Genomic DNA, 288,358 nt, shown 5'->3' on the forward strand with positions numbered 1-288,358 from the left:
AACAAACAAAAATGTAAATAACATAATTTTAAAAAGGTATAAGAACCACAAAAAATAATAATAGGACAGAAAAATAGAAGGGTGGAAGGCTATTTTAGTGGAGGTGCTATGGTCAAATGATTGAGACAGAATTTTTTTCATGAACATGATATACAGATTTACTTAATGTTACATAACAACTCTCAGTGTAGATTTATAAGTCAATTGAATAAAATTTAGACATAATTTAAAAAATATAGCTGTTACATTCAGTGTGTTTATATATTTATATGATATTCTAATATACCCTTATATATAGTTGGTACAGATATTTAATAGTAATTTCAAAAGGAATTAAAATATTGAAGAGTTTTAAATGAACGTGTTAGCTATCCATAAAAGTGTGAAAAGAGAATTATTTCAATTTTATTAGAGTATTGATGAAAATGGAACAATGAAGTTAGCCAAGCTATATAGAATTAAAGTGTTTAGTGTGCTAGTCATAAACCCATGTAAGGAGCTCACCTTTTTATCATATTAGTAGGTACAAGTGAACAGATTTTTACTTTCTCATTCTAACATGTTCCAGATAGACTCAAACTCAATTTGTGTTTATGCAGTGCACAGTTCAGTTGAATTCCTCATATTCAGTTATTTTGTGGCCAGATACACAACAATAACAATTCCTGCTTTTTAACAATCTTGAGGTTTGAATTCACTGGTTTTTCTTTTCTATGTTCATCTAGCTGATTATTTTTTTTAATGGCTGTAACTAACTTAGATTCATCCTGAATAGTCAGCAAATAATTTGTAAACCACAGCACTTCATTTTTAATATTTAAGAAATATAAGCATGATAATAGTGGACATAGTCATCTGTAGGATAGTCCAAGAAATCCATCCAAGAAGGAACAGGCTCATAATACTTAGAAATACAAATGTTAAATTAGAATGAAAGTGTCTCAGCAGTTTAATTTGGAAATGTGTATGTGTAGGTTATTTCTTCTTTTTATAAATAACTGACAGTTTTGATGGTTTTAAGACACAGTTGTGTAATAATTGCATGTCTATCATGATTGAAAACATGAGTAAAACAAAATCTATGCAGGTAGGGGCACTCCCCCAACCTCAGAGTAAATTGCACATTCTGTCATATCTGATTGCTTAAAAGTACAAAAGGCAAAAACAAAAATAGACTCTACAAATCACTCATACTTAGAGAAATTTGAAATTAAGTCATAGTAAGTAAATATTATTAGAATAGTCTCACAGTTTTCATAAAATAGAATAAATAATACATGTATGCTTGCTTTATTTATTAGCTCTTATTGATTGACAACTTATCAAAATCAAAAAGAGTTATCAGCCAATAAAATTTAACACTGTACTGTAAGTTTGTGCTACAAAGAGTTTTAAGAAATAATATGTGACTTCAAGGATTTTATAGTTAATTTAAAATATAATTTTAGTACTCAGTATTACATGAAGGCAATTTACATAATCAGTGCAATTCCTACTAAAATTCCAATGGCATTTTCCACAAAAATAGAACCAACAATCCTAACATGTGTATAGGACCAGAAAAGATTTTGCATAGCCGAGGCAGTCTGGAAAAGGAACAAAGCTGAAAGCATCATGGTCCTTGGTTTCAAATTAAATTATAAACGTACAGCAATTAAAACAGTGTGGTATTTGTATAAAAACAGGCGAATAGCTCAGTGGGACAGACTAGAGAATCCAGATATAAATCCATGTATACATGGTTAATTAATTGATGACAAATGGCCAAGAACATAAATGGGGAAAGGATAATCCCTTCAGTAAATGGTGGTAGGAAAACTTGACAGCCACATGCGAAAGAATGAAACTCAACCACCATCTTGAACCATGCGCAAAAATTAACTCAAAATGGGTTAAAGATTGAACATAAGACTTGAAACCATAAGACTCCTAGAAGAAAATGTAGGTGGTAAGCTTTTTTGGCATAGGCATTAGTGATGATTTTTTGAATCTGACACCAAAAGTGAAAGCAATAGAAAACAAAAGTAAACAGGTAGCCTACATCAAACTAAAAAGTTTCTTCACAGCAAAGAAAACCATCAACCAAAATGGCAACCTACCGAATGGTAGAAAATATTTGCAGATAATAGAACTAATAAGAAGCTAGTATCCAAAATATATAAAGAACTCAAACAACTAAATAGCAAAAACCCCAAACATTCTGCAGTCAAATCCTCTACCCCTGAGCTATACCCCCACCCCCAAAATTCTGATTTAAAAACAAACTGAGGGTTGCTGGAGTGGAGGAGTGTGGGAAAGATGCGGGGGCAGGGTGAGGGACTATGGGGAGGGTATGTGCTATGATGAGTACTGTGAATTGTGTAAGACTGATGAATCACAGGCCTGTATCCCTGAAACAAATAATACATTATATGTTAAAAAAAATAAGCAGAACATATGAGTAGACATTTTTCCAAAGAAAACATAAATGTCCAGGACACATGAAAAGATGCCCAACATCACTACTCATCAGAAAAGTGCAAATCAAAATCACAATGAGATAGTATCTCACACATGTTAGAATGTCTGTTTTCAGAAAGGCAAGAAATACAAATATTGGCAAGGACATGGAGAAGAGGGAATCTTAATATACTGTTCATGGGAATATAAATTGGTGCAGCCACTATGTCTCTCAAAAATTAAAAATAGTGCTACCATATGATCCAGCAGTTTTACTTTTAGGTATTTATCTGAAGAAAATGAAAACACTAACTTAAAAAGATTTATGCACTGTTATGTTCATTGCAGGATTATTTACAATAGCCTAGATATGGAAACAGCCTCATTGTCCACCAATAGATGAACACATAAAGAAATTGTGTGCTTGCACATGTGCACATGCATGCGCGCAACGCGCGCACACACACACACACACACACAGAGGAATATTATTCAGGTTATAAAGTGAATGAAATCTTGCTGCTTGCAACAACATTGTTGCCATTTACAACAACATGGATGGACTTTCAGGGTATTATGCTAATTGGAATGAGTCAGACAAAGAAAGATAACCATATGATTTCTCTTATATGCAGAATTTTAAAAAAAAGTTCATATACAGGAAACAGACTAGTTGCTGCTAGAGACAGGGAGAATAGTGTTGGGTGTGGGAAAAATAGGTGAAGGGGGTTGAAAGGTTGAAAAGAATTCAAACAAATAAATATTATGTCTTGATTACCTAACATAAAGGAAGTATGATCTTAATGTTTAATATTACATGAATGCTTCTTAAGTGAACAGAATATGACATTGGGCTAATTAAAAAATGACTGAATGCATTAGAACTATAGCAACACTCTTCTAGAAGTGGAAGAGAAAATGTCCATACACATATGTACATGGACATAAGTTTATGTTCTCAGAACATAATACTAATATTTAGAGTTGAAGTATAAATGCATGGAATTATGGTATTTTGGACTCTGATAAAAACATCTCCCATATCCTATGATGATTAAAGAAATTCAAGCATAAAGCATAATCTTGTTTAGTTTTACAAAATGAAGAAAACACCTCTAATATCACCCAAATAGGTTCAGTTTTATGAAACAACATTAATGCTTTCCAATAAGAAAAATGCCACCCATTGTGTTTTCAGAAGCAGAAAAAAAATATTTCTCTGAATTTCTTTTCTTATATAAACTTGATATGTGTGAACATATTCTAGCAGTATATCACAGTAGTGGAACCTGCACGACAGCATATTATGAAAAGAGTTATGCAATATTAAGTGAATGAGAGCATACTGAAAATTTTTGCCTACACTTGCCTTGATCCTTTGCTAAGATGGAGTCTATCATCTATCAGTGGATTCCTCTTGTCAATTTTATATTTGTATGGAGCTAATTCTTAGTGTATAACCTAACAAGATAAAGTAATGGGTCTAAAACCTAATAGAAAACCCAATTTATGATCTAAAATAATCTATAAAATATAACTAGGAAGAAAGAACATTGATTTACAATGGAAACATTCAAATATGGAGTCAATAAGAAGTGTAGAATTTTTCAAAAAAAGAGTTTCTGGAAATCACTGGATTCTAGCTGACTTTTAATATAGGAACCACCTGAATTCACATGGGGTTGAGGTTCACACAATCCTAGGCTGAGGAAACAATGTATTTAAAAGTACGGATGTAGCATTGAGGCTAGCTTTTTGCATCAACAATAGCATACTTATAAGAGTCGGGGAGGAGCATTGAAGAGAAGTAAAATATAAATCAATTCAGAGAACTCAAAGAATGCAAATAATCGTAACGATAACAAGACTTTAATTCTTGGATATATGGAGCACGTTCACATGCATTGTCTGATTTGATGTACACAAAATGTTTTGAAACAGAATTGTGACTATCATTTCATCTTATTGATAAAAGCACTAATGCTCTTTCCTCTTCTGTAAAGTGGAAATAAGAGTACCAATCTGCCTGTGCTGCTGTAAAAATTAAATGAGATTATGTATATAAACAGCTTATCAGTGTGCTTGGTATCTTTAGGTTTTCATTGGATAATTCTGTTCTTAAGAAGAAAAAGGTAGAATGAGTTTAGATTTGCTGCCCCAGGGGTGCACACTTAAAAATCCTGAGACTTTTTAAAGCCTTCTGACTACATATTAACTTTTGTTAATATATATTTATTGTAATGATATTTTTACATGAAAGATGTCAAGCTTACAAAATAAGCTTTAATTATACTTAATGTGTATTTCTCATCTTGCAAATTTTATTTAAAAAAAAACATACTTTTTAATTTTTTAAATCTTAATTTCTGTTGAAAGATCCAAAATAATCCAAAGGAGAGTAGTATCATATTTGTGAACTCAGGATATATCCAGTCAATTCAGTCTTCTCAGCAAAGACATAAGCCCACTCTCCATTTCAGCTGGTTGAGTCTCAGATATCGAAGGCATACCTACAGCCAGGGCAACTGTGGGAAGGTGGTATGTGGTATTTGGTGGTCATTATCTGTCCATGCTGTTTTCTCTGAATTCTCTATATCCTCATCTACTGAGCAGTCCCTAGAAGTAATTTCCAGTTAGTGATCATGATGCCTCTCTAGGGCCATGGGTTTTATCAGCTGCTGCCAAACATCTTTCAGAGGAGCATGGAAACATGTGAATGCTCTGGCACACCCTGCCGATGGCACAGGAACACTCAACTATCTCATTCTTCAGTGCATCCATGGCACTACTGCCACATCCCTCTGTCTGTTTGCCACTGTAAATCTTTCTGCTATTTATTTAACTGCAGAGCAAAACACAATTTCTCTCTGTTCTCATGTCCCTAAAACTGCCTGTGGTTTCTGCTTTTTCTCCTGTCATACTGGCGAGGACAAGTAAGGGTGCAAGGTCCTTTCTAGAGAAACACAGTGCTTTCTCTCATATTTCTGCAGTGACGGAGAACACAATGTCCAGAAACAAACCTGTAATAAAGTGATCAATTGTTTTTTGACAAAAATACCACAACAATTTAGTGAAGAAAAAGGCTACCCTTTAAAGAAATCATTCTGAAACTATATACATATATGAAACATAAATAACTTCAACCCCCATTTCACTCTATAAGCAAAAATTAATTTGAGATGTATTAAAAGCCTAAACATAAAAGAAAATATTTGAGACTATGGTCTTAAGACTGTGGGACCGGCATAGATTTCTTAGACTGGACACAAAAAGTGCTAACCATTTAAAAAATGCATAAAATTAAGTTTTCTTTGTCAAAATGAAAATAACTTGCTAATAAAAAGAGTAAGACAATGAAAGGGAAGCTATATACTTCTAAAAAACATTGGCTATATTTGCATCTAATGAAAGATTGTATTCTGAATATAAAATGAAGTTCATAACTGAATAATAAAGGGCAACCCAATAAAACTGGACAAAAAGTTTGAGGAGACATAAGAAAAAATGCACATATGACAAGATTTTCAACAGCCTTACTCATTAGTGAAATACAAACTGAAATCACAATGAGACACTGCTACATATACAACAGAAAGAATTAAAAAAAAGACTGGTAATGCCAAATATTTCTATTGATGTGGAGCAACTGGAATCTCATACAATATCAATGTGTGTGTAACAGAGCAAAAACCACTTTGGAAAACTACAGATCTCTTATGCAATTAAACGTATACCTCTTCTATAATAGGAGTAGTGATTTCTACTCCTAGGAATTTACCCAAGATTAATGAAAATAAATATCTACAAAAATTATCAGACAGTTCAAGGCAGGTTTATTCCTAATAATAAAAACACTGTAACATAACAAATGTCCATAAGCAGGAGAATGGATAAGAAAAAGGTGATGTATTCATACAGTGGAATAGGACTTGATGACTAAGTACTGATACACATGACAACATGAATGGATACTGAATGGAAGAACTTTGATTCTCAGTAGAATGATTCCATTACATGACATTCAGGACTGGAAAAACTAATCTCTATATTGGTGGTAATTAGAATAGTATTTTTTCTGAGTATGACAAGCATTAATTGTAAAAAGCACAAAGTTACCAGGGTGATGAGAATGTTCTCTCTATTGGGTGTAGTCCAAGGATGTATATACTTGTGAAACGATTCAAACTTGTCAAAACAATTCAAACTCTGCACTTAATATTTGTGTAACTTGTTATATATGAATTATATCTCAGAAATGATATGTAATTTAATTTCTTGAATTAAAAATGCCTTGAACAAATTTGTGAGTCTGAGTAGTCATAAAGTAGATGACTTTAGAATAAACCTTGGTGATATTCAGTGACTTATTTAGCTATCAGACTTTCAGTTGAGGGACACCTAGGTGGTTCCATTGGTTAAACGTCTGCTTCAGCTTAGGTCATGATCTCAGGGTCCTGGGATAGTCCCACATTCAACTCCTTGCTCAGTAGGGAGCCTGGTTCTCCATCTGCCTACCACTGCCCCCTGCTTATGCTTACTCTCTCTCTCTCCATCAAATAAATAAGTAAAAATCTTAAAAAAAAAAAAAAAAAAAAAACTTTTTAGTTGAAAACTTGTTATGGTCTTTTCTTGACATTTATGCCCTAAAATTGTTTTATGGGTTTTGTTGTTGTTATTGTTTGATTTATGGTTTTTAAAGGATAGTCCATGTTAAAGGAGAATTAGACTTTTTCTGTATAGCAGAAGGGGCAGAAATAGAGTTGCTGGTTGGAAGTGATACAATAGTTGGAGAAAAGCACATATATTAATTTAAACAATTGTATTCAAAACTAAACCTAGAGGACTTACTTGGTTTCCAGAACCCCCTTTTTCTGGAGGGTTCTATCAATAGCTTCACATTTTTCAGACATGCTCTCTAGAAGGTTCTCATATTGCACAATACATATAAATGAATCAAGGAACACCCAGAAATATATAATGCTTAGGTTTGAAAAGCCATTTGGATGAAAGCAAAGAGACTTTATTTTTTCTTTCCATACCATTGGGTGATAAGCTGTGGAATAGTGCTCAATAACACTGAAATCACCATGATATTGAGATAGAATATGATTTCCGTTTATTAATTAACAGTGGAATTGGTTCAGGTTCTTTTAGTTGCAACAACTTAAATAGCATTTAAAATGAAACAAGGAGACTCATTCATTTTATATTGTTCTTTCAGCTTGGCTTCCTCATTTTTTCATTATGAAAAACTTTAAATATAAAATGTTTTAAAACTAGAACAATAACCCCTGTATATTCATTATTCAGATTCAGAATTACCAAGGTTTTTGTCACATTAGCTTTATGTATATCTTTCCTCACTTTTAATAAATCATTTTAACATGAATTCCAAATATTATGATTTTGAAGCCTTATGTATTTTGGTTATATATTTTTAAAAATAATAGTTTCTTATAAAATGCATTGTTCCAATGGCATTAGATTATCTATCAGTTAATATTTCATACATTCCGGAATTCTGCTTTTATCTCTTTGCTTCCTTGTAGTGTTATTTACTGTGTTCCTTTCCCCTCATATTTTTTGTTAATGGTTGTTATCTCTAGAAAGCTGGTTGGTTTAGGTTTTAGTAAGAATACTTCATTCAGTGTGGTTCTGGGTGTAGTTTAGCTTTTTGAAAGCAATCCTGTTGCTCTCATCTCTAGGTTTGAGGCACAGCAGTTCAGGGCATCCCCAAATTGCCGACAACCATTTTACTTTCTTACAACCCTGAGAGTGTCCTATTTGAAATCACAAGCAAACAAAGCAAATTTGCAGTGGACAGTTTGCCTTTGATCTTTTCTTCCTTCTTTTCTGTGACCATCAGTCATCCAGTGCTTTTTCAGAGTTTTCTTCTAGGACTTACATCTTCTCTTCTGAAAGGTTTGGAAAATTGTCTTTCTCCATGCCCAAATAACAGATGCCTTAGAGTATATGTATTACAGGAAGCCATCTAGAAGGGAATATAATTCAAAATGACTACTACCACCACCTGTCAAAACAAACAACACCTATTTATCTGCTTTATCTACATTTGCTAGTATCCAGAAAAAGTGTGGCAGAGTCCTTTATGTGCATTGACATGTCCTCTGTTGCAGATAAAAGTCATGGGAGATTGATCTGAGTGTTTTAATAGCTGAGTTGCTGTTAGTATATAGATACTAACTTTTCTCAGTAGTTTGCAATGAGGATGATTATGGTTACCCATCAATTTTCATGGAAGAGGATTCTCCTAACTCTACCTTTTGGAGACAATCTTATTTTTCTAACTGTGTTAGGTTACGAGATAATTATTCTTGCCTTTGTTGTAGATTACATTACAATAATATTGTTATTGCCTGACAAAGAAAAGCACAATGTATGTTCTTTTTTCCCTTAATCTTAGGATTCTCCCTACATGGTGTTCATCGTAGCTTACTTCTTCATATCTGTTTTTCAGAGAAACCAAGAAACAAACATATTAGCTTCAACTTACTGATTTAGGAAATTATTTTAGACCATTATCTCCAGTAGATAAATATTACCAATTTTCCTGAATTGTTCTCAACTATCCATCTTGATTCCGAAATTATTGATTTGAATACCATTCTAAACTCTATATTTAATAAAAGATTTCATCTTTATCATCTTCCTGGGAATATCATTTTTTTCCTGTTAATCTCTGTGTATTAGCCTGATTATAGATGTTGCCCAAGGAATTTTGAGAAAAGAGGTAACACCTTGTGTTAGTTTGCTTGGGCTGCCATAAAAAAATACTACAGACTGGGAGGCTTAAACAACAGAAACTTAGTTTCTCACAATTTTGGAGGCTGGAATCCAAGATTAAGGTGTTGGCATCTTTGGTTTCTTCTGTGGTCTCTTTCCTTGGCTTGCAGATGACCACCTTCTTGATGTGCCCTCACATGGCCTTTCCAGTGTGCACACCCATTCATGATATTTTTTCCTCTTCCTTTAAAGACACTGGGATTGGATTAAAGTCAATATTGCAGTAAAGCCCTACTCATATGATTTCATTTAATAAGTATCTCCTTAAAGGCTCTAAATCCAAATGAAGTCACATTGAAATTTAAGACTTCAAGGATGCCCCAGCTTTGTTTTCTTTTGCAACATTTCCTTGGTGATTCAGAGTCTTTTCTGGTTCCATACAAATTTTGGGATAATTTGTTCCAGCATTTTGTAAAATGCTGTTGGTATTTGGACTGGGATGGCATTGAAAGTATAGATTGCTCTGGGCAGCAAAGTCATTTTAACAATTTTTATTCTTCCGATTCATGAGCATGGAATGTGTTTTCCATCTTTTTGTGTCTTCTTCAATTTTTTTTCATGAGTGTTTTGTAGTTCCTAGAGTATAGATCCTTTACCTCTTTGGTTAGGTTTATTCCAAGGTATCTTATGGTTTTTGGTGCTATTGTAAATGGAATCAATTCTCTGATTTCTCTTTCTACAGTTTCACTGGTAGTGTATAAGAAAGCAACTGATTTCTGTGCATTGATTTTGTATTACTGAATTGCTGTAAGAATTCTGGTAATTTGGGGGTTGAGACTTTTGAGTTTTCCACATAGAGTATCATGTCATCTGTGAAGAGAGAGAGATTGACTTCTTCTTTGCCAATTTGAATACCTTTTATTTTAATTTATTTATTTTTTGTTGTTGTTGTCTGATTGCTATTGCTGGGACTTCTAGTACTGTGTTGAACAACAGTGATGAGAGTGGGCATCTTTGTTGTGTTTGTGATCTCAATGGGAAGACTCTCAGATTTCCCCCATTGAGAATGATATTTGCTGTGGGTTTTTCATAGATGGATTTTATGAAGTTGAGGAATGTTTCCTCTATCCCTATACTCTGAAGAGTTTTAATCAGGAAATGATGCTGTATTTTGTCAAATGCTTTTTCTGCATCAATTGAGAGGACCATGTGGTTCTTGCTCTTCCCTTATTTATGTGTTCTATCCCGTTGATTGATTTGCGAATGTTGAACTACCCTTGCATCCCAGGGATAAATCCCACCTGGTTGTGATGGATAATCCTTTTAATATACTGTTGGATCCTATTAACTAGAATCTCGTTGAGAATTTTGGCATCTGTATTCATCAGGGATACTGGTCTGAAATTCTCCTTTTTGGTAAGGTCTTTGCATGGTCTTGGGATCAAGGTAATGCTAGCCTCATAGAAAATTTGGAAGTTTTCCTTCTGTTTCTATTTTTTGAAACAGCTTCAGGAAAATAGGCATTCTTTTTTCTTTGAATATTTGGTAGAATTCCCCGGGGAATCCATCAAGCCCTGGACTCATTTTTTTGGGAGGTTTTTGATCACTACTTCAATCTCATTACTAGTTACTGGTTGATTCATGTTGTCAATTTCTTCCTGTTTCAGTCTTGGAAGTTTATAGATTTCCAGGAATGCAATCATTTTTTCTAGGTTGCTTAGCTTATTGGCATATAGCTGTTGATAATAATTTCCGGTGATTTTTTCTATTTCCTTGGTGTTAGTCATGATCTCCCCCCTTTCATTCATAATTTTATTAATTTAGGTCCTTTCTCTTTTCTTTTGGATAAGTCTGGCCAGTGGTTTATCAATCTTATATTCTGTCAAAGAACCAGATTCTAGTTTCATTAATGTGTTCCACTATATTTCTGGTTTCTAACTCATTGATCTCTGTTCTAATATTAATTATTTCCCTTCTGTATTACAAAGCTGTGATTCCCCAAGACAACATGGTACTGGCACAGAAACAGACACATAGAGCAATGGAACAGAGTAGAGAGCCCAGATAGGGACTCTCAACTCTATGGTCAACTATTCTTCAACAAAACAGGAAAAAATATCCAATGAAAGAAAGTCTTGTCAATAAGTGGTGCTGGGAAAATTGGACAGCTGTATACAGAAGAATTAAACTGGACCATTTTCTTACACCATACACAAAGATAGATGAAAGACCTCAGCGTGAGATAGGAATCCATCAAAATCCTAGAGGAGAACATAGGCAGTAATCTCTTCAACATTGGCCACAGCATCTTCTTTAAAACACAACTCCAAAGGCAAGGGAAACAAAAGCAAAAATGAACTTTTGGGACTTCATCAAGATTAAAAGCTTCTGCACAGCAGAGGAAACAGTCAACAAAACAAAGAGGCAATCCACAGAATAGGAGAAGATATTTGCAAATGCCACTAGAGACAAAGGGTTGATATCCAAGATCTATAAAGAACTTCTCAAACTCAACACCCAAAAAACAGATAATCAAGTCAAAAAATGGGCAGAAGTCATGAGCAGACACTTCTCCAGAGAAGACATACAAATGGCTAACAGACACATGAAAGAGTGTTCATCATCATTAGCCATCAAGGAAATTCAAATCAAAACCACATTGAGATACCACCTTATACCAGTTAGAATGGTAAAAATCGACATGGGGAGAAACAACAAATGGTGAAGTTTCAGAGGAAGGGGAACCCTCTTAACGCTGTTGGTGGGAATGCAAATTGGTGCAGCCACTTTGGAAAACAGTGTGGAGGTTCCTCAAAAAATTAAAAATAGAGCTACCCTATGACCCAGCAATTGCACTACTGGGTATTTACCCCAAAGATACAGATTTAGTGAAAGAAGGCCATATGCAGCCCAATGTTCATAACAGCAATGTCCTCAATAGCCAAACTATGGAAAGAGCCAAGATGCCCTTCAATAGATGAATGGATAAAGAAGATGTGGTCCGTATACACAATGGAATATTACTCAGCCATTAGAAAGGATGAATACCCAGCTTTTGCACCAACATGGATGAGACTAGAGGAGTTTATGCTAAGTTAAATAAGTCAAACAGAGAAAGTCAATTATCATACAGCTTCACTTATTTGTGGAACATAAGGAATAACATTTGTGGAACATAAGGAGGACTTTAGGAGAAGGGAAAAATGAAGGAGGAGAAATTGGAGTGGGAGATGAACCATGAGAGACTATGGACTTCTGGAAACAAACTGAGCTTCTTAGAAGGGAGGGGGGCGGGGGATGGGTGAGTCTAGTGACAGGTATTAAGGAGGGCATGTATTGCGTGGAGCACTGAGTGTTATATGCAAACAATGAGTCATGGAACACTACATCAAAAACGAATGATGTACTGTATGGTGACTAGCATAAAACAATTTAAAAAATTAAAAATTAAATAAATAAAAAATAAAATGTAAAAAAAAGACTTCAACATGTGAATTTGGAAGAACACAATTTAGTTTGTAACCTTCCTTAAGAGTATTTTTTTTTTTCTGGTCTATAAATGTTTGTATAAAATTAACCATCTCAACCATGCTGTATTAGCTTCACATTTTGAGTATGCATGCCAAGGTCTGAAGGCATATTTATTATCAGTCTTGAATCACAGTCTGCTTAATTGTTTACAACTGAATCATATTTACATTTGTGTGTGTGTGTGTGTGTGCATGTGCACTTTCATTTTAGTTATTTCTGGTTTTGATGAGCCAATAAAATAAACCCCTCCATACTACTACTTTGACCTCCTTATAAAGAATGAGCAAAACAGGTATTTGGATCTGACTTTATGTCTGAAAATCCACTCTTTTATTTTTTTAGTTTTTAAAATGGCACCACTCCTCTGAAAGTAGCACATTTTTAGCCGCTTGCCTCTGTTTATAAATTTTTTAAATACTCTCCTTAATGCATATATGATGAGTTAGAGAAAGTGATTAGTAGTTTATATTGTTCATTGAAATACAGTGAAAAATGAGGCTCAAGTAATAAGCAAGAAATTAACTCAGAGACTGGTAATGAAATAAAACAGGATTGTGACTTGAATATAAAAATCTGAATAAAAATGTATGAATTGATGATTAAATTTTACTAAAGTTATGTCCATTCCATATAAAAGTAATATTCTTAATTGAAAAAGTAGTCTAGAAGTCTCTTTTAAAGTAAAAGTTTTGGAGAATCGTTTTTATGTTATGAAACAGGCTATGTATAATATGCATTTTTCACTGCTAGCTATGTAAAAATCACTGTGGGTTGTTTAGGGTCAAAACTGTATGTTTTGAGAAAATGTTTATTCTTACAGAAGACTTGCTAAACAAAGCTCACATTCATAAATTCTGATGATTGTTCCAAGTTTACAACTTAGGACAAACTAAGTCCCAAACTGTCTCCTGTCTACCATGGGTTGACAGCTAGCAACCATTTAGAGTAATGAAATTAGACACTACTCAGGATAAATGGATGTCTTTGGTTTGCCTGATAAGCTGGGACTGTATGATTGAGTGTGAAACTTTATGTGCCAGACAGAGGGGATTGTCACCTTGATTTTTTTCTTCCTTTTCTGAAGTCTGTCCTAAACCAGTTCAACTGTTAAATTTCAATTAAACTAAATTTGGCAAAAAAACAAAAACAAAAACAAAAACAAAAAAACGAGAACAAAAAACAAAAACAATACACACACACACACACACACACACACACTCAAAAGATTGGAAATGTAAGTATATTTCTTTCATCTAGCCTGAACGGTTGGCAAAACAAACTGGCTTTTCCATACTTGGCATTTATTAATAATATTTTGAATACCATTGCGCTTTTTAAGCTGAGTGTGGTGGAATTCTCTTGTGGGATTATTAAATGAGTCGATTTGCATTCTAATGAGAACAAATGTTTGGGATTGCATTGTTAAAATGCTAAAACGGTGTGTGTATAATTATTTTGCAGCTTAGATTCGCAGAACTCATTTCCCCAAACTCCTTTTTTTAAATAACTAAAGAGTCAGAGCCTACTGACGGCTGGAGGGGAGGTGATTAGGGTAATTTAAACTGTTCACAAATGACTTTGCTACGGAATGAAAGCATTTCTTTGGCTTTGCCGGGGCTCCTTTCATTATCTTTAAGCGGCCGCAGTGTTGAGTCCCATAAGTCTCACCAAGCTCTCTTTCCTTGTACAGTTTCTCATTTGTATTGATTAATCATTTTGTAATTCCATTCTAGGTTGACTTGCTCATCTTTAAGGCATTTGCTGCTTTTTCTTCGCTTGTCTATCCTGTAACGGTTATGTTGTCTGTTCTAATACCTTAGCTTTATCACTGCAAGTCAAGCTTTAAAACATTAATCCCTTCATGCTTTAATTTCATATTCTATTACCAGAATGAATGCAAATACTGTTTCCTTTTTCTCCTTTTTAATCATCTTTACTACAGCTTTTGCATATGGGGCAATAGTAAAGTAAGCTTTTATTATTTAGAGTGTATCTCTCTCTCTCTCTCTCTCTCTCTCTTTTTTTTTTTTTTTGTTTTTCAACTCCTTTTCTTTTATTAGTTTTAAATTCTGTTGACAAAATACAAAATTTTACTGAAAATATTTGTGGCCTCAAAGCTTATTAATTGTTGCCTATTTTAATAAAATATGCATATTATAATTTAACAGTCTTAAGCTACTAAGGGTAACAGTTGAAATATTTTATCATGAGATTTTCAAGTATTTTGATTACTAGCCTTGACCTGAGGAGTTGATTCTGATGACAACGTTTTAGAAAGATGATTGTATTTCTTGCATCATACAGCTTCAAGTTGGAAAAGAAACTAGTGGGGATATAGTTCACCCTACTCTTTTTGTGGTTAGATAATGAGGATGAAAAAAAAAAATAAGTGGTTTACCTGCAGACATAAATAAAATTTCATGCATGTTTAAAAAAAGTATATAGCAGAGTTCTGTTTGTAAGTTTATATTGTAATGACCAATGCTTTATTAGGTTAAATGACACTTTATTCTATTGCATAAATATATATTTAAATATATGCATACATAATACAAATATAGTTATGCTGAAAATATTGACAAGATATTACTTTGAAAAACACTAAAGTGTGAAAATCATTCAGTGAAACATTATTTTATGACAGTTACTAATTAATACAATGTAAACAGGTGACTTTAGTTAAAATAAATTTTAAAATTTGATAATATTCAAATATAAAGAAAATGCCAATTAATTAATATGCTGGTGGCTAGTCCCTGCTTGAGACATTAATTAAAAGCTCAGGATAATTGATGTCAAGACATTTTATAATCTAAAAATTGGTACTTTTGTTCAAAGTCAATGTTTGATGATGTTAATTCAAAAACTTAAAAATTTATAGAATAAGCATATTTTAAAATAGTACAGTTGCAAAAATGGGGAAATTTGAATAACACTAATTTTACCATTGCTAAAGGTTTACACTGAGAGATCAGTCAGGGCTCACTTGTTTGCAGCACATAGTCAGAAACATGACACAGACCAATTTAAACAGAACAGTGAAGGTTTTGTAGCCCAGATACATGAGAAAATCAAAGATGGGACAAGCTTCAGCTTATTGGTTTATATAGGTTATATAAATAAACTATAAATAAATATTATATAACTTATATTGATTTGATCTAGGTTACTGATTTCAGCCTAAGACAGCCTGCTTGGATCATGTGTTTTTTTCTAAAGAAAATCATAGTTTTTGGGAATGATGGGGAATGGATGCTAGCAGAAAACCCAAAAATATCTACTATCTAGAATTGTAGGCAAAAGTTTCTAGATTATAATATACTCCAAATTATCATGCTGAACATAGCTGTAAAAACAGTGGACTCTACTTTGTCATTTCTCTGTTTCTTTCAGTCTCTCACTATTTATTCCCATGTACTTTTATCTTGGGAATCACAGGATATGTGAAAGAAAGGGGACCTGAAAATATGAGTTGAAGCAAATGCAATTATTCCATATTCATTTCATTTTCAGACTTAAGATACATGGTAGGTATATGCATCACAAACAAACCTCTTTCCTGTATACAGAAAAATTACAAACTTTGTTCTTTACAACTTTGAATCCTTTAATCTTTCTGTGGATGAATAGCTCCCTCCACCTGCCCCCCAAAGCCTTAGTCTGTCATGACCTTTCATACCTGTTTTGTCTTTAGAAACAGCTTTGTAAATGTCACAAGCTTAGGATTCTTTTCAGGGGCTTTGGGTTTCAGCTCTATAACCACTGAGTAATCAAATTCAGGTTGGTTGTCGTTCATGATATTTATTGACTGCTAGTTTGGCTTAAGGACCCTAATGCCATGGGTTGAAGTGCCATATTGTCCTATTATCAAAGAAAAGTCAAAGGCTGTGGGTCTTGTTAGTTTCTTTTGTTGCTGTTGTTTTCTATATATATTTTATACATTTCCTAAATTACCTACAATCTTAATAGTTTTAGCTTTATGATTTTTCTTCTTTTTATATGCAAGAAAACCAAAAGAAACATATGCTTTGACCAATTTGCACCAGGATAATAGCATCCAAAGACTGAACTAAAGAATGATGGCCAAAACTAGGTCTTCAAATGAAATTGGTGAGGGAAAAGGCATTTATATAGGGATAGGGAAAGCTCTTAACTTACAGAGATCATGAGTAAAGACAAAACTGAAAATATGCTATTATGAATGATGTTGATATTTCAGAATTGCTTAGAAAAATTATCATTCTTCTAAGCATTAACCTAATTTTGGAAATACAATAAATTAAGATCAAATCCTTAAAAGTAGTGATTAATCCAGATAATTGTATGAAACATACTAAAAGCTTTATGGTGAGAAATTTTACTCAAGAGCCAGTGCCTGTTCATATCTGGCAAAAATCATGATTAGACTGGAGCAAACACTATTGGAGTTGATTAACCATACAATCACCCATTGTATGATTGCAATGAAATGTGTTGCCCTGAACCTCTTTTGTTGGTGCTTTCTAATTGAGCAGGTGTGCTATTCAAAGGATGTTTGTTAAGGGTTATTTCATAGTGTGTGTGTGTGTGTGTGTGTGTGTGTGTATTTGAATCCGTATTTCAGGTTTGCCAAATGGCTCTTGATATTTTTGTGTTTAAATATAAGCATAAATTCCTTGGAAAACATTTAACCCTTGTGGTATTTAAATGAAACATTATGTTTCTGTTACTTTTACACCTAAAAAAATAGAAAAGCTTCTTTGTTTTAAAAGCATTCATATCTTCATTTTTCCTTGGCTTTTGGGATTTTAAAAAATTGTAATTTTGCCAAAGCAGTGCTAATGAATTTACCAAAATATATAAGTGAGTTCATAACTCTGATGATTTGATTTGCAATGGGTATGTTTCTTGGCAAAGCTTATTCTCTGGTTGTAATAAATCCAATTACTCAAAAGTACATTTATTATGCTTTTCTCTTTTTAAAAAATTTCTCTTTGCTTCTTTCTATCCAGGATTAAAATGCTTGGTAATACTATAAATGTATTTAGCTAGCTTTAAGAATTGCCTACTAGTCTGTAAGACATGGAAAAATAAAGCTTCAGTGTAGACAAGCAAATTAATATACTTAGGAAAAATTAATCCCAAGTGGTTTTATAAGTTACTGGACTCAAAACTATAAATTATGAGCTATGAGGGGATTTTAAAAGCTATTGTGAACCATTGGCACAATTTTTTACTTTAGTCAAAGGCCAAAAATTAGGCAGCTTATCAAAAGCAAAACAAATAATATAACCACATATTCTTTGTATTTTTTTGGTGCTTTACAACGTAGAAAATGCTTTGACATACATTTATATAATATGCTCACAAAATCATCTTGTGCCAGGAAATTTATGAATGCTTGTCTTCATTTTACAGATTAAGAATCACAGTTATAATGAGATTAAGTTATTACCTGAACCTACACAGACTGCCACTGGTAGATCTGATACTTGGACACATGTATATCGATGTTGTTTCTGTTATACTGAAATGCTTCCCATATCATTACAGATCAGATAAGTCTCAGTAGATCTAAAAAAAAGAATACGGTGAAAAGATCAGGGAATTAACAAAGGGTATAGTTAAAGTCTAACGTGATGTCTTGAGTTTTAACTAGTAAACACTGAATTAGGTGCATGGTATAAAGAAAGAAACTAATAAGTAAATAAGGACATCAGCTTATCTTTAGATAACTGTATGTAATGAAGAGAATGCAGATGAAAAAGAAAATGTTTTGTAATGATGAAAATGGAAATGAACCCCACATCATTGATATCATGGCAGCTGACTTAATATCTACACTAAATAAATGAGCTTGAAAATATAAATCTAAAGGAATTGATAGTGAAATAGAGAAAAATCAGACTCATATCTATTACTGTAATATGAGGAGAAAGTGGCTAGTGTTATGAGGGCTTAATAGAGAAAGAAATAATTTTCATGGGAAGATATGCTGCATAAAGAAGATAGCATTTAAATGATTTTAAGGAAGAGTTTGGCTGTAAGTATATATACATTTTTTGAAGAGTGTTTTCTTTGTATGATTAACAAAGTTAACATAGAAGAGAAAGCTTAATAGGAATTAATAATTTAAGTTGATTAGAGTGAAGAGATTTTAAATTAATGTCCCATAGGAAAAAATAAACTTGGGACTTATCTTAGATGGCCTACAATAGTCAGGTAATGAATTTCAATGAGGGAGATAGGATCCTTTAGTGGTAATGTTAAAATAATAAAAAATAATAGTGGTTTATTTACATGGCTGTAAAAATAAGTCAACAATATGAATTTGTTCTGTGACTGCTGTATTAATTCAAAGGAAGTTACAGTAATAAAAAATAATGACAAAACAATTTAATCTGCTAATGTCCACCTGTTTTTAGGTAATTCCAAAAGAATTACATTTAGAATGCAGCATTTGCTAGTAGTTTCTCAGATTTCTTTTTCTTAATTGCTCTAATCCATGCAGAATCATTCCTTCACTCCTGGACTCAGCTAAGATACTGTATCACAAAGACTGAGGTCTGACTTCTTGTGTAGCCTCTGGGGAAAGAGATGAAACAATCTAGAAATGGAAAAGCTATTGAGAAACAGAAAACCAAATGTATCCATGCAATGACATTTTTCTTCTATTTTGCCTCTGTGTATAGTATCCAGGTGTGGTTCTCTCTACAGTGAAACTTCCACTGAATTCCCACATTAACAGCAAATATATTTGGTATGTGACCTTTTGTATCCTTTTGCAGCTCACTGGGAAGCAGTAGACGTCACAGTATCATGCTTGATACTTCTCCTTGACTCACCCTCATCACTCAGGGCTTACATTTTTAAAATTATTATCAGCATTTTAATTTTTGCATCAGCATGTTAATCATCAACTTTTCCTTCTTCCTCCTCCTCTTCCTCCTCCTCCTCCTCCTCCTCTTCTTCTTCTTCTTCTGCTTCTGCTTCTTCTCCTCCTTCTCCTTCTTCTTCTTTTCCTTCTTCTTCCTCTTTTTCCTCTTCTTCTCCTAAGATAAGGCTAAGGAAGACAAGGATACTGACAAACATGATTAAGTCAAAAGGAGAGCAGCAACACTCACTAATATTTTTTAAGTGCTTTCTATGTTCCAGAATTTGTTTTTAGTATAGTTATCTTTGGTAATATTTACAGCAACTCCATTATTTCTATGAGAATATATGGGGCTCAGGAATGGTAAATATATTACTCTAAGTTAAATAGATATTAAGGGAGAAAACAAGACTTGGAGAGTTTGGATAAATTCCTCTGGGTCGTAGAGATGACAGAAGAAATAAAGGCTCAGAGAGATGAAATAACCAGTTTGGTCCAATCCCAAGTTGATGGGGGCAGAAAAAAGTTTCACAGTCTGACATGACTAACTCTGTGAACTAAGATCTAAGATTTGTCTCACTACCTCTTCCTGGAGAAAAGATGAAGTCTCCAAAAAAAAAAAAAAAAAAAGACTAAAATGATTAAGATGTCTACAAAGAAGAAAGATAACTTCAGGGACAAAGGAGCTTTAAAATATGTGAAGTATTTTCCTATGAAAAAGACATTTCAGACTTAGTCTATATAACTCCAATAGCAGAAGAATAAAATAGCAAAAGCACCCATTTTTTCTCATTATGAGAAAGGACCTTTCTGAAAATTGGAACTACTTAAAAATGCCAAAGGTTTGTGATTTTTTTTCTCCATCATTGATAAAGGAGTCAGAGTGATAAAATTAGGTCTGAAAGTTTTTAGAAAGACCATGTCATGGAAAAAATCACTGGAGTAAAATATCTTTACAGTAGTCCTTTCTAATGCAGAGATTGAATGATTTTGTGATTTTTGAGTTTGACTAATATTTGAATGCACAAAAATTTTAAAAGCAAGACATTAAAAATTGTTACTATGAATAGATACTATGACCATTTGCTCCCAAATTTTGGCTAGGCAAAGATTTCCTTTTAATCATGCAAATGAATACTGGAAAATAGGCATCTCATTTACAGTGTCGTGAGTTTCTAACCTTAAACTAATATAGTGTCCACATCATTTTATTACTATTTTGGAAAGCATTAATTCTTCATTTTATAAAAATAATTGTATAAATGTCAAGGTAAGGTTTCCATGCTTGATAAAGAATGTGTTGTGTCAACTTTAGCCCAATAATTACCCTCTGTTACCAAGAGTATTATATATAAAACTTCAACAGCAAGGGGAACATATATCAGCTTTGAGTAGGTGGTAAAAATTCCCAGGGAACAAATGTAGAGATCTAGGTTTGTTTGAGATCTAGGTTATATTAAAGGGATCTTATGTAGAGATGTAGAGATCTAGGTTATATTAAAATAGCTCATTATTTAAAATATGATATTCAAAGCTGTATTTTCAATCAGATTTTATTATAAAACTTAATTCATAATAAAAAGTTTAAAATTATCATTAATATTAACAATTTTTATGTACCCCAAGTAAATTAAGGGCTGTTTCATGATAATTTTATTTGTCACATAAAACATGAAAAAACATGAAGCTTTATGAAAGTGGGCTGTTTTCAGAGAGGCAGAGTCTTTATAAAAAAATGTCTCAAGAAGGTTATCTGTAGGAGAAAAGGAGTCTGAACTGGAAAGAGCTTCTTATTACAAAAACAGAAATTGATTTTTTTTGAACAATTTTTTAACCTTTGACGGAAAAAAAAAGCACATTTATATATCTTGTGGATTTCCCTAACCATGTTAGGATATCTTAGAAAGCATGGCCTTATAAACTTACGCAGTAGAATGTCTTACACATTGCCCATTGCATATAATTTTAAACATTCAATTTAATCATCTTTCTTTGATATTTTTGGAGAAGCAGTAAAAACAAGCATAACCTCATAGAAAAAGCTGCAGATATCTCTGCTTTTTAATCTAAATGTCTCATGTATGTAATGAGAGGATCACAGTCTGTCCCTTACAAGGGTATTACTTGTTTATACTAGGAGAAACTTCTAAAGTTTTCTTTCAATCCTTCCCCTCCAGATATTTATTATTAAATAATATTTGCTCAAAGTAGGATTTTTTTTCCCTCAACTCTTCACTTTCAGTTGACAGTGCATAATAGTCAACCACTTTCACCTCCATTCTCATGGATGTGATGACCGAAGTGAGGGGAACAGAATCCTGTCTCAGGGCTTTCCCCTTGAGTTCCTCAAAGTATGTTATGATAGGAGCTGTTTTATTATCTACCCATCTTGCCAACATAATTCCAGCTGGTGGGTCTTATTTTGTAATGTGGCAGACTCCATGTGCAAGCCAAGTTATGATTGTGAGTTATTGTAAGAAGTTTCTGAATAGTTTATACTCTTTTGGAGATCTTTATGTTCAGAGATGGTATCCCCATGAAATACAATAGAGACAGCCATAGGCTGATGAAATAGTTATCTACATTGAGTCATCTGGTTTTACAATCAAATTTTATAAAATATACACACCTTCAAGTAACAAATGTTTCCATTATTTATCAGCTCTATATTCAGCAGGATGTGGGTCATAGAGAAATTTTTCATCCTGACTTTATGTCTAGAAATTAATAAGTAAGACATGACCTTTCTCACAATGGTATTGTTGTCTATTTGAAATAGATTTTAAGACCGAGAAACGGTATTCCTATTTGGTGTGTGTGCATGTGTGTGTATTAGAGTTTCAGTGCAGTCAGATGTTGTAGTTTCATTTCTTGAGTGTGCACCAAGGATTAGAAAAATAATTTCTCTGACTTCCTTTATTATTTGTATTATAATTATGAACTTATGCTCCTATTTTTGTTGTTAGACTCTTTTGTATATGGAGAAGATGAAGAGTATCATTTATTTCATTGTGGCCTGATGTCACAGTTCATGATCCTTCAAAAACTAAGCAAATGCACCTAAATTTCCAACATTCTGTTTTATGTGAAAAGGATGGTAGCAAAGCAAATCCACCAAAATAATGTCCTTATTTCCTTTTATTTAGACTAATTGCTAACACATTTATTGAGACATTATTTTGGAGGATTGGATTCATTATCATGAAATTATTAGCCACCCATGAGAAGTTATAGATCATGTTAGAATTCACTAATATTCTCACTCACCATTAGCCAATCAGGCTAGAAGAAAATTACCATAACAGTGTTAGTATTGTTGATGCAAATCGTAGTGCCTATATTTGCCCCCAAGTCATATGTACGTCTTTTACATATATTTCCCGCCAGAATTCTGTGGATTTAAAAAGAATGAAGAAAAATCATATATGTCATTAAGCTACATTTGTCTTTGTTTAGCTCTAATACTATGATCCAGGAATCTTGAAATATTCTTTTCTACATATCCGTAGCATATTTCCTAAAAATTTCTCACTACCCTTAAGAGAGCAAAGTATTTCTTCCTCATCTATTGCGAGATTCTGGGAGTCAGACTTAAGAATGCCTCATTTCACATGGCTTGATGCCCCTGCTCACATTAATAACTCACCAAGGCCTCAAGATTTTGTTTCAGTCTGATTAGGCTGTAATCTACCACATGAGTACATAAAACAGTGTTATAATGGTATACATTTAAATAAAGCACCAAACCATTAAGAATAAAGAACTAGTTAAGTAAAACATTGGGGGAAAATATTCTTCCCCTGCTCTGTCAATGGCAGTTTGATTTAGACATCTTCCTCATTACTAAACCACCTAAAAACAATAGGTTATAATGAGGTTAAGTTGGCAGCTTCACATTGCAACATAGCTTGGAGGTGTGTGTTCTTCTGGTAAAGGAGTGTATTATTATAAAAAAAAAAATTTAACTGTATCAAGTTAAAATCTCAGTGACAAACTAGTGCTAACTAGCACATGTCTGCATGTCACCATAGGTGGCTGTGCCTGACATTTTCTAAAGGACAGCCTATAGTTAAATAGTATTGAAAGGCACCACAGGCATTATAGCAAATGTATAGGGGACAATGTACAACAATGGGGCATAATCAAGCTATTTGAGCTAATGGCTGATGCTGTGTTCAGTGTATTATACTTGTGCCATTCACATCACTATGGCTAAGGTTGTGTCAGTGTTTTCATAATAGAGCTACTATTTTAGAGGTTTATAACCTGGCAATAAAAATTGGCTTCCAGCAAAAATTTGACATACAGGACAAGACCTCAGCAAGAAAGTGATTTTTGAGAAGTCATATTTTGTTGGAGGGAGAAGATATGGAATAATTTTGTTGTTTCAGATGCCCATTTGAGTTTCTGAAACTCAGAATACAGCTCGGATTTAGAAAATGGCATTTGTCACTTATTAAACTACATGGAGGAATCAAATTGGTCAAACAATATGTATGGTCTTAGTTTGGAACATTTTTATCTTTCAATATGTTCTTTCTAGACTTTTTAGTGGGAGTATGTGGTATGTGTGATGATTCACAGTCCTTTATTTTGATATATAGAAAGGCGTGGTTGCATGAAGATCAAGGAGTTAAAAGGTATTTTCAGAAGATAAGATATTATGATATGTTGCTTATTTTTTTTTAAACTAAACTCCTTAATAACACCTAATTCATTAATCCTTTTATTAAATGTCAGAGATTTATTACATCTAAACATTGGAAGGAATCCAGCTTCCACACAGAGCTGGAAGATGTATTACTGTTATCATTACTATCATCATCAGCTATTCATTGCATCTTCAATCTGTAACCAGTAGTGTACTGGAGACTGGATGCACAAACCTGACATCCAGTATTTGACCTCATGGATCTTTGATTCATATGTTATCATAGAAATATATATGTATATACAAAGAAGAAATAAGGTAAAACAGAACAAAATTTATACATGTATATACTGCTGTACACTAAAACTTAATGATAGTTTTCAGACATTTTGAAAGCTTTGTTTTAAATGTTTATAGTAGGTATGGGGGTCATTGGGTTATATGAATTGAGTTATAGAACAAGAGAAGAGAAAGCTATTGAGAGATTTGAGAAAAGGGGATAATGTCAAAAGGGTAGAGGGGAGGACATTAGTAGAACAGCTATAAAGATATAAACGGTGGTTGTGATGTTGGTGTTATTAATAACTATTAATAATAAACAGTATTAACTTTATTAGGTATTTTTAACTCATGATCACTCTGTGTTAGACTTTGAGCTGCTTTACAAGGCTGACAGTACAGCTATTAATAAATAATTGCAGTTTTCTCACAAACATTGCCATTGCATATTTCTCCTTAGACAATGTCTGTCAAGCTTCAGAGTGTAGAACAACAATAGTTACATGAAGTTAAACTTGGATACCCATGCAGTTGAAGTAATGCATTTTCCAAAGGGAATGAAGGAACTGAAGGCACCTTTGGAAAGCCAGACTCCCTGACTTTTTACTTGGCCTAATAGAAGTTGTCTGAGAGGCCTCATAAAACATATTCTCTGTCGTATGATATGGTGGCATTATCACGACTTTGGCTCAACTGGTTTAAATAATGTACATTTACTATTCCAGCTTATGTTAATATGAAATGGAAAAAAAAACTAAAAATCTCTTAAAGGCAGGATTGAAGAATTGAGATAGAACTGAAAATAAATTAATTTGACCCCCTTTCATATTTATCCAGAGTTGTAACAAAGACTTGACTAGATTAGAAAAGCCCATTTGTAAATTATTTTCATGAAGGAGACAGAATCATCTCTGAGGTTATAGATTTTTTTTCTCTTCATTAATGAGAGCCATATCTTACCTTACTTTAAACTTTTCCACTTGTGTAAGTCTTTCAGTGTGACTCTTTGTTTAACACTGAATCTCATATCAGAGACTTGACAAGTTGAGAGGTGAGTTATCTAGAGCAAAAAAATTAAGCTTGTCAGAAGCAGTCCTCCCACATAGAATTAAGATAAGATCTCAAGTTTTTAAGTTTTCAAGATAATAGTTATAAGGAGATATTTTTATCCCTACCACAAACACTGAGTAGATGGTGGAAAAAACAGTTTTTCTCTCCTATGTTTGAGAGTCACTGTTTTTACAGAGATTCTGATGTTTTTGTTGTTGTTAAATTTTACTTAAAGAGAGATACATACTTTAGGGATTCACATTTATTAGAAAGTAGGAGGCTATGGGGAACATATTTTTTTCTTTTTTAACCATCATTTAGTAGTTCCTGGAAAGTGAATATATGTATTATAACAAGGATTGAAAGGAGAATGGAAGATTTATTTAAAATGGATTGCATTGTACACAGAAATGTGCAGTTCAAAAGGTAAAAAAAAGCAATAAAAGGTAATCTCCAAGTTCCAGAAATGCGAAGGAAACTCAAACCCATAGTAGTGAGCTAGAGCTAAGGCTGAAAAGACTCAGAATCAGGAATTGATTTAGAAGTTGTGTTCTCAACACCCACACAAAAACCTGAACAGGGAAAATAGACAGTGTGCATAGCAGAAAATGGGAACTAGGCTCCCTACATAATGGCTGACACATAAGGAGTAGTCCTTTCTGTAAAACAAGAACTAAAAATAAAATTAAAGCACTAACCATGGGACTAGGCACAAAAGCCAGTCATCTGTCATGGGTTTTGGGTAGTACTAAAGTGACCTGTGTGACTGACACAAACTTGTCAGCATGAACATTGCAAATAACAACTGCTTATTAGGTTGTAAGATATTTTGTGTCCCAGCAATGGCAAATATGAAACCACTGCAATAAAAGAGCTTCTATTATCCATGGCAGAGAAGGAAAAATGGTAGATAGAGTACACAGAAACCCAGTAACCATATTGTAGATTAAAAAATATTTGGAAGATTCTCAGGTGAGCAATTAGTTTATATCACATGTCTTTAATTTCCCCTCCCAGAATCCAGTTACAAAGATCAAGAGTATAAATAGGGAAAAGTCCATCATCAATTCTAGATATGAGGAAAAGCTACCATGTGTGTGCTGGAGAGTTTGTTGAATAACTATGATAGGGAAAAAACAGCATAGGATTAAATTAAATACTCATTTTTTTAAAAAGTAACAAACTATCAAATATCACTCAAAAAGACATAGATGACCAGAATAGTTCTGTAACCAAAACATATTGATTTTTTAGTTAAAAACCTCAAGCCTGTATATACACAACAAACACAGAAACAAAAAAATAGAAAAGGAATTGACAGCCCTAGGTGGATTCACTGGTGAATTTTCCCAAACATTTAAAGAAGCAATGATTACACTCTATCCAAACTCTTAAAATATTAAAAAATAAGGTTCACTCCTCAAATTATTCTATGAGGCCTCAATTACCCTGACACCAGACTCAGACTAGACTGTTATAGGAAAACTACAGACAAGTGTCCCTATAAGTATAGAAGCAAAAATCTGAACAAAATTTTACAAAATAAATTCTAACAAAAAATGCAAAGGATAATTCATCATGGCCAAGTCAAATGTAGCAAAGGAATGCAAGGTTGGTTTAACATTAGAAAAATCAATCAGTGTAATTCTGACTAGAAATGAAAAAAAAAATCTATTTATTCATCTGAATGTCTAAAGAAAAAGCTTTTGAAAAAAAAAACATTTATTTGTGATTTTTAGAAAATTGGTAAAAATGTTCAGCAAATAAGAAAGAGAAGGGAAATTGTTTAACCCAAAAAGTGGCATCTAGGAAAAATCTACAGCTCAAACCATATGTAATTGTGGAAATCTGTTTCTTCCTCTACAATCAGTAGTAAGGCAGAGATGCCTGTTCTTATCACTTTTATTCAACTTTACTCCCTACATTCTATCCAGTGAAATGAAGTAGAAAGGACCAATAAAGATAATAAGGCAATAGAGATCCATAAAAAAAAAGCACATAGATTAGGGAGAATAAACTTTTATTGAAGTTGAGTCAATCCTATAGAATGTAACAACAAAAACCTGCCATCACTATTGAATCATAGAATACAAGTATACAAAATCAATTGAATTTTTACATACTTGACACAAATAATTGAAAATTTAAATTTACAATAGCACTTGAAATAGAATTTAATATATGGAGTATTTATGGATGATATGAAAGAGATCTGCAAAACCTGTACTTTGAAATTATAAAACCAGCGAAGAAGTTAAAGAAAAGCTTAATAAAAAGACATATTACTCCCCCATCAAAAGGAATTAAATCTTGCCTTTTGCCAAAAAAAAAAAAAAAATAAAATAAAATAAAATAAGATTCGTTTGCAGTGACATGGATGGAACTAGAGGGCATTATGCTTAGAGAAAAAAGTCAGAGAAAGACAAATACCATATGATTTCACTCATGTATGGAATTTAAGAAATGAAACAGATGAACATAAGGGAAGGGAAGAAAAAATAAAATAAGATGAAAACAGGGAGGCAAGCCATAAGAGATTCTTAAGTATAGGAAGCAAACTGAGGGTTGCTGGAGGGACAGTGGGTGGGGGAATGGGGTAATTGGATGATGGGCATTAAGGAGAGAACTTGAAGTAATGAGCACTGAGTATTGTATGCAACTGATGAATCACTAAATTCTACCTCTGAAACTAATATACAGTATATGTTGATTAAACTGAAAAAAAAAAAGAGATATGCATCATAATCATGGATTTGATTACTAAAATCTCAATCCACTTTATATTCATTAAGTTTACTCCTGATAAAAAGCCCAAAAGTGTTTTTTTTTTCTTTTGCATAAATTGACAAGCTGATTTTAAATTTTTTTCTGGAAATACAAAGGATTTTCCCGGAACTTTGAAAAAGAAAAAAATAGTGGAGGACTCAACTTCATTTTAAATCTTATTATATACCTACAGTAATCAAGATAGTGTGCTTTTGACATAAAGACAAGCAAATAGATGTTTTGAACAGAATAGATTCATAAACATATGGCCAATTGAATTTCAACAGAAATGACAAAGTATTTGAATAATTAAAAGTAAAAGAAATGACATTTTCAACAAATCATGCTGAAATAATTCAATAGTTATATGCAGAAACAAAAACAAAAATAAATAAAAACTTCAACCCTGAGGCATCTGGGTGGCTCAGTTAATACAGATACAAACAAAATAAAAAATATAAAGGTCCTATGTAAGAGAAGTAATTTAAATAATCAGGAAAATTATAAACTCTGAGATAGGAATTTTATATATATATATTACAAATTTTTGATAATATAAAGTGTTTATGTTTTAACTTTAAGATAAAACACAATACTACCAATAGACTAATGGACAAAATAAATTACAAATGGCTTATGAACTAATGAAGATGAGTTCAATCTCTTTTTGCCAATAATTCACCTCTAGGTGTTCATTCTTTAAGAATAGTCATGCATGTGCCTTCATGTAGATGAAGTCACCATAGCATAAGCGTAAAAAGCAAGATACAAATTAAATGTCTACTCTTAGAAGATTGATTAAATTCTGGAGCATCCATACAATGTAGTACAATAATGTCATTGCAAATATCTAAAGAGATACGAAGATGATGGTAACATATGTATCCTCATGTTGTAAGGAAATATAACTTTAAGTACACATAGAGGCTAGAAACTTATAAAAAATGTATTAATGGTAGTTTTTTCTGACACTGTAATTTTCACTTTCTTTTGCTCTCCTGTATCTTCTATACACTTCCACAATGACCTTGAGTCACTTTCTTAGTAATAAGTGAAAGAAAAGTGAATATGGGGAGTAGGAACAAAAGAAGGTTAGAGGTTAGCAAGTGCCAGGTAATGATTTTTTTTTTTAATTTTATAAGTGGTAGAGAACAATTGAAAGGACCAAAGAAGAGAAGTTTTTCTCATGATTCATTGTTGAACTCTGTAAGTGACCTTATATGCCACATATTATAACTCTTTAGGATAACAATGAGATCTTTAGGCATTGGAACTTTTATAGTCATCTTTCTACCCACAGAAACTATACATAGTCAATGACCAATATATACAGCAATTTTAATATAAAAAATCACAATAAATATGAGGAAAATGACCATATATCTGCATTTTACAAGTCCTGCCAAGCCCAATACTGGAAACAATGTTGAAATTGACTTACCAGAGGGTAAACTTGAAAAGATATTATGAAAATAATGAGGCTAATAATTTCTGATTATATTATATTGGAATGGTAATAATAAACTTTCTAATTAGCTAGGGCATTTTACTTATATTGGCAATTCAAACTGGATATATGATCATAAAGCATGTGGCAAGAGACATGTGTAATACTGGGGTTAACAGGGTGGAAAATTCAATGAGAAAATAAAATAAAACAAAAATACATGAAACCAAACTAAAAAAGGTACAACAGATGACATCTAAGAAAAATATGAAATTTTTCATGACAATGAAAGAAAATCCTTGGGATGAATGAAGAGGATATGAAGAGTAGAGTTATATACAATACACTGGAAAAGACTGACTTGAGTAGAGAATAGAATTTCCCAATGAGTATTTTTTCCCCATGAAGTCAAATATATAATCATTGACTTCCAATTAAATATAGAGTATTCTTGTGATTTATCTCACCAAATCATGTGCATTAGGTTTAAAATGCACAACTCAGCAATTATGCAAAATCTTTCTCAGCATCCCTGGGTAATCAGGTGACTAAAATTAAATTTAATGGAAGATAGTAAGCAGCTTAGCATATTCACCATTAATCTAATAAGTGTCTTAAAAGGAGCAGAAAGTACTTAATCTGCAAAATTTCTTATTTTATTATAGACAAAAAAGTGACAAATACACATGGTTATCTTAAAATATAATAATTTTTAATTATTTACCCATAATGTACAAATAATATAAATATATATGCAAACGTAATCTTACTCTGTCAGTTCTACTCAAAATATTTAAATTAGAAATAAGTACCCGGATTGCTAAGATATCGTATAGAATTTCATATCAATAGATAGTATTCTCTACTCTTTTATAAGACCTGGTGTGTTCTTTAATTCAACAAACATTTACTACATACTGATGGCATATTCAGCATTTTATTAATGCTATGGAAAATGAAAATGGCAGAAAATACAAGACTTGTTTTTTTATTGTCTGTGAAACATCTTGCTCTTTTTATTTTTATTTGTTTTTTTTATTAACATATGTATTTTTTGCTTCAGGGGTACAGGTTTGTGAATCATCAGTCTTACACAATTCACAGCATGCACCATAGCACATACCCTCCCCAATGTCCATCACCCAGCCACCCCATCCCTCCCACCCCTCTCCCCTCCAGCAACTCTCAGTTTGTTTCCTGAGATTAAGAGTCCCTTAGGGTTTGTCTTGCTCCCCAGTCCCATCTTGTTTCATTTTTCACTCCCTTCCCCGCCCCATCCCATCCTGCCCTGCCTCTGAAATTCCTTATATCAGAGAAATCATATGATAATTGCCTTTCTCTGACTGACTTATTTCATTTAGCATAATACCCTCTAGTTTCATCCACGTCATTGCAAATGGCAAGATTTCATTTTTTGATGGCTGCATGGTATTCCATTGTTTTAAATCAGGTTTCTGAGAAGCAAAGCCTAAAAGTGACTGGCAGAGGGAGTGCCCCTTAGGGAAGTCCTCTAGAAGTAGGGGAGTGATACCAAATGTGGCAGGAAAGAGGAATTGAGCAAGGATGTGGTCTCAGGCAAAGTGCGGCCTTGGTCTGATCCACAGATGAGAGCCTGCACCATGACCAGCGCTGTAGAGTTGTTCCATCATGGAAGCAAAAGGGCTTGCTCTTTCTTCCCCATGTCTGTCAGTCATCAGCTATGAGGGGGCTTGAGAGGTGAGAAGCGTACAGATAGCATCTAACCTAGGGATATTCTCCAGAGGAGGGGCAGCTGTGAACCACAAGCAGCTAGGAGAGTATGCAGCCCGCTCAAGGGAATAGACACAGTATCTACTAAAGCCTTTTTCTTTTCTCTTTCTTTCACTTGTCTATTTCCTCCTTGTTTCCTATTTTTCCAACAATCCCGACACATACTTTTTTTTTTTTTTTAAATCATGTCATCATTTCCATGTTTGTCACCCATGTGTTAATACTGCTTAGTGAGTTCCACTGGTACCACAGGCCTCTTCACTCAATTGGTGGCGCTTACTGTCATGAGATTGCTGATTGGAATCAGTGCAAATCAGTCTAGTTGACTTTCTAATCCAAAGCCTTGAATGACCTCTCAAATCCTTCAGCATAGCCAATAAAACTCTAAAGATCTAGGTCCCTAATATTTTTCTGGTACTCTTTCCTGTCACCAATACCCCCAATACACCTGTTCAACTTCAATTACATTAGCCTCTTTGTTCAAACATGCTCAGCATGCTTAAGGTCATTGCAATGGCTGGTTACTCTACCTAGAATATTCTCCTTGTCCAATAAGTTTACTCACTGTCTTTAGGTCTCTGATCAACTATCATTTTGTCATTTGGGTTTTTGTGATTATGTAATTCAAAATAGCTCCCCATTTAAATAGGTTTATCACCATCTGGAGTATTATATATTTTTGATTGATAGGGTAGGTGGCTGTCTATTCAATCTAGAATGTAAGCATACCTGTAAAAGCAAGGCTATTACTTGTATTGTTCACTGCTGGTTCCCCTACATGTAGAACAATCTAAAGGCCATAATAAGTACTCAATGAATAATTAATAAAGAAATAGATGCTGAAGTTGCAAAACAGAGAAAATAGAGAAATCATCAGAGAAAGCTATTGCTGAAATAACTTTTGTGCTTAGACTTTACAGGTAAGGAAAAGATTTACAGGTAGGAAAGTAGACAAGAATTTTTCAGTCAGAAAAGTGGTCTGGTGCCCCTAAAACAGAAAATACAAATGCATCTGCAATACTTTGCCCATGCTCTCTACTTTAGGATGTCCATCAAATAATCAGAGCAGTTTTCCCTATGGGGATACCTCTTAGATCTATCTTCTATTTCTTTTTTTTTTCTTTTTTCCTTTATTAACATATAATATATCATTTGCCCCAGGAATACAGGTCTGTGAATCCTCAAGCTTACACACTTCACAGCACTCACCATACTCTCCCCAGTGTCCATAACCCAACCACCCTCTCCATACTCCTCCCCACCAACAACCCTCAGTTTGTTTTGTGAGATTAAGAGTCTCTTATGGTTTGTTTCCCTCCTGATCCCATCTTGTTGTCACCTTAAAAATACTCTTTCTGGATTTATTCCTGTCTTCATGGCTATGGTACTAGAATTATCAGATATACTTCCTTATCCCTCACTTTCTTATCTCATCAGTTAATTTTATTGATTCTTTTCTTATAAAATCCTTTATTCTCCCCAAACCCACTGCCACAGTCGTATCCTAATCTGTCATACTGTTTGCCTGTTTACTGGTTTCTCTGACTCTAGACTCTCTCTGTTTAATTCATTGTGCCCAATAGGGCAACATGAACAACAATACTGCTCAATAAACTCTTGGCATATCTAAATGTGTACTTCCAAATTCAAAGCCTGATAGGCAAAACCAATTTCCAACTTTGTTCTATTTCTTCTATGAAATCTCAATTTTTCTCACATTTGTTTTCACTTAAACTTATCTACTGTTGTACTTTTACCACTGTTTCCCATCATCCTAAAATGCTATTCTATCCCTATAGTAAGTTTAACCAATGCTTTGAAACCTGGCTCAGATCTTCCTGATACATATACATAAATTGCCCTGAACAATCCATTGATAGGTGTCTTCTAAATTCTTTGAATGCCTCAAGTTCCAGTCTTTATTATTCACTTCGAAAGTAATCATTTATTTCCATGAAATATATGTCCCTTCATTTTGTATTGAAATGTCATTTGAATGCATTATTTTCTTTACCATTTTTATTTATCTTTATTTATTTTTTTTTCTTCTCTCCAAGAAGATTTTAAGTTGTGTTTGGGGCAGAGATAATATCATGGCTCAGGAACGTGTTGCCTAGTTTCCCCTGCCCCAAGAACTCTTGTACAGTATCTTCAAATTGACCTCACTAAATAGGTTCTAAAACCCACAGCAACTCTAGGACCACTCATAAGGTAGAACTGTAGTAAATATTTATATTTACTTTTACTATTTATTTATATTTATATTTACTATATAAACTTTATTTCTGACTTAAAGTTTACTTACTACTTAGACATGCAGATTTTCCACTTAGCCTGTAAGATTCACTCAGGAACAAAAATCATGTCTTTCACAATTTGGTTAACATTTCCAGCCTTTATTTCTATTTCCTTTTTTGTTTGGTCTCAGCACCATGAGGTTCCTTCCACTATAGCTATGATTTTATATATAAGTGAAGATTTTGATTTGGAGGAATTAAGAAGATAGGCTTCAGAGTCAGATTTGGAATCACACTTAACATTGTCCCTTTATTGTCTCTATTACCCAGAACAGCTACATTGTGCTCATTTCAGTTCCTAAAAATAACTTCATCTGTGGATGAAACTAAAACATCATGTTGTTGTTATTCTATAGACTCACTATAGTAAAGTAGATAGATCCATTGGCATATTTTTCTTTTGTTTAAATTTAAAGGATATGTGTAACCATACACAAACTGAGAAGGAAAGGGATAGAGAGGCTGTTGCAGATTGGGATAGCTACCTTAATTCTTCAGGGAAAATATTCTCACCTTTGTTTTACATAATTTTATTCTGATTAGTTTTCATTGCTCTTCTCTTGTCGAATACTTAAACTGATAGCGATGTGTGGTCATTTTTTGTTTTTAATTTTTGTTTTGTTTTGTTTTGTTGCCATTGGAGAGCTCTGGATGATGCCTGGTTTCATTAAAAAATTCTCTTACAAAAATAGCATCAAAATAGATATTTATATTTAATGTTAGAAGAACCAAATCTGGAATATTATTACTCACCTGGCAGTTATCTTGCAATTAAACCTTTATTCTCCTAGAATGTGCCAACATAGATAGTGTTATTGCATTTTATTTTATGTCATATGATCTCTTTATCTTTTGAAAAATAAGCTGACAAATTCTGTTATCCTAGGTAATACTCATTTCTTCTGAGCATGAGCAGCTCTAAAAATATTTAATAGTGCAGCTAATATTACTAACTGAAAAAGGAATACTTCTTTCAGCAAATTGGGTTGAAAGAGTTTTACTTTTGTCAGTTGGAATACTGCTGCCTTCTACTAACAAAAACCCTGACTCAAAATGACGAATAATAAGGAAAATGTATTATTGATGTAATAGGAAGTCTTGATTCATGATGGCTGTCTGGGTTGGCTGATTTATTGGCACAGCAATGTGATCAACTATACCACTTCTTTTTATTTCTGGTCTCTGCCATCATAAACATTTGTTTCATTCAAGATGGATGCAACATTTTCTGCTTCAAATCCAGAAAGAATAACAAGAGGAAGCAAAGACATCATCTCTTTCTTCATCCTCTCCTAAGAAACAAAATTTCCACAAGCCAGTGAACAAACTTTTTCCTCTCCCAGTGTCTCATTGATGAAATTTTGGCACCATAACCATTCCTAGTATAATCAGGCTCATTCTTTGGGCTACTACAGGTCAAATTCCCAGGGCTGACCTCACAGCAATGCAGTCTTTATAGGACCTCTGGCTTAGTTTAATATGCCGCTAATACCATTTTGAAATTCTTAATAATTTTTAACAAGGAATGTGCATTTTCATTTTGCATTGAACATTATGGTATTGTGCAGCTGAGTGTACATATTTCTCTGAGGTGATTAGCTGTATGGGACATGCGTGGATGCCTATATAGGACTTGTAAGTCTCTAAGGAAGGAAGATGAACGCTGAGTAGACAACCAGCAGATTCCACTTTATTTATTATTTGATTTTAGAATGACTTTGACTCTATTCTAAATCACCAAGAACAACAACAGTTAGTGAAATGACCAGTTTCTTTCATACTAAGGAATTTATTCCTCAGGTTAAAAAGCTGCTGAGTAAAAATTAGAAGTTGGTGGTACAACAGAGGTTTGAAGGCAATTAGTGAGTTAAGGCATTCCTTCCTACATTATTGCTCTTGATAGCACCTAAAAATCATACATTTACCCTACCAAAGTGATTCTCTTTAATTGATACCTCTTTCCCCAAGCTGACAGGTTACCCACGTGTACAGACACACACACACACACACACATGCTCACACACTAAAATTTTTCAATGTTTCTCATTGCTACGAAAGAAAACAGAAAATCCTTTACCCATATTACAAGGTCCAGCATGATTTTGCCATTCTTCTCTCCTGTATTGTGTAGCACTTTTTGCTACTTTAGTCTCTGAGCTCTGGTCACCTGGTTGTTTCAATTTCTTTAGAACTCCGTGTTGTCTGCAACTTAGGAACTTTTGTCATTGCTATTTTGTCTGCCTCCTTTTCCTTCCCTTCTCTTTATCATAATAAACTTTTACTCATAATACACTTTTACCTTCCCTGCTCCTTATTCTAGACCCTTTTATTTTATTATCAGAACCTATAAAATTATATTGTTTCTTTTTATAGTGTATCTCAGGTTGTATGTATATTTTGTCAGTGTTAACAATGAGTAGATTAAACACCAAAAGAGCTTAAGCCTAAGAGATCAAGGATGGCAATCAAAAATTAGCTTTACAAAGCTTTTTCAAAATTTGGCTCAAATCCACTAGAACCACTAATGGGTAATACGTGAAGATGGAATTTGAGTCACGTCCATAACCAGAGATTTTGTTGCGTAGAGGGTGTGACTTAGATTAACCAAGCTTCATAATTGCATTTAATTGGTGTGCCTGTTTTTTTTTCACTGAAACACAACTTTTGAGTCACTTATTTTGTGATATGGGCCTAACTAATCACCTATTTAATTTAAGTAACAAAAATGTCAGAGTATAATGATTCAGTGACATATCAATGTATGTTCTTTTGGTCAACTAATTTCTAATGTACCTTGAGGATTCTTTTGAACTGTGCACTTTAACCTTTCTATTGCATTGAGTGCTTTCCAGTCATTTTGCTATCTTTTGAAGCTTCTTACATTGCTTATGGAACTCAAGCATTGAAGTACTTATGAACCTGATGAGCTTTAGTTGCTTTCTAATGAAGGCTGGGGACAGATTTTTATTTCTCTCTTGGCTCGTTGTCCTCCATTAAAGACATTAGACACAACTTTGAGTTTATGTCTTCATTAGGTCTCTTTTCAAGTGTTGACAATATGGTTGGTGATCTGTTTGCTAAGTACAGGTCTGGAGTTAAAATGGAATTTTCATTTTAAAAATGAAGTGTGTGTAAGTGTGCTTTTTGTGTCTGTAAATCTGTGTCTATCCATATACACATTCATACATACACATTGTAGCTACATTGTATCTTAATTTTTTAAGATTTTATTTATTTATTTGACAGACAGAGATCATAAGTAGGCAGAGAGGCAGGCAGAGAGAAAGCAGGAAGTAGGCTCCCTGCTGAGCAGAGAGCCCAATGCGGGCTTGATCCCAGGACTCTGAGATCATGACCTGAGCTGAAGGCAGAGGCTTAACCCACTGAGCCACCCAAGCACCCCACATTGTATTTTAGAACTCAAAAATTATACTGAACTCATTAATTTGTTCACTAGAAACTTATCTTCTATGATTGCAGATTCTCATCTAAACCTTAGAATAGCAAACCAAACAGAAAGATAACACTGTCATGTAACTTACATTCAATGATGGAGAAAGATAATGACTAATTAGTTAATTAATTAATTACCATAATGTAACCATAAAGACAATATTTTGGGCGTTTGTGTTAGTTATGCTGGAGAATTGAGGAGGAGGACTTGCTGTTTTATATAAGGAGTCAGGAAAGAGATAGCAGAACATATGATATTTGAGCTATGACCAAAATGATTAAAAGGAATGAATAATTTGAAGATTTCAAAAAAAATTAGCTGAAAGTAAACTTAGTTCAGCCATGAGATTGAAACTAAGAACACCTTTATGTATCTAGAAACTTTTTGTTGGGACATATTTTCTAAGTCTGAAAAGCTTTGGTGTTGCACTATATTTATTTTCTGATTTTGATTGCATGATAGGGCAATACCTGGCTTTTGCTCAAAAAAGTCAGATTGTCATTCTTCCCCACTGAATATCCTGGTTGCCTCTGATTGACTATGTCATCTTGTACAAATTACTCATCTTCTTGGATGCTGTTATTCAAAAAGTTACTTAAAAGTTTAAAACAAAACAAAGAACATTAATGCCTGTCCTATTACCTTGTCAGAGGGTAAGCTTGTAAGAGAAACTATACTTAAGAAGATTTGGGAACAGGATATATAACTCAGTACTGGGAAAGCTTGGGCAAATCACTTAGGATTTCTGAGTCTCAGTTCTTGATCTGTAAATTATGGAATAAGTTCCACATCAGAAGTCTTATGAGAATTAGAGGTGATTATTTTGGAAAGCAATTTATCACATAGTAAGCACTCTCAATAAATCTTAGGTATTATTACTTTCATTTTAATCAGAAAAGGTAGTGACCATGAAGGTTTTCTTAACTGAAAAAAAACGATAAACTGTGGACATAATTATGTGTTTGGTAATTGGTCATACAATAAATGATTAGGTAGTAGCTTTAAGCATTTTGTTGAATAATTATCTTATATTTTTTCATAATTTGTGACATATTTAGAGTAGAGAATTGGGCTCTTTTAGGCTTATTATAGTCTACCATCTTTCATACCTGTTTTTTGGTATTGTCTTTCCAGAAATATTCTTTTCACTTGGGGTACTAGACATATAATAAATCAGCATATTTATTATCTCCAGAGATGTAAGTATTTCCTGTCCTTTTATGGAGAAATGAATATTTTCATCTGACACTCCAGACTTAAAGAGACAAAGAAGTATTTCCTTCCTTATGTACTAGGTACAAGGTGAATGAAGATAAATGGAGACATTTTTAGATACTCAGAGGAATAAGTACAGTCAGAATAAAAGGGTCACTTCCATTTTTAAGCTTAAGAAAGCTAGCGAGGCCACAATGAATAATTATATATTAAATGAAATGTGCAGTTATTAATGGTACTGTCTCACTTCTAGCAATTTAATTGTCTACAGAAGACTATCCAAAGATACTACATTATATTCTCTAGTTTGTTACTCCTTTGCCTACTGAAGCTTTTATAATGATTTACATTAGTAATAGGCTTTCTCCAGTTCACTTAATTTAATCATTCTCAATTTATTCTTCCTTTGATGGAAGGTAACTCAGAGTGTAGAGTTCCCCCAAATCAGAGCCTTCACCTCTATAGTCACACAGGTACATGATTATTATATACTTCTCTGCTGTACAGTTTCTCCAGAAGTTCTATCTATAAGGCAAGAACCATAGATTATAGTGCTACTTTAAAGGCAGGAAAATGATCTTGTTTTGTAACATTAAAAAAAGAAATGACAGAGCAATAATAATAGCTAACAATTCTCAGACACTCAGTATATGCCACACACCATGCTAATCACTTGGTGGATTTCCTCATCTAATCCTCATTTCCAAACTCTGGGGAAGGACTGAATATGATCCTTACACTAAATGGGCAAACTGAGGCCCTACAAGTAACATAAATTGCTATGGCCACATAGTCAGGATGTTTTGGCATGCTCATTTAAATTCAGACACCTAGTCTGACCTTAGAAGTTGTGCTTTAAACCACCATTGATTGATCAGTATAAGTCATATTATGTTATTCTCCCATGTACGACTTTCCAGAAGTTTCCATTCAGACTTCGGCACTTTTTGGCCTCAGTCCTAAAAACCTTTTTCCAGGTATTTATATATTTTACTCCCTCATTTCATTCAGTTCTCTGCTGAAATAGTAACCTCTTAAAAAAGATTTTCCTGACCATGTGATCCAGAATAACAGTCCCTGCCACTCTACCCCTTAGTCTTCCTCTCCTTTTTTCTTTTCTTCTTTTCTTTTCTTTTTTTCTTCTCTTCTCTTCTCTTTTCTTTCTTTGTCTTTTAAGATTCATTTGTTTATTTAAGAGAGAGAGAGAAATTGAGCTCAGGAGCAGGGGAGGGGAGGTAGAAGGAGGATATTCAACAGACTCCCCACTGAGTGCAGAGACTGACAGAGGTTGTGCGGGGTGGATGTTGATCTCAGGACTCTAAGATCATGGCCTGAGCTGAAATCAAGGACACAACTGAAATCAAGACCACAAGGACTGGGCCACCCAGGCACCCCCTTTTTTTTCTTCATAGGTCTTATGGTTACTTAACAATATATATTATCTATTTGTTTAGTTAGCATTCCCTCTACTGTACCATTAGGACCTTGAAGAAAAGTTTTTGTGTGCTTAAAACACTTTATAAACTCAATAAATATTTGTTGAATGGAGAAATGTATGAACAAATATTAAATAATAAATAAATGAGTGACAACATTAAGCATAATGACTGGTACAAAGAAAGCATTTAAGAAAGGTTGATTCAGGGGCGCCTGGGTGGCTCAGTGGGTTAAGCCTCTGCCTTTGGCTCAGGTCATGATCCCAGGGTCCTGGGATCGAGCCCCACATCGGGCTCTCTGCTCGGCAGGAAGCCTGCTTCCCCCTCTCTCTGCCTCTCTGCCTACTTGTGATCTCTCTCTCTCTGTTGGATAGATAAATAAAATCTTTAAAAAAAAAAAGGTTGATTCACTTATTTTATAATTTAAAAAACAGTAATAATTATTGTTATCAAAGTGATAAATAACATATATTAGTGGGTAAAGAATAAAACATTATTTTCATATCTCCTGAAGGAACTTAAAAAGTTGAGATAGCCAATAATAGAGATTTTTGTTAAAGAAGACAAACACCTCATTATTTCCCTAGGAAAGGAGAAATATTCTAAGTTGAATCTATTCTTTTTTAAATAGTCCGTGATTAACAGTCACTTCCAAACTCACACTGTAGACTCTAGGCACAGACAAAAACTTAACATATATATTACAATAACATTCTTCCTGTGAGTGGAATTTTAAAACTTTAAATATTTCAGCCCTAGTTAAAGATATGTTCTGTAATTTATTTTGAAACATGTATACATCCAAGTCATGCAGTTAGATGAAATCAATGATATAAGCTATTTTTTAAAAGATTTTATTTATTTATTTAACAGACAGAGATCACAAGTAGGCAGAGAGGCAGGCAGAAAGAGGAGGAAGCAGGCTCCATGCTGAGCAGAGAGCCCGATATGAGGCTCAATCCCAGGACCCTGGGATCATGACCTGAGCTGAAAGCAGAGGCTTTAACGCACTGAGCCACCCAGGCGCCCCAATAAGCTATGTTTTATTTTGAAGTATGTATATATCTCAGTCATATGATTAGATAAGATAGAATAATATAAACTAGAAGACAGAATGATTTATATGTATTTTTGTTGTGTTTTCCTCAACAGAGAGTATAATTATTCTTAGCATTCCTATATTTTTGAAGTATATTAGTTGTTATAATAAACACAGGGAAGGTGACTCACTTAGTGAATTACTAAAAGTGACATTCAATGCAGCAGTTTATGTCAACCACACTGATTTTACTCCATACATTACTTTTTAAAGATCTTTTGCTAACCACAATGCAGGTTGGTTGCCCACCACTATTTTTAGTAGCTGTGCTAAAGCAAAATATAGGTATTAAGTTATCACCATTCACTGAAGAGCCTATATAATACTAGTAAATTTCCTGAATCACAGAAATATGTTCTATTTCCTCAATTCAGAAATACAGATGCATTATCTAGAGAAAGATGACTAGACTGTCTCTGACAACACTCCACATTGTGAGGAAAAATTATATAATTAACTTCTAGACTCTAGGAAATTCAGTGATAAACAATGCCAACAAAATAATTTTCCTCGTATGGTAAATTTGTAGTATATGAAATGGATGTTCCTGTCTGGTTGATACACCTACTTCTTTTATGGGATCAGAAGAAGTCTCCAGTTGCCAGATTTCTGCTCTATTATCCTTGATTTCCATAACTATTATTTCTAGAGATGGATTTTGAGGGTCATTTCCTGTAGGTTTTAATATATACATTTTTAAAATCCAAAACTAAGAGTTCTTTTTCTTACCTCTTTGATGGTAATAGCTAAGGGATATGAAACTTGTTAGCTAATGAAAGGTAAATCTCTGTCCATATGAACAGTTTAGAGTGTTACAGTGGTTAAAATGTTAGAGAATTAAGCCAGCATGCTCAGAAAATGATTAACTGAAGCAGTCCAGAAGCATAGAGGTTCTGTGTCCAGTTAAACTTGAAATCCAGATGTACCTCTGCCCTAGTAATGGTTTGATTATACGAGATAGTACTTTTTTATTTATTTATTTTTAATTTATATTTATCTGTTTATTTTAATACTTTTAAAACCAGTATTCCCATCTTGCCTAGTGTGAGTTATGTTTCTATCACTTAAAAACAAATAAGTTGTAACTAATATCATTGAATCTACTGTATACCTACTCACATCCAAGTGTACAATTAACAGTTATGAGCATTATCAAGAAAGGAATTGGAAATGAAAAAAGAAGAACACATTTTTTTAAAACACAGAAATCCTGTGTAGTTTTGGTCAGTAATATAATGGAAGTTGAAACTGCTGCCAAAATAAGTGGCAGAAAAAAAAAATGAAGAAACTAGTATATAAAAACTAAAGGAAAAGTGTAAAACCTTTCAGGTAAGAAAATAGATTGAGATGGAGAACGACATTTTTAAATTTTTAAAGGAGAGTGTAGATTTCAACTGAGACACTCAATGCATGGATGGTAAAAATTAAACACACAGAAGATAATTTAGAACTGAATTCATTGTGCATTATAACAAGCTGAGTATAGTGGATAAGGTATGTTGTCAAAAAAATATGTGTGCTTGGCTATTTAAGATATGTGACAGAGGAGGGCGCGTGTGTGGCTCAGTTGGTTAAGTCTCTGCCTTCAGCTCAGGTCATGATCTCAGGGTCCGGGGATCGAGCCCCACATCAGGCTCTCTACTCAGCAGGCAGACTGAGCCACCAGGCACCCCTATCAAAACATTCAATACAGCTTATCCTGTATTATGTTTACTTGAATGTGTACTATCATCTGCAGTAAATATCGAAGCCTTGAAAAGCAGTGATGAGGTTGCAGTTTTATTTACGATTCCTAGATAGTTTTGCACAAAGAAGAATACAGCATATATGTATATATACACCTTGTAGTATATTATCTTCAGTATTTAAAAATATAAAACTAGATATCATGTAAAAGCTCAGCAGTGTAGACACATTAAACACTGTATATGTATATATATAAAATATATTAGATATAGACATAGATATATCTAATATATAATATTTATAATGTATTAATATATTAACATAATTATTCTAATTAGATATATTAGAATAATAGATGTAGTAGATAAATATGTGTGGGAGCATTCAGCTTTGGGCAGTGAGCTAAGTATTGCACCAAAATTAGTAACTCTGTTGGAAGGATCAAAACTTGTGTCACAAGTAATATAATTTTTAGATTATACCCATTCTTAAGGCAGAGAATCAAACATTTCTTTTTCTTTAGCTCAGAACTTAAATTCTGTGTGTATCTGTGCTGCTGACCAGGATCTCTGAGAAATACAAGGTTTGAAAATGTCAAACATTCATAGAGTTTGCATAAATTACACTCTAGGTTGTTTTTTTTTTTTTTCTTTTTTGTTCCCAAATGGTTTATCAAGCTTGGGAGAAAATATTATACATAATTGCTACACCTTAGATTGCAATATACTATAGCAAACTAATCATAGATATTTATAGCCTGCATAAACTCTGTTTGCCCATCCATGGCAAGCATTTAATAAAGCTAGTTCATCTGGAAAGGAAGTTAAATTAAATAATCCAAAATGAATGTGATGCATATTCACAAAAATGTGGTATTTGGATTGAGCTAACAAAAAGGAAGTCAGGCCCCAGCAAAGACAGACAAACTAGAATCCAGTCTTTCTCTATATATGATATATAAGGCTTTCACTCTGTCCATTCTTTTATGACCATGGTTTTAGACATTGTACCTTGACCCATTTTATTAAATCCTCTAAAATGACATACATCTCTATTATATACTGCATGGATTCAATAAAAAATTATCTTCCAGCTGCTATATAGAAATTTAAAAGCTATATAAGAATATTCAAATGAAATTTTCAAGGTAGGTTTTACTTTCTTAACATGAGAAGAAAATTAATTTAAGTGTAAATGTGCATTAAAGCTAAGGGAAGGATGGTGAGATAAATTCTGATATTGTCATTTTTAGGATACTATTAAATTTCCAAAGACTTGAGGAGTAATCACACTGTAGTAATTGTCTATGAAAAAAGAAAAGACCAGGACATTTAATTGAGGATCATTTTCCTCTACCGTGCAAACTAAAGAAAAACTTAACGGCAGCAAAGTTATTCTGGTTCATGAACAGGCTATCAGGCTATGGTATAGGTCTACAGACTTTTATCTACAATTCTAAAATCCAAGTATTCCTAAATTAAAAAAAAAAAAATCTTGGTGAATCATTTGGTGTCAAAATGTCTCGACTGTACCTGAAAGAAAGTGATACAAAGACTTTTTAAAAAAATTTTCTATGAATAGTCATACATTTTGCCACCATATTAATGTAGTGTTATATTGTATAGGATGCTATCTTTTTAAAATAAAAAACAATTGAATTCTGAAACACATCTAGCGTCAAGGATTCCAGATAAGGGATTTTAGATGTGATAAAATTTTCCTTCTCAAACCTGCAACATTATCTCTCTCCTCACTCGACACCACAAATGGCAACTCAAATTTCTATTTGCATTTGACAATTAGAGAATATTTTTGTTTAGAGACAGGGTTTTGAGAAGGGAAGTAGAGATATTGAGAATATATTTTTACTTCTTTCCCTAACCTTGTTATATGAGATTTGAACTTGTATATTGAGAAGGGTATGAGTCAGAGGTTGAAAAAGATATTTTTTTTCTGAATTATTGAGAATTTAGGCCAAAGCATATTTCCCTGTAAGAAAGTATGGTATAGATCTGAGGAAGAGTCAAGTATTCTTCTCATTTTCCCATTCTAGCTGGCACTGTGAAAGCTGCTGTGCTGGAAACATAAGGAAACAAGATTCTTTTTTTTTTTTTTTTTAAGGTTGTATTTATTTATTTGACAGAGATCACAAGTAGGCAGAGAGGCAGGCAGAGAGAGAGGAAGCAGGCTCCCTGCTGAGCAGAGAACCTGATGCGGGGCTCCATCCCAGGATCCTGGGATCATGACCTGAGCTGAAGGCAGACGTTTTAACCCACTGAGCCACCCAGGCGCCGCAGGAAACAAGATTCTTGATATAGCCCCTAGTGTTTACTTCATAAGACCCATGAGCAATGGCAACTGTTGATTTGAAAGTGATTTGCCTTCAAATGATTTGGAAGCCATTGAAAGCCAATAAATGAATTCTAGAGCCAGCAAAGAATATTCTAGACATAACTTGGTGACTGTAAGTAACTATGACACTTATTTATGAGTCACCTGGATGCATGTCTTTGGGGAATCCAAGTAATAAGTGAGGGACACTTTTAGGGAGCTAAGTTCTTGAAAATGTATGAAACTCAGTACTATTCTAGTAGGGATATAAATGTTAAAGTGAAAAAGATAAGGCCAGCTGGCTTTTTGGTTTGGTAGGTTGGGTTTTGTTTGTTTATATTTACCATTAATAAGAAAATACTAAGACTACAATATGGGCGACACTAAGGGCCACTGCTTTTCAAATTACCACAGAACTTTCATAATCCTTGTTAGTATATTCTCTATATTTTTTAGTTAAATTTTCCAAACTTCAAAATTAATTATTTGATTATAAAAGTTTGTGTCTTTGCCTCTAAAAACATCACTGTGCTTGCTTCCAAGTCCATTGGATAAACTCAGGAGTGTCTTCTTAACTTGCCTAATATGTTTACTTTCATTCCCATTGCTATATTTCAGACATTTTTTTTACCCTACACCTAATCAATCTATGGAGATAACCTCATAAATGATATATTTGCTTCTACTCTTTGATCCCTCCAATTTCTTTCTCTGATGTCTAAGTTTTGTCATTAAATCCAAAGTTTAATTAGCTAACTCCATTTCTCAAACTCTCTCTCTCTTCTTTTAAATTATTTTTATTAACATAAAATGTATTATTTGCCCCAGGTCTCTGAATCATCAGGCTTACACATTTCTCATCACTCACCAAAGCACATACCCTCCCCAAGGTCGATAACCCCACCACCCTATTCCTACCCCCCCCAACCCCCAGCAACCCTCAGTTTGTTTTGTGAGATTAAGAGTCTCTTATGGGTTGTCTCCCTCCTGTTCCCATCTTGTTTCATTTTTTCATTCCCTACCCCCCACAACCCCCTGCCTTGCCTCTCAAATTCTTCATAGCAAGGATATCCTATGATAATTGTCTTTCTCTGATTGACTAATTTTGTTCAGCATAATACCCTCTAGTTCCATCCATGTCACTGCAAATGGCAAGATTTCATTTGTTTTGATGGCTGCATAGTATTCCATTGTATATATATACTACTACTTCTTTATCCATTCATCTCTTGATGGACATCTAAGTTCTTTCCATAGTTTGGCTATTGTGGACATTGTTGCTATAAACATTCGGGTGCACGTGCCCTTTGGATCACTAAAATTTGTATCTTTAGGGTAAATACCCCATAGTGTGACGCTTTCTCCACATCCTTGCCAGCATCTGTTGTTTCCTGACTTGTTAATTTTAGCCATTCTGACTGGTGTGAGTTGGTATCTTACTGTGGTTTTGATTTGTATTTCCCTGATGCCGAGTGATGTGGAGCACTTTTTCATGTGTCTGTTGGCCATTTGGATGTCCTCTTTGCAGAAATGTCTGTTCATGTCCTCTGTCCATTTCTTGATTGGATTATTTGTTCTTTGGGTGTCGAGTTTGTTAAGTTCTTTATAGATTTTGGATACTAGCCTTTTATCTGACATGTCATTTGCAAATATCTTCTCCCATTCTGTCAGTTGTCTTTGGTTTTGTTGACTGTTTCCTTTGCTGTGCCAAAGCTTTTGATCTTGATGAAATCCCATTAGTTCATTTTTGCCCTCACTTCCCTTGCCTTTGGTGATGTTTCTAGGAAGAAGTTGCTGTGGCTGAGGTCGAAGAGGTTGCTGCCTGTGTTCTCCTCAAGGATATTGATGGAATCCTGTCTCACACTGAGGTCTCTCATCCATTTTGAGTCTATTTTTGTGTGTGGTATAAGGAAATGGTCCAGTTTGGTTCTTCTGCATGTGGTTGTCCAATTTTCCCAACACCATTTGTTGAAGAGACTTTTTTTTTTCTATTGGTCATTTTTTCCTGCTTAGTTGAAGATTAGTTGACCATAGAGTTGAGGGTCCATTTCTGGGCTCTCTATTCTGTTCCACTGATGTATGTGTCTGTTTTTGTGCCACTACCTTACTGTCTTGATGATGACATCTTTGTAACAGAGCTTGAACCGGAATTGTGATGCCACCAACGTTGGTTTTCTTTTTCAACATTCTTCTGGCTATTTGGGGTCGTTTCTGGTTCCATGGGAATTTTAGGATTATTTGTTCCATTTCTTTGAAAAAAAGTGATGGTATTTTGATAGGGATTGCATTAAATGTGTAGATTGCTTTAGGTAGCATAGACATTTTCACAATATTTCTTCTTCCAATCCATTGGCATGGAATGTTTTTCCATTTCTTTGTGTCTTCTTCAATTTCTTTCATGAGCACTTTATAGTTTTCTGAGTATAGATTCTTTGCCTCTTTGGTTAGGTATATTCCTAGGTGTCTTATACTTTTGGGTGCAGTTGTAAATGGGATCACTCCTTAATTTCTCTTTCTTCTGTCTTGCTGTTGGTGTGCAGAAATGCAACTGTCTTCTGTGCATTGAATTTATATCTGACACTTTAATGAATTCATGTATGAGTTTTAGCAGTTTTGGAGTACAGTTTTTTGGGTTTTCCACATAAAGTATCATATCATCCTCAAAGAGTGAGAGTTTGAGTATTTCTTTGCTGATTCAGATGTCTTTTATTCTTTTTGTTGTCTGCTTGCCGAGGCTAGGACTTCTAGTACTGCGTTGAATAGCAGTGGTGCTAGTGGACATCCCTAAGGTTCCTGACCTTAGGGGAAGGCTTTCAGTTTTTCCCCATTGAGAATGATACTGGCTGTGGGTATTTCATAGATGGCTTTGATGTTGTTGAGGTATGTACCATGAAAGCCTACACTGTGAAGAGTTTCATCAAGAAAGGATGCTGTACTTTTTTTTAAGCATCTATTTGAGAGTATCATATGGTTCTTCTTTCTTTCATCAATGTATTGTATCACATTGATTGATTTCTGGATGTTGAGCCAACCTATAGCCCAGAAATAAATCCCACTTGGTCATGGTGAATAATTCTTTTAATGTACTGTTGGATCCTGTTGGCTAGTATTTTGGTGAGAATTTTTGTATCCGAGTTCATCAAGGGTATTGGTCTGTATTACTCCTTTTTTTATGGAGTCTTTGTCTGGTTTTGGGATTAAAGTAATGCTGGCTTCATAAAATGAGTTTGGAAGTTTTCCTTCCAATTCTATTTTTGGAACATTTTCAGGAGAATAGGCATTAATTTTTCTTAAAATGTTTGGTAGAATTCCCCTGGGAAGCTGTCTGTCCCTGAGCTCTTGTTTGTTGGGAGATTTTTGATGACTGCTTCAATCTCCTTACTGGTTATGGGTCTGCTCAGGTTTTCTATTTCTTCCTGGTTCAGTTTTGGTAGTTTATATGTCTCTAGGAATGCATCCATTTCTTCCAGATTGTCAAATTTGCTGGCATATAGTTGCTCATTATAGGCTCTTAAAATTATTTGTATTTCTTTGGTGTTGGTTGTGATCTCTCCTCTTTCATTCATGAATTTATTTATTTGGGTCCTTTCTCTTTTCTTTTTGAAAAGTCTGGCCAGGGGGTTATCAATCTTCTTAATTCTTTCAAAGAACCAGCTCCTAGTTTTATTGATTTGTTCTATGTTCTTTTGGTTTCTATTTCATTGACTTCTGCTCTGATCTTTATGATTTCTCTTCTCGTTCTGGGTGTAGGCTTTTTTTTTTTTTTTAATTATATAATTTTATTTTTTATAAACATATATATATATATATATATTTTCCCCCAGGGGTACAGGTCTGTGAATCTCCACGTTTACAAACTTCACAGCACTCACCATAGCACATACCCTACCCAATGTCCATAACCCCCCCCAACCCCCCTCTGCCCAGCAACCCTCAGTTTGTTTTGTGAGATTAAGAGTCACTTATGGTTTGTCTCCCTCCCAATCCCAACTTGTTTCATTTACTCTTCTCCTACCACATTAACCCCCCATGTTGCATCTCCTCTCCCTCATATCAGGGAGATCATATGATAGTTGTCTTTCTCCGATTGACTTATTTCGCTATAGGCTTTTTTTTTTGCTGTTCTCTCCAGCTCCTTTAGGTGTAGGGTTAGGTTGTGTACTTGAGACCCTTCTTGATTCCTGAATAAGGTTTGTATTGCTATTTATTTTCCTCCTAGGACCACCTTGCTCTCTCCCATAGATTTTGAACAGTTGTGTTTTCATTTTCATTTGTTTCCATGAATTTTTTCAGTTCTTCTTTACTTTCCTGGCTGACTCATTCATTCTTTAGTAGGATGCTGTTTACCCTCCATGTATTTGCGTTCTTTCTAGCTTTCCTCTTGTGATTGAGTTCTAGCTTCAGAGCATTGTGGTCTGAAAATATGCAGGGAATGATCCCAATCTTTTGGTACCGATTTAGACCTGATTTGTGACCCAGGATGTGATCTATTCTATTGAATGTTCAATTTGCACTAGAGAAGAATGTATATTCTGTTGTTTTGGCATGGAATGTTCTGAATATATTTGTGATGTCCATCTGGTTCAGCGTGTTCTTTAAGGCCTTTATTTCCTTATTAATCTTTTGCTTAGATCATCTGTCCATTTCAGTGAGGGGGATGTTAAAGTCCCTTACTATTAGTGTATTACTGTCAATGTGTTTCTTTGATTTTGTTATTTGTTGGTTTATATAATTGGCTGTTCCCATGTTAGGGGCATAGATATTTAAAATTATTAGATCCTCTTGTTGGACAGAACCTTTAAGGATGATATAGTCTACTTCCACATCTTTTATTATAGTCTTTTGCTTAAAATCTAATTTATCTGATATAAGTATTGCCACCCCAGCTTTCTTTGGATGTCTATTAGCATGATAAATTGTTTTCCACCCCCTCACTTTAAATAAGAAGGTGTCTTTGGGTCTAAAATGAGTTTCTTTTAGATAGCATATTGATTTATTTTTAATCCATTCTGATACCCTGTGTCTTTTGATTGGGATGCTTAGCCCATTTCCATTCAGGGTAACTATTGAAAGATATAAATTTAGTGCCATTGTATTGCCTATAAGGTGACTGTTAGTGTTATTGTCTCTGTTCCTTTTTGGTCTACTACTTTTAGTCTCTCTCTTTGCTTAGAGGACTCCTTTCAATATTTCCTGTAGGGTTGTTTTGGTGTTTGCAAATTCTTTTAGTTTTTGTTTGTTCTGGAAGCTTTTTTATCTCTGCTTCTATTTTTAATGATGGCCTAGCTGCATATAGTATTCTTGGCTGCATATTTTTCTCATTTAGTGCTCTGAATATATCATGCCAGTCCTTTCTGGCCTGCCAGATCTCTGTGGATAAGTATGCTGTCAATCTAATATTTCTACCATTGTATGTCACAGACCTCTTGTCCTGAGCTGCTTTCAGGATTTTCTCTTTATTACCAAGACTTATAAGTTTTACAATTAGATGATGGGGTATGGACCTATTTTTATTGATTTCGAGGGGGATTCTCTGTGCCTCCTGGATTTTGATGCTTGTTCCCTTTGCCATATTAGGGAAATTCTGTATTATAATTTGCTTCAATATACCTTTTTTTCCCTCTCTCTCTTTCTTTTTCTTCTGGGATCCCAATTAGTCTAATATTGTTTCATCTTATGGTGTTTCATCACTTATCTATTGAGTTTTTTCCCCCCCATGGCCCAGTAGTTGTTTATCTCTTTTGCTCACCTCTTTATTCTCTATAATTTGGTCTTCTATATCACTAATTCTCTCTTCTGCATCATTTTATCCTAGCATTAAGAGTCTCCATTTTTATTGTACCTCATCAATAGCTTTTTTTTTTTTTTTTCATTTCAACTTGGTTATATTTTAGTTCTTTTATTTCTCTAGAAAGGAATTTCATTTTCCCCAGAATGGGATTCTCTAATATCTTCCATGTCTTTTTCAAGCCCAGCTAACACCTTGATAATCATCATTCTGAACTCTAGTTCTGACTTATTATCAATTTCCATATCAATTAGGTCCTTATCCATCAGTACAGCCTCTTGTTCTTTTTGTTGTTGTTGTGAGTTTTTCCACCTTGTCATTTTATCCAGATAAGAATATATGAATGAGAGCATAAAATACTAAGAGGTTGGCAAAGACCTCCAAAAAATATATGCTAACAAAATCAGAAAAGACTTGAAAGCAGGGGGAGGAGAAAAGGGGTAAAAAAATATATATATATACATATGTACATATATATATATGTATATATGTATATACATATATATATATATATATATAGAGAGAGAGAGAGAGAGAGAGACTGGTGAATAGAACAGAGCCACCCACTTGATTTTGGTGGCTCTTAGAAGCAACTACCTCCTAAATTTTTAAAGAAATTTTGGTAATCTGGTCTCTTAGAAGAAACTACCTCCCAAAATTTTAAAGAAGAAAAACTTTATACACACACACATATATATATGTATATATATACACATATATATGTATATGTAGACACAATGAAGTGATGGAATATGACTTTAAAGATGAAAATTTAAAAATGATTCTAAGAAAGGAATTGATAAGATAAGTTGGTTAGAAAATGAAAAGAAAAGAAAAAGAGGAAAGAATGTCATCAGGCTGGAGATAGATTTAGGGTGTATTCTGATCTATTAGAAGTAATTATATCCCCAAATTTTAAAGTATAGAAACCTATATGTATACAAAAAATAAGGTTAAATCCAATGAAGGGATAAAATATGACTATAACAATGAAAATTTAAAAAGTTTTTTTTAAAAAGGTACTTTAAGATAAAAATAATTCAAAAACGTTAAAAGAAGAAAGAGGAAAAGTTAAAAAAATAGAATAAGAAAAAGATAAAATTAAAAAAATTAACTTTGCAAATCTAAAGGATCATAAGAAAAAAAACCATGAATTCTGTGTTTTGCTTTCCCCTAGCTCTGGAGTTCTGCAGTTCTCATTGATTGGAGATACTGGTTTTGGGTGGATGTTCTTGCTGATCTTCTGGGGGAGGGTCCTCTTGCAGTGATTCTCAGATGTCTTTGCCTGAGGCAGAATTGCACGCCCTTTCCACTGACCAAGCTAAGCAATCTGCTCGGGTTTGGTCTTAGTAGCTTTTGTTCCCTGAATGCTTTCTGTAGAGCTTTGGAGGAGGAGAATGAAGATCGTGGCCCCCAATCTCTGGCTTGGAGGAGCAGAGAGCTCAGGACCCCACTCCTCAGTGCTCCCTCAGAGAAAAGCAGTCAATCCCTCTTGTCTCCCCGGTCTCTGCCTGTACTCCATACTCCCCTTGACCAAGTTTTTCTATCTCTGGCACACAGCCCCATCTGGAGTCTCCAAACCCAGCAGATTCTTGCCACATGCTCCTGGGCTGCTCCTCCAGGAGGAGAAAGCAGGGGGTCTCTTCAGATCTGCCACTTGCAGGGTCCCTGCTCGAAGAGCAGTGGCCAACTATGCCTTGGAGCATGGTTTGAGGTAACCCCTAGCTGAGAGAACCCATCCTTGTCTCAATCTCCATATCTGGCTTCCCTGCTCCAATACCTGGCTGCTCTGACACACTCAGACACCCCCGGTCTTTCTGTGACCCTGCAGGTCCAGAGACTACACTGTCTCCATGAGGGCTCTGCCCCCGCTTAGCCTCTGGAGCAATGTCCCTCAGTGGAGCAGACTTCTAAAGTTCTGTTTTTCTGCTCCACTGCTCCACTGCTTGCCAGACCTGGCCCTCCCCCTGAGGTTTATCTTCTTATCACTTCAGATTCACTTTTCTGCACTTCATACCTTCCTGAAAGTGGCCAATTTTCTGTTCCTTGATTTGCTTCTCTTCTTCTCTTCTATCTTCTGTTGAGTTTGTAGGTGTTCAGAATGGTTTGATAACTATATAGCTGAACTCCTGAAACCTAATGATATTTCAGTTTCCTACTCCTCCTCCATCTTGCTTCCCCTCCTCTCAAACTCTCTTAATGGTTCTCATTATAAGATGAAATATTCCAGATTCTCATCCTAGGCAATATGGTCCTTCATAATTGGAATCCAGTATATATTCCCAACTTTATTCTTAATCTGACCTTTCAACCTATCATCCTTTCATTCTGTGATCTGTTTAGGTATAAACAGATCACTCACAAATCAACAACAAGTTCAGACCTTAGTATGGTACTAACCAGTTTTGTGTATTTATTTTCTCTTTTAAAGGTGTGCCAAAATCAAAGAAAACCATCTAAACAGAGACTTCTTTAAACAAAAAGTCCTTTGTACTCCTAAGCAATAGGGAAATCATTGTGTAGGTCTACTATAGACATCAGTAGAGATGGGTCTCAGTTTGCCTATTAGTCAAAACTTGTTCCGCCATTTTTTTTGCCAATTGCTGAATAAGCTTTGATGTGTTTGGTATCTGACTATTGGAATGATGCAAAAAAATGGGCATTCAGAGCCTAGGGTCTGATGGTGAGATGATATATGAGTGTGACTCTGGTGACTATAAAACTTACTTTTTGGTCAAATTTGTAATTTCTGCAGAACTGGAAGAGCATTAGTTACAGTGATTCTTGACCACTTATAAATTGTGAAGTTTAAACAAGTGAATCAATTGTCTCTTCAATTGTTAGCAAGTAAGGAGAGGGTGGAAGAATCATTTATTAAATGGACTTCACATAACAGTGAAAGTCTGGAATTGAATGTTCTCTTGAAAATATCTCTTGTTGACAGATGAGGACATTGGAAGCATGGGTTTAGGGGGTATTAAAAATGTTTTTGTGTTTCTTTGTTTTTGTTGTTGTTTTTTGAGGATAAATATATCCCAGATGTTGCTTCTAGAAGACATATCTACCACTATGTCTTTGATTTGGAATTCAAAGCCATTTCCTAGATACAAAGACAGTATGTCCATGCCACTGAAGACATTTAGAGGCACTAGAATGGCAGATACCAAACTTTTCTGTTTGTGGTGTGTATGTGTGTGTGTGTGTGTGTGTGCACGCAGGATTTCGGTGTATTATGTTTTTGAAATACATTCCATGAATAATTTTCAACAATCTTTCCCCACTTACCAGATGTGTGTTATGTCTGCAAATCACACTGTGTTCTGTGGCCTATCTCCACCAGTCATATGATGCCTTCCCTATTTCCTTGGTATCTGTACATAGCTCATTATGATGTGTGATTGGTAGTGAGTGGGCTCCTTTTATTTGTCTCCCAGTTTGCTTTCTAGTTGATAAAGATGATAGACTTTCTGGTCTGAAGTGAACATTGTAATATGTATATCTGTTTTTGATCTTAAAAAAATATTGCAAAGTTTGTATATATGATCCTGTCAACTTTTACATATAGAGCATGATGCACTGATAACTATGTAGTAGTGAAAATAAAGTATGGACTACATGAAAACTTAGGTCTCTCCTCTTTGGAAAGTCAAGAAAAGTTGTGTCCATTAGCTCTTTGGGATGAACATCTAGAATAAGATGCTTTTGCCTAATATAGTACAGAGCAGTGTATTTTTACTATCAAAATGTATAGAAGTATATGTATTAATGATCAGATAAATTTATTGAGCTGCAGGCTGTACATTGATAGTTTTAAAACTAGGGCTTTATTTTTTAATAGAATATACTCTCATAATGAGTGAAGGCAAAGAGTAAAGAAAATATAAAACACATGGAAACTCCATGCTTGACAATGTGCTTATTACATAACAATTATATCCACTTGTTCTGTCAGTTCCTTTATAAGGTAGAGGCAAGAGAAACTTTGAGAGAGCATTTGAAGAGTAAAATGAACATGGAGCAGAACAGTCTAAGTGGAAAGACTGGACTTCTTTATACCTATCTCCTATCCAGTATAGAATTGAAGTTAGTGTTGTATTGCTCTTCTTCCAAGCCCCAGAAGCCTTTGAGAGTTGGGTTTTACTTGGTGTGACTTGTCAGAGCTCCTTGTGGCCAGTGAATTCTCCAGGGGGACTTACTGATACTTGTTAAAATTAATCAATCAGAACATGGGCTCTTCATTAAAGGAAACTGTGAGTAGAGAGTCTGAAGTCCACAATTCTATAAGTCAAGGCTTAGAAACAAAATATTCTTACCTGTATTTCTCCACAGGAAGCTTTGGAAAGCAAAGTTACCATGTATTACTTTTCATAGTTGAAAAGAAGAGTTTACTGGTTTAGAATCCCAACAAGCCATATTTCCTTCATGTAAGGGTTATGAAGAACAACTATAAAATTGCATGACTCCAAGTGGGAATAGGTCTTTTTTTGTGAAAAGGGCAAATACTCCTTTAACAAATACTTCCATTGGCAAATTGTTAATGGGGCTATCATGAAGGGCTTATGTGATGATCCAGGAGATAATTGAGAAATTTGGGATGCTTGTTCTTCTCTACCAAATCTGGCTTATGTTATTTCTGAGCCAAGCTGTTGACCTTTTCTTACTTCGTTTGTTAAGCTGTGGCACCAAAAGGATTATGTATCCAAACAATTTTAGAGAAGCTTTTCACCATGAGAAAAGTAGGGGACTTAAACTTATTGAATACTGCTGCATTTAACCTATTTAATTGGAACACGTTAATTAGATCTAATTGCAAAGTTGTTTTAATTGGAAAATCAAGCATTGCACTGATATTGGTGTGCATGATTAAACAAAGTAACGGAGGTCACCAGTAGATTGTGTAAGATTCATGCCTGTGATTGATTAAGTATGAAAGTTAATCAATTTAATTTATGTGATTGATGTTAATTCTTTCCCTTTGAAATTGCTTGTTCGTATCTTATTTTATCAAGATACCGTGTCTGGAATGTCAACTAAACTATAGTAGCTCTTCAATTTGTTTATTTTGGTATAATGATGTGTTTATTTCTGATCTAAGTAATTTTAGCGTGGTTTTTGTGTCACTAATTAAGATTTTCAAGTTACTGGAAATAAAATTAGATTTTCTATTAAGAAAATTTAATTTTCCTGGGGAAATAATTCAAGCAACATGGGAAACTTAACCTATTAGTTCCATTAGTGGAGTTGATAATTTATTGCCTTAAAACATATGCCATGCAGCTCAGGAACAAAGGTGTCCCTTTGTTTAATCATCTCAATGTCAATGTGCTTTATGCTTCCTGATCACAATGATGATAATTGTAAAAATAATGAGAAGATGAAGAACATTTAAATAGTACTTATTATGTACTACTTATTATATGATACTTATTATGTGCCAGGCATTGTTTTAATTTAATTAAATATAATCCATTCAATAACTTATATTATGTAAATACATTTGCTTCTGTGAATTTTCTTTTATCAAAGTCACAGTGGTAATATCTTCTTATGTATTGGTTGCTGTTTTTTGCACAGTGACAAACATATGTAGTTAAGTCATAACAAGATAAAATTATTTGCCTAGCTTATATATTTAGTAGATACTTGATCATTTTCATATTTAACATTGTAAAAGTTGAGTCTATTCATATGTTTGGATCTGTACCTTGTATCAATCAGGGTTCTCCAGAAAAACAGAATCAATAAGCAATGTTTATATCTTTATCTTATTTATGTCTACCTATCTACATAAATACCTAGCTATAGAGAGAATTCCTGTAAGGATTTCTTTTAAGGACTTGGCTTCTGTGATTTGGAATGGGGAATGGTTTGGAAGTCTGAAATTGTTTGGCAGGCTGACAGGCTAGACACTCAGGCAGGAGGTGATGCTGTAGCTCTGAGACTGGTATCTGTGGAGAGGGCTACCAGCCTGGAAACTGACACAGGAATTGATATTGCAATCTTGGAGAATTTCTTCTTTTTCAGAAAACCTTGTATTTTTCTTAAGGCCCTCAACTGATTGAATGACATCCACCCACAATACCGAGGATAAACTCTTTTGCTTAGAGTTAATCGATTGTAGCTATTGACCACATCTATACAATGCCTTTACACAAAGACCTAGATAAGTGTTTAAGTAACTAGGTATCATACACTAGCTGTGTTGATATATAAAATTCACCATCACATAACTTAAATTTATATTAATGTTTTATAAAAGTTAGCAGGAGTCATGGGAATGAATATATATCTAACTATAGTGAAACATCAATATAGTATTATTCTGGAGTTAGATAATAGTATTGATAACTTAGTAATAGTTTGCAGTGTTAAAGTTGTGACTGACTTTTTTGAAGTCTTTTCTTCCTTTCCTTTCAATTTTCCAGACTCCCTTGTAGCCTGGGGGCCATGAAACTCAGTTTTTATGCAAAAGACATACCTATAGGTCTCTTGAGGAAGGGAAGTTGTTTGAGGAAACTTAATTTTTTTCTAAATAAAACATAAAATAAAAATAAAAAACAAATACTGGTGCACAGGTTTTCTTCTTCTTCTTACCCAAGCTATAGAAATGAAGCCTAGGAAAGTGGCAATCACTGGCAACCATAAGGAAAAAAGCCAACATGCTAAAGATGGCAAAGCTGTGAAATAGGAAGAACAGGTTTCCCGGAGGATAGTACTGAGTTGTTACTCTTTGCTACTACTCCCTGACACTGGTCTTTCTTATAGGAAAAACAATACACCTCTGTTTTAAAGCTACTACAATATGTGGTTCCTTGAGTTTATTTGCTTGTTTGCTTTTGTTTTTGTTCGTATCAGGACACAGTGTTCACTAAGGTTGTTTTTTGTTTGTTTGTTTTGTTGTGTGGTTGTTTTTTACTATGTTTATTAGTAAATGGAGAATCTGTTTATATTTATTGGATATGCAAAGCAAATTGTGATACAGAATTACATCATCGTCTTTCACAATTAATGCCATTTTATCAGGAGAAATAATTCTAAAATAATATTAAAGCATTCCAAACTTTCCAAAACAAAATCAAGGGCTCTTCCAAGAATATGCACTATTGACTAGGAGGGACTATGAAATCATCTACATACTGTTTTTTTCTGAGCTATATTACTCTCCTTATTTATTAGTAGCTGATATTATTTAAAGTTAATTTCTAATGTAAAGTATAATAGGTACATGTATATAGATTTTTGGAGGGGGACACTCAATCTAAGAAGGGGAAAAAAAAGAGATTCAAAGGTAAGAGTAAGAGTACGATACTTGAAAATTAATGCTACACTTTTTTTTTTCAACTGCTTATGAGTTAGCTCCTCTCCTCCCCAGGGATGAAAGGGAATGATGGTAGTATCAAAAACATAATCTTACCTTTTCTTTGTTCTCATATGATGTTTATTGTCTGGTACAGATTCATAAAGAAATGTATACTGGGTCACTGAATGAGTGAAAAACAAACTAGTTAAATATCAGTGTACCAGAGATATTCGTGTCAGAAGTGCTTATAGAAGAACAAACAAAAAATAACAAGAATTTAGTCTAAAAAGGAAATTTCAAGAAGATGTACATGAATTCTATGAAATTTTGAAGTGTATAAACAAAGAGAATGCCATTTTATGTAATAAAATCAAGACTATAAGAGTAAGGATCATTTCTATCAATTTTAAGTTAAAAATGTATATGGGGTTATCTCTTGTGGTTTTAAAATTTTAAGATATACACACACATAGGGATGTTTATGTGTGTGTATATATTATATACATGGTGTAAAATAAGAAATAAAGAAGTTTTTATTTCAACAGTTTTCAAAATCTTGAAGCATAAATACAGACAGATCTTGGCATTTCCATGTGTTTATTTTTCATGTGTTTTCAATAATTTCTTTAATTGTTCAGAAGACCATAACCTCAGTGTCAGGCACTTGACACCTAAACAGCCAACAGTGTGTGTAATGGAGAAGTTGCTTACAAATATAAGATAAATTTGTTGATTTTACATAAGATTCCTTTTTTTTTTTAGTTCTCTTGAATGATAGGGAAAATGAGGAAATACTGAAATTGTCTTCTAAAATGCCATTGATAGGCTGGAGCTGACAGATGGGTATCCGATCAGATCAAGCATTCAATTAGAATTCACTCCAGGTCCTACCATTCCCTGTTTTCTCCCAACAAAGAGATATTTACTCAGTTATCATTAATCAAGGAGCGTGAATAGAGAAATACAAAAATGTATCTTTATTATTACTACTATCTAAAAGGAAAAGAAAAAATGCAGACCAAAGGGGCTTTCATGGTACCAAAAAATGCAATAAAGCATATTCCACTAAGGGAATAAAGAATATTATAACATGTTCAATAGCAAATTGACAGTATAATCTAGAATTATATAGGTCAGTATGGTAGTCACTAGATATATGCAGCTACTGAGCTCTTCAAATGTGGCTAATCCAAATCAAATATAAGGTGTAAATTGAAAGATATACTGAGTTTTGAAGACCTATTGAAAAATAATTTAATAACTTTTTAATTATATGTTTAAATGAAATTTTTTTTTACCATGAGTTGTATAAATCACATTGAAATTAATTGCTACCAGTTTTAAAACTGTAGAAGCTATGTAAATGTTTGTTCCCCAAGCCCACATTATTAGTACTAGTACTAGTACTAGTACTATGAGTACTAGTAAATTAACATCTTATTTACATGTCTTTTATTTATTTTTCTTGCCTAATTAATCTCATTAGAACCTCTAGTTCAGGTTGAATGTGTTATAGAAGTGATGAAGTAGATATCCTTACCTTATTCCTGATCTTATTGGAAAAAAAAAAAAATCTGTCTTTGAGAACTAACTATGATGTCAGGTGTAGGTTTTTGGTAGATGACCTTTATCAGATTGAGAAAGTTCCTTTGTATTCCTAGTTTGCTGAGAATTTTTACCAGGAATAGACAGTGGATTTTCACAAAGGCTTTTTTTTTTTTTTTTTAAATGAGCACTCATATTTTTTTAATTGGTTTTTAATATGGTGAATTATATTTTGCATGTTAAACCAGCCTTGCAATCCTGGGATAAATCCCATTTAGTCATAATGTATTCCTATTTATATATTGCTAGTATATATATTCCTGTTTATATATTCCTATATATATATTACTAAAATTATGTTTAAATTCCTGCATCTATGTTTAAGAGGAATATTTAGTTTGCAGTTTACTTTTCTTGTGTAGTGTTTATCAGGTTTTGTATCAAGGTAACTCTAGCTTTATAGAATGAGTTCAAAAATATTCCCTTTCCCACTATATTCCAGAAGAGTTTATATGGAAATCCCCTACTACCTCTGCAAAAAACCCTTAACTGTTTCATGGAAATCACCTGTGAAGACACTGGGACATAGTTATCTTTGTGGAAAGTTAATTAAGTACAATTTGAATTTGTTTAACAGATGTACAGATTATTGTATTTCTTCTTTAGTGAACCTTGGTAGTTTGTATTTTTCAAGGACTTTTTCCTTTACATCTGAGCATGGATTTTATTGGCAAAAAGGTTTTCATAATATTTCTTGTTTTTAATTTCTGTAAAATTTCTATAGTAATGCCACTTCTCTCATTCTTGATATTGATAATTTGTGTCATCTTTTTCCCTCACTGGTTTTGGAAAAGGGTGGCCAATTGCATTAATCTCAAATAATCTGCTATGGATTTCTTTGTTTTTTAAATATAAATATTCTGTGTTTTGTATAATAATCCCCACTTTGCCTTATCTCTTATTTCTCAGTTGGGTTTCATTTCATTTTATTTTTCTGGTTTCTTTTTTTAAAAGATTATATTTACCTATTTATTGAGAGGGTGAGAAAGAGAAAGAGAGAGAGAAGTTATGTGAGTGGGGGTAGGGTCAGAGGAAGAAGGGAGAGAGACTCTCAAGCAGACTGCTCTGAGTGCAGAGCCCAACAAGGGGCTCCATCTCACAACCCTGAGATCATGACCTGAGCCAAAATTGAGAGTTGGACACTTAACTAACTGAGCCACCAAGATGCCCCTTATTTTCCTAGTTTCTTCCATTGGATGCTAAAGTCATTAATTTGACACTTTCTTCTTTTCTAACATAGGTATTTAGTTCTGTAAACTTTCCCTTAAGTATTGCTTTGTCAACATCTACCATATTTAGTAAGTTATATTTTCATTTCCATTCAGCACAAAATACTATTTTTTCTTTGAAATTATTTTTTGACTCTTGGGTTATTCAAATATATGTTGTCTAGTTTCCATATTCAAGGAGTTTTTTTTTTTTCCCCAGAGATTTTTCAGTGTTTAATTTCTTTCTTTTTTTTTTTTTAAATCATGAAAAAACTGTATTTAGATTTAGCCAGCTGGACTCAGTTTAGATGATCCCAATTTTGTTGGCAACATCCAAAGCATCATAGTCCGGGGCCAGCCGAACATATGCCTTCTCTCCATCAGGCCTGATTAAGGTGTTGACCTTGGCTACATCAATGTCAGAGAGCTTCTTCACAGCCTGTTTGATCTGGTGCTTGTTGGCCTTGACATCCACAATGAACACAAGTGTGTTGTTGTCTTCTATTTTCTTCATGGCTGACTCAGTAGTCAGGGGGAACTTGATGATGGCATAGTGATCAAGCTTGTTTCTCCTGGGGGTGCTCTTTCAAGGGTATTTGGGCTGCCTTCGGAGACGCAGAGTCTTGGGTCGTCGGAACATAGGTGATGTGTGGACCTTCTTTTTTTTTGTGACTGTGGACGCCTTTCAGCACCGCTTTCTTGGCCTTCAAAGCCTTTGCTTTGGCTTCGGCTTTGGGAGGGGAAGGGGCTTCCTTCTTAGCTTTCAGCGCCATCTTCGTAGAAGGGATTCAGTGTTTGATTTCTAATTTAATGCCATTGTGGTTATAGAACAAACTTTGTATGCCTTAAGGCTTTTTCAGTTTAGTGAGACCTGTCTTTTAAACTTAATGAGACATAATAGGACCCAAATATGAATATCTTGGTAAATGATGTGTGTACTTCTAAAGCATGGATATTCTGTTGTTTTTGGATAGAACATTTTATAATGACAATTATAAAGAGTGGCTGATTGGTTGTTTAAATTTTTTGTAACTACTGATTTTGCTATCTACGTATTGTTTTAGCTATTGAGGTAGAATATTGAAATCTTTCATTCTTTTTTTAAGATTTTATTTGTGTATTTGAGAGAAAGAGCAGGGAGGAGGAGCATAGGTAGAGTTAGAGGGACAAGCAGACACCCGGCTGAGCAGGCAGCCCAACTTGGGGGTTAATCACAGGACCCTGAGATCATGACCTGAACCAAAGTCAGACACTTAATCAGCTAAGCACACCTGAAATCTTTCATTCTCCCTAGAAATTCATCCTTGAAGTTTTTATCAATTTCTGTTCTGTTTATTTTGAAGCTTTGTTATTGGTGCCATCACCCTAAGGATTTTTATATTCTGATCAATCAATCACTTTATCATTTTTAGAAAGAAGTTCTTTAAACCCTTGGTATTATTACTTGATCTAAAATTGTCTATCTGATACTGCTTTAGCAACTCTAGCTTCTTTTGGATTATTTTTAGTAAGGCATATCATTTTCTATTTTTTCCTATGTACCTATTAGTGATTTTATATTCAAAGTGGGTTACTTGTAGGTAGCACCTGGGTAGATTTTGATTTTTTATCCAATTTGATAATCTTTGCATTTTAATTGGGAGCATTTTAGACTCTTTATTTTAATGTAATTATCTCAATAATTTTTATGGTTCTATTCCCTGCCCACCCCCCTTTTTTAGTTACTTCACTATCACTCTTTTGTTATTTTAGTGCAGTAAGTGTTTCTTAAACATAGGGAAAATTCAAGAGTACCTTGCTTTTAGCAATTTGATTCAAAATTTTACTGAAGTTCCCTAGCCAGAGAGTAATGCATGAAATGAATAAATTGTGAGATTATTAATGAAGAAAGAAAACTGGAATTATCTTCAGATACTTGCTTACTTAGAATATTCAAAAGAATCAATAGATAAATTATTTAATTGAGGTTGGTAGATTTAACACCATTATTAAGGGACTGGTTTTACTCACTAACAATCAGTTCTTGGAAAATCATTCTTTTCCATTGCGTATTTATGTTGAGCATTTAACCATTTGTGGAGGGACATCTAAAATTGATGGTTGGTTGTTTCTGATAGGTTTCTCTACCTTGTTCAGTTATGGCTTTGTCTATGAAGTTTATGTTTCCTAAATTGCATGACTATGATAACTAACTCTTGAATTCACTTGGTTTGGTAAACACCTTAAGGCAAAATATCTTGCTTACTTTCTAGGTTCCTGTCTTCACTGAGTCACTTATATTTTTGCCAATGACTCTTGTCATTCAGGAGAACTTATCCAGTAATTTTAGTTGTTTTTAATGAGACAGATTGTCAATTTCCCATTGGACATATTGCCAAAAAAGGTTAACCTATACAATTTTCACAGCTTTATAATTCACAATGTGTAATTCTTACAATGATATAATGTGGATGATAAGAAAAGTTTCAGGAGTTCCATCTCAAGTATTAAAATTAAAATAAGTAAGACAAACAATTTACTGTCTGTCTCATAGTTTCTATAGGACAGAAGATAAATTAAAACGTTTTTGTATCTCTTTATCTAGTGCTCTTAAGAGTATTTAAATGTGATGCCCTGAATTAAACACAAAAGTTATCTGAGTATACAATACAATAAGGTTAATCTTTACTATATTTCTGTGTATTTATATATATTTAACTTAAGGTTTCTTTAGATATTTTTCATTAGGTTCATTTTAACCTAATTATGCAACAAAAATCTCTTGAGTACCTATCATGGGTTTGTCCCAATAAGTAGACAAATTATTAAAACACAGACTTTTACTCTATAGATTATGACTCTCAGGTTGTAAATGATGAAAAATTACCTCACTCTGACTTAAAGATACTTAATTGATTTACACAGCTGAAAAGTGAAAAAAATCAAAATTATTTCAGACAGGCTTTGAATCAGTATCTCAATAAATTAAGCTGAGATCTGACTTCTTTCTGTTTTGGCTATAGTTGTGTTGGCTTCTCCACCATCCTCCCTATACTGTTCAATAGACCCTGCTTGTGTAGGCTTTTCCTCCTGTGGTAGAGTCTAGGTTTTATATTTTCATTTTACATCTTTCATTAAATAAAAATGAGTTTTTCCTGATATGAAAAAGTTTAAAAGAGGAAGTAAAAAGTTTTCCCTCAGAGAAAAGCTCAACAAATATTTGCTCAAATCATATCACGTCACATCACATGAGCGTATTTAGGATATTAGTTTATTTCAGTACCTAGTTACTTCTGAGAGAGAAGGGGTTTTATCAAGATAATCCTGAGACTAGTAAGAATAAGAAAGGTAGGACTCTTGGGTGGCTCAGTTGGTTAAGTCCAATTCTTGATTTTGGTTCAGGTCATGATCTCAATGTTGTGGGATCGAGCCTTGCCTAGGGCTCTGTGCTGAGCATGGAGCCTGCTTAGGACTCTCTCTCTTCCTTTCCTTTACTCTACCCTGTCCCCCACATACTCTCTCTCTCTCTTTCTCAAAAAAAAAAAAAAAAAAGAAAAGAAAAGAAAAAAAGAATAAGGATGATCTATTTACAATGATGTGGATAGAGCTAGAGTATCATGCTAGACAAAATAAGTCAGTAAGAGAAAGACAAATACTACATGATTTCACTCATATGTGGGATTTAAGAAACAAAAGAAACAATTATAGGAGAAGAAAAGAGGCAAAACAAGAAAAAGACTCTTAATCATAGAGAACAAACTGATGGTTACCAGAGGAGAGGGGGGTAGGGAATGGATTAATTAGGTAATGGGGATTAAGGAATGTACCTATGATAAGAACCAGCTGTTGTATGGAAATGTTGAATCACTATATTATACATCTGAAACTAATACTGCACTATATGTGAACTAACTGGAATTTAAATTTTAAAAAGAAAAAAAAAAAGAATAAGAACGTGACTGAAGGCTGACTATGGGAGTAAGGGTGGAGAGGATAGTTACTTTTGCATTCCATGCCATCCTTTAGACATTTTTTGAATTGGGAACATTAAATCATCACTAAAAATTGTTGAGTCACTGAGTGTAGTCAAGAAAAATTGTCAAATCTTAAACGGCAGACTATATTAGACTAGACTTTTCTTTATTATGATGTTTGACTCTGCTTTTTAAACACAGCCATATGATTTAGATATATTCCTATAAATTTTATCCTACTGGTTTTTCACTGCCATTCCTGCTTGTTGAGTCTTTTCAGAATCTTGATTCTGTCAACTGTCATATTAACTTACCCTTCTAGACTGAGGTCACCTGGAAATTTGATAAGCAAATCTCCTTTATCTCTACCACATATAAAAAATGTTTCATAGGACAAGGCCAAATATACTGGTTGAGGTTTTTCGCTTTTTTTTTTTTTTTTTTTTTTTATAATTCATGGGCAAAAACTTGAATAAGTCATGACTAGTACATGATAAAACTGGGTAAAAATATTCAGTTTTTCTACTAGTATCCATGTCAGCCTGAATTAGTAATGCTACTACTAAGCATTCACAATCACATACAATTATAGTCAGGGTTGGGTAAGGATAAGAAAGAAAGGTCAGGTTTATCTGTTGTACAGAGTTCATGGTTTAAAAAAAGAGACAGAATAATGATTTCACATTTTGATGCATCTATTTCAACTATGTCAAAACAGACAAAAGAGTTCTATGTTAGAATTCTATGTTAGAATGTCTACATATGTGGTATGCATCTGTAGGAGTGCTGACAATGATTCCATCTTTGGCCCTTCATCTTGTTCATGCTTGCTCAATGACTTTTCTTGGGGCTATGGGTCTCAGGCCTCTTAGAGATTAACATACATATCTTAGAAATGCCTGTTGAGCCTGGGATGGGTGGAGGCTTGTTTTGGCCTCCCAGGGGACTGTTAGAGATACAGGAACCCCAAAATCTAACTAACTAAAGGTTAGCTATCAATTAAGTGCATGCAAGACTTTTGAGGTGCATGTGAACACTTTGATCTTACTAGGATGCCCTACTTTGTGTCAGTTTTCTTTATAAAACCTGTGGACTAAAGTCTGGATTTGGTGGAGAATAATTTATAGCTGCTGTGAATCATCCTCTGTCCGATTCCCCCCATCAGTAAGTTACCCTGAATAAAGCTCCGTTTAAACTGTATGCAGTGACATCCTTCATTTTCTGGTATCAAAGTGCCTTCTCAGTTTGAGGGATATTTTCTGTCTCTCCCCCACCTTCTAACAGCATCAGTTGGTTCTTGTTCTATAAAATTACCTACAGCCATTTATTGGTAATCCACTCTACCCTCCCAATTGGTCTGGTGCTTTGATAGTGTAGTTTCCAAGTTCCGATTCACACATTTGATCTTTTATGTGACTTTTTCTCACCCGCCAATTGTCATTTCTGCCTGCTTAATCTGTCAGTATGCTTTGTGAACCCATGTTCGATGGGATGTACTGGTGAATCATGTAGTTTATTTATATTAATGATGCATTTCTCTAGGTAAAGGAAAGCTAATAACTCAGGAAAAATGCAAGTAGAAGAACTGGGACAGCAAACCTGTGACTAAAGGGGAATTTTAAGGGGAATTCTTTTTCTTTCTACCCAAAGCCATGGTCAATGCAGGAAATTTACCTTAGTGCCTCTTTTGGCTAACACTGTTTTATTGTTTTCACTGTTATTTTCGCTTTGTTTGTCTTGTTGAAGGCCACACTATATCTCCACCTATTCCAAGGTCCCTGTCCTTGAATGACTATTAAAATTTAACCCCCCAGATTAGATATTGTGAACTCTCTTAGGATAGCTGTAGAAATAGCTCTCTGCTTTTCAGCTATCTTCATTTTGTCCTCTTTCATTGAAAACTCCCAGTTCCTTTCCTCATTCTTTTTTCTTTACTATCTTTAATAATCTTGTTGAGACCCTTCTAATATTAATGAACTTAGACTTAAGTAACTGCTCCAAAGTCTACGTTGACTACAGTAAGGATATGTATTTTTTCTGAATTATTATTATTATTACTATACACTTATCTAAGTGTTCATATGTATTATCTCAATTCCATCATTCTGTTCAACTCAACACGAGATATTCTTCTTTTCAAAAGTCACTTAAAATTCATCTTTGTAGTTATTTTATTTTGGGTAGTACAGTCCAGTATTAATACATTAAAAAATAATCTGTGTTGGCCCACTTTGAATTCTATCATTATATTAAATCATCATATAATATTAATGTCTAATATAATATAATATTTATGTCTAAGATAATACACTTGTATATATATTAGGAGATTTTAGGATACAATTCTTTATGTTTAGTATTCCCTCCTTAGATATATGAATCTCTAATACAATATTATAAAGTTTACTTATAATTTTTACTGTTGCAGATTATTAATTTAAATACATTTGATTATGATTTTTTTCCAGACTGTATGATGTACGTACAGTATGTACAGCCACATTCTTTTACAAATGTTTATATACTTTATTACATCAGGAATTAAGAGATAAAAGACAAAGTAGTAGAAATTAAGTTTATAATTCCTGATTAAAAAATAGTTTTTAGTCTGTGAATTTCTATTCTCTCTTGTTATAAGCTATAGATCTTTTCTGATTATATGTATAACTTAGAGATCATGACAGAGGGAGAGAGAAATGTGAGCATGCCACCCTACATTCATCAAAATGGAAGTCTCTTATGAAAAGTACACTTTTGATGATTTGGCAATAGATTTAGAGCTCAAAAAAGAATAAACCAGATAATTCTCTCTTAGAATAGGAAGGCACATTTTGGCCAGCATTTGAACCATATCAACTTAACTCCTTTGCACAATAATCTTTTCACAACTCAACTTGACCTTGAATGTGATTACTTTTTTAGCTGTAAGTGCTGTTCTTAAATATATGATGCCTACTTTGTTGTCAGATGGGTAGCAGATCAGAGATGTACAAAATTAGAATGAGATGTGTATATCCAGGTGCACAGAGTTTGTGAAGGCCAGATCCAATCCTGTTGTGATGAAGCGTTAACTTGAAAGGATTGTTAGCCATAAAAAAGTCCCCCACCACGTACTCAGCTACACCTAAATTCAGCTAGTTAATGTGGGCTCCATTTCTTTGCTTGAGGTGAAATTCATGTGAACTGTAAATGCTTGATCAGGAATATTTGTCTGGCTTTGCCTGGCCAGAGAGATGCAGGGAGAGTAAAGCCCTAGGCCAATAGCATCCTGCTGACCAATTGTTGCTAGTCTGCAGCTCAGAAATGAGGAAAGTAACAGGGCATCATTAGAGTACATGGAAAATTTAGGTTTTTGGACATTCTGTTTCCAATCTCCAAATAGTGTTAATTAGTTTTCATTCATTTCCTGCCCCAAACAAATAAACAAAACAAGAAACCCACAAAAAACAAAAATAAATAACAACAACAACAACCTTCCATCCTGGAGATAAAGATCTCCTTTCTGTTTTAAATTTAGAAAGGAGTACTATTAAATCCCAGGAAATGCTAAAATTGATCTGCTTCTTTGCAGTACAAGGATATGAAGCATCAGGAAGTTTTTAGGGAAAAAATGTTGCAACTGGAACTGTAGGAGAATAATTAAGGATAGACTTGAGAGAGAGCTACAGACCTAAGTCCAGATAAGTGGGACTAGCAGAAGATGGATGTGGTAGTTACGCAAAGACAGAACCAACCAGTGAAAGCGGACATGACAATTTTGAATGACTTTAAAATTAGAGAAGTGAAAAATTTTCCTAAAAATCCTATACCAAGATAGCACCTAACACAAATACTGATGCTTTTTTATACCTTTTCTATAAAATGGGAAATAAGCACAAAGGAGTACAGATTACACAAAAGACAAGTATGGATCAGAGCAAAACGAATATGACAATGGCATATGAGGATGGGTAGTTTAGAATGCTTCATTCCTTCAACAAGTGTTTACTGAGCCACTTTTGCTTTTGTTGTTCCAGACACCATGCAAAGACCTGGAGATACTACAGTATATAAAACCACAGATAATCTCTGAAATCTTCCCTTGAGTAAAAAAGAATGGCATACACAAATATAAAATTATAGCTATGTTACTGTTGTTAAGGGGAGTAAGGTGATAAGAGAATGTGATAGGGAAGGCATACTGATATACAGCTGATGCCTCCTTGAGAAAGTGAGTTTTGAGCTGAGACAGGAGGAGAATGTAGGAATTTGTTAAGTGGAGAAGGGCTGTTTTGGGCAGAGTTCAGAGTTCTGGGAGGCGTTCTGGGCAGAGAACACTGCATGCCAGAGTCTCTGGCTAGAAGGAGAATATTAGTTGTGAAAGATTTAAAATATGAAGTTAAAGAATGAAAATGATCACACAAAGAGATGCAGACCCCGAATCTGATTATTCAGGGTCTTGTAAGCCACATAAAGTAATTTTGCCTGTTATCTCAAGAGAACTGGAAGCCAAACTTCAGTGTGAAGAATTGGACTTGCTATCATTAAGAACAGATGTAGGCTGACTGGGAAGGAGTCTAATTTTAGGAATGGAGAGGAATGATGATGATAGATTGGTTTAGAGTGCAATTGGAGAGGATTAAGGGAATGGGGAAATGTGAGATATATTTGAGATAAAAATTCCATATGCAGATAGATGCAACAGCAAGCGGGTAACATAGCTAACCCCTGCCACTCCCTCTCAAACAGCAACGTTTGTCAGAGCTTGTTCATGGTGCTAGGGCCAGTATATCTTCAAACTAAATGTCACTCTCTGGTGCAGGTTCGGAATATTTAAATGGTTGTTACTGTGATAAGAATAAATCTTAGAGAGGGAGAAAAACCATAAGAGACTCTTAACTCTAGGAAACAAGCTGAGGGTTGTTGGAGGGGAGGGGATGGGGTAACTAAGTGATGGACATTAAGGAGGGCATGTGATACGATGAGCTGGGTGTTATAAGCAATGGATGAATAATTGAACTCTATCTCTGAAACTAACTATACACTATATATTAATTAATTGAATTTAAATGTAATTTATAAAAAAGAATAAATCTTAGTATAGAAAGTGCAGGGGCCAGGTAATTGAGAATACTTCGATAAGGAGAAAAGTGTATAAGTGTGGGGTGGGGAGCAGAGGAAGAGCAAAAGATTTAGAAAAAATTAAGTTGCTTATTTCCTTAATATTTTTTTCCTGAAATGCATATAAGCAGTATCCCCTGTTTGAGCTCTGTGTGATTATTTTTACAGAGATGGAGAATGGAGGTAAAAGATACAGAAAACTGACACATCCTGAAATCCTGCTATTCATTTTGTTTGCTCTTTTAGAGGCTTATTTGAATTGTAGACTCTCAGGCCTAAATTCAGTCCTACCTTATCAGAATCTAACAGATCTCCAGGTGGTTTGGATCCACACTCAAGTTTGAGAATCACTATATGAAAAAATATCTAGTAACCATCCCAGAGATGGGATGGAGCATTGCACTACTGCACATTATTTGACAAATTGTAGTCCCTTTGTTGCTCAGCCTCTTTTAACATACACATTCACACAACATGACCTGAAGTTTATTTTCAAGTGTCATATGTGTGCTCAGATACCACATTAGTCATACATCTGTCTAATGCTATTCATAATTAAAAGAAAAGCACACAAACTTTTGAAAATGACGATGGATGAAAGTAAAATCAGTTGCAATGACAAATGAAGAAGAAAAATCAGTCATAGATCACATTTATTAAAAAGAAATTTCCACCTGAAAATTTGAGAAAGAATGTAGTACTAACCACAAACTTAACTCAAAAGATCAAAAGCCTTCCTTAAAGTTGTCTGTCTGTGGAGGTTCTTACAATTTCCCCCCTTCTTACTAAAAAACAAATCGCCTACCATTCCATTTACCTACTGCTATGTAACAAACCAATCCATAATTTAGCAACTTAAAACAACAAGTGATCACTGTATCTCATGGTTCTGTAAATTGACTGGGTTCACCTGAGTGGTTCTGGGTTGGAGTATTTTCAGTCAAATGGAATCAGAGGTTGGGGACATTTCAAGGCTTGACTGGGCCTTTTACCTAAGGTTATTCATCATGTGATGGTCAGCCGAGGCTGGCTGTCCTCTGGTGGCTCAGTTGGTGTGCTGATTTGAATGGCTCCCCACGGTCTCTCCTTGTCCTTGCCTTTCCAATTCAGGAAGAGAAGGAGAGAAGAGAAGACAGGAGAGACATGGAGATGGAATGAGAGAGAGAGAGATTTCTGAAAATCATTAGACAAACTTAGGCAGAATTTTCACAGGTAGAATGGAATATATAATCACTACAAATTAGATGCTGTTTTCACCCCTCCCTAAATATAGATTTCATTTGCATCATCATCTCCTCTGCTAAAGGTCATTTTTAAAATGTGATTTTTTAAATGTCAGCTAACAAGGAAGTTTGACTACTCAATCTCTCCTGTTATTCTGATTCTACAAGTCTATTATTAAGAACATTTTAGTAGTTGATTGCTGATATTCCTAATTAAGCACTGGTTTGTGTAAATTGATTTAAGGTGACATAATTTTTAAAAATCATATGGTACAGAATCTGCTGGATAGTTTGGTTGCATATCCCCTTTTTGACCAAAATGCATTAAGTGGATTTGCACAAGGAAATATAATTGTAATGTAATTATTGAAAATCCCACTGAGCCACAGATTACATGTGCTTAAAGACCATTGCTCAGGAGTTTGATAGAAGAAAAATCTGTGTTGGATGGAAATATGGGCAAAAACCTTAGACAAACTAGAAAACCTGTAAAGTCCTTCTAACTTGATGATCTTATAATTCTAGTGTCCGTCTACATTTAACTTAGGCAAATCATAGTGGGCTCTCTCCTTGACTCAGGCCTCTTAGATGCTTTCTAAAAGAGACTCCGTTAATTGCTGCTGTCTTTGTCACAATCAAATTATCTATCCTGTGAAAAACCTGACTCTCTAATTAATGTTGTAGCATATGTACATTAACCTGTCTGCTCCTCTTGTTCTCTAATAAGACAAAACTTACTTCAAGATCTTTCTTAAGGAATAATAAACTGACTGACTCAGCATGACACCATTACCTAATTAATAAAATGGTGACAATTTTGAAATCCCTATGCTCTGATTTTTCTTTAAAGAACACTGTTTTGCAGATTTGCAAAGGGACACAAGAAAGGATATGAATTTAGCAGTTAGCAACCTTTGACTAAACAAACAAGGGATTAGATGGAATCAATACTGCTGAAAGAATTTCTTCTAAACAGTCCAGGAAATCTGAAAATGCAAGAAAATAAATCTGTATCAGAGAAAATGGTCTGTTTATACTGACATCTAGTGGTATTCATTTTAATGTTTGCCTATGCCTAAATGAATTCCATAGGAAGATTGCAAATATTGAAAATTTATTATTCTATTTAAAAAAATCAATACAAACATATAACTGATACAACATATAATTTGACTAACAAGAATTAATATTTCACAAAACTACATGAATTGGTATCATCCTGTGATTGGAAGACCTATATTGGAAAGTGGTAATGGTGAATGAACTATGATGGACATGATGACCACAGGACACGGAATAATGTCTCCCTCATATACAAATATATTCATTTCTTTATGTTAAGCCATGTGGCCATGGATTTTATGTATAGATGTAAATATATTTATATATAGATCTATTTTATATGTAGATATTTTATATATCTATATATGTATCTTTATTTCAGATAAATGAAACCAACTAATAAGATGTTTATATATATGATGTATATTTATAGTTCATTATAGTTTATATATTACATATATTTATAGTTTATATATCTATACATATCTATATCTCTCTATAAAATCCATCTCTATATATACAGATAGGTAGATACATAAAGATATATCTATAAATATATCTTTGTTTCAGATAAACACAACCAACTAATCAGGGCATAAATACCTTTGTGAAAAATGAATAAATTGTGGCAGATTTATCTTAAACTAAGCTAATTAAAAGGACTACATTCCCCAAAGGTTATAATGCAGAATATTCTCAGCTTCTGTTTTCTGATAGTTTACACCGAAAGAGTTTGACTAACTCTGTTATAAATGTGTATGTGTATGTAAGGTAGGGGGGTGGTGATGCAGAAGTACATATAACGTATTTGTAAGTCTGTTCTGACATTTAGGGTAGACCTTTTGTTCAGAATATATTTTTTTAAGGTAGAAATTAAGAGAAGAATAAAATTTTGAAATAAACTACAGTACTTCTAAATAGCAAGCAACAATTTATACGAGTTACAGGCTTGTTAAAATCCAGGGGCTTATGAAATTGCTAAGTAATATTCCCTCTAGCTGCTTCAGAAGAGAAGAAATTTTGACAAGCAACACTTTTTCAGAGGAAGATTTTAAGTTGCACCAAGTTCTGACACTTGGCCTTCTGAGAAAGCCTACAGAGAATTCCATCCTCTGGATTACCCTTATTGTATCTTCTAGATCATTGTAGAGAAGATCTTATCCATTATGGATAGATGCCTTCACTCAACAATTCATTCAACTAACATTTACAGCCATCCATCCACCGACCGCTATGAATGAGTCCGAACCAGTATAAGCTCTTAACCTTGAGAATCCCCATGTCTTTGCTCATTTACCAAACAGAAGTCTTACCTGAGTGTCCCACAATTTCTTTGTCCAGCACTGCTCCATGGACTGTCTTTCAGGCGTCATCATCAATATTCTGTGATATTAAATATAAAGTTTCAGACTATCCTTGAAATTTACGTCTGTCCACTTATACCCCCTATACTTCAAGGCTCATAGAAACTGCTTTGACCTTTGAGAATGCCTTTTTTTCTTTGCAAGATGAATCCCACACAGCCTGACACAGTAAGCATTACTTCAAAAGCTCTCCATTCTACTTTATTCTCCCATGTGATAGCCATTTTGCCTGCATGTGTCATGGGTGAATATTTTGAAAGATCCAGTGTGACAATAATATTTCCAAGTTCTGCTCTGAGCATGTTGGAAAACACCTTCTCCTTAGAATAAGTAATGACTTTAAATAACTTGACTTCTCTGGACAGTAAAATTTATCACTGAAGCATTAATTCCTTGTACAGTTGCATGATTTAAATACTACTCCTTGCCCACAGAAGGGAATTATGGTAAACAGATTCATAGAATTTCCAGTCTAAAAATTTGTCTGGGTGTTCTAGGGCATAGCCACAGGCAGATTTCAAAAGTCTTTTAAATACAGGAACTGAAAATGCTTCATACATGTACCTAAGGATAAGGAGTAAAAATTTACTTTTAACATTTATCCACAGGCTTGAATTTGACTGACTTACAAAATCTTCCTAAAGGAACAATATTAAGATTCAGTAAAAATATTTAGTGATCCAACATGTCAAACACTCAGTGTACATCTGCAACCATAAGAATAAGTGCAGTACCCTTCCATCACCTTTGGTTTTACTGTGCACTGAAAAATGTAGCCACTGCCTGGCAAAGTGTCATCTTTCTCAGTCTAAAACAAAAGATCAGTGAGATTTTATTTTGACAGTGGCCAGAGTCTCTGTAGTATTTGCAAAAGACATTTTGATGGTAGCATATAGTCAATAGTACTTATAGGTGTATACATGTACATATTGAAATTCATCAGTGATAATTCCAAGTAAGTAATGGGGTCTTTATCTTAACTGTCATGCCACCCGAATTGTCACCAGTGATCCTCTATTAATGAGTATAATAAATGTCATAAATGTATTTTATACCTTTACTCAGATAATCAGCCACATGTAACTCTCCTATTTCATTTACTATATATTATATAAAATATATTTATATTTCTATATTTCATATATATATATCATTATTTCTAAACCAACCAATCTGAAGATTGATGCTATAAATAGCTTTGTGAAAAAAAAATCATATCATACATATTTATTTTAAACTAAGATCACTAATGGAATATATATAGAGAGAGCGAGAGAGAGAGAGACAGAGTCAGATCCCAATCTCATTATTCTATTCTCTGATTTAATTATCTGGGGTGAAACTTAGGTAAATATATTTTAAAATACTGGTAGAAATTCTAATTGTATAGCTATATGGTTGAGTAATTCTGGTGCCTTATTTCTGTCCTGCCAGTAATACTCACTTTTCTTTTTTGGTGAAAGGGAGAGTAAGGATGGCTTATATAAGCCAATAATACAAAATTCAAAAGAAAGAAAACATATATAGTAAAAAATAAACTTTAACTCTAAAAAACCTAAAAACCTCTTTAACCCTAAATCCAAACCACTCAACTGTCTTCCCCAGAGGCACCTACTATTACTACCAACTTCTGTCTCCTTCAGAAATAATGTATTCACAAACAGATAAATGATTTTTCCTTCAAAAGCTTTTCTCTACTTCCCCTTACCATACAAAAGATAAGATACTATACAAACTCATATGAATATTGCTTTTTAAAATATTTAATAATACGTATAAACACCTCTCTATATCAGAACATGTATTTTTTTTCTTCTTGTTAACAATGATACAGTCTTCTATTCTGTGAATAAGGCGTCATCTATATAACTGACCCAATTCCAGTATCTCAGTCTGTGTATTTGCCCATTTAATACTGTATCAGATGTGTGAGAATAGCTGTAGAATAAACACTTGGAATGGATTTGCTAGATCAAGATATTGTGCATCTCTTATTTTGATAGGTAATACCGGATCACTCTCCCGCGAGATTTGACCACTTGACACTCTCACCAGCAATATGTAAGTGCTTTTTTTCTATCTTGCTTACAACATAACACATTAGCAACATTTACATAACTACCAGTCCGATAGTTGAAAAAAAATAATATTTCATTGTGGTGGTAAATGTCCATCTTCCCTCAGAGATGAGGTTGAGCATCTTTTCTATTTTTTTTTTTAAGATTTTATTTATTTATTTGACAGACAGAGATCACAGGTAGGCAGAGAGGCAGGCAGAGAGAGAGGAGGAAGCAGGCTTCCTGAGGAGCAGAGAGCCCGATGAAGGGCTCGATCCCAGGACACTGGGACCATGACCTGAGCCGAAGGCAGAGGCTTTAACCCACCGAGCCACCCAGGGCGCCCCGAGCATCTTTTCTAAGAACCATTTGTATTTTATTTTTTGTGTGCTATTTGTTCATATCCTTTATGCGTTTTTCTATTGGATTGTTAGTGTTTACCTATTGGTTTCAAGGTCCATTTTATATATTAGGAAAAACATTTTTTTATCTTGATTTTAATATGGTGGGTTTTTTTTAATCCCTATGTGGATTTTTAAAATTCTTCTATGAGTAAATTTCTTAATTTGGTTTTAATTAGTTAGGTTTTGAGACATAATAGAAAAGATCTCTGTACTTTGAAACTATTTAGGTATCATCAAAGCTTCTTGTTTTTATGTTTCACTTTTACATCATTACATTACAAATATTTTATCAATCCAATTAGTATTTGATTTCTATATCTCAATATTTATTCAGTCATTTATATACTACCTCCTCTATTAGATTTAAGTTGACATACATACATTAATGCAATATAATACATGAAATGAGGTTTAAATGAATAAAAACAGTGAAGAAAAAAATTGGTTTATATAAAGCAGAGATGTATGTGACTTTAGTATACAAATTATATGTAATGAAACTATTCCATTTTAAAATGGACAACAAATTTGTCCATAAGATGTATGAGAGTGTGAGATAGAAATATGGTATAATATAATCAGTTATTAAATTTATAGAATTATTAAAATTGATGTAATCTAACTGACATAACATATGCACACATGCACATATGCCTTTTTTATCAAGGATATCAGAATATTTCCTGACACTGAAGAAAAAAAAAAAGATTCCCTGAATTTTCAGGTAAAGCATATTAGGTAAGTGATAAGCAGCACTCTGGAAAACATCCTTAAACACTGAGTGGATTCCTTAATCTATTTATTTATTGTCTCTTAATAAGTCTGGCAGCATCAAACTAAACACAGTAGAGTAAACCAGTGCTACATACATCAATCCTGGATATGACACGATCAAGGCATAAGTTTGTTTGTTTTTTTGATGCCCTGTATCAAGGAAATTTTATTTTTTAAACCAGAGGAATGTTGAACATGTTATTCAGATATTCTCCAAAATGGTAGTTTTTTCAACTGAGCTTTAAAGAATACTTAGGAGACACAAATTTCAAAATTCACTTTTTGGAAGTATACTTTTTCTAACTTGCCAATTGCATAGTCATTAATGTTTATTCTTTGACAATCTATAAAGAGATGATTCCTTACCTACATTGTAAGATCCACAAAGGCAGAGATTGTATTTATGTTTATATTTATATTTATGTATTTATACTTAAATATCCGTAGTACATAACTTCAGAAAAGTGGTTGTTTGGTTCTCAATAAAATCTAATGGATTCATATGAAAATGGTTCTATTTCCATGATAGTTCCTATAGATAGGAAGGGATACCATTTTTTAAAAAACCAGTATCATAATTATCTTAACGTTATGCTGAAAAAAGAAAGATTGGTTTATTTTAGCTTGGTTTGCACAAGTGTGTTTTCTGATAAACAGACTAAGAATAAATAATAACTCTGTTATTATAGATAATAATTGACATCTAATTTCATTTGTATCACCTTAGTAGATTTTATCAGTTGAAGAAGCTTGTCTGTCTTGTTTAACCTGGTACTTCCAGCACTTAGAACTGTGCCTGGAATATTAACTATCAAATTAATAAGTGAATAAGGACTACTGTTTGTTTTTGACATTATGTAGTTTAATATACTAGGGCCACATGATTATACATCTTTAAAAAAGATGTGGGTATTAAGAAGGGCACTATTGCATGGAACACTGGGTGTGGTGCATAAACAATGAATCTTGGAATACTGAAACAATAAAATTAAATTAACTAAAAAAAAGAATGTAATATGTATGAATTTCTAGGATGAATAGCATTGTAGTAATAATGGTAGAGTTTTCTAGAAAGTGTAGAACACTGTTACCTTAAGTTACTTGCTAACTGTATTTTTATGAAATTGGTTAGTCTCACTGGTTCTTTGGTAAATAAAAGTAAAAAATGCTTGGTCCAGTTAATACTATATTTCGATGTGAGGAAAATTCTATTCCACTTAAATTTTTCATGTGGTCATGTCCTAATATCTTATTCTGGCAGAATTCAGAACACTTATTTGGCACTTTATTTACTTATTTATTTCATTAATTAATGCATTAATTCATTTGTTTTTATTTGAATATAATTGACACATGATGTATGTTAGTTTCAGGTGTACAATTTAGTGATTTGGCACATTTATACATTATGCTGTGTAGCTACCATCTGTCCTGTTACATCACTAGTAAAATATCATTGACTGTATTCCTTATGCTGTGATTTTTATATTTGTGACTTATTCATCGTGTAACTTGAAGCTTGCATTTTCCTCTTCCCTTCATCCATTTTTGCCCTCCTCTGACCTCCCTCCCCTATGGCAACCAACAGCTTGTTCTTTATAAAAGTTATGTACTACGGATATTTAGGTATAAATACATAAATATAAATATAAACATAAATACAATCTCTGCCTTTGAGGATCTTACGATGTAGGTAAGGAATCATCTCTTTATAGATTGTCAAAGAATAAACATTAATGACTATGCAATTGGCAAGTTAGAAAAAGTATACTTCCAAAAAGCCTGATTCTGCTTTTTGTTTATTTTTGCTTTTTAGATTACACGTGTGAGTGGAATCATGTGGTGTTTGTCTTCCTCGGTCTGACTTATATCACTTACCATAAAACTCTCCAGGTTTATCCTTGTTGTCTCAAAAGGCATATTCCTATCCTTTCTTATGGCTCTATAATAATCCATTGTGTGTGTATATGTATATATATACATATACACACATATACACACACTTCTCTTTTCCTTTTGTAAAAGACTTTATTCATTTATTTGAGAGAAAGAAACACAGAGAGCACCAGTGGTAGGAAGGGCAGAGGGAGAGGAATGAGCAGACTCCCTGCTGAGTGAGGAGCCTGATTCAAGGCTCAGTCCCAGGACCCTGAGATCATAACCTGAGACAAAGTCAGACCCTTAACCAACTGAGCCATCCAGGTGTTCTAAGTCCAGTTTCATTCTTTTGTGTGTGGCTATCCCATTTGCCCAGTACCATTTATTGATCACACTGTCTTTTCCCCTTTGTATATCCTTGCCTCCTTTGTCATAGATTAATTGACCATATAATTGTGGGTTTACTTCTGGGCTATCTATTCTGTCCTGTTTATCTGTGTTTACTTTTGTGCTAGTAACATACTGTTTTGATGACTATAGATTTATAGTATATCTTGAAATCTGGCATTGTGATACCTCCAGCTCTGTTCTCTCTCAGGATTGCTTTGGCTATTTGGGGTCTGCATTATTTTAGCTTTAATTGTTTATAAATGCATTTCCTAAAAAAATTTATTGCCTCTTCTCCCACATAAATTATGATAGTAATTATAATTACTATTTATAATTATATCATATTTTAAATTTTGTTTCATATTTCAATTTATTATACTTTCTGATATGTTTTCCTTTATTCTATTACCTGGATTTGTCATTTGTTGATTTAATAGGTATAAACACTGTGTCTGTTCTGATGGTTATCCTTTATATCAGTTTCCACTTGTGTTTTCTCTTGATTTCTTAGATGTATCAAATCTACAAAGTGTTTTTTCTTCAGTACTTTTCTTAAAAACATTTATTCCTTATTTTTTTTCCTGTATCCAGTGCTAATATTGAAAATTCTGATGCTTATAAGGTGGTCATATCTTTCCAAATCTTTCTTTAAGCAAGAATTTTTAGCATTATTATTTTGTCTTTGATGTTTTTCAATGTCATGAAAATGTATCTGCATATGGGTTTTGTATTCTCTCTTCTGATCAGTACTCTATCAGTGGTCTCTAATTTTTCTGTTATACTAATACTCAAGCTAATGCTTGAGCTACTGTAACAAAATACCACAGACTGGCTGATTTAAAGAACAGAAATTTATTTTTTATGGTTCTGGAAGCTATAAGTTCAAGCTAAAGGTCTGGTTGATCCAGTTTCCAGTGAGGGTTCTCTTCCAGGCCTGCAGTGGTTGCCTCTTGCTATGTCCTCACATGGTCTTCCTCAGTGGGTGATTTGATACCATGAGTAAAGAGATCTTTGAAATCATTTTGAGAATCACAGCTTTAACTATATCCTGCATCTCAGCCTCCTATCTTCCATCCCAACACATACATTGTCTTTTACAATGCATTTATTTCTACTTAAAGATATCCTATATTGATATTTATTCATTTTTATTTATTTTCATGTTGTTTTGGTTTTTAATTCATGTGATCTATGCTTTCCTCTTTTGTAGATTCCTTAGGGTACTCTTGGAATTTTATCTGTCTTTAGTATGCAATACAGGAGCCGGGAAAATCATAAAGTCACCACCACTTTAGCGGTACTTTGAATTCATATCTCATTTCCCTATCCATCTGCTGTTTTATTTATATATATATATATATATATATATATATACACACACACACACATACATACATATATATATACATACATACGTGTGTGTGTGTGTGTGTGTGTGTGTGTGTGTGTATCTTTTCAGTCCAAGACTTTTAGGTGCATTCAGTGAGAAAAGTTTCTGTACTCTGGAATCTCCCTGCCTTGGCTGTTTAAAAGACAGGATTTGAAAAGTTAGGCAAAGAAGAATGAGTGAAAAAATTGAAGGACAGGGTACAGTTGAAAATTACAGACTGGGCAGTATGATAAGTGGTAAGTAAAGTGCTTGGATTTTATTCTAATAAAAATTAGAAATCCCTGAAGGATTTAATCAGATCATAAATATAATGATTTACATTTCAAATAGATCACTCGAGCTGCTATATGGAAAATTAATTGTGAAAAGATATCTGTTGAGGGTTTAAATATGAGATGTTTCTTTTTTTTAAGATTTTATTTATTTATTTGACAGGCAGAGATCACAAGTAGGCAGAGAGGCAGGCGGGGGGGTGGTGGAAGCAGACTTCCCGCCAAGCAGAGAGCCCAATGTGGGGCTCGATCCCAGGACCCTGGGATCATGACCTGAGCTGAAGGCAGAGGCTTAACCCACTGAGCCACCCAGGTGCCCCTGAGATAAGTTTCTTAAAGAGAAAACACTTTAAAGGTAGGAGTAAAATAATATGCCAGTAGATAGAATCTAGGGAAAGAGGAAGCAAAGGGATAAAGATGATACTGCTATTTTTGGCCTAAATAATTAAGTACATAACAATAACTTTACTGAAATGGGAAAGATTGTGAAAAGGCAAGACTTAAAGTTAAATATGAGAAGATTATTTTTTTTTCCTTTTGGAAATACCACATTTTGCCTATCTGTTAAATATCTAAGTAGAGATGTCAACTGCACAGCTAGATACATTTTATTCCATTACCACAGTTCTTGCTAATGGTGAACTATTTTGGATACAGTTCCTAAAAAAGCTCAAGGGTATGCATGAAACATAATTATTTTTTTTTCACAAATACTCATTAATGTCCCAGTAATGCCATGTTTCCATGTGTAAGAATCACCCTTTATTTTTTAATAGCTTTTCAGAAACATATTTTATGGTTTGATTATAGGTCATGCCATAACAAGCCCAAAGTGCTTTAATTTCATTATATTTGTATCATATTACAAATGTAAACAAGTATTTGTTTCTTTGGTCTCTTTTATAATGAGTGTGCAATGTGATGCAGCATAGTTTCCAATAACTGAATTATTCAATTTCAAATAACATCTTGCAGGATCTTTATTTTTAGCTCATGATAGTCTTTTCTCAGTCCAAATCACTTTAATGTGTCTCTGACTATGTGTGATGGATATAAGATCCCTCATCCCTTCATTTAGTTCTCTGGTCTCTAATGATTGACTGTTACTCAGAGTCCCTACTTAATTAAAGATGTTCACTGCCTTCTGGAATTTTTTATCATCTGAAATTTAGAACTTGAAGATATCATAGGTTTCTACTTGCTAGAAAATCATGATGGTCTTTCAACAATTCATCCCATCAGAATTATTATCCTAAGTCAGGAAAGACACACACACACACACACACAGAGTTCATAAATACACACACTGTACACACATCCATGCACACATAGTAGGGAGCAATGTTGGAGTGATCTGTGTTTTCCACACTCCATCTGTATCTCTCAAGAGATGGAATATAGCAGGAGCCATGTTTCTCTAGAAAACAAGAGACAGAAGCGTAATGATATCTAATTAAAATGTTCACAGCATTTCCCGTGAGATATAAGCTACTGACATTTTCCAGACTGCAAGCCAAGAAATGCTAAGGATTATACAGATGTACTTTGCAGTCTACAATTACCATGCAATGAAAACAGAGTTTAGACACAGTTCAGGAAATATGGATTGGATAACCTTTCTTTAGAACTCAAAAATTAAAAGTTAGGTCCTATGAGAACTTAGAGTAAGTTGAGCAGCTCATTTCTTCTCAAAGTAAATCAAGAATCCATTTCTTCTGCTTCATGGGACATCATCCTCTAGAATGGTTTCTAACATCTGTATCTGAGTCTGCCAAAACAATAGTTGCTTTGCTGTATACCTTTTTCCTCCCAACTGCTTTCCTATCTACTTTAACATTCTACTCTTTCCTCTGATTATCACACTCTGGTTCTCCAACGTTATTATATTTCTTATATGTGAACAGTGTTACTAACGTCAGCTCCTCCAAACTGCTCTGTTTCTTAATTCCTTATAGTATTACTCATGGACACATTGAAAGGACAAATGTTTATTGAGCAACTGCCTTGTTCAAGATACCCTTTGAAGGAAGGAGACATATCCATAATTAGTGTAGACAGAACTCCTGTTCTCTTGAAGCTCACGTGTTAATGCAGGGAGAAGACAGAGAGTCAAGAAATAAGCAATATATATTATTTGCCATACTTATGAACACCAGGAAGAAAACAATGCAGACTAGGAGAGAGGAAAGTGATAATGGAGAGGATAACTTGGGGTTTTGCAATCAGTCCCTCAGAATGCATATCTTCTCTTCCTTCCTTCAAGGACTGGTATGCCCAAGAATTCATTTTTCTTCCTTTCACAGAGGCATTCATGATGCCACTAAATCCTCAGATTAGTTTCCACCGTTCATTTCTGTAAGTCTAAAATAACTATTTTAGGAGAATAATGGAAAGTGTACTTTGTCACCTGAAGCTTAATTTCCTGTTAGCAATAGAAATAGGTCTTTGCATTATTACATAGAACATCATCAGTTCCCCTTTTCTCACTCTCTTGCTTCAAGACCACGGACAGAGGTCCTTTTCTAATAAAAACATCTGTCTTTTTTTTTTTTCCCTGTGTATTATTTGTTAAAAATCCACAGAACCTTTGTGGTGAAAGTAAAAATTCCTATACATTGAGAGAGAACCTGTCTTAAACAAACTTATTTCTTTTACTGATCACTGTGTGTAAAAAGGTAATATTATACAAATATCATTCCCTTGAAGAAAAAAGGTAATATTATACAAATATCATTCCCTTGAAGGATTGCAGTGGGATGGGCTAGGAAGATTTCGTTATTTCACTAACATTAATTCAGATGGAATATCTTAAAGCTTTGGAACTAAGAAAAGCATTCCAAATTAAAATTTCTGCTAAACTAAATTTTTCCTAGAAGACCTGTAGAAACATTTAGAAGCTAAATGTGAGTTTGGGTAATGAATGAATATAGAAAGAATGAGTATAACAAACCATTATTAACTGTTAGTGAACCTATATTAATGGACCTCTATGCCCAAATCTATGTGCTAATGAAGACTCTTAAATGACTATCAGTTTTATAAGGAATATTTCCTGATACTGCTTAAACTGTTATATCCTCATTTCCTCTCCAAACAGATTCTTTGAGCATGGCTTCTGTTAGTTTGTTTCTACTTGCGGTCATTACCACTCTTCTAATGGGCAGTAAGCACTTTACTGCCCTTTTCATATGTCCATTGCACAGCAATACATATGCATAAAGGTGAAATATAATTGGGATCATCTTGACATCTCTGCCTTCAATAGATCTAAACAGAATGCTATATATAACATTGCTTCTTTTTTTAAAAAATTTTATTTATTCATTTGACACACACAGAGAGAGAGGGAGAGAGAGTGTGTGCAAGTACATGAGCAGGGGAGAGGCTTACAGAGGGAGAGGGAGAAGCAGGCTCCCGGCTGAACAGAGTGTGATGGGGGCTTGATCCCAGGACTCTAGGATCATGACCCCAGATGAAGGCAGATGCTTAACTGACTGAGCCACCCAGGTGCCCCTATAACATTGTTCTTTAAATATCAGTTCCAGGATGAATATTTGGAGCAGCCTTGCATGCATGCATGCATGCAAGTGGTATATATAAAGAAGGGAGAGTGGGGGCTGCGTCACAGTAGGCCTCTATACCCAAAAGAATAGATTAGCCAAATGGCAAAAAGAGTGATATATACAATCTGAATTCAAGGATACCAAAGGATACAATAAAGAAGTTTATAAGCATTTTCAGAGCAGTAGAATGCCATTAGTCTAATTTTTTTAAAGATTTAATTAATTTATTTGATATATATAGAGAGAGGTGGGGAGCACAAGTAGGCAAAGTGGCAGGCAGAGGGAAAGAAAGAAGGGTGAGCAGGGAGCCTTATGTGGGGCTCGATCCCAGGACCCTGGGAGCATGACCTGAGCTGAAGGCAGCTGCTTAACCGACTGAGCCACCCAGGTGCCCCGCCATTAGTCTAATTTTGTTTTTCTTTTTAAAATTAAAACATGTTCATTGATATAAAATAAAAATTATAGATAATTTATTAAAAATATTTAGCACTGTTGAAACCTTAGGGAATGTTCTTTCAAAAAATTTTTACAGAAATATGATGTTTTATATTTTCTTTGGTAATCACTTTTCTTTTTTCCTTTATACCAGGCACTGTGGTAGATTTAATAGTGAACATAGCAGATGTAGTTTTGCTCTCATAGTATATGATATAATGTATCTTTCCATGTTGATAAATATTCATTAACACATAAATGTCTAAATCTGTATTTCATACATTATTTAACCTTGCCCTATTGCCAGACATGTAGTTTGTTCTCTACCTTTTTCTATTAGTCCCAATAATTCTCCACCTGTGGAATCACTGAGACAAAATGTCCCTTTCTTAGTTCAATTTGACCTACCCTCTCTTGTAGTGTAGAGCTGGGTGTTTATTTGATTGGATTAAAATCATTCATACTAATGTAAGGAATACTTTCCAAGCATTCCAAAATAATTTAATCCGAAGTGTGTATTGGTTTTTGACACTGTCAAATTCAGCCAACATCACTTCTTTAAGATCAATTCAGTGAAAATCATCTTGCCAGGTATTGAATGTATGGAATGACTAACTTTAAACACAGTACTTTCTTGTTTCTGAACATTTCTTAAAAATGGACATGATTTTCCTTAAACATGGATTCTTCTCTCTACTTTTGAGGTTTTATGCTCTGCCTCTTCACCTTTCTCTGACCCTGATTCTTTCTTCCCATCCTTTTGCCCTTGCATTTTCACTCAAATCTCCTCCTGCTTCCACCTGTCGTTGTCCCTGCTCATGCCTCCAGCAATAAGCAGCTACAGCAAATTATCCTGAACTGGATTTAACGTATTTTTCTGACAGTTTTCTGAGAATTGGTCATTTCACAAACTGGCTTCAGGCATATTCCCTCTACCCACCTCCCTCACTGAACCATAGCTGGAAACATGGCTTTTATTTTGGGGATTTCAGGTAACAATACTTGCTTATTCAAGGTCAAAGCACCTTCCTTTGCCCAACCTAACAAGGATTTATGTACATGAATCAGAAAAGTAATTTTACAACATTCACCTTTCTTTCACACCAGACCAAGGAGTGTCCTGACAGTTTGAAGAAGGTGCATGATATATATAAATATTTCTAATTTTACGTTCATGAATAGAGAGGATTTCCTAAGTTTAATTTATAACTGACACCATTGCTGGCATTTTTTCTCCTATGTTATTTTTCAAAGAGATCGATTTTGCTTGTAAAGCATGGATGCCACAAGCTGACTCATCATTTCTAATTTTTCACAAAACCTTCATATGCTAAATTCAAGCGTAGATACTGGAAATAATCTTCAGAGAGTTTTCCCTCATCCTAATATACTTGACAGTCCAAGGTCATGGCTGGAGTTGAGATGGTTACAGAGCCATGCAGCTGGTTGGTGAGCCCCATGACTCTGCCGTGGTAAAAAGGAGTTCTTTGAAAGTGTGAAAAGCTGGAAATGAAATCTTAATTTCACAAAATAGAAGTATAAATCAGAATCTCTTCTTTTTTTTAAGGTTTTATATATTTACTTGAGAGAGAGAGAGAGAGAGATTTTATTTACTTGAGAGAGAGAGAGAGAGTATGGGAGTGGGAAGGAGGGGGAGAGAGAGAAGCAGGCTCCCTGTGGGCTCAATCCAAGAACTCTGGGATCATGACCTGAGCCAAAGGCAGTCACCCAGGCACCCCAAATCAGAATGTCTTCTCTGCATTGTAATGAATGGACATTGGTGATAAATTTTGTTCTTCCTGTATCATTTCACCCTTTTATCTATTCACTCTCTTGCACATGAAGCTACAGGCAACCCACAAGTGCAAATATTTACTATGTTTGAGAATAAGAGGAACAAAACAGTCCAAGAAAGTAAATACATTGCACACCATATAGAATTAAAGTAAACATTACATAAAGAGGACATAATTCATCCTTTGTTTTCCTACTTGATAATACAAATCATACAGCAAGCCATAACCTAAGATACAGTAGTTACCATGCATTTAGCATGATGGCTGAAACACATTTTCTCTGTAGGAAGTATTCCTATGATAATAGGGCAATATGAAAAATTGCCTGTAATAAAATATGAACACAAAAGATCACTTAGCACCTGTGATGCCCCAAATACGATATATCATAACAAATACACATTAATTTAAATGTATAATAAATACCATAAAATCTCATCAAGTAAATATCACTGTATAATTCCAGAGGGTTTTTTTTATGATAATTTCCTAAAATATTAAATAAACATTTAATAAGCTTAAAGTCTTTGCCCCACTTAGTGCTTCAGATTTTATTTTAAAGAAACCTTTACATTTTATAATGCCAACGTTCAAATAAGTACTAGCCTAGCCATTAAAACACGTTAATCAAATATTCTTTATAATGTTTGAACTCATCTAGGCTATGAAGATAATGTTAACCATTTTCTGAGTGTATGTGAAGTTGTGCCAAAAGAAGTTCACTAACCAAATGCTCAGATAAGGAACTATCTAGACACCTTTATTAATAACATGATTAGTATGGCAGACACAACCATTTGCCCATCCTGGATCTGTTTGTTCTTTCCACCATGCTTAGAATGTTGTTGTTGCTGTTGTTTATGGTGGATGAATGATAATGATTGATATTACTCAACTATCAGAATCCTTTCTTGCTCTGACATCCTGCCTTGTGACTAAAGGTGGTTTGAGACCCATTTGAAGTTAATGATTCTAAAGGTAGTTTAAAGGGGAAGTGGAATGGCTTTCCTAGTAAATCAGTACAGACAAACTTGCCCCTCCGTCTCATTGCCCACGTCTTGCTGTGAACATGATCATGGTATCTGGATTTGCAGGAGAGACAAATACAAGAAAAAATGCAAACATGCTGATTATGGTAGAGCAGAAAGATAAAAAAAAAAGTCCTTTCCTAAGCCACACTTAGCTTGGTTTACTTAAAAGAATAAAAGCTGTCTGGCTCAGGTCATTTTCTAATTCTTCTTCCCAATCTAATATTTGTATTTTAAGTCACACAAGAGACTTTGTTATCAAAACAAAAATTTTAGTGGATAACTCTACCATGATTCAGGCCCCCATAGCCAGATTTCAGGAATAACAATAAAACTTAATCTACTTCAAGATTGCATTAATGTTAGAGCTGTTCATTTAGTTTCTTTACTCTCCTTTTATTTCCTTATCTCAGGTTTTTTTTCTTGTTATTCCCTAGATAGAAGCTAAAAATACCAAAATTATGTGACTCAGTGACCTTAAAAATGTAAAATCAAGAATAAGAGGCATCCAGTCTTTAGAATATTTTAGGGATTCCAGCATGTCTCATGCAAGGGTTACAGAACTCTTGAATACTTTGTAGTTGTGATAAGGAGACTTTCACATCATATAGTATAATACCAGACAACAAATGCAAATAGTTCTTAAACTAATCAGAGATTACCCTGGAGTATCTGACCACTAATACTACTTTCATTGACCAGCTGACTTACTGGATTGAAGTACTTAGAGAATTCCAAGGTTATGAAATTGTACAGTTAAGATGATTTTGACTAGAGATACCAAAATACACAACAGGAAATAGCTAATGTAATGGGGTGTATCAAATTCACGTAATAAAACCAGAGCCTCCTGACTAAAGGTTTGTGTGGTGGTTTATTCAAAGCACCCAAGGTCATTCCACTTCTGCTACTCAGTGCATTGGTAGTGTCTTACTACAGAGTTATGAGACATCTGCCATATCCCACAAGACAATATGTATAGCAGGAATTATGAAAACAGGTAGGGAAAAGTGGATTTCTTCTCACATACTGGTCTCTTTCCTTAAGAGGAAAACTCATTTCCAGAAGCCTCTTAGCAGATTCTCCTTGTAAGTCATTGGGCAGAGCTGGATCGCAGGGCTTTTTTATGTCATTGGGTGGCAACCTAGAATGGGCTTACTTTATCTTGGCTGGGCTGGGGTAGACACCTAAACTCCTTGTAAATATAGTCATCAAAATGATATTCAAATAAAATTGAGGCTCAACTAGTGATGACTATCAAGTTCTCTAAGGTTTTTTTTTTTTTAGTTTTTTTTTTTTTTCTTGAAAAATTTGGAATAACTGGCTGTATTAGTTTCCTAAGGCTGACATAACAAGGTGCCGCAAACTGGTTGTTTAAAACAACAGAAATGTATTCTCTCACATATCTGGAGGTCAAATATCTCAAACCTGGGTGTTGGCATGTTCTCTCTGGAGGCTCTAGGGAAGAACCTGTTTTCTGCCCCTTTCTTAGTTTCTGGTGTTTCTAGGGGTACTTGTCTTAGAGATGCATCACTCAAGTCTTTGCCTCTGTCATCACAAGGCTGATTTCCTGCATCTCTGTGTCCCTTCTCTTCTTATAAGAACACCAGTTGTACTGGGTTACGGTCCAGAGCAACTACCTCACTTTAACTCAATTACATCTGGAAAGGTCCTATTTCCAGATAAGTTCACAGGTACTATGGATTAAGACTTCAGCATGTACTTTTAGAGGATATAGTTCAAGGACAGTACTGACATGGCTGAAAGAATGTTTGGGGTGTGTGGAGTTAGGGCAGTGACCCTTGGAAACACAAAAATGGAGCTACACTTGAGAATACCCATGGTAGAAACTAATACGCAGTATTTTCAGAGTATTGCCAGTCAAACAATCTGTTTAATTATTTTTAGTTTTTCTCTCTCTTTGTTTAAGATTCAGATTTCTTCGGGTGACAGTTAGATTGGCTATGTTTGAACAACAAGCCCATCCTCTGACAGAAAATAGAGGAGACTGATAAGAGTATTTTGATCTCCTACCAAGGCTTCATGTAATATCAAAGAGGTCGTTCCCTACAGGAAAAATAAGTATGTTTACCAGAAGAAAAACGTGATGGAAGTGAAAGTAAAACTATGCACTGCATGACTTAGTTAGTCTTGCCTTGTCTGCCCCAGGTTGGCAAGTGGCTCCACGAGTGTCACAATGGCAGTTGGAAATTAGGATAGTCTTGGTTCCTCTTGGACAGGCTGGTCACAAGTCTCTGTAGGAGACTTTTGGTCAGGGGAGATTGCTGTAGAAAATGGCATAGCATATGCATTAGACAATAAGAACTGAAGATAGATAAAAGCAAGCAGTCTGTTCATTTTGGCATGCCCCAGATAAATATTAGCTCTGAATATAGGTACAGATAAATAAAATATTGACTGCCATATTTATGAATATTTTAGAAACAGATTTTGTGTCATTCTTAGCACTGGGAGGGAGTTACAGAGCAAAGAATTTAAAGCAAAGTAAGAGAAAAGTAAGAACAATGTGAATTTCAGTTGTCACTAACTATATACATATAAGAAATTAATTTGACTCAGTGTATAGTTTGACATACTGGAATGAACCCAAAGTTTGGGGAGACAAAAACAAAACAAAACAAAACAAAACAAAAACAAAAACAAAAAGATAGAGATTAAAGAGAACCAAACTTCAGAGAGATCTGGATTGAAATCAGGATTCTGCTCCTTGTTGTATTTATGACACAGAGTATAAGTAAGGTATACAGTGATTGTTATATGAATGCATGCTTAGCAATAGGTATTTGTTAAATGGATGAATGAATGATGAGTCAGTAAATGTGAAGGTAGCTTATGATGAATTCGGTGTGTTTGTAAACAAAATAGTGGGAAGGGGAATACACACATGCAATGAAATTCCTTTTCAACTGTAATGTAAATGGCACTACACATAAAATAAGAAACAAGAACAATCCTTCACTGCCTCTGATGATCATCTATGTACTGTGCCCAATCTCATGCATTCATTGAGCACTTTGTCTTAGGTAAGACACTGTACATAGTATTAGGAAAATACACTGAAGTCCCAAAGTCTCTGCCTTTGAAAAAAAAATGTAAACTGTTTGGAATGAGGAAGGATGGCATATGCTTTTATCCAAGGTGGATAGAAATTAATCAATAGAGGTTTGAGTAACCCAGTGAGAGAAAACAGAAAGGATTGGTTTATTTTGACTGGTAAGACCAGGAAAATCTTCACCATTAAGATAAAATTTGAAATTGGGTGTTAAAACTGTTAGTAAGATCTAGTTGTGATATTTTTGTTTTCTGTGTGTGTGTGTGTGTGTGTGTGTGTGTTTTCCCTTGGTCAAAAAGAGATACTAGGAGAATAAAAATGTTATGTAATACCAGTCAAAAGGAACTGGAAGTCAAACACACTTTGGTCCTTACCTAAGTGATTTTTTTTTTCTTATGAAATAACATTTATCTCACAGTGACTCACACACTCCTCAAAGCTTACTGTTAAGATTATTTTCACTTTTTAAAGAGCTGCCACTTAATTACCCAGAAAGATATTATAAGGGATAAAAAAATGTAAGAGCTAAAGGTGTTACAAAGTATCATGTAAATAAACAGCTTCATTTCAAATGTTAGAGAGGAAAGCATAAATGTTGTTTGCAGTAGTTTGATAAATTAGCTTTACAAGGAGCAAACAGAGACAGTTTGGCTGCCACCATCCGGTGCATCAGATTCACTTGCACCTTTGCTCCATGTCCCCTTACTGAGCTCTGATCCTCTGTCTTACTTAGAGAAGGAGGAGCAATCTGTGTGTGTGCTAGGGGTGGGGGAGGTAGTCTATCTTTCTTAACCACTTATTTCCCTGAACTATTTATCAACACATATTCCAGTAAAGATGGTAAGGTAAAAACTGAAGGGTGAGGAGAAAATACAGCACTTTTAAAAAGCATAACTGAGTTTGTGTTGAAGGGTGCTTAAGCTGATATATGGCAGCGCTCTAAAAAATAAATAGATAAGTCACTTCAGAGCAAAACCCAAAGCTTTATACTTACCAATTCCCTTGTGTTTTGTTAGGAGTTCAGCTATATTTGAAGGCACTCCAGTATAAATTAGAATGGTCTCCAGATGTTTTGGCACTGTAAATGACCAGGCTAAAATTCACTTTTAATGAACTGTATTTTAATGTCAGTCTCTTCTGTCTTCTTAAATGACAAAGAACTCATCTGACTTTGTAATGAATGTTCAACTGTTCCATTACTGAGTCTGCCATTTATTGTGCCTCTGTATTTTCCTGTGAATTCATGGTGATTTTAGATGTGTCTAGTAGGAGAATAGTTAAGATTTAGGAAGAGAGTAAACCTAGAATCAGTGGGACATGGACTGTCTGGGTAGAATACCAAAATCTAGTTGTGACAGTTTCCTTACTGAAAACCACAGGTTTGGAGGCCAGAGAAAATGTAAATAAATACAAAGGATAGAGAGCAGAATAAATAACCTGAGATCACAAGCTCGGAATCCATGACTTTGAGTTAACTGTAATTCCTGTATCTCTTTTATGATACTTAGAACGAAAGGTTTAAGAAAAATTGTGGCCAAAGATTTCATAGAACTCAGCTTCAGGATTATTTGGATCAATGTATTTGGAATTGCTTTTCCTTTGTAAACTTACATACATATGATGTTTTCTCTGCTGTTCTACCCATAGAATTACAAAACTCTTGACATTATAACTAGATGGAGTAAAAGGTTATAAAACTTTCTATATAGATTTCTCCTTTCAAACATAATGGAACTACAGTGCTAAAACTTGGGAAAGTGGCAGGCAATTCATAAAGTTAGCCATCTTAGGTGCTTCAAAGAGCCTTCAGGAAGGAAGAAAGGTGTAGGTCTGGGGGAGGGAAGAAACATTAAAAAAAAATTATTAATGGAATGGATACATAAATAAAATCTATTGTTCTTTTTCTTCTAGGTAATAAAAAGTGACTTGTGATTTTAGAAAAAAATCAATGTGTAGAACTATATATTGATTTGCATAGAAATATACAAATTTATAAATAAACGAAATCATGTATAAAGTGGTATGACTCAGCAGTTTATCTATTATTTATGGATTCTAGGTCCTGTGCTGAATGTTATATGAATAATTTGTCAAACTAATTTGACAACTCCAATCACCGAATAAGTAGATTAAAATGATGATTTTATTGAATCCTATTGTTTTCCTATTCCACAATAGGAAAGGAAATATTTTAGATTAATAAATGTATGTTAGAATTTGGAGTAGGGGAAAAATATGCATGCCTTTATATAAAATAACTCTTTACTTATGATATGTCAAGCATTTAATGAACTTGATGTATTTCCTCATGAACATACTTTTCAACCTTGTTTCCTGAAGCTCACTGTTAAAGTAGATAAAGCTGCCATTCTGATTGTAGTCATAAACTACCCAAGAATATTATGTTGAAAGATGATACCTTTAAGGCATCTTTTATTTCTTTCATCAATTCTATTATCTAATTTGAATTTATGAATATCAGAAGAAGGTTTGAAAACAGATTATGGAAAACTTCAAATCAGTGGGCTCTTTGAAATGCTCTTGGTTTTACTGTATTGCTACTTCATTTGCTTCCTGTATTAGACCACTATTTTGTTAAATTTTGCATTTGAAATGTAATTGCCTATTCAGTAATTCCTAGCATTAGTCAGATTTCTTGGATTACATAAATATTGATTTACTTTTACTGTGACTGATAACAAGAATCACTATCACTGAAGCATTAAAAAAAAAACCTGTTGAGAAGACTATTCAAATACTTTTATTTGAGCAATTTCTGTTTATGATGTTTTAAATATGCCAACTTTATTACAAAAGACAAATTGAATTGCTTGAGTAAAATTTGGAAAAACTGTCTCTGATTTTTGGCTGTGAGTCCTAGAAGCACTATGAGAATGGTGGCCATCAGTATCACCAACAATGGAGTATCAGAGCTAGTTAGAATCTTATACTCATGATAATAGGGAGTACCTATTAAATTGAACAAAAACAAAGAAATAGGTAAATTATACTCTAAGTTAACATGTGGATTTAATTGCATATTCTAGTATATTCACTTTCTGTGTAAGGCTGTAAGATGCTAGGTCCATAACCATGAGGTTGAAGCAGGGTGTGACCAAATTTCTGGAGAATTCTCTATACCATAGGCCAATCATGTTTCTTTCACATCTGAGGCAATGCATGTGAACAGGTGAATTCTCTTCAGTCCATTTATTTTCTGGGTTTAAAATGAGGTTTCTCAGCTTTAGCACTACAGGCACGTTGGGCTTCATGATCCTTTGTGGGGCACTGGGGTGGGGTTGGGGGCCTTATGCATTATAAAATATTTTAGCAGAATCTCTGGCCTCTACCCACTAGATGTCAGTAGTGCCTCCCCAATTGTGGCAATCAAAAATATTTCCAGACGTTGCCAAATATCCTCTGGGGGTCAAAATTTCTCCAGTTGGTCACTACTGATGTCAACTATGGTATCTTCTTCCAAAAGGTAAGCATATCATTTTTAAAAATCAGTTTACCTATCCAAATAGCCCGTATCTGTACAACTGGGTTAACTTCTCCAAGCGGGCAGATAGATTTGTAGAAAAGAATAAAAAAGAAACTTAAGGAAAGTCTAGGTCAAACGCTGTTTTTTAACTCTGAGAATAGTGGAAGGTATGTCACATTTTGCATGACATCAGCCTGTATTATCACCTATTGTACTTTATTTGCACGAATTCAGCCAACAGATAAGGACTTTGTGAACTTGGTTCACTGAAGGGTCAGACTCTCATGCCTGTGAATTGTTCTTAAACACATTTTCTATTGCATTGGGCACGGATAAGCTTTTCTTTAATGTCAGGCATGCCTATCATCTTATTCATCCTCATTTTCTTCTAGAATATGTGTGGACAATGAAAAGCCAGTTCTGGCTTGTGGATTCAGTTCCTGGAATGCACCTTTCTTATACCAGATTTAATACCTCTTTCACAGAGTTTTTGTTGGGTTGTTTTTTTAAGGTTAAAGTGCATGTACATTGTTTTTATCAACTGATGACCAAAATGATCTTAAAACTAAATTTTGCGATAATGGTTGAAGCAGTGATTCCTGAATTGTGGTGCCGTGATCAGCAGTAGCATCCTCATCGGGGAACTTGCTTGAAATGCAGTTTGTCCAATGGTGCCCTATACTTTGTGAGTCAGAAATTCTGGGGATGCCTTAACAAGCCTTCCAGAGGATTCCAATGTACATTAAAGTTTGAGATCCATTGGTTTATAGGCTTCATTTTGGGGAAAGTTACAATTTATCCAACTGATATGTGAACACCAAATGCTCTGTAATATTTTTCCTTTAGCTGTCAGTGTGATAGCTGATTTTTACAAGGCAGAGAGCTTTAGGAAATTAACTAACGGCAAAACAAAATATGCATATTGATAGCATCTCCCAAGCTCATATTCACCCCACATTTTTATCTCGTTCTTTTCTTTCTCTGCCTGTGAGAGGCCATAAAGCCTTTTCCCTTAGCCCTATAAATTGGCAGTAATTGACAGCCTGACTGGGAGTTGGGCTATAATTCCAAGTTTGAAGGAGCCAGGGACATGAACTCTAGCTTCACCTCTTAAGATGGATGTGAGGTCAGGAGCAAGGAGCAGTGGGGTAAAGGGTTCCCTGGAAGCTTAGACTCAGGGCTATTGCCTGCAGCCTTTGCTTTCAGTACACTGAGTTCAGCGTGAGGGCTGCCAAATGAATATACCTCTCACAAGCATTACAGTCATTTTTCTTTTTAACCTACACCTGAATGACCCAGAAAGGGTTATACCCAATGACAAATTTATCCATACTGGCTGACAAACTCCAAGTGTTCCATCGCCCTACAGAAAACAGTGCAAGAAACTCTAAGCCAAGCTGGTGCTCCATTTGGCAAATGGCAAATAATATCATTCTGACAATTACAAGCTGTTTCATGCTACTGACATGTAAGCAGCTGTAACTGAATATACAAAACTTCTAATACTATCAGATCTCAATCTACACTTCATCCTGTCAACAAGTGCTTCTTGAACATTTATTTTGTCCAAGAATAAGGTATGTAACAATAAATTTTGTAGTCCTTGGCATCAAGATAGTCCTAGTCTCATCAAGAAAAATAATCAAAATTATAGTTTCAAAGAGCTAAACACTGTGACCAAGTAGTGTAGGAAAAAAAAAAAAAAGTATCTGGATTTAAAAAAGTTGTTTTTTTTTGTTTTTGTTTTTTTTTTTTTTTAGATTTTTTTGGTTTATTTATTTGACAGACAGAGATCACAAGTAAGCAGAGAGAGGCAGGCAGAGAGAGAAAGGGGGAAGCAGGCTACCTGCTAAGCAGAGAGTCCAATGTGGGGCTTGATCCCAGGACCCTGGGACCATGACCTGAGCCAAAAGCAGAGGCTTTAAACCACTGAGCCATCCAGGTGCCCCAAAAAGTATCTGGATTTTTAAAGACAATATATTTTATTCTCGTGACCTCTTGCTCGAGATTGTTTTTCTCAAGTCATGTGTATTTCCTAATTTTTAGCTCAGAGAATATGCTGAGAAAAATTTCTATGAACTTCATCTTAAGTCTAAATTTCCACTGATTCCTATATCTATTTTTCGTACCATGCCACCTGCCACTTCGGAAATACATGAACTTCTGAAATTGTAATCACAAAACATGGAAGTACTAAGAATCACCTAGAAGATCTTCTTTATTACAGGCATGTCCTCTCACCCTCATTGTAAGTAGTGGCAAACCAATTTCTCCTTGAGGTTCAGAATTAATAATTCCATAGTGCAGTAACTCTCTTCTTTGCCTGTTGATTTAGAGGTGTGAGGATCCCAAAGTGGCCAGTTGACAGACTCAACTTGCAGTTCAATGGAATCATTTTGTCTTCTGAGGTCATTCTGCAGATGAGCAACAAGTGTGAACTAAAAAATTGTTATTTCACTTCCTTTCTCTAAATTTCACAGAATTTCCTTGTGGTATACTCTTACCAGAAACATACAAGAAAGGGAATTTGGGAAAATGTAGGCAGGACTTGCTAAGTTGAACAATAAGTAGCCAAGCTACTTTAAAATTATAGTAACTTGTAGGTCTCTCAAGATTGAAATCACCATATATTTTTGTTTTAGAGAAGTTTATTTATGTGGAAACACTTTTCCTTTGAAACAAATACCTCTAGAAGGGCAGAACCTAAGATTATGTGAATGAAAGCAAAAATTTTGGTAGTGGAATACTAGGCATAATATTGAAAGGAGCCACTCTTATTTCTATCCCTTTACCCTTGGTTATCAAACAAAATCATATACCAGATGCTGATTTCATATGTATACTTTATCCTAGAGTACATTGCTCCAGCACTGTAAAATATCTCCACCTAATTGGTGCTGTAACTGAGATCCATAAGAGGCCATTCCATCATTCCATCAAGCTAACCACTTCAGCATGATGGAGAACATGATAAACCTGTAAATCTTAAGGCTGTGGTTGTATTGCTGAATTTTATTTGCTGTGAAATGAGTTTCCTGGTCAGAAGTGATGCTATGTGGAATACTCTGGATGATAAGCTATCTAGAAAATCTGTGGTAGTTTGGGAGATGTACTGCAAGCAGAGAGTCCACATTTATGTTCATGGTAATGTCTGTTTCAATAAGAACAAAATGCCCCAACAACTATGTTGGAAGAGTTCCAATAGAATCATCCTGGCAGCAGGTAGGTGACTGATCCTTCAAGAAATGGTGCCATAATGGGGGTACACTGTTGGCTTCTGCTATTGGCAAAAGGGGAATTTGGGAGTGGCTGTAGCAAGATTGACCTAGGTAAGTGGATATCCATGTAGCTGACCCTATAAATAACTTCTATCCTTATCAAAATGGTTACTTTGTTCATGAAGCCACTGCATAATGACAGGAATGGCTGGAAAGACAGTTAGGAATGGAAAATATAATAAAGTCAGAGAGATTAAGAACAGGCTGGAACCCCATGAGAACAGATAGAAACCTGTTACCTATTGTTACCTCTGAAATTTCTGCTATTGGTGCTCTACAAAAGCCGGTTTCTGGTGCTGTAGCTAAACACACACCTGGCCCAGAAGTCAGAGAAGCTGAGGGAAGATCCAAGGAAAGGTAGAATAGTTGCAGACCCAGCTAAAGAGTCACACCAGTGAGGTCAGTAGACAAATCTGTGACACTGTGTGTGAGCCACAAAACTGTTGCTGTTTCACTTCCTTCCTCAAAATCTCATAGAAGAATCTCCTTATTGCCAGAAACATACAAGAAAGGAATTTTGGAGAAACTAGTTCAGTTTAGCTAAGTTGAATGTGGCTGTCCATGTTTACATTGTAATAAGTTTTAGATTCCTACATGATTGAAATCACCATATATTTTAATTTGGAGAATTTTGTTTACTAAGACATAGCAGGAAGAGTTCACAATTGGGAATCTGGGGACTGGAACTTGCTGTCATAGTTTCATCATTACCTGGACATATGAACTTTGTTAGTCATTTGTTCTCACTTTGCCTTCATTTCTTCAACTATAAAATAAAAGGGATGTACTAGATTATCTTTTAGAGGTCTCATTGTGTGATGGGCAAAATAATTTTACTTTTAGGCTATTGATAATCAAGTCCTAGTTATGTCAACTGTGTGATTTTGCAAGATCTTGGGCTTTCTATAACTCAGTATCTTCATCTGCAGAGTTAATACCTTAATCAGGGATGCTGTGAGAATTGATTGTGTTAAAATATTTAAGGACTTGGAAATCATAAGGGGTGTGTAGTGAGCACACATTAAATAGTAGTAGTGATTTGCCTGTGAATTTCATGATTGTTTTTATTATAGAGTTTTAAAAACTATACTCATTGTTTCAGAATCTGTACTTTGGTTTAGGGAACTAAAAGGAAGTTGCTATAGATCTTTGTAAATTTGTTTCACCGTTTGTAAATCATTATTTTTCCTCTTTTTTAATACTGATCCTATTAATATGGATGCATTGGATATCCATAGAGGTGGACATTTATAGATATGTAAATAAAGCAATAATTTAGTAGCCTTAATGAGGGGTGAATACGATGGTATAGAGAGTTATTAATTTTATAAAAAATGCTGACAAAGGAGCTTTCCCCCTTTGATAAGAGTGCCCAAAGAAATATGTTTAACAGTTAAATAATGTTGACATATGTTTTCCAAATTTGGAGAACTACTATAAATGTAACTTTTTTAGAAACAAAGACTAATTCTAGTAGAATTCTTCTTTTCTTTTATTCTTTCACAAATATTCAAATTTATTTCAGTAATTCCAAACATCATATAAGATTGTGTTATGAAGCCCACTCATCCCATCCTTCCTAAATATCTATCTACTTCTCTCATTTTTGTGAGCTAAGTCAATTGATTCTCTGCTCTCACTCTCTGTTCTTATTTAGACTATATAAGGTCCATGTGACTGAAACAGAATCATTATAAACAAGTCATGACTTCTTCGATTATAGGAGATAGAAATTCAATTTAAAAATAAGGTTAACAAAACAAAAGAAGACAAGACAGAAGGAAAGAAGGGAGAAAGGAAAGGAAAGGAGGGGTGATTTATATTTCACATAAATAAGAAATAAAGTAGTATTAGACAACACACCAGCTCTCTATTTCTGTATCTCTACTCCCTTTTTCCCTGCCCCATCTCTGTATTGCTATCGTTCAGTTTTGATATATATTAGCAGGCTTTCCAAACCACTGAATTAGGGATAGTGGCTTCTAAAAGCTCCAAGAATTTGTCCTCAGGCCTGGTGATCCTAAGAAGAAGAGGATTATTCAATCTCCCTCAATGTCCATAAACTCTAATATGCCCATATGTATCAGTCTACTTGGCTGCCATAAAAGAATACAACAAACTAAGTGAATTAAACAAAAGAACTAATTTCACAGTTCTGGAGGCTTAAAGTCCAAAATCAAGTCATTAGCCTGGTTGGTTTGTGATGAGGCCTTTCTTCCAGGCTTATAAATAGCCACCTTCTTACAATGTGCTTGCATGGCCTTTGCCCTGTGTGTGAGCAGAGTGAGACAGAGCATCAGTGAGCTCTGGTGTCTCTTACCCTTCCTACAAGACGCCAGTTGTATTGCACGATGCGCCCCCCCCCCCGCCCCAGCCTCGACCTCATTTAACTTAATTATCCCCTTAAAAGCCCTATCTCCAAATACAGTCATATTAGAGGTTAAGTTTCAATAAATGAATTTTGGAGGGACACAATTCAGTTCATAACACCCTATATAAAGATATCACTGTGCCTAGGTTGATGGTAACCTATTAACCTAATTAGTAGTCACACAGCTAAAGGCAGTGGTTATTAGGAAAAAAATACAGGACAGTAAAAATGATAACAAATGGATATTCACATTAAGATAGTCTTGTTGGGGTGATTTCAACAAGATGGCGACATAGGTCATTCCTGACTTCAGTCTCCCTCACAAGAAAATCAGCTAGCAACTATCCATAGAGAAGACACCAATGTAAAATCCCAGGACCCAAAGTTGAGGCTGAACCACAGAGGTTGAGAAGAATCATGTTAGAAGGGTAGGAAGAGCAGCTACACTCTGACTGCGTTGGCCCTTATCCAGGCAAACACATCCTGTGGGCTATGATTTCTCCAGGGGGAATAAAAGAGCACAAGAAGGACATGCATCCCCTCTTGCAGGACATTCCTGGGAAGCCCATCTGTGGGTCATCTCACACAGGTCACTGGGTAATCTGCGAGATCTAACCACTGAGTTAGGATAAAGAGAAATGGAGGGTGAAGCTTACTGCAACCATCCCTCAGATGGTTGGTCTACCACATTCTTCCTTGCAGGGGTACCTGAGCAGAGATTCTAATCATGACTCTGCCCATCTGAAGAGCCAAATCAGTGGCCCCATCTAGCCAGGGAGCTTGGTGGGAAGTTCTGGGTCCCCAGCCAACAAGCTGATTTAGTCACGGAATCTATTCTACCTCCCTATTCAGGCAGGGAAGAAAATGTGTACAACGATCCACCTGCTGAGTATAGCCTCTGGTCCCAATTGATGAGAGAAGATAGGTAGCTACAAATCCATCCTATAGCTGAGCTTGGGCAAGAAGCCAAGTCAGCAGTGCTCCCCAGCTGTTGAGTACAGCCTCTGGACTCTTGCAACTAGAAAGCCTGAAAAGTGACCCCAAACAGCCTTGAACTTAACCTATGGTACTACCCAGGCCTGCCCCACTACAGAGCGCAATCTATAGCCTTGCCCAGCTGCTGAACACTACCTGCGGCCTCATCTAAGTGAGGGCCCCAGCTGGTGAACCTACCTGATATCAGAAGATAGTCTACAGCCCCACCCAACTAGGAAGTATGTCTTATTTACATACTTTTGCTTTGTGTGTTTTCTGTATCTGTGTTTACCTTAACAATAAAATAGTAAAATGATGGCTGAGTCACATCATGGTTGGTTTCTAATCTGAAGCCGCATGCCTTAATTCTCACTTTATGAACCAAAGCGAGCCAAATGGCCAAGACTGAGGTTCATATTGTAAGAACTACAATTATCTAACAGGAAAGGCAAAACATAAATGGGAATAAAAATCTACCTATCACAAATAGAATAATGTAATACTGACAAGAAGTGGCATTACCCAAACTATGAGGGTTATGACAGGATTGGTGAGAAGTAGCTGTCCCGTAGATATACTGAACAGGTGAGATTTAGGGCAGTGTGATTAATTCTGTGTGGGTGTTAGAGTGAAAGGAACAGTGAGGATTGTTATCTAGCATTCTGAATTGAAATACAAGGTCAGTAGTGATACTATTCAAAAATAGGGAACAAATGAATATGTAAAACAAGATGTGATGAAGTTTGAATAGGGAGTAAGATCACAAGCTTGGACAGATTTCACTTTGAGGCACAAGTGATATGTTCAAGAGAAATACCCTAGTAACGCAAAGGAACACAGGTCTAGAATTCAAGGGAGAGATCTCAGCCAGAAATAGATATTTGAGTCATCGGTATTTAGATCATTAGTGAAGTCATTCCCTGAAGAGTCTGTAGAGTGAGAAAGAAAGAGAATTAGATTTCTGAGGACTAGCAACACTGAAGGGCTAGGCTAAGAAATAAGAAATCAAAAAGAAGAAAAAGTTTTTTGAGTTGAAGGAAACAGAATGGTACATGATAAATCAGGAGTTACTGATTTTTTGTTTTTTGTTTTTTGCTTGCTTTATGTTGTTTTGTTTTGCCAGAGAAAGAATGAAATCCAGAAAAACAACATAGTCAAATATTCAGAAAATTCAATAAGATAAATACTGAGAAATATGTTTTGTATGGTTTGTTGTTGGTATGTCCATGTGTTTTGAAAGAGGAAGTAGGTAAAGGTCACTGATGTTGAGGAGGTGGTGAAATAAAAATTTGGGTATTGCTTGGGCCCTCCGCATGGACGTTGAAGTCACCCAGGATGTGGTAGAACATGAGGTAAAGTCTCTCAGCCAAGGCTTAGTGTATAGTTAGTGTATACACTAAGTGTATACACTGGGGGGGGGGTGGTAGGAGGTAGAAGAAAACTTACCTCTAGTTTCTTGGTTTCTTCCTACTTCTGTTACAGCTCTCCACTTAAGCACTACTTCTTTAGGGAACTCTTGCCTGAACCTCACAAACCTAAATTAGATGTCCCCTAATATTCCCCAGAGCACAATTTGGTTATCCCATCATATCTCTTACAAGTCTGCAATAAAATTGAACAGTTCTTTTTTTCTTTATGAGGCCATTAGCTCTGTCAGCTGATTTCAAGGTTATGCCTATTATTTCCTATCTGTTTAGCACTGTAATTGTCACATAAAGGCTCTTCAAAAATATTTGCTGTAGAATGAATGAATGAAAAGATAAACAAACAGGAGGAATAGGGGGAGGTTTCAAGAAAGCTGTGGAGTTTACCCAGGGCTACAAGATTACCAAGGGAAACAGATTACAATTACAATTTTTTAAAAGATTTTATTTATTTATTTGAGAGAGAGAGAGAGAGAGAGAAAGCATGAGCATGGGGAGGGACAGAGGGAGAAGCAGGCTCCCTGCTCAGACATGGGGCTCAATCCCAGGACCCTGGGATCATGACCTGAGCCAAAGGCAGACACTTAACTTGACTGAGTGGCCCAGATGCCCCCAGACTACAATTTCTGCTCCCCAGTAAAAAAATCCAACAGTACCAGGATTACTGCTGCTTCTGGAAATACTCTAGCTTAGAACTGTGAAGTTCGATTATTGATGTGCATAAAAAATTTAGTGCAACTTCAAGTCTACAAAAATTTTTTGATATCACTGGAAAATTCCTGATTACATATATTTTCAGGAAGTACAAAGTAACTAATTAACTTTTAATATTCAAAATTTATATGTAAAACAAGCTATCCTAAGTAAAACAGAGAAGAATATATGTCCTTAGTCATGATATTTGGCAGGCTAAGAAAGGGGTTGAATTAAAAAATGATGGAAGACAGTAGAAATGGGCAAATAATGGAGGAAAATAAAAACCAGGAAAGAAAGGATATTGTTTAGTTAGATGAAACTATGTATGATAGTATTAACTGGTGTTTTGGACTGTACTGTGCACTATATTCTATACTTTCAGTAAAAAAATATGGTTTATATCTTATGTAAACAAAGTATCCATTATTATGGATAAGGAAAATATTCAGAGAGTATGTGATTTCTTATATACTCTGGTGTGTAAAGGTTATTCAACTTGTGTATGAAGCTGGGATTCAAATACAGTAGACCTACCTTGGTTGTAAATACATGGGTATTATAGTGAGTTTTCAACACTAAGAATTTGAAATGAAGGGCACACTCTCTGGAGATTAAACTTTATGACGACAGAGTATATTTGTGTGTGTATGTATACATATACATGGAGGGGCCAGTCAGGGGATGAGGAGAGAGAGAGACACTCTAACCACAAAGATGGATTTTCAGATCAGCAAAAACCCCTCTAGATGTTATATGTTGATAGTTGGACTGAATAGATTTAGGGTTATATAAACCAAAAAGTTGCCAATGCCAAATTGGTAATATCATTTTAGAATTATGTCTGGATGAAATAAGTTATCACAAGCAATGGGATTATATTTTCAGCTGCTACTATTGCTACTATGGAATTTTTAATGGCCACATATACTTTGAGGATATAATCTTACTGTGTGGCAAAATTTAGCCCTCATATTTATGGAACAAATACATAAGATTTCTTTCTTTCTTCCATGCTGCATATGTTAAGTGGTAATATTTTGAGGCCAATGAATTATTTTTTGTTTCTTTAACAGCAGCCTTCAAGATAAAGATAAATTTTAAACTTAATTAGAATAAAGATGTGTTGTTTTAGCAGCTACTTGGGTAGTGAGTAGGGGAGATAATTTTAAATCAGTATAAAACTAAATATAAAACCAAAGAGAATCTTAATTTTATTATGTGATATGTTTAATTGTATCTTATTCTAACTTTACACTTTAAATAATATTTTCATTGTTTTAAGTGATAATTTCAAATACAAATTAAATTAGTATGTGGGAATACTGCTTAAAAGTTTTAGAGATTCATGGTGTCCCGGGGTCTATTACTGTGTGGAGACTTCCCCTTTGCTTCCCCTTTGATGTTTAAAGACAGGTGAGTTGACTCACTAACAGGATCACAGGTTCTGGTTTTCCATTGTGTTTGTGGAGGTCATGAGGTTACAGAATTCGATTTCCTTGATGTCAGTCTCAGTCAGTCAGTCCCCACATGGACTAACTCCTAGGTATGTTGTTCTAGACTTTTTTTTTTTCTTCTTTTCTTTTACTTTTTACTTTCCGGTAGGGAAGAAGATATGTGCTACTTAAGTTGGCTTAATGAATATTTAATGTTCTGGGAATTACATAGTAATATCTATAATGTTTATAGAAGAATAAAAGTAAATATTAAAACATTACAGCTTTTATTTTATAAACATCCTATGTCATATTAACTTTTTTTCAGGTTTGAATACCTATCTCTCCATAATTAATTACATTTAGTCATGAAAATACATTAATGATATCTGTTGACAAATTTACTCCTTAACTTTAACTGAACTTTGCCTACTGAATTAAAAATATTAATAATTATCTATTATATACCATATACTGTGGCTAAGTACAGTTTGGAACCCAAGATACATAAGCCAGGAACATAGGATCAACTAATTCCAACTTAAGAATCATGAAATTAATGAGAAAAAAGATCCCTTCTTAAAAGATTTGTGAATTTAAATAATAGGCATAAGCTTACAGCAGGAGACTCTACACAGAGATTAGAAAACAGAGTCTAATGTGTACAGCATAGACAATAGGCTGGGGGAAGGGGCGGGGACATAGTGGAGGACATAGAGGAAAGGGCCAAAGGCCGAGACTAAAATTGGACACAACTAAATAGCAGCTACTTGGCATTGATACATTCATGCAACAAAAATTTACAGAGTCTAAATGTATAAAGTATTGAGCTGCTTGCTTAAAAAAATGAATGCAGGGGCAAGTCACATGCATCTCTGGAGAATTATATTTAAAGCACCTTTAAAAAAATCTTTATTGAATATTGCCTTCTCCCAAGATACATATACACAATTTTTTTGATTTTTGATTTTTGATACTGATTTTGATATTAAGTTTTTAATCCTAAAACATATATGAATGTCATTTTTTACAAGGTATTGAGAGATACTGGATTTGTGGTTTTAGATATTGTTTTGGGAAAGTCCATTCTATACAATAAAAGTATATTTAATGTTTTGCTGACACAGTTAAGTAGTTACAGAGCCAGTGTCTCAAATCCTTATTCTTCATCTCTTCTTCCATCTCTGAGGTCAGCTCACTGATTGTGTGATTGAAATCAGAGAAACCTCAGGTAATGTATATTTGAAGACAGGTGTTTTACTTAACCCTGGATGATTCAATCTTATATGGCTTGGTTAGATGACAATCACTGAACCATGAAATTTCATGTATCTCTGTGGCTATTGTTTTATAAATAAAATCATTGAGGAGAGTTTCATTATAGTAAGAGCTACAATGTGAGAGGTATGAGAAAAATAAGTTGGTAGAGCATAGACAGGTAATTTTTACATATAAAAATGATCTACATGTATTCTAATTTTGTTGAAGTTTCTATTATCATGTTAATAACATTATTTGATTTCTTTTTTTTTTTTTTAAGATTTTATTTATCTATCTGACAGAGAGACAGAGATCACAAGGAGGCAGAGAGGCAGGCAGAGAGAGAGAGAGAGGGAGAAGCAGGCTCCCTGCTGAGCAGAGAGCCCAATGTGGGGCTTGATCCCAGGACCCTGAGATCATGACCTGAGCCGAAGGCAGAGGCTTAACCCACTGAGCCACCCAGGTGCCCCATTATTTGATTTCTTAAGTTAAAACTAGTCCTTTGTACCATATACATGAAATTTGAAGATGCATTTAATACTTATCTGATTAGTTTGTGGTGTCATGCCTCTAAAGAATAAGTCCACTGTTACTACAGGACATTTTATTTTGAAATATTTTGCTAACAGAAGTGAAGCAATAATAATTCAAAGTGTGCTGAGCATTGGGAAAGACTGAGGTGACATTCAAAATGAATGGACTCAAAAGGTAACTCAAGGTGCAAAACCAAATTTTATCTGTCTTGATGTGTAGGTTAAGGAATTAAATTAAATATTAATTTTGGAAAATGTGACCATGTTGTGTTAATGATAAATGAAAGAAGGAAAGGGAAGGGAAGGGAAAGGAAGGGAAAGAAAGAGAAAGGAAGAGAGACAGGGAAGGACAAGAAAGGAAGAAAGGAAGGACAGAAGGAAGGAAGGAAGGGAGGAAGGGAAGAAGGGAGGAAGGAAACAAAGAAAATAGCAAAAGCGCTGATTACTTAGGGGACATTAAGATGTGGACACCTTTACTTATTTTTACTCTAGAGTGTAAAATTGGAAGGAAAAAATAAGGGAAAATGTGTCAAATTTGATTGACACTATATACAGAAATAGCAGAATAATTTATAATGAGGCTGAGAATGTGGAACTAATGAAGTATTACGACAAGAAAGAAAAAGGAGGATTGGAATGGGAAACTGGAGGTGAAGGAGAGTAGTCAGTGAAAAGATCAGACAATTTTTCTAACCCTCCAGGAACTGAACACACAAAGGAGCCCAATTAGAAATAAACTTTCTAGAAGAAATATTTCATAGTAAATTGGGGATTAACAATATGCCTAAAGGGAATGAAATCAGAGCATTTGAGCCTCCTCGTTTCAGAACCACTGCTTTGTTTTTTTGTTTTTTACTTTTTTTTTAAGTATGATACAAATTTCTTGCTTTCACACACACACATACACACACCAAACACACACATGCACATACTTTAAATCATGCATAAAACAAATTAACAACTAACCAAACTTTCTGATTTCTGAGAGAATAATCATTGTCAATCGAATCATGGATACAAGGGGATCTAAACATATTGGTGCTGTTTCATCTTTTTTTGTTGATACTAGGTCACTATGCTGTATCTGTGGATATTCAAGAATTTCCTACAAACATTTCATCTGCTAATTTAAGCAGATAGAGGTTAACAGATATCTAACATATACAGAAACATGATGCTTAGCGTTAATTTGACAGAATATAGAAGAACAATTCAGGGTATTTCTTGGATGCTTAAATAAATTAATTGAAAAGAACAACAATAAAAAAAGAATATCATTTTAACAGAAAAATGAGCAATATTTAGTATCAAAATGCTTCTGCTCCAGGATCTTGTACGGTATCAATTCTGATTGCTGGTCAGTCACTAGGTAAACCTAGAGAGAAACAAAGAATACTATTAGTGTGCAGCAAATTCAAAATTTTGATTATTCTTGTGAAATAACAACTGACTCCATGAGTAACAACAGTGAGGTTTCTCATTTTCCACTTAAAGATATTCTTCTGTTTTCTTTACCACAATATACTGCTAAAGAGGAAATTTTTGAGGACCCCCTATGGAGTAAGTGGTTCTCCACAGTACTCATGGCATACAAAAAGTTTAGTCATTTTGTGGCTATTTCAGATTTTTTGGAGGTAACACTGGTATCTCACTTGAGGATCTCAACTTGTCTACACACCAAAGGGCAATCTGGACAGAATTTGGAGAAGTAGCTCTCATGTCTTAAAACCATTAGTTGGACAAATATATTCATTCACTCATTCTTTAAATATTTATTGAGAACCTGGTATGTGCCTGGGTACTTAGGGATAAAACCCTCAAACATAATACATTCTCCATCCTCAAAGAAATGACGGGCAAGCAAATGATTTCAATAAAATGTGATTAAAGCAAGATGAATGAAGCAGGAGAAAGAACTAGGCAGTTTGGAGGAAAAGGACGGAGTCAGAGGTAGACTTCCTTAAAAAGTAAGACACTTTTGAAATGAGTCTTAGAAAGCTAATAGAAAACCGAAAATAATTACTTGAAGGTGAATTTTTTGGGGAAAAATGGGGTAAGAAGTAGTATTTAAAAATGGAATTCTTGTTGGGGGTGGGGGAGAGGGATAGGGTGGCTGGGTTATGGACAGTGGGGCAGGTATGTGCTATGGTGAGTGCTGTGAAGTGTGTAAGCCTGATGATTCACAGACCTGTACCCCTGAAGCAAATACTTTATATGGGGGTTTTTTGATGTTTTTTTAAATTTTTTTATTTTTATTTTTATTTTTAAAATTTTTTTATAAACACATAATGTATTTTTATCCCCAAGGGTACAGGTCTGTGAATCGCCAGGTTTACAAATACATTATATGTTAATAAAAAATAATAAAATAGAAAGTATATAAAATAAAATAAAAATGGAATTATTGGAAGGAATGTCTTTCATCAAGTTTTTCACTAGCAAATTTATATTGAGCAACTATATTCTGTTTTGCTGAATCCTGGAGGAAACAGTGAACAGGCAAAAAAAAAAAAATGGTTTGATCTTGCATGGTGCTTTCCTTCTTGAGGGGGGACAGACATTAGCTAACATTGATAAAGTGCATACTCTGTTCCAGGTGCCATTCCCAGGCTTCATATAAAACCATTAATTTATTTTTTTCCATTTTTAAAATTTAAATTCAATTAATTAACATGTAATGTATTATTGGTTTCAGAGGTAGAGAGGTCAGTGATTCATCAGTCTTATATAATACCCAGTGCTCATTACATGCCATGCCATCCTTAATATCCATCACCCAGTTACCCTATCTCCCCACCTCCCTCCCCTCCAGCAACCCTCAGTTTGTTTCCTATGATTAAGAGTCTCTTACAGTTTGTCTTCCTCTCTGGTTTCATCTTGTTTTATATTTTCCTATTTTCCCCTATGATCTATCCTCTCTTCTGTTTCTTAAATTTCACATATCAGTGAGATCATATGATAATTGTCTTTCTCTGATTGACTTATTTTGCTTAACATAATATCCTCTAGTTCCATCCATGTCATTGCAAATGGCAAGATTTCATTTTTTGATGACTGAATAATATTCGAGGTATCTATTATCTATATATAGATATCTATCTCAACAGGTATATATATATATATGTGTGTGTATATATATATATATATATATATATATCACATCTTCTTTATCCATTCATCTGTTGATGGACATCTGGGCTCTTTCCATAGTTTTAGCTATTGTGGACATTGCTGTCATAAATATTGGAGTGCAGGTGCCCTTTCGATTACTACATTTGTATCTTTTGGGGTAAATACTCAGTAGTGCAATTGCTGGGTCATAGGGTAGCTCTATTTTCAACTTTTTGAAGAATATCCATACTGTTTTCCAGAGTGGCTGCACCAGCTTGCATTTTCACCAGCTGTGTAAGAAGATTCCTCTTTCTCTGCTTTCTTGCCAACATCTGGCACTTCCTGACTTGTTAATTTTAGCCATTCTGACTGGTGTGAAGTGATATCTCATTTTGGCTTTGATTTATATTTCCTTGATGCTGAGTGATGTTCAACGTTTTTTCATGTGTCTGTTGGCCATTTGTATGTCTTCTTTGAAGAAATGTCTGTTCGTGTCTTCTGCCACTTCTTGATTGCATTATTTGTTCTTTGAGTCTTGGGTTTGATAAGTTCTTTATAGATTTTGGATACTAACCCTTTATCTAACATGTTATTTGCAAATATTTTGCTCTGTTTTGTAAGTTGTCTTTTGGCTTTGTTGACTATTTCCCTTGCTGTGCCTTCTTGATGAAGTCCCAGTAATTCATTTTTGCTTTGCTTCCCTTGCCTTTGGAGATGTATCTAGCAAGAAGTTGCAGTGGCCAAGGTAACAGAGGTTTCTGCCTATGTTCTCCTCTAGAATTTTGATAGATTCCTATCTCATGTTTAGGTCTTTCATCCATTTTGAGTCTATTTTTGCATAGGGTGTAAGGAAATGGTACAGTTTCATTCTTCTATGTGTGGCTGTCCAATTTTCCTAACACCATTTGCTGAAGAGACTGCCTTTTTTTCCACAGAATATTCTTTCCTACTTTACTGAAGGTTAGTTAACCATGGAGTTGAGGGTCCACTTCTGAGTTCTCTATTTTGTTCCATTGATCTACTTGTCTGTTTTTGTGTCTTGATGATTACAGCTTTGTAATAGAACTTAAGTCTGGCATTGTGATGCCACAAGCTTTGCTTTTCTTTTTCAACATTCCTCTGGCTATCCATGGTCTTTTCTGGTTTCCATACAAATTTTAGGATTATTTGTTCCAGCTCTGTGAAAAAAGTTAATGTTATTTTGATTGGGATTGCACTGAACGTATAGATTGCTCTAGGTAGCATAGATGTTTTAACAGTATTTGTTCTTCCAATCCATGAGCATGGAAATTTTATTTTTTTAATTTTATTTTAATTTTTTTTAAATATTACTACAACCCACTGAGGAAGTTTTATTTTTATGAAGTAAACTAGTAAACTGGGGAAGAGTCATGTATGCCTAATAGCATGGTGGGCTGGGTCTCAAAGCTGGGCAGCCTAGATTTGGAGTTTATTCTTTCAAGTACTATAATAAATTGCCTATCAAAATAAGTAAATGAATATATAACATAACTTTAGGAAGTGGTAAATGATATGAGGAAAAATAAAACTATGTGAACCAGAAATGGTTGAGGGGGAAGATGCTATTTTAGATGGCAGAGAGCAGATATTGTCAGTACCCTGCAGGTAGCCCTCGGGTTTAACCACTTCAGTAAGTTCAGGCCAACCTCCACCTACTTGTAGCTGCATGTTTTTGTCTGTGGGCTTTCTCTGAAGCCAAAGGAAGAATGTTCTGGTTTGGAACATGACAGAACTGAAGTGGAAGGGAATTAATGCCTACTAGAATAGCTGTAAACAAAGGACTTTTAGAATGCACTCTACAACCATCCTCAGCTTTCTCAGCCTTCATGGAGGATAACTCCAAAGTGTGTTCTATACTGTTTTCTAGAATTTTCTGTGGGATTGTGATCCACTGGCCCACGGTGGTGGTTGGCTTAATTATATGTCCTTTATTGGCTCTGTTCTTTGTCTATATCGCTTCCTCACTTCTGTTCTAGTGTTTTATTTTACCTCCCAAATGAACTGTTGACTTGAATCCTTGCCTTAGGGCCTTCCTTTCAGATGACCTAAAGTAAGATAGATTGGCTGGTTAGGAAATGAGTCTCTGAGGGAAATTTGGGAGTAGCGCATTCTAGGTAGAGGAAAATGTACATGCCAAGGAACTGAGAAAGGCAATAGCAAAACCACTGTGCCTGGCTAGAGTGAAGGGAGGATAGGGAGTAAGTGAGAACTGACCTTAAGGTGCAGGAAAGGATCAGGTAGCCAAGATCTTTTTTGGGCTATGAAGAAATGTTTGAAAAGTTAAAAAAAAAAAAAAATAGCACCGTACTATATGAGGCCAGGGGAAAAAAACAAAACCAAACTGGTTAGAATATTAGCTTCAAAAGCAGATTTTAGAGAATATCTAATCTAACCCTTTCTCTTTATAAATGAGGGAAGTGAGGTCCAGTTCACCTTGATACAAACAGAAAAAGATAGGTCTTCTGTTCAAATATGAGTCCCAAATCTTTATTATTCTCAGTCTACATTTGAGAGCTATCTTCATCTCGGAAGCTTACCATGCAAGTAAGCATTGCAAACCAAAGTGAAATGAATAAAAGAGACATAAAAATATTAAGAGTAATGCATTAGAATGAACCAATGATACTCTTATTTTTTTTTTTTTTTTTTTTTTTTTTAACCACTGGTTCTTTAAGTTCAATGCTTCCGACTCCCAGCAAGTAAGGTAGCGCGGCTCTTTCTGCCCTCCCCAGTGAGGAGTGAATGGGCAGAGATTCAGGTGCTATCGAGCTATTGAATTCCATGTGGGCACACTTAAGGCAGGTTTGGAAGCCAGGCCAAATTTCAGATGGGCATCTGGGTACAGGAATTTCTGCGCTGTGGGCTTCCCATCACAAACCCTGTCATTAATGTGGATTCTAACACCTGCTAGTAAATGGGTACTTGATGTCACTAGGTAACTCAATCATCAGCTTAAAGCACTCTGTCCAAATAATAAGATTCATGGATTGAATCTTTGTGCTACTCTCTGTTCCTAGCAAACACATGGCGAATTTATTTGGTGTATTTGCTGTTTACTGCATGAGATGAGATGAGATGAATTCTAGTAATGCCAAAGGGAGGGATTGAATCGTTTATTAAGTATAGTCTTGGACAGGTGTCTCAAATGCCAATTCTAGGATTTAATCTAAACTAATCTTCAGAGAAGTTAGATTTAATGGAAATGAGAACCCAGAGGAATTCAGAGTGAAGGTAGCTGGATGTTTAAATCTCGAACATTGCTATTTATGGCAATCTTTTAAATAAACTCTCTTACTTGGCTATTATCCTTCTGTGTTCTGAGGTAGAAAGTGTTTGGAAACTGATTTATTGGTAGTCAGGATTTATACAAAACAAGTTATCTACTCTTTATCCCTAACCCTGAAATATAGTCAGTTATTTGCAAATGAAGCCCCACATTCATACTGGAGATCAGCCCACAGAGTTTTTGGCCTCTGCAGAGTTAGTACATATAGGATGGACTTGCAATCTACCATACTAAGCCATATTTTCTTATGACCAAATATGACACCAGAAGAAAGAGTTTGAAATTGATAAGGGAAAACTGTTTAAATGGCCACCACACATCATATCTAAATATTGACAAGTCCAAGAAAATGTTATCCATCACTGAACGCAATTTGTAAGATGTATTGACTTGGCAAGGCCAAATTTGAAAACTAAGTTGTAGTATTTCTCTCCTCTTTAAGACACTGTATGTTTTACCAAATAATAAAAATATTTCAATTGTGACTTAATATTTTCTGTATACATCTATGTGATATATATAGATAGATATATAGTCTTATATGCCTATATAGCTACATGCCTATATAGCTATAGCTAATTAAAAAAATTGATTACCAACAGCACAGAGCTAAATTAAAAATTGTACAGACAGATGCTGGAAATAGAGGAAGGATTTATGAATATTGTGTGAATGTATTAATCTAAGATAATTTTACCAGAGATGGTATTTGGGAATTCCTGCTGACAGCTATTATGACCCTGGAAATGTCTTGATAGCATATTTACTTTTTAATACTAAAGAGAAGAGGGCTGGCACAGAAGCAATGTCTCATGCTATAAACTCTGAAGACTACTTAAACTAATAATTGCCAAGTACAAATTTAAACGGAAGGAGTATAGCTGAAATAAATAAGGAAAACAGCTCAGATTAAGAAAGAGGTTGAGGTGAAACAACGTGAAATAAAACAGTCAGTGAAGTTACCAGATAAAGTTTCCTAGGCTCTGCAGAAGTTAGCAAGGAGTTTTCCTTTCTCTTCTTTCTCTCCTTTTTATTTTTTTTCTGTCTTGCCTTCCATCCCTCTCCCCTTCCTTCCCTCCTCCCTCCCTTCATTTCCTTTCTTTCCTTCTTTCAGATATATCATCCTAACATAATATTTTATCTTCTAGAACAGAGGTTAGTGAGCTTTTTTATAAGTAGCCATATAGTAAATATTTTCAGTTTTGTAAACCATACAATCTCCGTTGCAACGATTCAGCTCTGTCATTGTATTCTGAAAGCAGATAGACAATAGTGAATGAATAGGTATAGTTGTGTTCCGTGCAACTTTATAAAAAAACAGGCAGCAGGTAAGATTTCATCTGAGTACTGCAGTTTTTGCCAATCCTTGCTCTAGAAGGTGATCTTTTTTTTTTTTTTCTCTAAGATTTTTAAAAAGTAATTTCTATACTTAACATGGGACCCTGAGATGGCCTACTGACTAAGCCAGCCAGGTGCCCCTAGAAGGTGATCTTTTTTGACATTGGCCATAATACGACTCTGCTTCATGAAAAACAGAAGTATGAGTAATATTTGCTGGGGCGTTATTCCAAGAACGAACCTAATTATTTTGCTCAGTATGAGTCTTTAAATATGAGATAGAATTATTTATAAATATTTAGTATCTTCTAGCTAATGTTTTCAGTGTTTCACATATGAGATCTCATCTCCTGAGGAAAATACTCTAAATTTGTTGTAATCATCCTCATTTTAAAGAAATGTTTGACTTAAAGCCTTTGTCTTCTCTACGTATTTGTGCCTGGGTATGTGTATAAAATCTCTACACATTTTTGTGATTAAAAAAAAGAATTTACCTCAAAGACCTCATAACAATGAGAATGTACACAAGCATGCCATAAAATATATACTGTGAGAATTGCTACAACTTGATGTCAAACATTCTATTATATTTCACCTTAAGAAGGATTTATTAGTTTCTAAATCAGTTCCTCTTCCTTTAAAACATACCCAGAGTTTAAATAAGAAGATATTCAGTGCCACTGGTTCTCAGCTGAGGACAGTGTTGCTGCCCAGAGAATATTTTGAAAGGGGCCTTAGGGCAATAGCAGTGACAGCGAGGAGGTGATGACACTTGAGTGTGGTGGTTGAGGGTCATGGATGCTACAAATCTTGAAATAACAGTAACCAGTCCCATGGAATGAAGATTTGTCATACCCATAATGCCCAAAATTTCCTACTCCTGTACCCTTATCACACCCCCACACACACACACCAGACACACACACACATGCAGATGTTGGCTTGTGCCAGATCTTATTGATGACCTACCCAGCAGGCACTTCTTGCTTCTTCCTTACTAACATAATTTATCAACATAGCACTTAGATACCAGTGACCTCTGGGAATGCTGACTCCTCCCCAGCTGCAGAGGCTGAATCACATTTTTTAAAGCCATTTTTTGATCCAATCACAGTAATCCTCATCCCACTCAGCCAATGATTGGGTTTAGACCTGGGTATCTGACTCTGTCTTAGTCTGGTAGATGTAAGAGAAAACTTACTTAACAGCTCCTTAGAAAGATTTCCCTCTGTAATAAAAAGAAGAAAGCCGAGTAGGAAGATATCTCTTCTCGATTTGGACATTATCATATAAGAGTTTCATTCTTGGAATTGTTGCAGTTATTTCTCAACTATGAGAGAAAAGCCAAGAGAATATCAGAGAATATTGGTGCCTGACATTATTGAGGGCCTCAAGTAATTTGAGGACTGCCTATTTTAGGGATTCTGCTCTATGAGAGTAACTTGGCAATGTAGACTACTTTCAGTTACACTTTCTCTTAGTGTCATTCAAAAGCATCCAAATTGCTATATAGGTACTATAATTCCCTAGTTTCCCGTAATCAAAAAGGAATATATCAGGAGCAGATCCCAAGTACAGATTTGTCATGTTTGACAGAAGTTCTGAATAAGACTTAGGGGAATCTCTAATAATCCATGCCCAAGTTCAAGTTCAAAGCAGAATAGGTATGTATTACTCTGGCTTGTGGAAAATTATTTATTCTTATATTAAGGTGATCCAATAACTAAGAAAACATAAAGTACAGAGTACATTACTTGCTTTGGAAAATAAAGGTCTTATATTAGAAGACAGCTTTCTGACCTTTAGAAAACTGCATTCTTTCCAGGGCAAAAGTTAGTAAAAAGTTATTTCTGTAATTTTAATGAAAAGCAGCTCTGTAGGAGGATAGTATAAAACAATATTTTTTTCTTTCTAAAATATGTTTTAACTCTTTTTATACCAAAATAATTTAAATTACTGAAATATAATTTTTATAGCTAATAATAATCTGGAAATAAAATAAGTAATTGGAAGACTTATAATTTGAGGTGCATGGAACCATGTGAAGGCAGGCAGGTATAGAGTAGAGAAGGGGGATATCATCTCACAAAAGATATGGAAAAGAAAATTTGATTAGACTAGTAATCAATCTGGAGATTATCAGTACTTCATCTTTATTTCCTAACCAAGTTTGAAATGTATCTAAATGGGAATAATCTTCTTTTGTCTTTTTTGAATGTCAGTCCTTTCGATGGTAGATGGCATCCCATATTTTCTTAGTGCTATTAGAGCTTTTTTGGACATGTGGGTGTGGGAGAGACAATAAGCATTTGCAACAGAATCTTCATCTCAGTGACTTTTCCAGTGCCATCTGGATTCCTGCATATTGTCTACATGTCTATTCGGAAGAAGAATTAGATAAAAAATAGATAAAAGGATGTAAACACGCAAAGGAAAGGAAGCGCTCTCTTGTGTAACTCCCCCAGCCGAGCTGCTTCCTGATTAAAATACTAATATATGGCAACTGGCCTGTGAAGTCTATGCCGAGGCATGAGAGAGTTTGGCATGATCAAACGAATGTATCATTTCTGCCTCCTTCTGTCAGCGGTAACTGAGCAATCCAGCTTGGTGATTGGAAGAGAAAATTTTCTTTGTCCTGCACATGCTGTATTTATCCTTCACGAATATCCACAAAACTCAGCAGGGATTTGGCTGAAAAAGTAGAATCACTCCTTGCAGAAAAACTGGTAATAAATCTGGGAGGCTTTGTACAAGATCTGAAAGCTGCCTTCAGAATTTGCCGGAGGATGCATGTATAGCCAGGAGTAAAGAGATTATGTAAAACTACAGAGCCAAACTAGGGGAGCTTGGCCAGAAGAGGCCCAACCAGAATGCCCTCTGAATGTTCTCAAAGCAAGACAGACTTAGAGGTTCAGACTATGGTCTGAGTGTAGAAACCTTTCCTTCTACTACTAGTGAAATAGGAGGTTTGCATTTTCTGTTTTCCTTGAGATATGTGGAAATTTAAAGGAAATTTCTCTCTGTCTTGGACAGCATGCTTTAAAATTCAGTTTGATTTTGTACATTTACCTTAAATATTGCTCCATGATATTTTCATTGTCCTCCCAGTTATTTTTTTCCTCTCAATAATATGGAAAATAAACTTTAAAAATTGGTTCTGGAAATGAAATTTCAGTTTACTAAGAATACCTTCAGATGCATCACCTGGAATGCTTATTTAAAAATGTTGGAATCCGGCCAACCTTCTACCCCACCTTCCCTTGATCTGCAGAGAATTTGAATCCTGTGGTGGGGGGCCAGGAAATCTGCTCTTTTAATAAATTGTCAAGTGATTCTAATATACACTAATCTTGGACACCACTATTTTAGAAACTTAGTAGGGGGATAGGCTGAGAAAGAAACAAGGTAAGGACATGTGAAAATAAACCAGATGTTTTGTTTTTTAATCCATTGTTTTGGTATAGCTTAAATATCACTAAATACACACCATGTTTTCTTTAGGATGCCACTTTACTCATATATAGTATATATTTGTGAGGATTTTTCTTAAGAAACATCAGTTTTGTAAATAGGAATGAACAGTTTCTAAGTCTAATTTGGCTGAGTTTGGAAAACAGAACATGAAATCTCATAGGGAACATCTTTCTGTATAACCTTACAAAGACAATCATTGTTTTCTATTTACTTTCCTCTTTATGAAACACATCTTCTAATATTGCATTCTTGTAAAGCATAGATCAAAAAACTGAACCATGCCCTCAGGGAGAGAAGGAAGGTAGGCCAAGATGTTCTCAAATAAGATATATTAATATAATAATTATAAAGGTGCTTTGATGAGGAGAATACATCAGGGAGTATTTGGTTGGTAGACCTCAATAACTGTTACTATTTGATGGAATATTTACTAGTAACTATAATGTTTACTCTCAAGCACACATTTCTCTCCACAGGTTTTTCAAGAACTATATCAACTTCATCAAATTTTTTATCTCTTCTCAGGAAACACAAATTTTCTGCTGTAACACACACAGAAGTGAATGAATACAATGTTGTACAAGATTGAGTTTTTGGTGAATTAGGAAACACTTCCTGTACTTTAGTTTTAAGATAAAAAATGACTCCCAGATTCCCACTATGAATGTGGACCTAAGGCTACCAGAAATGAGGCTTCTGCTGAAATTCTAATATTAATTGACTGAAACAAGTAAGATTTTTCTTTTAGAGATTCTCAAGTGTAGCAGTGTTTCAGTTTGAAAATGATAGGGGATATATATTATTAGATTAATTAGACAATTAGCAAAATTCACAGCTGTACATTTGACAACATATTTAGTGTGTCTGTATTAATGAGGCAGACCATAAACTTCCTAAAAATGATATTTACAGGAACATATATTTATTTGGTATTTATTTTGAAAGCTGATTTATAAAAAGGCCTTATATTCTAAGAAACTAAGCTCTTGTAGATAATAATCAAGGTCCTATTTTTATAGTCTTGATTTTATATTTTTTATTCATAATCATATACAAAAATGTGTTGTATATTATACTTTCATATGCATATCTTGAGTTTATTTGTAAGATATTTTTACTAGTTTTCATAATTGGAACACTAATGACGTGGTAGTATTGTAGCCTTGTGTCTCCATCAGGCAAAATACATATCAAAAATCTTGTTACTCTCAAAAGGAGTTGTTATTTCTTTCTCTTTTTTTTCTTCTTTTTTTCTTTATTAAGGCATATGAGATTAGTTTCTATGAGGGTAGATATTATTTGCAGGCATTTAAATATTCTTTCAAATATCTTCCGAATAAGGAAGTGAATATTTTCTCCTGTTCTCAAAAAGTGCAGCTGTGAGTTTTTCTAATTGCTCAATTAATCTAATGATACACTTTCCCTATCATTATCAAACTAATATGTTTCAGCACCAGAGCTGTATTCTTTACTGGAGCTATCTTGTTTGTTTTTGATAATATTGACTTGCAAAATTATCTACATGTTTATTATAATTTAGTAATATAAGCTCCATATTTCCCGTTATGAATGGAAAAAAATCTTTCCCATAAGCTAATAAATTATCTCAACCATTCATACAAAGTATAAATATTTTTAATGTAAAATCAATTGCATCAGAAAATTGCTGTGTGTTGTTGTAGTTGATTTTCCATAGTTTTTTTTCTTTTTGTGAGATTTCAGAGGAAACTTAGTATATCAGTTTCCCTGTCAGATTCACAAAACTTCTCCAGAAATGAAATTTTTGGTAAATGTCTTTCAGTATTATTATATATTATTCCTATTTCAAAAGCTAGTTTTGGTAGAAGGATTGGTTCTTTGTTCTTGCTCATAGGCTGTTTGTCCATGTGATCATTACAGTCAGTGTTCTCTTCATGGACATCAGTTCTCATTGTAATCATCTTAATTAAGTTCCTACCACAGGTCAGGGACACAATTGAGCCTTTTGCATACATTGTCTCCTTGAATATTCCTGTTGACTCTTTAGGGTAAGCACTGTTGTTTCCCTCCTATGAGGGAGAAAACTAAGATGTAGGATAAAGAATTTGAAAGGACACAGAGTTGGTAAATAGTGGAACCAAAGTGCCAACTAACCTTGTTCCAGAACCAGTGTAGTTCATCTTTATGTTTTATTGCCAGGGTTCATATTGGATTTATTATCCACAATGTTGAAATTTTGACTGTTTCAACTTGCGCTCTAATATGAACCACAGTTCTTTCAATCCTAGGGAACTCCAAGCCTTATTAAAGTGCCATTTTGATCACCTTGTTGAGTTCCCTTTGAAATTTGTTCAGAGATGCTCTCTTGGTTCCCATCACATCGTTACAATTTGGTAAGTTTGATCTTTGTTCCAGTTCCAAATCGATCTGTGAGCAGTTCTTCTCCAAAGTTCCCATGTCCTTTTCTCTCTCCCCTGCTTCATAAAATAAAAAACCTTCTATATATCAGGCTTGACTTCTATAGTTAGGGGTTTGGATATAGAGAAAATAATGCTAAGACTTGCCATGCTATTTTAGTGGCACATTGATCAATATTAAATATCCAGAATAACTAATTTCTCCATTATTTAAAAAATAAAATTTTCAAGGAAAAAAATAAAACATTTAACCTTTCTTACTATAATTAGTAATTAACATGTTTTGAGTTATTGCTATTATTTTTGCTTTGATATAAGATTACAAATAATATTTATGGGATTAAAAGTTTGCTGAAAACTTTCTTTCTTTCTGCCATTTTACAATTTATCCATTGATGTACTTTTGTATTATTTCTAATTATTTCTATTTTTGTATTATTTCTATTGTATTATTTCTAATTATTTCTATTTTGATCTCTATAATATACCTAAGAGAGTAAATGATTTCTAAGATTGATTCATTAATTATATATATATATACATATTTTATTAATTATTATAAATATATGTATGCTTTGAAACAAAAAATCCCTATAACTTGAACACCTACTTGATGTCAGTGTTTGTGTAAAGTATCTGGAGAGCAAAATGAGTACGCAGTTGAAAAATATATCAGTTGTTCTAGAAATCATAATCAGACTGCAGTGAATTTTATGGTTGTTTTTAATGTTGTACTTGATAGGCATAATGTAATACGCCTTCAGTCTCTGATCTCAATTGTCAACAAAGTGATTATGTTCTATTATGGAATCATTGTTTGAAAAGAGAAATCAAAGCTAACTCAACCATGAAAAATTAAAAATAAATGCTTATGTATGACATATAGAGGCTTATAAAAGTATCTCACTCCTTCAGCTGTTTTCGATGACATGATAGTTAAAAGCCTATCAACCTGAACTTGAAGTTATGTCTTGACCACTGTCAATATTTTGAGGAGGATATTATTCACATGCCATTCAAGACCTAAACATGTTTTTATCATCACTGCCAACAAAGTCATAAATAACAAATGTCATGTGTCAAATTCTTGCTTTATATCAGAATAATACCAATAGACAAAGAGGAACCAAAATACAATCTATTTTAGTTGATTTAAGCATTTTAGACTTGGTCTAACTTAGTCAGTTGGATCTCTTAGAGAAGTAAAATTTTCCTTGTGTCTCAGATGCCCCAATTGAAAAATGAAGGCTTTTGGGCAAATGATATTTCAAGTTTCTCAAGCTTTAAAATCTTATAATTTCCTACCTGAAGCTTTAGCTGCTATGTTTGAAAACTACTGTAAAAGTGACCTTTGTCCTCCACTCCTCTCAACACAGGATTTTCCACTCCTCTCAACACAGATAGTAGACATGGCCCATATAAAGCTTTCTTTCTTTACATTGTATTTTGATGTAAGAAAAGTTGTCTCAGAAAAACACCTTCTCTGCATTGTGCATATTTGTTTTGTAGCTCATGCTCTTACTCTTATTCAGCAAAGTAAACAAACATTCCAGTGGGGTTAAGGATTAATGGCAAGGAATTGCATGACTGTACAGCATGTAACCTTGAGGGAAGAGATCAAGGGAAATGTCAGTCAAACACCTGCCCTTAGTGCAGTTGCTAATTAATTCGTGAACATTGACTCGGGTTGCAGATTTGCTAATGTACAAGGGAATCAAGTCCCATCCTATAAATACTGCCTTGGTTTAATGAGGCTTTAATAGGATTAAATGGTTTTAACTTTATGACTTCATGTTTTTGATTATGGTTGTGTAGTGCTTTTTGATATGGATAGATATGGATTTCACTGAGTTTGAACAGTAGACTCTACATGAAGGGTAAGGGGAATAAAAAGGAGAGAATATGTCATTAATTCAGTAACTTAATTTTCTAAAATATAAAATAATATTAAAGGTTAAATTGGTCTCAGGCTACCTAGAAGTAAACATGACACATTACTCAGAGTCTCCATCTAAAGTAATTACCATCTAGTTCAATAGACTGTTTTCTATTAATCTGAATCAGAACAATTTTGCCGTATCAAAGTGTCAGATGTATGTAGAGCTTGATTCTAAATCATTTTGAAAAATACATTTCATTGCCTTTCATATTTGAAGATGGTATACTGATGGTAACTATTGCTTTATTGTAGATCTTTTGGTACAAAATTAGAATACTGCTGTGGAATTTTTATTGGTCTCTACAGGTTTCTATTATTAAAATTTCACTTTGTCCTCTCAGAAAAACTGAAAAATGATTTTGTCATGCTGCCATTTCAGGTGTTGGAAACATTGTCATATATTCCAGTGTATATAACCAGTAAGGGTCAATGCTCAGCTCAGACTTTATTATTATTAACACCCCCATTGTCATCATCATCATCATCATTGATTTAATCAAAATTATTAGAAATCTAGTTGAAACATATTTACACACATATTTACTTTAATATAGGGTGGTTATATAAGAATAAGATATTTTTAAGTTACTACCTATGAGGGGCACCTGGGCAGCTTAGTTGGTTAAGTGGCTGCCTTCAGCTCAGGTCATGCTCCCAGGTCCCTGGCATGGAGCCCCACTTCCTCAGGCTTCCCTGCTCAGCTGAAAGTCTGCTTCTCTCTCTGCCCTTCCCCCCATTCATGTGCACTCTCATTCTCTCTCTCAAATAAATAAGTAAAATCTTTTTTTTTTAAAGTTAATATCTACTGGGACATGTGGTAATTGAGTAAATTAAGTCACTTCCTGTTTATAAAACAGTACCACTTCCTACTTATCCTAGGGTAAAGGCCATAATTCTTAATTATGACCTATGTTTTTGATCTAGCCCATCTTTCCAGACCACTCTGTACTACGCATTGTAGTTACTATAATATAGAAAATACATAAGATCTTTGTTTTTGAAGGTACAGTTTGTAGTATAATGGGGGAAAATAAAAACATAAACAAGGAAACTAAGGTAATTTCAAATAATTATGAATGTCATGAAGGAAATAACAACTGGTTAATAGAGAGTGACTAAGGCAGGTATGATCAGCTTAGATCTGGTAGCCAGAAAACCTTCTTCAAGTAGATACTATTTGAAATGGGAACTGATAACAAAAAGCAGCCAGCCTTACAAAATTCTGGGAGCAGAGTATCCCAGACAGGGAGAACAGCTAATGCATTTAAGTTCCACAGAATAAACAGGCTTGACAGTTCTAAAGGATTGATTGGAGCACAGTCACATAAGAGGAAAGAGGCATGTCATAAGACAATCTTGGGCACATCCCATCATAGATTGCTAAGATACTGATGGAATTGCCCCCATGCAATCCAGTTTCCTGCCCTGTTTTTAGTCCCTTAAGTGAATAATGTCCACTTTAGGCCTATAAGCATTATGCTTCTTTCTTTTCACTATGACTGTTATATACCCAGATTCTAGCAGAATGTCCAGTCCATAGTGAATACTTAATAACTATTTGTGAAGTCAAAGAAAAAACTATCATCTTCACGAATTTTTATCTGTATTGCTCGATGAGAAGAGCTATCATGCCTCCCAACTTCTTACTCCCTGAGAAAGATACTTTTAATTAGTTCCCAAATAACATGCCCAATCTCTTTTTATCTCTTGCCTCCTTTTCACGAAAGAGCTTGAAAAAGCAAGATGCTTACTTCACTAACCTTTCTGGTAGCTGAGTGTGGTCAGGAAAGCCAGTTCTGATCAATAAAACCAGAAGCCCATGAAAAGATATTTTCCTTCTCAGTAAAGGGGACATGTAGTCACCTGTGCTTCCTGTTTTGTGCATGCCTGTGAATATGTTATGCTTGAAGTTGGGGTAGCCATCTTGTTACCCTGAAAGAAAAACCTTGAAGAATTGCAGAGCTGTCAACTCAGCACCCTGATGTTGTGAAGCTACTGAACCAAACCATGATATTGCATACCCCCAGGCTTCTAGTTAAGTAAACAATAAATGTTTAAACCATTGATAATTGGGGTTTCTATAATGTAATGCCCAATCATTTTTCCCTGCTCATTGTTCTGTATGTATTTTTCCAGGGCATCTCTTATTCTCACAGAGTAGCTAGGTCTAATGTCAGACAGGAGCAATAAAAGAAATTCCTCTTATAAAAATTGTTGTTTGGGAGGCACCTGGCTAGCTCAGCCTGTTTAGCTTCTGACTCTTGATTTGAGCTCATGTCATGATCTCAGGGTTGTCAGATCCAGCATCAGATTGGGCTCCACACTCAGTGTGGAGTCTGCTTGAGATTCTCTCTCCCTTGCCCTCTGCCACTCCCCTTGCTTGTGCTTTCTCTCTAAAATAAATAAATAAAATTATTTAAAAAATTATTGTTATTTTGGTTAGTATGAAACTCCAAATATACTAATCACAAGCTTGTTACATAGTATCTTTCCTAATATTGGCTTTTAATGCTTTGAATTATATCTTTCTACCTGGTTTTCTTTCCCTGACTCTCTTTCTCCTTATAGCTTTTGTATGCCTAACAAAGAAGTATGACTTCTCTTGTGGACCTTTTCTTTCTGTGCATTTGATATATAATTAGGTTACTAATTTATTTTTACGTCCAGTGCAAATCTTTTAGATAAGGAAAGTTCTCTTTCTTGCTTGTTTTTCCCAAATAAAGAGAAAACATATGACATTTTTATACTTTTCTTGCTTATTTTTACAATTTATCATCTTTAAATGAATTTGACAATTTATATTTGAATATGTAGCTGTAATTCCTTAGGATGCCAGTGTAGTATGGATAAATAAAAATCTGAGTTCATGTTTCCTTTTTTTTTTTTTAAGATTTTATTTATTTGAGAGAGAGAGCACAAGCTGTGAGGGGGAGGGGCAGAGGAAGAAGAAGAAACAATCTCCTCACTGAGCAGGGAACCTGACATGGGCCTTGATCCCAGGACCCTGAGATCATGACCTGAACTAAAGGCAAACACTTAAGTTACTGAGCCATTCAGGAACCCCTGTTTAGAATATTTCTTAAAACTTTACAGTGCCTACCAGAATCACAGACTCTATGTTCTGCCTCAAACATAACTCACAGGATTGATATTTTTCCAGGTAAGGACTTAATTTTATAATACCTTCTCTTATCTTCCACAAACTTAAAGCCATATCCCAATGTCATCAATCCCAGGTTGTAGTAGTTATGCTTAATAATAATAGTGAGAGAATAACCTTTATGATGTTTGCCTTTTGGGTCATATCCTTCAAATTTTATTCTCTTGTAGGAGGTTGTTAGTTATTTCTGTAATTCTTTAATGAGTCACAGAATGTGTTCATGTGTGTTTGTTTACTTAAGGGTGTGCCACATTGTGGCACTTGCTCTTAATTGTTTACATGTTGCTTTCAGAAAAGCATGAGTTCCTTGAACGTAGCAGTCTCATTCCATTCTTCATAGTGTTTCCAGTCCCTAGAATACAGTCTGGTATTGAGCAGGGAAATAATAAATATTTGGTAGATTGTTGAATGACTGAAGGGATGGATGAATGAATGAAAGAAAGCGTTAGTATTACTTCCCACATATTATACATATAGTGACTTTATATTTCTGTGTAGCTAGGAGTTCATTTGTCAAGTTTGTGAAAATCCTATTATACTATGGCCTCTGGCATAGATTATGATACTTTTTAATGTGATTGAACAATTTTGTAACTCAGTTTCCACATAAATAATAACAAACATTCTTTAGTGTTAATATCAAAAATTGAATTAATGTGATAAAATATTTTTATGCAAACTGGAATATAATCAAGTAGCTCTAGCCTCCTGTGGCCACAGCTGCTACTGATGGATGTTAAATGAACTCCAGGGTTTTTTGTTTGTTTTTCTTTTTGTTTTGTTTTTTAGAAGAATTTGTATTGTACCAGATTTTCTTTGGCAAATTCATGGAATAAGGATTTTGAGTAAGCTTTAGGAATCATAATTACAATATAAGTTATTTATTTTTCCATCTATTTCTCCCTTCTCAGTTGTACTATTGAAAATAAATAGTATTATTCAAAATTAAAAACTAGAGAGATTGTCTCCTATCAAAGCACTTCATCCTAGGTGTTTAAAAAGAAAACCATGAGGAGAAGAGTTACCAGGACAGAGGCAGCAAATAGAAGTGATCAAGGGGAGCTCTGAAGAACTGTGTGGCTACCTATTCTGGGGCAATCCCCTCCCCTTCTTTTAAATTCAATGAAAGGGATACAGATCACAGCCTATCCTGTGGCCCTTTCTAAATACACATTATCATATAGATAGAGTAGCCCATGCTCATAGGGGAACATGAATTCACAAACCATAATAACCAGATACCTAAGAAACACAAAGGATGAAAATAAATGAAATGAAATAAATAAATATAAACAAATAAAGTGAACAGAATCAAAGGCATATTTACTGAAACAGATGACTAAGAATTTAGTGTAACACGATGAATATAAGGCTAGATAATAGCAATATGAAACAAGAACAATAAATCATAAAAGGAAGTGCTAGGAAATATGAAAAATGTAATAATTATAGTAAAGAACACATTCAATGAGCTGTATAGCTAGAACGATAAAGCTGAAAAATGAATTAGTATGTTGAAAGATCAGGCTGAAGAACTTTTCCAGAAGGCAACAGTTAAGGACAAAGAGCTTAGTTTTAAATCAGCAGAGATATTGTCTATATAAATAAGTTAAACTCCTCAATTGAAGCACATGGTCACTCAAAGTAGATGAAAATAACTATATAAAACAAGATCTAAAAACATTGTCTACAAAAACATTTAATACAAAAATACACAGAAAGGTAGAAAAGATACACTAGGTAAGTATATGCCCATGGAAAACACTAGGAACAAGGTAACATGACAAAATATGATTTAAAAAGTAACTAAAAGGTTCAAAGAAGGGTATGGTGTTCCAGTAAAAGACTAAAAGAATAAAATGCCATAATCTATATAAATTTGTATGCACCTAACAATATCACCTCAAAATATATAAAGCTTCAAATATCAGAAGAGAAGTACCAATAAATCTACTATTCTAGTTCAAGATTTTAGTACATTACTCACAGATAGTAATATATTAAGCAGACAAAAATAAATAGAAATATTGGAGACATGAAATATAACATTTAAATATTTATTTTATAGATATATATTTTACAAGAGTAGATAAACAGACACATTTTAAGGTTTGAATTATAATATGTGTATTTGTGCATGTGCATGTGTGTGTATATGAGAGAGAGCGAGTGAAATGGACAAGTAGACCGAAATCTATAACCAAAATTTAAAGAATGTCCTTTTGAACATTTAAAGTATGTTCTTTTTGAACATAGATGCAACATTTACAAAATAGGGCATGTATTTGGCCATAAAAATAGCATAAGAAACAGAAGTTATGTAATCCTAGAGGCACTGAGTCTCCATTATTCTAAGACTACATGGTATATTCTTTTTCACATAACAAAATTATCTTGATATGAAACAATATTGGGGGAATTAAATTGCCTGAAAAAAATAAAAGACAGCATAGTTATAGAAGAGAAAGCATTCACCATCCTAATGCCTTACACATAAACATATAGTTGCTTTCTATAATTCTTCAGTCTTGTGTGATAACCATATTTTATGGAATTTTTCTATAGATACGTTGCTTTAATAATAGTTACAATGTATGAAGCATTACTTATGTGGCATATAGAGTGTTAACAGTTACATTTTCAGTATCCTAATAAAAACTTCCTGAAATAGAAGTATCTAATTTAATTAATGAAGAAATAGGGGCATAAATACATTGACTTTTCAGCAACTGATCAGGACTAGAATGTGAACCAGGAAAGCTTGATTCCAGATGCTGAGACTTCCCCAGAGAACAGGAATATTGATTGAGAATAGGACTAGCTAGGTACAAGAAGCATTAAGTAAATGCATGTTGAATTGAATTAAATTCCCTTCACTGTAATGAAATTCTGACCACAAAAACACAGGTCAATTATCAATACCACTATGGGTACATAGTTGATATAAAATAATTTAAAATAGAGTAAAATAAATATCACCACCAGCCTGCATGGAACGGTGTGCAGAATCATTCTCTTAGCAATGAGCCACATTATCCTTGCAATGTACTGTTTCATGAGTGCATGTGGTAATTACAGCCATAAGATCTGACTAAATCAATTCCTTAATGTAGTAATGGCATTGCAAGAGTAGTAATGGTAACATTAATAACAATAACCATAATCCTATGAAAGTTTGGAAACATAAAGTCTCCTAGAGACTATGCAGTTATTTGCTAAATGCATTTTTTAAAAGGGAAATAATTTATTTTTATTGGCTTTGACCCAACAAAATATTAATATCTTTACATCATTTTTATCTTGCTAATAAAGGAGTTCAGAATTTTTAACATATTCTTGCTAGGCAGTGCTCCAAATCTTGCCCTCTAGTTGGTATTACAGTATCAGTAATTGGTGTCTCACGTTAACATTTATTTAAAGCTGCTGATTTAACATTTAAAAATCCTGGGGTTAATGGATCTGTATTCACAGATCCATTAACCTCAATAAAAACAAATGGAACCTCTTGTGAACTAAAATCAGTTCATATCATGGATATGCTTTCTCTAATACTCACAACATTTAGATGGTCCTGATAAAATGTCAGGTCATAAAAAGGTCTACTAACATAATAATATTCAAGGTGATTTTCAGTCTTTCCCATTGTTATTGTCCTATGCAAGAGAAGCATAGCTTCTCTATATGGTATAGTCCATACAAAAACGGTCTCCCACACATAAACTTGCTGCAGCTTGTGGATTCTTACAACACTCTAGAATTGCCTTCTCTAAAACTTCTGTGACTTACTAAAGCCCAAGATGCTACCTCACTACTAAGCATAGACCTCTAAATCTTAGGTACTTCGAAATCTGATCTAGATTCTCTTTTTTAAGAAAATGGACTAATCAGACAGAAACTTGTAGGATGTAGGCACTACTGCATTCTAAACAAATATGGAGAACTGGAGGAAAAGCACTAGAACAATTTTTACTACTTTTTAGCAATGTGAGTATGGGCAAGTCACTTACAAATTTTGGGCTCAAGTTGTTTTGTAATAATATTCAAGTGTAGTATAATAATATTCAAGTATAGTAATGTTTTTATGTATTTTTGGTTTTTAGTGTTTTGAGATTTAAAGGCAACTTTTTTCTCCTAAATTAATCATGTATGACATACATTCACACACTGTAGCTGTACAGTTCAAATGAAGACTTAGAACATTTATAACATCCTAAAAGTTCCCTAATATTTCTTCCTAGTGTGAATATACCATACTAGAAGGGAAACCATTTTTCTGACTTGAATGAAATCTTTTAGTAAACAATCCTTTGCATCTGGCTTCCTTCAGTCATTGCTGTGTCTGTGAGATTTATTTATGGTCCTGAGTGTAATGGCAGTTCATTCTTCTTTACTGTTGTTGTACAGTATTTTGTTATACAGACTTACCACAATTTATCTCTTCTACTATTTTGAAGATTTGGGCTATGTCCAGTTTGGGGCATTATGAAGGGTACCCTTTTTCAAATAAACCTTCCCATGATTGTGGTGGAATCCTTTGAAAGAGAAAACACAAAGCTCTACTAAATAATCATCATACCTTTAGAGGGTATTTTAGTTATCCATGGCTGCCTAATAATCAACTCAAAACATTCTAGTTTAAAACAATAAAATTTTTATTATTTATGACACCTTTCTGGGTCAGAACTTGGTCATGACTAGGACAGCAGGTTTTTGTTGTTGTTTGTTTGTTTGTTTGTTTGTGGCACAGGTTGTTGACTAATTCACCTGGTTTTAGCTTATAACTAACCTGGGCTGAAAGATCCAAAGAGGTTTCATATTTTTGTTTGACACCTCATTTCTAACCCAAGCTTTTTCTTTTTATTTTTTTTAAGGTTTTATTTCTTTATTTGTCAGAAAGAGAAAGTGAGAGAGCACAGAGAGCGCAGCAGGCAGAGGGAGAAGCAGCCTCCCTGCTGAGCAAGGAGCCAGATGTGGGACTTGATCCCAGAACTCTGGGATCATGTCCTGAGCAGAAGGCAGAAACTTAACTAACTGAGCCACCTGAGCATCCCCCCAAGTAGCTTTCTCAAATGGCTAGCTTGGAATTTCTCGTAGAATTGTGTACTCAGGGTTATTGCTTCTATGAAATAAGCATGGAAGCTGCTAGATCCCTTAAGGTCTAAGCTTGAAACTGCAAAAGGGTCCTTCCACTGCATTTTATTGGGTTATAAGACTAGTCTGTTTCAAAGGATGGAATATCCACCTTAAAAAAAAAAAAAAAGATTTATTTATTTATTTGAGAGACAGAGAGAACATGCGTGCAAGTACAGGGAAGGGCAGAGGCAGAGAATCTTTCAAGCAGACTCTATACTAAGGACAGAACCAGACATGGGCCTCAATCCCACAGCCCTGAGATCATGACCTGAGCTGAAACCAAGAGTCAGACACTTAACTGACTGAAAAACCCAGGTACCTTTAGTATCCTTTTGGTAGTCAGAATTGGGATCACACATACCATATGCTAAATTTTATATCCCTGATGTAAATTCACTCACATCGTTATCCTCATTTTGGATATGGGAAACTAAAATTCACAGGGAGAAGACACTTGCCCAGTGTCTCAACTTTTAAGTGAACAAAACCTGGATATAAACCTGATTGTCCTTGACTCTGGGCCCATGTTCCTCATTACTATCTTATTTTGCCTATGGAAAAACATTAATTCACATTTTGTATTTCTGGGATTTAAACAAACAAACAAACAAACAAACAACCCCAAAACTCTGAAGTTGCCTTACAGGCTGTATTACACATTTTTGAAACCATGGCATAATTAATATTTATGTTGCAGTCACCATACTCACTTTACATAGTGGGATCAAGAGTATTACACATTTTTGAAACCATGGCATAATTAATATTTATGTTGCAGTCACCATACTCACTTTACATAGTGGGATCAAGACATAGATACCCTATATCTATAGGCTGGGAAACAGTTATTAATTCATTTAGGCTGCTGAATAATAAATTTTGTTGTGGTACATTTGTTTAGATTGATACAAGGTTGTAGAAGGTCATCTTTATCCTAAATGAGAACATGTCACTTTTGTTTTTAAAACCATCTATAGGCTTATTTATAAATATTCCTAAGCTAATCATGGTGCAGAAATCTTATAGTACTCTTCAAAACATGCCAAGCTCATTTCTACTAACTGGAACTCTCTTTTCCCACACCCTCGCATCACTAACTGATCCCACCTTATAATATATGCCACAATGTCAGTTTCTCAGAGAAGACTTTCCTGACTGCTCCATTTTTAATAGAGTGCTTGTCAGGCTTTTTCCCCCCTGCCATATGTATATAATCTTGATTCCTTATTTGAAATTAGAGGTTTTGCTTGATATTTCTTGACTGTTTTCTTCACTATAGCATAAAGTTCATGATGGAAAATGATGGTTTTTTCCTACAATTGTATATCTAGCAATAGATCAATACCTAACACTCAGTAAGTTTTCATTAAATTGTAGCTGAGTACATGGATGGATAGCTTGTCATATCTTCTGAGTGAAACCCCACCATGTGACTGACTACTCAAACCCCTGCTTTTGTTGAGATAGGTACACCGCATTATACCCCCGTAATACTTTAAGTGTATCTTTATTACTGCCCTGGACTTATTGTGCCATCAGTGTTGCTTCACTCACTTGTCTCTTCGAAGATTGAGATCAGTGTTATTGTCTTTCTCCTGTGCTTATTCCTAGTATCTTACACATTACATGATGTATTATCGGTACTCAAGATATGTTAACTGAATGAACATAGAATAACCACTTCTTCCATTAAAAACATAGTTCTAGCATTTAGTTTAATCTACTGTTAACAAAATACAATAGTTTAACATCAAATTGGCATTTTAATTTAAAATATCTTATAATTACCTAGAAGATTGTATGTTGGGAAGATTGGCTGAAAATGACATTGTATCTTGAATCCATGTAATTTAGTGAGCAAGATATGTTACCCTAATTAAATTTCTAAAGAGTTTCTTCCATTTTAATGCCTAGTTTATAATTCAGAGAAAATATAGCCTTCAAATTGGAAAGTCATTTGCAAGGCACAATCACCATGTTGGAACTTAAAATAGTCTTCTGCTCAGCTAAAATTTCTTCGGTGACCTTAGAAGGTCAGCTCAACGTTTTCAGTTTAAATGGCCCAGTCTATAAAATGGAAATGATGTGTGTAATGGGTCAATGGCTGAATAATGGTTGTTTTTTAGAGTAAAATATCCTAAGTAGGATTATAGTATCTACACACCTAAGGGACTTTTTCTGTCATTTTCATTATGACTTTGCATGTGATATGTAGATAAAAGGAATCAGAGGTTCATAGCCCCCCTCCAGCCTCCAGGCAAAATAAATCAGCTTTCAAGAAAAAAGACACAAATATTTAAATGTTGAAATCTCTATCTACCTTTACTTTGACCCAATTTTGTCTCCTTCAATGCAAAGATGAGTATAAAGCCCCATTCTACCCCTTTAGCAGATTTTAGAGAGCTCTTCTTTGTGTTTATTTTTTTCTTTCTAGTTTTTCCCTTACAAAGGAATACACAAACCAATTTGCCAGTGTTAGAATCCTGTGAACTCAAATTTTCTGCCTCCCAGGAAATCTGACCAATTTATTAGTGTCTTTTCTATATTTCTATATTTCCTTTATTTATTTATTTATTTATTTATTTATTTATTTTAACCTGGAAAATAGGAATTTCATATGGATAAAAGAATTCCCAAGAATTCCTGAGAATTAGCAGAGAATTAATATACATCAACAAAAGAGATTTAAAAGATAAAATGAATTTAAAAATTTAATACTTAACACTAAATCATACTGTTAAAGATTTATGATGATATTTAGTGACTGAAATTGTATATGATAGTAAATTTCCAGAAAAGGCTTCCAGTACCATTAAGGCAGTTGCTCATGGTAAACACTAAATTGGTTTCCAGAAGCTTGAAATGTCTAATTATAATTAGGCTTTGAGACATGTTCCAGAAAATCAGATGAGCATCAGAAGCTCTTAAAAAGCTTTAATTACTGTGAAAATAGTTGAAGACTTTAAACATTGAAGTCTATTGTCTTATAAGTAGTATTAGTCTATTATCATAACATACACTTTGGTAAATAAGGCATAGCCAAGTTTAGAAAGTAGTGAAAAAATATTTAAAATATGTCTATTTAGCAAAATAGACATTGTCAGTTTTCTGGTGCTGTGAGTTTGTTTCAACTCTACTAAGCATCAACTAGATTGCATTCTCATGTTGGAGAGTAGAATGCATCACTGTGTGAATTGAAATGCATTACTCTGTGAATTGGAATGAATTAGGCACACTCTATTGCACTTCTCTCCTGTCATATTTCTGCTGTTCTAAAAATGATTTCTATAGGAGTTTACTATCAGATCCAGGACAACACTTTATAAACAAAATTTAATGGAAGCTTTCATCTGTTAAATTTCGTTACAACTCATATTAGCTCTTTTTTACACTATAAGCATGCTTACTCTGTAAGTTACAGTTGTATCATCCACAAGTGTCTATGCAATGCAATGGTTTAACCTGTTCATTCCTCAGGAAGGAAGGAAGAGAAAGTTTTCTACATTAAATACTTATCATTTTCAATTCTTTTATTTATTTGTTTAAAATATTTTATTTATTTATTTGACAGAGATCACAAGTAGGCAGAGAGGCAGGCAGAGAGAGAGGAGGAAGCAGGCTCCCTGCAGAGCAGAGAGCCCGATGTGGGGCTCAATCCCAGGACCCTGGGATCATGACCTGAGCCGAAGGCAGAGGCTTTAACCCGCTGAGCCACCCAGGTGCCCCTCATTTTCAATTCTTTTAAAATTAAATTCAAATCGAAGTATTTTTTCTTTATAAACATGATACTTAATTTTGAGGAAAAAGTTTAGTTTGATCAAGATAATAATAATCCCAAACCCACAAAGTCCAGTATTGAAGCTTTATATTTTTAATTGAAGTTTAAATAATTGGATTTGGAGAGTAAGGAATATTTGAAGGAGGTGATGGAAACACCTTTTTCTTATCTAATACATTTCCAAAGTTAGGTGTATATTCTTATATCAAAATGGCTTTTAGATTGGTGTATGCCCTTAATAATTCACCCTCAACTTTGACAAGTTGATATTGTTACCTCATATAGTATAAGCACTTAAAATTTTGTATGGGGAATGTATTGGAGAGTTCAGAGTATAAAAGTCATGGTTCTCTTTGTTTCAATTCTGTGAAAACTGAATTCACATGCAGAAATGACATGGGTTTCATTTCAATCCTTTACATTTTATGTGTCTACTTTTTCTTTAAATTTCATTATCTGAGAGAATGGCATGTTGTATGTGAATGTGTGTGTCTGTGAGTTTCTATGGGTATACATATACATTAAAGATAAAGGTGTTTAATTTGGCAGCCCATCCTAGCAACATTTCTAAAATTGGTTTGGTTTTCTTGGTGGTTCTATCCAGGACTCCATAGTGTTTTTATGCTCATGGATTTTTCATTTTGCTCAAATAAGTCATTGATCACCAAGTTCAACTCTTTCCCCAATTACTACTGCATGCTGGGTGTCACGTATTAGCAGGGGGAGGATTCTGTGCTGTTGCTTAAAATCATTGCTTGACAACAACTTACTTAACACATAATTCAATAAATATACAAAGTGCACAGGAAAATTGACAATATACTTGTTTGAAGATAGCAATAATGCAGCATTAATATGCATGTTTTTTTATTATATATAGTAATATTTGTTACATTGATATCTAACTAAGGATAAATAAATAGCACCATCAATCTTATTTAAAGATGAGGTTTCTACAGCTAGTTTGAATATTTTTGCCTTATATATGAAATCATATTAGCAATAGAGAGCCATCTATCTGTAGAACTGAGTGGATATAGCAATGTTTGTATTAATAAAGTACTCAGTAAGGCTGAATTAGGAAATATACTCTTTCTTATCTGGGCTCTCAATATATATGTATCTACTTTACTAACCAAATATTTGCCTATCTTCTATTTTGGTGTTAAGTTGCTGAAGTTCCAAATACACTAATTCAAGTTATATTTAAGGGACCATGTACTTATATATCCAGGGTTCTTTTACCATAATCTGAATCTTTCTATCATAAATATCCTTGAAATTAATAGGATCTGTCTTCTGATGAGTCTTGAAAATAGCTAGCCATGGTGAAAATAAGGAAATCATTTACCTCTACACATCCAACATTTCATTGCTTTATTACCTCAAAAGAATTCTGTAAATTTAAATTTTTAAATTTAAAATTAGACCCTCGTTCTCTTATTTTAAAAATTGAAATAATTGTTATCAGACAAATTTTTCATGAATACCAAGTAAGTTAATATAATAAAAAGTAAGCATCACAGTGTCAGGAAGACAGCAGTACTCATCAAATGTCTGTTCATCTTCTTTCATTCCTTCTTGTGCCATTCTTGGGATTCATCCATGTCATCCTACTCCCTGACTACTTAGGCTAGTGGTGGTTGTTCCTTTATGGATGGTGGTTTGGTCACAGTGATTATTGGAATGCAGGAATGTTGCTTGACCCTCTCTGCTACATTATTTCATTTGCTCTTTATGACTGTCCAATAAAAAAAGTCTTTAAGGTAAAAGAAAACCCTCTAATTTTCTAAGCAACTACTTTAATCTCACTGAATAGACTCTATGAGATTTTATGACGAGATCACAAATTCATTCTTGCTCTCCCCACTCTTACACTTTCGCTACTTATAGGATGTATTTTGATATATTTGATGTTCATTCATTTAACCTCAGTTACATATGATGTATGTACTCTTGTTTAACCTTACCATCCTCATGTGATACTTTTTTGTTAATCTATACAGAACCCCTTCTTTTTTTAAAAGATTTATTTATTTATCTGAGAAAGAGAGAGAGAGAGCACATGTGTGAGGGGAGGGGATGGGGAGAGGGAGAAAGAATCTCAAGCAGACTCTGCACTGAGGTAGGAGACCAACATAGGGCTCTCTATCATGACCCTGAGGTCATAACCTGAGCCAAAACCAAGAGTTGGGTGTTTAACCAGTTGCACCAGCCAGTCATCCCCCCACAGAGAACCCTTTAGATACTTTTCATAATGACTAATGAAATTGCATATAAATTCGTGTGTATGAACAGAATTATATTTTAAATCATGACAGAATGTTTCCTGTTTTATTTTTTTTTTAATGGATGCATGGATAAGCCACTATGGGAACAAGATGGGGAAAAAGTTGTCTATTTGGAGAAGCTGAAAAACCACAGAAGAGGCTTTGCTGCATCTTGACACATGAGTAATAGATTGAATAGAAAGATAAGAAGAAAATAATGCCCACCCCTAAAAAAAAATGTAAAATAAAAAGAAAGAACAGAGGCAAGAGTATAAAAGAATACCAAGTGCTTGGGGAAAGGTCTTAAATGTGTTATGGCTATCACAGCGAACTCTCTGGTGGTTATTTACTTCAGTATCAGTTTTAATAACTTCTGTATATTTGCAGGAGAGCAATTTGAAAATCACCAGGTCTTTAATATATCAAATGCATTAAAATCTTAATCTTAGATAAATAACTGTGAATACTTAGAACACAAATGACAATCCATTAAATTTCTTTTACTTGATTTACTATAATACAGCCTACTTACTGAGTTGAAGATTATATACAAATTACTACAATTATATCCAGACTTTCTTCAAGTAAGAAACTAAAGGGTATTGGCTGTTTATTTCTCACCATCAATATAAGTAGTGTGCTTATTTCAGATTATGCTATCATAATATGAAAGTAAAGGTTTATCTTACTCTGCCTTTTCAAAATATTTTTACAAATGCCAATGGCATAATAATAATAATATAATAATAATAAATTACAAGATGCCAATTTTACAATGTGTTGTTAAATGGGCATGGGCTTTATTGTAATGGGAATCTGATTCTCGCTTACTTAAAGTATAACAAGTAAAATGGAGCTTTCATGATCTAGAAGAGAAAGCATAGTTTAGATATCCAAAAAGAGAAGGTGCTCTCTTGTACTGTAGTAGAAAGAAAGGGAAGGTGGTGAAAAATTATGAATGCCTCAGTGAAACAGAGTCAATTTTATAATACTTTTTCAGAACCAAGGCTGCATGGATCTCTTCTATTCTCTCTCCTTCCCTCTCTCCCTCTCTTTCTCTTCTACTCTGTGTCTCTTTCTCTCACTTAGACACACACACACACACACACACACACACACACACATTATTTTAGGAAAAAGCAGTTACAATAACTTTTGTTGGGATTCCATATAGTGAGCAAGATCAGCTAATGTTTTATTAGAAAAGTATGATATTCCCAAAAGGAAAGGCATATTTAAAAGTGCTTACAAGGGATTAATGAAAGGGTCTTTCACTATATCAATTCCAATACAGTTCCAATGATAATATCTCAGTGGAGATTTTGTGGTGATTACTGGTCTGGGTATCTACTAAGGTAGAGTGTGCTTTCTACACAGGTGTGGAGTTAGAAAATAGTATCAGGTTCCCACTCCATGTGAGAGATTTCCAGCATATTAATCTAACACTCTAAAGGCAGTGAACATAAACAGTTATATCTTAATATGAATCTGAACTTAAGTAAGTGAATAGATAAATGAATGAATGAATGAATGAATAATTTAAATAAATTTAAATAAATTAATTAATTAAAAGAAAAACATTTTATTATTACCATAAATGAAAATACAAAATAGCAAATATACATGATATATACTTGAGATCAACGTATATATACAACTCTGTATCCTGCTTGTTTCACTAAATCAGACATTCTTTTGTGTAATCCTCAGGAATTTGAAATATATTATACTTATAATGGGATTTTGCAAGAGTTTCCCATGCAGCTGGTAGGCTCAATGAATCTTAGGTCCAACTTCATTCTTAGCAATAAGTAAGAAGACAAATCTCAGGTTCATGTTTGTGCATGTATGTATCAGGAAAACTACTCCGGTTGATATAGAATACTCATTTCCCATAAGCATAATATATCTGCTGCATTAGCTAGGGGCTTAAGAAGTCTACAGAACTGGTGCATTAGATACTAATGGTTGTAGGATTTTTCACTAGAGTAGTATGACCTCGGATTATTAAAAAATGGAGCCTGCCCCTAAAGTAAGGATTGGCAAGCTTCTGTGTAAAGGTATAGATAATAAATATTTTTGGATTTGTGGGCTAAAAAGACAAAATTGAGACTAGTATGTAGTATATCATAAATTAAGAAAATATGTAAATTTCTGTTTTGTTTTTTTTTATTGATGACATTCAAATAATAACTCAGTGTAAGTTTTCTACTAATAAGAATAACATTGAACTTCACTGTGGTTCACAATTAGTGTTACTTATCATCGTAGTAGAAATGTGGCCTCATTCTCCCGTAAAGCTTCTCTGAAATACAGTAATCTTCCCTTCTGGGAACTCAGCAAAATGTCTTCCGTGCCCTTTTTGGGTACTTCTGTACTACCCTCACTGTCTTGGAGAACTTTGCATGTGGAACCACGTTAAAGGACAGGCTCTGGGGTAAGACACACTGGGCTTGGATTCCAGGTGAACTACTTGTAGACTTAGATATCTTACTTATCCTATCTAGAACCCGCAGTTTTCCTATCTAGAAAGTAAGTAATACTACCTGTCGGAATTGGGTTAAGGTAAAATAAGTACATTCATGCGGAGATGTAGAACAGTGCCTGAAATTTTATAAAGTTTTGAATATGAAGGCTATAAATTTGATGTCTTTTCAACCATTTAAAAATTAAGCTGTTCTTAGCTTGTGAGCCATACTGAAAAAGCTGCAGACTATCATTTGCTAATCTCTGGCCAAAAGTAAGCACCGTGTGCTGGTTTACCCACAACTCTCACCTCATGAATGTATCCTTGTCTTCTTACCTGCTGGAAGTGCTGGTTGGTGCTAAACCTCTCTCTGGAAATCTGGAATTGTCCTCCTCTGAAGGAAGCTGTTTTACCAAGGTAACAACCCATCACCAAGGACAGCTGCATCCAATGGCTAATCAAGGTTATAAAGGTTCTGTTTTCACAGACAGGATAACTCTGAAAAACCATCCCAGCTCCTGAGCTTCTTGTGGGATCATCTGAGATCTGTATTGCAGCTCTAATGTGGTAAACCATTTCCTCTGCCCAGTTCTGTTTCCCCACTTTCCATAGGTTTTCTTGAGAGGACACCTCAGTTATCCTACCCCAAACCCTACTTTAGATCATTTGTATCCCCTACTCCCAGTATTGGCAGTTTTGCACTGCTGAGTTTATGCTCACATTACTCTTTACCAGTCACACATGATTTTTAGGAGCTTCATAAAGTGGTCCTTATAATGTATTTTGAGATGCAAAGTCGTACTGGAACACTGTATTATTTTCATATAATTTTCATGTTCTAATGTGATTCTGTGATTCTCCCAGAAATGAAGCTGAGTGAAATAAATGTGAAAATATCTAAGGATCCAATTTACGTATGTTCTGTATCACAGTATCTTCAAAATTATAACAAAAAATGCTTCCTCTTCATTGGGGTTGCTTTATTCTAAGACCCACCCACAACCACCCAATCTTGTATCCGATAGGATCTTGATTTCAGTCAGAGAAAAGGTTCAAATGAGGGGAAGATTTACAGTCTGGTTATATAAATAGAGATGTGAGCTACAAATTTGTACCTTCCTCAGTTTAATGCAATAGTACTGCTACTGATTTGATGAATAAAGTGGAGCACAGAGGGTATTGTGATAGACTGTAATTATAAAAAGATGCACACCAGTTAGGTTTATGACCTTATATGAAGGTAATGAAATTTTGACAGATAGCAGTACCTCCACACTGCCATGAGTCTCCTTAGCTAAAGAAAACATAAATAGGAAACCGTTTCTATGAAAATGTACTTTTTTTAGGGTTAAATGAGACTTTATCTTGCCACAAGATTGGGTAGCTTTAGAACAAATAAAAGGAAATATTACATGATGAAACTTTTTATTTCCAGGAATATACAGGCTGATACAATAACTGGATTTAAACAGGGCTAAAGTAATACATGATTAATGGATCTATATTAGTCCAAATACTAAGCTTGTCATTATCTTGGTATTCTGGTTTTTTTTTTTGTTTGTTTTTTTGTTTTGTTTTTGTTTTACTTCATGGAGTTAACTTCAGAGGAGTACCATTTCCTTCAGAGATGATGATTTAAAGAGTACTCCCTGAACCATTACTTGGTTATAATTTGGGTATTCATTCTTCTGCAAGGATGGAGATTAATTTTAGTTTCATATCACTAAGATGATCATTTCTTCCCATACAACATAACTGACAAAATTTCCACGATTTTCTTGGACAAACAATACTGAAGTTAACATCCAAATATAGAGCAAGACTTCAATTACTGTATCAGCTCCCTCAAGCTTGTTTAATATACCTGATCATACGTATTCAATAGTATTGGCATCACCTGGGAGCTCATTAGAAATGCATATTCTGAGGCCCTCCCCCACATTTACTGAATCATAACCTGTGGGGGTGGGGTCTAGTTGTCTGGTCTTAGCAAGTCCTTCAGGTAATTCTGATGCCCATCAAAATGAGAACCACTAATGAAAGGAAATGTACAATGAAATGAAATGAAAGGAAGGGAAACAAAATAACATAAAACTAAATTGCTATGACAGAAAGTATGTTGCTTAATTTTGGCTACAAGTGAATGATCATAGAACTTAAAAGTTGTGCACATTGGGAAGTTTTTCTTGTTTTTGTGTTTGGATTAGGCTCTATCATGAAGTTATTCTCTCAAAAAGATAGGCTTATATGAAAACTCTCCCCATGTTGGCAGCAAGAGGCATATTTGAGAAACAACATAGTGAGACAAACCACCCCTAAGAGAGAGTGAAAAAAAAAAAATGCAGCATCTGAATTGGAACAGAAGAAACACTTGGTTTCATGCAGTTTAGTTCCTGAGATTTTCAGAGCTTGAAGAGACTCAATAATTAAAGACTGAGCAATGAGTTTTTGAGGATAGAGTCACTGAAAAACAAAAACAAAACAACCAAAAACAAGTCCCCCTCCCTTGTAATTAATAATGAAGTTTCTAATTTAAAAATATAAATAAATTATCCCCTTTATAAATCTTGGACCATAAAGTGCCAAATTTTTGAGCAGCATCACATCAATATCTTTATTTAATACTTGCACTTTCAAACAGTGTGAAGGTGATACAAGTATAGCAAAACATATAATGTTGAGATTATATTCTTCTATTACCCATTTCTCTCTCTAGATGCTTCAGATCCTCAACTTTATTCCCACAAATTTTCCCTCAATTCTTAGCTCTCAGTTTTCTTCTTGTTCCTCCATTCTTTTTGTATATAGCTTGACTTTATCCCAATACAGTAATAAAGAATTCTTTCTCTTTAAGAGAGAAGAAGGGAAGTGTGGGCTAGCAATTGCAGTATTTTCTTTGGGAAGCCAGGATAAAAGGATAAGAAATTGAAATCATTTCCTTGTTAAATACTTCTATTCCCTTCCAGCTGAAACTGTCTGGTGTCGAGCTGATTGAAGAGGATGAGGGTACTAGGGGAATGAAAGAAGAGGTTCTAAATTCTTCTGCCCTACTGAGAATAGTTTCTTGACCCACATACAGCCAAAGATTTCACCAACTCTTAGTTAAATACCAACCACAGGTTCATTCTAGAACAAAACCATTGTTTTTATTTTGTTCTAAGTATAATTAAGTTGGGTAGCTGTTTAGTAAACACAATATTATTGTTACTCCACAATGTGACAGTCAGGCATTACCAACTAATAACTTCTGTGACATTTTGAATAGTTCTAATTTAAGTAACCTATTCTGACACTTAGTGATAGCTCTCTGTGCCTGGTAAACATGGACTAACAACTGAAGTAAATAACCCTGGGCCCAAAGTTGGAATTTAATGGTATCCTTATAAAATGATTCATTCAAACATGCCAGATTGTAAAAATGAAAAGTGAAAAATAAACCAGTTAACCATGATTTTTCTCAACATGGTATCCAATAATGTTGGATTTTTTTCTCACTGAATCAATACTTATTTTGAAAATTGGTAGCTGCACACTAAGTCTGAAAATATTCACAATTCTTTATTCAGGCAGGAAAAATTAGGACATTATGTTTAATGGATATTTGTGAGTGCTTGCTCTTTGCAGTGAAATTTTTTCATATAATTATCCTGTCATATTTTCTCAACATCTGTATAAACTAGTTTTTTAAAAAAGATTTATTTATTTATTTATTTGAGAGAGAGAGAGAGTGCATGTGAGTGAGGGAAAGGGCAGAGGGAGAGAATCTCAAGCAGACTGCCCACTGAGAGAGAAGCCCTGTGCGTAGGTGCTGGATCTCATGACCCATGAGATCATAACCTAAGCAGAAACCAAGAGCTGGACACCTAACTGACTAAGCCACCCAGGCACCCTTAAACTACTATTTGTGCTTTGTGTTTATTCATTCAGTAGGTATTGATTGAGTTTCACCTCTATCCCAGGCACTCATTTAGCTATGGGGAATATAAAATAAACCTAAACCCTTACCCTTATGGAACTTCCCTTTCAGTTGAAACTATGGCTCAGAGGAAGTAAATAATATGCCCATATTTACATACTCTGGAAGTGCTGTAAACAAATGTTTCAAGTCTGCATGACATAAAAACTTACCTTTTTAAGCATAATACAATATTCAGGAATCTGAGTTGGTGCATCTCTGATTTATTGTAACTTCCTGATCACAGGGCAGGTATTTTAGTTGCTAATCAAAATCAGAATTATGTGCCTATTTCTTTACTCTGCCACATAAAGTCATCTCTTTCGACTTGAGGGAAAATAAGTAGAATTGGGTGTAATATAGTAGTACTGAGAAACAGAAATGATATAATTTAAATACCAGTTCAGCAATATATGAGAAGTCAGTAGCTTTAAAGGCAATATGCTAGTGTTCCAAAGTTTAAAAAAAAAAGTAATATACTAAAAATATAATCAAATTGTATGCTTTATAGCAATATAATAAGATATTACTTCTTTGGAAAAATTTTAACATACTATAAATAGTTTATGGTATCTAGTTGTTTTCAGACATTCATGAATATATTAACATTCAGGAAAGGGCTTACGATACTACATAAAATGTATTTTTCCCTTCTTATGAGCCACCTATTATCTTAAATGTCCCTTAAGATGAAGAATTAGCTAACTATGATATTGTGCTTATTCTTATGTCTGATTCCAAAGCAAACATTACATATAACAAGCATTCTGGTGATAAATTCTTAGTTGAAACAGCATTCTTTTGGCATTATGCAAGTAGTTTATAATCTTCAATTCAATGAACATGCTGGGTTGCTCTATTTCATGTAAAGAGAATAATAGATTATAAGCTTAACTATTACCATTTCATATTTTATGGTCTCCCAGCATACTTGGAGGCTCGTTTTTCAGCATGACCTCCAGTGAGCACACATAAGTAAACAGAATCTTAAATTTCCTTAGAAAATAAGAGCAAAAATGTTTTGAATTAAATCTTGTTCAGCCAAAGTGGTTAGAGATGGAAATATGACAAAGTCTCAAATGAACATGAGGAAGCATCATGGCATTATTATTACACTAACCCCCTTTCCGTGAACTTACAGTGAATAAACTGTTTGAGCATGTTTTGTTGCTTACAGATGACAGTAAATCAGCATTGATCAGAGATTGGGAAAAAGAAAAAAAAATCACACTCACTCAAATTTAACTCAACTTACAGAAGGAGTAGTGTTTATACAAAATATTAGAAAGAGGACTAGTATGTTTTCCTTGTCTGTGGTAGAACTTAATAAATATTGTAAATATCAGGTGTGCATTTGCTATACCTACACAGTATCATATATCCAAATGAAAAGTTGCAAAAAAACTCTGATTAGCTATTCAGTTGTTATTAGAAAAAAAATAACAGAAATAATAGAGTTTGCCACTTTCCTACAGATATTTTGGCACAGTATACATAAGCCTCTGAAAACCAAGAGATGATTATTGCTATTGAAAATCAACTATGGGCATCAGCTTTCACTTCCAGATATGGAACTAATACTAAATCAATTTTTTAATTCTTATTTATTTCTTTTTCCTTTTAAATTTTTATTGAATTTATTTGAACTGAAAAAAAGAAAAAAAGTTCACCCATCTCTTCCTTTGCCCTACCCCCAACCTCTTACAACATCAGTCTCTTCTCTGTATTACCTACGAGTATGTTTTTGTTGTTGTTTGTTTTGTTTTGTTTTGAGATTCCACATAAAAGAGAGATCATATGTCATTTGTTTTTGTCTGATGTATTTCACTTAGCATAATGCCCTTGAGGTCCATCCATGTTGTTACAAATAGCAAGATTTCAGTCTGTCTTATGGCTGAATAATATTCATAAGTGTCACAGTTGATCCATTCTTCCACAAATGGACACATATTGTTTCCATATCTTGGCTACTGGAAATAATACTGTAATGAAAATGAAGTGCATCTGTCTTTTTTGAGTTAGTATTTTCATTTTCTTTAGGTGAATACCCAGGCATGGAATTGCTAAACATGTGGTAGTTCTATCATTTTTTGAGGAACTTCCATATTCTTTTATTTAGTGGCTACACATATTTATATGACCACCAACACTGCACAAGGGTCACCTTTTCTTCATAACTTCACCAACTGTTATATCTTGTCTTTTTGATAATAGCCCATCTGTCTGGAGTGAAGGGATATCTCATTGTGGTTTGGGTTTCCATTCACCTGTTGGTTAATGATGTAGAGCTTCTTTTATTCAAAGAAGTACCTGTTGACCCTCTGTATATCTTCTCTGGAAAAAATATCTATTCAGAGCTTGTGCCCATTTTTTAATTGGATTTTTTCCCTGTTGAGTTATATGAGTTCTTTATATATTTTGGATATTAATCCCTTATCAGACATATGATTTGCATGTTGTTTTTTTGTTTCATTGATGGTTTCCTTTGATGTCCAGAAGCTTTTTAGTTTGGTGTAGCCCCACTTGTTTATTTTTGCTTGTGTTGCTTTCAATTTTGGTATCAAATTTTTAAAAAGTCATCATGAAGACATGTGCCAAGGAATATACTGCCTGTGTTTTCTTCTAAGAGTCTTACGGTTTCAAGTCTTATGTTTAAGGTTTTAATTGATTTTTAGTTAATTTTTAGTATGGTGTAAGATAGTGGTAAAGTTTCACTCTTTTGCATTAGGCTGTCCAGTTTTCCCACTATGCTTTATGGAAGACACTGTCCTTTCCCATTGTCTATTCTTGGCTTCTTTGTCACAAATTAATGGACATATAAACCCATAGATGTGTTGGTTTATTTCTGGGGTTTCTATTCTTTCCCCCTGATCTGTATATCTGTTTTTATGCCAATTCCATACTGTTTTTGATTATTGTAGTTTTGTAATATAATCTGAAATCACATTAGGATAAAATCTCCAGCTTTGCCCTTCTTTCTCAGGATTACTTTGGCTGCTTCGAATTTTTGTGTGTCCATACAAATTTTAAGATTGTTCAATTTCTCTGAAAAATGCCATTGGGATTTTGAAAAAGGTTGTGTTGAATCTGTAGATTGATTTCAGTAGTATGGACATTTGAAAAATATTAATTTTTTAATCTATAAGCATAAAATATCTTTCCTTTTATTTGTGTCTTCTTTAATTTTTTTAATTAATGTCTTAGACTTTTCAGTGTGCAGGTCTTTCACCTTCTTGGTTAAATTTATCCTAAGAATTTAATTCTTTTTGTTAGGATTATAAATGAAATTGTTTCCTTAATTTCTCTTTCTGATAGTTCATTATTAGCATATGTAAATGAAATAGATTTTTGCATATTGATTTTGTATCCTGAAACTTTACTTAAATTGTTTATGAGTTCTAACAGGTTTTTGATGGAATCTTTAGGGTTTTCTATATATAATATCATGTCCCCTGCAAATACTGACAATTTTATTTATTCCATTCCAATATGTATCTCTTATTTTTTCCTTGCCTAATAGCTCCAGCTAGGACTTCCAATACTATGTTGAATAAAAGTGATGAGAGTGGGCATCCTTGCTTTGTTTCTGATCTTAGAAGAAAACCTTATGGCCTTTATTATGTTGAGGTACATTCCCTCTGTACTGACTTTATTGAGTGTTTTTATCATTAGATATTGAGTGGACATTGAGTTTTGTCAAGTGTTTTGTCTGTATCTATTGAAATGATACGATTTTATCCTTTATTTTGTTAATGTGCTATATCACCTTGATTGATCTACCAATGTTGAACCATCCTTGCATCCCTAGAATAAATATAGCTTGGTTATGGTGTATGATTCTTTTAATACATTGTTGAATTCAGCTGGCTAATATTTGTTGAGTATTTTTACATGTTTGTTCATCAGGAATATTGACTTATAATTTTCTTTTCTTGTGGGATTCTTGTCTAGTTTTGGCTTCATGGTAATGCTGGCCTTATAAAATGAGTTTGGAGGAGTTCCCACCTTTTCTATTATTTGGAAAAGTTTGAGAAGGATTGGTATTAATTCTTCTTTGAATGTTTGGCATAATTTACCAGTGAAGACATCTGACCCTGGCCTTTCTTTATTTGCAGGTTTTAGATTTCTGATCCAGTCTTTCTGCTAATAATCTGTCTGTTCACATTTTTATATTTCATCATTCAGTCTTGGTAGATTGTATTTTCTAGGAATTTATCCATTTCTTCTAGGTTCCAATGTGTTTGTGTGTAATTATTTACAATAGTCTCTTACAATTTTTTTTGTATTTTTCTTTCATATCAATTGTAATATCTCCTCATTTACTTCTGACTTTATTTATTTGAATTCCTTCATTTTTCTTGGTGAATCTAGCTAAAGTTGTGTCAATTTAATCTTTTCAAAGATCCAGCTTTTAGATTCATTGAACTTTTCTATTGCCTTTTTATTTCATTTACATCTATTCTAATCTTTGCCATTTTTTTCTTCAACTGCCTTTGGCCTTTGTTGTTTCTAGGTATAAAGTTTGATTCTTCACTTGAGACTTTTCTTGTAGGGATTTATTGCTATAAATTTTTTTCTTAGAATTGCTTTTGTTGTATTCCATAGATTTTGGTATGTTACATTTCCATTTTCATTTGTCTTCAGGTATTTCTTGTCTCTTTTTATTTCTGCTTTGACCCATTGATTGTTCATTAGCATGCCATTTTAATCTATGCGTATTTGAATTTTCCAGTTTTGTTCATGTAATTAATTTCTAGTTTTATGCTTTATGATTAGAAAAGATGTTTAATATTATTTCAATCCTCTTAAATGTGTTAAGACTTGTTTTGTGGTCTAACATATGATATATGCTGAAGAATATCATAGGTGGTTGAAAAGAATATTTTGTTGTTTTGGGATGGAGTGTTCTGTAAATGTCTGTTTAGTCCATCTGGTCTAATGTGTCATTTAAACGTTATGTGTACCTGATTGATTTTTTTGTCTGGATCATCTATTCATTGATGAAAGTAGGGTATTAAAGTTCTTGGGGTCATTTCTAATATATAGAAAAGGACCTCATACATAATCAGAACCTAATTAGTATTTGTTGAATACAATATTGCAGAATCATGAAAATATCAAATTATTTTCAAGGCCAGTTAAGCTAAAATGAACAGTCCTCTGTTTAGAAGGAAGCACTTTGTATTGCCTTTGTTTACCTTTCAAAGCATCTTGGAAAATTCTTACACCCTCTATTTTCTAGCTGGCACTTTTTTAAAAAATCTTTTTTATGTAAATTAAACTAGATGACTTATTGTACATCATTGATTTCTAATGTAGTGTTCAATAATTTATCAGTTGCATATAACACCCAGTGCTCATCACATCACCTGCCCCTCTTATAAGTGCATTGTTTTACTAAATCTGCCAGGTCAAGTCAAAATTAATTTCACATTTGAATTTTAATGTGTCTAAATTGTTCTCTGATATAAAGGAGGGTTTTCCTAGCACATTGGCAAGGTTTTCTATTTCAGCCATTAGAAATCTGTTCAAAGGATATATCTTTAGAATAGAGACACTAGATTTCAGAGATATGAGATTTAATAATTCCTCTAAAGATAGAAAAAAATTTGGTTAACTGTTCAGATATCTTGCTGTTTTTCATTTTCCTGTCCACTGGAAAACTCTGTTGAAGTGGCAATTCTCCTCAATCCATATTTATTATGGCTAAAGATTTTATTTATTTATCTACTTTTGCTTCAGTAAAAGAAAGGTTTTTATTTTCATGAAGCAGTATTAGTTTGGTTTGCTGATAATCACTGGTTATCTTATAAAGACCCTCTATTTTAGTTACATATGTAATGAGGTATGTAAAATACTCCAAATAACCAACAGAATCAACATATTTATAATAGATAATGTGTAACTTCTACACTAAAATATTAAATTGTTAGCTGGTTATTTATTAATCAACTTCAATTAGTCATTTTATTTATATTTCTAAGAGGAAACACTTTTATTTGTAATCTTGTGGCTACATGTACACATATGCAGAATCCAATGTGGCAAACAGATATGTATTTTTATGAATAGTTGCCCCCAAATTTCTATTAATTATAAAAAAGTTAAGAACTATGAAGATACTTTTTATATTTAAAAAATTTGAGTATAAATAACTCTTAGAAAATAAGTAATGAATAATAGGCAACTTCCACAAAATTAATGATACAAATACATAGCTTAATTTACTCTACTTTTGACTTTTGCAGTAAGATCATAAGACTCATGACTACAAAAATTGTCAAGGGCTTCATCAATTTTCCTACCAGCTTCTATTAATATTTTGATACCTAAATTATTTATTTATTTATTTATTTATTTATGTAATATTGACATATAGTGTATTATTTGTTTCAGAGACACAATTCACAGCACTTACAATAGCACATTACCTACCCACCCCTACAATGTCCGTCACCCAGCTACCCCATGCCTCCCAAAAACACACACCTTCCTCAGGTACAACTTTTTGTTTGGTAATTATTTGTATTTCCATCAGTTCTGTAGTTTCATAGTTTTCTTTTTTTAATACTATCTAATATTTGGATACCCATTATGTGTCAGGCCCTGTTCTAAATATCTTACAGGCATTACCTTATTTTATCCTTACAACATCACTGTGTAATAAGAACTATTGTCCCATTTTACACAGTTTTATTTATTTTTTAAAGATTTTATTTATTTATTTGACAGATCACAAATAGGCAGAGAGGCAGGCAGAGAGAGAAAGGGGGAAGCAGTCTCCCCACTGAGCAGAGAGCCTGACATGGGGCTTGATCCCAGAACCCTGAGATCATGACCTGAACGGAAGGCAGAGGCTTAACCCACTGAGCCACCCAGGTACCCCTATTGTCCCATTTTACAAGTAAAAAGCTAGAACGTGGAGAGATTGCTACCTGTCCAAAACCTCAGAGTTAGTACATGGTAGAGCAAAAAATTGAGCCCAGGCAACCTCCAACATTTACATTTTTAAAACAAAGGCCTCTACTTCCAAAACAAGCTTCTCTCAGACACATTAAAATTATATGTGTGGTGTGTTCCTTTCAACAGCTTTGGGGAATCACTTGCTTTGGTGTCCTATAGTAGCATTTTCCATTGACTCTTACATTATGTGAGAAGGACTATTTGAGTGGATACTAGTTTTACAAATAGCCTTTACTAGTCAACATTTTTATTTAAGAAAATTTTTGCTGTTCTTCTAACCTTGTAAACGTAGGAACTCAAAGTCCATGCTCAGTAGCAATGTCCCACTGTACCCACTTAGGTTTATCTATATAGAGATATTCTACATTGAGCCAAAGTGGCCTGCGAAGAACACAGTTTACACTAGTATCTAAGTATCCTGGTCTCCAGGAGTATTTGTGAATTGACCAAAAATCTCAGAAAGAGAAGGAACTCTATTTTTTCATTCCTGGTTCTACCATTCATGGAGCCCAATGCATAATACAGCAGTAAAGATTCCTGAACAAGAGACAAAAATCAGATTTAGTTTGTTGGTGGTTGTCAGTTTGGACAGAATTGTTTTTAGAGAAAATTATTTTTGTGATATAATCTTTTCCATTTTTAGGTTAAAGCAACTTGGATAGTTTGATTATTTTTTAATTGAAGTATAATTGACATAAAATATCCCATTTGTTTCAGATTTGCATCATAGTGATTCAATTTTTTTTTTCAAGAGGGAGACAGAGAGAAAGTGAGTGTTTAGCTTTCACAGTGTGCACCTGTGTGCAGGACGGGGGGAGAAGGGGCAGAGGGGGAGGGAGAGAGAGAATCTTAAGCAGTTTCCATACCCAGTGCAGAGCCCTGACTTGGGGCTCAATCTAACAACCCTGAGATCATGATGAGAGCCAAAATCAAGAGTTAGTCACTTAACCGACAAATTTACCCAGGCAGCACTATGATTCAATATTTTTATACATTAAGAAATGAGCCCCATATTAAGTCCAGTTATCATCTGTCACCATACAAATTTATTACAATATCATTGTCTATATTCCCTATGCTATGCATTACATCTCCATGACTTATTTATTTATAACTGAAAGTTTACACCTCTTAATCCCCTTCACTTATCTTCCCTACCCACCTCATTTCCTCCCCACTCTGATAACCAAGTTTGTTTCCTGTATCTATGAGTTTCTGTTTTATTTATTAATTTATCTTGTTTTTTAGATTCCAGATATAAGTGAAATCATATGGTATTTGTCTTTCTCTGACTTATTTCACTTAGCATAATACCCTCCAGGTCCATCAATGTTGTCACAAATGGCAAGGCTTAGATCGTTTTTTATGATTAATATTTCATTGTGTGTGTATACATACATGCATGTATATGTATGTATGCACATATACATTTGCATGTGTCTGCAGGTATATGTGTATGTATGTGTATGTATACATTGCCATATTCTTTATCCATTTATCCGTTAATGGACACAGGTTGTTGTTCAACATCTTGGCTATTATAGATAATGTTGTGACGAAAAATCTCACCCTTTAAAGTTTATGCCATATGTTTATGATTCTTAACAACTTAACATTGGTTTCTCTGGTATCATTCCTCCCTCAGTAATCAAGTCTCTGGATATTCTGGGTTTCTGTAGAAGTCTATAGAGTTTACTTTTCCTAAGCTATTGACAAAGATTTTGTGTAAAATGAGAGATACCTGTATTACCCAGAAGTATTCAGATTTCATCAATTTAAATTCTGGCCATTGTCACAATTATGTTGAATGTCAGAAAATATACTTTATCACCTTTAATTTTTCCCTCTAATTGTCAGTTATCACTTTACCATGTATTATGATCTACAGAAATATCAAGATAAAAACAAACACTAATCCTGGAAGGTGTGGTAGCCTTTTACTTTCTATCGTGAGCCAGGTGCATCTATGTTTTGATCTTTACTGATTTAGAAAACTGCTGTTACACTGCCAGTGATTCACTTTCTCTGTTTCTTTTCCAAAGACACGAAGTCTTTATGTTGCTTCTTTAAATCCCAACTCTGACTTCCAGCTATCTAGAACAAATCTTATGTGGAAAAAAAATATGTTAGGAAATACTAAACAATGCACTTTCTCAGGTTGCAAGACTGTCACTACCATGGTACCTATCTATAGGGTCCTTAATTTTTTTTTTCTACCCGCACTGAATAAGACTCTTAAAGTAATAACTTTTCTTGCTATACAAATGACCCTTCTTAATGAATTATAAATTATAATTATAAAATTGTAAAAATTATAATTATAAAATCATGAAAATACTTGTCTATTTTTTTAGGGAGAGAGAGAGTATGAGAACAGGTGGGGGGAGGGGCAGAAGGAGAGGGACAAAGAGAATCTTAAGCAGTTTTTATGCCCAGTGCAAAGCCCAACCTGGGGCTCAGTCTTATGACTCTGAGAACTGAGACAAATTCAAAGGAGTCAGACACTTAACCAGCTGAGCCATTCAACCACCTTAAAAATTCTTTCCGTGTATCAGTTCAAATTCTTCACCCATCTCCCATTTTTGTGTGCTCTTTTCCTGTGAAAATAATGTTTAATTTTGAGTACCTTCAATAGATAATAATAAATAATGATAAATTAAATAATAAAATTATGTTTGCTATATAAGTTTGGCAACTAAAATAGGAGGGTTTTAGTAAGATAAATTTGAATCTTTTCTGAAAGCATAAACTTTTAGAAGTATGAATGAGAAATTATAGAAATTTATCAGTTATATATGCATCTGTTTATGACTTGGCAAAGCAAGGACCCTGAACTCCAGGACCAGGTACCTAACCTAGAGTCTTAAGGACACATTCATTCCTATAGGCTTCTGTATTTTTAGGAAGAAATATGTTTACTACTAGTCCTTTGATATTTTTCTTTTTTTTTAAGATTTTATTTATTTATTTGACACAGAGAGAGAGATCATAAGTAGTCAGAGAGGCAGGCAGAGAGAGAGGGGGAAGCAGGCTCCCCGCCGAGCAGAGAGCCCGATGTGGGGCTTGATCCGAGGACTCCGGGATCACGACCCGAGCCAAAGGCAGAGGCTCAACCCACCGAACCACCCAGGTGCCCCCTTTGATCTTTTTCTGAATTAAAGTTTTCTTATCACACACAGGCAACATTCAAATCCATGAATGTCCGGGTACCATCTACAATAGACTATTTTTGAGAAACTCCCCATGGAATACTTCTTTTTTGAATGCTCTCTGCGCCATGCTTATTAAGTTGTATCATACTCAACAAGGTTTCTTTGTGAATCTCCTCAGAAAACCCACTGAGATTCTAAATAGAGTGAACCACTGATTAACTAGAAAACTCAATTAATCAGCATTGTTTTTTTTCTTCCTGAGCTCCAATTGAAGGATGAAGAATTTAATAGCAATAACAATAGCTATGACAAAAGAATTATATCTTAAGTGAATTTTTTTTCTGCAATGTGACTAGGATGAGTCAAGATTATTTCTGATCCTTGGTAAACCAATTTTTAGCTTTGAGGCTGCTCATGAATCATGGGAAAAATAAATTGGGTTTTTTTACAATGTACTTCCCGAGGTGTATGTGGACTAACACATCTAAGAAATATATCAGCCTACTAGTAGGAAGAAAGAAAGAAATATTTTATGACACTCAATTAACAGGAAACTTTATTAAAAATATACTACTATTTCATGCTTTTATATAACCAAAGATTATAAGCATTATGTACATTTTCATTAGTATCTTTTGAGAAATCTGGTCTACTCTTAATGTTTCCCTTGCTCTGAGGACTTCTCTGTCTCCCAAAAAGAGTGAGCACTGAGTGTCTGAAGTCTGTGGCAAAGCTGAATGGCTCAGGAGCAAATTCCTAGTGCAAGCTGGATAACTGGCTTCTCTCTCCAGCTGGTTGGTAGCACATGGGTGGAACCTAGCATAAATTTTTGAGAGTTGTGTGGTTATTGCATGTGGAGAAAATCAGAGGAAGGCAGTCTGCAGATTGAACCACACCAGTTAAGAAGAGCCTGTTTGACCCCTGTGAGTAAGAAATCGAGAGAGCAGAAGCTTTGATACCTCATGACTGTTTTCCCCTGATTCTAGATTTCCTGGCTTTACATTTTGCTCCTGAGTTGTATCACATGCCCTTGGACTCTTGAACATGCTAAGCTAGTACTAGTAAGCCAGATATTTGCAGCTAGAACAATTTTAACCAGCATCCACTAACTAGCAGTTAAATCTCTATTGCTTGCTGTCCCAGAAACTGGGACTTATGAGAAGATAAATTATTTATAGCTTTCATTTTGATGTACTTCATATACAAAGCACACTACTTGCATTATCAAATTCTCATGACTCTGAAGTGAGACTTTGGTATTATTATTTTCATGTTGATAATTGAAGACACTGAGGCCCAAGAAGGTTGGAATACTGCAAGAATGCTCTTAATGAAATAGGGATTTGAATCCAAGCATTCTGGTACAGAACCCATATTCAGACATCCCAACTCAGTTTTGAAAATTAAATAATAATGGTGGAGATTATTTCCAGCATATATATGGTATTGGGGGGGATCTGCAAACATTTGTGAGAAAACAAGTATATGTGTATGTATCTATGTGCATGCGTACATATGTATGTGTGCACTGTGCGTGTGTATAGGTGTATGTGTCTTTATCCTTATGTATATATACAGAGATTCACTCAGCTGTGTTAGGCTGTTGGTTACCTATGAAATAATCATATATGAAATTATATGAAAAGTTTCACTAGCTTTTGTATTTTGTTATGTTTTCTGGGAATACCTTCACATATTCCATGTCTGAGTAAAAAATGTAACATTGTGCAATGGGCATAATTGGGCCACTCATGCCTACTTGATTTGCACACTCATACAGACCTCTGAACCACCTTCTGTAAGCAGTCATCACCTTTGCATAATCTCTCTACTCTGAGCTCTAGCTGGGCAAACCTAGGGAGACAGGGTGAATTTTAAAAGGCCACCGTAAACTGAGCCCAAATTACCAACAGATCCAATGGTTCAAGAATAATTTCCTCTTCAGCTTGAAATGTAACTGTGGCTCACTGAGAAGCTGTATTACCTCCTGATTCCAAGGAAGGCCTGTCAAAGCATAGCTCACAGAGTGTAAAGTTTTTAAAGTGCATTTGTTATAGTTTGCTAGGCTGACTATTAAAGTGAAACACTACACACCGTTAAACCTTCAAACTAGCACTGCACAAATACTTATCAAAAATACAGCCTCTGGGAGGTTTGTTTACTCTAGAAATACGCTGTCTTTGCAGTTACTTTTTCCTTAATGAGAAGGCAATGTAGGATTTGTCTTTTCCACTGGAGGGCAAAAAGCCAAGTATGGGGAATTGTCCTTCAAGTAACATGGCTGTGCCCAGTTCCTAAGTGAGGGTTCAGAAATTTTCCTGAAAGCACTTAAAGTTCTGAAATCTAGTTCTGCATATGAAAATCTTTTCTTTTATCTAAAAATTTCATATTCACCATGTTATTGGTATATAATATAACAATTGAAAGTGTAAACCTGAAAAAAAAAAAAAGAAAAAGAAAATATGAGCCTGAAAATATGCCTCTTGAGTTAAGAGGTATTATTTTCCTAAAACTATAAAGATATATATATATGTATATATATATATATATATATGTATATATATTCCTTTGCATTTGAGATAATCTAAAATTATCAGGCACTTGGAAAAATAATAGGCTGAATTAGTACTGTTTTAAAGCACTATAAAAGCATCCTTTGAAACTTGATTGTTTGAGCCATCACCAATTACCAGAAGATTGTGTCTCCTTTTGTAAGCTCTTAAATGAATTCAGTTCTTTGGCATGTGCCTTGAGTATGGCATTTGCTTGGAGAATGTGTGGCCTGTCTTGTCAAACAATACAGGGTAGAGTAAAGGTCGAGGAAAAAAAAAAAAGTAAACCTTCAGAGGCATTTTCTTGCTTTTCCCATTTAATTTTTCATTCAGGTTATAAATGGCATCTCAAATAGAAGGAAGTCTCCTGGGTTCATCAGGAACTTCTGCTGTTTAATCATGAACATGACACATGTAGACATACAGACTGAGAGAATTAGTGATTGCATCAAGAAGAGAAGGATGATCAATTATTCACCACATGCCACCAAACACAAGAAGCATGACCACTGCTTGTCTCTCATCTTCTCTGCTCTAGATATACAAACAAAGCTTCTCTCCATTTATTAAAAAAAAGAAGAAAAAAAATCCAGGTTAGTGACCTTAAGAATAAATTTATTATATAAAATTCACCTAGGAAATCCTATAACGTAAGCCTGAGTTATTAAAGTTTCTAGAAATCTTTGAAGGTAATGTGAAGGGTTTGGTAAATTCCTTCCATCTTTCTGTGTTTAAAAGAGATAATTCCCATCATGAAAAAAAACACTAGAAATTATCCTGACACTAAAGAACATTTTGATCATTTCATCTCTAAATGAGTATCCATACTCTGTAGTAAAGGGGTATAGGCAAGAAGGCAGTTATTCAGTACTAATCATCACTTTGTGATCCATCAGTGTTTATTTATGAAGTGTGCAATCTTGGGCAGGTCACTTAAATTTATTATATTTATGCCTTTCACCTCTGTTTAATACCTCATCTTCCAACATTACGTACTTCACTAGGTTGTTAGAAGAATTAAAGTAGATGATATTTGTAAATCATTCAATCGATGTTACTTCCCATTTCCCCCTTTATGGCTGTTGCAAAATTGTTCAACATCTTTACCTGTTATTAAAACTTATAGTGAATACTATCATAGGACAAAAAGACACTTACTTTCTCTCAGGTTTTCGGATTCTCTTCATTGCTTCTGAAAGAAGAAATTATACCTTCTTTAAAAATGTCTTTGTTCTATGGGCTCTATATTTATTGTGTAGCTTTATCATTTACTGAGACTCAATATGTGTTAGGAATTATGTTAAGATATCCTTCGCTTATTATGATCTCTTTGTATCCTTACAATAATCCCGAGGGAAAAAGTCCATAATAATTTCCATTTTTCAGATAAATAAATTGAGACTCAGAGAAGTTAAGTATCTTCAATCTCAGGCCTGTGAAGTCCAAATCAGTGCTCTCAAATAGCATTTCTCAAAATTCTAATGTATAGACAAATCCCCTGGGAATCTTGTTAACATGCAAACTCTGATTCAGCAGTCGGGAGTGAAGCCTAAAAACCTGCATTTCAAACAAGCTCCTGGGTGATAACTTTGTTGCTGTCCTTGGACCACACTTAGCATACCAAGACTGAAACACCATGTCACACAACTTTAAATCTAGGCAATGCACACTCAGTAAGTATCAGCTGAATTAAAAACAAAATACTAGTCAAAGGTTGGATAAAGAGAAATGAAAATCTGCCGATTTGTTCAGGTGGAATTTTTCTGGAATTAGTGACTAACTTTTTGTTGGGCCCATGTCATAGTAGAACAGTTATATGACCATGACAAATGGCCTTTGTCATTTCATATGTTTCCCTCTATTGGGCCAGTTTCATTGCCCTTGCTGAACCCCTAGCCATATTTGACCTTGTGAATATGCTTGATTATCCAGTAGACTAAAGGGAAGATATTGCCTTTTCCAACTGGCTACTTTCCAGATCCTTTCCTCACATCATGTCTCAGTCTGTCCGACTGAGTAATAATACTAAAAATCATGTTAGGCTCAGATGAGAAACCAGTAGGAAGAATTTGTTTGTTTGTTTTTAATTCACTAATAGCAGCTTAGCATTAAGGAAGGAGAAGAAGAAAAGGAGAGAGAGAGAGAGGAGAAAAGAGGAGATGAAGATAAACACAAAGACCAAAGACTTTAGAGTTGATGAAGCCTCAAAATCCAGGAAATAAGAATGGTTAATAAGGCAAGAGAGCAAAACGAGGAAAATCCTGCTATAGGAACACGGGAGCCGGGGGTGAGGCTAAGGATGTGAAATAATTTTGAAAATGACAAATATTACCCATGCATTAATCATTTTATTTACTGCCCTTGTGCTTAAGCAATTTGGAATATATTCAGGGCAGAAATGCTAACATCAATAAAACATGGAGAAATAAATTTTATAGGAAATAATAGAATGGGGTAGTGTATTTCATATTGTAGTTCACCAAAGCAGTCAAATGTCAAATGTCAAATGTCAAAGCAGGCATTTCAAGTTGCTGTGAAACATAGAGATTTCTTGGAAGAGAGGAAAGCTGAGCTGGCCCTTTGACAGAGGAATTTCCATAAAGGATTACCGGTACCTCTCTGCCTTCTTGACCCTTAGACTATCTTATGAATAAGAATGTCTATTGTAAATCACTGCATTGTTTTGCCATATTTAAAATAGAGATCCCATTGTGTATTGCTGTCATTATAACTCTAAGGACTAGATATAATTATTTCTTCTCTAAAAGCATGGTTAAGAAACAGATTTAGATTTCACTGCTTCTTAAACTAATTGGAAAAGAAACTGATGGTTTTACAAAAGAGACAGAAAGGTGATTTATTTCTTCTACTGAAAATGCAGTAGATACCCTGTTGTTCCTTCTGCCTTTGCTGAATTATAGTATGGTCATTTGGAATTGATATTCAGGTCAATATCATTCTTTGAAACTGGTAATTCTTTGTAGATATAATTTGCTCCTTATATGTTACTTAAGGCATGTACAAAGGAACTTCACATGCTTCCAGGAAACTTTTGGCCGTTTCAACCATCATGAAACAATAACATAACACAAAACCATTAGTGAAATTGGTGACAAAAATGCGACATCTGTTGAAATAAAAAGCAGTGGTATATTTCATTAAAAAATTCATAAGAAACAACACTTCCAACTAGGCTTCTGATTCAATATTTTCTTCTTATCTCCACATGGGCTCTTTAATACAAGATATTAAATTTAAAGTAAATATGGATGTCCCTTGGAAACCAAAGCCTTTGAAGAAAAATGTGAAAATGTATGTTAAAAGTATATATAATGGAGCAGTTTTGATTTGGAACCTTTTTGTATAACCATAGTAGTTAGAAAAATGTAACTACCTATTAAGTTTATTTTGTTTCCATATTTAACCCCAATTACCCTGTGCAGGGGAATTCTTTAAAAATTTAATTCTCCCTCTTTTTTATTTTTTCAGCTTCTGCAAGCCTTTTCCCCCCTCATGTAAATTGCAGCAGGTGCACAAAATTGAAGACATCACAATTAAATGTAATCAAATATTTTAGGCACTAAAGAACAGCTCCAGGAAAACAAGTCAAAAGAAAAAAAAAAAAAAAAAAGGCTTTAAGTGAGTGGATTTTCAAACACCCAAGGCACCATAGGACCAATTAAGAGAGTCAGATACCAGGACACATACTGACATTAATTATCTTTGAGTTCAGGGAAATAAAAAATAAAAGCAACAATTATCATAAAAAATCTCCACACAGTGCTTGTAAGTTGTGCTAATCTACAACACACCTGGGTTTCAGATATTTAAAGCGAATACTCAATCAGTTGGTAACGACCTCACAGAGGGGCTCATGGGACATTTTTTCCTTCCTGTGATCTGCCAATCAGACAGAGGGGCTAAAATGATGTCCAACAGCTACGTCTGCTTTATCTCGCATCACTCACAAGAGTTGCAGACAGAAGCACTGCATAATTTATTCAATAAAGTAAGTCACAAAGCCAGTATTCTCTTTAGGGGATGTTTATTCAAATAGAAGGAAAAGTCAAGAATAGATATTCAAGGTAAAAATTTGTATCGTTAGAGTCTCAAAGTCCCAGGATGTCTCTGTAAATTTATTCTCCCTGAAGCCAGAAAGAATCTTACTAAAGAGAACAAATATTTCAGTCTGGGAATATGGGTTTTCATTTTTTAAAATGCACAGGAGGGGGCAGAGAAAGAAAGTTAAGTGCTATCAGCCAAGAGGAATAGAAAGAAAAAAACAAACTTTTTATTACAATTAACTGAAATTTGATTGGTAATTTGAAACAAAGCATAAAATTATAACCAGAAAGAGGATTTTTAAGTGCTAGAAGATTGCTAAGTTTCTAATAAACAGAGGAGCAATTAGCATGAATATAAATTATTAGAAAGGACTCTATAAATGTTTTTAGATTGAATGCCCTCAATATATACGGTCCTGGTATAAATATAAAATCACCAATGTATCTAATAAAATTTTGGCATAATAATTTAATATATTAATATTTGTCAGTGTACTCCTGGGAGACAGCAAATGTTTTTTTCTTTTGTTTTTTGTTTTCTATTTTTCACTTTCTCCTTCCTGTACCCATGGAGATGACTCTCTTCTTCAGGAAATATAAATTTAATTTATATATAATTTTTCAAACTTGGACATCAATTTTAATATGTTACTAATCTCGAAAATGTAGCTTTGATTCTCCTAAATCCATTGAAGACTGTGATAATGTGTGTGGTAATTTCTTAAAATGTTAAAAAATCTATGACTTTATATGGCATGTGATGTTTATATGTATATCTTTTTGTTTGTGCAAATTTGAGTGAGTTTTCTACTATGGTACAAAACACAGAATACATATGTAGGTATACTTAGGATTTGTTTTTTTCAAGATTTATTTATTTATTTTAGAGAAGAAGAGGAGGAGCAGAGGGAGAATATCTTTCAAGCAGACTCCCCACTGAGCACAGAGCCCTCTGAGCAATGCGGGGCTGGATCCCAAGACCCATGAGATGATGACCTGAGTCCAAACCAAGAGCTGGCCGCTTAACTGACTTAGCCACCCAGGTGCCCCTATACTTAGGATTTTTAAAATCATTCTGTTTAGCAGGTCCATAATTTTAGTAGAGCTTCTAATCTGCAATTGGAGAGAACAAAGTATGCAGTTAAGTACTACTAATCAGTACAATGGTCCTAATATAGTGTGGAAATTCATTTTTAAATTATGTACTTTGTGGTAACACATTGATTCCTTGACAATTATATGCCTTTAGATTAAACAGCAAATGTTTAGTGGCAAAATATATGTTATTTTGTTGTACAAATGCACATAGCTGTATAAACTATGGCATGGTCAAATATTTAGTCCACCTATTTTTTTTAATTAATTTATATTTTAAAAATGTAACTTTGGGGTGCCTAAGTACCTCAGTCAGTTAAGTGTCACACTCTTCATTTGGGCTCAGATCATGATTTCAGGGTCGTGGGATCCTGAGCCCCATGTGAGGTTCCGTGCTCAGTGGTCTGCTTGAGATTCTCTCCCTGGCCCTCTCTCCCTCCCCCTGCTCATATGCTTTCTCTCTCTCTCAAAAATAAATAAATAAATCTTTTTAAAAAATGTAGCCTTGAGATCTTAAGAAGTTTTTAAGAATCTTATCAAATCTAGAAAAAATAAAAATTGACAGATTTTACTACATCCAAATTTAAAATGTATTTATACTAAAATGCATGATAAAAAAAATTTTAACAGATGAAAAATTGGGAAGAATTGCCTCATTTATGTAGTAAAGAGTTGATAAGTTTAATAAATGGGGTACTTAGCAACCATTTAAAGAATATTTCAATTTCATTTGAGTTGCCTATAAGAGAGGATATTTAAATTAGATAAACACATAGAATAGAAGTAGAAATGATTAATAATTAAGAAAATACACACTTAACAATGATATTTTAAAAATATTAAATTTATAAAAATGAATTGATAATATGTAATGTAATCACCATCACAATAAATAATATTAAAGGTTTTCATTTATAATACTTTATATTAATAACATTAGAATTAGTGCACATGTTTATCAATTAGAGATTGAATAAATAAATTATGGTGCATCTATAAGCAGATTATATTAACCATTAAAAATTTGAATTTTAAATTTATTATCATGAACTACTCTGTATATAGTCTATTCACAACTTGGTTTTTCACAATGTTTGGACTGGAACAAATACCAAAGATCACTCCAAACCATAACTTTATGGTTGAAAATAAAATGTATTCTTTTTTTCTTCCCTCTTTCTCTCAAACCTGAAGCAGACATGTTTGGTTTTGCCAACAAAAATAGTTTTTATAACTGAGTAATCAGTGAGATTATGATCAAGGATTGTCACATAAAAATCCAGTTTTATGAATCCTGAGAAATCCAGAGGTTTGGCCCCATTGACCCCACATTTCAGGTGGTAAGTGTAAGCTAGACTTGTATAACAAATGGGTCTAGACAGATGCTCTCCAATTAGCCATGGTCCCTACCATTCTCTGTCGTTTCTGACACTGACTAAAGGAGTTAATTGCCATTTTAATTGCATTTGAACTCTTGTTTTCCTTTGGTAGGAAAACATTCTTACACTATTTGGCCTTACTCATTTGCATGCTTTGCAAGTGTTTGTTTACATCCCAGATCTGCTCTTCTCAACATGTTTCAATTTCAAGAACCAAGTGAAAAAAAGATACATACTATTAAACCTCACTTTGCCCTGACAAGTTATAAGCAAATGTCCAAATTTTCTGACTAGTCTTGTTGTTTAACCTTTAACTTTAATGCTCTCCTATGTAAACTCATACTTAGTCTCAGAACTTCCAGACATGGCATTGCCATTTTAGATGTGTGATTTTCACTATGAATATGTTTTTTTTGTTATTAGTGTATATTACAACTTTCATTGCTTTAAGGCTACAATATTTTCAATGCTTACTTTATATGCTGTGTGACTGGTACCATTTTTATTATCCAGTCTAAGAAATTTATCTAAATTGAAATTTTATTATTAAGGTTTTTCTTCTTATTAAGGATACTTAGAGGTCTATTTATAATTGAACAAAGCTAAAAGGACAAAATAAATGAAAAATACTATGGTAAGCTTTAAAAAATTATAATTCAATATTTTAAAAAAATATATATTCAATAAAATGGTCCTGCAGTTTTCTAAGAAAAGGTAAAAAGAATACTGGGACATCTTACATAATTAAAGTCACATGTGTCTAGTAGGCATCCTCATTTAATTGAAGTTTAAACCGTGTAGCAATTGTAAATTTTAAGAGCCCATAAGTTTGTCTTATAATTAGCCATGCATTTTATTTTAAGCAAAAACAAAACAAAACAAAACCAAAAAACAAAAACAAACATTAAGTACATTTTTTTGACTTTCTATTTTGTTTTTTTGTTTTAATTTTACTGTCCAGTGGGCCACATCCTACAATCAGTGCTAGGAGGGGAAGAGGAATGAGGATTAAAAAGAAAGGATTAGAGGGAGGTGTATGAAACTAGAGAGAATGAGTGATGTTTTGCCCTGGAATACTTTATTTTCTTAATTGAAAAAAAAAAAAAAATTGCTTGGGACCTAAGGACACCAGCCACTGAATCCATTTTTTTTTTTTTTTGGATGTACAAAGCAGATCAATGAACCTGTTTATTTATTCCTAAAACTATTTACCCTGTTATGTGGAGGAATAACCAAAAGAGAGTATACATAAATGCTGATTTCTTTCTTTGTCTTTCATTCTTCTCTACAAATCTTTGTATGGAGGGAAACATACAAAACATGATGTTCAATGATATTATAAGTTAGGGGAAAAAGTAGAGGGCTTGGTTTTTCAAGTAGGAAAGGATGACTAAGCTTTTATATATTTACCATGATTTATTTTCTTCTCTTTCCCTTTTCTCTCCCAACTCTGTATAAACAGAAAGAAAATGTTCTTTTCTGCCCAGACAAAAGCAAAGCCAATTATCCCAGTGGACAGAGGTTTTCCCAAAAGATTTACTATGACAGTCTGGTGTCAGGCTTATGATTGCAACAACCAGTCTAATAAATTTAAAATCGAAAGAAAAACTCATGAATTTATGTCTTGTATCTTCCTATTCTTGTCTTTTTATATGTCTTGCATATAAATTCCTCTATCTGGAATTTCCTGCGATCATTTTTTTAACCTCAGGATTTTTTATTTAGATGTCTTGAAAAAATACTTGAAATGCCTACCTTGATGGATACGTGTATATACATATCTTGACTTTTTATGAAGAGCTCTTTACCTCCTTAACTTTTAAATCCATTTTTGCTACCTGGTTGAACAAATTTAATAATGTACTTAAGCTTACTCAAATTCATGTCACTGCTAACACTTAAAAACTTAAAAAAAAAAATGATCCCCAAGTTATTAGCTTCAGTTCTTAGTTAAAAATAAATTATCCTCTCTATACAATGAGAATTTGAAAAGGGCATGATTGGATCCATTCCTTTAATTAATTGGGAAAAAAAAAAAAAAGATTTTTTTCTTTTTTTTTTTTAACAACTTTCCCCAAAGAGCATGTTATGAGGCAACTTGTATTAGATTTCCTCTTAATATTTTGATTAAGCCCTAAATGTTGCATTTATACATGAGTGAAATATTTAAAAGATAGATTAAATTTGTAAGGAAAAAAAAAAACCCTGAAATATAGAGTTGAGAGATTACTTATGTATTTTATCTTTATTATGTTATTTGAATTTTTTAAGAAGGTCTTTTCTGAAATGTCACTCTTTCTATTTCTAATTTGAAAACCAAACAAAGCATATCATTTAATTGGCCTTAAACCTAGAAAAACAACTGAGGACATGATCTGTGTAGTATATAAATTGTATCAGTTCAGAGGATCTTAGATCTTAGTTACAACTAGATCATTTGTACAAGTTGGTTTATTATTCAACAAACATTTGCCATTCTGATACAACTAAGAACCTGACAGGGGAAGTCCCTGTCCTCCTGTAGCTTAGGTTTGTGTTGATAGTGGTGGTGGGGGAGTGGGGAAGGGAATTGTCACAAAATGAAAACATGAAAGTGATCATTGCAGATTGTGAAAACCACTTTAAAGGGAATAAATGTGCTGGTGTGGTCAATTGGAAGCAGAGGATTTATTTAAATGGGAAGGAAGACTCTCAGAAAATTATACTTAGGCTGAACTGAGACATAAATGGTAAAGAAGACTCAAGTGTAGAGTCTTCCCTACAGAAAGTGAATTTGCCTAATTTAGGAAAAAAAAAAAGTAAAGTTAAGATATTTTATGAACTGACAGGAAGCCAGTGTTACTAAAGCCAAATGGCAGAGAATGTGCACAACCTCTGGTCAATTTAGAGAGAAGCTCCAGTGCCAAATTTTGCAGAGTTTTTAGCACAGTAAGTTTTAATTTTTATTATATTTTTATGGCATACAGGAGGGAAAAAAAGCATATGAAAGATGGTAAGAGTGGAGAGATGTTTAAAACAAACTATTCTAGTTTTATATAAATGTTTGATATAAAACAAATCACTAAAATCCCACAGTCTATCCAGTTATAGTTAGAAATTTTTATATTTAGAAATGATCTGTAAAGTTGCAAGCAAATCAGATTTCATTTAAAGTCTGTAACATTGGCCACCCATGATCATAGGGTATCAATAGAGCATAGGAAACATGTCAGTCACCTCAGCATGAATAGAAATACAGTGGTGTTTCTCCATCATACTTCAATGCATAAGTTAATTTTTCCTTTTGGTAATTTTTAAAATGCTGAAAAAGGAAATGTTTGGATAACATATAAACAGCTGAAGTATAATGTAACAATAATATTCTAATATGTCCATAAAAGAAAAAAAACACAAAGATATTACCATAATTTATTTAAGAGTGATTCATTTTACATAAATCATGAAACACTCAGAACAGCAAATTTCACACAGCCACAAAGAGTTTCTTCTTTCACTTACAGAACTGTCTTTTGGATTCATATTCCTATATTAAGGAGCCTTTGTTATATTGCTTACATTTGTGTTTTCACTAAAAAATAAGGATAATTTATTGTCATACTTTGTTACAGTATAACTTTTATATCTTCAGGTGGAGCTGCTTTGGATGCTTTTAAACTTATTAGGGGGTCTCTATAATATTATCAATTCCTGAAGTTTAATTCTTTGTGTTGATCAAGATGTTTTGAAAAAAACATTAAATATACTTTTAGTAATTTTGTATTTAACATAAACACAATTGTTGCTATCATTTTCTCTAAATATGCCATGGTAATTTTAAATTTAAAGCATATGGATTTATATTCGCTATATTAGATTCATTATTTATTGTAGGCATTTGGAAATAGAAGAATGTAAGTACTATATAGCAATGAGATCATCCACGTAAATTGATTGACTTTTCTTTAACCTACTGAGCCACCCAGACACCCCTTGATTGACTTTTCTTTAACATAGGTCTAGAAAAGTAGAAGTAAGTTATATTAAAAATACCATAGTTGAGAGATAATATAGTTGGGGGATTTTTAAATCTCTTTGATATGATAGCAGGGTTTTAAGGATCTTTATTAATCAGCTGAGGAAGAGAAATTAAATGTTTTTCTAACCTACATAAATAGTTGCTGATATTGCTTTAAATTTGTTTCTTTTTTTTTTTCAAATTTTTATTTAAATTCTAGTTAGTTAACATAGAGTGTAATACTAGTTTCAGGTGTAGAATTTTGTGATTCGTCATTTACATACAATACCCAGTACTCATTACAAGTTCCCTCCTTGATACCCATCACTCTTTACCAATCTCTCCACCTTTCCTCCAGTAACCCTCAATTTGTTCTCTATAGTTGAGTCTGTTTTTCTAGTTTGCCTCTATCTCTTTTTTATTTTTGCCCCTATGTTTATCTGTGTTGTTTTTTAAATTCCATATATGAGTGAAATCATGTGGTATTTGTCTTTCCCATACTAATATCCCAGTGTAGGGACTAAATCAATAAAGTAACTGAAGACAAAAAAATTACATAGAAATAATTTTTAAAACCATGCTGAATGATTTTTTTTTCCTTCCAAATACAAGTATCAATAAAGATTTTCAAAATGCTTAACTTCTTTTGGTTTCTAAATCTGAATCCAGGGGCACCTGGTAGCTTAGTCAGTTAAGTGTCCGCCAACTCTTGATTTCTGTTCAGGTCATGATCTCATGGTCACAGGATTGAGACCTTCAATGGGCTTCTGCACTGGGCATGGAGTCCTCTTGGGATTACCTTCTCCCTCTGCTCCTCCCCCCTGCTCCTGTGTGCTTTCTCTCTCAAATAAATAAATCTGAACACAATGAGAACCCAATCATCAAATAATTTATATCATTCAAAATTGTCCCATTTTGAATCATGGCATTTTAAAGAAAAAAACATGAGTTTATTATGCATGTGTTTTAAGAGCATTATGAAATGCAGTTCTCTGTTTTATGCTATCCTTTATTTCTTATAAGCAAAGGAATGCCTAGAAGAGGTACTGAAAATTTCTAGACAAAGAATTTAAAAAAATGTTTCAAACTTTTTCAATTCTTTCCTATATTGTTGGAAGAAATTGTTTTGGTTGGTGAGTTTTTAGAAATTTCCATGGACCATCAATAATCAATCACTGTAGTAACTAGGGAGGTATATAATTTGAATTATGCTTATATATCTATTTCTGATGTTGATTTTTTTTATTTTTCATACCTCAACTATATATATATCTGAGTCCCAGTGCTAAGAATAGAGTAATGCTATTTTTTTATCTTCAAGCAAACCATTATATTTTCCCTCTAGTCAATTAAAATGTATCAGAATCACCTTTTTTTCTAAGAAAATGTAGATGTACTGCTTGTGTTAGTTATGTACTATCATTTACCAAATTACTTGAAAATTTAGAACTTAAAATAATGAACAACTCAAGAATAAGACAAGTGACCCAATCTTTTAAAATGGACCAAAATTTGAATAGTGATATGTACAAAGAAGAGATGACAGTGGTTAATAATCAGAAAAAGGTGCTTAACATGATTAGTCATCAGGGAAATGCAAATCAAAGGCACAGTGAGATACTACTTCACACTACTATAGCAAATTTCTGAACACAGATAATAACAAGTTTTGGCAAGGATGTGGAAAAATTGGAACCATCTTACACTGCTGGTGGGACTGTAGACAGTGCTGCCACTTTACAATACAGTCTGGCAGTTCCTCAAAACTTCAACATGGAATTATCATGTCATCCAGCAATTCCATTCCCAGGCATACATCTAAGAGACTTGAAAATGTATTTCTAGTAAATAAATTGCAAATGACTGATCAAAGCAGGATTATTTATAATAGCCAAAAGAGTGGAAACAATTCAAATACCCATCAACTGATGAATGGGTAAGCAAATATGGTATATCCATAGAGTAGAATATATATGATTTGGTAAAATGAAAAGAAATGAAGTGATATATGCAACAACATGGTTGCCCCTCCAAAACATTATTTTAAGTAAAATAAGCCAGTGACAAAAGACCACCTGTTGTATTGTTCTATTTATATGAAATGTCCATAAGCATAGAGATAGAATGTCTCTATGTCTAGAGACTGAATTGCATCAGTGGTTGCCTAGGGCTAAGGGTTGAGAAGCAGAAGGTGATGGGGTAGGGGGTGGGGGGTGACTGCTGTTGTGTAAACCTTCTATTTTTGGGATAATAAAAGTATTCTAAAGTTGGATTATGGTAATAGTTGTAAATCTATTTAGTATCACTAAATTGAACACTTTAAACTGGAAAACTTTATGATATGTCACTACATTTCAATAAAGTTATTATAACAAAAACAACAAACATTTATAATCATATGTGTGTGTGTGTGTGTGTGTGTGCACAAGCTGGTTGGTTCTGGCACAATGTCTTGCATGATGTTACAGTCAAAAGTCAACTGGAGGGGCACCTGGGTGGCTCAGTGGGTTAAAGCCTCTGCCTTCGGCTCAGGTCATGATCCCAGGGTCCTGGGATCGAGCCCCGCATCGGGCTCTCTGCTCAGCGGGGAGCCTGCTTCCTCCTTTCTCTCTGCCTGCCTCTCTGCCTACTTGTGATCTCTGTCTGTCAAATAAATAATAAATAAAATCTTTAAAAAAAAAAAAAAGTCAACTGGAGTGGCGCCTGGGTGGCTCCATCAGTCAGGCAGCTGACTCTTGATTTTGGCTCAGGTCATGATCTTGGGGTCCTGAGATCAAGCCTCACATCTGGCTCCATGGTTGGTGTGGAACCTGATTCTCTCTCTCCTCCTATGCTCCCCACCCATAGCCCTCCCTAACCACTTGTGCACTCTCTCGTTCTCTCTTCCTCTCAAAAAAAAAAAAAAAAGAAAAAAAGAAAAGAAAAAAGAAAAAGAAAAAGAAAAAAGCCACCTGGAATCACAGTCATTTGAAGGCTTCACTGGGCTGGAGGATTCATTTCCAGTATGGCTGACTCAATTGTCTGTAACCAGAAGGCCTCAGTTCCTTGCCTTGAGTTTCTCTGTACAGAGCAACTTCAGTGTCCTCATGACATGGTAGATGACTTTCCTCAGAGCAAGTGATCCTAATAAGGAAAGCAAAAGCCACAGTGTCTTTTATGATCAAGCCTTAGATGTCAGGTATTGTCACTTTCACAATATCCTAATTGCTACACAGGCCAGCCCTATATATTGTTGGAAGATACTGCACAAGGCTGTGACTTTTTGGAGATGAGAATCATTAAGTGATATCTTCTCTAAGCACATTTTCTAACTTGAAATTAAAATGCATATTTTACATTAAAACAATATTTGAAATAGGGACAGCTCCATAGAATTTGGGATATGTATTTCATATTATATTTCCAATGACTTGACTTTTTAAGCCATTCTTCTCAACTTAATTCACATTATAGAAGGAATCCATTAGAACATTATGATACTTGCTACACGTGTCATAAAGGGATCTCATATTATTATTCTCACATTGCTAAAGAATTTCCCAAAGACTTTTATGGCAACAGAGATGTGCAAAGAATTATTAACTATTGAGGATTTTTTAATTGGACAAGAATAACTAGTTATAGTTTCTAAATTTCAGTGTTCTAAGAAAAGCAATTATTAGCAAGATTTTATTTACATATTTTCCCCTGTGGTTTGCAAGCTGAAAAGCTGCTGACATTTGTATTTCCACTATTTATTTTTTTTCGTGGTATTTTAATTAATTTATGGTAACCGCATACGCGGAATTGAAGGTAACCATGGTATAGACAATCCATATAGGCCAGGTCAGTCTGGCCTAGTGTTGACCAGGAGCCTTATTGATAACATAAATAGTTAATTAACACATGTTTTGTATATGTATTATATACAATATTCTTATAATAAACTAAGCTAAAGAAAAAAAACCTTAACAACAAAGTAATAAAGAGAAAATACAATTTTATACTGTATTTATTTGAAAAATGTGTATATAAATAGATCTGCATATTCTTGTTCTTAAGTCTTCTTGTTCTTTTACCAGGTGAACAAAATAAAGATTATATTACATATACATATCAAACAGAATTTTAGAGTATCTTTCTTCTTTTTGTTCACCTACTATTTCCTATATATATCGTTCATGACTGGCCACATCATCTTCTCCACCGCTGCTCAAGTTTTATTCCACTTCTCTGCTACCGTAACATTTGTATATCACTCTATCATTTTGAAATTTTGCCAAATCATCTAGCTTAACATCTAGACTGAAGATTCTTGTGAGCTTATGGGCTTTTCCTCTGCATCTCCAAACCTACTGTGTAACACCTTGTAAATTATAGACACTCAATAAAATGAGTTGTTTACTTAAAGTTGGAAAGGATATACGATGTCATCTCTTCCTGCATCCTACACTAATGAGAAAATGCCTACTATGGCTATCCTAGCAGAAGACATTCAGCTTCTGTTTTAGTAAATTCATTATGAGGACAATGTTTGGCATCTTATTAAATTGCTTATGATATAGTTGTCATTATTTTTTTCAAAAGTTTTAAGTGTTGGTGAATTGAAATATGTTTCCCTTTGACTTGTAATTATTTATTTCTATCTTTGATAGTAATAAAATATAGCTTTAAGATTTCTGAGTAGTTTCAAACGTATTGATCATCTCTATTATGACCCCAAACTATATTATTCAGATCTCAACAATCACAGATTTCCCCAATTTTCCTCTTACAAAATAGTTTTTATGCTTTGTCACATATTATTTTCCTCTCAATTATCTCCAGTTCACCCCAAAAATGTAACCTTGAACTGAAAACAAAACCAGTCATATACAGAGGATAAAAGGCTAAATATGTACTATAAACATCTATTGAGGAAGGTTTTTGTATGTGATTTAAAATCGATCTCTCACAGTGGTAATTGTGTGGTCAGTTAATTCTGCCTGAGGTTTTTTTCAAATGAAATATTAGCAAGTGCCATTTTAAATAATTTCATGCTATCCTTTCCACTGATTCTCTTTTAAAAATAGATTTAGTCCTACTTGATGCTAGCAGGGGCAGACAGAACATTCCCCACAACTGGGTACTATAAATAAGAATACAACCAAATTATCAAAAGCCACCACATCGTCAGAATGGGTTCTATCTAATCTCATTCCTGGAGTTACTTCCATGCAGGACCAATACTATAAAGGTATTACCAATTAAAGAAGATACCCATGAGCAGTTTACTTACATTTAACCACATATGCAGGGGAGACAAGAATTCTGTAAGACCTAATAAATTTTTGAACAAGCAAACTCATTATAATTCCTATTACAGTTGAGCATTGAAGAACTCTTGGGTTAGTGGTAACAAATCCTCACATAGTCAAAAATCTGCTTGCAACTTTAACTCTCCAAAAACTTCTGGCCTAGTGCTGACCAGGAGCCTTATCGATAACATAAATAGTTAATTACCACATGTTTCGTATATGTATTATATACAATGTTCTTACAATAAACTAAGCTAAAGAAAAAAATGTTATTGACAAAGCAATAAGAAAGAGAAAATGCATTTTTATACTCTATTTATTTGAAAAATTCTGTATATAAATAGACATGCATAGTTCAATCTTATGATGTTCACAGGTCAACTATATTTTTAAAGATTTATTTATTTATTTTAGAGCAAGAGAAAGAGAGAGAGCACTCAGGACTGAGGGATAGAAGGAGAGAGCACCTTAAGCAGACTCCACATGATCTTTGAGGTCACGACCTGAGCAGAATCCAAGAGTCTTGCACTTAACCAGCTGTACCACCCAGGCATTCACAGGTCAACTATATTTAAAAGCCATGTTCATTTTATAGTAACCAATCCTTTGTCCCATGTGCACACCCTTCCTGAACCATCCTCAGGTCTGCTCCTAAGATGGAATGAGCTTGAGCTCGTTTTGTTCAGCATTTAATTACTTTCTAATTCATTTGCATATAGTTTATCATTTTGTAATATCATTCACACAGGGGACAGCCATAACTGAAATATAAGTGGTGGCATCTATGCAATCCAGTGTCATAAAGACCCTCTTCTTTATTTAATAAAACTCCTAATGTATTCTTTGGTTCATCTTATCCTTATGGTTGCAGGAATACAGATATTCTACATTTCTATTTCTCCCAATATCTCCTTTGAACTCATTAACAACATACTTTATTGCTGCCCTCTAAACCTAAAACTTTTCCCTTCTTCAGTATATTAGATTGCCCACATGACAAATATTGAAGTAATCATAAATAATATAGAAGAAAAATTTTAAAATTATGTATCTTTGGCTTAATAGTAATAATAGTGAGCATTTATTAATGCTTAATATGATCCAGGTACTTTGCTCCTGGTGTCATATGTCTCTCTCTCTCTTTTTTTTTGGAAGTATAGTTGACACTCAGTGTAACATTAATTCCACATATACAGCATAGTGATTTGACAAGTCTATACATTATACTCTGCTCACCATAGGTGTAGCTACCATCTGTCATTATACAGTGCTGCTATAATACTGTTGACTATATTCCCCATACTGTGCCTTTTATCCCCATAATGTATTCATTTCATAACTGGAACCAATATCTCCCACTTGCCTTTATTCTTTTTGCTCATCCCCTTTGGCAACCATCAGGTTTTTCTCTGTATTTATGGGTCTGTTTCTGCTTTTTGTTTGTTTGTTCACTGTTTTTTTGTTTTGTTTTGTTTTTTTAATTCCACATATAAGTGAAATCATATGATATTTTCTTTCTCTGTCTCTGACTTATTTCACCTATCATAATACCCTTTAGGTCCATCCATGTTATCAGAAAGGATAAGATCTCATTTTTTTTTGTTATGGCTAATATTCCATTATATATGCCATATCTTTTTTCTTCATCTATTGATGGACATTTGAGTTACTTCCATAATTTGGCTATTGTAAATAATGCTGCAATAAACATAGGGGTGCATTTATCTTTTCAATTAATGTTTTCATTTTCCTTGGTTAAATACCCAGTTGTGGAATTACTAGCTCATATGGTATTTCTATTTTTAATTTTTTAAGAACCTCCGTACTGTTTTCCATAGTGGATGCTTCAGTTTACATTCCTACCAACATTGCATGAGGGTTCCTTTATTTCCACACTGTGGCCAACGCTTGTGTATTTCTTATCTATTTGATTCTAGCCATTCTGACAGGTGTAAGGTGATATCTCATTGTGGTTTTGATTTACATTTCTCTGATGATTTTTGATATTGGATATCTTTTCATGTGCATTGACTATCTATATATCTTATTTGGAAAGATATCTATTTAGATTTTCTGCCCAATTTTTATTTTAATTTTTTTAAGATTTATTAATTTATTTTAGAAAGAGACAGGGCACGAGCACACGAGTTGGGGGAGGAAGAGAGGAAGAGACTGTCCAAGCCAGCTCCCCACTGAGCTCAGAGCCCAGTGTGGGGCTGGATCCCATGACCCATGAGATCATGACCTGACCTGAAACCAAGAGTCAGATGCTTAACTGACTGAGCCATCCAGACACCCCTTCTGGCCCACTTATTAACCAGATGTGTGTGTGTGTGTGTGTGTGTGTGTGTGTGTGTGTGTTGAGTTGCTTAAGTTCTTTATACATTTTGGATATTAACGCTTTATTGCATATTTCATTTGCAAATATTTTCTCACATTCAGTAGGATCCCTTTTTGTTTTTAGTTGATAGTTTCCTTGGGTATACAAAAGCTTTCTTTCTTTCTTCTTTTTTTTTTTAAGGTTTTATTTATTTGACAGAGATATAGAGAGTACAAGTAGGCAGAGCAGCAGGCACAGGAATAGGGAGAAGCAGGCTCCCTGCTGAGCAGGAGCCCAAGGTGGGGCTCGATCCCAGGATCCTGGGACCATGACCTGAGCCGAAAGCAGCCGCTTAACCAACTGAGCCACCCAGGCGCCCCTATAAAAGCTTTCAATGTAGTCTCAACAGTTTATTTATGCTTTTGTTTCCCCTGCCTTAGGAGACATATCTAGAAAAATGTTGCTATGGCTGATGTCAGAGAAATTACTACCTCTGCTCTCTTCTAGGATTGCTATGGTTTCAGGTCTCATATTAAATCTTTAATACATTTTTAGTTTATTTTGGGGTATGGTGTTAGAAAGTGGTTCAGTTTTATCCTTTTGCATGTAGCTGTCTAGTTTTCCCAACACCATTTATTGAAGAGACACTTTTCTCCATTGTATATTCTTGCATCTTTGTCATAGGGAAATTGATCATATAAGTATGGGTTTATTTCTGGACTCTCTGTTCTGTTAACATCGATCTCTGTGTCTGTAGTTGTGCCAGTAACACATGGGTTTGAGTACTACAGTTTTATAGTATAACTTGAAATTCAGTGTCACATGTTTTAACTTGCTGTATTCTCATAAGAATCATCTTGAGAAGTATCAGTATTATCTTTTGATATAGATGATAAAACTGAGGCTGGCAGAGCTGAGGGCAGGTTACAAACCCAAGAAATCTAACTCTAGAGTTATGGTTTTTATCTGATATAATTTCAGAATCATTTAAAAATTTGACCTAGTCACCTAGTTTTCTAATTTTGTTTCTAGTTCAGATATGTTCAGATATGATGAACATAAAAATATAAGTATAGTTTCTATAATTTTTTTCCTATTTATTGATAAGTGTTCAAAAGAAAATGGCTCAAAATGGAACATTATTGATACTCAGCTTATCTTCAGCAGTATAACACTGAGCCCCTTTCGCCAACACACAACATTGATTAATCATGATCTATATTTTGTTAGTAAGAAGAAAATGTATCATCATATATAACAAGAGCAGTGCTCTGTGCATGATGAATCATGGCTCTTTCCTCTACTTCTAACATCTCTTCTGGTTCCATTCTTTTTTGCTAATGTTTTTAATTTCAAGCTTGAAAGAAGATGGCTGTAGCCGTTCAAAAGTCACATGACAATATTCAGAAAGATGTTTCCATATGTCTTTCTTTGTAGGACAGAAAGCTTCCCCTGAAGTTTCCCAGTTACCTTTGTCAAGGGAATGGAAGTACAATCATTTGCTTAACCTAAATTATCTGAGAAGAATTAGATATTGGGGCATCAAAAAAATGAGTATAATAATCAGTAAAGAATGCATTGATATTTTGTCAAATCTAAGTCACTGTCTGTACTAAGACACATTATTTTTAGTGCCATTGAGAAAGTAAATTTATTGTTAATTAAACTGTGCCACATCACTGATTATAAGATATGTTCTTATGTATAGATGCTGAAGCATGAGGACAAAAAGTGAATTTTAGGATCGATAAAATACAGTATTACCTTAACTTCTTTATTTTTTTCTTTTTCTTTTCTTTTATTTTTTAAATAAGAAAACTTAAGTATAGGAATACCAGCTTTGACAATGTCATAAAATCAGAACTTGAGCTCAGATTTGTAACTTAATATTTAAAATACTTGCCTCAGAATGCTTCCCTTTTCTTGTTCTTCCCCCACCCCTTCTCTTTTTATTCACTGGTTTATGACTGGTTTTGATTAGGTGGTCCTATCAGTTATCTGATTGAAAACACCCAGCAGGAACTTCCAGTAAAGAAATGTGTACTCTCTGAAACCCATCATGAAAGTTTAGATGAGATTGTAATCAAACTTGCTAGGAAGAAAATCCCAAGCATGAGGTGTAATAACAGAAGAGAGTAAATCCAAATGGCTTACCCAAATGGAAAACTTCTGCTATTAGATCTAGTGTGGAAGTCTTTAAATACTAATGAAGGATACAAGAAATAGAACTTAAAATAAATATATGGTACATCCATATGGATGTTGGTGGAATGGCATTTTAAAATAGTAGTTTAGAAAATGGGTTCTGAAGTCAGCCTGTCTGGATAAGGGAATAACAGTTCCTAAACCATTAAGGGTCTTAGTTTCCTTATCTGTAAAATAGGGATAATAGCTGAATCTAATTTATAGAATTGTTCATAGGATCAAGTAAAACAATATGTGTAAAGGGCATTGTATAGTGTATCACATATAGTATGTCCTTGGTAGTGAAAGATGACAAAGATGATGATAAATGTGATGCTGGATGATCTTCTTTGATAGTCTAGGACACTGTGCTCATTCCTTATTGTCCTCTGAAAGGGTTTCTGATCCACTGTCATGGAAAAAGAAAGTTATGTTTTGAAATCAAGTTAGTCTTTATAAATATCCAGAATCCTAAAACACTAAGTCTGAAAATCTCGAAGTCCAGAAAATAAACAATGGAAAAACCGGATTTAAAATTCTATATGTACCACTTATGATCTATGGGGCTTAAGGAAATTACTCAAATATACCTGATTTTCTCATCTTTGTAATAAGTTAAAATGTGTAGTTCTTGAAGTTAATCTGAAACCTAATTTAGGTAGCATATGTAAGTCATCTAGCTTAGTATTTTTGACACATAGTAGGCATTTAGAGAAGGTTACTCAATTTTTCTTTACAGTTACCACAGGAATCCTCAGACACTTCTTATTTATCTAACTGAAACTCAAGTGCCCAAGATCAAAAAGAATAAGCAAATTTCTATTTTTAAAATGTCTGTGTCTAGAGTAACAACAGTATTAAGTTGTATTTCCTCACAAAATCATCCGATATATGAATAATATTGTAGGTTAAATTTAATTTGGGGGATGTACCTGGCAATCTAAACACTGTTTATTACATACTTCAGTAGATAAATTTTTGTTCTAATTCCTAATAATCTATTTTCTTGTGAAATTTTGGAGCATTAACTTTGCAACTTGGATTCCTCCTATGCGGTATAAAATTTCAAATAAAATACAGATTATTTTAACTATGTTATGGCAATTTTTGATTACATATTCTGAGAATTTATCACCAGTATCACAATTCTCTGTAGAATTAAATGACCCTCTTAAGAATTCACTTTGATCCCAACAAAAGCACGTTATAATAAAAATGTTTCCATTGAAGGAGATGAATCAGCTGAAGTAAAATGAATTTTTCATTTTGTGGATTTAAGTGAATTAAAATTTTTCTTTTATCACAGAGTGAGAAGTAACATAGAATTATGTGGAAACATCAAATATCAAATTAACCTCCTTCTTTAAATATCTGCATTTAGGGGCCCTTGAGTGGCTTAGTCAATTAAGTGATCTACTCTAGGTTTTGGCTCAGGTCCTGGGATGGAGCCCTGAGTTGGGCTCTGTGCTCAGTGGGGAGTCTACCTGTGGATTCTTTCTCTGCCTCTATCTCTACCTACCCCTCCCCACTCATCCTCCCTCTAATCAGTCAATCAAGCAATCAAGCAATCTTTAAAAAAAAATAAAATATCCTTAGTTTGAACCACTCAATAATTGGTGTATTTATGACATCAGACACTTTCACTTTTCCTCTCAGAATTTTCCTACTTATATCTTTATATAATGGGTTTTCTTCTCCATTTTAAAGTGGTGAACAAAACACAGATATTTGGGATGGGAACCTCTTGATTCTTATCCTAGTTCCTAGAAAACACACACAGAGACACACACTGCACATGTTGAGAGTCATGGACCATCTGTGCAACTCATTACCAAAAAAAAAGCTTGTAAGCTCTTTATAAGCAGTTGTGAAATTGCGATCACTGTTTTATTGTTGATGGCATTAATGTTGGAGGCCTGGTATTGATAGATGTGACACTGCAATGAATTTACCAGGAAGAAAACTTTATAAGTAGTGTATCCAAACATAATGAAAATTCATATACTGTGCCCCCCTGTTTGTTTCATCTGGATCACTATAAAGCCTAAGTCAAATGTTATCCCTAAGTAAGTAAAGCTTTTTATATCATATTTTCTATTCTTCAAAAGTCAGTTCTGGCTGGGAAAGATCTATTTAGGTAAATCATAAACATTACATTTCAAGCTTTTTAAAAATATGCTTTTAATAAAATGCTAGTGTACAATTATTTGACACAATCAAGGAAGCCATCTGGTGAAACCTACCGCCTGGATATGGAATAAAGGTTATTGTTTCTACACATTTGTATGAAATTTTTTTTGTGCATCTATTTTTCCTTATTTATTTAGAGTTTCCTTTTTCTACCTCCTTTAGATCATTTTGAATCTTTCCTGTTCCGGTCTTCTTTGCATGATGCCTTTTTTTTGAAACTTCCTTCTTCATTCGTTAATTATTTTTCATTCACCAGTGGCTTATTACACACCTACCCTGTGATTTTCCCAGGTATTTCAGTTTTATAGATAATGTACCTGACGACTCAGACTCAAATCATGGACTTCTTTATCCAAGGACTTTCTATGGCACAGGTTCTACAGCCACATTGAAAATCTCTACATGGTGTGATGCCAATCTTATTTTCATCTTTTATGTTCTCTTTTCAAATAGCCCTCCATCTACTCCCCTTAAATATCTGTACAGATATTCCTAACTCAGTCAAACAAACCCATTTTGCAACCTCCCACTCTGGTCTCTAATTTTCACACTTGAAACCAGTACCATGCCACCTATTTCAAAGGAGTCTAAGACCTTAAGCTAATCTGTGAACATCTGTTCATATTCAAGTTCATTGCCTTCTCATCAACAGTAGTGGGCTTTCTCTGTGCCTTTTATCAGTGACATCACTCAATCTAAGTGTGTCTCAGTATCCCCTAGTATGGTATAATCACAGCTCAGTAAACACAGATACTCTAGACATCAGAAATAGTCCATTCATCTCGAGATAATTTATAAAAGGGATCCTTGGGCAGCTCAATCAGGATTAATTATCTGATGCTTAATCTCAGCTCAGGTCTCAGTCTGAGGGTCTGAGTTCAAGCCCCGTATTTGGCTTCACACTAGGTCTGGAGCCTACTTAAAACAAACAAACAAACAAAAGCTGTTTATAAAAGAACATGTTTTGGTAGGGTTTGAGAGTGTTCCTGATATGAACTTGGTTGAATAAGACTTTTTTCCCCCTTGATTTTACTTTTGATCTTTTAAAAAGTTAAAATTGACCTAAGAAATCATGTATTAGATTTAATAATAAATACTCCTTTTAAGAGACCTTGAATTGTCCTCTACTGGATCTAGTATTTTCATAGGAACTACATGATATTATTTATGAAAACTCCATAAACTTCTGATAGTATAATGTCTAAATATTCCTCGCAAGTACTTGCTTACTGAATTACTCTTCATTACTAAACAACAACATAGAAAAGCTAAAATTAGCATCTCTCTCTTAATTTTTTGAGCAGTCTGACTACCACCCACATTTTTCCAACGTTACCAAAGTTGATACTGCAATTTTACATTAGTAGGTGGTGAGAATTCCTAGTGTTCCCATTTTCATGAAGGACATTTTATCATTTATGCATCTTCAATATTGTTTTAGGTTGAGCATGATTTTCTACCATTATAGCTTTTTAAACTATGATTCTGTTAATGAAACTTTACACATCTCAGTTTATTTTGTTACTTGATCTTCTGTTACCTCAGGATGCACAGTGGGGCATATTTACATGACTTGTAGTAATAAATAATAATAATATAACTGCAACAAAATAATAACTATACAATAGCATTTTCTTGAGGACTGCCAATGTCCCGGGTATACTGTTAAGCTCTTGATATGGATTCTGAAAGTAATTTTACAAACACCATCTGAAATACGTACTTTTTTTTTTTTTTAAGTAGGCTCAATGACCAGTATAGGGCTTGAACTCATGACCCTGAGATCAAGAGTTGCATTCTCTACTGACTGTACTAGCCAGACACCCCATGAAATATGTACTATTATCCTCATTTTAGGGATAGAGATAACCAAGGCTTAATGATTCAATTATTATTAGTCTGAGGACAGCCAAATAGGACATCCTAGAGTTTAGGGAGTCTGATTTCAGAATCCATGTTTTTAATCACTATATTATAATAAAATTTTGAAACATACAGGCATTGCTCTCCAAAGATTCACCACATATTATTACTAATGTGTGTCTGTAACAGAGATGTAACTATACCTCCCAACCAGTCTACTTATACAGCGATACCTCACTGCAGACAACTCCTTTTCTACTGTAAAAAGCATACTACCTAACACATGCTCTGCTATCCCAGGTTTCTGATTGTTGTGTGTTAAATGAATTGGAGAGCAGGAACAATTGGGACATAAAATTGTCCAATATCAAAAGAGTAAAACTACAATATTTTTAGTGATAGAGTGCAGTACTTAACAAATGTCACCCACCATCTATGACTTTCCTAAGCACTTCTCTCTTCTAAACCTCAATATTACAAATGCAACAGTGTGTAAGCCCAGTCCGTTTCTCCTTACCATCTATATTCCTCCTCAGCCTTTTTGTCTTCAGAGCAGCATGGGCAATCTGGGTAAGTACCCTGAGATCAAGGATCAAGTTTAATTTTGCTGCTGCTGTTTGAGATTTATCACAGAGCAATGGATCTAAATATATGTTTTGATTTACTGATTAATCAAAAGATGGATTACAGAATCTATAATACTACTACTAATAATGATACTTAGACTAGGGCACCTGGATGTTTCAATCGGTTAAGCATCTGCCTTCCGCTCAGGTCATGATCCCAGGGGCTATAGATGGAGCCCTGCCTGGGGCTCCCTGCTCAGCAGAGGGTCTGCTTCTCTCTTTCTCTCTCCCTCTGCCTCTCCCCCTGCTTGTGCTCATGCTCTCTCTCTCAAATAAATAAATAAAATCTTAAAAAATAATGATACTTATACTAATAATAAAAACATGGGGTGAGTAATAACATTTCTAGAATAGATAAATGCCAGTGAAACACAGCAGCCAGTCATCCTCAGAGGAGCCTCATTTTCCTCAAAAGAATAATTCTTCGTAATAATTTCCCTTTTAGATATTTTCAAGCATAGATTTGAAGAGAGGTGTCCATCTATCCCAGTGTTTCTCAATCCTGACCACACATTAGAGTCATCTGGGGAAGCACTAACACATGCCAGTACCTGCTCATATTTGAGGGACAATCAAATCAGATTCTCTGGGGCTGGAACTCCAGCAGTGGTAAGTTTTAGAAGCTACCCAAGTGCAGGTTGGCTTGAGAAACTGTGCTAACTATATATGTGTGAACAGATAGATGGATTGAGCCATAAAGGGAAAGAGTTTTTTGTTTGATAATTGTGTAGAATTGAAAGTAGCAAGTTTTTTCCCCTTTCTCTTAACTAAGGCTATTGATATGCTTAACATCATGGGTATGAAAGAATGCTAGCAGATATTTTTAACATTATCCTCAAGACTACTTTGTTTCACTTGACATTTTCTTCCTTACTTATATGACCTCTGCCCACAGAAGCTGAATTAGAAAACAGTTGTACTATAGAAGTTAAAAAAGCTGTTTAGAAAACTGCAAAGCATTTCCCCCTGTAAAACCCTTCATTACCACCTCACCAAGAGCCCTAGATTTGGTGATGGGAGAGAGAGTAGGTTAATCAGTCTATAGGATCATTTATTTTTTTTATCCTTTCTCTAGAGGCTATCAGCAAGGGCACCTACGTAGGAAACTTATTTTTGTAATGTGAACAACTGTTCTTTAGGAATGAAATTCTGTTCTGCTGACAAAAGATGTGAGAAAGCTCAGTGTGCCCCCTTGAACTGTCTGACACTTTGCACAAAAGGTAAATCTGCTAAAAATATATTTTTTTAAATACTTGAAATTCTCTCCCAACATTTTCTAAAGTGCCGAAGAATGAGAAATCAACTTCTGGAAAAAGGCAGAAAGAACAGAAAGGCTAACAAGGCTCACAAGAAAGCAATTTTCTGAGAGGTAAAAAAAAAAAAAAAAAAAAAAATGTAGTTTTCTAAAATTGAAGAACATTATTCCTTCAAAGAAAATGTCTGAAAGTGTCCTTTAAAAGTATCAGTCCCTGGTAAAATCAAATTGTGTCATTTTTATTGAAGTAACCATAGATTTGTCAATTTTGTAATTGGCTTGGTTGGGTCATCCAATTTGACATCCGTGGGGATTTCATCACCAGGCATTCTTATCAAATTTTTAATAAATTCCACAGATTGAGAGTGGTAAATAATAAATTATATAGAGCTCACAAAGTCAATATTTAATTTAATATAGACTCAGGGAAACTAACACTATACATACACATAATTCTATGGTTTGAGTTTAAAGAAATGAGGATTTTTATCACAAAAGCTGAAAAGAATAAAAACGAGATCAAGGTATTAAAAGTCATGAGACTGTAACAAATCACAGACTTCTAAAGGCTAAAGCATGAGTCTAGGCTAAAACATGAATTCAGTTAATCAGTTTATTCGTTTAAGCAGGGAAGCACCTGGATGCCAAAATCAAATCCCCTAATTTCTTGTTTCAATTGGAACATACCAAAAACCAATATTAATGTTTAACCAACATAGCTTTTCCAAAATGGGTATTTAAGTGCAAAAGATCTTAAATGATTAAGGAAAAACTCATTCACAAAGAAGAGAAAATAATAATAATTATTGAATTTGCCAACATGGATTTGGATGAAAAATTCTCATAAGATCATATTTACTGCAATTTAAAAATGCTAAATAACCTCAAGCCATTTTGACTAAAACTTGGTTTTACTTATGTTTAGAAGTTTAATATAGTCCCAGCTTAGTGACCAAATGAATCTATAAAATAGGAATTTTTCATGAAAAATGTGTTTTTTACTGCCTGATTTTACTGGAGAAACAGAATTGGCATAAATTAAAATTACATATTTGAATATTACAATTAATAACAACCAACCAACAAACAATGCCCAAAACTTTAAAGACATCTACATAAGCAAGAACCAAATGCTTACAGAATGACAGAGAAATTTTAAGTATCACCATAGACCAGTGATGAAGAAGGCCTTTAACCTGTAAGAGGTATTTAGATCCTGTCCGGGTGTTGGGTCCCCAGTGTTGGGTTCCCCAATAATGGGTCCACGATTAAAGGAGCGAGACTGATATAAAGCGAAAGTCAAGCAAAGCTTTATTTCACGCCAAGCATCAAGAATCAAATTGACCGTCAAACAGACCGGTCGGGCCCACCCCTTACAGAGAGGATGACCTCTTTCTGTTTCACAGACTAACTTTTATAGAGCAAAGGCCACGTGGTTGGGCCTGGCCACACACAGGTGGCCGATGAAATTATAACACACAGAGAAAGCTGCACAGTCATGCTAGGTGACCAGCTGAACTACAATTTACCCTAGTAGGCATTTGAACCAGCCTATCACCTTGGTCAGAATTGGCACCCAAAAGGTGCCCAAAGGGTGAGGCCCATACTCCTTGATAACTAGGGAGACAGTATGCGCCTCCCCCACCCCGATCGGATTTCTTCACCTGGTCTGACCCACCCTTGTATTTGGGCTTTGTTACCCGGGACTGGTTTCCCAGTCTTGTTTTTAAGTAAGTTCCCCTGGGGGCGGGGGGCGGGGGCAGAGTCAATTTAAATTTTACAACAAAATGGCAGTTCAACCGGGGTGGGGCCACTCTGGCTGAATAGGCCCTTACACAGGGTTTATGGCAAGAGACCAGAGATGAATTATTGCCCCAAATTTGGATGAGTGGGATACAGTGAGAGAAAAAGTATGACTGGATTTATACACAGTTAGGTGAATATAGCTGCCAAGCAATTTGGAAATAAAATATCTCAGTGACAGATATACATACACCATCCAGCAAATATCTTCTTCATTTATTGACTCAATCAACAAGATGCAATTTAGGGCCAAAGGCACCATGCCAAAGTAAAAAGTAAGTCAGACCAATGGGCACTGCTTTTGTTTTTATTTCTGTTTTTTTTTTTTTTTTTTTTTTAAGATTTTATTTATTTATTTGGAAGCAAAAGTGAAAGAAATCACAGAGGGAGAGGGAAAAGGAGATTCGAAGCCCAGTGGAGAGCCCAATGTGGGGCTTGACCCCAGGACCCTGAGATTATGACCTGGGCGGAGCTGAAAGCAGAGGCTTAGCCACTTAACCAACTGACCCACCCAGCAGCCCCTGGGCACTGAGTTTTAATTACAATTCAGAAATAAAGGAGTTTGTTAGCAGACAAGATCAACTTGATCCTCAGTTTTAAATCCTATAGTGGTTTTCCATTCGACTTAAAATCCAAAAGCCAATCCCTGGCTAACCCAGATAACACTGCCTGCTTCTCTGGCATTATAATACTGCTTTTCTCTGTCCCTCTCTGTGCTCCTTACCCCTTGTCTCAGGAACAAAACTGTAATTCTTGTTGTGAAGTTCTGAGAGTCCCTGTTTCTTATGCCTGTATTACCTTCTCTTCTCAGACACCAGGTCCCAAGAAAGCCTTCCCAAATCAGAACTCCTCCTCTGTCACTATCACTCAACACTCATTTCTTCGTAGTACTTACCTCCGTTCAAAAATCTCTTACTTATTTGTTGACACACTTATTTCTATTAGTTTTCTCTTGAATGTAAGCTGAATAATTCAAAGATTTGACCTATTCTACCTTGTTCATCATGTATAACATGACATGGACTAGTGTTGGTGTCTAATTGATATTTACTGACTTAATGCATTTTTAAATTTCATGTAGTTATGATATATAGCATTACTGTGCCCCAGTCTTGTTTTCACACCTTTTATAACTACTAACCAACATAACAACTTTATCAGGTAGGTATTAGTATTATTTTCATTTTACAGATTAAAAAAAAAAAAAAAGGAGTATAGGGAGGTTAAATTACTTGCCAGAGGTCCAAAAGCTAGTAAGAGGCAAAAAGGATTTAGAACTGACAGTCATGTTCCAGAGTCTGTGCTATTAGCACAACATTTGCTGACTTCATTGTAAGTTATTAAGACAATATTAGGAATAGAGAAGATGTGCAAGGTTTGAGATAGAACCACACAATTCAGTCCAGTGTGTGAAGAGTGGCTGATTTCCAGAAAGTTCCACAATGTTCTGAGGGCTTTAATTTTGTGACTTCACTTTGCACAGTATTCCTTTGCATTTCATCTAAAATTTCTAGATAAATTTCTGCATGCCTTTTATGCCCTGCCTCCTTGACCAAGCTGGTCAAGGTTAGTGTTGAGTTAGTGTTAGTGTTTTATTCAGGGAAGGAAAAAAAACGAAAAACAAACTTAAATAAGCATTTCCTAAATTATGCTTGTTGAACGATAGTATCCTATGATATTTTGATAGGTGTTCCCTTAAAAACTGCTTCTGTGGTAAGAAAATGTATGACTAAGGAGAAGCAAATGGTTAAAAATAAGGAGACTATTTTGTAACACATATGGAAAAAAAAAAGTATTATATGTAAATTGGCCCCAAATTATGAAACCATATGATGTTTACAAAATGTTATTTTCATTTATTTCTAAGGTCTTTTATATTTATTAAAATGCTTTAGGCTAAGTTGAATTTTGAGTACTAAATGAGGCAACAAGTGACTAATTCTCCAAATTTTGGAAGAATTGAGGATTGCATTTAAATAACATTTTAAAAGCATTTTCATTCACATGTTATTATGACACTTTTCTTACTTTACCCAAATAGCCAATGAGGATTTGAAGTTTTCCTAAACCAAGTTTCTGCCTCTCCATTAAGAAAATATGAATTCCTTTAATGGCATTTTCTTTGTGGTCCTATTTTGCCAGAGCTCCTAAAGAAATTCAGCTAAACCTAAGATCTAAACTCTATCAACCCTACAGCCTACAGAACTGACATCTCATATAAGAAAGATTTATGTGGTCTATCACCAAAATTTAGCTTTTCAACACAGTTATTAATCAGCCCGTTGTGATCCTAATATTTCTGAATGACACAATTTTCTGTAAACCAACAAACCTTCACCGTTAGGAGTGGGGGAAGGGAGCAGAGGGGGTGGAATAGATATTAAACATGGTCAGAAAATGAATTATTCCTGGAAGAAGGGCAAATCTAAATGCTTGAAATTGTAAAAATAATCAGGGTCTACGGTTTTGTGTGTGTGTGTGTGTGTGTGTGTGTGTGGTGGTGGCAAGGTTCTTCCTCTCCTCCTCTGCCTCCTACTACACCTTATCTCCCCATTTCTCCTTCTTATCTTACTACTCCTTTTGCCAAACATCTTGTCTCATCTGTCTGATTTTCTGTACAGATTGGTGTGTTGATATTTGTTTTAATACCATCTTCCACTTATTATTTAAATGCTCTCTTCCTAAGGGGGTGTGAGACATAATTATTTGCATTTAGAATGTGAACCAAAATAGAAACTGGAATTGCCTGTTTACAAAATTTAAACTTTGGATGAGGAAAATGGATTGTGAGCAAATGTCAAGTATGTCATCACTGTAGTTGTGTTTTAAGGAGAGAAATAGTTTTAAGCAAACATTTAGAGCATTTTTGCCCAATTAAAATTCCTCCATTGTTTTTATATCTGTATGCCTCAGGATAGAATCTAAATTATTTTTATTTTTGTTTTCCTTTTTGTGTCCTCCTGTAGTGAGACCAACTGTAATTTTCTTTGACAGTCTTTATGTTTTCTTCTTATTCCCATTAGTGTTCTGTTTGTTTTTTCCCCTTTCTCTTTTAAACGTTATGGCACCTCTGTCTGTTGAGATAATTGGGTCACAATCATAATCTGTGTCACAATCATCATTTGATGGGTATTTCTGCATATATATTTAGATGTTTGAAATGCTTAGGATCTAGACAAAATGAGCCAGCCTTATCTACTGTAGAATCTGTATTCATTTTTTAGATTTAGTGGTGGGAGAAGAATGGTTTGGCTTAATTAAATAAAAGAAAGGGTAAATGAGACAGTGTCATATAATCTGTATTAAATAAACCCTTCCATTTAAATGACACACATTGAGAAGAATAGCTAGCAAATATATATGGAGAAGATATGTGGGATTCTATCACAATGAACAGATTTGTGATTGATTCCCAATAGGACCAAGAAATGTTATATCATGAAACTGTCATTCACCTGTATCCTTTCAAAATACTTTGACCTATCTGACCTGATACTTTTATTTTTTCAAATCTCTAAAACATTGTAAGTCAATTAATTAGTAGCAAGTGCACAGGAGAATTAGTCATGGCAATTTTTTTCTCATCTGTAAAATAATAACTGGGTCTTCTTCATAAATTTAGAATGAGGATTAATGAAATTATACATGTGAAGGCCTTAGCACAGTACCTAGAATATAGTAAGCATTAAATATATATTTATTAGTATTACTAATTCAGATTTGTATCAATTATAAGCCAGGTAAGTGAGAGAGCCAGGTAAGTGAGAGATACAGAAATATATGGCATGGACACTGCACTGAAGATGGGAAACAAAATATAATGTGAACCATACTGTATTGGTCAGTATATAATTAAGTGCTAGTAGGAAGTACAAACACTATAGTAGATTAGTTGTAGAAATATGTAATATGAATGATATCATTATGGATGGTAGTTGTTACTATAATAAATACTTCTGATAGTTCCAAATCGTGCACTGAATTAAAAAGAAGAACTACATCACACTCGCATTTAAATCTCTCATTATGTCTGTTGTGATACACTCTTCTCGATTCCTCACATTTCTTCATCACATAAATCTTACTTGTCATTCAAGACTAATTGCCCTCCCCTATAACCACTAAGTTGATATTTATAATATGTAAAGAACTTGCTCATAAATTGGAAATATATTCCAAACCCCTTTCTAAGGCATAAAACCTATGTGATCTGGTCAGTGCCTGTTTCTCCAGCATTGTCTTATCCTACACTCTCCTTTGTTTACCTGGCTGGAGTCATCACCAATCAATTCTGAGAACAAGTCAAAGTCTTCTCTCCCTAAGATATTTATATGTTCTGTTCACTTGGCTGGAATGCCCCATTCTTCTCATTTTCCCATCATTTGATTTTTATCTAAAATATCACTGTCTTCCTCCAGTGTGCCCTCCATACTATTTCCCAATTCATGCCATTGGTCTCTTTCTTAGATCCTTGTTTCCTGCACAAAAGTTACTGCATTTTAAAGTATTTTATTTGTTTGTTGGAGAATGTTTTTGTTAGCCTCTGTCTCTCTCCTCCATGGAAAAGTAAGTTTACTGGAGGTCGGGAAGATGTCTGTCTTACTTAACATTATATCACAGAACCACAGTAAACATTTATCTTAAAAGTGGACAGACAACCTTCCCAATCTTTTTTTCCCACTTCCGTGTTCCCCAGGATATATGTGTGAACAGAGGTCATTGCTAATGCTTTCTTACATCATGAACTTGTCTTTCCTTGATCCCTTTGTTGGTATTGCTCCTTCCTCCTTAGGCTCTAACCCTGTCTTTTCTGAAAATTCCACCCATTCTTTCACTTCATCCATAGAAACGTATTTTTTAAATTATTTTTCATTAACATATAGTGTATTATTTGCCCCAGGGGTACAGGTCTGTGAATCATCAGGCCTACACATTTCACAGCACTCACCATAGCACATACCTTCCCCATTGTCCATAACCCAACCACCCTATCCCTACCCCACAACCCCCAGCAACCCTCAGTTTGTTTTGTGAGATTAAGAGTCTCTTATGGTTTGTCTCCCTCCTGATCCCATCTTGTTTCATTTTTTAGAAACTTATTTTGAAGCAAACATGAGCTAGCTCTCCCTCCTTTATTTCCTCCGTAATGTACTATTTGCTTCTTCCTGTCCTAGTAAAAATTTTGAATTATAATACAGTTCTTTTAGCACTTTCTTATCCCCTATGAGCTTTGCTATCAGTCTTTGTGTCAGGTTTAAATGGTTACAAGCAATAGAAACCATCAGTGGGTAACTTGAGAATTAAAAAACAATATGTTTGTTTGTTTGTTTGTCTTAATATATGGGACAGATCATGGAATGGATAAAAGAGTAGAACCACCAAGTTTAAAGAGAGGAATAAATAGCATAAGTCCTAGGATCAAAGGATTTAAAACAAATTAAAAGAATCATCAGTTTCCCACTGTCACAGAATGAATAAACTTTTCTCTAAGTTCATTGTACTCAGGATCCAAATTCCTGGGGGGGAGGGATTTTGATTGACCTAATTTGGGTCACTTTCTACCCATATTATGCTAGCATTATAATCAGCACCTCATATAAGTGGTCCATTAAAATGACAGCCAAATGAAGAGACTGGAGTCTCTAACAAGTAATTGAGATCATCTATTTACAGAAGAGAGAGGATGGCTCTGTGTAGGCAAACAACACATTTGGACTATAGTAAGCTTCGGTTAGAGAAGAAAGAACCCATTTTCCTGACCAATTAAAGAACATAAGAAAATATACCATATGTGTAATGATTCAAATATGCTTTCCTGATGATTGAAACCATATTTTTTTAAGGTTTCAAATAACTGTTATTGTTTTACTATCTCATTTCTTTTGAGCTTTTTAGACTGAGAGGCAGAATTTTTTTTTCACTTATGTCCTATAACATATTATTGTAACAATGGACAATTAGTAATAGCATTTAAATTTAGCATAATATGATCATGACTTATTAGTATAAAAGAATGATTTCTATTTATCATGGTAACTAAGTATTTATAAGAACTGGGGTGCCTGGGTGGCTCAGTCATTGGGCTTCTGCCTTCAGCTCAGGTCATGATCCCAGGGTCCTAGGATTGAGCCCTGCATCAGCCTCCCTGTTGGGTGGGAAGCCTGCTTCTCCCTCTCCCACTCCTCTTGCTTGTGTTCCCTCTCTCACAGCATCTTTCTCTGTCAGATAAATAAATAACATCTTTAAAACAAAAACAAAAACTGATGTGTCACTACATATTCCTTGACTTGAAACTGAACTCTAATTTAATTTATTCATATTACTGTGTCTATACCACTGACCAGGTTTTGATATGCACATAATTCAGTGTACTCCAAGGTGATGACAGTGGAGTTTAAATATAGTGCATAGCATTCGTTCATGGGAACAAAACCTACTTATAGGCTCAGTGGTTCTTTCAGTGAGTAAAACATATGACCTACTTTGACCTACCACCTGTAGCATCTCATCTCTGACAGTTCTTTTTTCCAGGTGTTTAAGGTAAAAGATAATTAGATCAGGGCTCTCAAATTATCAGGGAGGAAAACACGCCCATATATTGACAAACACTTTTATGAGAGGACCAAAATCTGAAGAGTTAAAACCATGCTTATGCATTTCAAAAGGGGAACTCTCCTCACTCTGTCTAGAGGAAACCAGAGGAAAACTAGTTGAAAAATCCAATGTATATAGAAGATTATGCAAACTACTCTTCAAACATTGGTTTGAAAAAACAAAACAAAAAAAACAAAGTATGACTTTGTTTCAGAACTTTACATCAAGTAAATTTTAATACTTGATTTATGTGATTTTTAACTCTCTTTCTAAATTGCCCATTGCATATGTTCATTAGATAAAAATAACTCATTTTGTGAAAGTATTACAAATTCCTAAATGTATTCAGGTTTGCCAGCATAGTTACAAAGATGGAAGAGAGGAAGAAAGAGAGAAAGGGAGGAAGGGAAGGGGGAAGAAGAAGGAAGAAAAGAAAAAGAAAGAAAGAAAAGGAAAGGAAAGAGAAGAAGAGGAAAGAAAAGCATGCATGTGTATACATATGTGAATACATATTTATATGGGTACCTATATATATACTACTCTGTGGACACAAACTGGTCCATTTGCAAATAGCCATCTTACCAGCACCTTAGCTTAAACAAATACAAAGAAAAACTTGTTTCTTTGTTCAGTCTTAAAAAATAAAAGCTGGTTTCTTCAAAAAAATATACATATGTTACATATATTCATTTGATTTAGATCCAAAAACACATTAAACTGGGACACTTTAAGATTAACTTTAGAAAAGCTTTTATTAATGAGTTAAAAGTAAGGTGGTAAAAAAAATTTAGTAAGACTTTCTTAAGGTCTCCTGTAAGCCTGACACTCCACTAGGCATTGCTTCTGTTGCTCAAAATCTAATTGTAATTTTTAGCTTCAGGTCCCTCCTCCTAAATAAGGCAGAGAAGTTAAGGTGAGATCTGTTTCCTTTACTTCCCTGTGTAGCTTTCCATTTTAAGCTCTTGTTTTCTCGTCTTTCTGTATATAATTTTTTATACCTGTGTCTCTAATATTCTAACTTGGTTAACCACTGCCCTGCCTTCAGTTCTGTGGTTGGCAGTGTTTTTTGCTGGGAGGACTTCCTTGACCCTCATCTCTCCTCCCAAAATTAGGAAATATGTAGTCTCTACCTTATTCTCACACTTCATCTACTGCCATAGCATTTAGCCCATTGCATTATGGCTGCATATTTTCTTATCTTTTACCCAGTTGCCCTGGAACTCTGGGAAGGCATAGGCAGGTCTTGCTCAATGTTATAACTGTGTTTAATGGCTACTTCACAAATAGATATTGAATAATGAGCTTGTTTAGGTTTTTCTCCCAGTTTTTCTCACCCCTGCCACTTCCTTTCTTAAACAAAATGCATTAGCATCTTTTGCTAGTGTAGTTCTGGAAACCAAACTAGCTTTATGTATACAGTGAGAGTCTTTCTCTTCCCTTGTTACCCATCTTGGAGGTGTCCTAGACCCTCCACCCTGACCATGTTTTCAGTAGGTTGACTGCTATAACAAGATATTTCTGTTTTATATTCCTGAGTGCACAACATCTGAAGCAAGCACAAGGTGACTTTTCTGTAACTTAGCAGTCTTTTCCAAAATGTCTCTCCCCCCCTCTAGGTTCTTAGAACACTGTCATTAAGGGCTGAGGGGTGAAGATACATTAGATAAGAAAATAGCAGACAGAGACCCTGAAGCACTTTAAGAAACCTCAATCTGCAGAAAATCCTCATCTTGGCGCCAATCATCAGAAAACCTGTTCTTTACCTCAGGTAGGTCTGTCAACATGTATCTCTTCTAAGATTTTCTACAAATGTCCTTCATAGTAAGGAGAGTTTTATTTTTCCCTTACCTCTAAAATAAAAAATAAAATTAACTTCCCAAATTGGAAAGATTTTACTAAAGTCCTTATAAATGGAATGATTTTTTGTTAGGAAATGCAATAGTTTCTATATTGTATCATCTTCGGGAATTCTGCAGATGATTTCTCATCGTTTATTCTAAAGAAGTTGCTTTAAATGATATGGTATGTTGACAGCCATTTTGATACTTCTGCATCTAACTACTGAATTTCTACAGACACAAAGATTCTGTTTTTCCAGAGAAGGAGTTCATTCAGTTTTAAATGGAAGCAGATGTGTTTTAGGTTAGTGTAAAATGGATATAAATAATTTTCAGTTACTATTGTCATCTTAATGTGGGAGATAGCCTTCATATGATAGAAGGTGTTAAATAAAACAAAAATCAATGACACTTGTTAAAAATGGTAAGGTAGACATGATTATGGACCATGACCATAAATACAGGTACTAATGGAATGGGATTTTACCATAGGGGAGAGAGATTGGTTCAATTCTGAATATAGCAGAGGCCAGTGGGAATTTAAAGCCAAAGAGCAAGGTAGGGGTCTGTGGATAGAAAATTGCTAAAAGGAATCATCAGAATTCTTCCTGAAGACAGTCCAGAGTGATCAGATATCATCGGGGAAATGAGGAACCTGTTCAGATATCAAATGTGATTCGAAATTGAGGGTGGGGTTTTATGGTTAAAGTGACCTAGCAGGGTTTTTGTTCCAACTCAATTTTATAAGAAAGTGAACAGATGTACCTCGAATAAGGTTTAGGAGACTGACTCAAGTTTGGTCAAACAAAGAATCTTTGTTAAAGTTTAAGCTTTTTGTTCATTTTCTTGTGACTTGCAGTCTTGTAGAAAAAAACACATCAGGTAAATGGCACTTTTTCACCTGAGTCTGTTTCTTAAGATTCCTCCATATATAATATGGCTTATTTTCTCTCTTTTTTTCCTTCTGGTATATTTCTGGGTAAATTTGCCCATCTCCAGAAGGAGTTATAAATCTATTGTTTGAAAAGTAGTAGGACTTGGATTCAACTGAAGCTGGTATAGCATCCTCAAGATGTAGAACCATCTAAGGTTAACCTGTTATGAAGATTAGGGGAGGAGAATCACCAACAAATTCATTAGCTCAAGCCTTTGTCAAAACAGCTACAACATGGGAATAGCTCCAAAGTGAGCCTTGTGAGGAAACCAGACAGCTTACAGATTTATAGGATAAGTTAGGGAATACCAAAATTTGGTTTAATTCTTAGAATATTTCACTGTTTAATTCTTGGAAGGTATGGGAAAAGTTTGGTGTATTTATCACAATGTCTCTTATATTATCAAGCCATAGTGCTTGAAATTGCAGAACTAATTATCACTGTTATCACCTTGTTTGGATATTCAATCTGTTGACATAATTTATTGGATTCTACACTAGATGGTGTTTTGAACGGATATATGTACACTGTGCTTTCACTATAATATTTACATCATATCTTTTGAGAAGCCAAACACTCTTTAGTCTCTGGGACTACTGAAGTTTTAATCTGTAAGTGAATCTCCCTTGTACTGCTTTTAGTACTTCCTCATTCACAAATGTCTGGAAATGTAGATCTCTAAATATTAAACAAATATGTTTGCCATCGCTGTGTCATATGTCCATGTGAGCTAATCATTGTTCACTTCAATAATCCTTTTCCAATTCTGCAGTTCTCTCAGCCTTTCAGGCTTTCTACTATTTACATAATTATTTGTTGATCCTTCATATCTTTTTCTATCCTGATTACACAGTCATTTATCTTATTGTTTCTACTTTTAAATCAAGTCTTTTATCCATTTTTTGCGGAATCCCACTGCAACCTCATTCTCGCTCAAGCTTTCATGCCCTTTCTTCTAAACTAACATATTTTATTCCTAATAGGTCTTCATTTCTTTACCCCAAAACTGAAATTCAGCCTATACCAGGTAAAATATAGTTCTTAAATAGCACTTCTGTTCTTTCTACCAGTTCATGAAATTTCAGATGCATTTCATTACCTTCATTTTAAACTTGAGAGGAATAGCATTTTCACCACTGAAAACTCATATGGTTAGTGCATAGTTTGTACTTAGAAAGTATACTCTTGAATGTATCAGAAATGAAACAAAGTGCGTTTTTTAAAGGATATAAATTACCAGAAATTTATATGTACTCACCATATTAATTAGAATTTGTAACAAGGAGCACCTGAGTGGTTTAGTCCGTTAAACGTCTGCTTTTGGCTCTGGTCATGATCCCAGAGTCCTGGAATCAAGCCCCGAATCAAGCTCCTTGCTCAGTGGGGAGCCTGCTTCTCTATCTCTCAGTCTCCCTCTGCTGCTCCCCCTGTTTGTTCTCATCCTCTCTCTGTCAAATATATATATATATATATATATATATATATATATATATATATATATATTTTTTTTTTTTTTTTTTTTTTTTTAAAGAATTTATAACAGAATTACAATGCTTTAGAGTTTTCAAGTCTTTGGAAATAAAGTGGGAAGGCAGAGGTGGAGGTTTGGGGCAATTTTGGATAAATTTCTACTTAGGAAACAATCCCAAATGAAGGTAAAATGCAAATCTGAAATGTGATAGTTTCATGGAGGGGGCACAGAGAGAAGAAATTTCAGTCTATTTTGCAATGATGCAAATAAGTAACAATTACTCCTTTTGATTTTTTTTTTTTTAAACTCAAGGTATAAACTTTCTTAATGGGTCTCTTTCCTAAAGGGAAAAAAGCTGCTACCCTCTACACTTTTATCATTGGCCTGAGGCATTATAGTTTATTTCAACCAATTAAAATGACAATTACTGCAGGAAATGCTAATAGGAGCACCCTTATGCTGGTGAGTTCTCACTACTCCTCTGATGATTACAACCCCTCAATTTCAAATTTTAGTCATCGCAACAAATATTTTGACTTCAAAAGAACTTGTACAGTAATTTGGAAGAGTACATTCTATTTATTCCCTTCATTTTCAAATTTTTCTTCTTAATATCTTCTAGAATCTTTTCTACAGTATTATAGCCCAGGTTTTATGTCTCCCTACTCTTATTGGGAACACTCTATATCTACCAAATTATTATTTTATAAAAGCCTGTACTTGGTCTGGCATATTGCCTTGGTCTGACAGAGGGACTATGGGTTCTATTGTATTGAAAATGTTAATATATTTCCATAAAGGATTTCTAGTGTAAGCTGTCTGATTGCTGACAACAAAATCATTCAAGACATCCAACTTGACATATGAAAAATCTCAATGGTAATAGTGATTAACATATCTTTTGCATTTAAATTACCATGCTTTTTAAGAAGAGAAAATTGTACAGTTGGTGGGTTGTTTGTCTAGTCAAATAAACATATATCAGGATGTACAATCTAGTAATTAGGTGTATTCATCTACTTTTGATACCACAGGAAAATACTCTGAATGAAGACACTAGGGGCAAAATACTCTGTCTTGGATTGTCATCTGCAAACACATGACCTCACATAGGGAAATGAGTGCATATACCCAAACATAGGAAGCATCTGTCTAAGTGCTTGGTTACTTAAGGTAGAATAATATATATGAAATAATTTTTAATAGTATACCTTACATATTTTATGGTTGTGTTTGCCTTATGTGTCATCACCTTATTAGAATCTGTACTTTATTTGGGATAAGAAAAAAAAAAGCGCTACAGGACTAAAGCATTTCCATCATCCTAACAATTTAGGTAATTAGAGATTATTTAGCATCTGAAATTACTTGTGTTGACCAATGTGCAAAGGAAGGAATACTGACAAATGTTAAGATGTTCCATTGTGACATGTGTCCTATAGTTAAACATGTAAACTCAGGTATTGAAGTTTTCAATACATACTTCACTCAAGATTAAGAATTTTTTTGGGGGGGTGGGTTGTTTGTTTTGGTGGAGATTCATAAATGATCATTATATTTAATTTACCTTAAAAATATCCAAGTAGTACTATAAATATTTATAAGGTCAATGAATACAGATCCATTTTATTATGCCTAGCAGCTTGGTAGAGGTATTTGAAATTGAGTCCTGAACTAACAGCAGGCATCCCATGAGATAATACCACCGTCATTATTCTGACCCAATACATTCAAGTGTTCTAGATAATCTGTGGGAACTTTGTTCTCTCTAACCTCAATTTTCTGATTCTCTTTTGTTTAATAGCTTTCTTTTTTTGATACCACTAACTTTAAATATAACAACATAATTGGCTCCACTTCATTCAAGTCAGACATGTTTTAGTTGACTCCGTTTTACTGAGGTGTCAAGAAAAGAAAAATTAATTAGTTCTTAAGTTCCAAAGAGAAGGGTAGATCTGAAGAGCAGTCTCTCTTTTGGGGAGGATGGTTGTGAATAGGATGTCAATCTGAGAGCTCACTGTAGGCTTGAGGACAGTAGATGCTTTAGGATAAAGGAGAGATTTCAGTGAGAAAGAGAGAGACTTTGAGAAAGGAATGAATAATCAAATAAATTTCATCAGTTAGGTATAATACTCTCTTCCATTTATGCCTTCATAAAACCATTGGGGAAATCTTATAGAAAAATTAACTCAGCAGTGCTATTGGAGAATATGATGTTGTGACATAATGAAAAATACATATTTGGTTTTCATACCCAGTTCCTGGCACGAGCTCCTAAAACCCTATAGTTTCTTGAGTGATAAGAGTGAGAAGAATATTTTTATTATGCATAATAAGCCTTATTTCATTATATCTGAGTTTATGCTAAAGAGTTGACCTTGAGACATGGAGGTTAGTTGCTAGGGAAACCAATCATGTGATTAGATGGTTGGGACTGTCAACATAATCCCCCAGTCTTGGGGAGGAGAAAGAGGTTGGAGACTAAGTGAATCACCAATAGCTAGTAATTTAATTTTTTCATGACTATATAATGGAACCTCCATAAAAACCATAAAACCCTGGGTTTGGGGAGCTTCCAGGTGAACACAATAAGGTGGAAGGAGGGTGATGCATCCAGAGAAGGTATGGAAGCTCTGTGCACATTCCTTATATCTTGCCTTATGTACCTCTTTATCTGTCTTATTATCTGTATGCTTTATTATATTGTTGAAAACCGACCTCTGTGCTCCAGAGCTGAAACGTAACATAAAAACAGAGTTTGGTGATAAAGAGGAAGGATGGTCTTATTACTTTGCTAGGCAAAGGAGGCTGTAGCAGGGTAAAGCCTTCAAAACCGCAGGCCCACCTGAGGTAAAAAGGTTTTATAGGAAAATATAGGATCTGGGTGTTTTCGATAGCAATCTAGTATGAGCTGCCAGCCTTGTTCCTCATGTCTTCAAGGTGGTCTCATGACTAGTGCTGACACGGGCCATCTGATTCTTGTTATTAAGTATACATCAAGTTCAGGAAGATGTCAATATCGATACTGAGTTCCTGTAACAAAGGATTCTACAGAACAACAAGTTAAGGGGAGGGAGAGGTTTCAAGAATGAGGAAGAGAAAAATTTGTTCAAAGTCAAGCCTTGCTGAAGGATTAGTGTGTCCATCTTAATTTCCATCCATCTTTTATATTTCTATAATAGACTCATAATGTAATAAACTCATACATGTAAATGTTTCCCTGAGTTCCATGAGCTATTATAGCAAATTGCTGAAACCAGAGAAGGGGATTGGGGGAACTCTAATTTACAGCTGGTGAAAGTATGGGAGGTCTGGATTTGAGATTAGGGGCAGTCTTGTGCTGCTGAACCCTTAACTGTGGGCTCAGAGCTAACTCCAGAGAATGTCAGAATTGCTCAATGAGTGAGAAAACCCCACACATTTGATGTTAGAAGTGCTGTAAGTGAAGGAAACAGGAGTTTTTCTTTTAGAGGAGAATTTGGAATTTGTGTTATTTGTTTGGTTTATTGATGGATGTAGATCTGGTGGCAGAGACTAGTTGAGAGCAGGATAGGTAGTACTTTTACTTTATTAATCTACCTTCTGGTGATGACCTCATCTCATTACCTATAGATGTGATTCTCAGCTTACTTGAAAGTCAAAGTCTGAAATGCATAGTAAACACTTTCAAAATTAACATTAGATTCCAATAAGATTCCATTCTAGTAGAGTGCCTGTCTATGGATTCTCAAACTATTTTCCTTATGATTATGGTATGCATTTGTTTTTGGCAGAGAGAAAGAGAGAGAGAAAGAACTATGCTAATCAGGGGGAAGAATATATTAATGATAATTGTTTATTATAGCTGAACATTCAATTTTTTTGGACACTCAAGAAGCAACAGATATTTTAAATATGTTAAAATATATTCAATAAAATATAATATTTTATAATATCTTTGGCAGTTTTAAGGAATATATGTAATATTTTCTATAGTCAATTTTTTAAAGATTTACTTATTTAAGAGAGAGAGAGAGCATGCACAGATATGCACATGAGCATGGGGTAGGGGCAGAGGGGGAAGGAGAGACAAAATCACAAGCAGGGGGCTGACACGGGGCTCCATTTTAGGACCCTGAGATTATGACCTGAGCTGAAACCAAGACTTGGATACTTAACTGACTGAGCCACCCTGGCACCCCTCTATAATCAATTCTTATGTCACTGCCATTAATTAATGACAAATACATAATATTAATTGTATTACAGTAAACATGGCAGTTAGGATAATGGATAGAAGTAGTGTACAAAACAAGTATTTCCTAAAGATTATTATATATTTAAGTGACTAAGTACAGTGTTTTGTATACTGTCCAAGAATGGCCAGATGAAAAGTTATATGGCAGGGCCTGGGTGACTCAGTGGGTTAATCGTCTGCCTTCAGCCCAGGTCATGATCTCAGGAAACTGGGATCAAGCCTCACATCAGGCTCTCTGCTCAGCTGGGAGCCTGCTTCCCCCTCTCTCTCTGCCTGCCTCTCTGCCTGCTTGTGATCTCCTTCTCTCTCTGTCAAATAAATAAATAAAATAAAATAAAATAAAAAGCAAAAAAAAAAAGCTATATGGCTTACTTGTTTAAAATACAGATTCTTTGTCCTTATACAATGAGTCCTACGGAACTAGACTGCAAATATAGAGTATAGGAATTTTTACAAGATCTAAGTTAAAGTTATGCACTGTGAACTGTGATAGTTAACTTGTACCTTTGGAATCTCTAGACAATTTCAGGCAGGTATTCAGAAGAAGACAATTCAAAATAGTACCTTTTATTATGAGCAGGAAATGTTGGCATTCAGTACTGTTGATTGAATACAGTAAACCTCTTACTTTGACTTGTCTTCATTTGGAACTATTCTATCTTGGCACAATACTCTACATTAGAATAGAATCGTTAACAATAGCTACAACAATAACAAAACAAAAAACAAAACAAAACAAAAAGATTATGATTGCCATGTATACATTCATTCATTCATTCAACAGTTATCTATTGAGTGACTAAAATGTACACAATTGATTCTCAACATTATAGTTGCATTATCGCAAGTTAAATGACTGGTATTTTACAGTACTTTCTTAACAGTAAAGCTTTACTTAACAGTAAAGGTAATTCATTCAATAAACATACGCATCGTCCTTAATTTTCTTGATAGTTTAAGCTAAAATATTGTTTTCATTGATTCTTTTGCAAAATCGCCTCAGTAATCTCCTTTTCTGAGATAAGAGACTCAAGAGACTATTTAGATATCTTGGGATAATGGAATAAAAATATAATTTTAAATTATTTGGTAATTTAATTCCTATTTGCCTATAAAAATATGTAAAGCAGTTTGTTATGTATTTACTTTCTATTAAACAAGAATTAAATCAGTACTTAGCAGAAGCTGCTTTTAAACTCTGACTTTCCTAAGTAATTGCAATTTTGTAAACCTAGCCTCTTTCTCTACAATCCTGTGCCTTTATATGATATTAATACTACATTATTAGAATGATAACACTTGATATTTATAAAATATCAAAAGACATAATGGTTCCATGACAACTATCTATGAAAATTATCACTTGGAATACAGTATCAATTTATGATGATACTATTTTTTTTAATCTAACTTTAAATCATATAGAATGATACAGCAATTGTATAAAGCTTTAAACTAATTGAAATTAGACTGATTTTATATTTTGATATAATAAATAAAACTTTTTGGATACTTACTGCAAATGCTATTATTGTCCAAGTAGAAACTAAATAAGGGGATACCTGGGTGACTCAGTCAGTTGAGCATCTGACTCTTGATCTCAGTTCAGGTCTTGATACCAGGGTCATGAGTTCAAGCCCATGTTGGGCTCCATGCTGGGTGTAAAGTGGAAGGAAGGAAAGAAGGAATAAAGGAATTAGGGAAGGAAAAGAAGAAAGAAACTATGTAAATTGGAGGTATTTTCCCACTAATATTTATGAATTTCTCTCAAAGTATTGAATATTTTATTTGAAGTTAACTATTTCAGTATATGTGTCTGAATAGAAGAATATTATTAAACAGAAAGAACTCTTCAAGGTGACTCAGTGGGTTAAAGCCTCTGCCTTCGGCTCAGGTCATGATCCCAGGGTTCTGGGATCGAGCCTCACATTGGGCTCTCTGCTCGGAGAGGAGCCTGCTTCCTCCTCTCTCTCTGCCTGCCTCTCTGCCTACTTGTGATCTCTGTCAAATAAATAAATAAAATCTTTAAAAATAATAATAATAATTCTGAAAATAAGTGAACACCTGAACACCTGAGAACCTGTTGGAAAGGAATTACCAAGAAGTAATAAACTAGATGAACATCAATTTGTAAGACAAGGTGCAGATACCACACAGAATACCTATACATGATGTTTTATCCACTTATATCTTTTTCCTTAACCTTTTATTCTTTATATCTTAATAATGTTAATAAAAAAGGGTTATATACCTTTCATTAAATCATAGAAAATATATTGAACTAAATTTTAAATGAAACCATCAAGAGTAAAATTAGTGAAAAAATTTAAAAGGTAATTTGAAATTACCTGGAAATAGTGCAATGGACTTTTATATAAGTGATCACAATGGTTGTATTTATAAGATATAAAATATCCTAACTAGTCAATTCACCTAAATCTGTCTCTTCCAGAAATTAGGGCTATCTCTGAACTATTAAATTATGTGAGCCAGTAATTTCATACATAAAGGTGCACATGTCACTGATTGATTGGAGAATTTTCTTAGAAATTTAAAAATTTTGGTGGTTTACTTATAATATTTTTATTCAGGATTAATAATGTGCATTAAGGTAGTTTGAAAACTTGTTATTGTTTTTGCAACCAAAAACTGTTGTATGGCTTATGCAGCATCTTTCCTATGCCTGTTACTTTTACATATTTGATCCATATCAAATTGAAATCGACACAGTACTTCCAGGAAATGACTTGGGCTTTCATATGTTTGGTGTGCCTACATTTCTGTGGTTCCCTCTGCTTGGAGTGTGCTCTAGAATTGTACTGTCAGTAGTACTTTCTGCAGTGATGTGTTCTTCTATCCTAAGTACATGTGATTACTGAGCACTATAAATATAGCTAGTCTGAATTGGGACATACACACTGCATTTCAAAGACAGTATGAAAACGAGAGGTAAAGTATCTCATGTATTTCAGATTGATTACTGTTGAAATGATATTTTGGATTTATTGGGATAGATAAAATTTATTATTAGAATTAATTTGAATTTGTTTTTGTTGTTTTTTTGTTTTGTTTTGTTTTTCTATGACTACTAGAAATGTTTAAGTTACCTCTGTGACTTGCATTATAATTTCCCTGGACAGAGCTGACCTAGAAATACCCTTTGATGAGTAGTTTATGGATTTTTCCCCCTCTCCCTACTCATATGTCCAAACTACCAAACTATGTGTCTTTGTAAGCTGCACAAGAAGGTTTATGGAACTATTTATATTATCTTTGGAATACATTTGATCACCATTTCTAGATTCCAACCTCCTTGAGAACAGAGACGATCATTTTGGTCAGTGTAACCCCAGCACCAGTAAACAGAGTGACCTGAACAATCATTTTTGTTTGGTTGGTTTTTGGTTGACATAATGGTGAAGGGTTTTGTCTTTCAATAATTGGAGGTAGAGGTCATAAAATCAAAGGCTTACAGAGGCATTTTAAGTACAGTAAATGGATAAAAGGTAAGATGCATAAGATAAGAGAGCATTATGGAAACTCTGATAAGCTGAAAAGCCCATGCCCCATCTCAATGAAGCATTAGATACTTGGCCAACCTTGGTCATGCAGGTGTTCTAGTGTAATGCTGCCACATTTCAAGTTGTTCCAAATCATTACTTCTCAAAACTCCTTAAATATTAACATAATAGTCTAAATGTTTTTTTAAAACATTTGCCAGCAAAAGTATCTCTGTGGGTTGGATCTGGTACACAGGCCACCCAAATGGTTCTCCTTTTCAGAAGTTTCCTTCTGTTTTAGAATGTATTCCCTGTTATTGGTAAGGACAATGTAAGGTAAATTTGCACATTAGCCCCACAAATTAGTAACAGACGGAAAAGAAAACCACAGGAATTCAAAGTTTCTGACTATCCTTCATGTTATTGAATCTGCCACAATCTGTAATTAGGAGATGGCATTAATCATTAATTAGAAAAGAAACCCTCAGTGAACAGTGTGAGATATCTCCATAGGAACACCACTGGCTTAATCTCAACAAGAGTGAAAGATACAGGAGTACAAAACAGATTTAGTGCACATCTCTGTAGGTCTGATTTAGGTAGCTAATATTCCATCCATGTAAAAACCAAATAAAACACATTTTTTTCCTTCAGTGTATAGCCATATTTTCTCTTTCATCCATTTCTTTTAAATCTTTGGTGATATGTTTCTGTTTGAATGAGGTAGTCCGACCTATAGTACTCATAGGAGTGAAATATCTTCTCTACCTGCAACATCAAACACTGAAACAAAAGAGCAGTTGTACTGAGTTCATTGAGATTCACTGAAAAGTGTTGCTCGCCTGCAGAGCAGGTGAAAGTTTCCCGCCGGTTTCTCATTTAGGGAAAACCTCTTGGCTTATGCCTCAAGAACCGTACAAGCCTCTAAAGTGCAGTAGTGAGGACTAGACACCGTTTTTGCCTATTGAGATAGTTAAGTTATATAATGGAATAAGGATCAGGGAATTAATGAGGAAAGAAAAAGGGAGATATGATGGACTCAACAGTCTGAGTCTTTTTCTAACAAGCTGTCCTCATGTTTTGTTTTTTTTTTCCCCCATCTGCTGGGGAGTTTGAAATACCACCTTGTTGGAAAAGTGCTGAAAGAGGAGTATGTTACAACTTGTCTCATCCTTCCAAGCCAGCTACATTTTACCTTAGATTTGAGGGAAAAAAAATGCATATATATGTATATGTATATGTGCATGTATATATATGTATATGTGTATGTGTATATATATATATATATATATATATATATTTGCATCCATTTCTATCAAATAATTTGTTTCAGATCTTTTCATAAAATATTGAGAAAGCACCATATTAGATAGAAGCAATTAGGGATTGCCTGGGTGTACTCAGGGAAAAGACGGCGGTTTTTGGTGTGATTCATTGGCTTAAAAGGCTGGGAAACAAGAGCATATTCTATTTACTTGGATAGATTAATTTTCTTACTGTGATGTGGCAAAGATTGTGGTCATACAAATACTTTTATTATTATTAAAAATGCCTCACTCTGTGCCAGACACTGGTGTAAGGGCTTACCATACATGGTCTCATCTACTGTTCCCAGTTTGAGGAAGAAATTGTCATTGTCTCTATTTTATAGAGGATTAAAATGGTTAAGTCGTTTGCCAATTGATTTCACTATCACCCAGCAAGTAATTGGCAGTCTAGGATTTGAATTAAGTCTGTTATGACTCCATAATTAACTCTTATAAATGCAACAAAACAATAGTAGCAACCACCTGTATTGCATTTACTATGATCTGGGAACTGTTCTAAGCATTTTTACATATATTAACTTTTTAATTACAACAACCCTTTGAGGTAGATATTACTATTATCCTCATTTTACAGAGGGGGAACTGAGTCACAGAAACCCATTAATTCCAGTAATTTATTAACATGAGCTATAACATGCAAAGTAAAGCAGGTCCTTCTGAAATGATAATCATTAAATTTATAAGCTGCATCATACTCCCTGGATGGTATTTTTGACAAATATTTGCTAGGGAAAGTTATTTTTTTCACTTTCACCTCAGCAATACAATTAATTTATTCTTTATCAAGGTCTGTTGCTCTCCAGACTTGGAGTAATAATTAACTTTAGTCGCTGATCCTCTGCTGTAATGCAAGAGGCTCCCCTTGTCAAGGCTCAGCACAAAGACCAGTTACCATTATTATTGTTAAGTTCTAAAGATTGTCTTTTGCCAAGTTGTTGTTTTGTCCTTCTGTTGCTATTGGTTTCTGTTCTGGCCTTAAATCAAACCTGGTACTATAGCTGTAGGTACCCAATTCCTCTTATGTCCAATAATAATAAATGGCACATATTGAATAATTACTAGCACATTTCAGAAACTTTTTGCTTGTTCGAATTAAACAAGATTCAAAAACAAGCTCACACTCAGGAAAGGCTGCGTAAGGGATAAGGGATAAATGACCCAAAGGATAACCACAAGAAATGTAGACCAGAGAGATCATGATATCTGATCTAATAGCTTGAAGGATATAGATGCCTTTTTATGAAAATAAATAAGTCAGCTGAAGGATTCAACTGGAATGACTAATGCAGTACAGCGATGGAATCGTGTCCTTCTTTCCCCCCACTTAAAAATAATGACAGGTTTTTCTGGAACCTGCTTAAGTCAGTGACAGTCGTAGAGATGGATTGCTATACTGTGACATATGGTGCACTGATATTCCGGTTGTATTGTAGAGATTATTACTAGCAGCAAGAGTTTATAGTTATTGCCCTGTCAAAGCCAGTGTTTTAATCACTATCATCAACACCGCCTTCATGTTTTACCTCATCTTCTATCCAGCAAGCCATACCAGTGTGTCACCCAAAGAGAAACACATTTTTGGGGGCCTATTATTTCATTAAGATATATATTTCACAGGGACAAGTGAAAAATGACTTTATGAGGAGGGGGAAAATACTCATCATAGGGAATAGAACTTAAGGACTGCAATTATTGATCTGAGGAGTCATAATACCAGTTTGTGAAGAATCCCATAAGCCTGCTTTAGAGATGAGGGATGACTGAGGGTGCAGGTGTTTCCTCTTATTCCTGAGAGCAATTAGAGATCCAAATTATTTCCACTGTTGCCTAATAAGGCAACAAGTGTCACCTGATGAAGTTAATTCGCAGCACTAGCAATGTAAACATAGCCGAGCTTCTTCAGGTCCCTGGAATTTGGATCTTCCACAGCCTCAGAGGGCAAAGGCAAAGAATGCAAACCATCAGTTCCTTTAAAAATCACAGGTAAAGGAGAAACTGGAAGTGAATTAAGACTCACCTATCATTCGACCTTTAGTTATTTTACCTTGCTTAAAAAATGCAAATAAAGGGGTGCCTGGGCTGCTCAGTGGCTTAAGCTCCTGCCTTTGGCTCAGGTCATGATCTCTGTGGTCCTGGGATCGAGTCCCACATCAGGTTCTCTGCATGGCAGGGAGCCTGCTTCCCCTCTCTCTCTGCCTGCCTCTCTGCCTACTTGTGATGATCTCTGTCAAATAAATAAATAAAATCTTTAAAAAAATACAAATAAACCTAAAATCAAATAAACCTTTTTCCATGAACCAGAGCCCATCTCTACTTCATTCCCAAAGTTTTCAAAGCTAACTTCCCCCAGCATCAGTTGTCAGTTTCACAAGGTGGACTCTACCATAATATTTTCATTTTATTTTGTTTAGAGGGAAACTGGACTATTTCCTCAAGCCCTTTTCTCTCTCCCCTTTGAAATATAAAGGGGGTTGAGAAGCTTTGATGGTGAAAGTTACAGCTGTAGTGCTCTTTTCCCCTTTGTTTGTTACAATTGACCTCTTTCCCAGCACATTAGTTTCAGCCTCAAACTTAAATTGCAAGGTGTTGTGAATAACGTGTTTGTCACTTCAGGCTTTGCTGGTAGAGCTGTTCTTTCCCAGGATCTCAGTACAAGCACCTCCTAAAAAGCCAAGAGAGACAAATTTCTCCTGTGTGGAGCACAGCGGGTCAGCCCTTTCCATATGCTCAAGATTTGTGGCTTGTGTCACTGGTAGCCCATTCTCATCTTTCAAGTCCTAACAGTTCACGAGCTTCAAATCCCTTTGAACTCAGATTAAATGGGTTCTGGAAAACATGCTGCTGCGTGTGGAAGCTTAAAGTTCTCCTGAAGTACAATGCATCCTGAGCCTTCCTAGATTACCCTTTGACTATCTATCTAAATAGCTCAATACCAATCTTTGGTCTATTTATCATCCAAACATGGTATGTGTGGGTGGCTATGTATATATGCATATTTATGTATAATTCAGCATGCATATTTGTATCATTTTACTCTCTTGGCAAGCACATTTCAAGACCCGGCTTTCTCAGCCAAAATGAATTTCGCAATGTAAGTATAATGCCACGTCTCTTCATTGCCAAGTAGGGGCGGGACACATTGTGATGATTTCTCCCCACTGAGCTTAATCTGCAAGTTTTATAGGACATTCCCACTGCACTGTGATCCTAAAGGAAGAAATACCTAATCTATATGGCATCAGGAGATATGAGGGCCATTTAGTCTTTCTTCTGTCGTTACCAGTATTTTACAAAGATATCCCAAGTGTTCTAGTTAACCTTAATGATGCTGTATGTTCTTTTATTGATAAACATCTTCAACTCTGCCCAGTTTGATCATAACTTAAACTGACTCTTGTTCAAAGTCACATTTAAAACAAAAAAAAATCATTTGTAAAGTCATTCTTAAAAGCATCTTCTGTTCCAGCAGCCCAGGGACACAGTGAACAAGTCTGTTGTGGATTTTATTACTTCTACTATAGAACAATTGTCCTATCTTCATTTCTCTCAAGAGTCTCCCCTTCTTCCACTCCCCCACACTTTCAGGAAACTTCCTTTGAACAATACCTGTGTTTTGGTGCCATCAGAAGAGGGGAGACTGTTCTTAATTATTATTACGTTTTTAAATGTTTTACTGTATTTCTGGAGGGTTTTGTTGTTGTTGTTTTTTTACATGTATTCTTCCAGGTAAAATTTAGAATCATTTTGTAAACTGTGCCATACCCATACCCATGCCCCATACCCACCAAAACATAAGATTTGACTGACACTGATTTCTATTGTTTAAATAGTTGGGGGAGAATTGAAATATCTCCATCTTGATTATCTCCATTGTTTGCCTTGGCGAGGCTCTCCATTAATTCAAGGACTTCTGTACTCATTTTTCAAGTTTTATAGTTTTCTCTTTTGCAGATCACTTATTCAATTTGTTTCTATGACTTTTAAAATTTATTGTTGTTGTGAGCTAGATCTTTCCATTACACATTTTCTAATTGGATATTGATAATGTTTAAGAAAACCATTGATGTGTCTCTTCTAACCTTCTAACTGATTGAATTATTTTATTAATTCCAAGAGATTTGGGTTTCTTCTTCTTGTTGTTTATGTACAATCATATCATCTGTGTATGAATGATAAAACTAAAAAGTGATAACTTTGACTCTCTTTTTAAAATATTTACATTTCTCTTATTTTCTCAATCATTATCTTTTGCCAAAATGCCCTTTAGAACTTCCTAGTATGGAACATACCCTGTACATACTGTAGGTTCCAGGTCAAATACTTCCTCTAGAATGAAGAATGCCCCCACTTACCTCAACAATACGTAATATCCTCCTTCTAGTAGTCTCCATACTGTATTACCTCTCTTATAGTTTATAATACCTTTCTTCTCTTATTGTGCTTTTATATTTAACTCTTCCGAAGTATTGGAAGACAGAGATCATGTCTTTGCTTTCAATGTATTTACTAATATTTGCGTAACAAATACACAATTTGTGGAGTTATGTCCTCAACAACGTGAAAATAATAGTACTTATCTGTGAAGTTGCTATTATGATGATATAAATAGGTGAATAAAATAAAATTATTGCCAAATATGCATACTATGATTTTCCTTTATAAAAATATGTCACTTTTTCTTACACATTTTTTAATAACACATCCCACCAGCTTGTTGTGTGGACACTATCTCTCTAGAATTAAGGAGTCATTCCAGAACCATTTTTGTGGATTGAAGTTACATTGGCGCTGTGCATTTCTCCAGCATGGTAGTCTTCTTATAAGGACAGACTACTCATTTTACTTAACTGTAGAATGTTTACGCTTGAATTCCCTCAAAATGTCTGAGTGGGTTCCATCCCTCAGTAGTCATTTATCTATTTCAAGTTTATCTACTAGGTATTCTGTGCACTTAGTATGATTAGATCTGGTTCCTCTAACCTGCCCAGTTCAAAAGCATTTCTACTTTCACTTAAGTCTTTCCAGTACAGACTGAGGCAAAAAAAAAAAAAAAAAATTATTTAGTTCTCCACTATAGTCTTCTTTGCCTTTAGTGTACTCTTTATTTGAGGATCACCAAATGAACTCACTGCTTCTCTAGATGAGTTATATAAAGAACATATAACTTGTTATAAAATTACCACCAGTTAACTTTGCTGGTCATTTTTCCTTTCTAAATTGCAATCACTTTCTACACAATATGTGTTTCTCTGTTCACCTTACTTTGACCTTTCTCTTAAAATGGTGTATTTTCCCTTGCCATAATCATTTGCAAGCATTTTGCATCTTTCGAGACTTTTGTGACTTATGTCATATAGTCCTCTGCCCAGGGTTTCAAAAAGTTTTTCAAACATTCTTGAGGTGTCCTATTTTACTTTACATTTCGCTTTTCAAAATTTATTATTCTTTCTCTAACTAATTCTCTTAATCAGTTATAGTTTACTTTCAATTCTCATATTCCTAGAATCACCACTAGTCCCATGTTGGGGGAAAGGGGTGTCATTTGATATTTTGTTTTCCATTCACTTCATCAGGGTCAATGAGTATAGTTGGTAGGTTATGTCCTATACTGGGATGTTTAGATGAAGAAGCAAATACAGCTGAAATCTAGTCTGTTTTCTGCTTCCCAAGACAACCTGGTCTATTTCCCCACAGAGGAAAGGGTGTCTTTGCTAATTTACAGAAAGTTATTGCACATGCTAATGTGATCTTGCCCCTCATTGGAACCAATGTTTTTTAATCAAAAAAATCAAAGAAGAAAAGGAAAGAAAGAAAGAAAGAAAGAAAGAAAGAAAGAAAGAAAGAAAGAAAAAAGGAGAAAGAATAAAACAAGTGAACCACTCTTTTGAATATTATTCTGTTCAAAGGATTATTTGGAGGTGGTGGTAGAAAAGTATAACTGTTTTATTTCTCTTATGAAGTCTATTATAGTGGAAATTATAAGTAAAGAACTGGGATTATGCCCATGAGTAGATATTTGTGTTATAATGGGTATTTTCACAACTTTGAAACTTTTTTTAGTAAATACATATTCAGTTATTTATTTAATTTAATTTATTTTCATTACTTCTCTTTAGGGATATGATGAACCAATGTGGGTTATAGATTTGAAAATTCTCTTTAAAAAAGATTTTAGTAAATATTTCAATTCTAAGGGAAACTGATTTTCTAATTCAGTACCCTGTAATGTTTAAAATATCTGATGAGGCCTATATATGGATATATTGATATTTCCACAGAAGCCTGTGTCATTTAAATAGGTTAATGTAGATAAATTAATGGTAATAAAGTCAAAAGAGTTGATTTCATCATTTGTTCATTAGTAGTCATTTCCAAAGCATCAACACACTTTTAAATTATTAATGAGTTTTTTCGTTAAAGAGACTAATGATAGAGAGCCTGGGTGGCTCTGTTGGTTAAGCATCTGCCTTCAGCTCAGGTCATGATCTCAGGGTCCTGGGATGGAGGCCCCTGTCATGGCTGGGCTCCCTCCTCAGCGGGAATCTCCTTTCTCTCTCTCCTCTTCCTCCCACTTCTGCTCTATCAAGTAAAAATAGACAAAATCTTTTAAAAAAGAGACTGATGATAAAGTAAAAGTGGTATTTTTTAAAACTTTAGTGTAAAATATACCAATGGAGTTACCCTGTTAAATTTATTTTTAACAGTGTATTTTACTGGCCTATAACACATACAAAAGAGTTCCCTCGTTATAAGTTCAATGTGAAAACACCATGACACTTCCAACCAGATTAAGAACTAGACCATTGTCAGCACACTGGAGACTTTGTGTCAGTCTCTATCTTATCTAACCCAAAGGGAACCATTATACTGATACCTGATGTTGCTGTCCCTAGATTTACTTATAAACTTTGGTCTTTTGGTTTGTTCACTCAATATTATGTCTGTAAGACTTATCTGTGTTGCATGAAGAAGGTAGTTAGGTCTTTTATTTTAATACTATACTGTACTCAATATGAATATAAAATTTTATCTATCCATTCTACTATTGATGGACTCTTGGGTATTAGCCAGATTTTACTGTTACAAATAGTACAATTATGGAAACTCTTAAGTGTGCTTTTTGGGCACATATGTATACATTTCTGTTGCTTACTCTGCTAGAATGGAATTACTGAGTCACAGGGTATCTCTAGATTCAGTTTTTCTTTTTTTTTTCTTTTTTTCTCTTTTACTATTTTTTTTCTGGTTATCCTAGCTCTTGACTTCTTCAAAAAACTTTGAAATATATGAGTACTCTTAGCATTTCCCATATAATGCTAACATTAAACATTAAGATATGTTTACCTTATTCCCAATTTCTGTTATGTTTTATATTTCTACAAATATTTTAAAAGACATATTATTACTGTTTGTACAGTAATTATTCATTTGGATTCACCCACATATTTACACTTTCCATTTCTATTCATTTTCCCATTTTTCCATATATGGAAGCATTTTTATCCTGCTTGAATACCTCCTTTTAACATTTCTTTTTGTGTACGTATGCTGGGAAAATATGCTCTCAGTTTAAAAAAAATTTTTTTAAATACCGTTATTTTACCTTTATTGTTTTATTTTTTTAATTAGGTAGTATATGCACATGGTACAGATTTATAAGTTTTATAAGATTTAGAATGAAAAATGAACCTCACTATACATTTCTCAAGTCAGGTAGCTACCTTCCCAGGAGCAATCCCTATACCAGTTTCTTATGAAAGTTAAGATTATTATATGCACATACCAGTATATTGTGATATTTATCCACTCATTGAACTATCTATTGATCCATCCTTTGATTGATCTATCTAATTACCAGTCTTCCTATTTATCTGTCAGTCTATCTATGTAGATTTATCAATCTATCTATATAGATTGCAGTTTTGTTAAGGTATAGCTGTTTAATCATTTTTATTTTTTAAGATAACTTCATTGAAATATTATTTACATAAAATGACATTCACACTTTTAAACTCTACAGTTTTATGCATTTTAAAAAAGATATACACCTTGTATAATCACCACCATAATCAAGATACTGAACATTTGCATCATTCCCAAGGCAATCATTTTGCAATCATTCCCATTGCTCTTGTGCCCTTTCCAAATCAATCCATCCTAACCATCCCTGGCTCCAAGTAACTGTGAGATGTTTATTGACACTAAACATTAGATATTTATTTTCTAGAGTTCAGCATAATTGAAATTATGCAAATACCTTAGGTGGAAGGTTAGATCATTGATTTGAGATCATTTTCTTTTCTTAATATAGGTATTTATGGCGATAAATTTTCTTGTAAGCATGCTTTAACTACTTCCTAAAAGTTTTGGTGTATTGTATCTTCATTTTAATTCATCTTAAACTATTTTCTAATTCTCCGTATAATTTTCTCCCTGACACATTGTTTGTTGTTTCATTTCCATGTATTTGTGAACTTCAGAAATTTATTTCTATGTGATTAATTCTTTGTGGTTGGGGAATATATTTTGTATTATTTCAATCCTTTTAAATTTATTAAGACTTGTTTCTTGAAGAAGTTCTATCTATGCTTAAAAAGAGCAAATGTCGGGGCACCTCGGTGGCTCAGTGGGTTAAGGCCTCTACCTTCGGCTCGGGTCCTGGTCTCAGGGTCCTGGGATCGAGCCCTGCATCAGGCTTTCTGCTTGGCAGGGAGCCTGCTTCCCCTCTCTCTCTGCCTACTTATGGTCTCTGTCTGTCAAATAAATAAATAAAATCTTAAAAAAAAAAGAGCATATGTCTTTTTGGGTGAGGAATTCTATAAATGTATGTTAGATGAATTTTGTTATCATACTTCCCACATTTTCTGTTACCTTGTTGATCTTTTGCCTAGTTGTTCTATTCATTATTGAAAGTGGGTATAGAATTCTACAAGCATTGTTGTTGGATTATCTATTTTTCCCTTTAATTCAGTCAGATTTTCTCCATGCAGGAGAAAATGAGAGGTTTTGGACCTCTGGTGTTAGGTACATCTAGGTTTATAATTATTATACTTCATGAGGGATTGCTAGGTTTTATCATTAAAAATGTCCTGTTTTATCTCTAATAATATTTTTGTTTTAAATTTTATTTTGTCTGATGTTAGCATAGCTATTCCAGTTTTGTCAAGATTCCTATTTTCATGATATATCACTTTTTATCCTTTTACTTTCAACTTTTTTTATTATCTAAAGCATATCTCCTATAGATAGTATATGGATAGATCTTGCCTTTTGTCCACTCTGACCATCTCTGATTTTTTATTATATTGTTTATGCCATTTATGTTTATTATTATGTATTTGATTAATATGGTTAGATTTACATCTACCATTTGCTGTCTGTAGTTCTCATGTCATCTTTATTTGTCAGAGAGGGAGAGAACACAAGCAGAGGGAAGAGCAGGCAGAGGGAGAAGCACATTCCCTGCTGAGTGAGGAGCCCAACGTGGGACTTGATCCCAGGAACCTGGGATCATGATCTAAGCAGAAGGCAGATGCTTAACCTATTGAGCCACCAGGCATCTTCATGTCATCTTTAGAGATAGAGCCTCTATATTATGTCTGGGGCTGGGTGGATGAAAGAAGCCCTCAGTGTTTGGCCATATTCATGAGAAATTTAGCTTCTTCAACTTAGAGATGGAAAAGATGAGAAATGCTGGTGGCTTATCATTCCCAGTGAAATACACTAAGCCCTGATTGGAAGCTGTGGGGTGAGGGAGCCCTATTTATGGGTCATACTTGCCTAGAATTGAGTTTCTATCAAGTTGAGTTAGTGTAAGGGAGGTAGAAAGAATAGGGTGTGGCTCGGATGCCATAGACTCTCCCTGGTTCTTACTGAATTTTATGAATAAATGTTTTCTTTATATGTTTCCATGCCCTTATGACAATTTTCAGAGATAGTAAATGGTTGATTCCTTTATAGTTTTTATCAGATTTTTTCAATTCACTGGGAAGTGAGCCTGCATAGCTCCTCATAGTAACATCTCAGAAGTAAACCACCCACCTTTAACATTGAGGGCCATTTTTGCTAGATATAGAATTCTATTTTAGCTGTTATTTTCTTTCAGTACTTAAAATATGTTGTGTAATGACAATTTTTCAGTTTTGGCTTTGATTCTTTTCCTTCTGTCCATTACCTTGTAACCCCAATTCCTGCCTCCCTCAGCTGGACTTGAAGCATTCAAAGACATTTTTTTTTTTTTTTTTTGGTAATGTATCCATCATTTCAAGTTGTTCTCATTAGGTATTTTTGTCCCTTACAGTTTCATCATAAGCAGAAATAAAATTTGTTTTTTAATGTGCCTAATGCCACAGTCTGATAAAAGGACCACCACATTGGAAGATCTGAATGTTAAAAAATTAACAACAGTGAAGCTAAAGGTATTTTTTAAATGACTCAATAATGGGCAGTTTAGGTATTTTTTAAAACAGTAATTACAGCTTAAGGAAATTGAGAGATACAACTTTCTGTTTGACAAATATCTCTTTCCTGTTCCTACCACCCCCTTATCCCAAACTGAATAATTTTTGGTGGTTTCTATTGCACAAACAGTTGGTGAAGTGAACACTTGAACGAATGAAGAAGGAAATGTCTCTGCCTACTGATTTGAAATAAATACGTATCTAAATCATCCTGAAAGACTTCAGGTCCTCTTATCTTTAAATTCAAGTGTTAAAATAAAGACGAAGTTAATTATCATATATAAATAACAAATCTTCCTGACAAAGAAAAAATAAAGGGCCTGAATAAGAGCTCAAAATTTTAAGATACTGTGGAAACCAGCCCATCACATCAGTTGCTTTGAAACTTAAATAAAGATATGTAAAAGAAATTATTTATATACCTGGCTTATTTATGTAGTTATTGAATGCATTCAAAGACTTCAGCCATTATTAGGGGTTTAGTGCTCGGTAGTATTTAGGAGAGGAAACAATGGAAAGAACACACTGACAATCAAAGGGCTCAATGAATATAAATTTATCTTAAAGCATAGTTTGTCTTTTTATAATATGAGGTCAGCCAGCATGTAAGTTTCTGTATTATAATTGAGGATAATAAAGATTTCTTGGATCCTAAATTCTGCCTTTCTCTGATCATCTCTAACTTCACTTGCAATTAAAAAGATCACAAATTAAAGAAGTTGGTGTTTCTTATTGACTTGCTAATCAATTGTTTATTTGTTCTACAAATCCATTCTTTTTCCAAAAAAATTACCTAATTTTCACAGCCTTGATTAAACTGAGAACCAAATTAGAGGATTTGTTTTCTTCTTCATTTCTCTATATTACATTGGTTTAGAGGTGAACAAAAATATACAGAAAATGAGTCTGTCTTTGGGTGAAATTTCCTTGCAGGTTTCAGTATTTGTCAAAACAAAATCTGCTTAAAATATGTCACACTTGTCCATTATTCTTACTGCAAAATAAGGAATGAAAAGGGCTTGATATATGCAAGTAAAATAATCATAACTAATATTTACTCAGTACTTATTATTTTCACTGTGTTAACGTGCTTTGTGTACCTCCCTTCCTTAACTCTCACACCAACCCTATTAGGTAAGTATTATTATTATCTGTTTTACAGACTGGGTGAAAAATTGGCCTAGAGAAGTTAGAGTAGTTGCCTAAAGCCATGCACCTTTTAATTGGGTAAATCAAATTCTTATAATTTGACTTAAGAGCTAGTGTATACAAGCAGCCTATAGTTCTACTTCCATTCTTTCTTTAATTTTTAAAAATTATTTTTAAAAATTATTTTCCAATTTATTATTGAAGAAGTAATGAGATACACGAGCCCTCTAAAATATGTGACGTATGCATATTATCAGCATTAAATGAAGTTTAGTTTCTCTTGTTTACTTTTTAAGTGTTTAATACAACAAATTTTAATTGAATAAATATAAAACAATTTGTTAAGTTGGAAATCTAGTTGATTTTATTAGGCTATTTTATATAAAGTATTAGAAACGAAAGTATTCGTTAAGTTGAGACAATAAGATGTCCAGATAACAGCCCATCTGCGTAGTTGGCCTGTTTGTTTCATTTGCTGTAAAAAAATGAATCAAATTGACCATTTGCTTCTTGAGCAACTTTTGTTCTTCTACTCTTTAAACTTGGTATCGTTATTGCATGAACTTTGAATTCTTTCATAGTACAGTAAGAATCTGTGATCACAAATATTTATCTTCATAAAATCTGATGTTGAAGAAACAATAATATCAACCAACTGTATTCTTACCTAGATGAGACATTATATGAGGCCACTTCTGAAGAAGCAGGGCTTTTTTTTTTTAATTGCCTCCTCTAAATTATTAAGGTTTTACTCTGGAATCATTGGAGTAGTGCCTCATACAATGAATATTTCCTAGTCTTTGAATCAAGTAAAATGTAGCTAAAAGCTATCAGGTACTCTCATTTTCTCAAATATTTTCTCTTTACTAAGTAACAGCTAAATAGATGTTCTGAATCGTTAATGTCTTGTTAGATAAATGTTCACTAATCTCCATAAATAATGCTTTAAATATGTGGGGTAAACTATCACTTCTAAAGCAGGTACTATGTGCCAAATATTATTATAACTACTTAATAAATGGTATCTCTAATCCTCACTATAAACCTTTGGTAAAGCTATTATCATCATTACAAATAAGGAAGTTGGCCTTTAGGGGAAATTCACTTATCTATGACCACATCGCTACACCAGGTAGTATGAAGAAAATTTATATAATAGTGTTTAATTTTTTAAATGAGTGCTCTTTCCATGAATCCAGATTTCCCTGGAACTCAAATAAATGACTCTGATGTAATAGTCATTTAGTCATGCAGAGGCAGTACATATAAGAAGATCGAAAGTCCGAGGGCAACTATGAATGTATTTGAGAAAACAGCCCAGTCAAGCTAACTGACTAGTTTAAAACTTTGTTCCCTCTTTGAACAACAAAGGTATTTGTCCTAAGATTGAGAGAATTAGGAACAATGCTCTGCCTCCAGAAGGCTAACGGGTATTATCAATGGTTAGGGATTCAAAAATCTTAATGGCAGAAGTTAAGCTGTGAGGACATTTCATTTGACAGCAATCCCGTGACTTACCCATAGTCACTGAAGACAGTTTATGGTGAATAGAAATGGCATCTTAAAATGAGAGGATATGGAATCCCAAATACAAATATAACCTGTAACTAAAAATCAACAATTATTTGGGGAAAGTCAATGAAATGAAAATTAAGCAACCAAATTAAGAAATGAAAAAAATAATGTCCAGCACCATGATGTCAATGGAGTAATCATGTTTTGTTAAAATATATTTTATATTCTCAGAGAGTGGGAATGGATATTATATGCTTGGGGGTTTGAGAGAATCAAAATCCTTGAATATAGAAAAATATTATCACAGAGGAATATATTGTTTAGATTGCACATGGATGGAACAGATTTTTTTTAAGTTGAATATGGGGATGAACTTAATGAGACTATAGTAAAGAAGAACAAACATAAAAAAATGAAAGAAAATTTTAAATCCTTAGATGAAAGAGAAAAGTAAATATCATTATTCCTGTAACACAACATCTAAACAGAGAAATTGGTGAAAAAAGAAGAGAAATAATTGGAAGCAATAGAAGAAAATAATCACAAGCTAATGCAGTCATAATTATTTGCAGCAGAAGTGAGCCAACACTCAAGTGGCATACATGAAAAAACAAGTACATCATATATGTGCAGAAACGTTATTAAACCAAGCATGATGCGAAAATCTTAAGATTTTTAAAGTGAATTTAAAATAATGAATTACAGAATAAGAGTCAGTAGCTCATTAAAGTCAAGAGAACTGCTCATATTTAGATGATAAGGAAATGATAATACAAAATTATTACTCAACTATAGCACTATAAAAGAAAGAAGGAAAAACAAGAATGATTTTAGTAATATAAGAACTGAGAATTCTAACCACCCACAGTGATATTCTTAAACATTTTGAGATAACATAGACTAGCAAGATAGATTTAAAAATTCAAAAAGCAGATATAGAATAAGAGAAAGAACAGAGCAGTCAGTGATAGGATTAAATACAAAAACCTTTTGATTTTAGAATATAATAATCATCTGGAAAAAGAAATCTCAAAGAAATAAAGTGGTGGGGAGGGAAATTGTGGAGAATATTGCTAGAATATTCTATGACTTAATGTAAAGCTTAAATCATCTCTTTACTGTCTCTTGTGCATGGCTACATAAGAGTACAGAATTATAATTACATGAATGGGGACAATGCACAATAACTGCAGGAAAGTAATGATATCAAAGGAGAGAAAGAGAGGAATAACATTAGAAGTAGAAGGGAATATTGTCTATACTAATATTTTACCCTTTAATTTCAAGGAAAAAAACGTTAAGATTAGATATAACTAGAGGGTAGTCACCCAAATTATTGCTATGTTATTCATTGTGATTTTTTTGGATGTCTGAAATGTTTCACACCAACATAAAATATCATGAAAGTAAGAACAAGTGAATAGGGGGGGATAATGGTATTTCATGAAATACAAACTATTCATAAAAAAATTCTTACCTTCAAAAAAAAAAAAAAAATCTTACCTTCTACTTAGAAAACTAACAAAATCAAAATATACACACAGATTCTTCCCGGAAAGACTAAAGAGTTAAATTTAGGTTCAAATATGAAAGCAGTTTTGAATAATTGTTACAATTTTCTGGTAAGAATGAATCTGTGTAAATATGAGAATGCAGCTGAATCTTAAAGAAAAAACTGGGAATTTTAACTATATAAAAATTAAATGATTTATGGAAAGGCAATATATAAACAAATAGAAAATTTTAATTGGTGTATTTCTGTAAATATTTATTTCCTTTTTATAATGACCAAAAATTAGTACAGAAGTATAAAAAGAAGTACTAAAATTTAATAATGAAAAGAGGGTGACATAGACAAAAGATGAAATATATGAATAGGCTATGAATAAAACAATATAATATGCGTGTTTCAATAAGTGCATTCCAAGTTAACTGAATAATCCAGGAATGTAAATTAATATGGAATTTTTTTACCTTTTGCATTTGCAGAAATAACAGCTATTAATAGTATCAGCTTGGGGAAAAATAGTATCAGTTTGGGGTAGGGTTGTCGGGAAACACAGTATCTCATTTGTCAATGATAACATAAATTTATAAAGCATTCTTATCAAGTCAACTTGACAGTAACTATCAAAATTTATAATTTGCTTAAGTATTTCTCCTGCCACCATTATAGAACTAGGTTTTTAGCTCAAAGAAATACTGACAGATATGCACAAAAAATTCATGTACATGAATGTTTACTATAATTGCATTTGGAATAACAAAAAAATTGAATATAACCTAAATTCCCTTCAGTAAAAGAATATTAAATATACAATGGTGCCTTAATAGTTTTATAATACAGTCGATAAAAAGAGTGAAATGAAACCTACGTGGAGAGAACTGGAGAGATTTTCATGTTGTGTTGATAAGGAAAGAAGTTAAGCTGTCAGGACATTTTTAGTGTGTTTCTTGTTAATATATATATATATTTCAGAACAATACACATTTAGCTATTTCTGCCTAAATCATATGAGCTAAAACCATATACTTTTATGCTACATATATAAGTATGTAAATACTGCAACAGAGGTCTTGAAGAACAATGAGCAAGCTTTTTACAGTGATTCCCTGTGAAAAGGAAAATACATAATTGTACCTTCTTCTTAATTTTGTTGTAAAACTAAAACTGCTCTAAAAAAAATAGTCTGAAAAATAAAGAGAAAATTGCAACCAGAGATAAGGAGAGGTGTATCTGTATATATATTTTTTTTACTTACTATACTTTTTGATAATTTGAATGTTTACCATGAGAATATACTCACATATTTAGTTTAATTAATAAATTTATTATTTATTAGATCAAATGTTTTAGTGCCAGCTAGAGACCCTCCACTTCCTTTGAGGCACTCACCTAAACTATAGTACTTGAAATAACTCGAGAAACTCTCGTTTAATTTCTACAATCCCCTTGGCCCTTTCCTTGCAGTGACTTGAAAAGCTCCAAGCATTGTATCTGTGTTTAAGGGAAGAAGAAAGTAAGAAGGAATGGTGCTGCCTATATCTGTCTCTTATTAATAAGGACATAGGAATTCCCAGAAACCCACCAAGAAACTACTGCTTACAACTCACTCTATATAACTATGTTACACGGACAAGTCTAGCTATAGAGAAGGGCTACGGAAATTAGTATAATTAAGTATGCATGATTATACATAACTGTGGCCAAGAGAACCAGTGTTTAGGAAAGATTTACTGGTGGATATAGCCTGTCTATTCCAAATACTTAAAGTTCTACTGTGTAAGTAAGCCATGTAGCTCAACATCATGGACTCTCCTACTTTGATCCTTTTGCTTTCAAATGTCTTTAAATCATTTTTCTCAAATTTATCTTGGCATTGATACCATCATCCATTCATGAAGAATATTATAAGAAACTACTCTGCGAAACTAATTACTATGTTTTCTTACATATTATGTATCTGTTGTGCTGCAGAATTTAAAACTCCATCAATTACACAATTGCTGTATTTTGAATTTTTTTTTAATTTAAGGATAAACACTAAGTATTTTTTTTTTTCTCTGAGATCATGTAGTTTTCAACAACATGACTTTTAATGTCTGTGGGGTTTTTTTGTTGTTGTATGGTTGTGGCATATGACTCATTTAGCTAATTCTCCCCTGATCACCATACAGCAGTTTCCAGTGTTGTTGCCATTATAAGTTTCAATGAACATCCTTGTCACTAAATATTTTTGACCCTTATTGACTATTTCCAGAAATGGATCAATGAATAAGGATGTGTTTAAGTCTTTTAATTTGCAATCAAGTGGTATTTTAAGGGAAGTGAGTGATATGAACTGGTAAAAAGGTGGCTAGGGAATATTTTATTTGAAGGAACTACAATGATTAAAGAAACAGCAGTACGTCTAATTTGGCATAGCAAACATATTGATTTGGTAGGAGTGATGATAATGTTGGAGAGTTGAGGATTGAAATGCATTCATAAAACATACCGACAAGCAAGAAGACAGGTGTGACAGAGGTGGTAAACAAAATCCTCCATCATAGTTTGAATGAATTGGACTGGATTTGCAGATGGTATACCACATTTGATGCCATTTGAGTAGAAGGATGATAATGCAAACATAGGTTTGGAGGAAGTTTAAACTGACCACAAGGCATGCAGTGAAATTAGTTATATGAAGGGCAACAAGTTATATGAAGACTAGAAGCATTATGTGGTCATTACTGGGATTTGTATTAAATTGCATGTTAATGCTGTCTTTTTTTTTCTTTTAAATTTTTAGCCTTTTACTTTACTTCAGGAAGCATATATGAATGCAAAAAGTGATTATATATTTGTATCTTTATTGTAGTATTTTCTTTGTCTCTCCCTTCTTAATTCATACTATAGTATATTTTTTCTTCATATGTAAAGAATCCTACCTATCTCTAAATGTACACAAAACCATGAATGTATACTCAAAGACAAACTTCAAATCCATGTACATATACAATACATGTCAAGGTTTTTTTTAATGGGTTTTAGAAAGGAAATTGGTTTTACATAAATATTTGAAACTTGGTTTTCTCATTCAGTAGTACCTCATACAAACCACCTGAGTCATCCGGAATATTTCTAATTCTTTTTTTGCTTTTTCAACTGTACAAATTTTCTCGTTATATGAATATCCCAGAATTTATTCAACCATCCTTCTTTCTGAGCACTGGCTTTATTTCCTCCCCCCACCCATTACTAACAATAGTCCCTCAAGCATTCTTGCTCATGTTCACCCCAGACCTAATATATAAGACTCTGCAAACTTCCTAAGCCCCACCTGCACTCCCCATTCCCCAAACTGGCTTTTTGATCCAGGGAAAGTCAAATGACCACCATTACTTCATATCTTCATTATAGATTCTAGAAGCATCCTTTGAGGGTTAGGGTGGGTTTCCATCACACCTGCCATGAAAGAAGAACTGATGTCCAATGTTGTAACTTGTTAAGAGCTCCCAGAGGAAGAGTTCAGAATACCCATGTGGATGGGTGGCATGGGGTGCATGCATACAGGAGAAATGGATGGAAATTCATCACTTTTCCTTACTTTCATCCATGACTATTCAGAAGACAATAGTTTTATAGAACTTCTAAATAGATGTTGCTTGTGATTGAGTGACTGTATTTCCCATGAGCCTGTAGCTAGCTTGATAACACAACACTTTACATACATTTTCCCTTCTTCCCTGACTCTCTTACTGCTCTGGATTATACCTCCACCAACCTGTTAACAGTAAAACTTTGCCATGGCTTCTCTTTTGGTGGAGGGATTGAGCTAAGGCAATGTCTTTACATTTTATTTAATATAAAATTTTATTTATGTGTGAAAGATTTGTGTGTATATATGTTTTCAAATTACTTTCAAAAAGTACTTTATGTTTTCACCATCAATGCATGAGTACCTTTTTTTTTTTTTAAGATTTTATTTATTTATTTGACAGAGAAAAATCACAAGTAGACAGAGAGGCAGGCAGAGAGAGAGAGGGAAGCAGGCTCCCTGCTGAGCAGAGAGCCCGATGCGGGACTCGATCCCAGGACCCTGAGATCATGACCTGAGCCGAAGGCAGAGGCTTAACCCACTGAGCCACCCAGGCGCCCGCATGAGTACCTTTTATTCCACATTGCTATGATAGGGTATTGTAGCTCTTTTAATATTTTGCTGGGCAGTTTATTTGTTTTTTGTTTGTTTGCTCATTTGTTTGTTTGTTTTAAAACATTAAAAAATAATTCCAGTATAGTTAATATACAGTGTAATATTAGTTTCAGGTGTACAATATAGTAATTCAGCAATTCCATTTTGTTGGAATGAACACCCACAACAAGTGCACTCCTTAATTCCCATCACCTATTTCACTGATACCCCACCATGGGCCACCTCCTCTCTGGTAACCATTAATTTCTTAGTTTTTTTCTCTCTCTCTCTCTCCCATTTTCCTTTGCTTATTTTTTGTTTTTTGTTTTTTTCTTAAATTCCACATGTGAGTGAAATTGTATGCTATTTGTCTTCCTCTGACTTATTTTGCTTAGCATTACATTCTCTAGCTCCATCACAAATGTGATCAAATGTCATCACAAATGGCAAGATTTTATTCTTTTTTATGGATGAGTAATACTCCATTGTGTGTATATGCCACATCTTCATCCATTCATCTACTGGTGGACACGTAGGCTGCTTCCATTTTTAACTGTTGTAAATAATGCTGCTATAAACAAAGGTCTGTGTGTATCCCTTTGTATTAAAATTCTCTCATTTTAAGTGTACAGTTCAATGATCTTAGTAAATTTATAGAGTTGTACATCACCAACATAATCCAATTTTGAGACATTTTCATACCATCAGTAAGCTACCTTGTGCCCATAAGCAGTCACTCTCAAACCCTTCCCTGACTTCCAGACCCAGGCAACCATGACACTAATTTCTTTCTCTATAGAATTATTTATTCTGTCATGGCACATAAATGAAGTCTTAATAATATGTTCTACTATGTGACTGGCCCAATTTACTTAGCAAAATGTTTTTGAGAGTCATCCTGTTGTTTTAAGTATTCATAACTTGTTCCTTTTATTAGAAAATGTTATATTTTATGGACGTACCATATTTGTTTAGATATTTGTCAGTTTGTGGTTGCCAATGTTGTTCTTACCTTTTGGCTATTATGAATAATGCTACTATGAACATTTACACCAAGTCTTTGTGTGGATGTATGTTCATCTCCCTTGGTTAGATACTTAAGACTGGAAATTTTAGGTCAAGGGATAAATTTATGTTTAACGTTTTAAAAAATATTCATTTATTTGAGAGAGAAAAAGAGAGGGTGATACATAAGTGGAGAAGGGAACAGAGAGAGAGGGAGAAGGAGAGTTGCAGATTCCCTGCTGAATGTGGAACCTGATGTGGGGCTCTATCTCACAGCCCTGAAATCATGACCTGAGCCTAAATCAAGAGTTGGATGCTACACCAACCAACTGAGCCCCCCAAGGACCCCTATTCAACTTTTTATGAAACTATTAAGCTTTTCTTTTTTTTTTTAAGTGGTTGTGCCATTTTATGTTCCCCCCAACAATGAATGAGGTTTCTGTTTCTGTACATCCTTACAAACACTTGTTACCACCTATCTTACTTTATTAAAGATATTCTAGTGGATGCTTACTGGTGTCTCACTGTGGTGTTAATTTGCATTTTCCTACCAACTAATAATGGTTGAGCATCTTTTCATGTGTTTATGCTCATTCATATATGTGCTCTAATGAAATATCTTTTGAAATATCTGTATATTTCAATGGGTTTTTAATGTTACTAACTTGTAAATTTTTTTCCTTTTTTTTCTAATAATCTGGATACAAATTCTCTGTTAGAAATATGTTTTATAAATACTTTCGCCCATTCAGCTGCTGGTCATTTTACTTTCTTAGTGGTATTTTTTGGAAGTGCAAATTTGAAGTCAAATTTTAATTTTGGTCAAATCTAATTTGTTATTTTTTTCTTTTTTCACTTTTGCTTTTGGTATTATATCTTAAGAAATCTAAATCAGGCATGTAGAAAATAAGTAAGGATATAGAAAACAAAAACTATTAACCAAACTGATCTAATTGAGAAATATAGAATGTTCCAGTCAACACCAACATAAAATACATTCTTTTTAAGTACACACAAAATATTTATCAATTTAAACATATTCAAGACCATAAAACAAATCTCCTTAAATTTGTAGTAATTTACATCATAAAAATATAGATTCCTTGGTTGAAATAGAATTGTTAGAAATCAGCAACAAAAAAATCCATAAAATCCCAAATATGTGGAAGCTAAATAATATACTCCCAATTAGTCCATAAATCAAAGAAAAAATTAAAAAGGAAATTATATAGTTTTGTGAATTAACTGAAAATGAAAATAACAACGTATCAAAATTTGTGGCATGTCGATGGAGCTGTACTTAGAAGGAAACTTAAAATATTGAATGCCTTTATTAGAAAATAGGAGAAGTTTTAAGGCAATTATCTCATCCACTTTTTAAGAAGCTAGAAAAAAGAAAAGCAAATAAACCCAAAGTAAGTAAAATAAATAATATAGTAAAGACGAGCATGGAAATCATTGAATTCCAAATCAGAAACACAATAAAAATAAATTAAGAAACTAAAGAGTGAGGAGATCAATAAAATTGATAGAACTCTATATAGATAGACCATTTGACAAATTGATCAGGAAAAAATGGAAAACACGTACTTCCTCAATATCAGGAATGAGAAAGGTGACATCACTAAAATATACATATATTAAAATGACAATAGGGGAATATGATGAACAATGTCAAATTAATAAATTTACAACTTAGATGAAATGGATGAATTTCTTCAGCAACACAAGCTTACCAAAGCTCACATGAGTAAAAATGGATAAATGCAATTATAACTATTAAAGAAACTAGAACACTCCCCCAGATAACTCTGGGCCAAGATGGCTTCACTGGGGAATTCCACCAAACAATTAAGGAAGGAAAAAAACAAACAATCCTAAGTAAACTTTTTCATAAAATTTAATAGGAGGTAATATTTTTCAATCCATTCAATAAGGACAGCATTTCTATGCTACCAAAAGCTGATAAAGATATTATAAGAAACAAAAATAATAGAACAATTACTTCATGAACATTGATGCCAAATTCTTAAAATTTTCACAAATCTAATGCAATATTTTATGAAAATGATAATACATGATGATCAAGCAGTATTTATCTGGGAATACAAATGTTATTTGACATTTTAAAATCGACAAATTCTCCTTTCCTTAAGTATAGGCTGTGCACAATGACTTTCTTCCAAAGAATACAATATGAAAAGGAGGGATAAAAATGTAACTTCACAGTAGAGAAATCTGATAAACACTGCCTCGGTCAGGCCAGTAAGGTCAAGATCAAGCCATAAGTCATACTGATGTGTATCCTGATATGATATGGTGAAAATGGCAATTTTTCTCCCTGATTGTCTGCCAAAAGCCCATAATCCCAATCGAATCATGAGAAAAATTGCACATGAATTTCAGTAGTGGGGCCTACTAATGAAATACCTGACCACTACTCCTCAAAATTGTTAAATATATAAAAAGTCAAGTAAGAGAAATCGTCACAGCCAAGAAGGACTCTCAGGTAATATAGTCTGTGCTAGAATGCATGTTTGTGTCCTCTCAAACTTCATGTATTGAAACCAGATCCCCAATGTGATAGGATTTGGAGGTAGGGCTTTTGCGAGCTAACTAGGTCATGAGAGTAGAGCCCTCAAGAATGAGATTGGTATTCTTATAGAGAACTTCCTTACCACTTCTACCATGAAAGTTATAGCAAGAAGACTCATTTATGAACCAGAAAGCAGGCTCTTACCAGAAACTATATCTTCCTATGCCTTGGTTTTGGACTACCCAGCCTCTACACTGTAAAAAATAAATTTGTTGTGTATAAGCTATCAAGTCTGTGATATTTTTGTTATAACAGCCCAAATAAACTATGACAATGACCAAATGTAATGTCATGTCCTGGATGGGCTCTTGGAACAAAAAAAGACATTAGGTAAAAACAAGGGACATCTGAATAAGCTATGATTTTAGCTAATAATATGCCAGTATTTCCAGTAATTATGACAAATGTATCATACTGTTGTAAGATTTTACAAAAAGAGGAAAGTGGGTGTGGAATATGTGCAAACTCTTTGTAGTATATTTTCACATTTTCTGTAAATCTAAAACTATTCTAAAAATAAAGTCAATCTATGCAATTCACTATATAAATATACTTAAAATGAAAAACCAGATGGTCATCTCATTAGATGCAGAAAACACATTTGACAAAAATCCATCATCTATCCCTAGTAAAACTCTTAGCTAATCAGGAATATAAGGAGACTTCCTCATGCTGATAAAGGGTATCTATGAAAAATAGCTAACATCATGTTTAGAAATGAATTAATGCTTTTTACGTAAGTCAAATATGTCTTCTCTCACCACTTCTTTCATATTGTCCTGGAGACCCTAACCAGTGTCTAATGGTAAGAAAAAAAGAAAAGGATCTCAATTGAAAAGAAGAAATAACACTACCTTATTCACAGGAGATATGTAAAACAAACAAAACAAGAAACAAAATAACAAAAACAAAAACAAAAAAAACTAAAAAGGAAATCTAAAAACAAAGAAATACAGTAAAATCAAGTGACTGTACCAAAATATGGTTATATAAAATTCTGTTGTATTTCTATACCAGTAACAAACAATGGGAAATTGGAATTAAATAATCATTTCTGATGACATAGAAAATATAAAATATAAATATAAAAATATAAATATAAATATGACCAAAGCTATATAATATTAATGCATCAAAATTTACAAAACATTGTTGAGAGAAATTAAAGAATTAAATAAATGGAATGATATACTGTGTTAACTGATGAGATGATTCTGTATTTTTTAAACCAGTTATTCCCGTAATGATATATTGATTCATCCCAACCCCAATCAAAATTCAAGTAGAGTTTACATAAAATTGACAAACTAAATTTCTAAATTAATTTCTAAAATTCATATGGGAATTCAAAGGACCTAAACAAAACAGGATTGAAAAAGATCAATGTTGGAGGATTCACACTTTAAATATTATCTCAAAGGTTCATTGATAAAGGCTGCAGTAGAAAGATAGACAAATATTTTAACTGAAGAGGAAACAAAGCCCGGAAGCAGACCCTTCCTTATATGGTCAATATATTTTAAATAAAAGTTTAAAGGAAATTCAAGGGAGAAAGGATAATCTTTTCAACAAATAGTGCCTGGACAATAGTGTCTATCCTCCTGGGAAAAAAAAAAAAAAAAAAAAGAAGCAGCAGCCATTTCCATCCAAACTTTGCATCATATGCATACAATAACTGAAATGAATCATAAACATAAACATAATGGATTAAAATTACAAAGCTTCTACAAGAAAATATAAAATGGTTATGATCTTGGTTTAAGCAAAGGTTTATTTGGTACAACAAGAAAAGTCCAGTCTTTGATTGATTCATTGATTTGTATTTGGACTTTAAATTAACAACTAGTTAAAAAAAAAAAAAGAAGAAGAAGAAGAATTAAAAGGTAAAAAGATAAGCCACAAACTTGGACTTGTATCCAGAATGTATAAAATACTCTGAAAACTCAACAATAATAAACCGAACAAATCAATTATAAAAACAGGTATGGATATTGAACAGACACTTGATCATTTTCAAAGATATTTGCCTGGAAAATAAATATCTTCAATGATGCTCAGAATAATAGTCCTCAGGGAAATGAAAATTAAAATCACAGTGAAATAACTCAAAGCACCCATTTGAATGTCTAAAATTGTTAGAAGTGACCATACTCAATATTACCAAGGAAGTAAAGCAACTGGTAAGCCTGTATGCTGCCAGGGGAATATAAAATTGTGCAACCACTTGGGAAAATATTTATGACCAAGGAGTCCTACCCGTGGGCATTTACCAAATGAATATATGTGTCAAGACTACACTTATACACCAATATTAAGAGTAGGGTCATTTGTCATTTAATTGAAAAGCTGAAAATTTTCCAGATATCCTTCAGTAGGTGAATGGATAAACAAAATGTGGTAGATACAATAGAATATTACTTAGCATTAAAAAGAAAAAGTAATGAACAGTGACTGTTGATGCACACTGCAACATGGATGGATCTAAAAATAATTATGCTGAATTCAAGAGCCGGGAAAAGTACATAATATATGATTACATATGCTGTTGATTGTTGATTGTTGAACAATGGGGAAGTTAGGAGCAACACCCTAACCCCGTCAAAAATCTATATATAACTTTTAACATCCCTGAAACTTAACTACTAATAACCTACTGTTGACTGGAAGTGTTACCAATAACATAAACAGCCGATTAACACATATTTTGTATGTTATAGGTATTATATACTGTTTTCTTACAATAATATCTAACTTTTTCTTAATTTTTTTGGTTTTACCATGAAGTTTCTTTTTCCAATTATCACAGATCTCCAAAAATTTTTTCCAATATATTTATCAAAAAATATGTTTATAAGTTGACCTGCACAGTTCACATTCATGTTGTTCAAGAGTCAACTGTATATAAAATCCTGTAACTCAACTATAAAAACTATATACTATATACTATAGTATACTATAAACTATATACTATATACTATAAACTAAACTATATAAAATCCTGTAACTAAACTAAATCTATAGTGATTCTCAATATTCTGTAATCTATAGAAAACAGATCAGTGGTTTTCTGGGAATGGAGAGTGGAGGGGGCAGGGTTTGATAAGGATAGGGCGTGGTGATTACCAAGGAGCATGAGGAAACTGAGGGATAATGCTTATGTTTATTTACAGGCTTCTGGTGATGGATTCCCTGGTGTATACTTAACTAATCACACATTTTAAATATATGCAGTTTATTATATATAATTTACATTTCAATAATGCTATTAAAAATTAAAGACAGACTGAGGGATGAGACAAGAAAAGGTTGAAGGTGTGTGTGTATGTGTGTGTGTGGCTATCTTGCACATTAATCTTTTAAAGTATTCTTCATATATATTTTTGTTTTTGTTTCTCTTATTGTTGTTTTCATTAGGTGTTTATCTTGTTCCCGGAGTTCTGTTTCACTAAGTATTGTGATTATTCTACCTGATTTTGATCTTGCTGTTTGGACCCCTGATATAGGATGGTATTGTTCACTTCTTCACTGGGCTCAGTCCCTAATATAATATAGGGAGTGTCCTATATAGGTATCCTGTGGATGGTGGAAGCTAAAAGATCTTTTAGGACCAAGTTTTATTGGGAAGCTATCATATCCTAGAATGGCACCTTCCTGGCCTCCAAGAGGAGGAGATCTAACAGTCTTTAACTTTGGGGGCTCAAGAAGATCCTTGATCATTATAGATTAAAGTTCAGACATATTCACAAATGCTTAATGGTGACCATTCTGCAAGAGGTTCACAGTTTTCTAAATTGAAAACTTTTACCTGAATGCACTGTCTTCTTGTCCCTGACCTGATGGTCCCCTCATCTTGCTCAAGCACTTTTGGGAAGTAATCTCTTTATCATATCTCTGACAATATCCCAGCAGAGCCCAAGACATCACCACACCCAGTTAACTGCATGTCCAAACAGTTGGTTGGCACTGGAGTATGTTAGAGTTAGACATGCAGATAGGGGCAATGTTGCTGTAATTTCTCAAGTGTTTCAAAAGATATGTTTTCAAATAAAAACAATGGCCGTGGTCTAAATGGTTTACAAACTTCTCCTGGGAGGACAGCTTGGACTGCAGACTGAGACATGCTGCCCATGAGAATGAGAAGTCTTAAGACTTAAGTCTCATTAGAGCATTATTTTAAAAAATAATTGGCCCTTTTAAACTATAACAGAACATGGACTCACAGGGTGTCAGAGATAAAAATTAAACCTTATTTGTCTTTTAACATAGTACTATATTCTTGTGTAATTGAGTAGGAATTCATGCCAGTTGTGTGATGGACAGTAAGCTTATCCAACATGACAGAGACAGATTTCTAAGAAGACGGCTTTGGTGTTTTTATGTACAAAGGGGATGAGTAGACCATATCAGCAGCATTTAATTACTCTGTGTGTAATTATTCATTTGAGGAACACAACTTTTCAGAGAAAAAGAAAAGAAGACAGACCAATACAATTACTATATGCCTAAGTACACTGTTTGGTAGGGAACTGTAATTAGTTTTTCATTAAATTTGCCTGAAGTGATTTTTAAAAAATAGCAGGAGGAGTTAAATGCATGTATCTAAGAACAGAAAGTTTAGATATGAATTAACATTATACTATGGGCTGACTTTTTGGGCAGAGAGGTACAACAAGTGTTAATTTCTCAGATTTAAATTAAAAGCTAATGAGTTTTAAAAAGAAAGTCACTTAAAATGTAAAGTTTCATGAAATATATTCTAAAAAACCAGTAGGAAATTTCATTATGGATACTTTCTAGTCTTATGGGCTAATTTTGTTTGTACATGTGACTTTATGAAGGCTCAGTTTCTTTTTTCCTTTTTCTTTTTTTTTTTTTAAGATTTTATTTATTTATTGTACACACACAGAGAGAGAAAGAGAGAGAGTGAGAACAGGAACACAAGCAGAGGGAGTGGGAGAGGTAGAAGAGTTTTCCCACCCAGCAGGAGCCCAATGCAGGGCTCAATCCCAGGACCCTGGGATCCTGACCTGAGCCTAAGGCAGACGCTTAACGACAGAGCCACCCAGGTGCCCTGAAAGCTCAGTTTCTATATTTAATATTGTATCTCTAGAACAATATGTAATTGTATTTTGTTTGCTAAACCAAGTTTATTAATGTGCTCCTACCAGTATTAACAGAGAATCATTATTTGTGAAACGTATGAGCTACACCCAAAACCTGTGCCCTTAAGTAGAAAGATTGCCACTATTTAATTTTAAAAAGCAGAGAATCTTTTCCAAAACGTAGATTGAATAATTGAAATGGGAAGATGGATTACTCTACTCATACATCTCAATTTCGTCTTGAATTAGCTTCTTTCTAGGTGAACATTATTGTATTTCTCATCATTAATAATTTTTAAAGACTTCACATCACAGACCAAAGGCTGTTCTCTTTGGATCACACAGATATTGGAACTCTATAATACTCACCTGGCAAAACCATAACTTTTTAAGTGCAACTAGCTAACAATACCACACCTGAACCTACACAATTGAACACAGGTGGAAACTCACATGGCTGCTGGCTGCTCTCCCACCTTCCCAACTGTCTTAAATCTCTTTATTTTCTCAAACCTCAATTCTTGCTTCCAAAACAAGTAGTCAGAAGAGAATTTCTACAGCTCTCGCTACCACACATCCTGAACTACCTTCGTTAGTGCCAATATTCTGCCTTCTGTGAATGAACAGTGATCCCAGCTAAGGCCAAAGTGTTCACTTGTGATAGGATCCTTCCTCCTCTTGCATATGTGAGTATGGATGTCTCCAGCGTTGCTGCTCTTTGTCCTATATTACCATTTTTCCCTTTTAAGAAAAATTATACAAACTTGGAAATTAAGTAAGATTATGCTTTCCTAAACTTAACACTAGAACATTTTCTAATAATCTTGCTTAAGAATCACCTAATTGTTAGGGATGTATTTTTCCTATGAAAGTTTTAAAAATTATCAAACATATTGCAATTAGAGGAATTTTGCCATGAGTAAAATATACTTTCCTGTACCTACTTTACCACATATCACTCCACCAGTTTACCCCACTTTTGTTGATGCAGGTGAACAAAGCTTTTCATTTTTTCTAAAAGAAAGAGTTTTGTTTGAGCCCAAGATAGGACAGATGCCCAGTTATACAATCTTCACGAAGAGAGTGCTCCCGAGAAGGAATGTTTGATACAGGGTTATATATGTTTTTTACATCAAGAATTACAAATCATCATGACATAAGACACTCCAGAAAATTACAAACTTTATCTTATGCTTTTAGACTGTGCAAGGTTGAAAGCTTCAGAGGCAGGGGAATTTAGGGAGATTCTTATTTTTATGTTTGAAATGGTTCTTTTTTTTTTTTTTTTAGGTTATTTGCTAACAAAGCAGAAGTACAATATGTGCTTCAGGCAGAAATATAGCCCATGCTTTGAAGTTTGGTCAAGTCATTCTGACCTTGGTAAAAGTTAAAAATGCAGTTTCCCTGAGAGCCCAGGAGCAGAGCCCACATTAAAAGTTGAAATTTTCTTTGTCACTATCTATCCATTTATTGATCTTTAGTGCATTTAAAAATATATTATTAAAAAGGTACAATTTTGTTTGATGTACTATTTACAATTGATTATGGCCCCAAACCTGTAAACTTTGATGTTAACTTGTAGAATTGATAAACTGCAAACCGTTTCATCTGGAAACATTCAAATGTTTTTCTGTCCTACAGCTTAAAAAAAAAAAAATATATATATATATATATATATATATATACACACACACACATATATATGTACACACACACACACACACACATATATATATTCCTGTAAGACATCAATCTGCTTTATGTAAAACTGTGCATGTAATCTTACCCTACATTCTCTTTTTCCAAGCTCTCCTTTTTCTGAATTATTTTTACCATTATGCTGGTTCTCTCATTAATAAGTTAAATAGAATTGATAATCACTATATATTTGTATGAGACTAACATTTTTTAACTTTTTTATTTGTATTTTCATACTCTCAATCAAATCTTTCCTATTACACATAAATATGTTATTATTTCCTCTTTAAATAGCCTTCTCTTGATCCCACTTCCCTTTTTAAATATCACTCCATTTCTTTCCATTTTAGAGCAAAATTCATCCAAAAATTTAATGTTCTTATACAGTCTAGAACTCACATCAATTAGGCTATTTCCCTCAACTGTCTATCACATCAAACTATCTTATCAAGATTATCAATCCTCTCCACAATAGTGAATACAATTTTCCCATTCCACATATTACTTGTCAGTAACATTGCTCACCGTTTGTCTTTGACTGCCAGCATACCATTTTCTTTTGGTATTCTTCCTCTCTCATTGGATGCTTCTCTTAATTTCTTTGGCTGGTTTCAATGGATTTTAATGGATTTTGCATGTGCTATACCTTAAATCTGCATGTAATCAAATATGATGATGCTTTTTTTTTTTTAACTCTCAACTGGCTACTAGCAATTTTAGAAATATGTGTTGATTTCTTGCATTCTCTGTGTGTATAGATATCTATAAAAACCTTAGTTTTTATAGAGCAAACTATAAATACAGCAAACTTAAATTAATTATATGAATCCAGAGATATATTTATTATACTGCAACTTCTGATATAACTGAATACTAGTCTACCATATTTAGAAATAAACTTGAACTTTAACTTTATCTTCTTCCATTATCCTCACAAATAACAGACTATTAGGATTTGCTCTGTTGTTTTGTAATCTGAGACTATATAATCACAATAATGTTTTCTTCAAAACAGTCTTTTATTGTACTTTTAAACGTAGTAATTTCAACAAAAATTATCCTTTAATATATATTCTTTAAAAAGATCAGAACATTTATTTCAACATTCATTAGGAGGACTTTTACATAGTCTTGGAAATTCCTTGGAAAACCAAAAGGGCAATTTAATTGTGATTTTTAATTCTGTGACTTCCTTACATCACAATTATAAACTATAGTGCCATTTTGCATTTGAATCCCTACTGAAAGTCTCTAATCGTTTTAACTAAACTCTAATTACTGTGTTTTTGATTATAGATGGGGGACTTCAAGTAGACAGAATAGTCCTACTGTGGCCATTTTAACCAGAGTCCTAATTCCCTCAGGAAATATCTGGTTGTTTTGGGAGCACAGAGCTTCTTAGTGATCAGAATTTTCTTAATAACTGCAACATAAGTAATGGAAGGTTCTAGTTCATCACACTCATGTGATAACACCTTAGACTTCACGAACATTTGTCCATGTAACTCTAAACTAATGAGGGATTAATAATCCTTATATTTGAATATGTATGTACAAATGAAGAGTATGCTTCCAGAGGATAACAATAAAGTTTAGACATTTTCTGGTTTTATTGCCATTATCTCATTCATTTATTAAATTCTTGAGCAGTTGTCTCTGACTTATTTATGAGCTTAAATAAAAATCTCATTGCAGATAATATAACTTTATTCTATTTCTTTTAACCTCAGCCATATTTCATGTCTTCTAAATTACTCACCTTTTAGTTCTGGATAACTAGACTATTCGCGTAAAATGAAATACTTAAGGACAAATACTTAGAAAACTTAAAACATTTAAATATGTACTGTGAAGGCAATTCCCTAGGAAAGATGACAACTGTATTTTGAGCAAAGACAACATCATTGGAAAGCATATAGTCTCTTGATATACTTAGATTTCTTATTTCTGGTGTATTTGTTCTAAGGGTAATCATTTCTCATATCTACTCAAAAGAAGTGTTGTGCATCTAGTTTTAAGATTGTGTTCTTCAAATATATTAACACTCTCTTTGAATTTGGAGACTGGATGATGGGCTCATTTTCCATTAAATCATTTCTAGGCCAAGGAAAAACTTAGTACACTGGTTGAGTAAAGCCAACCACCGAATTCAGTCACTGGGCTGAGGGCTTCTAGATCAAAAATGTTCTCATTTTTTAAAAAAGATTTTATTTATTTATTTGACAAACAGAGACCACAAGTAGGCAGAGAGACAGGCAGAGAGAGAGGAGGGGAAGCAGGCTCCCTGCAGAACTCAGACCCTCGATCATGACCTGAGCCAAAGGCAGAGGTTTTAACCTGCTGAGCCACCCAGGTGCCCCAAAAATGTTCTCATTTTTATTCCTACAAGAAACCCACTGCAAACCCAGTTTGCAAACCCTGAAATGAACACATCACTGCAATGCATAATGGAAAGCGAACATTATGAAATTTATGACTTAATTTCAGTGAAACTTCGTTGGAACCTATTGATCAGGCCACTAGTTCTCTCACTGACAAAAATACCACATTTAACAGAATACATCTTAAAACGCCAGTATTGTGGATTTTCTTTTAATATGAGAGAATTTCCTTTCCTGGCACCAAGTACAAGAAATATTTATTACAATAGCCCCTGAGAGTCTTTTAAACACATTTTATATTTACACATATTTTATCTTTCTTTTTCAGTAATTAGATCATATGTAATCAAAACTAAATTTTTAAAAAAATATTTCAGTCCAGAATTCATATATTTTTAAATAGAAATCATAATAGTAATAAACAACCCATTGATTTAACATGAACATTCAGACGATGAAGGGCCATAGAGTCAGGGGAAAAACCTTAATAATTTATTTGTGTTTTGGGAGTTGATTTTAAGTAGATTTTGATTTGTATTGGTTTGGGTTGAAAACTTAAAACTGAACTATATTTTCAAAAGCAAATTTTCCTGTGAGTGCCAGTTATTTGATAATTTAACTGCATGGGCAGAGGGGCAGAGGATGGAGGCTCTGGGTGGAAACTGATAGAAGTTTTGTAGTATATTAGCTTTTCCTCCTCTTATCCATGGGGATGTGTTCTAAGACCTCCAGTGCATGTCTACAACTGCACATAGTACCAAACTCTACGTTTTTTTTTTTTCCTGTACATACATACTTATGATAAAATTTAATTCACTAATTTGGCACAGTAAGTAATTAACAATAACTAATAATAGAAGAATTATAACAATGCACCATAATAATCATGATGTGAATTAGTCTCCTTAGTCTGTCTCTCAAAATATCTTCTTGTTCTGTACTCACCCTTCTTGTGTTGATGTGAGATGATAAAATGGCTCTGTGATGAGATGAAGTGAGGTGAATAATGTAGGCATCGTGATGTAGTGTTAAACTACTGTTGGCTTTCTGACCATTTATCAGAAGGAGGATCATCTGCTTCTGATTGTGGTTGACTATGGGTAACTGAAATCACAGAACTCAAAACTGCTGATTGGGAGGGACTACTGCAAAATAAGAATACTGTAATCAGCATGTGGGTGACTATTTTTACAGTCAGTAGTCAATGAAATGAAGAATGGAAAAAAAAATTCCCAGGTATCTGATGAATTACCAAAAATCTGAATTCAAATTCAGAAAACTATTTTAGCCTCTCCACAATCATTTACCCAACAACAAAACGGATGAAAGCTGGGCAATCACTTTTTTAAATTATCACATTTTTTTTTGTGAGCAATAACATGTTGTGCTGCTTTTTTGTGATACAGTCATTGCATCTGTGAATATCAATTTGTTGATTTTTTTCAGTGGTAGGAAGGTTTTGTTTGGTTTTGTTTTGTTTTTGCTTTTTCCCCTTCCAGAGAGGGTTTTTTAAACTAATAGTGGAATATGCAACCTGTATCATCAGAGGTTATTTCTTAAATATTCATATTCCCTACTCAGATATCATCCACTAGGTGGTGCCAATCTAAGAACTATATATTGCTGATCTGTAATGAGATGATCACAAGTTAAGAACATCCATTTAGAACATTTTATAGCATTTTGACATTATTGTGATATTCATGTGCATGATCATTTTAGTGGCAATTTACTTATTTACAAAAATATCAGTGTGCAACTGACAGGAAACTAAAAAAAAAAAAAAAGGCTGGTACTTTTTCACGAGGTCTGAGAACCACTGTTACATAGGTTTTGAACGTTGTTATGCATTACAGAGTGAGGTCCTCATGTAGAGGCTATTTAGGCCACTGCATCTTTTTGCTTCTCTTCTGCTTTGTCCCTCACTCTAACCCTGATAGTACGGGGACAAGGACAAAGCAGAATAAAGTGAAAGGAAAGGGAAAAATAGTGTTCTTTCAATTTTAGTTAATAATTACATTATTATCAACTACATCCTCTACTTAAAAAGCGTAATTTTTTAATCCTCCTAATGATCGTTCTCTCAGGATCCCCACAGGAAGAGAGCTCATTTTGTTAGATTACACTTTTTTTTCCACAGTGGTCACTCAATGAACCAGTGTCATGTAACATTTGAAATTAAAATCCCTTAAGGACTTAATGTAAATTTATTGGAATAGTTATATATTTGAGATAATTTGTTAAAATATAAAATGTGTTAGGTTCTAATAAAGACCGTGCTTGATATTTTCTGACTCCATTGGAAGGAGGCCTCTGAATTCAATCAGCTGATCTCTGGCATGGAGGGATGCCATAGTGAATGCGAGTGTAAAACTAAACTGCCTACTAGGAAGAAAGAAAGAAAGAAAGAGTTCAATAAGCATCTTAAAAGTCAGTTTCAATGAAAGAAAATAAGGAAGGAAGATCCCTGATAGCATCATCTCTGGGGAAATGAGAACATTGCACAGATCAAATTTTAAACCGATACCACACTCTGTGTTTCACTAAACTCTACACAGGTAGAATCACATGAAAATCCAAATGGTGTCATGTTCCAAAGGTAGCCAAGGGACGTGGAACAGAAGAGTAATTGGACTTTGGCGATTTTAGGGAGGTGAATTAAGGTGATGGATTGTAATATGTTATAGCATCTCATTCCACCTATAATAATTTTTAAACTAATCCAGAGGATAAATGTTTAGATACAACAGTTTCCAAAAAAGTTGCATGTGGCTTTCTGCATGTCCTTGTTGTATTATAACTATAATGGTACAAAGTAAGCCACCTCAAATGCACTTTTGGAAAATAAAAGAGAGAATAAACAACATAATAAAATGTCCATTGTTAATTTGAAACTGTTTCTAATACTCTCTCAAAATGTATGTTTAGTATTATGCCACTATTTAATATCTATGATTTTCTTTATGACTTCATAAATGAATACTACCTCCGAACTTAAATTCAATAAAGAAAAATATCCTTAGTCATATCGTACAGAGTTCCCCGGGGCACGTCACCATGTCATCACCATCTGAATGAAAACACGATCTGTAGATCAGCCTATCTAGATAATAACATTGAGGAGTTCTTTGGCCTGGAAGGTTCATATTTACTTAGAAATTATACAATCCTCTAAGGAATACCTGAAAGATTATATTCAGTTAATTCCACTGTTTGCTTTTTATTTTATTTTATTTTATTATTATATTTTTTCTTTTTTTTTCACTGTTCGCTTTTTAATATACTCAGTGTGGTAACTTAAAGAAGTTTGCTAATATGGGGCCTGTTATCAAAGGAATGAGACTGAGGCAAAGTGAAAGTTATGCAAAGCTTTATTCCATGCCAAGCATTAGAAGTCAGACTGACCGGCGAGGGCCGCCTCCAAAGAGAGCGACCCCGTCCTGATCTCACAAGCTGGTTTTATAGAGCATAACCGCAGACCTCAAGGTATGTGACTTCTATTGTTAGGGTGTTTACTCCCGGAATCGATACCTGGAACCAATACCCATAACCGATACCAGGAACTACTGGGGCGTTTATTCCCAGAATGAAGTCCGTGGATATAAACAACAATATGGCTACCTAGGCAATATAGAGTCGCTCTGGCTAAGCAGGCCCTAATAGTTAAACAGGTTTTAACATTAAATCGGCCCTAACAGCTAAGACCCAATCTCCTTTGTGAGTAACCTAACAAATTTTTAGAAGTTTCAACTAGTGACCTATAGATCACAAAAGCAGTATTATAATAATAGTGAACTCAGTTAATAGCGATAATATCAACAGCTATTGTATTTTGAACATTTATTATAAGTCAGCTACCTTTTTGGGAATAAGAGTAGTTCTTTGATCATAGGATTGTCAAAAGGATTAAATGAGATTCCATGTTCAAAGAACTACTTTTATTCCTATTTTATAGATGAGGATGCAATGGCAAAGACAAATTAAATATCTTGTTGAAAATCAAAAAGATAGCAAAAAGGAAAAACTAGGAGGGTGCTGAGTTCGGGCCAAAGCTGGGTCATATTTTTCTCTATTTAGCAGAGGAAGGAGGATAGAATTTCAAAGAGATTCTAAGAGAAAATAAAAAGAACTAAGCCCTAGAAGAAGGAGGAAAGAAAAGGTGGGAGGGAAGGAGAAAGAAAAGCACTTTTATTATTTATAATGTCTTAAAATTTGTCAGGATTAAATGTGACATTTAAGGAATAGTTTGCTAGTAAATGATTTAGCTTGTTACATCCCACTTTCTTGACACCATACCTTTGTTTGAATTATCATTATTCCATTTGCTTTAACAGAAGTTCTGTTTGAAGTTTTTTAATCATTTCATCACATGTTCAATGCTTATCAACTTTTTAGGTATAGTCACCAAGGGGGATTAAGTATTGTGCATTAAAGCTATTTTGTTAAACTTGTTGCATTTTGCTAACATTTATTTAAAAGGGGAAATATACTATTAGCTATGATACCAATTAAAAACAAAAGCAAATCCACAGTATCTTTATACAGGTTGAGTTAATTAAAGCGAGATAAGAGACATCATAGTGAATTAATTGTCCAAACTGTGGATGAAATCAACCTACTATGGTAAACATAGTTTACAAATTTTAAATGAGTACAAATATTTTTCTACAACAAATATTTTAATATTTGTTTGATGTTGTTTCTTATAACAAACATTCAGACTCACCTATGAAGAATAAAACAAAAACAAGAACAAAACACACACACTTCCAATATTTAAGCAAAATGTTGTCCTGCTAAACAAGAAAACTTTTACAGAACTTAATTTCATAATAAAATAATACATTGTAAGAGCAGACTTCACCTACATTGTACAGTAATTGGTATGTGAGTATTTGCTGATCCCTTTTCTCCTTTTAATCTCTCTAATATGCTATAATGTGTATCTCAAGATTTTCCAACTCAAAGCACTATGTCAACAAATACCTATCCTTTTAATGTTCTCTATTACTCCTGAGATCAATTTGTTCTTGTTTCAATTACTTTGTAGCCAGTGTCCTCCTGGTCAACTTCCCATGTGTCTTTGTTCATATGAAATGCTACAATCATATTTTTCTGATATTTCCATTTTTAAAAATTTACCCTGTTTTATTGATTAATGATAGATAATTATTTTTAGCCAATTGGGGTTTCAGTTTAAAAAACAATTGCTGGGATACAGCATCATCTTAAACTCTATTGAAGTGTTCTTGCAAATTGCTACTGAATGTGTGTGTGTGTGTGTGTGTGTGTGTATTTGGCTTATATATTTGACTTGTATTTATATTGTGTATATTAGTTTATTAAATGTTTAAAAAATTAATTGTCAACATTTAAACTGTAGCTCATTTATATAAAATGAGAATATCCATACTCTCTTAAAGAATCTGAAGATGTGGTCCAACTGGGCCTGTATTCAATTTCAATGTGGCAAATATTTACCAGAATTACATTGTAGTGTCTTCCTTTAAATGGACAGAGGCACCTTCTACTTCATTCCTTTTCCCATCTCTCCCCCATAGTAATCATACTTGCTTTTGCCTTTGTAAAAATTTGGGCTTGTAATCCCCCCCCCTTTTTTTTTTTAAATAACATTTAATATGTTTCCTCAAAAAACAATGAAGTATGTGAATAATACACCAGTGATGTTACACTTTATTCACAGAGAAATAATGAGAAACTTAGAAAGTACTCTGTGGAATAAAGCTATTCTATGATAAGTATAACTTCTGTCAACCACTTAAGACCTTCCCAAGTGTAAGTCTCCAAAGAAGAATAATATCCAAAACAGGAAGGAAAACAATAAGCCCATTTGTGAATTCTTGGTTTTAATGTTATTTTTTCCAGTATAATTTGTTAAATTGAGACTTCTCTTTATCACAGGTTTGAGTATATCAGCCTTTCTACATGCTAAGCTCTGAAAAATTTCTGAAAGGCCTACCTATGGAATATAAATTAATGGTCATTCATTGTTAAACAATAATAAAGATAGGAAGTGATAATAAACGGTTAAATATAAAATGAGGAAATGAAATAAACACAAGATTAAACTTGCTAAATTATTTATTCATTTATTTTTGTATTTTTTCTATTCTAAATTTTGACCAACTTCACAGTTGCATAGTCACAAGGCTATAAGCATGTATATGACCCATAATATAACATCTTACTGCTCTTATTTAAGAATGACTCTATTTATGCAATGAATTTTTTCTGCATTTTTAAAATAGAGACCAAGGATTCTGTTCTAAATTTAATGCTAACATTAAAGGCTGTAACATCAGCCTCCAGTGTTGTAAAATTGCTGAAGACTAAACTTCTTGATTATGAATTGTTATCATGTTCCAAGTGACTGAAAAACTTGAAATGATAAAACAATATTAAGTATAAAAATAAATTTGCAATATTGATGAAACATGCAGTAAGAAGAATTATGTGTGATTTCTGCAGAAAATCAATAAGGTTGTAGAACAATAAACATAACTATTTTTTCTAGTTAGTAATTTCCTTTATATTATTACCCATCAGGGGAAATATTTTGTTCTTTCCTTTATATTTAATGTTTAATTAATTTATTCCATTTAAAAATAAAAATTATTACAGCTTTTCCTTTATTACAGCTTTTCTTTATTTTATAAATAAGGAGTTCAGCATATCACTTGAGAGAACAGAGAACACAAGAGTTGCAACCCAACTAAATAACAGTGTAAACTTGAACAAATTAATTCATTTCCCTGGGTGTCAATTCTCTACCTCTTGGGATAATGTATATAATGTGTTTGTCTCGGCCTCTTTTATATTTACATATGTGTAACTGTGTCTCTGTTTACATATCTAAAACTATTCTTTAAAAAGCACTATATACATATATGCTGTTTTTGTAATCTAATTAGGTTCTGGGAATTGCAAAAATTTTTTTTTTGTTGTTTTTTTGTTTTTTCTTTTTTCTTTTGCAAAATATTTTTATCCAACATGTTTTTGATGGTTGACTGTTCTTTCATTTGTATGAATTTATCACAATTTTTTTGAATCTCCTGTTGTTAAATGGTTAGGCCATTCCTAGTATTTTGTTATTATAAACAAAACTGAGATGAACTTTCTTTTGAATATATTTCTGTGTAAATTTGATTTAAAAATGACGTTTAAACCTACTCTCACCACTGTTACTCAACATAGTATTAGAAGTCCTAGCAACAGCAATCAGACAGCAAAGAGAAATAAAAGGTATCCAAATTGGCAAAGAAGAAGTCAAACTCTCTCTCTTCGCAGATGACATGATACTTTATGTGGAAAACCCAAAAGACTCCACCCCAAACTACTAGAACTCATACAGCAATTCAGTAATGTGCCAGGATACAAAGTAAATGTACAGAAATTGGTTGCTTTCTTATACGCTAACAATGAAACTATAGAAAGGGAAATTAGAAAATCGATACCATTGACTATAGCACCAAGAACCATAGGATACCTGGGAATAAACCTAACCAAGGAGGTAAAGGATCTATACTCGAGGAATTACAGAACACTCGTGAGAGAAACTGAAGAAGACACAAAAAGATGGAAGACTATTCCATGCTCATGGATCGGAAGAATAAACATTGTTAAAATGTCTATACTGCCTAGAGCAATCTATACTTTCAATGCCATTCTGATCAAAATTCCACCAGCATTTTTCAAAGAGCTGGAACAAACAATCCTAAAATTTGTATGGAACCAGAAAAGACCCTGAATCGCTAAGGAAATGTTAAAAAAGAAAAACAAAGCTGGGGGTAACACGTTGCCCGATTTCAAGCTTTATTACAAAGCTGTGATCACCAAGACAGCATAGTACTGGCACAGAAAAGATTTTTTAAAGCACATAAAATATCTTTGAACTGAGACTGAGGGTAAATGGGTAACTATTATACAATTCCATCAACTTTCCTGTATTTTGAAAACTTTCATAATAAAATACTTGGAAAAAAAAAATGACGTTTAATACTGGATCATGCTTATAGGTACTACAGGATATAATGTATGTTAAGTTTATATATATGCACACACACATAAGTATGTGTGTGTGTGTGTATACTAATATAGAGAGATATAAACAGTATCTATATGCACAAAGTTGAAAGTGTATATAATATATAGTGTATTATATTTGCATTTTATTTTCCATGAAGTAAATCTTAAAGAGTTAGAAAAGAGTTCTCAAAGAGAGAAATAAGATACTTTGAGAAATGTCATTTTTATAAAGAAAATATTTTATTCTCCTACCTTTTAATTAGTAGATTTATTTTTTTATGAAGACAACAGTTGGTTCAGTGTGATTAGGCTACTAAAATGTTTAATTATATTATACCAATTGAAGTTAAAGTGATTTTGTGTTAATGTATAGGACCACAACTCATTTATCCTCAAGAAATGCAGTCATTGTTGTTCTTATGAGAATCTGTTTTATAAACTATTTCTACAACATAAATGTACTGGTACATTTTGGAATACTGTATTTCAAAATACTGAAGGAAATGCTCTTTTATATAGAGAAAACACTTTTTGTGGAGAGCAACTGACATAGCAGTTTTATATTTTAGCATTATATCATGCATTAGAAAAAATATGGAAATCCCTGCACAGTTTTAAATAGGGCATGTCAAACTTATCATTTATTTGAGAACAAGAAACTAACCAAGCATGGGGGAAAATATCAGAAATTGAATCTCAAATTGGAAAAAATTATAAAGGCTCCACACAAGTGTTGACGGTTCAAAGAGAAAAATAAAGTGATTAATTGTATAATCCAAGGAAACTTTTTAGTATATACATTCATTAATAAAAATGCAAATGTATTGGAATTTATTGTTAATAATGATTACACCAGAGAAGTTTTAAATAGCATGAAGAATGACAAAATAAACATATATTCTAGCATTGCATGATTTTGGGTTTTGAAATAACTGAGTCCATAGTTGTGGAACTGTAGTCCATTAACACTAAGATGTCTGGATATACACCTCAGAGTAGTTCTCTTTTTAAATTTGTGTCAACATTAATAGCTGACTTCAGTAGTAATTATAAAGAGAAAAATACCTCTAACCTGAAAAGATTTTATTTAAAGAAGCTAAAAGTAAATACAATGCCCAATAATAGCAGATACTCATATAGCACTTACCTCTACCAGGTGTATATTCTTAGCACAGGAACTAAGTAACTGAATTAATGAATTTTGTTTAATCCACAAAACAGCTCTATGAGATAGGTACTATAATGGGATCAAACACTCTCTCCATTTAACAGATAAGGAAATTGAGGGACAGAGAGGGTAGATCACCCAGCCCAAGGAGTGACAGATAGGAAGGAGAAGAGCTGGAATCTGAACCCAAGCAGCATGGTTCCAGATAGTATACTCTCACAAGTAAGCTGTACAGTATTTTCCAAATCACCATATTGAGCCACATGAAACTACTGATGCTAAATGCTAAATTATTAAGCTGTGCTCTAGTGAGGGGAATTGAGGTGAAATAAGCTTATGAAATGCAACATTCTCAACTCCTGTTTGGAAATTCCCATTTTGAATATCTGTCTATCAAAAACAACAACGACAACAAAATACTCTTGATACCATACAGCCACAAGTACTTGATTTCATCCAGAAATAATCAATCTTTTTGAATGCATTGACTGAAAAAACTCTAAACTAGCTATTTAAAGATTCTATGTAGTTAGTTAATTGAGAGACAGTTAGAGTGACAAAGAGAGTGGGGGAGGTGCAAAAGAAGAAGGACAAGCCAACAAGTAGACTTCATGCTAAGCAGAGAGCCTGATGGAAGGCTCTATCCCAGGACCCAGAGATCACGAGCTGAGCTGAAATCAAGAGTTGGTTGCTTAACTGACTGAGCGACCTAGGTGCCCCTAAACTAGTTATTTAATCAAGACACTGAACATGTCATTAAATCAGTGGGGGGATTTATTACGTTTTTCTCCTTAGGTGATGGCTGATGTGTCTTGGCTCAGTCAATAAGATGCACAACCGCCCTTAATCTGAGGACATGTACAACAAGATACGATCTAGTTCAGGTTTCATATTCTCTCCTTCAAGTGTCTGTGGGAAAGGAGAATATGGATATGAACAAAGGAGATTACTGAAACTACAGAAATAGTAATTATATATTCTCAGTCACTGGGGGTGTTTCAAAAGAATTAGAAAATGACAAAACTTCTCAAGCTTTAGGGTCTCTGACTCTTTAGCCCATGCACTTATTCTAAATTGTGTGATTAGCAGCATATTTACAGTTTCACTTCTTATTTTCTCATTCTTCCCTTAAGTTTTCAATCTTCTAGTGACATAAATTATGGCCAGAAAGTTATTCCAAAGTGAAATAGGAAAAAAATGAATATGAGATTTTTAATGGTATAAAATAAAATATTGTTCCATTGGTCTTCTAGGTCAGATACACTTAACTTGTGATCCATGGATATTGTAAAAATTAATGTGGTGTACACATATAGATGTGTGGTGCATGCTGTTTTCCAGGGGGAAAAAAATCTGTAGTTTTCATGAAAGTTTTCTATTTTCTGTCATCTTCAAAATATTTGCTACTCCATATATTGAAGAGAAAATGTAATCTAAATTAGATGGACAACATTTTTAATTTTTTTTTAATTTTTAAATTTTTTTAGTATTTTAGAGAAGATATCTAAACTTGGGACAAAATAGAATAAAAGCACATTTAAGAGAGAATAAATTAAAAAAATAGCAAATATTTTCGTTCAGAAATGTATTTCTTTTATTTAGGATAATGCCTTCTTAGGCAGATCTTATGAACTAAATTGTTCTATATATTATGAAAAAATATAAAACTAATAATATATTTAGGTTTTTCTGGATTAAGTATTTTTAACTAATATGTATTATATAAAAGGTGTCACAAGTTTGTTTTATTCACTGTAATTATAGACATAGTAGTTCATTATAAAGCTGTTTTTAAGATGTCTGGTTACTTTATTTTTAGCGTTTTCTATGTATTTGAACATATAGGACTACTTTGATGTCATCCTTGATTTGGTAACATAAATAAAATCTTGCTAATATAGAATTTACTTTAACCTGCATACATGCTTTATAAAGTCCACATGCAAAACCATCTGGACAAGTGGACATAGCAGTTTAATGATGTTGTATACACTCAGCATTTATATTAAGGTAGCATGATCTCATTCTAAGAATTTTTGTAGTTGTTACGAGGATAAAATGCTCAAGAAGGTGAGGGAGAGAGGATGTTTTCATTATGAGGGAGTATTTACAGCTCTTGCTTAAGCACATTACTAGACATTTTAAAAGTTCATTTGTCTGTCCAGAGCAAGTGAACATAGAACCTAAGTCATTTTAAATCACCAGGCTTGTGAAAATACCATTGTTCTAAGAAGGATCTTAGATAAAAGCCTACCAGGTTAAGGCCTCCTTCCTTGGGAGTGCTTTGGTTTTTCAATAAGTAATAGAACTTCCTGAAATGCTGGTTAATATTGTGTTTATGAAGTTTAATTTTTATCAGCACTAATAGGTCTTACAGTTTTGAAATGATCAGTTCACTTTTCTAAACTCTTAATCTTTAATTAAATCTTCTTTTTGTATATGCTTCTTTCCTTTTTTTCTCTCTCTAACATAAAAACGATTGAAATACTAATAAAACTTAACAGCATTCTATGAAAGGTTAGTGTAATCATTAGGTGAGGAGTTATATTAACACAGGGAAAACACTGTTGTCTCAATATCTTTTGATTCTCTTAATATTTTTCTTTTCAAGTAAATATTAAATACCCACATTTAATTAGAATAAGGAATCTTGTAAAGAACAATTGAAAATCAAACAAGAACAGCAAACTGATGTGATAAGCAAAATACTCTTGTATTCCAGAAAACTGAGTAAAATAAGAAAACAGGAGACAAACAAACAGGAAGATAGGTGCTGAATACTGTCACATATCTTGGAATGATTTAGTCAATGTTATGACCCGTAGTGACACTCATAGAACAGATTTCAGCTTTAAAATGTAACTTTGTATTTGATGTTATTATGACACTTTTTCTAAGACTCTTTAGTCTTTCTAAGACTCCTTTATGCTGGGCACCTGGGTGGCTCAGTGGGTTGGGCTGCTGCCTTTGGCTCAGGTCATGATCTCAGGGTCCTGGGGTCGAGTCCCGTGTCGGGCTCTCTGCTCAGCAGGAAGCCTGCTTCCCTCTCTCTCTCTCTGCCTGCCTTTCCATCTACTTGTGATCTCTCTCTGTCAAATAAATAAAATCTTAAAAAAAAAAAAAGACTCCTTCATGCCAAGAGACTGGAAATCAGTAGCATAAATAATAGTTATGTTCCAAAATAAAATAATTTTTATTTTAATTTTTTAATTTGAGTATAGTTGGCACACTATATTCCCTTAGTTTTGTACTGTTAAGCTATATTCACCACAAGCGTAGCTAAAATCTGCTACCATACAATGCTACTACAATATAATTGACTATATTCCCTATGTTGTACCTTTCAAAATCAAATTTTAAGATGTAAAAAAATAAAACAATATCAAAAAAACCCCCAAAAACTTCTGAATAGTTATCAGGTCGTTTACCTTGTCTAAATTAATAGTCCCCAAACTGGATTTTTGAGACATAATTTCTTTCATCATACGCTCTTTGAATTTATACTGAGAAATTGAAAGTCACTGTTTTAAGCAAATAATTGAAAATAGCTTAACACTTTCAGTGATGCATAATTTTTGAAGGTTTAATACTGCATTATTCGATGGCAAATTTAATGTATTTTAATGACTGGCCAGTGCTGAAAAACTGATTAGAAAATTACTCAATTGTTGTTCTGTGGACCGTTCTTTTATGGAAATTAAAGGATATTTATGTGGTACATCCAATAAGTAGATGTTTCCTTAAAAAAAGGTTATAAACATTTGTAATTACCATCTACCAATTTATTAAAGAAATAAGGTTGCTACCAAAATGGAAACAAAAATGTTTTATTTTTGGAAGACTATTCTTTGTGAAATGGGGGCCAGGAATTGGATTCAAGGTCTTACTACTGAACAGTAATCTGAATTAATCCTATGTGGATGGCTTCTAGTGGAGAGGTGGGGGAGGAGGGTCTGACAGGCAGCAACAGAGAAAACGAGTCCAAAGAAGAAATTCTGTATGTAGTTTCTGGGAAGAAAAACAGGGACTATTTATAAAGAGGCTTATTTTGTTAATCCAACATGGTTCCATCAACCAGAAAGGGGGTTATAAGTAAATATTGCAGCCATTTTTTTCTCAGTGACTGTAAAAACAGATGCCTAGGCTGAGATATTTGGGAGCCCAGAAGTTAATAATAAGAGTTACAGGAATGGACAAGTGCCCCATACTTCTCCATCCCCTCTCTTCTTTGGAATATACCATTATTCCTTCTCTGGAAAAATGAGAGGAAAACAATACCTTTTGTCAGTTTAAGGAAAGCATGGATATGCGGTAGATATCATGGTATTAAAGAGAAAAAAAATTGTATTTCTAAATAACACAAGAAATATAGTCATTGATTATAAACATTGATCACTTTTTCAGTATGAACATGTGCCAGTGGTGGTGCATATGTTGAAGTTTTTATATTCAAAGGAGTGAAGGCCGAATTTCCTACTATCCTTATGTAGAAGAAATTGGTTTTTGCTTGAATAAAGATCAAACAAACCCTCTTTTGGCACAACAGCACAAGTTCTGTAGTGGGTAAAGAGAATCAGTAAAACACCTCCCTTTAAAATGTGATAAGGTTTTCAATAAATCAGCTATTTTATTAGACTTACTGTGTCATTCACAATGAAATAGCATAGCTGTATGTCCCCACCAATATTTCATAGTTTTATTTTTAAAAAGTATGATCTCTAGTGTTCTGCCAGTATTATATGATTTACTGTTCTATACTCAATTCTGAAATATCCATCTACATCTCAGCAATTCTCTTTTTGGCACCAGGAAAGATTTTGTTTCAGGTTTTATTTATTCAGAGCCTGTTAATGTTGTAATTTTTATATCACTGTCATGTCATTTTGCAACTAATGTCATATATCTGATAAAAGAGCATAGGGAGAGGAGCTGTGTACTTATTAATTAGAGAGGTCTGATAAATGGATTATCTTATTTAGTAAGCAAGTCCTTGACAAGCAGGTGAATACAGATAGGCATATTAATGCTGGTTTCCTGATTTACCGCTGTGCTAACCTGAGTTTTATTTATTTATTTTTGGGGGTAAATTTCTGAACATCTTCCTGAAACTTGCCTTAACAAATATAGAGTTATTGAGTGATGACCATGAATTGTTATATATGCTATATTCACACAAATTATTTCATTTGACTATTTTAATTGGCCCTATAAGGGGTGACCTGTTATTACAATCCCCATTTTACAGATGGGGAAACAGACAAAGCAAGGTTCTAGGAATATAAGATTTCATGGGTAATAAAGGTAGAGCTGCAATGAGCCCTGGTAATTTTTCTTTGAAGATGCTTTCTTTCTTTCTTTTTCTTTTTTTTAAGATTTTATTTACTTATTTGTCAGAAACAGAGCACAAGCAGGGGCAGTGGCAGGCAGAGGGAGAAGCAGGCTCCCTGCTGAGCAAGGAGCCTGATGCAGAGCTTGATCCCAGAACTGAAGGCAGATGCTTAACTGACTGAGCCACCTGGGTGTTCCTGAAGATGTTTTCTTGCCTTACTTACTGCCTTTGATAATGTTTACCTCCTATAATTCTCATTCTGACCTTTTGACAAATATATAAATATTTAAATTAAATATAAATTTTGGTAATATATATATTTAGGCTTTCATGTGGATTTTGTTCATATTATTGGTTGCTCATTGATGAACTATGCAGATTTTTGCTTCTATTCTGTAGCATAATGCTAGCTTGCTTGCTGTGTATTTGATAGAGATTCCAACTAATGGTGTGCTTTAATATATAAGAGAATGTTTTCAAGATTTACCTTTTTTTGTATAGAAAAATGTGATTTCCATTCAGTGCTGTCATTCAAATAATTTCTATTTGAAGATGATCCATTTTCTTCCTGCAATTCTCTTTATTTTCTGTTGGCCTATCCACTGACTAGCTGCTCACCCAGGAAGTACATAGGAATAATTAGTTTCTTACCCCTGTAGTACAGCTCTTCTATTTTGATATGTAGCTGCTGGAACCTACCTTAAAACACACACTCATGCTCACACACACACACACACACACGCAGTCACAAGCACACGTGCGCTCACGCACACACGCACACACACCATTGGATTTTAAGCATTCATTTTAGGAAAATACATGTAAAATAGCAGAAAAGTATGACAATCCTTGGGTAAATATTATATTTGTTTGTAAAACCTATTCAAGAGGAATTTCAAGAAGAAGGACATGTTTATTTTGAAAGCAGGCTGAGATAAAACTGTAATCATTTCTAGGTGAAGCTCAGTTGTGTTTCTGGCTGTTGAGTGATTCTCATGCATCTGGTCACATCCTAATCACTGCTACATCTTCATGTCAAGGATGTCAAGATTTATAGCATGTTAGTGTCAACCCCTGTCCAACTGTAATCAGTGTGGATTCCATGATACTTTATTCCAAAAGGCTCAGCCACATTCCCCAGTCTCTCAGAGAAGTTGCCACAGCCCATAAAAATGGTCAGAACAGAAGTGCATTAGGCTTTTGTAGGCCTAGCCCTTTAAGTTCCTCTGACTTGTTACTTCTATTTATTTGTGTGACTACTCTTCTACTTCATTTTCCTAACTCTCAAGGGACTTCGGTCCCCTTCAAAGCCATAACCGCTTTGGTAGGGACCTAACAATGGCCAATAAATTCTTGGGTACTTCTTCCTATTTTTCCCATTACTTGCTATAACTTTGCTCATCCTAACAGGTTGGTTTACTGAGACTCACGGCTATATTGCTTTGATGTTGAGTATGATCACTTACAAAAACCCTTGCTGTCCTCTCTACTAGCTTATAACCTGGTGGACATGGTCATTGGCCTAGATGAAATCTGAATGGGCTAACTTCTTAGAGGTAAATATTACCTGTTAGAGCATTACTCATGGAGCTCAGCACTCAGGATAATTTGTTTATCTGCTACTATCTATCTTGGCTTCCTCCCCTTCCCTGTCAGCTCAGTCCACCAAGTTCCCAGCATGTCTATGAACTGAGCCCATCTGAGGAACAACAATGAATATGTAGCTTTTCTTCTCCAGCAACTCTGGCTGATATAAGATGTCATACTAAGTGTCAAATCACAGTTCCAATAAGCAATACCCATCTAGCACTTCCAAAAGCCTGGAAATGAAAAGAGGAGAGATTGTCTTTGCCCAGGGCCTGGCTCTGCTGGGGATTAGCTCAGGTTTGAATCTGTTTCATTGTTATTTGGCATTTTGTACATTGTCTTCCTGCCTCTTACATTGCAGAACTTTAAGTGTGTACCTTAAATATTTTCACATTTCTATCCAAACTTTATGAGAAATAGATTTCTCCACCATCCAAGTTTTACTGAAGAAAGCCTTTTAGAAATTCTTGTAGGGATAAAAAGCCATACTTTCATTGCCATAAGCACTTCTTTCATATTTTTCACTTTTGCTTTGCTTTGCTTTATTACAAATATACATATTGAGAATCTCTCTACCCAACAAAGCCAAAAAAAAAAAAAAAACAAAAAACCCACCCCTTAAAAAAAATTATTTACAGGGACTCTCTTTTATTCCTTCAAGTTGTACAGGCATGGACATATGGTAGGTAGAAATATTCTGAGGTAAATACTTAGAATTCTGAATTATTTTGTGTAATAACAAAGTGTCCCAACAGTTTCTTACAGATTCAGCTGACTAATTACTAGAGATTTGGTTGCAACCCAAGTCACTTTAGTACCTTACAAAAACTGAGGTGCTTCAGGCAAGATTATCAGCACGAGAATAAATGAGTTAGCAAGCATTAATAAACCTGGAGAACCACAGTGTTAAATGTTTTATGCATCATTTGAGTATGTGCCACTGCAGAAAATTGAATGAACAGCTTTTTGGTTATGAATACTGGAAGTAAATTTTTTAGCATTGTTTTGCATTTCTTTTAGCGAGAGACTTATCAAAATGAACATTTTCTGATAGAGAATGCCTACAAGGCATTCTCTCTCTTAGAGTTTAGCAGTGTGTGTTAAAACTCCAGTCAGTCACCCTTTGTATTTATCTTTCTTCTCTCATGATGAACCATTCACCTGCTGAGCACTTACTGAATGTGGATTCTGTATTGGAGATAGGGTTACATTGTGCTCACACTTAGGACTACAACAATGAGGAAGAATTATGCCGTATACTCTAAAAGGTCACCAAGAACACTGTTGGTTCTGAGACCATTTTAAGCATTCAAATTTTATTGGATTACTGAACTATGAATGATAGCATAATATAAATAATTTTCTTAACAGCAAAAAGTTGCTGAATAACTATCATGTGCATAATGCTCTGCATATCAGATATAAATGGCAAATGCACAATTCCCACCCTTAGAAATAGCATTCTAGTTAGTTTACATACGGAATTTTTGTCCTTCCACATAGTTCCAGTCATATAAGAGGAGAAGGAGGAAAAGCAAGAACAGAAGTGGAAGGAGGAACTGGGAAAGGGATAGTTAACAATGTGTGTGTATATAAGAGAGAGAGAATCTAATGTGCACTAAGAATTGTTTAAATTTCAAATGAAGTATAACATGAACTCTTAAAAATTACTCCTAGCTGGAATGAAACTATTTACTGTGTTTTTAGCTATGTGTTTATTATTATAAAAATAATAGCATATATTGAGAAGAAACTAAGTGCTTTACAAGGATTATCTTTACAAGGATTATTGTATCTGATCCTTTATATTATTTTCCAATCCTCTTTTACATATGTCATTTTATCTAATCATCTCCAAAGCCCTATGAGGTGTTTGTCCCCCTTTTAAAGATGAGGAAACCCAGGCACAGAGAGACTGATAAAGTGCCCAGATTCACATAGCTGACAAGATAGGGAGACAGGATTTAATTTCAAGCAGAGAAAGATTTTCCATGAAACTAATAAAATTTAAGATTCAGGAACACTCACTTTTACAGGCTCCTTCCAAGGATTTATATTTAAATTGTATTTATAATTTTACATTTTTTATCATAAAAGGGACCCTAAAAAGTTTATAAGCTTCAGGCCTCAGGCATTTGGACTTTATATGCAACTTCAGCTTCCTGTTAAATAAGTATAACCCTATCAGCTTCTTGAGCTGTCTTTTCTTTTCTTCCTCTGACTATGGGGGAAGTGTGCTGCCTGGAAACAAAGGGCGGTCTGTCCATCTCTCCTCTGGAGCTTCTTTTCTCTCCATTTCGCAGACACTATTATCTGTTCAGTTATATTTATTTTAATTCTCTCTCCTTACATCTCTATTATCATTCTCTCTACTGTATTGGTCTCATCAGTATTCAAACTGCTCTAGTTTCACCATTAAAAGAAAGATTTAGGAAAAGGAAAAAACAAAAACAAAAAAAACCGCTCAAGTCTCCCATTTACATTCTAGCTATTTCCATACCATTCTACTCCCTTTTCCAACTACCAAAGGACCTTTTGAACACAGTCTATCTTCACTACACTCATTCTTTCATTTACTTAACAAATGTTTATTGATATCTGCTAGATGTCAGGCATTGTGCCAAACTGCAGGATTAAAACAAAGAACACAGGCTTCACAGATATACTTACTTATAATAGGAGTTTGTATCTTATATGTCCTATTGTCTGAGATGCACTCAGGAGATAATAATAAGGATCTTCATTTTCTGGTGACCTATCTCTTAGCAAATAGGTCCATGTTTTAAAGTCTCGGTGTGCGTATACGCAAATAACCCACCAATGCTTTTTTTTTTTCTTTTTAAAATTCAAATGTTTATTTTATTTATTTCTTATTTCATATGTTATAGTCTTATATATTTATTATTACTTGTATTTATTTTTACCCTATGTATAAAATGTATGTTGGATATACTATTATATATCCTTTTTTTCTTTTTGTAAATTATTTTTATTAATATATATTTTTTATTAACATATAATGTATTATTTAGCCCAGGGGTACAGGTCTCTGAATCATCAAGTTTACACATTTCACATCACTCACCATAGCCCATACCCTCCCCAATGTCCAAACCCAACCACCCTTTCCCTACCCCACCCCCAGCAACCCTCAGTTTGTTTTGTGAGATTAAGAGTCTCTTAGGGTTTGTCTCCCTCCCAATCCCATCTTGCTTCATTTTTTCATTCCCTAACCCCACAAACCCCCCACCCTGCCTCACCTATCCCTATATCAGAGAGATCATATGATAATTTTCTTTCTCTGATTGACTTACTTCGCTCAGCATAATACCCTCTAGTTCCATCCACGTCTTTGCAAATGGCAAGATTTCTTCTGATGGCTACATAGTATTCCATTGTATATATATACCACTTCTTCTTTATCCATTCATCTGTTGATGGACATCTAGGTTCTTTCCATAGTTTGGCTATTGTGGACATTGCTGCTATAAACATTCGGGTGCATGTGCCCTTTTGGATCACTACATTTGTATCTTTAGGGTAAATACCCAGTAGTGCTATTGCTGGGTCGTAGGGTAGCTCTATTTCCAACTTTTTGAAAAACCTCCATGCTGTTTTCCAGAGTGGCTGCACCAGCTTGCATTCCCAACAACAGTGTAGGAGGGTTCCCCTTTCTCCGCATCCTTGCCAACATCTGTCATTTCCTGATTTGTTAATTTTAGCCATTCTAACTGGTGTGGGTGGTATCTCACTGTGGTTTTGATTTGTATTTCCCTGATGCCGAGTGATGTGGAGCACTTTTTCATGTGTCTGTTGGCCATTTGGATGTTTTCTTTGCAGAAATGTCTGTTCGTGTCTTCTGACCATTTCTTGATTGGATTATTTGTTCTTTGGGTGTTGAGTTTGATAAGTTCTTTATAGATTTTGGATACTAACCCTTGATCTGATGTCATTTGTGAATATCTTCTCCCATTCTGTCAGTTGTCTTTTGGTTTTGTTAACTGTTTCCTTTGCTATGCAAAAACTTTTGATCTTGATGAAGTCCCACTAGTTCATTTTTGCCCTCCCTTCCCTTGCCTTTGGCAATGTCTTTAGGAAGAAGTTGCTGTGGCTGAGGTCAAAGAGGTTGCTGCCTGTGTTCTCCTCAAGGATTTTGATGGATTCCTGTCTCACATTGAGGTCCTTCATCCATTTGGAGTCTATTTTTGTGTGTGGTGTAAGGAAATGGTCCAGTTTGATTCTTCTGCATGTGGTTGTTAATTTTCCCAACACCATTTGTTGAAGAGACTCTCTTTTTTCCATTGGACATTCTTTTCTGCTTTGTTGAAGATTGTTGACCATAGAGTTGAGGGTCTATTTCTGGGCTCTCTAATCTCTTCCATTGCTCTATGTGTCCAATTTTGTGCCAATACAATACTGTCATAATGACCACAGCTTTATAATAGAGCTTGAAGTCTGGGATTATGATGCCACCAACTTTGGCTTTCTTTTTCAACATTCAGGCTATTTGGGGTCTTTTCTGGTTCCATATAAATTTTAAGATTATTTGTTCCATTTCTTTGAAAATTGATGGTATTTTGATAAGTATTGCATTAAATGTGTAGATTGCTTTGGGTAGCATAGATATTTTCACAATATTTGTTCTTCCAATCCATGAGTACAGAACATTTTTCCATTTCTTTGTGTCTTCCTCAATTTCTTTCATGAGTACATACTCTTCTGAGTACAGGTTCTTTGCCTCTTTGGTTAGATTTATTCCTAGGTATCTTATGGTTTTTGATGCAATTGTAAATGGGATTGACTCCTTAATTTCTTGTTCTTCTGTCTTGCTATTGGTGTACAGAAATGCAACTGATTTCTAAGGATTGATTTTATATCCTGATAGTGTACTGAATTCCTGTCTGAGTTCTAGCAGTTTTGGAATGGACTCTTTTTGGTTTTCCACATAAAGTATCATATCAGCTGCAAAGAGTGAGAGTTTGACTTCTTTGCAGACTTGAATGCCTTTTATTTCTTTTGGTTGTCTGATTGCTGAGGCTAGAACTTCAAGTACTATGTTGAATAGCAGTCATGATAGTGGACTTCCCTACCATGTTCCTGACCTTAGGAGAAAAGCGGTCAGTTTTTCCCCATTGAGAATGTTATTTGCTGTGGGTTTTTCATAGATGGCTTTGTTGCTATTTAGGTGTGTACCCTCTGTGCCTACACTATGAGGAATTTTGATCAAGAAAGGATGCTGTACTTTGTCAAATGCTTTTTCAGCATCTATTGAGAGGATCATATGGTTCTTGTTCTTTCTTTTATTAATGTATTGTATCACATTGGTTGATTTGCGGATGTTGAACCAACCTTGCAGCCCAGGAATAAATCCCATTGGTTGTGGTGAATAATCCTTTTAATGTACTGTTGGATTCTATTGGCTAGTATTTTGGTGAGAATTTTGCATCCATGTACATCAAATTTATTGGTATGTAATTCTCCTTTATGATGGGGTCTTTATCTGGTCTTGGGATTAAGTTAATACAGGCCTCATACAGTGAGTTTGGAAGTTTTCCTTCCATTACTATTTTTTGGGACAGTTTCAGGAGAATAAGTATTAATTTTTCTTTAAATGTTTGGTAGAATTCCTCTGGGAAGCCATCTGGCCCCGGGCTCTTTTTTACTGGGAGATTTTTGATGACTGCTTCAATTTCCTTACTAGTTATGAGTCTGTTCAGGTTTTCTGTTTCTTCCTGGCTCAGTTTTAGTAGTTTATATGTCTCTAGGAATGCATCCATTTCTTCCAGATTGTCGAATTTGCTGGCGTATAGTTGCTCATAATATGTTCTTATAATTGTTTGTATTTCTTGGTGCTGGTTGTTATCTCTCCTCTTTCATTCATGATTATATTTATTTGGGTCCTTTCTCTTTTCTTGTTGATAAGTCTGGCCAGGGGTTTATCAGTCTTCTTAATTCTTTCAAAGAACCAGCTCCTGGTTTCATTGATTTGTTCTACTGTTCTTTTGGTTTCTATTTCATCAATTTCTGCTCTTATCTTTATGATTTCTTTTCTGGTGGGTTTAGGCTTTCTTTGACATTCTTTCTCCAGCTCCTTTAGGTGTACAGTTAGGTTACATACTTTTTTTTTTTTTTAATCCATTCTGATACCCTGTGTCTTTTGATTGGGACATTTAGCCCATTTACATTCAGGGTAACTATTGAAAGATATAAATTCAGTACCATTGTATTGCCTGTAATGAGACTGTTACTGTATATTGTCTCTGTTCCTTTCTGGTCTACTACTTTTAGGTCTCTCTTTGCTTAGAGGACTCCTTTCAATATTTCCTGTAGGGCTGGTTTGGTGTTTGCAAATTCTTTTAATTTTTGTTTGTCATATAAGATTTTATCTGTCCTTCTATTTTCAATGATAGCCTACCTGGATATAATATTCTTGGATGCGTATTTTTCTCATTCAGTGCTCTGAATATATCATGCCAGGTCTCTGTGGATAGGTCTGCTATCAGTCTAATATTTCTGCCATTGTATGTTACAGACTTCTTGTCCCAAGCTGCTTTCAGGATTTTCTCTTTGTCATTAAGACTTATGAGTTTTACTATTAGATGATGGAATATGGACCTATTTTTATTTATTTTGAGGGGGGTCTCTGTGCCTCCTGGGTTTTGATGCTTGTTCCCTTTGCCATATTATGGAGATTATCTACTATAATTGTTCCAATATATCTTCTGCCCCCCTTTCTCTTTCTTCTTCTTCTGGGTTCCCAATTATTCTAATATTGTTTTATCTTAGGGTATCACTTATCTCTCGAATTCTCCCCTCATGGTTGATCAGTTGTCTCTGTTTTGCTCAGCTTCTTTATTTTCCATCATTTGATCTTCTATATCACTAATTCTCTCTTTTGCCTCTTTTATCCTAGTAGTAAGAACCTCCATTTTTTATTAAATCTCATTAATAGCTTTTTTTATATCAACTTGGGTAGATTTTAGTTCTTTTATTTCTCCAGAAAGGGATTCTCTAATACCTTCCATGAGTTTTTTGAGCCCAGTTAACACCTTGATAATCATCATTCTGAAGTCTAGTTCTGACATATTACCAATACCCATATTGATTAGGTCCCTACCATCAGTACTACCTCTTGTACTTTTTTTGTGTGTGTTGAGTTTTTTCACCTTGTCATTTTATCCAGGTAAAAATATATGAATGAGGGGGCCTGAGTGGCTCAGTGGGTTAAGCCTCTGTTTTCAACTCAAGTCATGATCCCAGGGTCCTGGGATCAACACCCACATCGGGAGCCTGCTTCCTCCTTTCTCTCTGCCTGTCTCTTTGCCTACTTGTGATCTCTCTCTCTCGCTCTGTCAAATAAATAAATAAAATCTTTAAAAAAATTTAAAAATAAATAAAAAATAAAAAAATTTAAAAAGAATATATGAATGAGAGAATAAAATACTTAAAGAGTGGCAAAGACCCCTGAAAAATATATGCTAACCAAATCAGATGAGACCTAAAACCAGGGGGAGAAGATGGGGGGGGATTTAAAAAATATATATATATATTAGACTGGTGAGTAGAACAGAGCCACCCACTAGATTTGGGTATATTCTGGTCTCTTAGAAGAAACTACCTCCCAAAATTTTAAAGAAAGAATAGTATATATATATATATATATATATATATATACACAAAAATAAGGGTAAACATGATGACTGGATGGACTCTGACTGTGAAGATGAAATTTTAAAAGATTCTAAAAAAGGAATTGATAAGTTTGTTGGAAAAAGAAAGAAAAAAGAGGAGAAAATGTGATCAGGCTGGAGCTAGATTTAGGATATATTTTGATCTATTAGAAGAAATTATACCCCAAAATTTTAAAGAAATATATATATATATATATACATTGTGTATATATATATATATACACACACACACACACACACACACACACAAATAAGATTAAATACACTGAAGGGATAAAATATGCCTGTAACTATGAAAATTTAAAATTTTTTTAAAGAGGTATTGATAAGATAAAACAGGTAAAAAAACATTAAAAGAGGGAAGAGAAAAAGTTAAAAAAGAGAATAAGAAAAAAATGAAATGAAATTTAACTTTGTTAGACTAAAGGATCATGGGGGGAAAAAATCCATGAATTCTATGTATTGCTTTCCCCTAGCTCTGGAGTTCTGCAATTCTCATTGATAGGTGAACATGGTCTTGGCTGGATGTTCTTGCTGATCTTCTGGGGGAGGGGCCTCTTGCAGTGATTCTCAAGTGTCTTTGTCCGAGTTGTAATTCCACCACCCTTTCCAGGGACCAGGCTAAGTAATCTGCTCAGGTCCGCTTTCGGTAGCTTTTGTTCCCTGAGTGCTTTCCATTGAGCTCTGGAGGACAGGAATGAAAATGGCAGCCTCCCAATCTCTGGCCCAGAAGAGCCAAGAGCTTGGGGCCCCACTCCTCAGTGTGCCCTCATAGAAAAGCAGTCAATCCCTCCTGTGTTCCTGGTCTCTGGCCATGCTCTGTGCTCATCTGGCCTATGAATGAGTGGTTCTGTGTCTGGCGCACAGCCCTGTTTGGAGTCTCCAAATCCAGCAGATTCTTGCCACACTCTCCGACACTACTCCTCCAGAGGAGGAAGGAGGAGATCTCTCCGGATCTGCCACTTGTGGGGTCCCTGCTGAAAGAGTAGTTGCCTGACTGTGCCTTGGATCATGGTTTAAGGTAACACAGAGCTGAGAGCCCCCACCTCAGCTCTGTCTCTCTCACCAGCTTCCTTGCTCCAATACCTAGCAGCTCTGCCACACTCAGACACCCCCAGTCTTTCTGTGACCACATGGGTCCTGAGACCACACTATCCCTATAAGGGTTCCACCCCACTTAGCCTCTGAAGTCATGTCCCTCAGTGGAGCAGACTTGTAAAAGTTCTGTTTTTGTGCTCTGTTGCTCCACCACTTGCCAGGAGCCAGCCCCTCCCCCTGCAGTCTATCTTCCTGTGGCTTCAGAGTCACTTCTCTGCATGTACTACCTTCTGGAAAGTGGTTGATTTTCTTCCTAGAATTGCTGCTCTTCTTCAATCTCCTGTTGAGTTTGTAGGTGTTCAGAATGGTTTGATAACTATCTAGATAAACCCCTGGGACCTAATGCTATTTCAGTTTCCTACTCCTCCACCATCTTGCATCCTCCCCACCAATGCTTTTTTTTTTTTTTTTTTTTTTTTTTTAATACTGTAAAAGGTTAGTGGAACTTTTAGGTGCCAAATTTGGCATTTGTATCTGAAGCTGTCTAGCTCTACTGTCAACTAACGATGATTTTAATTTAAGACGTTAGCTTCACCTAATTATTTAGATATTTGGGTGACTAAAGTGAATAACAGTTATCATTACCAGGTGCCCCAACAAGGTGGCATTGCCCCACAAAGTGGTATTTGTCTGGACATTTCTATTAATATGGGTATGTTTTATGGATCCCCATTTCATAGATAATATAAGTGAGCAATGAGGTAATGAATAACCTTTGAAATCTCATTCACCAAAATATATTCAAAAACAAGATTTGAATATAGATCACTTTGTAAAGTCTAGGATCTTTCAAATATATTTTGCAAATGCACCAAAATCAAGAGACATAGGATAGGTGAGATTGAATGGGGGCAAAAGGATCACAAAGGGGAGTATAATATGGAGCATGACAAGGAAAGGAAAGGAAAGGAAAGGAAAGGAAAGGAAAGGAAAGGAAAGGAAAGGAAGCATGGGGACAAAAGGGAGACAAAGGGTCACAAAGGGGAGTATAATATGGAGCATGACAAAGGAAGACAAGGAAAACAGCTGTATGAAACTTTAAGTAGAAAATATATAATCATTTATGTATGAGTAGGACAGAAAACCCAGAATAGGAGTGTCAGTAGACTAACTTTGTGTTTGTTGAAATCTTTGTCTTCCCCTTCCATAGCTATGGAAGACCGACATTTTAAAAATTTCATCAAAGAGACCTCAGTTGTTTAGGTGGCTTCTTGAACTATTGATAAATTGTATGTTTTGTTGCCATTTTCCATGTTAGCAGATTCATAGTGTTTTGTTTGTAGAATACTTACAAGCTCTTGCTTTTTTTTTTTTTTTTCTATCAAGCTATTGGATTCTTTTGTTACAGGAGGAGCATTTTAAAGGGAGGATTTGTTACTAGTTTCCTTTAGCTGAATTTAAGTCTATACGAAATTTTGTGTGATTTAGTGTTCTGCAGAGAGTTTTGTTGTGGGATTTTTTTCTCTCCCTTTAATTTTAACTTGAACAGCTTGATGAGAGTTTAATAGAATTTGTTTTAAAGTTATTGCTGACCTTGAATTAAGTGGGAGCCAATATATCCCCATGCAGGTGTGGGCTTCAATTTATGGCAAATATGTTTGTCTTTACAGTTATGCATAATTTCCAAATTCTAGAAATTACTTCTGTTTTATAGCTATACCTTCTAAACCCATCATAAGGAGGGCTCTGTCAGCATTTCTATTACATTCTTTACAGAGGTTTATAACATGGTCATAAAACTCACTCCAGGATTAGTTTTGGCAGATAAACTCATCTAGGCAAGAAAGGTGTTATTTTTTAACAACTGTTTAAAAAGAATATGCCGGCTTGTCTCCTCTCATAGAGTTCATAGACTTCTTTCTTGCTGCAAAACCTCTTTCTCTAATAAGAGGATGTCTTAATTAGCCTTTTTATATTGTAATTTTTTGTTTTAGAACCTCTCTTTTTCCTCAAAAGGAAGAGATACATAGCTTAAAAAAATAAGGTTGCTTGGATGCTGGAGTTCAGCAGAGATGAATTCAAATCCCAATTCTATGACTTAATGGGAGATTTGTGAATGAGCTACTTACTGAATATAATAAGCACTTAATAAGGGGTAGCTGTAGAGGTATATACTATTCATTTTCTTAAGTCTTTTTATCATTTAGGAACTTAATGAGCTCCTTAATCAGATGTATATCTCTAAGTAATGAATTAAATTTGTTCCTTCATTTACTCAATTCAATATTTATTGAGCATCAGACCAGATGCTAGAGATACAAAGGCAATATAACACAGCCCCTGTCCTCAAGGGATGTGTAGCTCAGTAGGTAAGAGTCAGACTTCTAAGGAGACAAAGTACAGAATATGTAATTCTTCCCTAGAGGCTTGGACAGCTCAGAGCAAAGTCATTTTATTCAGAGTAGGGCATCATTGAAGGTTTTGTTAGGAAGTAGAAGGGCAGGTATTTCTGTACTGAATACTAAAGGATAGTTAGGAGAGATAAACATCCTTGTGTCATGGGAGCAACAAGTGCAAAACATAAAGAGGAAAAACATGGCATAAACTAGGAAATATAATGTGACTGCAGTTAAAAGTATAGAAGGATATGACGGTGGCAAACGGTAAAATGGAAAACTATTTTTAGTTCTTCATCATGGTAAACCTACTAGGCTCTCTCTTGACTCAGAGATCCTGCATGACATACAATATTCTATTTCAGTTTACACCCTTATTTTGATGAAGCATTTTCTCCAGTAATGTTAAAAAAAAAAAAAGGGTAAGAGGTATAATTTTTTTAAATCTCTTATTTGACTTAAACTTACTTTATACCACCTTCTCCTTTGACATATACTTTAGCTCAGTATAATATTTTAAGTAGGAATTATTTCCTTCAAAATTTTGAAGTATCGCTTGATTGTCTTCAAGCATTGGATAGTTCTATTGGGAAATCTCAAGCCCTTTTGATTTCTAATGTTTGCCTATGGCTTATACTTTCCCTTTTAGAAAATTTTAGAATATTCTTTTTGTCCCTGTTTCTCTGGAATATTATCTTTCTTTTTTTTTTACTTCACCTGTTTTTACTAATTGTTCTGGCCAGTCTGTTGGACATTTAATCGAAAACCTCATATCCTTTAAAGCTGAAAATTTTCTCAACACGTTATTTTTCACCTTTTTCCAGTGTTGTAGAACTCCTATTATTCACATGTGAGATAATATTGCTATGTGCTCTAATTTTCATATCCTTTCTCTCATCTTCCATTATTGTGTCCTTTTGACATGTTTTCTAGTTGTTTCCTTAATTGTATCTTTGAATACTGCTATTGATTCACTTTTTAAAAAATTTTTCCATTATGTTTTTCATTATCTAGAACCATTTTTTTCTGTTAAGTAATTCTTCAAAAACAACAATGTAATTTTGCCATGTGAGAGGATGTTCTCTCTTATTAATCTGAAGATAATGATGATAGTTTTCTTTTCTGAATAATTTCTGTTTCATCCATGCTCATTATATTGACTATTTGTTTTTGGTCTCTATCTTTCATAGTAGGAGATTTCTTCAGAAGTTTTATAATCCTCGTTGTTCATGATTAAATTTGGAAACTTAACAGTAATTTGAAGCTATGAATATTTAGGTGATGTTTTTTGACTTTCATCTTCACTGTGTACTTCACTGGGTAAGGCATTTTGGGGAACTTCCTTAATCAGCATTTTTTAATATTTCTTCTTAGATTGGTCAGATTTCCCAGAGAAAGCTCTTTCAAATTTTTACTAGAGAGTAGAGGTCTAGGTGCTGGTATTATGGGAGCTAGCATTCTGGATAAAGTGTTGTGATTCTTTGAGATAAGCATTCCAAATACAAACATTCACCAATCTGAGGTATGTATAAATCAGGTTGGTTTCTGAAATTTTCCCTGCCAGTTTGCAATTCTTCTGTCTAAGGTTGGGTAAAAATTTTTTTTCTACTCATTTATCAGATTTTCAGCTTCTACCATGTTGCTGGTTTCTTTTCTCCTGCTCTTTCCATTTTATGGGTTTATGTCTAAATAGCAAGCAAATGAACAGACACTCTGTTATAGTTGTAGTGGTGTTTGGGAGGAAGAAAATTTGTGTGCAGTCTACATTCTATTTTTTTTTAAGATTTTATTTATTTATTTGACAGACGGATATCACAAGTAGGCAGAGAGAGAGAGAGAGCAGGGGAAGCAGGCTTCTTGCTGAAGCAGAGAGCCCAAAGCGGGACTCGATCCCAGGACCCTAGGATCATGACCTGAGCCGAAAGCAGAGGTTTTAACCCACTGAGCCACCCAGGTGCCCCTCAGTCTACTTTCCTTTCCTTTTTTGTTTTTTTTTTAATTATTTATTTATTTATTTATTTGACAGACAGAGCTCATAAATAGTCAGAGAGGCAGGCAGAGAGAGAGAGGAGGAAGCAGGCTCCCCGCTGAGCAGAGAACCCGATGTGGGGCTCGATCCCAGGACCCTGGGATCATGACCTGAGCTGAAAGCAGAGGCTTTAACCCACTGAGCCACCCAGGCACCCCCTCAGTCTACATTCTTAACTTGAAATCCCTCCTCTCTTGAATACACATCATTCCAACTTTTCCCTCCAGAGGCGTGACAAACTGTATTTGTTGAGGTCACTAATGAATCTACATTGCTAAACCCAGTGTTTTTGTGGGGTTTTTTTGTTTTGTTTTTTTCTTCTCAGTCTTCATACTTGGCCAGTCAGCAGCTGTAACAGGTGAACAGTGTCCTCCTTAATATACTTTCTAAAACTGGCATTTAGGAAAACATATTCTCTTGGTTTTCCTTCTAATTCCGTGACTGCTTAGTCTTTCACATTTTCAGATTTCTTATCTTTTCTTTTCATCCTCTCAACAGTAGAATCTCCCAGGACTAAGTCCTCAGATCTCTTTACTTTTTTTTTTTTCCCCAATCTCTGTCTCTTCATGTTCTTATCTAGTGTCATGATTATAAGTACCATTTATATGCTGATGACTCATGAACTTTTACTTACAATCTGGATATCTCTCCTGAACATCAAACTCAAATATTCAATGTCTGCTACTGGATATATAAAGTTATCTCAAACTTAGCATCAACCAAATTGAGTTCTTCATCTCCTTCCCCAAATCAATTTGTCTTTCCTGAAATATTCCCCATCGTTGTATATAGTAAATGTGTTCTGCCAATCACCCAGGCCAAAGTTTGAGTTGTCCTTGACTTCTCTTCCTCATATACTTCTTCTAATATTAGGCATCTGCTTACTTCTCATTATTGCTATTGCTATCACTCTCATTTAAACTACCGTTTTGTTTCTCTTGATTATTATAATAGCCTACCAAGTGCTCTCCCAGCTACTACTTATGCCTTCCTCCTAACACAGAGGTTTAACTGGTATGTTAAAGCACTCCAATGTGTTCCCATTTCACTCAGTGTAATAATAAAAAATCTTTGTTATGGCTAATAAAGCCTTGCATGACCTGTTTCCTTTACCTCCCATCCCACATTACCTTTCTGGCCTTCTTTTCTATTTATTCCTGCTTTGCATCATTCCAGCCATTGTTTTCTTATATTTCCTTGAACATGCTCTCTTGCCTCCATCTGAGCACCTCTGCACTTGCCGTTCTCCCTGCCTGGAACATCCTCCATTCCCACCCCTACTCTTTACCAATATTTACACCTTCTTCAAATCTTTGATTAAATGGCACCTTCTCAAGAAAGCACACCCTATCTAAAACTGCAACTCTCTTTTTAAAATAGCAACTCTCCTCACCCACTCATTATTCTATATAAAATTTGCTTTCATCTTTCATCAAGAACTAACATATTACATGTTTGTTTGTTTAATAACCACTAGATTATAAGATCTATGTAAGAATTTTCATCTCTTTTGCTCACTGATAAACCTCCAGTGCTTACAACATAGCCTGACACAGAATATGATCTTGATAAATAAGTGTTGGGTACATAATTGAATGAGGTATTTTAGTTTCATTATCATTTTGCTCTTGAGGAGATTAAAACTCAGGATTAAGTAACTTGCCCAAGGCCTCAAAATTCCCTAATGTGTGAGACACAATTTAATTCAGATCTCTCTGGCTTCAGTGCCTATGCATTATCTAAAGAGTAAACTGCAACTGATAAGTAAGTAAGATAAAGATTAGAAATTGTCTGGTAAACTTAAAAACAAAGAAATTTTCTGGTGGGCTTGTCAGCAGCAATCCTAGGAAAGTAATGAGATAGGAGCCATAATGTAATAGGTTTAGGAATGAATGGAGACAAGTTTAACTGCTTCTTCAAGGCCATAGAAAAGGGAAAGGGGTACTTAGGGAGTTTCTTTATTTTCTTTCTTTCTTTCTTCCTTTTTCTTCTCTTTCTTTCTTTCTTTCTTTCAGAGGGAAGAATCATGAGTGCATTGAAGTACAAAAGATAATGAAAGCTAGTAGAGAGTGGATAAGGTAAAAGAAGGAGGGAAGAAAAATGATGAAGAAAAACTACTGGGTGAATGGGAGAGAATATGACAGGAAACATAGAAAGAAAGGTTTATTTGTTTAAACAATTTTCATAGTGATGTTATTGTATCCATTCACTTAATCTTCCAATAAATATCAACATACAAGGCCTTATGCACTGTTATAGGTCCTGAGCACAGGGTATTAAATAATAATAACATTACTGAGACTTTTGCATTATTTCATCCTATCATCACAACAACCTTATGAGATATATGGTGTTTTCAATTCCCATTTTTTTTTTCAGTGCAGGATTTAAGCAGAAGGACTTGCCCAAAGTAATTCATATAGGAATCATTAGTGTCTGAATTACAATCACAGCAATCTGACTTCAACCCAGCCTTTACTCACTTTTTTTCCACTACTTAAGAAAACAAAATTTATATTCTGGTGAGGGAGAGAGAAACAAACAAGAAATCATTAAATACCCTACAGAGATAATTTTTCATTTTACAATGAGACTTAACATACATTTATAAGATAGTGTCTGGATAGCTACTTGGGTGATCAGAGGACATTTCTCTGAGAAGGTGATATTTAGGCTAAGATTGGAATATAATAGCCATGAAAAGACTTGGGGGAAGAACATTTATTTTTTTGGAGTTGGGAGAAGAACATTTCAAGCTTAGAGGAGAGCTAGTTTCAAGATATTTGTGGATTTAAGCTTTGTCTAATTAAAAATGTTAAGAACATTAGTGTGTACCTGGAGAATGGGGAGTGAAGATGGAAAATGTTCACATCTCTGATAAGTGAAAAGAGGTATGTAGGGCCCAGAGCAAGTGGGAGTTTGTGATCCTGTAGAGTTTAGATTTTATACTAAGTACATTGATGTGCCACTGGAAAGTTTTAAGTATATATTTAGTGTGATGTAGTTTATGTTACTGAATGATTATTCTGATTTTAGAGGGCCATACTGATCAGATATCTTAATGGGTAACGTATATTAGAAATTGAAGTTAGTTTCTGTTTTAAGCATGTCTTCCAAACTACCAGTTTATTTACTGCAAAAATAGAGCATGTAAAGCCATATTTATCCTTTCACTTGATGCCTATAAAAATGTTCACTTCTTCTTCCTAGTTATTGGAAATGGCAAATGGCTAAAAATGCTGGAAGAGAATATTGGTTGGGAAAGTAAATCCATCCTTAATTTTGCCAGTATTCACTAACTACTTACTGAACTCCATACTAAGCGCTGGAGAAAGGAGAGCCCTAGGAAAAAAAAAAAAACATGGCATGTGCCCACATGGGGATGAAAATGGCCCTCTGAATGGTCAGTAAAATAGTAACCAAATGTTGATATTGTAACCACTCACTGTACTTACTTAGAGATGTAAGTTGAACAAACTAATAAAAAGGAATTTAATTGGTTAAACCAAAGGATTTTGACTGACCATCTCATTAATACTTACTTCATACAGACCAAGTAAAGAAAATAAATTTCCACGAAGAATGAAAATATCATCGTGTGGTCCCAAGATGTAGTCAGTCAATATGATAGTCTAAGCACAGCACAAAAAAAAAAAAAAAAAAAGAAAGAAAAGAAACTAAGTAATATAGAACAAACAAAATGATGAGATTTAGGAGATAGGATGACGAATAAGAGAATTAAGTGCTTAAAGGAGTAAAATTTAAAAGTATTGTTCAAGAAGATGAAATGCAACAATGATTATATTAAAGGTAAAATTTGTTTAAAGTCTTTGTTTTGGGGACATTTTGCTAAATGCAAGTTTTTTTCCCCAAGGAAGCTAGGCAACGCTCTCCTTCAGAACAAAGAACATTGCCATGGGAAGTAGTGTGGCCTGTTGGTTAGGAGCATGGGCTTTGGTCGCATTAAACAGTAAGCAACAACAACAACAATCTGGATTCAAATCCTGCCTCTACAGTTGATGATTTATGGGAACTTGAAGAAGATAATCACAACAGAGTGACGCCCTTTCCAAAAGAAAGATAAAAATTTCAGAGCTAGAAAGCAACTTGAGGTCATTTAATTCAATCTTCTTATTTTACTGATAAGAAAATGTAGCCTCAAGGTTGGTAAGTTATTTGTCTGAGGTCACATAAACTGCTAATATTCAGAGCTCCGCAATCACAGGCATTCTGAGGACACATTCTCTTTGAGAACAGAGATGGCAGCCGTACTGATGTCTGTCTGGAGTGCTTAGAAAACTTTGAAGTATCCCAATGAAAATTAAAGCACATCCACAGAAAAACCCCAGATGTTGCATTTGATTAGTTTTCCTTTCAGGGTCTTGGGCTTGCCAGTTCTTGAGTGCTTCTTTCTTCAACTCCCTGCCTGAAATATAACTTATCTGTGACTTTTTTCAACAGGCCTGCAAACTTACTGAAGTACACTCTATTTTATTTCTGTCTGCATTTCCTATTGTTCCCTTCCATCCCTTATAGTTGCATATAGAGGTGGGAAAAACTAGATCTATACCTCCAATTAGCCTACTGCCAAGTATATGTAGAACCCTAATGGGATAAATCAGTGATCCACAACACAAGATCTGTGTCAGTCTGATTCATTTGAATATCCTTCATATTTATTTGCTTCAAGAGAAAACTCGAGTTTAGATGGGAATGGATGCAAGTGATTAAGCTAAGAGTCAAAGTTTGGGGTTCTCTGATCCTCAAACATCAATACTGGCTTCATACTTCAGTGACGTTTCTTGGAACACGGATATGCAGAAAGGTATGCTATCAATAGCAAAACATTCTTCTTCCTGCTCTGTGGTAAAACCACAAATGTATTGGCCTTGTTTTTGTCATCAGGCTTTAGTGCCAAAACAGGAAGTCTATTAAAGACACTTGCCATATCCATAGAGTGATTTGAACCCTTTTTAAATTTGCTCATCACTGACTTAATGCATAGTAACTAGCCAATTAAAATGATTTTAGAATTGGCATATAAAATATGTGGCCATTACAGCCATCTTTTCAGAAGTGGGAAAAACTCCTGCCGAAGCTACAACTGAAAAATAATTTGCTGAAATATCGGCTGAAGCGGGAGGTTCCAGCTCATTGAAACTCAATTTATTATATGCTTAAATGACTCCTGGAACAGAAGAGTATGTAGGCAGTACAACTAGACAAGGCAAATTCTGTGCTGATAACAAATGTGTAAAACTTCAATACCTATTGGAGAAGTGATAGCAGCCAAATTCTTTACTTGCCAACTAGTAGAAAATGTGAACATGCTGTTAGATAATTAACATTTTCCTTGTTATGCAGGAATGGGTAGTGAATACATAACCCAACTCTTTTTTCCCTCTGGATAAGTTGCAACTCAAAAAAGCCTGTGTTTAAAGCAAAGCACAGTTTTCTGAGAAACTTTGTGATATATGCTATAAAGTTATGATACGTTAGCCTGTGGTTCTAAGGTAACAGATGTATAAACATGGACCTTGGCTAAATAATATCAGATGGATGGTACCTTAGGTGTTTTATCTTGTACAAGTCTGTTAAACTTGAAACTGACTAGTATTGAAGATTTATTATGCTGATGTTACACCCCATATGCCATGTTTTACCGTTGTGTATGTGCAAACAACACTTGATAGGAACTCTTAAAGCTATACAATGTAATGTGTGATTCAAACTGGCCAATGATAATAATTATTAATATTATAACATTTTGAGTAGTCATATACTTTTAGATGAAATCTAAATACCATAGGACTGCAGTTTTCACTTCCCTTCACAAGGATTTTTTTTTTTTTTTTTTTTTTGAGAGAAAGTACTAGTGGGGAGAGGATGGAGAAGGGGAGGGGTAGAAGGAGAGTGAAAGAATCCCAAGTAGACTTCTTGCTGAGACCAGAGCCCAGTGCCATGACCCCGAGATCACAACCCCAGCCAAAATCAAGAGTTGGACACCTAACCTACTGAGCCACCCAGGTGCTCCACAGAATTGTTAGGTTTATTTTCTTGTGCTTTTCTTACATTTTCCACCTAAAAACATCTGTTTTTATAGTGCATTTACAGAAATACACTTACAGAAATGTATAGTTTGGAGTTTCATGTGTATTTGTGTGTGGATATATGTGAATCTATAGGTGTTTTTACGTAAATGTTTTTGAACAATGGTATTGTACTTTTTTTCAATTTAAATTACCTTATGGAGAAATTCCATAGATTTGGATAGCTACATTGATAGATTTATTGATAATGTAAATTATCTCTATATATGCTTCAAACCTATGAAGACCATCTTGCATTATAGACAACAGTTTATTAAAGCATTCTTCTATTCATGGCACTTAGAGTATTTTCTTTTTTTATGTAAATAATAGAAAGAATGAACATCTTTTCCCCTGACTAAAGCATATCTCTATAAGAAACCTACAGCAGGATTGCTGAGGAAAAGGGGAATATACTTTTTAAATTTTGATAGATACTTAAAACTTGGTTTCCAAGTATATATGAAAATTTATTCCTATACGTCTTCATCAACATTAGATATCTTCATTCTTACAGATATTTCTGTTTTAATTTGCATTTTCAGATCACTTTTATTACCCATTGTATACCTTCCTTTATAAATTTCTTACTCATATACAATTCCATACTTTTATTGGCTAAGGTGTATTTATTCTATTGACTTTTAGGACTCCTTTTATGTTCTGGATATATTTGTGAATGTGTTTTTTAAAAATTGATACATGTATGAGAGAGAAATGTTGCAAGTATTTTGGCTTATATAATTATTTTTATCAACCTTGGTGCCACATTGCTTAGCGGAGGCCTGGCAAATTTTAAGGTAATAATATTATTTATGAGACTGAATATTATTAAGATAGCGAGTACTAAACTTTGTTCCTTACATCTATCTCTATTTTTTTAAATTAAATTTATTTTATTCAGATTGGAATTTGATATTTATACTTAATATTCATGAAAACTGAGGTTTGGTAAGATGATGTGATTTATGTAAAGTCAAACATTAGATGATAAACAAATAAGAATTCCAATGAAATTATGGTGGCTTTCATTATATTGTGTTACCAATATCTATATTGATCATGATATTATCTATTATCCATATCTTTTTGAAATCATTTAATCTATACCAAATGTTAAGCTTACACATGGTGCTGACCTCAACTGCCTTGGTGAATAAAAATCCAACGAATTTGGCAATATAGTGAGTTTTACTTGGTGTATGGCAGAGTCTAGAGACTAAACAACATGTCACAATACATGTAAACTTTCTTCCCAACATATTAAGAAAACACTCTCATAAACACGGATCCATCTATATCTGCTATGTTCACTTAGCACAATATTTTACCTTACGTATTGTACATTTCATTATTCTACATTACAAACAGCGGATTCTTTGCAGGTGATCCATTATACAATTTAGTTTGATATTGAAAATCCCAACACAATAAAGAATAAGCTACAAACTTGAAATGAATTTTAAATAATACATCTTGCTTAATATGTGTTCTGATTTACCCAACACCTCGAAATGAAGTTTGTCAGGTGTTCATTTGATTGTTAGGAAAACTGTAAATAAAATTGTTCAGCATATTTTCAGATATTAAAACTATTGTTTGTCTTGATTTGACAACTTTGAGATTTGAAAATGGGCCATATCTGTGTTAGAGTAGGTCAGTAGATAGCAGAGTGAAGGAAAATGCTGTCTGCCACAGATGTGGGTCATGGCCCCTATTTGCTAAATTTAGGAAGACTGAAAGGAAACTTTTCTTCCCCACACTGACCTTTCTCAGATTAATAACGCATCCAATCCTGATTACATTTTATCTGTCATTTTCCAGTATTAATTCCTGTGCAGTATGGTTGAATGCATGTGATCTTGTCAGCCTCATTTTGTAAAATTAATTAATGGTGATTAGATGTATGAATTTCAAAAATTTGGAATATGTTTACTGATTAAAATGTATTTTCTAGCATGCAATGTTTTTATGGTGACAAAGTTTTATGTTTCTCCTAAGACCCAGAGAAGCTTCCAAATGTATATGTGCTATGTTTGCATATACAGATATACTGTGCGTTATATGCAGTACTTACTGCAGATATAAAGGACTAAACCTAGAATATAGAAAAGGAAGAAAACTACTTGTTTCAACCAAAGTATTGCAGGACAGATTTTATATTATTTGTTTTTAAGGGTAAGCCAGGTTCAAAGTTAATATCAAACATAATTTTGTATTTAAAATTTGAAATATGTGATTGTCCTTAGAGAAAATCTTAGAACACGTCTTCTTGCCAAATTTGTATTTGCATAATAGTGAGGTATAAGGTTATAGATCACTTTGTGGCAGAGTGCCAACCCATAAACTGCTTGGTAAAGCTACTAAAAACTTCAGTCTGAAATACATTTATCTCAGTTAGGAGTTTGAATCCTCCATAAAAAATGAAATGCACTAGAGTCTCTTAATTGTTAAAAAAGAGAGAATGAGCAAATTCCACATTCTGTTTATTTCCACATTTCTTCCTTTAACTGTTGCAGACATAAATACAAAATGAATGTTGACATATTTGTTTAGCATCCCTGAACAGATTAAACTGCTTTAGAAGTTCTTCTGTAATCAGGCTTGAAAAATGGAAGCTAGCATTCACATCCCTGGATAGATTAAATTGTTTCAAAAGTTTCTCATTAATCAGACATGAAAAAAAATATTATCAAAGTAGCAGTAGGTTCTTTGAAAAATTCTCAAAATCTTCCTTACAACAAACATTTTTTGCAGCTTCACTGTATGATTACTTTTTTCAGTCATGCATATATAAAATTAGCTATATAACCTGTTTATGTTCTCTATAGGTGAGTTGCTAAGTACCAACAAATATTAATCCATTGTGAAGTACATTGTGTGTTTATAAAGATCCATCATGGAGTACATTGGGCCAGCTCTGAAGCTGTCCATTGCTTATATTCATCTTTGGGCAAATAAAATAGGAAATTTAATTTTAAAAAATTTGAACTTTGGGTGAATTGCAAGTATTTGAGTGTTATTCTTCATAATAATTCTGTAAGTTTTTCTTTGTACTAATTTTAGAGATAAGGAAACTAAATTTCAAAAATAATAGTTGATTTGTCTTGTATCACAGCAGTTAGGTAGTAAATATTCAATGTTAGACCTATCTCACCCCAAAGTTCCTATTCCTCGCATTCTGTAAAATCTCTCTGAAACTAGCTTTCCCCTTTGTAAAATGAAGTGACTGGATTATATTATTAATATGTTTAGATTTTCTGTAGCTCTCATGAATATGGTCTCTGGTTCTTGATTTGATTTAATCTGCCCTTTCAAGTTTGCGTCTATCACCGGACTGTTACATAACACAAATAAGTGAATTGTGACACTTACTCCATTTCCCACTTAAATCCTCTAAATTCCTGCCAAACAGGCACTGAGACAGGATAAGGAATGATTCATTTACTATAGAAATGGATATTATTCCAGCAGTGTGAACTCTTGACTTTATTTTCATCACTCAGCCAATGAGTATAAATGACTTGAATTTGATAGGCACCATGCAGGCAAAAGACATACATTCACACCATTATATTTTTAGTACATTTGATAAATGCACTCATACATTTGAAGACAGTCAACAATGAATCACCACTAGTTACATTAGTTCCTTACAGGTTTTGCTCTTCACACATTATTCTTTCTATAAAATTACATGACATTGCCAAATAGTGATCAAAAAGGAGCGGTCATATTCTCTAACATTCAAGGTATGTTTTTAAAAGAAAAATCTTCATAAATGAAATTTAACTTCTATTTTTCCCCCACATGCAAAAAGTTATTAGATGCATCTCATTCATTGAGAAGGGTATATTTAGTATGGCTTAGCAACAACTATGAGTTTTCTTTCAAAGAAGCATTTGTACTAAAGAGCAGCTTGAATAGTCAAAGATGAGGTCACAATTTTAGTCAAATATTTTATGACACAAACTATGTCAAAATTATAAAGATGTCATGGACAGATTTATTATTTCAACCATAATAGAGTAATTGTTATCAGACTTGCCTCCATAAACAATATGTAATCAGATAAAATATATGAGGCTATATTTTAAGATCTAGAATAATAGGCAGCATGCAGAAGAAATCTTTGAAAAAGAGAAATGTAAAAGATGTGTTTAGCTTGCATTCCAGATTTTTACACGAAGATACTTTCTAAATGTGACACAGAAAAATGAAACTCAAACAGAAACCAGAGACTTCAATAACTGGGGACAATAGAGATCAGAGTTTGGGGCTGCTCAGGTGCTGAAATTTATGGAATGGGGTATTGGAGACAAGAGATCTGTACAGAGAGGGAGTCTTAGAAATTTGCAGAAGATTCCACTTGAGTATTTAACCAAATATTAATATTTGCACATGATGAAACACTGATAGACTTGGAAGAGAATAGCTGTTAAATGGCTGTGAGCTGTAAAAAAAAAAATGTTTTGTTTTGTTTTGTTTTGTTTTTCAGAAATTACACAATACTGGAAGACATTGGTATTCTTACTATCAATAGAGAAACATTTCTGAACTTACCAAACATTCAGTAGATTCCACTGAGTGCCCATTCAGTTTTGCAGAAAGGTCAAACCTTAACAGTATGTCTAAGTAAATATATTCTAACAGTGCTTAAAACAAAACTACCACAGGATAAAGGGATACAACTCAGCAACTATTAAAGAAAGAAAACACGATTTAGCCAGACGTAAAACTAGTAACCACAATATTGAGAATACCTCTAAAAAGAGTAACCCTACTTTCTCTTCCCTTAAGGAAAAAAAAAACAAATCAAAAATGAAGTGTGACTATGAGAAAAAGGAGTCAATAGAAATACCACCAGAGATTCTACATATGTTGAAATCAGCAGTCAAGAACTGTAAAACAACTGTTATGAAAATGTTTAATACTTTAATGAAAATGTGTATAAAATGATTGACAGATGGAAGAACTCAATAGAGAAATTAAAAATATGATACAGTATGAAATGGCTGTTCAAAACTTAATTTGAAATATCTGAAATGAATATTTTTTGGTATAGCTCAACTGAAGATTTGATACTAGAGAAGAAAAAAACCTTCAAAAGACATAAAGGCATTCAGAAGAAATGAAAACAAATGAAAGGGTAGACCGAAAAAAAAAACTAGAATAAAGCATGTCTAGTGACTTGTGGGGAAAAAAATTTCATGTTGTCTAATGTACGTGTAATTAATGAAACAGAAGGAAAGAAGACCAGTCTTTCAAATCTGATAAAATATAAAACTCGTAGATCCAAGGAACTCAGCTATAGTCACATTTCAAAAATGAAAACAAGCAGAAAATATCAAAAGCAGCCAGAGAATAAAAAAATATTATATATAACCAAACAATGAAAATAATTGCTGACATCAAATATAAGGTAAGTTAGAAAGGAATAATATTTTTAAAGGACCACAGAAAAAAAGTCATGTGGAAACTTAATCTGATAGATTATATAATTTAAAAATGAAGGTGAAACAAAGACTTTTTTTCATTTAAGCTAAGGCTGAGAAAATTTGCTACAAGCAGAGTTTTGTTAAAGAAATATTAAAGAAGATTCCTCAGGGTGAATAACTATGGTATCAGAAAGAACTTCAGATCTATATGAAGAGATAAAGAATACAGGGAACTGTAAATATATAAATAAATAATTTATTAAGGCATTTATATCCAATTTATTAGCAAAGTGTTTTGGACATAAAACATATATAAAATAAATATATATAGTATCACAAGGGACTAGATGGTGACAAATGGAATTATATTGCTGGAAGCTTCTAAAGTAATATGTGATTGTATTAATCCTTAATATGTTTTAGTCATTATGGCAACCACAAAAATTAAAACAAAGAGGTATACCAAAAACATATACCAACAAACCAAGAGAGAAGATTAAAAGAATGAACATCAAACAACACCTGACTAATCTAAAAAGAGGCAGTACAGGAAAAAACAAAAAACAAGAGTAATGAGCAGAGGGAACAAAACAGACATAATAAAACTGATGCTAGACTTGAAATCAACCCTATCAATAATTACACAAAATAGTAATTGACAAAACTTTCCAATTAAAATCATTAATTGCCAGACTAAATAAAAACAATTAAGACCCAAATATATTCTATTTACAGAAAAAATTTAAATTTAAGTTGAAGGAGTTAGAAGTAAGATAAAAAAAAATATTCCATATGAACACTAATCAGAAGAAACTTGAATTGGATATAATATTACCAGAAAAAGTAGACTTTAAGACAATGCATTCTACCAGCAAAATAGAGGAATATTTTTGAAGGATTAAATTTATAAGTTATCAAGAATTTATAGTAGTCCTAAATTTGTGCCTAGGAAAAGAGCGTCGGAATATATAAAAACTGAAACTGACAGAAACAAAGGACAAATTCACACCCAGATTTGAATACTTCTTATCTTTCTAAAATGGATAAAGCAAAGTGACAGAAAATTATTAAGATATATTTAAACAACTAACTTGATAAGTTATCAATCAACTTGACATTCATACATGAATCTAACCATATTAAAAATACATATTCTTGGGCAACTGGGTGGCTCAGATCATGATTCTAGGGTACTGGGATGGAGCCCCGCCTCAGGTTCCCCGCTCAGCAGGGAGTCTACTTCTCCCACTCCCTCTGCTCCTTCCCCTGCTTGTTCTCTCCATTCCTCTGTCTCTCTCTCTCTCTCAAAATAAATAAAATCTTTTAAAAAGTATATATTTTTCAAATGCACTTTATATTTTCCACAAAACAGACCATATAACACGTTCAAATTTTAAAATATTGAATCCATCTACAGTATGTCTTATGATCAAAACAGAATTACATTAAAAATCAGTATCAGAACAATATTTGAAAAAAATTCTCACAATTTAGAAGTTAAAGTAATATTCTGAAATTCCTAATATTCCTAAGTTACCTTTGGGTCAATGAACAAATCAAAAATAAAATTAGATAAAAACATAAACAGAAAAATCTATATCAAAATTTGTGGGATGCAGCAAAAGCGTGTTTAGAGAAAAATGCATTGCTTAAAGTGATTGCATTAGGAAAGAAGAAAGTATAAAATTCATGATCTGAAGTTTCATCTTAAGCCAGAAACAGAAAAAATTAAATGCAATATAAGTAGAAAGAAAAATAATAGATAAGAATACAACAATATAAAATATAGAAACAGTGGGGAAATGAAAATTTAAAATTGACATTTTAAAAGTTTAAAAGTATTTAAAAGTACTGAAATTTTGGGATGCTTGGATGGCACAGTCAGTTAAGCGTCCAACTCTTGGTTTTGGCTCAGGTCATGATCTCAGGGTCTTGAGATTGAGCTCAGTGCAGAGTGTACTTGAAGAGTCTCATTCTCCCTCTCCCTCTCCCTCTACCCTCTCACCCAAATCTCAATCTCTTTCTCTGTCTCAAATAAATAAATATATCTTTAAGAAAATTAAAAATAGAACTACCTTATAACCTGGCAATTATACTACTGGATATTTACCCGAAAGTAGTAGATGTAGTGAAAAGAAAGGCCATATGTACCCCAATGTTCATAGCAGCAATCTACACAATTGACAAATTGTGGAGAGAGCTGAGATGCCCTTCAACAGACCAATGCATAAAGAAAATGTGGTCTATATATAAATGGAATATTACTCAGCCATCAGAAAGGATGAATACCCAACATGAATGGGACTGGAGGAGATTATGCTGAATGAAATAAGAAAAGCACAGAAAGTCAATTATCATATGGTTTCACTTGCTTGTGGAACATAAGGAATAGCATGGAGGACATCAGGAGAAGGAAAGGAAAAGTGAAGGTAGGGAATCAGAGGGGGAGATGAACCGTGAGAGACTCTGGACTCCAGGAAACAAACTGAGGGTTTTGGAGGGAAGGGGGTTAGGAGGATGGGTGAGCCTGCTGGTGAATATTAAGGAGGTTATGCATTGCATGGAGCACTGGGTGTTATATGTAAACAATGAATCTTGGAACACTACATGAAAAACTAATGTATTGTATAGTGACTAACATAACACAATAAAAAAAAGAAAATTTAAAAATGTACTGAAATTTTGATCTGCCTCAGTACTGATCACAAAAAAAAAGGAGAAAGCAAGTGGAGTCAATGAAAGCATATCATTAAATATCCTATAGATACTAAAAGGAAATAAGAGCATTTATAAGCAATTTTATTATTTTGATTACATAATAATGAAACTAAACTGAACTGTAGATATTCTCAAACCTGACCCAGGAATGAACAAAAAAATCTAGATAGCCTTATATCTATTTAAAGAAGTTAGATTTGTATTTATAATTAAGAATTTTCCAACAAAGACAAGTTCAGACCCAGATGTATGTAAAAAATAAATAATACCAATTCTACATAATTTTCTTCAGAAAATAGAGAAAAATATGAATACTTTCCACCTTACCCTGATCATAATGCTAAAATCAGTTAAGAACATTATAAAAATAAAAAAAAATAAGTAATATCTTTTTTGAACATTCTTGTGAAAATCCTTAAAGTATTAGCAACTTGAATCCATACGAAGTTTTGGAGAGGACATAGTACGTCCACTTTGGAAAACAGTTTATTTCTTATCAATTTAAATGTAAGCTTATCAATTAATCTATGCATCTATATATTTATTTACCCAAAAGAGATGAAAACATATTGACATGAATCAAAATGAATGCATAACTTGTGCATGAACATTAATAGCAGATGCATTTATATTTATAGTAGCCCAAAACTGAGAGGAAAAATGCATACAGTAGAATGAAAAATACATAAATATGATTTTACAAAGGTAATATTGAGTGAAAGAACTTGATAGCACTTCTGGAGGGTTTTAATGCTATTGTTCTTGATTTCACTGCTAGTTAGAGAACTTTATTTTGTAAAAATCCATTGTGCTGTAAACCTACATTTTCTTTTTTCTTTATGTTATTTTCAAAAATTGCTCTAAAAACCACTGGATTTCAGAAAGGGTCATATAAGCTGGAGGCAAAATTGGGATTTAGTTTGGCTTTTTGAATTTTATCAGAATTCTATTATCCCAATATTTTTATTCTAATGGTCATAATTTTGTATCTATCATCTAATATAATGATTGGAAAATACAAGGCATACAATAAGTGGCATTAATTGTTTCAATAATAAAATTCTAAGGGAGTGAATGAGTGACTATTTTATGTAAAACCAACTGTAATATTTATGGTTATTTCCACAAGAAAGAAAAGGTTATGGGAATAAAAGCATTGTGAGACAATCAGAACAACATATTTTTCTTAATGTATTAACTACTCTCATAATATAACAGAATATCTAGATAATCAGTGAAGCATGTAGCTTACATCACACACTTATCTACTTTTAATTATTTTTCTTCATAACAGTTCTTGAGAAGTCATTTATTCACAATAGCTCTTGTTTTCAGTACCATGAAGTTTTTCGTCCTAAAATATACTAAGTGCACTATAAAAAGTGATATTTTCACATGATGATTTTAAGCAATGGGACACTAATCCATTTTAATGACACAGTAGTTTGTATTCTGAGCATACCATATGGAACTAAGTTGAATTGTGCGCCATTCAATTTAGAGTGATACTAATGTGCTTTTCTTTGACTATGTGTGATTAGCAATAAAGAGGTAGAGGTAGAATCTTCTATAAATATTTGTCTGCTATCCATATATGTTTTCCACAGTTGTTTTGACGTGCCCTCATGTTTGTTCTTATATTTGCTCCAAAAGTGTCTTAACTTTATATTTAAATACAGGTTGAGTGCAAGATGACTATGCGTCTATAAAGCCTATAAAATCGGTGAAAATGTATCAAGCAGAATTTATTTTTCAAATAAATTACTCCCTTAAGCACATTTTCTGCCAGTCACCCACCACTAATACGTATCCTGCTTTGGAGAGTACAATATATGTTCAATATATTATGCATTGTGTACAAACTACAATGTTTCTTTATTTTCAGATTGTTATTCATCACTTGTATAAACTTGTTTTTATTGTTAATTGATATATTTTTCTATCTATAAATATTATGTGTCTTGGATTACTTTGGACTGTCACATATTTTTTCTCATTACAACTAGAGGAAAATATATTTTCATATCATGACTTTATCACTTAGCAAGAGGGATTTTAGGAATAAATTGAAGTGACTTGGCAAGGTATGGTGTGTATGATCTTCCAAGAAGACTGGTAATTTCAATCATAAACAATAAAAAGATTACTGCCGATATTTTCTTTTAGGAGTTTTATACTTTCAACTCTTATCTTTAGATCTTTAATACATTTTGAGTTTATTTTCATGTGTGATGTAAGAATATGGTCCAATTTTATTCTTTTGTGTGTGGCTGTCCATTTTTTCTAGCACCATTTATTGAAAAGACTGCCTTTTTCCCATTGTATATTCTTTCCTTCTTTGTCAGAGACCTAGTGAACATATATGTGTATCAGATTACTTCTGGGAAATCTATCCCAGTCTATTGATCTATGAGACTGTTTTTGTGCCAATACCATAATGTTTTGATTACTATGACTTTGAAGTATATTTTGAAATATGGGATTGTGATGCTTCCAGCTTTATTCTTGCTCAAGATTGTTGTGGCTATCTGAGGTCTTTCATGGTTTTACAAAGTTTAGATCATTTGTTCTAGTTCTGTAGAAAATGGTATTGGTATCTTGATAAGGATTGCACTGAAATGTAGACTGCTTTGGATAGTACAGAAATTTTAACCATTTAACTCTTCCAATCCATAGTATGATCTTTCCATTTGTTTGTGTCATCTTCAATTTCTTTCTTCAGTGTCTTACACTTTTCATAGTAGAGGTCTTCCATCTCCTTGGTTATTTTTTCCCTCGGTATTTTATTCTTTTTGGTATAATTGTAAATGCAGTTGTTTTCTTGATTTATCTTTCTATTTCTTTATTATTAGTGTATAGAAACATAATTCTGTATATTATTTTTATATCCTTTAGTGGATTTATCAGTTCTAATAGTTTTTTGGTGGAGTCTTTAGGGTTTTCTGTATATAATATTGTGACAGTTTTACTTATTCCTTATCAATATGAATGTCCTTTTCCTTGTTTGATTGCTGAAACTAGGACTTTCAGTAACAAGTTAAGTGGACTTGTTTGTCTTATTCAGACAATTCTTAATATAAGAATTAATATAAATTATTATATTAAGAGAGTGGACATCTTTGTCTTATTTATGATCTTAGAGGAAAAGCTCTGTTTTCTTTGTATTGAGTATGATGTTAGCTATGGGCTCTTCAAATAAGGCCTATATTACGTTGAGATAGATTCCCTCTAAACGCATTCTGTTAAGAGTTTTTAATTATGAGTGAATGTTGCAGTTTGTCAAATGCCTTTTCTGCATCTGTTGAGATGAGCATCTACTATTTTAAATTTTGTTACACACTAAATATTTTCCATGACACATGTTGCCCCATCTATGCTTTCAATAAAACTGTAAAATAATAGGCCACTACCAAACAATAATTTTTAAAGTTTTATTCCTTAAGTGTGTCTAAGAGATTTTAGCTAACCACACAAAAAAAAATTTGCATGTTCAATGACAGTAATTTTTTATATGGAAACTGAATCACTATGCACATGAATCTGATGGGATAAGGGAGGGTTAACAGGAAAAAATAAAGAAGTGAGAATTTTTGCTAATTCAAGTGTGAACTTCTGGATTTGCCCATGGCAAATTGTTGATCACATTCTTTAATGGCACTTGAAATATCAATTTTTGAATATATTACTAAAATATTCACTGCATTGACAGGCAGGGAGAGAAAAAAGTAATTTACATAGAGGTAAAATTTATTCTTAAAATAAGTCACAAAACAATTTTGACATATTTACTGAAATTCTTGACAGTACTAATTTAAAGTTAGCACTTTATGAAAACCTCAATAAAGAGTGATATACATATGTGAATAGTAGTACATAGATGTCTATATAAATCAAATCATTAACATAATGAAAATTGGCCACCTTGTTAGGTTAATGAGAATATATATTTTTGTTAATAAGTGAAGATGATGTGTTATGTTTTTAAAACTTAAGCTTGTCTAAAAGATTTGCAGCATAATTAACTGAGTTTGTTTCTATCTTAGTTTTTATTTTAAAGATTAAAATTTCCCCTAAAAAAATCAACATTATTATATCTCCTGGATCTGTAAGGGACTAAGTTTCCTATGCCTCTTAATTTTTAAAAATTTGATTTAAATTTGGCTTTGGTGTAAAATATAATGGACAGAAGGAGATGCTGCAGAAAGTTCTTTGAACAGGATTAATGCAATTCTATATTTGTTATTCTTGCCTTAAGCATAAAATCCAGAACTCCATGATGACATGTACTGTCTCAGAACACGCTTTTTAATACATCTATTTTGAGTTATTTCAAAATTTTCAAAGTGTGAGTATTAAAGTAGGAATTTGATTCAAACTGGAAGTCTCAGAAGTAAGTATCCAAAACACTTTCTTAGAAGGCAAAGATCAGAAGTAATATGGATATACTTGTTTTCAGCTCAGGTTATCCCTTGAGCTTTTTAAAACAAAATATTGTTTAATTAAGGAAGTATTGGCTTGATAGTCCAACATTATAATAAAATAAACTATATTTTCCAGTTTCCATTCCTCTTTGGAACTTGCTTGGAGTAATTATTTTGCTTATTACCTCTCTTCTTGAGGGGAGTCAGATTTTCATTATTTTTTCTTGTCTGGTGTCTTATATGAGGTTTGTTTTTTTGTTTTTTTTTTTTTTTTTTTTTTTTTTTGTTACAAGTGACAGATACCACTGTCAAATTATATTGTGTTGAAAGAGAAAGACAAAAAAGCAGAATTTCCAGAATACAGACCATCTCAGTCAAAGGTGAGGAAGTATAGTTCTTCCTTCAGAAAGGAATGAACAAAGAACTGGAATGACAGAAAGGTATTTGTCTCTCTGGTGCTGTATGTTCTTTTACCCCTTCTTTCCCATGGACAAGTGTTTACTTCACTCCTCACACATTAGCTTTCTCTGCTGTGGTGCCCTGGTTTTAGGGAAACATATACTCTCTTCACTACATTGAATCTCTCATTCTAATTCTACACACCAGGTAAACAAAATATGATCCAATTTGAGTAAAGTGGTGTGTGTGTGGGTGTGGCCAAGGTGGATAAGGAAGTGGGTACACTATTGATTCAACAGAAGTTTTAGGATCACAGTCAAAGTAGGAGACGTAGGGACAGTGGATGTGGGTAATGAGGGAGGGGGACAGGTGTATGCCTAATAAACACTTTTAGGTAAAAGACACATAGACCCAAGAGGCACACAGAAATATTCTTTACATTCACATTGACAGTGTTCAGTTGCCTGGATAGGTAAATTTGAATAATTCCTTGAATAAAAAATTTGCACTCATCATGAAAAGTTACCCACATATGTGTACATCATTCACATCAATAGTCTTATAGGTTTTTAATACTATGAATTTTATTACAAAATTTAGTTTACTTGTACAGAATTTAAGAGTTCTGAAGCATAAATTCCCCGAGATCCTTTTAATCATTAACAAACAAGTGATATATATGTGTATATATATGTATATATAGATTATTAACAAATAAGTGCTGATATTTATTTAACAAATAAGTATAATCAAATAATCACTTATTTATATAACAAATAAGTGATATATATACATCATATATATAAAGTAATCTTAAATATTTTATATATATAAAGTAATCTTAAATAATTTATATATTTTATATATAAATTTATATATATAATCTTATTTATATATATATAAAGTATATATATATATACACATATATATGTATATATATATATATAAAGTAATCTTAAATAATTAAGATAGCCATAAGGCCTTTCGCAACCAAATATAATTGAAAGAATAAAACAATGATAGAAATGATAAACTGAATATTATATAGAGTACACAAGTTTATTTTTATTTGAATTTTATGGGTGATCTGAAGATTTCTTTTCAAGTGAAGCCAGAGGTGCTAGCGTGGATCAACCATGCTTCACTTGAATGAAATTTTCCATGTTTTCTTACTAGAAGGAGAAGAACAAAAACCCAACCTGGATTTATTCAGCTCCCTCTTCAACTCCTGAGACAAGCCAAATGCTTCCAGGTTCTCAGAAACAGGCAGAATGTTGCCAAATGAAAATGTCTACAAACTCTTGCTTTCTCATTTCAGCTGCTGGCCTTGTGGATTCAGCTCTGGTGGAAACCTCCTGCTGTCTGTCGTATGAGTTTCTCATCATAAGGAACTTGTGGGTCGTAAGTGTATCCAGCCCTCAGTGATAACAAAGGTATGAGAATAGTCTTTGGATGACTGAATCAGAATTTATTGCAGGTTATATCATTTTTCCCAACTACTCAATTTAAATTTTGAATTAAGAAATAAAATGATACTAAGTGTTCTTTATTTTTCCCTTTTAAGTGGCCAGAACCACATGTACCTTGATTGTTTCATCTTAAAATGCTATCAAAAATCAACAGGCTTCTGGCTCAGTAGTGTCCAGTGATGAGATACTTCTCAAAAATGAAATTCAAAGTCCTAGGGACAGGAAAGAATGTGACTGTGTTGGGTACTTTGTTTTTTTTTCTTTTCCTGATACCTGCAAATAATTCTGAATGGCATTTTTATTGCATTTGAGTGAAGTACTTTATCCCTTTTTTAAATAAACACATTTGGCGTCTGAAGATATTATCTTGGCCTCTAGTGACACAATTTCTCAGCTCAACTGGTAATTTAAGAGCATGGAATAATTTCATGTATAACTATACATCAGCTGGTGAAGGAAATATGAACAAAAATTTGACTGTTTTGAAAAATTAAGTTCTAACATCTAGGCAATGAAAATCCCCTAAATGGATCCCCTAAATTCTCTATTTTGAAACATGAACAGCCATTTGGTGTTGCGTGCAAGCAAATCTATCTTGCCCAAATTCATGTCTTCTTAAAAACAACATCTTGGTAAAGAAGATGCTAAAGAGAAGGCCAGGTTTGTTTTACATTGTGATTAAGTCAGAAAAGGTGATAAAATTCAGGACAGTTTAATGCATGAGGAAAGGAATTTCTATTAAGATCTGTAAATCATATAGAATCACCAAGTTGGGAGGTCAAATTAACTGAAAGAAAACTTAGTCAAATTTCCTTACTTTTACAAAGAAGGTAATTAAAAAGTTAAGAGTGGGGCAAATGACCCAATATCATCGAACTTGCCCTTAACCTACTGTTTTGTTCTTTCATATTCTTCTAATAAGTCCTACTTTGGTTAAATACGTAAAAAGATTTGGGCAAAGACAAAGTACTAGCCTTCTAACAGTCACATTCTCTTAGGTGTCTTAGAGCATGTGTCTTTCTTAATTTTTTCCAAGTGGGAATCATGATACTCAAAGAAGTAGTAGAATGCTTCTTTTAACACTAAATAAAGGATTCCATTTAAAGTTGTGTTTCAGTATAACGTTATTTTCTAATGTGGAATCAGACTAACGGGATTTTGAAAAAAAAAAAAAAGAAAGAAATTTTCAGACTTGTTATTTAACTAGATATAATTTGTTTTCCAAAGGTTGTATAGTACTGGGGCTTTACTTGGCTTAATATTTTATGACACTTAGTAATATCGAAGTAGAGCCCTGATGAGCATGAATAAACAAAATCAACCATGCTTCAGCTCTGTGAAAAGGAAATTTGATAAGCAGAATGATCTTGAACTCATGGGGATATTTTAAACTTTTCTTTCAGTGAAGCTTTCATGGTAACACCATTTTACCTTTCAGTTTTTATAGTACATAGAACAGCTAAGTTAATAGACATTTATCTAATTCAGGCAAGCTAATATTGTAATACTATTGCGCTTTCTAAAACGCTTTCTGTGAGTTTGTTTTGTAAATTCATTTGGAATAACCATATTATATTACTAAATCTATGTTCATTTCTTTAAACTGAAAATTAAATAGAAGTTGCTAATATAAAGGTGCATGGCTATTTGTTTGCAAGAACTATAAATCAATTAAAATATATATTAGATTAGACATTTGAATCCATGCCAGAGATTTTATACCCCAATAATTTATTTTAGGTTAATGAATTAGCATTTTATTAATAGCAATACCACTAATTTTGATAGTTAAAACATAGTGACAATTTATGAACCTTTGTTAAAATGTATTTCTATCACCTTCTTGAAAAAAGGTATACCAAAACTACCAGGCCTTTGTATGTCATCTTATAAGCCAGCCATACAGATTGTCTCATTTTAATCATTACTGTCTTCAAATAAAAGCTTCTTCCAGATGTACTAAAGGAAACAGTAATCAAACCTAAGCTTCACCATCTCTAATATATGCTATTCCACTTGGATTTTTTTCCTTTGAATTCTTAATTAAAAAAATCTTTTAATGAGAGGCAGCTTGAGTGTGAAGCTGTCAGTTCTACCCTTGTCCTTGATGCATACCAAAAAAAAAAAAAAAGAGAGAGAGATTTCACTTTTAAAAGAAGCTCCACTTTCTTAAGACATTTGTATTCAAACAGGACTCTCTCTTTCTCCTTCTTTCTCCTGGGAGAACAGCTCTACTCTTCAAATGAAAAAGAAATAATAAAACACATCAGGAACAGCAGACCTCAGACCTAATGTTTCTCTCCTTGTCTTGGAATGTTATTTCCATATAGAAAGCTACTCTAATGGGACACTTGTAAATGGCAGGGAATTTAGCCCTTGTGGAGCCCTCTCCAGAAATTGGATTTTTGCTTAAGCAAACAGCAAACCATGCAGCGGGAGAAAAGCTATTTATTTGGCTGCCTATTGAAGAGCCTTACAAAAATACAATTCAGTCTGTTCTGACCGTTGAGTCAATCAGCATACACTGGAAGACAAAATCCGGTTACTTGTGTAAGGTGTCAGATGAGCTCTTTCATGTAACAGTTAATCTCAAATACACTTTAATGATATTTTTCTTGATTACCCTTTTCTTAGATATAATGGCTTTTGCAGTTTACTTTCACATTAAAGAAGGGTAAAAAGCTTATACAAGCTGCCAACTTCTACCCAAGCTTTTAAGGGATTATTTAGAATCTTTGCTGTTCAAATATAAGCAAATTTATACTAAGGAAAGTTAATCTTCAGTTTACAACATTTAATAATGTCATTCAAAACTCCTTATGACAACACGTTTACCTTCTTAAATCAGATTTAGATTCTAAAATGTTCTTATGATTTATATGAAAAATGTTTTATAAGCTTCTCATTTGCTTCATAACAAGTATCAGACATCCTTCTACACAAACTGATGCTTTTCTTTAAGCAAGTAACCCCCACCATTTAAAAAAAAAAAAAAAATCTCTTCTCATGTCTCCAAAGTGCCATTCTGAAGGATAAGAGGAAATAACTCCACTGAAGGATCTTCTTTTAGGCATAAGAAAGATAAAGGTAATTCTTAAGAGGAGACAGACTCACTAATTTAAGTTTTGTGAATATTTGTTTATACTTGCTGACATTTTGGTGTGTCCTTTGCAGTGAATAGAGTTTCTTTCACTGTATTACTCAGAAACAGCTTTTCTACACTAAAAACAATTTCCATCTTTCTCCTAACAAGTTTTATAGTTAAATATCCATGAAGAAAATGAATACATCTCCTTGCTTTTACTTTCTCCTCTCCTCCCAACCTATGAAAACTTGGTATTTTACTGAAACCAGCATTCTGTACTTTGAGGGAAAGTATAAAATAATGGCAGCTTTTTAGCCAAATATGTCCATGATTTAGGATGGTGGAAGAGTCAGCTCTCTCCCATCATTCCGTGAATGACTCAGTCAGCCAGAGATCTTTGTTAGTGAAAGCATTAGAACCCAGATGATTTAGAACTAGTGTGGCTCAACATTACCTAGGCATTATGGAGGCATTTGCCAGGGAGATATTTCGTCTAAACTTTGATTATATTATATGCAAAACAAGTTTTATATAGTTGAAATCATTGAAGAACATTTAATATTATAAACTGTATGGACATTTTGTATTAGTTTATAATATTTATTCATTTAAAAAATGTATTTTTTCTTTGAAGTGGTTATATATGCCTATAGTAATACACATAAACTGAAGAAGGTATGCACTGGAATATACCTTTATTTAACATTATACCAAGAGCCATAGTTTAAGTTGAATTAGTAAGAGTAAAGCATTCACTCTACTTATTTCTTTCTGCCATAAGAA

Source organism: Lontra canadensis, unplaced genomic scaffold (genome assembly GCF_010015895.1).
Source record: "Lontra canadensis isolate GAN:19392208 unplaced genomic scaffold, GSC_riverotter_1.0 scaffold5, whole genome shotgun sequence".
In the NCBI taxonomy this organism is placed as follows: Eukaryota; Metazoa; Chordata; class Mammalia; order Carnivora; family Mustelidae; genus Lontra; species Lontra canadensis.